The sequence below is a fragment of the Mesocricetus auratus genome, unplaced genomic scaffold (assembly GCF_017639785.1).
Source record: "Mesocricetus auratus isolate SY011 unplaced genomic scaffold, BCM_Maur_2.0 Super-Scaffold_100026, whole genome shotgun sequence".
NCBI lineage: Eukaryota > Metazoa > Chordata > Mammalia > Rodentia > Cricetidae > Mesocricetus > Mesocricetus auratus.
This window is the reverse complement of record NW_024429207.1, coordinates 7,657,186-7,945,543: the sequence shown is the minus strand read 5'-3', so window position 1 is coordinate 7,945,543 and position 288,358 is coordinate 7,657,186. Positions and strand designations below refer to the sequence as shown.

The 288,358-nt window shown below is 43.6% G+C and overlaps 4 protein-coding genes and 1 long non-coding RNA gene across 17 annotated transcripts; 3 read left to right on the top strand and 2 right to left on the bottom strand.

Annotated features, from left to right (window-relative positions):
* Positions 1–19,149: 19,149 nt before the first annotated feature.
* On the bottom strand, positions 19,150–28,136 carry LOC106020826. Its single transcript, XR_001196243.3, has 3 exons — positions 24,851–28,136; positions 22,659–22,877; positions 19,150–21,282 (listed from the first exon to the last, which is right to left on the bottom strand). It is a non-coding gene; the product is annotated as an uncharacterized LOC106020826 (long non-coding RNA).
* Positions 28,137–97,653: 69,517 nt separating this feature from the next.
* Acsl1 (acyl-CoA synthetase long chain family member 1) lies at positions 97,654–159,475 on the top strand. 4 transcript variants are annotated; one of them, XM_005066673.4, is made up of 21 exons: positions 97,654–97,808; positions 118,329–118,555; positions 129,339–129,453; positions 132,635–132,699; positions 136,345–136,446; positions 138,538–138,637; positions 138,828–139,006; positions 143,615–143,647; positions 143,797–143,848; positions 144,286–144,359; positions 146,889–146,966; positions 148,807–148,941; positions 150,210–150,344; positions 151,176–151,271; positions 152,125–152,197; positions 154,240–154,328; positions 154,824–154,940; positions 155,631–155,774; positions 157,005–157,106; positions 157,206–157,277; positions 157,831–159,475. In XM_005066673.4, exons 2-21 carry the CDS (start codon positions 118,361–118,363, stop codon positions 157,969–157,971), a joined length of 2,097 nt encoding a protein of 698 aa, XP_005066730.1. In that variant the 5' UTR covers positions 97,654–97,808; positions 118,329–118,360; the 3' UTR covers positions 157,972–159,475. The 4 variants fall into 4 exon arrangements, with proteins under 4 accessions (XP_005066730.1, XP_005066729.1, XP_040587922.1 ...); XM_005066672.4 differs by lacking the exon at positions 146,889–146,966 and adding an exon at positions 146,746–146,823; XM_040731988.1 differs by lacking the exons at positions 97,654–97,808; positions 146,889–146,966 and adding exons at positions 98,342–98,649; positions 146,746–146,823.
* A 15,007-nt stretch (positions 159,476–174,482) lies between these two features.
* Cenpu (centromere protein U) lies at positions 174,483–197,317 on the top strand. 3 transcript variants are annotated; one of them, XM_040731772.1, is made up of 13 exons: positions 174,483–174,622; positions 176,381–176,429; positions 179,062–179,170; positions 182,421–182,523; positions 183,883–183,943; positions 184,496–184,726; positions 187,351–187,420; positions 188,595–188,703; positions 191,697–191,775; positions 192,402–192,449; positions 192,916–192,977; positions 195,187–195,343; positions 197,016–197,317. In XM_040731772.1, the coding sequence occupies exons 1-13, from the start codon at positions 174,591–174,593 to the stop codon at positions 197,127–197,129; spliced, it is 1,224 nt and encodes a 407-aa protein (XP_040587706.1). In that variant the 5' UTR covers positions 174,483–174,590; the 3' UTR covers positions 197,130–197,317. The 3 variants fall into 3 exon arrangements, with proteins under 3 accessions (XP_040587706.1, XP_040587705.1, XP_040587707.1); XM_040731771.1 differs by having other exon boundaries at positions 179,059–179,170; XM_040731773.1 differs by lacking the exon at positions 184,496–184,726 and having other exon boundaries at positions 179,059–179,170.
* On the bottom strand, positions 188,701–230,231 carry Primpol (primase and DNA directed polymerase). Of its 5 annotated transcripts, none has more exons than XM_040731769.1 (14): positions 230,134–230,231; positions 225,712–225,788; positions 224,443–224,680; positions 222,303–222,400; positions 218,790–218,919; positions 213,785–213,932; positions 209,205–209,438; positions 208,324–208,486; positions 206,061–206,149; positions 203,956–204,045; positions 203,770–203,878; positions 200,385–200,467; positions 200,261–200,307; positions 188,701–189,624 (listed from the first exon to the last, which is right to left on the bottom strand). In XM_040731769.1, the coding sequence occupies exons 3-14, from the start codon at positions 224,620–224,622 to the stop codon at positions 189,463–189,465; spliced, it is 1,533 nt and encodes a 510-aa protein (XP_040587703.1). In that variant the 5' UTR covers positions 224,623–224,680; positions 225,712–225,788; positions 230,134–230,231; the 3' UTR covers positions 188,701–189,462. The 5 variants fall into 5 exon arrangements, with proteins under 5 accessions (XP_040587703.1, XP_040587700.1, XP_040587702.1 ...); XM_040731766.1 differs by lacking the exon at positions 188,701–189,624 and adding an exon at positions 194,192–197,938; XM_040731768.1 differs by lacking the exon at positions 188,701–189,624 and adding an exon at positions 194,192–197,938 and having other exon boundaries at positions 224,443–224,677.
* On the top strand, positions 230,006–251,211 carry Casp3 (caspase 3). 4 transcript variants are annotated; one of them, XM_040731701.1, is made up of 7 exons: positions 230,006–230,028; positions 241,373–241,440; positions 243,872–243,996; positions 246,207–246,335; positions 247,369–247,544; positions 247,802–247,922; positions 249,454–251,211. In XM_040731701.1, the coding sequence occupies exons 1-7, from the start codon at positions 230,026–230,028 to the stop codon at positions 249,681–249,683; spliced, it is 852 nt and encodes a 283-aa protein (XP_040587635.1). In that variant the 5' UTR covers positions 230,006–230,025; the 3' UTR covers positions 249,684–251,211.
* The last annotated feature ends 37,147 nt before the right edge of the window (positions 251,212–288,358 follow it).

Below are 288,358 nucleotides of genomic sequence, written 5' to 3'. Positions count from 1 at the left end.
GACTGGATCACAATGAACTATTTTCTTATTTTCCTTCAAAGCAGAATTGTTGTTTTTCACCCTCTATCCCTGGATATCTTGCTTAGTGGCTGGTCACTTACTCGGATCTCAGTGGGTTGGGTGAGAATCCAACTCATCGGATGAGAATCGATGAGTAGCTGAGCTTCCCGGTCAGCATACACATCAGCCAACCATTTGAACAAAGAAGGAAACAGTGGGATGGGAGTGTGGCTTAGTGTGTGGGAAGTGTGCCCTCCTAGCACTCGTGTGGAAACCTGGAGATGGAACAGAGACACAAGGATAATGAGCATAGAAGATAGCAGACATAGTACAGCTTCTAGAATTAAAAAAAATGCACTTTCACGTAGGCATTGGGAATTCCCAGTTAGTGTCTTGTTTTGTTTTGTCCCTTGTGTCTCATTTGATTCTTAAAGAATACTATTTAAAAAAAATAAATAAAACTAATTTGGCAGTAGAAAAACCAGCTTCAGACATATGAGAGATTTTCAAATGTTTGGAAATAAATGCACTCCTAAATAATGCAACGACCAAATATAACTTTAAATCCTTGAACTGAGTTGTAATAAAATTGTTTGTTAAAATGTGTAAGATGCTATTGTTGTACATAGGGGGAAAATACATAGCATTAACGTTTATAGTAGAGAAAAACAAGTGTCTGAATTTCATTTAAGCTTCTATCTTAAGAAACCAAAGAAAAGCAAGTGACCCTAAATTACAAATTCAGGCAGAAATAAGAATGAAAGAGGAAACAAACAAGCAAGCAACAACAACAACAACAAAACCCCAAACCACTGAAATAAAACGCCGTTGTTTTAGATAAGCGTGTCCATGATGAGAAAGTTCGGGGATTCAGATGTTAGAGGTGTTGGTGGTCCGTGAGAACAGCAGAGGTGGGCTAGGGATTTTGAAGTAAGGCAGCTGTGAACTGGGCCCCTAGGGTCCCAGACAAGCAAATGACCTTGTGTTGGGTAATGATGACAGCATTAAGCCTCCCTCGATGTTTAATAAGTCTTCAGTCTACTATTTAATTACCTTTAATATCATCCTTGTAAAACATGAGTAAGTTGGCTATTACCCCATTTCACAGGTTAGGAAACTAACATGTTCAAAAACCAAATGGCTGACTTGAGGCTATCAAATTTGCTGGTGGAAAATTGAGGCCTGGGATCCAGGCTCTAGGCTAAATCCACGACTGGCTTTTGCAGGCATTTCTGCAAGGTAAACCAGAGATTTGAGACAGACTATCAATTGTTCCTCATCTAGAGCCCCTACTTCCGTACTGCAATGTGACCAGCTTGAGCTTGTTCAAGTTTTGTACAGACATGCACAGATGCTATGTGTTTGTGAGTACAGTGGTCCTGCACGTCCAGTAAACAGTTTCACTCTGGTTCTCCCCAACCTCCGGCTCGTAACAATCGTTTTTGCCTTCTTTCCCCTGATGTTCCCTAAGCTTTTCGGGAGGGAGTTTGATACAAATGTTCTGTTTGTGTCTGAGCACTTCACTGCCATGTATTCTCTGTGCTTTGACCAGTTGTGAGTTTCTGCAGGTCTAAGAGACGAGGCTGTCCGCGGCTCAAAGCACAAAACTGTTCAACCGTTTATTTAAAAGAGATATTTCATCATTGCAGAAACCTAACTCATGGTGATTTGTAAAAGTGGATACTTTATAAGAAAATTTATTTACAGGTATGACAAGATGTGAAACAAATACTACTGATTAATCTGACAAATATTTATTGAGGTAAATCTGTGTGCTCAGTATACTTGGAGCAGTGAGGATATAGCAGGAGACCAAACATTGAGAAATCCTTGTGTTGATGGTCTTTTCATGTGAGTGGGTAGATTATAATGGATGAGTAAAGCCGGATGACAAGTGCCCCAGAGACCAAGGCGTGGAAAGGAGATGGGAAATGACTTTGGTCTGAAAACTAAAGATTGTCATTATGCAGCTTTTGACATCTGATGACATTAAGAGACCTTGAATGACTTAACTTCCTGTTATCCCCCTCATGCGTTCACATGGATAAGATCTCCCAGCTAAACAGACTACCTTGTCATGGGGGTTCTGCCGATGTATTTAGGTGGTGGGCTATAGCTCCCCGGCAGTCACTGAAAGTTTTAGAACAGGTCATCACACCATTTTGGCTACCTTATCCAGACTCCTATAACGTTCCCATTCATCTCTCTCTTCTGCAGGTAGCCCCATGTGGCACATGCTGTATTGTCCTCTGGGCAATGTAAATGACTGATAAGTTGCCATTGTTGTTGGCCTCAGTCTTCCAGGCAAGTGTTTGATCTTCCCTAGAGCAGGGGTCTCTTCCTCATCAACAAGTAAATAGGCCATCAGAACAGCAATGACCTGTTTGTTCTGATGGAGGTAAGAGGTGCACAACACTGAAAATATGTTAATCTACTGGCTTGTATGCTTCAGATGCCTGCACTGGCTAATTTTACATTGCATCTATTTTGATGTAATAAAAAATACATAGAAAAGGCAATGGTCAGGATAAGAGTAAAGCCTTTTAAAGGATATTGAGGAAAGACCTTTCTGAGGAGATAGCATTATGGTAAAGAAAGCAAACTGTTTGGAGGCTTATTGTAGGTGAGATTTTTCTGTGCCAGCAGCCTCTCTCGAATCAGTGTCTCAATGTTAATCATAATCACTTGGCCAATAGCTCAGGCTTGTCACTAGCTAACTCTTACATTTAAATTAACCCATTTTTTTTAATCTAAGTTTTGCTGGCTGGCTTGGTACATCTTCTCAGTATAGCAAGCCCATCTTACTTCTCTCTCTGTCTGCTCACAACTTCTGACTCTGCCCTCCTTCTTCCCAACATCTTCCTAGTCTCACTCTCCTGTCAAATCTCTTCTTGCCAGCTATAGGTCAGTCAATTCTTTACTAACCAGTGAGAGTAATATATATTCACAGTGTACAGAAGGATTATTCCTCAGCAGTCTGTGGTACACAGAATGTTCCAGAAACAGTGAGTGGGACTATGAAAAAGCAGATAAACAGGACAGCAGAGCTCAAAGAAGTAGAAGAAATCGAATGCTGTAGCTGTGGTATCCACTGTGCTTGGAGACACACACCGGTAATCCAGTGCTTAGTGGGAGGAGCAAGGAGGACCAGAAGTTCAAAGACAACCTTGATTATATAGCAAACTGGAGACCAACTATGTGAGAACTATCTCCATCAAACAAGAAGATCCCACCAGAACATAGGAGATAAGGTAACATAAAATGAAATGAACCCAACAGAATCATCTCCAATGAACTTGCTGAGGCCCCTTGACCAACCACAGGTGGAATGGACCGTTGTTTACCCAGGACAAGCCTGGGCTCCTCACTGTATGCACTGTGCTTCTCCCAACATGCAGGACACATGGGACATGCAGGAAAGCAAGGTCTGTAAAAGTTAACCTGAAACAGTTAGGTGCACACATATCACCCCAGACCTCAGGAGGCAGAATCAGAAGAATAATGAATGCCAGGCTACTGGGGCTATGTAGACAGACATTGTCTCAAGCGCATGAAAAAAAATTCACCTGCAATATATGTGACTTCAGCTTCTAATTGTAACCTTCTTGTTACTCTCAGGATTAAAAAAAAAAGTAATCAAGCATGGCTCATACACACAAATTTCAAGTGAAACTACAATAGGAAGGAAAAATTACTGTTTGTAAATGAGTTACTTTAAAATTTTTCATAGTATGTACTGTTTGTTGAACATACTCTGTCCTCATTTCTCTCTCACACATCCTTCTCTCTATTCCTGTTAATCTCTTGCCCCTAGACAGCGTCTATATTCATGTCATGTATACATACATAATTTTAAGTATGTCTCTATATAAGATCCTGGAACCATAATTGACAGAAAACACAATATTTGTCTTTCTTGGTGTCTTAGTTGAGGTTTTCTATTGCTGTGAAGAGACACCAAGACCATGGCAACTCTTATATGGAAAATTTGTCATTGGGGTGGCTTGCTTATAGTTTCACAGGCTCAGTCTACTATTATCATGATAGGGAGCATGGCAGTGTGCAGGCAGACAGATGTGGTGCTGGAGATGAGAGTCCTACATCTTGCAGGCAACAGGAAGTCAACTGAAACACTGGGCAGTATCCTGAGCATTGGAAACCTCAAAGCCCACCCACACAGTGACTCACTTCCTCCAATAAGGCCATACTACTCCAACAAAGCCACACTTCCCAATAGTGCCCCTCCCTATAAGATTATGGGAGCCAATTACATTCAGACTACCACACTGGGATTAGCTTAATCTGGTCATCTTCAGCTGTGTCCATTTTCTTGTAGTGTGACTTCTTCTTTCTTCTTTATGGATGAAAAGAATTCCATTGTGTATACACCAGATTAGTTCTGTAATTTAGCTATTATGGAGAGCGCTACAAGAAGCATCCCTGTGACATGTTGGCTTGAAGTTGTTTTGGAACATACCCAGGAAAACCCAGCTTTCTCATATAGAAGACCCATGTTTGGTGTTTCTCACCTTCCACTTAGGGAAGGTTTCTAACAATATGTTAACAATATCTTCTACCACCCTCAATGTTCTCTGCCACTGCCTTGCTCAGTGAAACAATGCATGTTGTCCAGGTTAGATACAATTATCTAGCACTAAACATTTCACAAGTTGTCAAGGACACTTCAACCTGATTCATATTATTTTCTGTCATCGTCACAAAATCCTTTGGTGATGGCAGAGTCCTAATTAACGTTTCTTGACTGTGGCTTAAATGCTAAGAGCCTTGTTAACAAAATACACAGGCCCGGCTTCCTTGCATGGGATGTATGCCTGGCCCAGAGGAAGAAACTCTCTCTGCCCCGTCTGGCCTCTGGCCTCCCACCCTCTGGTCCCTGGATCCAGGCATGAGCAGCGCCTGGTCCTCCTGGTGGGCAGACGCTGTCCTCTGAGAGGAGGTTCAGCGATTTTGGCAGACCTTGCTGTGGGATGATTGTATCCTCCTCTGAGGGTGCTTGTCGTTAAATGCCAACAACAGAGCAAGACATGTTTTAGCCCAGTGACTGCAACCTCTCCAGTGCAGTGACCCTTTAAAACACTTACTCTTTGTGGTCACCCAACCATAAAACTATTTTATTGCACTTTCATAACTGTAATTTTGCTACGGTTATGAGTCATAATGTAAGCATCTGATATGCATTATGGTCTTAGGTGACCCCTCGGAAAGGGTTATTCAACCCCCAAAGGGTTACAACCCACAAATTGAGAACCTCTAACAGTGACCTCAGGGAAATCTTTCCCTCCTTCTGCCTTTGGAAGGAAGGTCTGAATTTTTGTTTTGCACCAGACAGGTAGTTGGTTCCAACCTTACAAATGCTGCCTCATTTATCCGTTTCATAATTAGGCTGATTTACAGGTGTAAACGAATCAGGTGTCCTGAAAGTTTAAGTAACTTGTCAAAGTGCAAAGTGGTTACTGCCGGAGCTGAGTGAGGGGTTACAGAGTGAGAGATCTGGAAGCGTGTCCATGGGTAGCAGGAGCCAAGGGGTTGGGGGTGGGGTAGGGGGTGTGGGGGTGGGGGGAGTGAGTGCTCTTGTGACCCCCTTGTCACATGGAGCAGAAACAGATCCCTGAAACTTATTGGTCAACCAGTTTAGCTAAATTGATGAACTTCAGGTTCACTGTGTTAGGTCTCAAAGAAACCTGGGACAAATGGCTAGCTGTGGTGCCCATTAACACATCGAAGTGGACACTGGCAGCCAGACTCTCTCAGCATTGCAAATACCTGTTACAGAGCCCTGGCTCCTCTCAGTCCTTCTCACCCCACCCAACCCCACCCCTGTCACACCCTAAACCTCCACAGCCCCGAACTTTGTCTGCTTCCCTTCCCCCAGCTTTTTCCTGCGTAACTCACATTTTGGCCACCCTTTGTCTTGGTTCCATCCTTGGTTCTTCTCCCTCTCCTGCCCCCACCTTGTCCCTCTCTCTTCTCTCCCCTCCCCACCCCCCATGGTCCAGTCTATTCTGCTGGCCATGTTCAGTCTGGACCTTTCCAGATGCCTCTGGCTGTTCCTTCCCTCAGACCTACAGTAAAAACCTTCTCCTTAGGAGTGATCATGTCCTCATTTTCACTCACACTGAGACTCTTCTCAAATACTGAAGGTAGAGAGTGATTGAGTATAAGCACCAGATATCTACCTCTGGATCTGCATACATGTGCACACGCCCACATTACTGTGAGCACCACACACAGCACGGTATATACATACCATACCACACACCACATCACACGAGAACAAAGGGAGAAAGAAAACCTAGGAAAATCATAACCAGGGTGTTCTGTGTAAAGACTTAGGTTCTAAATCTAATCTTCCTGATTCTTAAAGTGGATTGTCCTGTTCTGTTAGTGATTGCTGTAACAAAACAACAGCATGGAGATTTGTAAGGAAAGCAGGGGATCTCATGGAAGGCGGGAAGTCCAAGAATGAGGTTTGGACACCTGTTCAGCTTCTGGTGGGGGCTTCCTGTTGCTTCAAGTCATAACGGAAGGAAAACCTGCTTTGACTGTGCCTACAGGAGACAAAGCATGTCGCAAATAGCCTCCTGTTATAAGAACATGCTCTGGAATAAAGGTATTAATGACCTGGTGGAGATTCGTTCCTCAAGACCAAATGCCTCTTTGCAACTCCTCCTCCACATGCTATTAGACTGGGGATCAAGTCTCAACGTGAGTTGTGGTGGCTAAAAATGATCCTAACCATAACAAAAGGCTCAGCGAGTTTTTAGAGTAGCTGTAGGGCTAGTCAGAGTTGGCAAAGGGACTGAAAGCAACCCTGCCCGCTTACTGCTGTGATTTCCAACGCAGCATCCATCCTGAGGTTCAGATGAGAACATCATGTAGAAAGGGAAGGCAAGAGTTCCCTTTCTTAGCCCAGTGCTGGTATCACAACGTTACACCCTAGAGCTAACATGTAGGCTAGCTAGTCATGTCAAGAAAGTACAGACCCTACGCTTCCAAGACCTTGCTTTCTGAGTCCCCTATTTCATAGATGTCTAATACACAGAATGTCAGTTGGATCACCTCATATACTTTAAGAGAAGGACAGATATAAGGGTTCTTAGTTGTATAAATATTGGGTGATTCATTGTTGTTATTAAATATTAGATAGGACAATTTATGGGAAGGGCTTATTTTGGCCCATCTCAGGAGATTTTGGTCCATCACAAGGGGAGACACCAAAACTCTTTATTTAAGTCTTGGCAGATAAGGTAGCAGAACTCAAGAACCCAAGTGAAAAGCAGGTGTCACCTTCAAGGCTTTTCCCCAAAGACACACTTCTGCTAGCAGGGCCTCAAAGGTCACAAACGTTCTATGACCTCCCATACAAGGCCACTCTCTGGGGATCATGAGTTCAAATGCATAAGCCAGTGGAGGACATTCATATTCAAATTACAAAATTGGTATAGTTGAAGAAACAACTTTGGGAAAGACAAAAGGGATGTGACTAGTCTGGAATATCTCAAGACTCACAAGATGGCAAACACATTTCAGGTGGTATGTAATGTGTGTTTACCATCCTTATGTGTTCTACCTACTGGCCCAGTCCCTGGGGTACCAGCTAGGCTATGAGGCAAAAATGCTGCTGCTGATGATTGTATCAAGACAACTCACATAGCACAAGCATACACCCTGTTTCCATGGGAAAGGCCAGAACACTGCCCAGAAGATTGCTAGTTGCCTAGGTAACCTGACAGCCATACAAGACAAGGATGAAAAGAGACAGGAGGTGAGAATGTGAAGGCCAAGATCTGTAGGATGCTGTGGTCTGTGTTGAGGTGCTCCCTGATGACATTCAGACCTCAATTACAAAACACCTGGGGACATGTTCAGGAAGCTTGCTTACCCTTGTCAGGAGACCACACCAGAGTCCTTGTTCCCCACTGCACAACTCTACTGCTTAGGTAAGTCCAGAAGAAAGCCCCAGCATCACTTACCTCATTCTTTATTCTTTATATATATATTTTTTTCTTTTTACATTTAAATTAGAAACAAGGTTGCTTCACATGTCAATTCCAAATCCCTCTCCCTTTCCCTTCCCTCCTCCCGTGCCCTCCCACCAACCCCCCAATATCACCTCATTTCCCCAGGGAGGGTGAGGCCCTCCATGGGGGTGTCCATAGTCTGTCATTTCATCCAGGGCAGGGCCTAGACCCTCCCCCAAGAGTTCAGGGTGAGAGTGCATCTCTCATTGTTGGATGGGAGTCCAAAGTCCATTTATATACCCGGGATAAATACTGATCTACTACTCAAGGCTCAATAGATTATCTAGGCCTCCTCACTGACACCCACATTCAGGGAGTCTTGATCAGTCCCATGCTGGATTCCCAGCCATCAGTCTGGGATTCAAGAGCTAACTCTTGTCAGGTCAGCTGTTTCTGGGGGTTCAACCAGCCCAGTCTTAACCCTTTGGTCATAAGTCTTCCCTCTCTGTCACTGGATTTTTTGAGTTCAGCTCAGTGCTTAGATGTAGGAGTCTTCCTCTGCTTCCATCAGCCACTGAATGAAGGTTCTGTTTCCCAGACTCTCTGGCCATGGGATTGTAGGCTGGCACTCCCCAGATCTAATTCTAAAATCCATATATGAGAGAGTACATGCCATGTTTCTCTTTTTATGACTGGGTTACCTCACTCAGGATGGTTTCTTCTAGTGTCATCCATTTGCCTGCAAATCTCAGGATTCCATTGTTTTTCCTGCTGAATAGTACTCCATTGTGTAGATGTACCACATTTTCTCTATCCACTCTTTGGTTGAGGGGCATCTAGGTTGCTTTAAAGTTCTGGCTATTACAAATAATGCTGCTATGACATTGTGGAACAGACATCCTTGTTGTATGAATGGGCATCTTTTGGATATATGCCTAAGAGTGGAGTTGCTGGGTCTTGTGGTAGGTTTATTCCCATTTTTCTGAGGAATCTCCATAGTGGCTGTACAAGTGCAATTCCCTGATGACTAGATATTCAAATATACAAGCCTATCAGGACCATTCTTAGCAAACCACCACATTTCTGTTCTTTTTTCTGTTTTAGCATTTTTTCTTTTTTGAAAATGGATTTTTCCATCAATATATTCTAATTATGGATTCCCCTCCCTCAACTCTTCCCATTTCCTCCCCACCTCCCAGCTCCTCTGAATCCACTCCCTTCCTGTCCCTCCTTAGAACACAAACAGACTTCTAAGGGAAATGAAAAAATAAAAACAAAAACAAACAAATCAGAACAGAACTAAACACACAGAAGAAACAGAGCCAAAGAAAAAGCAAAAGGAAGAAGAGACACATATAGACACAGAGACACACATGATCCCATAAAAACATAAAACTGGAAGCCGTAATACATGCAAAACATTATGAAACAAAGAACCTCCAAAGGTTACACTGAGTTTGTTTTCTGTTGGCCATTTACTGTTGGGCATGGGGGCTGCCCTTAAGCATGGTTTGTTTCCTCAGTAAGACTCTCTTAGAGAAAGTTAACTTCATTTGTGAGCAGTTATCAAAGGAGATGGCTTCTGGGTTAGGGAAAGGCACTTGTATCCATTTTCCTTCTCAGCTGGAATAGGCCCTGCACATGCTGTCTCAGGCTCTGTACATTCGTGTGAGTGTTGGTCATTCTGTGTTTAGAAGGCCTTGTTTCCTTGGTGTGACTGTTATTCTTTTTTTTTTCAAGTCAGGGTTTCTCTGTGTAACAGTCCTGGCTGTCCTAGAACTCACTCTATAGACCAGGCTGGCCTTGAACTCACAAAGATCCACTTGCCTCTGCCTCCCGAGTGCTGGGATTAAGGAAGTGCGACCCTGCCCAGCATAATTACTATTCTTTTTTATTATTATTTCATGTGTTTATTGATAAAAGGTTGATACATGAAGAATTTGTATCAAGAATGTCATTCCACTGAATGGTAAAATATGCACACATGTTTTCATTCTCCAAGAACTTATCTTTTATTATTATTATTATTATTTAGGTTAGAAACAATCTTGTTTCACATGTCAACCCCAGCTCCCTCTCCCTCCTCTCCTCCCCCACCCTCCCTACCATGTTGTCCCCCACCCAGTCTCCACTCTGATCCCCAGGGAGGGTGAAGCCCTCCATGGTGGATCTCCAGTGACTGTCATGTCATCCAGAGCAGGGACTAAGCCCTCCCCAAAGAGTTCCAGAGAGAGACTCCCATATAGTGGCATGGGCACTCAAAGTCTATTTGTATGTCAAGGATAAGTACTACCCATGGCCCCATAGATTACCTAGACCTACTCACTGACACCCACATTCAGGAGGTCTGGGTCAGTCTCATGATTTCCACACAGCCATCAATCTGGGGTCCAAGAGCTAACCTTTGTTCAGGTCAACTGTTTCTGTGAGTTAAACCAGCCCAATCTTAACTCCTTTGCCCATCAGTTCTCTCTTTCTGACACTGGATTCCGGGAGTTCCGTTCAGTGTTTGTCTGTGGGTATCTATCTGCCTCTGCTTTCATCAGTCGCTGGATGAAGGTTCTGTTTCCTAGACTCTCTGGCAGTGGGATTGTAGGCTGGCAAGCCCCTAATTCATGTCTAAAATCCATAAATGAGTGAGTACATACCATGTTTTTCTTTTTGTGACTGGGTTACCTCACTCAGGATGGTTTCTTCTAGTGGCGTCCATTTGCCTGAAAATTTCAAGATTCCATTGTTTTTTTTTTTCCCGCTGAATAGTACTCCATTGTGTAAATGTACATTTTCTCTATCCACTCTTTAGTTGAGGGGCATCTTGGTTGCTTCCAGGTTCTGGCTATTGCAAATAATGCTTCTATGAACACAGTTGATGGGGGGAAGTCCTGTGTATATGTCAATAAAGCACTGTTGGCCAATAGGGAAGCAAGATAGGTGGGACTAGGAGTCCAGGAGGACTCTGGGTAGGAGAAACACAGGGAGTCATCATGTAGCCCGCCAGAGAAGTAAGAGAAATACTTAGATGGGTTAAATACTTAAGTCAGAGCTAGCTAGTACGAAAAAATCAAGACCAACAGCTTCATAATTAATACAGTGTCTTGTGTGTTATTTGGGGACTACAACACAGCAGAGGCCAGGCGACTGGTGGGGAAAAACCAAAGCAGCTGTAAGGAAAAGGCTTCTCTCTACAAATGGTGATCAGGAGTGGGATCATGAATTTCCATGTAGAATGACAAAAGCTTTAAAGGAATTTTAGAAACAAAAGAACAGAGAAAAGCATGGGTTCTTGGTGGCAGCATTTTCTCAGGTGGGCTCTGCTTTACTAGCTACAAGCAGAGACTCGTGCAGCTCGCTTAAGGGAGCCTTCCTGACTCAGCATAAGCATAAAAAACAAAACAACAACAACAACAACAAAAACAGCCAGGTTCTTTTAAGAGACTCTGCTAACAATTGAAAGGTGTATACGTACAGTTGAAAGTGGCAGTGACCACATCTCCAAGCCGGCAGCTTTTGCTGGATGTCAGCATAGACTGAGATAGGGAGCTGGAGTCACGCTTACTCCCACCATCTTGGAAAAACTGGTTTTAACAGATAAGACACGTGGCCAGAAAAACATAAAGATTTACAATAAAGTTAGACTTGGATGAAGAAAAACCTCTAAAGGTTTACAGTGTGTTTAAAAATATACATAGGTTGAGAGAGAAAAAGAAACGGCATAGTGGTAGATAGAGAATCCGGTTGTGGTGGCACAAGCCGGTAGGATTTGCTGCAGAGGCAGAGGCAGGCAGATTTCCAGAGAAACCCTGTCTCAGAGAAATAAATAAAGAAATAAAAGTAAAATATAGAGTAATAATAATAGATAAATAAACAAGCCACGTAAAGATGGAAAATACACAAAAAGTCTGGATACTGTATGCTATTGTGTTTTTCAGTTTTTTGATTGCTAAGGAAGGAACAACTACTAAAGTACACTTGATTATAAATGCTGCTAAGTTTATTCAACTTATATCTTTTGGCAATGCCTTGACTTCAAAATTTAAGTATAAGGATATGTTACTTGGGAAAAGAGTTTTTGCCCATGTTTCTGCAGAAAATGAAAAGCTGAGATTCCTTCCAGGCTTCTGTGGTTTGATGAACCAAGACCCCCGGAAGCAATGGCCCAAGTGATTCAACATCTAAAACAGCTAAGATGATGCATTCTTACAGACCCTGAAAATAAGGACTTATACAGGTTTCTGAGTTTTGTCATGATCCGCATGGTATGAACAGTGCCTCCTTCCAGCACAAAGCAGTTCGGAATGTGCAACATCCAAATCCCCATATTGTTTATAAATCTTTGTTTTCATTTGAATGGGGTTGCTTATAATTGGTTAATGATCACAACCAATCTCTTTTTAAAGGAAAAAGGGGATTATGGTATGGAAATGAGTACTTTGTATTGGTATGGTTTTTCATTTATTGATACAAATTCAAGGTCAATTTTGTGATATGTATATTTCTCCTCTTGATTAAGTATTGTGTTTATACTAATCTTTTAAAACATAATGCATAATTAAATATAGACTATAGATAGTTACTTATATTAGCCAGAACTTATAGTTAGGTAAGTTATGTTTTCTAGATATACAGAGATATATTTGAGATAGATAGTCTTCAAACCTTTCAAAGACCTTCAGAAAATGGCATTTAAAATAGTTAAGGGTTTTTCTTGACAATGAGAAATGTCTGCTCCTGGCAGCACCAATTATGTCTGAGCATCGAAGAAACTCATTATGGAGTTTGCATTCAACATGGCAAGATTAACCATTTGGGCAAGAAACTGCTCTTGCCTAGACTACTTGACTGTTGCTGAATAAACTGAACATGCAGGACCCACAGGAAAGTGACTACTAAACATCAAACAGTCCTTCAGGGTTCCTGATTCATGGAAGAGTCTACAAGACTTTTTGCAGGTCAAAGAAAAATGACTGACAGACTGCCAATGCAGATGGGCAGTTTGAAATTTCCTGCTTTGCTGAGAAATCTTCTGGACACATTGTGGTCTATGGGCTGAAGATGGATGCCCCAACATTACAGAGGAACTTTGGGTGACTGTCCAGGCAGTAAGATGTCTCTGTCAATCCTAGTGTTTATGTATTATCCTTCTGTGGTCTTTGATGGAGTTGAAGACAGATAGTTATAATTATAGTTTTCCTTAGTTATGATAAAAGATAAGCTACATATAGGACTTTGGACTCACAAGGATAGGATGGATAATATTTTCTTTAAATCTTGCTAAATGTTGATAGACAAAATATTCTAACTGTGTTCTTACTTGATAACTGTTCTGTTATATATAATTTGACTATGTTGAAGTTAAAACCTTTCTTTTTGTTTAGACAGAAAAGAGGAGATGATGGGGGAAGTCCTGTGTATATGTCAATAAAGCACTGTTGGCCAATAGGAAAACAAGATAGGTGGGACTAGGAGTCCAGGAGGACTCTGGGTAGGAGAAACACAGGGAGTCATCATGTAGCCCGCCAAAGAAGTAAGATGTCTGTCTGGTAAGAGAAATACTTAGATGGATTAAATACTTAAGTCAGAGCTAGCCAGTACGAAAAAAGCAAGGCCAACAGCTTCATAATTAATACAGCATCTTGTGTGTTATTTGGGGATTACAACATGGCAGAGCCCAGGCAACTGGTGGGGAAAACCCAAAGCAGTTGGAAAGGAAAAGGCTTCTCTTTACACACAGTTGAACAGACATCCTTGTTGTATGGATGTGCATCTTTTGGGTTTGTACCTAAGAGTGGAATTTCTGGGTCTTGTGGTAGACTGATTCACATTTTCCTAAGGAATCTCCCTACTCATTTCCAAAGTGGCTGTACAAGTCGGCACTCCCACCAACAGTAGAGGAGTGTTCCCCTTTCTCCACATCCTCTCCAGCATAAACTGTCATTGGAGGTTTTGATTTTAGCCATTCTGACAGGAGTGAGATGGTATCTCAGAGTTGTTTTTATTTGCATTTCCTGGATGGCTAGGGATGTTTAGCACTTTCTCAAGTGTCTCTCAGCCATTTTAGACTCCTCTACTGAGAATTCTCTGTTTAGTTCAGGCCCCTACTTTTTGATTGGATCCTTTGGTGTTTTGGAGACTTGCTTCTTGAGTTCTTTGTAAATTTTGGAAATCATCCCTCTGTCAGATGTGGGGTTAGTGAATATCTTTTCCCAATCTGTGGACTGCCTTTTTGTCTTGCTGACTGTGTTCTTTGCCTTACAGAAGCTTCTCAGTTTGAGGAGGTCCCATTTATTAATTGTTGATGTTAGTGTCTGTGCTACTGGAGTTATGTTCAGGAAGCGGTCTCCTGTACCAATTCATTCAAGGGTGCCTCCCAATTTCTCTTCTAAGAGATTCAGTGTGGTTGGATTTATGTTGAGGTCTTTCATCCATTTGGACTTAAGTTTTTACATGGCGGTTGACATGGATCTATCCACATTCTTCTACATGCCAGTATCCAGTTATGCCAGCACAATTTGTTGAAGATGCTTTCTTTTATCCATTGTATATTTTTAGCTTCTTTGTTGAAAATCAGATGTTCATATATGCATGGGTTAATATCAGGGTGTTCAATTCCATTCCATTGGTCTACCTGTTTATTTTTGTGCCAATAGCAAGCTGTTTTTAGGACTACAGCTCTGTAATAGACCTTGAAGTCAGGGATGGTGATGCCTCCAGATGTTGCTTTGTTGAATAAGGTTGGTTTGGGTATCCTGGGGCTTTTGTTTCTCCATATAAAGTGGATTATTGTTCTTTCAAGGTCTGTGAAGAATTGTGCTGGGATTTTAATGGGGATTGTGTTAAGTCTCTATATTGCTTTAGGTAAGATCTTTTGATCTTCTGGTGTCTTCTCTAATTTCTTTCTTTAAAGACTCAAAGTTCTTGCTATACAGGTCTTTCACCTGTTTGGTTAGCATTGCCCCAAGGTATTTTATGTTCAATGTTTCTCTGATTTCTTTCTCAGCCCTTTTATTGTCTGTATATAGTAGGGCTACTGATTTTCTTGAATTGATCTTGTAACGTGCCTCTTTGCTGAAAGTATTTATCAGCTGTAAGAGTTCCCTGGTAGAGGTCTTTGGGTCATTTATGTAAACTATCATGTCATCTGCAAATAGTGAAAGTTTTACCTCTTCCTTTCCAAGTTGTATCCCCCTTGATCTCCTTTTGTCGTCATATTGCTCTAGCTAGAACTTCAAGTACAATATTGAAGACGTATGAGAGAGTGGACATCCTTGTATTGTTCCTGATCTTAGCGGAATTGTGTTGAGTTTCTGTCCATTTAAGTTTGATGTTGGTTTGTTGTATATAGATTTTATTATGTTGAGGTAAGTTCCTGTTATCCCAGATCTCTCCAATACCTTTATCATGAAGGGGTATTGGATTTTGTCAAAGACTTTTTCAGCATCCAGTGAGATGATCATGTGATTTTTGTTTCTCATCCTGTTTATATGGTGGATTACATTGATGGATTTTCATATGTTGAACCATCCTTGCATCCTTGGAATGAAGCTTACTTGATCAAGGTGTATGAGTTTTCTGATGTGTTCTTGGATCCGATTTGCCAGTATTTTATTGAGTATTTTTGCATCAATGTTCATGAGGGATATTGGTCTGAAGTTTTCTTTCTTAATTGTGTCTTTGTGTGTGGCTTGGGGATCAAGATTTTTGAAGCTTCGTAGAAAGAGTTTGGCAAACACCCTTCTGCTTCTATTGATGATTGCTTTTATTTCCTTAGGAGTTATAGGTCTATTTAAATTGCTTGTCTGTTGTTGATTTAATTTTGACAAGTGGTATCTATTAAGAAAATTGTCCATTTCCTTTAGGTTTTCAAATTCTGTGGAGTACAGCTTTTCAAAGTATAACCTGATGATTCTCTGGATTTCCTCAGTGTCTGTTGTTATGTCCCCCTTTTCATTTCTGATTTTGATAATTTGCATGTTCACATTCTGTCATTTGCTAAGTTTGGATAAAGGTTTGTCTACCTTGTTGATTTTCTCAAAGAACCAACTCTTCGTTACATTGATTTTCTTGTATTGCTTTCCTAGTTTCTGTTTTATTGATTTCAGGCCCCAATTTCCTGGCATGTACTCCTCCTGGGTAAATTTCCTTCTTTGTGTTCTAGAGCTTTCAGCTGTGCTGTCAATTCTCTAGTATAACTATTCTCCAGTTTCTTCATTTGAGCACTTAGTGCTATGAACTTCCCCCGTAGCACTGCTTTCAAAGTGTCCCATAAGTTTGGGTATGTTGTCTCTGCATTCTCATTGAATTCTAGTAAGTCTTTAATTTCTTTTTTTATTTCTTCATTGACCCAGAAATGATGCAATTGTACATTATTCATCTTCCATGAGTTTGTAGGGTTTCTGCAGTTTGTGTTGTTGTTGAATTCTAATTTTAACCCATGGTGGTCTGATAAGGTGCATGGAGTTATTCCAACTTTTTGTACCTGTTAAGGTTTGATATGTTGCCAAGTATGTGGTCAATTTTTGAGAAGGTTCCATGTGGTGCTGAGAAGAAGGTATATTCCTTTTTATTTGGTTGGAATGTTCTATAGATATCTGCTAATTCCAATTGGGTCATAACTTGTATTAGTTCCTTTGCTTCTTTGTTAAGTTTCTGTCTGGTAGTCCTGTCCAGAGGTGAGAGTGGTGTTGAAGTCTCCCACAATATGTGTGTGGGGCTTTATATGTGATATGTTTTAGTAATGTTTCTATTATGAAAGAGGGTGCCTTTGTATTTGGGGCATAGATATTCGAAATTGAAACTTCATCTTGGTGGATTTCTCCTGTGATGAGTATGTAGTGCCCTCCTTCATCTCTTTTGATTGATTTTATTTTAAAATCTAATTTGTTAGATATTAGGATTGCTATCTCCACTTGTTTTTTTGTTCCCTTTGATTGGAAAATCATTTCCCAACCCTGTAAAGAGAAGCTTTTTCCTTGAGAGAAGCCTTCCCGCCAACCTGGTTCTAGAGCCGCACCAGTCCTAAATAAGCACACAGGAGGCTATATTCATTATGAAGCTGTTGGCCTTGCTTGTTTCTTACTGGATAGCTCTGACTTAAATAATTACCCCATAATTATTAATCTAAGTATTTCTCTTACCGGAGAATAGTTTCGGGCTTCCTACCCTATCTCGGCTCTCCTTGTGTTTCTCCTACCCAGAGTCCTTCTGGACTCCTAGTCCCTCCTATCTAGATTCCCTATTGGCCAGACAGTGCTTTATTGACAAATGCACAGGACTTCCCCAACACAACCCTTAACTCTGAGGTAATGTATGTTTTTTGAGGCTGAGGTGTGTTTCTTGTATGCAGCAAATGGATGGGTTCTGTCTCCAGATCCATTCTGTTAGCCTTTGTCTCTTTATGAGTGAGTTAAGACCATTAATATTGAGGGATATTAATGACCATTGATTGCTCATTCTTGTTTATTTTTGAATAGTTGATGGTGGTGGAATTATATGTGGATTTCCACCTGTTTTCTTTTGGCTGTTGGTAAGGTGGGATTATCTATTTGTCTATGTTTTTCTGGTTGTAGTTAACTCCCTTAGGTTGGGGTTTTCCTTCCAGAACTTTCTGTAGGGCTGGGTTAGTGGATACATATTGTTTATATTTTGTTTTGTCACGGAATATCTTGTTTTCTCCATCTATAGTGATTGAAAACTTTGCTGGGTATAGCAGTCTGGGCTGGCATCCATGGTCTCTTAGTGTTGGTAGAATATCTATCCGGGACCTTCTGGCTTTCAGAGTTTCCATGGAGAAGTCAGGTGTGATTCTGATAGGTTTGCCTTTCTATGTTACTTGGCCTTTTCCTTTGCTGCTCTTAATATTTTTTATTTATTCTGTATGTTCATGATTTTTACAATGAAATTTGCTGGCAAATAGATGGCACTAGAAGAAACCATCCTGAGTGAGGTAACCCAGTCACAAAAAGGCAAACATGGTATGAACTCACTCATATATGGATTTTAGGCCTACAACAGGGGAGTGCCAGCTTACAATCCCCAGCCAAAAAGTCTGGGAAACAGGGAGGACCCTAAGAGAGACATGCATGGTAACCCAGAGAAGGACAACAAAACAGAATCTTCTGAGGGGATTGGGATCAAGGGAGGTGTGGAGATAGTGTTGGTGAGGAAGCTGGGAGAAAGAGAGGGAGTGAAGAGGAGGGGAGAGGAGGACATGGGGAAGCAGGAAAGTTGAGTAGGGGACGGAATAGAGGTGAGAAGGATGAGAGATACCATAATAGAAGGAGCCATTTTTGGTTTGAAGAGAGATCTGGTACTAGTGAGATGTCCAGATGCCTACAAGGATGACACCAACTGGCAATCTAACCAATACTGGAGAGGCTACCTTAAATGCCCTTCCCTATAATGCGATTGACGACTTCCTTGTGTGCCATCCTAGAGCCTTCATCCAGTGGCTGAAGGAAGCAGAAGCAGACACCCACAGCTAAACACTAAACTGAACCTCTGGAGCCTAGTTGTAGAGAGGGAGGAGTGATGAGCAAAGGAGTTATGACTTTGTGGGTGAAACCCACAGAATTGGCTGACCTGTACAAGGGGGAGTTCATAGAGTCCAGGCTGAAGACTGAGAAGCCAGCATGGGATCCAGACCCCCTGAACATGAGTGTCAGTGAGGAGGCCTCAGCATCATTTGGGGCCTCAGGCAATAAATTAGCATTTTTCCCTGTCATCCAGATGGACTTTGGGAGCTCATTCCACGTGGAGGGATGCGGTCTCCCCCTGGACACATGGGGGAGGGCCTAGGCCCTGCCCCAGATCATATGACAGACTTTTGAGATCCCCCAAGAAGGGCCTCACCCTCCTTGGAGAGTGGAGTAGGGATTGGGGGAGGGGTTGGGGAAGGCTTGAAGGGGTGCGGGAGAAGAGGGGAGGGAGAGGGAGCTAGGATTGACATGTGAAGCAAACTTGTTTCTAATTTAAATTAAATTTTAATAATGTCACAGAAAAAAAGATCATTATGTGATCCATTTGCTAGACATAGGATGCCTTAGTTAGAATTTCTATTGCTGTGAAGAGATGCCATGACCATAACAATTCTTATAAAGGAAAGCATTTAATTGTGGGTGGCTTACAGCTTCAGAGTTTTAGTCCATTATCATCATGGTGGGAAGCATGGCATTGTGCAGGCAGACAAGGTGCTGGAGAAGGAGCTGAGAGTTCTATTTCTTGATCTGCAGGCAACAGGAAGTAGTCTGTGTCCACACTGGGAATAGCTTGAGCATAGGAGACCTCAAAGCCTGCCATCACAGAGACATACTTCCTTTAACAAAGCCATACCTACTCCAGAAAGCCACACTGTTTAATAATGCCATTCCCTCTGAGCTTATGGGGGCCAGTTACACTCAAACTGCCACATGGGGTAGACATAAATGGTCACGAATGGTGCACAGAGCTGGGGCGATAGCCCTAGTGGTTGAGCACATTCCTGTGTGTATGCCACGCTACATTTAATTGCTGGTGTTGTGGGAAAGAATGATAGACCTGCTTTATCATGACTCAGCCAGTGAATCCAAGCTTTGGATAACATGCTGTCTTGTTTACTTTTGCATTGCTGTGACCAAAATTCTTGACAGAAACAACTTAAGGGAAGAAAGACATATTTCGGCTCCCAGTTTCAGAAAGAGCTCAGTCCGTAGCAGTAGGAGCTTGCACTGGGCGGCTGTTCCCTTGGCAACAGACTCACACTAGTGACCAACTTCCATCAGCCAGGGCCCACTGCCTAAAGGCTCCTCAGCCCTCAAATAGTGCCATACTACCTTTTACAGTGTGAGAAGGTGCTGTGCTGGCCCTGAAGGGAAAAAAGAAGACAACGGTCTTCCTCAAAGCTGGACTCTATGCTGCTGTGCTGAGCTGACAGGTAAGATGTGTCCATCAAGGCATTAGTGTCGTGATGGTTGTGGGACTAAACCAAGTGCTTTCTGCTTGGCTTTGAGGCCTGTTCCACAGTATGGAGCTCATGCCTGAAACTGTAAAAATGGTCAAAATTTGTTGTGTGCAGCAGTTAAGGCAGAGACTCATAACTGACCAAAGCACCGTGCATAGGTGACTGGATTCTCAGTTCTAAATAGGACACCTATGTCACCCTCCTCCATCACAAGGTTCAGGTACCATCATGGAAAAGAAGGCAGGTGCTGCCATGCATAGGTTGCCCATGGCCCACACCTACGGCCCCACACTTATGCACACTATATGGGCAGCACCATTGGTTTCACTGAGTTGTAATAAGGACATGAATTTGGGAAGGGGCCATGTTGGGAGTGCTACAAGGAGAATTGGTGGTAGGTAGATATGCTCAAAAATACATATTTCCGAAATTCCCAAAGAATAAATAAAAATTATTACTAAAATAATAGTACCATGAGGTGGAGACTGAGAATTCAAAACATTATCCTGTGGGCCACATTTCAGATCCAAACCAAAGCTCATGGCCTTAATACCATCTGTTAGTGCTGCCACTAAATGGATGAGAGGCTTGGCATTGTATAGCCTTTGCTTCCTCAACTAGTCATGAGAGACTGCATTAGCTAATCTTCTCAGAACTCATGCTTTAGTGTATTAGAAGTGAGCTGAATACAGAAACAAAAAAATGAAAAATGAAAACAAACAACAAATAAGACCCTGTTACCCCACACCGGAATTTATACTAATATTGCTTGCAATAGCTAGAAAACAGAACCAGCCCATGTACATTTGCAAAGTATAGAAATACAAAGTATGGTACACCCTTACAAGGGATGTCATTCAGCATTTGGAAGGAAGCGAGCACTAAAACATGACTTGGATGCACTTTGCAATCTTCCCCCTTATTGAATGACAACAGGCACAAAAGGACAGGTACCTTGTAAGTCACCCAGGGCAGGAAAACTCAGAAAGTAGAGGTTACCCAAGAGAGACTAAGGAGTTACTGCTTAATGAATCCAGACTTCTGTTTGAGTTGATGGAAATTCTGGACTTGCACACTGATGGTGGCACATTATGGTAAAAGTGTCCAAGTCACTAAACCAGAATCATAAAATGGTTTAAAGGTAAATTTTGTTACACGTGTTTTGTCATAATAAAAATTTAGTCTTGTTCCATCAAGCTCCCACTCTGGGGCCCTGACCTCTCATCACCAGAAAGAACAAGATGGACGCCCTAGCTCCAATGCCTGCCATCACCCAGCATGCTCTGGAAATGGCTTCTGTCTGATCATTGGTCCCCGCAGTGCTGCTCGGCTCTTTCATCTCATCTGTGTAGATTCGCGGGTACACTGTGGAAGAGCAGAGAGGCTTCTGTGGTTATTTGAACCTTGACAACTTTGCTTTGGGGGGAAAAAGAACAAAACTCAAAGGACAATATTCTATGATTGGAGGAGCAATCTGGTTAGATCTTAAGCTTAATTGAAACCCAACCTGGTGTTTCTTCTTACAAATAGCAGTATTCTTGTCTACATAAATCTTATCTTCAGCCGTGTGGTGGTGGCGCATGCCTTTAATCCCAGCACTAGGGAGGCAGAGGCAGGCGGATCTCTGTGAGTTCGAGGCCAGGCTGGACCGACAGCCTCCAAAACAACACAGAGAAACAGTGTCTCGTAAAACCAAAAAAAAAAAAACCACTTATCTTCAACTTGGCACCTTTGCATTCATCTGTGGGACAGGGAATTTCTAGAAATGAAAATAGCACTCTAATAAGACGGTCATATGAAGCCTCTAACTTGAGTCCCTCTAACATAGATGCCACTATCAGCTCATTAGAGCTGGCAGGAACTGTGAGGACAATTCAGTTGCAATGTGTTCTGATGTGGTCCAATAGAGAGGCCCTGAACGTAAAGCCTGGTGACCTGGATTTAAATGAAGACACTGCCCTAGGCGCCATCAAGTCACTGCATTTATCTCTTTTATTTGTTTTACTTCATCTGTAGATGAGGCAACAGGAAGAAATAAACTCTAAACTGACTTCCCCACTGCTATGCTTCAGGTACCCTCTGTTGTATATTCGTTCTGGCCATTTAGAAATAAGGAAGTGACCATAATCTTGAAAATCATTGAGTATAGATCATGTCTGTTCTTTCTCTACGAGCAGTTTCTTTACTTTGGCTTCTGGGAACAATTCTGTACAAATATTGGTACAGACATAACCCTTTTATTTTTTCATTCATGTGTGTATAATGTTCGTGAGTGACACATTAAACTCACCAGTTCCTTAAAGGGTGATGTATCTCATGACAAGATGAGGACACAAAGGCCACCAATCCTGAGCATCTCACAAATGGCCATAGTGACAGATGTTACTCAGGCCATGTGTTGTTGTGGCTTGAATATGATGTGGAAGGTCTATAATCCCACCTACTCAGGAAGGACCACAAGTTCAAGACCAGCCCAGGAGTCTTAAAAAGACTCTCTCAAAATAAAAGTCCAAGAAGGGCTGGGGATATCTTACAAATTCCTTGCCCTGCATATGAAAGCAAAAGCATCCAACAAGTTGAAAATAAGATGCATAGAGACAATAAATATTATGTAATATGAAATTATCCCCACATGTGACTCATTGGAATTGAGGCTATGTCTTTCTGTTTTATCTCCATTCTGCAATGGAGTGTTCAATCCCCCATCTTTAGGCCCTCTCAAGCTCCCAAAGCTGCTTTACCTGGGTGATATGACCTTCCTCAGGGGTGATGAGAGCAGACTGCAGTCCATGACATGTCCACACAGGAACAGAAATTTCTGAGAACCCTACCTTCTACTCACAACAACTCTGAAAAGTCACCAGCTTTGGACTTATGGGCTGTGAGCAAGCACCATACCCATCAGCAGGAGAAACCATTCCTTGTCTCTGAAACGGAGATTGGACAGCATAGTACAGCTTCTGCAACAGTGAGACAAAATGTGCAGAGGCTAGTTTAATACGCGTGGAAAAATAATAGGGGAGACCCTCATGGTGTCGCCTGGGATTTTAGGTGAAAACTGAACTGCAGCCCAATCCCTGCCTCTGCCCAGCTTAGCTTCTCTGCTTTCTCCCACAGGAGCTGGTCCTAGGGCAACCTCCACGGAAAACCTGCTTGTTAGCTTCTGTTTTGAGCCTGTTTCCCAGGCAACCCAACTTATGTCACCCATTTAGTCCTCCCAATGACATTATGGAACAGATAAATGTATTATGAAGCTTGTGGGAGGGATGTTTCTGGTCATCCAAGCAGAAAACAACAGAACCAAGTTTTAAGTCCAGGCACTCTAGGTCTAGATCCCTGCCTCAAGCTACGGTCCAGCATGGCTTCCCTGATTTTGCATTCAACACATTTAAAAAGTATTGCACAAGTGTACATATATTATATACACATATAATATTATTTGTATGTGTATATATACATCTATATTCTGAACAGTTTGCATATCTCCATGCATGTCTATAAAGATGGATGCAAGTGTAGATCCAATAGAAAGGTTTTTGAAATAAATCACTGACGTTACCAACCTAGAAAACAATTCAGCAGTCCTAAGTCTACCTCCTCCCAAATGCTTATGGAGATATCGATGAGGACACACCAGCAATGTTCTGTGACATGTTGTAGGTGAGGGGAGCCCAGGACAGAGGACGTCCAGTGCAGTCCCAGAGAGCCACATAGGTAAGGGAAATTGTTTCCCACATGCCCCACATGATCAGCAGTCTCTGTCTCAGTAGGGGTGATGACTAAGGGTGGGACCACAAGCACCCCCAGGTGTGCCCTGGTACCTCCCATGGTGACCCTCACCCTCCATGCCTGTGTGTGCTGGGGCATGCTCAGAGACCACCAGCTGTAGAGAAAAACTTGCCGATCCGAGCTGGAATTGGTGGGACAGGCCTGTAATCTCAGCATCTTGGGAAGTCAAGACGAGGCGACTCCCCCACCCCTCCTCGATAAAAAGTACAAAAAGGACTGGGGGGGTGTGGCTTTAGTGGTTGTAACCCTGTCTGGCCGTCCTGGGTTTAGTCCTTTGTGTATGGGGGTGGGGGAGGCGGGGGTAGGATGGAGGGAAGAAGGAAGACAGAGAAAGATATGGGGCAGGGACAACAAAAGAAGGAAGGAAGTTGTGCTGGTTAGTTTTATGTCAGCTTGACACAACCCATGGTCGTCAGAGAGGAGGCAGCCTCAATTGAGAAAAATACCTCCATAACATCAGGCTGTAAGACATATTCTTAGTGATAGATGGGGGAGAGCCCAGGCCTTGGTAGGGGATGTCATCCTTCGACTGGTGATCCTATAAGAAAGCAGGCTGAGCAAGCCAGGGAAAGCAAGCCAGTAAGCAGCTCCCCTCTGTGACCTCAGCTTCAGCTCCTGCCTCCAGGTTCCTGCCCTGCTTGAGCTCCTGTCCTGACTTCCTTTGATGATGAACTGTGATGTGGAAGACTAAGTCAAATAAACCTTTCCCCCCCCCCCACCTTGTTTTTTGGTCCCGGTGTTTCACCACAGCAATAACAGCCCTGACTAAGACAAGACGGAATGACCTATCACCTGTTTCAGGGAGGTGTTGTCTAGTTCCAGGGAAACCCAGTAAGTATGTCTGGGTAGACTAGTGCCCAGTATAGTGGCAACAGAGAAGTTTCTAGGCCCAGTTCAGCTCAGCTAACACCACTCAATGGTTCTAGGGGAGCCACAGATCCACCCCAGTTTGTTTTTCACAGAAGCAGTTGTTCTTTCATTTAAAGCCACCGCGACAAACATTGTCCAGAGATCACAGGTACACTTACACTTGGTACACATTCCTTGGAAGGAGAAGAACAGAGAGGTGATTATTGATTTGTTAGTTTTGAATTTGAGGTGTTTCATAGTCTTACCTTTCTCCTCACAGATATTTAAATCTCACCTGTATCATTAATGGCTTCGCTTGTCTTCTTGCTGGCATATATTTGCTTACTCATTGTGGGCCTGTAACAGTCTCACCTGGGCTGCAATGGGTAATTTTCTCCATGAAACCACTGGTACGGGTGAGAACAGCCCAAAGTCCCCTGCAGAAAGGCAACCCCCTGCAGCACAGGCTCCTCACACCTATGACACATGCATCACGTGTTCAGCCCACAATGCCTTATTTCCTGGCTTTGGTTATTAATCTAAACACTGGAACTTGGTGGGGTTAGCAGTAGCCAATAGTTCTTCGGGGAGAGCGAGGACTCAATGATTGACAGTTCAAAGAGCCACTCTTGTACAGGCTCAGAGCAGGCACCCACAGCTGCCAAGTTCATGGTGGCAAAGGCTGTGTCATGCTCAGATGATGGCATTTCCAAGGCCTCTTCTCCCTGAGTTACATTCTCTCTATGCCTTCTTCACCTTAAAGGAGGTTTGTTACATCTTTTTTTATAAATCGTAGCACTGCTACGGGGTATTGACAAACTAGTAATTTTCCCCTCTCTCTCTCCATTTTGGACAAACTGTTAAGTAAACCTAGTTTTCAAAAACCCACTTCTCTGTCTCTGCTCCATTCTGTTTTGCTTTGCTGTTTTGTTTTGTCAGGTAGAGAACACAGGGTCCCAGATTCAGGTTATAGATATATGGGCTTAATGATTCTCTAATCTCTAGGCCAAAGGTCTCAGACTAGAGGTCTGTGGAACAAATTCAGCTTGCAAGTAAAACACATTTTAACTCCAGTAACGTCGTTGTAGTTTAAGCTTGAGTTAGCTCACTAAGTAAGCTTCCAGATAGCCAGTCTTTTAAAAAAAATTTCCAAAGATCAAATCTCGTTTCCACATTGCATCAGTTGGTTGGGGCAGAAGAGTGGCTTTTTAGCTAGGGCCCATGACTTCGCCTTATGGGCACCATTCTGCTGAGAACAAGTGCTAATTCCAGGTGTCCATCTACACTTGCAGATCCTTCCAACACCCTTAAATTGCCTGCTACCCAAAAGTCTTTTGAATGGATTATCTTTGAATGGTACTCGGCAATAGTACCTGATTACTGGCCTAGCTAATGGGTCAAATGTGTTTAGGCGGGGTTGGCATTACCCCAGAGCTCATAATTGCCCCCAAATTGTTCTGATTCTAGGATCTGTGGGCCCAGAGACCGGATAGGCTACCTGTCATGTTCAAGACTTGGCTCTGTACTGTTCTCCGGCGTGGCTGAATGTGCTGGATGTGTCCATGCCAATGTGTCCTCAAGGCTGGCATGTCACAGGACAGCCTGCAAGTCTTGCCGTATTTCTTCGTTCCTTGCCATTGGCTACCAGACTCCTTACCTAACCCTGTCTTTATCTCTGATGTCTTGCATCATTTGTCTTCTTATCTCCTTCCTTTCTAATCTGTCTGTTCTGCTGGAGCCCAGGTTAGTCCCCTGACAGCAGAGGCGAGACGGTGTCTTCTGCTCACTCACTTGTCAATGGCCACTGCCTCCTAAAGGCTGCTCAGAAGGACTGCTCCGCCCACCTCTGACTCCTTTCTGGCCCCATCTCCTGATGCAGAGCACACCGAGTTCCTCTTTCCTCAATGCCCACAGCCTGTTCAGCAAGGCAAACTGTACGCTTCATGACTTAAACCTGGAACATACGCCTCAAGATTCACAGACCTTTGGCTTCCAAAGATCAGTACTCAAAACAAAACAAAAACCGTGGGGAGTGAAGGCAAGACATTGCTGTGAGGGCTGACATGAGCAGGAAGAGGTGCTTGCTGCCAAGCCAGACAATCTGGTTTCAGTCCTCGAGACCCAGTTGTTTCTCCAGTCATGGTGGAAGAAGAGGACTTGCTCCCAAAAGCTGTCCTCTGACCTCTACGTGCCCCCATAAATAAGTAAAACAATTAATGAATGTGGAAATGGATGTTATTTTTATTGGGCCAAATATGAGATGATATAAACTGACTGCCATGTATTCTGAACTTGATTTCACACGAGAAAGAAGAAACGGCATTGTTCTGAAAGCACGGGACACACCACCCTGAATTCCTTTACAGGGCATGAATTTAGCTGTTTCAAAACTCACTGTGTTGCTTTCTTCTTCCCCTTTTCTCTCAAACCAGTGAAAATATAATCACCCCATGTTTTCTGGACTTGAGGCCTACTACCCGCCCACCTCTTATTTCTTTCCTGAAAGTCCTGACCATCCTTGAATGAAGACCAAGCCTCAATGCATCTTTGCGTGCGTGCGTGCGTGCGTGCGTGCGTACGTGTGTGTGTGTGTGTGTGTGTGTGTGTGTGTGTGTGTGTGTGTGTGTGTTGAGGAGGGTGTCTTTAGTGATGAGGCCAGGAAGACCCTGATGTATTTGTCACATGAACTAAATGTATACAGGCTTGTGCCTATTGCATTTGTGGTTTGTTCCTGTGTCCTGTTGATGGGTTCCAGGCCATCAGTCCAGTTTGTTAGGCCAGAGCAGATGCCTCAGATGGCTTAAGACCACAGGTTGGCGTTGGCCATAGGGCCTCACAACACAATAACTGTATTCTGGAATTCCTAGAAGCTACCTGCCACTTAGCCTGCCTGCTATTGTTGGAGTCTCCTGTCAGCTACACAAGTCAAGGAAGTACCAGCCTGGCTGGTGAGTGATGCAATTCCGGGAAGAAGATAGGCTTCTGTGTTTGTCCTTCTTTTGCAAGTCCTCAGCACCATTGGGCCCTTTCTCTGTATTCAACCTGCTCTGGTCTGGTCTGTGGATGTCTGCCTGAGCCCTGCCTAGATCATAATGGTGAAGCCTAAAGAAGCTGAGCGCACATGCCAAATCTAGGTGTCTGTCTCCTTCACATCTCCTCAGAGCCTAACTACTTACTGAGAATTTTATAGAATGCTCACAGAAGCCAGGCTCCCCTCTAGATACTCAGGCTGAGAAACACATAATTCCTTTGCTTTCTCCTTTTTTTTCCTGTGGAGGAGGGGTAACTGGAGATTAAACCCCAGTGAGAAATTGCCTCCATCAGATCAAACAATGGGAATGTCTGTAGGGTATTTTCTTGACTGCTAATTGTCATAGGAGAGCCAGGTCACAGTGTGCCTTGTGATCTCTGGGTGAGTGAGCCTGGACTTTACAAGAATGATAGCTGAACAAGTCAAGGGAGAATGAGCCAGGAGCTATGGTCTTTGTTTCAGTTCCTGCTATGAGCCTTAGCCTTGACTTCTTTGGATCATAGACTGTAAGGCAAATAAACTCCTCTCCCAAACTGCTTTTGGTCAGTATTTTATCCCCTAGAGAAGCAAACTAGGATACTGAGACAGGAGGCTAGCCATGAGTTCAAAGTCAGCTTGCACTACGTTATAAATGAGACCCTCTCTGGAAACTTCTTTGCATGATTTCCCCCATAGACTCTTTGAAACTGCCTAGGAGCAGGAACACCCTCCCACATTCACAAGGAAATGGCATGATGAACACGGGCAGTGTGTTGTCTTGGCCTGGCCTTGGGTTTCTGACAGGATACACCCTCCGCTGCAGCCGCTAAGAGCACCACATGTGCATATTCACTATGTCCCCCTTTAACAGGGCCCTCTGACTCTCTGTCACCCACCCTCAGTCCCCACCCTGTCTATGCCTCTCTCTTCTCTTCTAAGGCTCCTGTCTCCCCCTCCCCTCCCCCCTATTCCCATTCACTTTCCCCTAATAAAACACCTTCACTCAAGCTCTGTTGCATGTCATCTTTCTCTCCAGAACTGCTTTTTAAAACTATAACAGTCATGATAAACACACACGGTGTGTTGTCCTAGGCCAAGCTGGTAAAAACAGCACTGGGCCAGCAGTCTGGGGTGATAGCTCACTCGCTCCTTCCTTCCTTCCTTCCTTCCTTCCTTCCTTCCTTCCTTCTTTCTTTCTTTCTCTCTTTCTCTCTTTTCCTTCCTTCCTTTTTTTTTTGAGACAGTGTTTGTCTGTGTAACAGCTCTGGCTATCCTAGTACTTGCTTTATAGACCAGGCTGGCCTAGAACCCACAGAGATCCACCTGCCTCTGCCTCCTGAGTGTTGGGATTACAGGCGTGTGCCTCTGGTATGACAGGATTCTTCCGGCATATTCCAGCAGCTAATGCTTGGTTTTATGTTTGGTTTTGTTGGCTTTTGCATGGACGAGGAGGCAGGTGGCACAAGAATGTTCTGTATCAGCAGGTCATTAGTAGGTTCACCCTTGACTAACTTCTCTGAAGCTGAGGCTGGGGGTCGGGGAGGAAGCAGACTAGCAGGGCCTTTCCTAGACAAGATGTCTGCTTTTCTGAAGTCCCCTGTGTCACTGATCACAGACCCCAACAAGGGCCTTTAGGTGTTTGTCAGTTTCTACCCACGCCAGGTACAGGTTCCTTGCCCTAATGACTTAAGCTCCAGGGCAATTCGTTTTGTTTTTTGCTTTTATTTTTTTTAACTTTTAGCATTTATTTATCATTTCATGAACGTATGTGTGCACATGCTTGCCATGGTGTGGGTGGAGGTTACAGGATAACCTACAAGAGTCAGTTGTCTTCTTTACACCATGTAAATAGGTCCCTAGAATTGAGGTCAGGTCATCCATCAGGTTTGGCAGAAAGTACCTAAGTCAGTCTCCCCAGTCCATTGCAATGACTTCTCATTTATTTCCAGGTACTCTCCATGTAAACGCAATAGACAAGTCTGGGCAGTCACAGCCTCCACAGGCCAAGCCTGCTGTAAGTGTGGGCCGTTTAACTTTCCTCCTTTCCTGCCTGTGCCGTGTCAGAGTTCCAGTGATCTTAAGTTGAACCCCATGCATCTGTGGGACCCTTAAACCCATCAGCTATATCCTTCTATTGCTTTGGGACAGACTGAAGTTCCTTCCTTTGAAGTCTTAGCAAGTCAGGGCTGTGATTAGATAACGGCTCCAGTGTCTTCACGCCCAGACTTGTGAACTTTGTATCTCCATTGCATCGTGACTCCAGCTTAGCTTTGATACAAGAAAAACTATCATAGTGATACAGCTAGGTGCTCTGTGCTCACCTATAATCCCAGCACTCAAGAGGTGGAGGCAGGACTATGAGTTTGAGCTAACCCATTCTACACAATGAATTCCATGGCAGCCGGGATAGGTAGTAAGAACTTGCCTCAAAAACTGAAAAGAAACATAAAAAAAATACGTTTTATTTCAAAAGCTTAGACAGAATGTGACAAGAAATGGTCACCCTTCTTCCTTACCTCTTTGTCGTTGCTATTGTTGACTTGCTTGTTTCAAGACAGGGTTGCTATAACCTCCTTGGCTGACCTGGAACTTGCTTTGTAGACCACGCTGGAACTCACAGAGATCCACCTTCATCTGTCAGGGAGTACTAGGATTAAAGGTGTGGGCCACCACACCTAATCCTTCTTTAGAGAGGAAATCCAGAGCTGCGGGTGTTGCTCCATTACTAGTGAGCTTGTCTAGAATGCACAAGGTCTTGGGTTTCCATCCCCAGGGCAGCACCTTCAGGTAGCCGTGAACAACGTTGCTATGAACACTGATGGGCAATTGATTGCCATTTTACTTGTCTTTACCCAAACACCTCCAGCTGAGCCACATTCCCTAACACTGCCATATGAAAGAACTAAGATTCTACCATCTGAGTCTTTTGTGGATATACTCAAACCTTAGGAGTCCACTATTAATAGCTACGTAGGAGGAAGCTACATATGGGGCCATATAAGCAAATTAGGATTTATGCTTCGTTCAATATATGGCTCATGGGATTATGAGGTATCTCACCCTGATTAGAGAGTATATCTGTATGACAAGTTCAAACACACACCACTTCCAACCTCGGGTGTATGATATTTGAAAGTAAATCTACCATTGATCAGTCATTCCTTAATAGAGAAATAGAAGTGACTCTCCTGTTACCCTTCAACCTGGGGACAGCTCAAAAGTTAACCTCCTGAGGCCCTGGGGGAAACAATTGTGTTCTTAAAGATCTCTCCGTGAGATGAGAACTCTTAGGAGATATGCTGAATACTGAAAAGCAGACCATAAAATGATACCTAGCATATATAACTCATACATTGCATATTACATATATGTATACATATAACTCACATGTAATTCACATACACATATACATGTCATTTGCCTCTGACAGATGAGGTGTTAAATTATTTTGTCCTCTTTTCTAAAATTTTCTTGAGTTTGTTTATTTAAGTCTTATTTAAAAACTATTTTTCCTTAAACTGAATTCTCTTTAGAAAGATTTTTGGAATGTGAGTTATGCCTGCATGTGTGTATGTGTACAAAGAAGTCAAAAGGAGGCATATAATTCTCTAAAACTGGAGTTAATAATGGCTATGGGACACCATGTGGGTGCTGGGAATCAAAGTCAGGTCCTCCTTAAGAGCAACAAGTGCTCCTAACCACTGAGCCATCTCTCCATCCCTGTAAGACTTTAAAAGTAAAGAAATAAGAAATGTAGAAGAAGATATCAGAGAGGAAAATTGGCACACAGAATGCCATTGTGCTGGGGACAGAGACACATTCATCTGCAGTCTTCTGAGACTGTCTGGAGTGAATGCTAGAAGCGTGTGGTAAGTGTTTTCTTTACTGTGACAACTAATGTGAGGAAGAGAGATTCTGGCTCGAAGGGACTCAAGTCTCCATCACTGGCCTGTGTAAAATAGAATAGCCTGGCAATGGGTCACAGAGTCACACATTTTCTACAACTGGAAGTAGAAAGACAGGAAGGGGCCAGAGACCCAATATATACCTTTCAAAGACATTTCCAGTGACCTACTTTCTCCATAGGTGTCACCTACCAATAATCAATTCGGCTATGAATCCATCAATTGATTGATCCATTGATTAAGTTAGAATCTTCATGGTCCAACCAGTTCTCAGCAGTGTCAATGTCTGAGGACAAAACCTCAACAAATGACCTTTTGGATCCACTTTGTAAAAAGTCCAAACTACAACAAAATAGAGTGATGTCCAGAGAACAAACAGAAGCTTGGTATTTGCTCAATTTTAACTCTAAATGGTGTCTCTTTGGTCTTCACCTGAAATGTTGGTAAGGCTCTTTGACCTGGCATTCAATGCCACCACAACACAATGCTAATATCATTTCCAGCCTTCATCCTATTTTCTGCATGAACCTCTCATTTCGGGGGAAATCATGTGCTCAAGTTCCCAGTGCATGCTAATTGGCACTTCTTTCTCATATCTTTTACACAGATATTTCCTTTCATGGGGAATGACTTCAGGAGAAGTCCCGTCGTCCCCCGCCCCCCCCCCCCCCCGGCACCCAGGCCACGCCCTACCTAGAAGAGAATGTTAGAGAATTCACAGTTATCGTAAATGTCTGGATATGTCTGTGTGCCGTGTACATGCTTGGTGTTGGTGGAAGCCAGGATAGGGGATCAGATCCCCTAGGACTGGTGTTATAGGTTGCAGTGACCTGCTATGTGGGTGATGAGAATAGTTAGTGCTCTTAACTGCTGAGCCATCTCTCCAGCTCTAATGGGTTTTACTAAGAACAACACCTCCCCCCCAATATTCTGTCCCTCTTTGATGTTTTGTTTGTTTGTATGATACTGGGATCAAATAGCAAGCTCATTTCCCCCTGCTGAGCTGACATCCTGTTCATTCCCTCTTACCCAGAACACTGCCTCCTCCTTTGAAGAGATGTATGGCCACTATGACTAAATTCTAGCTGAGCATCGGCCTGCCTCCCTTGTGAAATTCTCCAACAGAGCCAGCAGTATAATCTGGGGAAAAATCATAGTAGCTGAGGGAAACTGACTGCCGAGGACCAGAGCTAAGAGACGGGAGAGTGTGGACCTGACTCCCCGCCTGACAGGAGCCTTCACACCCATCTGTTCAGGAGTCTACATACACACTCTGGAGACTGTGTGTTTTAACAGTCAACACTAATACACCTTGACTAATACACCTGTGGGGGGGACAGGGAGAGTTTATTGTAACACAAATTGGTTGTTATTATTTTTATATGTTTGGGTCTTCTGCCAAGACTTGTGTGGCTCGGGTCTGGGAACCTGACTGTTAACATTGAGGGAATGAAGACAGACACACAGACAGAAAAGTGGTGTATACTCTGACAGAATGGTATCAAAAACCTCAACAACTCAGAGCCTCAGCGTGCTTGTCACAGACAGCACAAGGTGGGGTGGGTGGGGGTGGGAGTGGGGTTAGCCAGTCTCTGTAAGTCTCTGTGGGCCAGCAGTCTGTAAACACGTGGGAAGAGACATGCAATTCATAGTTTTTGCACACATTGGTCAATCATTTGTAAGCACTCACACTGGAGGTGTTCTGCCACTCCCAATGGTCTGAGGCATCGGGGATCCTTGACAAGGCTGTGCCCATGCCAACAATACACAATCACTCCATCATCTGCCCTCTACACGTTCACCCAAGACTTCATCTGCTCTCCACGCATTCACTCAGGATTTCTTTGGCCCCACACAGTCTTCTCTCTTCAATTAGATGCAAATTCCTTTGGGACACCTCCATTTAAAAAGCTTATTCTCCAAGAAACCCTAGCATAGAGACATGCTTACAGTGAGCCTTTATTAAAAGGAAAGTAATCGAATAGTTCTCAAATAGAATGGATCTGGGTTTGTTTTTATTATTACTGAGCGAGAATGCCCTTGCTTTCATGAAGGATGTTTTCCAGGATTCCCTAAGATGCTGTGTCCTTCATATATAATAGTGTGCCTATGTATGTGTATACCTAAAATGATACCTAGTTATGATCTGTGTACATCTTTCTGGCCATGTCAAATAATCTGTAGATTACATAAACTGTCCAGTACAATGCATGTGCTATTATAATTAATCATCACATTTTATTATTTAGAGAATAACGACAAGAAAGTATCTGCATATATTTGATAAATGTACTATTTTCCCCAAGATGTACTTGGTTGAATCTGTAGAAGTGGAACTCCCATAATATAAAAAAGTCATTAATTTTTTTTTTCACTGCTAGAGATCAAACTCAAGACTTTGCCCTTTCTAGCACTCTTCCACTGAGCGACATGCCCATCTCTGGACAGTTTTTAAAAATTGATGTTTTTTAAGTTAGACATGTATATCCTTGTACCTTGCTCATGTCCAACCTCTTACCTAATCACTCCCCTTCCCTACCCTCCACTAACCCCCCCCCCCGCCCCGTGTTCCCATACTCCCTCATCTGCTTTCATGGATACAGTCAAGTCTAGATTTTGCGTATAAGGCAAAGTGTGTGGTATCTTTCTATATGTTGGTAACTTTTGCTGTTAAAGAACTTCCCATCTAACATAGCCCTAGAGTAGCAACATAAGGAAAAATCACAATGGATGTGTTCAAAATCTACATAGAAGTTCATCGAAGGATGTTTTCTGTCACAGTCCTCAAAGTTACACAATGTCATGGAAGCTGCAGGACATAAGATCAGGAAAGGGCTCAATGTTTCTGGGTCCAGCTCTCCCACCTATACTGTGTTCCTCAACTGTGGTTCCCCCGTGAAATCCTGGGGACCAGTGGTTAAGTAGATTAGATCACACATCTGCATGCATCCTTTCCCCCACCTCAATTTAGGGTTCAAAGTGACCTTACGAAGAAGCTATGTTTTGTTTTAATTGAATTTAGATCGTCAAATTGATAGTGTCCTTCCATGGGAGGAAAAAGATCAGAGGGAAACTTCAGTAAGTACAAAAATGAAATGGAAAAATAAAACCGTTTTTTAACACAATTTGATAGAGGGAATGTTTTCTTTACCAGGATGCTAGAGAATTTGCCAAGAGTTATTAAACAAGGGAAGTTCAAGGTTCCATTGCAGGATCTCAATAAATATTTGTTGATTTACTGGTTGGTGTGCTAGTTCAAGCAGAGAAGGAATTTCGACTCTGTTTTAAAGTCAAGAATCCAACTGCCCATTCAGGACAAAAACAGGCTTTGTGTTCAGCTAGGCAACATTACTATCTATTCTCATATCCAAACACACACCAGAAAAGGGTCTAATGTAGCCTTTGGCAAGCAACCTTGGAGTGCTTATACTAGGTTCCTTTTAGGCAAATATTGCTAATTACTCTTAGCTGTTGATAAATACCATCTCATCTATGCACTGAGCTCAACATATCAGGTTTGAGTCCCAGAACCCTCAGGAATGTCAGGCAAAAAGCTTTCCCCTTGGAGATTGGCTTTGTTCCCTACCCCCTGGGTCCTTAGAATAAACCTCAAAGAATGACTGTGCCAGAGCTTTCAACACAGGATGGCTCTAAGATCCTTTCAAAAGTGCAGCAATCAGAACTATTGATTCTGAAATTGAGCAATTTCTAGTGGTACCCTTGAATTGGCACATTATAGTAATTAGGATACATCTTCTATTCAACACATCCCAAATTGCTTTCCATCCAAGCATATTCAAAATGGATTTTTATTCAACATATTCAAAGTGAAATGTTCATCCTTCAAAAACTATTCCTCAGTTAGCAGCCTGGCCCTGTCCATGCTTCCCACTCTTATTCTGAAGACTTGGAGATCATTTGAATGATAGATTGAAACTTCATGCTAATTTGAATTAGGATTATTTTAAAAGAATGCTTTTCTTTAAAGTGGTAAGGAAGCATCTCTGAAAGAGCAACACTAGAAATAGTGGAACTTCCTGCAGATTGGCATGATGTGTCCAATATGATCAAGCTGACCAAGAGACAATTGCTCCACACTTAGTCTCTTGTCTTGTGACTGCCCCCACAGTGTGCTAACAAGCCTCTCCAGGCCTTGAGCCAGAGCCAGAGGCTTTTGTAAGCGATTTTGGTGTAGGGCTGTTTAAAAAAATTATTGCTCTTAATAATTTATCATCTTTCTAATCCTGTAACAGAATCAGCTAAGCCTTTATAAACCAGTAATTCTGGAAGTGTCCTATGCCTGACTATGTCATAATTGAGAAGTGTCAGACAAGGAAGGCTAGCACGGTTGGTCATCCATTTACAGTGCAGTTAACTTAGGAGAAAAACTCAAGCTAAAAAAAGGACAGTGCAGGGGGTTAGGAGGTGGCTTGGGTGGTTAAGAGCATTCTTTGTTCTTGCTGATCTTAGTCCAGTTCCCAGCACCCACACAGTGATTCATAGCATCAGGAACTCCAGTTTCAGGAGACCAGTGCCTTCCTATAACCTCTGTGGGCACTGGGCAACATGGTACATGTATATACACATGTGCAGACAAGACACTCAAACACATAAAACAAAACAGAAAAACCAGAAAGGACAGTTCAGGGCTGGCAAGGTGGTTCAGTGGGTAAAGGTGTCTGCCACAAAACCTGATGATCTGAGTTCAATACCCAGGACCCCCATGATAGAAGGAAAGAACCCACACACACACTTAATAGATAGATAGATGGAAAAATTTTTAAAGACAATACAGAGACTTTTTTTAAGCACCACTAACAGAAAAAGCTACTATGAGTATAGATGTATGCAGTCCAGAGCCCATCTCCTCCCTGTCTGGTGGGGTCATGTATAGGAAGGTTAAGGGTTAATGGAATTTCGAATGAGATAGTTCTTCAGGAATGCAGTTACCTTTGAAACATTTTCATATGACGATAATGTGCATCCTTCCCATATTGTAATCAGTTCAGGGGGAAAAGGAAAACATCTGTTATTTTTATATTCCATGCCCAGTGGCCTAAAAATAATAACTGTGATTTCTGCTGGGAGTTTATTGTTTACAGTGTGTGCTGTCTCTGTTCACCCTCATAGTTATGCGCATATGGATTTTCTTGTATCCTTTTTATGTAGATGAAGAGCAAGAGGGGTGGAGAGCTTCACTGATTTGCTCATGCCCCTCAATAGCAAGAGGTAGGTATGAAAACTGTCCAGTCCTGGAATCCGATCTGGCAGGCGTCTCGGTGGACTTCCAGCGTGCGCCTCGGTTCTACTTTAGAGCATCAAGTCTGCTTCCTTCTTGTCTGATTGACATGCTTTGACGTCAAGGAAGATGGGAACTTCTCTCTCTCCTGTGTAGTCTAAGGCTTTAGTCTCCTACCCATTTTCCTGGGGAATCACATATTTGAGGCTACATTTAAGTTTGGGATTGGTTGTTGGTCATATGCACTAGTGTTCAATACAATACAACAGTGTGCAAATATTTCCTGTAGAGATGGTGTGGTGGTTTGAAAGAAAATGGTCCCTAAAGGGAGTGGCACTATAGGAGGTGTGGCCTTGGTGGAGTAGGTGTAGCCTTGTTGGAGGAAGTGTGTCACAGAGGGGGTGGGCCTTAAGGTCTCCTATGCTCAAGCTACCCCCAGTGTCTCAGTTCACTTTCTGTTGCCTGTAAAATATAGGACTCTCAGCTATTCTCCAGCACCATGCCAGCCTGCATGCTACCATGTCCCACCATGGTGATAATAGACTGAACCTCTGAACTGTAAGTGAGCAACCCCAATTAAATGTTTTCTTTGTAAGAGTTATCATAGCTATGTCATCTCTTCATGGCACTAGAGATTCTAAGACAGATAGCAGAATGGGACACAACCATGTCAAAGCGTAACTGCCAAAGTCATACCATCTCCATATGAACCACAGAACACATCAGAGACTGTATTCTGCTTCCATGAAAACAAATCCTTCAACGTCATCAAGCTTTAACTTTCTCATTTGAAAAAAACAATAGTACTCATTCTATCTGCATCCTACTAGTGTGCCTGAGAGAATTGTGTTCTTTCTGATGAATGTCACACTATTGCAAGGCACACGCCAGGGCATACCAAGAGCCTGAGAAGGGTTCTCATACTAACCCCTCCTCCAGCTAGTACCCCAACCCCACTCCCTGGGGGATCATGTGCAGGACTCTCAATTTGTTGATTTTTAAAAATAAACTTAGCTTTTCAAACCCGGAGAACAAATGCTGAATACACATGTATAAGAAAACCCATTTTTCTAGTTTTATATGTGCTTGTGTGTGGTACAGGTAGGTGTACAGGTTCATGCATGTGTGTGTGTGTGTGCACACATACGGGGGGGGGGGGCCGAGGTCAATGTTGTATTTGTTTCTGTAGCTGGGATAAAAACACCATGACCAAAATAAAATCATGGAAGAGATAGTTGATTTTGACTTGCAGTTTCAGGGGGGTGAGCGTCCATCATGGTGGATAGGCATGGCAGCAAGCTGAAGGCATGGTGGCAGAAAGGAGAAGCTGAGAGATCACACCTCAACCACAAGCAGGAAGCAGAGACAGCAAACTGGAAATAGGGTGAGGTTATATAACCTCTGGTGTAATAAACCTCCTCCAGCAAGACTGCACCCACTAAACTTCCCCAAATGGTGCCACCAACTGGGAATGACGTATCCAAACACCCAACCCTAGGGGAACATTTTTCATCCACACACCACAAGTGTCGTCCTCAATAGCCCTCCATCTTATTTGAGATAAGGTCTCTCATCCAATCTGAAGTCCATTGATTCAGCTAGACTCACTGGTCAGAGAACTTCAGGAATCCTCCAGTCAGTCTCTCCCCGGTGCCGGCATCACAGACACATGCTATCCTGCTTGCTTTTTTTCCAGGCATGGTAAAAATGTGGGTGCTAGAGGTGTGGACTCAGGTCCTCATCCTTGCACAGAAAGCACTTTACCCAATAAATCATCTCTCTGGCCCCTACTTTGTTAGTTTTTACAGTTGTGCCCCCATTAGTCTGTAAACTAAAATACGTATACTCCATGTATAAAGAGGAAAGTCAGTTAAAGAATTCATTGAGTCAGGTGTGGTAACAAGCACCTGAAGTCACAGCACCTGGGAGGCCAGGGAGGGGGATGAATGGAAATGGACCCCTGCAAGCATCTTGCCCTTTGACGGCCTTGCCCTTCTAGTCCGTCTTTGGAGTTACTAACGGTGTATCTGCGGGCAATAGCGCCACAGTGGGACTTGCTCTAGGGGATGGCAGCTGTAAGTTGTAGCTCTTGACCTTTGATTCTGACTACCTGGGGTACCATGTTGAAAATGAGTCCCGGAAATACTTGCCTTGGTGGTACCGGATCCCAAATAGTGGGGCCCCAAGTAATGGGCCTCCTTATCAGGAACACGTTTCTTGTCCCTGGGAGGGTGGCTCATGCTGCAAAGTGAGAAACTCAAGAGTCACGACACAAGTGGGGCCGGTAACGATGGGCACGCGGATTCAAGTTTAAGGAACGGAGCTGGAATGGGATGGTCTTGACAAAGGTGGGCTGGGTGGGGGTTGCAGAACAAAGAGGTGTCCAGAAATGGTATCACACTATCTGGTTACATCGGCAAGGCTCCCGGAGGCCAGACTGGGTTGGGTCTGCCGATTCTGGATGCTGAAGGGGAGTAGAAAGGGTACAAAGGTGAAAGCTGCTGCCGGGCAGACCTCGGCACTGACTTTTAGCCCAGTGCTCTTTTCCATTAAATATTTATCTGCGGCCACTCTGCAAAGCTGGAGGTTTTTCACCCTTGTACCTTGTATGGAAGGGAGAACAGTGGTATAAGGGTCTCATTTGCTGTCTCTATTTGGAAAGAACAGTTGTATTTACCCACATGTGGCAATAGCGCTTCAGATAACTGAAGCAAAGGGAAGCCACGGCCCACCGAGACCATTCTTCAATGGCAGAGCTGAAAGCTTTCATAAGCCTTGGAGAGTGTACATTAATATACATATATCATAAGCAATCCTTTTCCAAAGTCCAAGTAGGGATTGAGCAAAATGTGCAATGCAGTTAGTGGACATTGCTACATAGTCTTAGTAGTCAGGACTGCTGCCCAGTGTGGACTACAGAAGAGACGATGTTAATGGCAGGATCAGAACGCTGGACTCAAAGCTGCAAATGCATTGGAAGGCACTGTTTTCATACATAATCCTCAATTATACATCCCTATGAATCTTCATCATCAACTCAACTGGATTTGCAATTACCAAGAACACACACTGCTGGCTATGCATGTGGAGACATTTCCCAAGAGGTCTCACTGAACACTGTCATTCATTTTCCTCTTCCTTCTGCCTGCAGATGCAATGGTACTAGCCACCTCACAATCCTGCCGCCATGATTCTCTTGCCACAATGAACTCTTCCTCTTAACCTGGGAGCCAAAATTAAACCTTGCCATATTAAGTACTTGCCAGGTATCCAATCACAAGGAAGATAAAAATAACTCTGTAATCCCAGAGGAAGATAAGAACTAAGTAGAATCATGCCTTTGTATATACTCTGAAGGAATTGTAGAGAATCAAGTCTATCATTCCTTCTTTCTTGTTTTCGTATTGAGACATTCTTGGTTGAGCATGTATGCTCTACTTGATTTGGCATGTCATTCAAAAGCTTAGTGGCTGGCCCTTCTTTTAATAACTCATATTCACGATTTAGAATTAAATGTTCTCCAAACTCTCATATATTAAAGGCTTATTGCCCAAATGGCACTGGGGAACCTTTTAGGAAATGGGACTTGGTGACAGGCCTTTGGGTTGTTGGAAACAGGATACAGAAGATCCTGGACCTTCCTCTTCCTGTCTCTTGTTTCCTAGCAATGAGGTAAATGGTTTTGCCCCATTGTACCCTCCAGCAGTGATGTTTCAAGGGCAATAAGGCCAGGAAACCATTGACCTTCAATACCATGAATCAAAGTAAACCTTTGCTCCATTTAAGTTAATTATCTTAGGTAGTATTTTTGTAGTAACTGAAAGTCAACTAACACATTCTTTTTGTGTCTGCTCTCACATTTACTCTCTTAGAGAACAAAGAAGCTAGCTGTCCTCTCACTAGCCAAAACCAAGATTATTGGAACCAAGTCATGTCAGATGACATCCTTTTTCTCCATAGAACACAGCATATTTCAGAGGTCTCTGTGATCTCCTTGTAGAAGGAAATGAGCATGCTGTTTTAGAATGATGTTGAGTCTGGCGGTGGTGGTGCACAGCTTTAATCCCAGCACTTGGGAGGCAGGGGTAGAGGCAGGAACATTTCTGAGTTTGAGTCAGCCAGATCTACAGAGTGAGTTCTAGGACATCCAGGACAGACAGAAACCCTGTCTTGAAAAAAACAAAATCAGACAACAATGACAACAAAAAGATAGTGAGTTCATTCATAGCTAGCTAAATGAATATTTCTTTAGAGATGATGGCTATCTGTTACTCAGAAGAAAATAGTAGGTCTTTGTTCTTGGACATGGATAGAGATTTAATTTAGGAACATGTGTGAAATTGAGCTAGTGTGTTTATCGGATGCTATGGTTTGAGCATGAGAAGTCTCCCTAAGCTGATGAGTCTGGTAGTATAGTGGTGTAGCAGTGTAGTAGGTAGTAGTGCTGTCTGGGGAGGCTCTGGAATCTTGTGGAGAAATCATTAATTTGAGGAAATGGGTTCCTGGGAAGCTACCGTTGAAGGTTATACTCTGAAGCTGCCTCTAGTGGACTCTCTGTTTTCTTTCTGCTATTGAAATGAAACAGCTATGCCACAAGCTAGAGTCACCATGCCTTCCCCGCCTTGTTGAATGCACAATCCCCTCAATGGAGGACCTATTTAAATCTTTTCTAATCCCAGCAGTGAGAAAGATAACTGCTATATCAGATATACAAATATACAAAGGTTAAGTAAAACCAAATAAGAGATGTTAACTGAATGAATGATAAATAAAAGCAAATGAGTGCCCATATGATTGTAGTAACGATTTTCATCCCTAGTCATGCATTAGGAGTCATGGGGGATAAGTTAAAAGTACTAATTCCTTCACAGTTAGCTCAATTTGGGGGGGGGAATGAAAACAAAACCAGGAAACAGTAAGATGAGGGAATACCATGCCAAAGAGCCTTCTTTAGATACTATGATTCAGTATGGGGCCAATTTATGTGTCAACCACTTCAGATTGAGTTAAAACCAAACCAAATGAAGATCCAAAGTGGTACACTTTGTATTACTAAGCCTATAAACCTTATGTGTAAAAACTAGTGAGACCACAATACATATCCACAAATGCAGTCCTACAGAAAGTTCTGGAAGGAAAACTCCAATCCAAGAAAGTTAACTACATTCACAAAAAATAGGCAAAGATAATCTCACTTTACCAAAAGCCAGAAATAGGGGAAAAACTCACACACAATATCACCACAAAATAAATCCAAAACAAGCAATAAGCAACAATCAATGGTCATTAATATTGCTCAATATCAATGGTCTTAACTCACCTATAAAAAGACACAGACTAACAGAATGGATACGAAGACAGCATTCATCCTTCTGCTGCATACAAGAAGCACACCTCACCTTCAAAGACAAATGGTACCTCAGAGTTAAGGGTTGTGAAAAGATTTTCCAATCAAATGGACCTAAGAAGCAAGCCAGTGTAGCTATCCTAATATCTAGCAAATTAGACTTCAAACTAAAATTAATCAAAAGAGACGGAGAAGGACATTTGATATTCATCACAGGAAAAATCCATCAGGATGAAGTCTCAATTCTGAACATCTAGGCCCCAAATACAAAGGCACCCACATTTGTAAAAGAAACATTACTAAAATTCAAATCACACATTAAACCCCACACACCTAGAGTGGGAGACTTCAACACCCCACTCTCACCACTGGACAGGACTACCAGACAGAAACTTAGCAAAGAAACAAAGGAACTAAGAGAAGTTATGACCCATCTGGGTTTAACAGACATCTATAGAACATTGCATCCAAACACAAAGGAATATACTGTCTTCTCAGTGCCACATGGAACCTTCTCTAAAATCGACCATAAAGCAATGAAGCAAACCTCAACAGATACAAAAAAAATTGGAATAACCCCCTGGATCTTATCGGACCACCATGACATAAAATTAGAATTCAACACAAATTGCAGAAACCCCACAAACTCATGGAAATTGAACAATGCTCAATTGTATCACTCCTGGGTAAAGGAAGAAATAAAGAAAGAAATTAAAGATTTCCTAAAATTCAATGAAAACAAAGGCACAACATACCCAAACCTATGGGACACTTTGAAACCAGTGCTATGAAGGAGGTTCATAGCACTAAGTGCCTACATGAAGACACTGGCGAATAGTCACACCAGAGAATTAACAGAACACCTGAAAGCTCTAGAACAAAAAGAAGCAAACTCACCCAGGAGGATTAGAGGCCAGGGAATAATCAAATTGAGAGCTGAAATCAATAAAGTAGAAACAAAACAATACAAAGAATCAATGTAACAAAGAGTTGGCTCTTTGAGAAAATCAACAAGATAGACAAAACTTTATCCAACCTAATCAAAAGGCAGAGAGAGAAAATGTAAATTAACAAAAACAGAAATGAAAAGGGGGACATAACAACAGACACTAGGGAAATCCAGAGAATCATCAGGTCATACATTGAAAACCTTACTCCAAAAAATTAGAAAATTTAAAGGAAATGGACAATTTTCTGGATAGATAATCACTTACCAAAATTAAACCAAAAAGAGATGATCAATTTAAATAGACCTATAACCCCTAATGAAATAGAAGCAGTCATCGAAAGTCTCCCAACCCAAAAAAGTCCAGGGCCAGATGGTTTCAGTGCAGAATTCTACCAGAAATCCAAAGAGTTAATACCAATACTTTTCAAATTGCTCCACACAATAAAAGCAGAAGGATTATTGCCAAACTCTTTTTTATTATTTTTATTTTATTTATTTTATTTTTATTTTTAAATTTAAATTAGAAACAAGGTTGCTTCACATGTCAATTCCAGGTCCCTCTCCCTTTCCCTAACCTCCTCCCATGCCCTCCCACCAACCCCTCCAATATCCCCTCATTTCCCCAGGGACGGTGAGACCCTCCATGGGGGTGTCCATAGTCTGTCATTTCATCCAGGGCAGGGCCTAGACCCTCCCCCAAGAGTGCAGGGTGAGAGTACATCTCTCATTGATGGAGGGGTGCCCAAAGTCCATTTGTATACCCAGGATAAATACTGTTCTACTACCCAAGGCTCAATAGATTACCTAAGCCTCCTCACTGACACCCACATTCAAGGGGTCTTGATCAGTCCCATGCTGGATTTCCAGCCATCAGTCTGGGATTCAAGAGCTAACCCTTGTCAGGTCAGTCTGCCAAACTCTTTTTATGAGGCTATAATTAATTACCTTGGTACCCAAAAAAACACACAAAGACACAACTAAGAGAACCACAGACCAATCTCCCTCATGAACATTGATGCAAAAATACTCAATGAAATACTGGAAAATCAAATCCAAGAACGCATCAGAAAAAAATCATACACCCATGAACAAGTAGGTTTCATCCAAGGGATGCAGGGATGGTTCAACAAATGAAAATCCATCAATGTGATCCACCATAAAATCAATCTGAAAAAGAAAAACCACATGATGATCTCACTAGATGCTGAAAAAGCCTTGACAAAACACCCCTTCATGCTAAAGGTCTTGGAGATATCAGGAATAACAGGAGCATACCTAAACATAATAAAGGCAATATACAGCAAACTGACAGCCAACATCAAACTGAATGGAGAGAAACTCAAGACAATTCCTTTAAAATCAGGAACAAGACAAGGTTGTCCACTCTCTCCATATCTCTTCAATATTGTACTTGAAGTTCTTGCTAGAGCAATAACACAACAAAAGGAGATCAAGGGGATACAAATTGGAAAGGGAGAAGTAAAACTTTCACTATTTGCAGATGATATCATAATCTACATAAGAGACCTGAAGAATTCTACCAGGGAACTCCCACAGCTGATAACCTTCAGCAAAGTGCAGAATACAAGATTAACTAAAAAAAAATCAGTATCCCTACTAATAAATGGGCTGAGAAAGAAATCAGAGAAACATCATCTTTTACAATAGCCACAAACAACATAAAATATCTTGGGGTAATTCTAACCAAACAGGTGGAAGGCCTGTATGACAAGAACTTTGAGTCATTAAAAAAATAAATTAAAGAAGATATCAGAAAATGGAAAGATCTCCCATGTTCTTAGATAGGTAGGATCAACATAATAAAAATGTCAATCTTACCAAAAGCAATCTACAGATTTAGTGCAATCCCAGCACAATTCTTCACAGACTTTGAAAGGACAATTCTCAACTTTATATGGAAAAATGAAAGACCCAGGATAGCTAAAACAGCCCTGTAAAATAAAGGAATCTCAGGAGGCATCACCATCCCTGACTTCAAGCTCTACTGTAGAGCTATGGTAATAAAAACAGCTTGGTACTGGCACGAAAATAGACAGGTAGACCAATGTAAACTAATTGAAGACCCTAATATTAACACATGATCTTTGACAAAAAGCTAAAACTATACAATGGAACTATACAAAGAAAGCATCTTCAACAAATGGTGCTGTCATAACTGGATGCTGACATGTAGAAGACTGCAGATAGATCCATGTCTATTGCTATGTACAAAATTTAAGTTCAAATGGATCAAAGACCTCAACATAAATCCGGACACACTGAAACTCTTAGAAGAGAAAGTGGGAAGTACCCTTGAATGAATTGGTACAGGAGACTGCTTCCTGAACATAACACCAGTAGCATAGACACTGAGATCGACAATTAACAAATGGGATCTCCTGAAACTGAGAAGCTTCTGTAAGGCAAAGGACACAGTCAACAAGACAAAATGGCAGCCCACAGAATGGAAAAAGATATTCACCAACCAGTCATCTGACAGAGGGCTGTTCTCCAAAATTTATAAAGAACTCAAGAAGCAAGTCTCCAAAACACCAAAGGATCCAATCAAAAAGTGGGGTACAGAACTAAATAGAGAATTCTCAATAAGGAGTCTAAACGGCTGAGAGACACTTGAGAAAGTGTTCAACATTCCTAGCCATCAGGGAAATGCAAAACTCACTCCTGTCAGAATGGCCATTTTGGAAATCAGTATTTAGATTCCTCAGGAAAATAGGAGTCAGTCTACCACAAGACCCAGCAATTCCACTCTTAGGCATATACCCAAAAGATGAACATTCATACAACAAGGACATCTGTTCAACTATGTTCATAGCAGCATTATTTGTAATAGCCAGTACCTGGAAGCAACCTAGATGCCCCTAAACTGAAGAGTAGATAGAGAAAATGTGATATATTTACACAATGGAGTACTACTCAACGGGGGAAAAACAATGAAATCTTGAAATTTGCAGGGAAATGGATGGCACTATAAAAAAAAACATCCTGAGTGAGGTAACCCAGTCACAAAAATACAAACATGGTATGTACTCACTCATATATGGATTTTAGACATGGAACAGGGGATTGCCAGCCTACAATCCTACTACCAGAGAGTCTGGGAAACAGGGAGGACCCTAAGAGAGATATGCATGGTATCCCAGAGAGGGGGAATGGGACAGGATTTCCTGGGTGGACTGGGAGCATGGGGGAGGGGAGAGGGAGCTGGGAGAAAGAGAAGGGGAGAAGAGAAGGGGAGAGGAGGACATGGGGCAGCAGGAAGTTTGAGTCGGGGTAGGAGGGAAGAATAGAGGAGATCAGGATGAGAGATACCATAATAGAGGGGGCCATTATAGTTTTGAGGAGAGATCTGGCACTAGGGAGATTTCCAGAGATCTACAAGGATGACACCAACTGGTAATATAAGGAATAGATTGATAATGAGATTGACAACTACCTTATATGCCATCCTAGTGCCTTCATCCAGTGGCTGATGGAAACAGAGGCAGACACCCAAGGCTGAAAACACTGAACTGAACCCCTGGAACCCAGTTGCAGAGAGGGAGGAGTGATGAGCAAAAGAATCAAGACCAGACTGGTGAAACCCACAGACACAGCTGACCTGAACAAGGGGGAGCTCATGGACCCCAGACTGATGACAGAGAGGCCAACATGGGACTGATCCAGACCCCCTTAACATGGGTGTCAGTGAAGGAGGCCTTGGAAATCTATGGGGCCTGGAGTAGTATATCAGTATTTATCCCTGGCATATGAATGGACTTTGGGAGCCCATTCTACATGGAGGGATGCTCTCTCAGCCTGGACACATAGGGTAGTGTAGGAGGAAGTCTGTATGCCGCCATTAAACATGTGACTTACTAGAGGCGCATACAGATGAGGTAATAAAAGGGTGGTTTACCAGACCGCTAACCACACCCACTTTAGGCATGACTAAAGACGTATACGGCCGGACGTAAATACGTATACGTACGTAGGCGGTGAACTACGTCACTCCTTTTATTACCTCATCTGTATGTGCCTCTAGTAAGTCACATGTTTAATGGCGGCATACAGACTTCCTCCTACAGGGTAGGGCCTAGGCTCTGCCCAGGATGATATGACAGACTTTGGAGATCCCCCATGGAGGGCCTCACCCTCCATGGGGAGCAGAGCAGGGATTGGGTAGGGGATTTGGAGGGCTGGTAGCTAGCGAAGGAGGGGCACTGGGAAAGGGAGCTGGGATTGACATGTGAAGGAAGCTTGTTTCTAATTTAAATTTTAAAAAGGAAAATAAAACTAGTGAGATAGAGAGAGTCAACGCCATTTACTTCTGCAAACCAAGCTCTACTCTGGACATATCAAGCATCTGAAGCATCAGCAAGTCTTCAACACATGTGCCTTTTGGGGGAACCGTTGAGATCTGAAGGGCAATAACGTATTTGGAAAGAAGGACTTCTGTGCCTTATGGTTGGTTAATTAGTTCATAGATGTATTCATCCATTTATCAAGTATTTATTGAGTTGATCATTTGCTCCAACAAAGCTGTACTAGGTGAAACTTAGAAGGTTCTTTCTTTTCATTTGAGGAAGAATGTAATTGACACTGATTACCCCAGGACTCTTTTTTTTAACATCTACCCTGAACAGGCACAGACTTACAAGAGTAAGTCTAAGATGCATGTGAACAAATGATCAGCATCCTGGAGAGAACCTAGGAAAGAAGGAAAGTCCAGGAGACAGAGCTAAACACTGGGAGCAATCAACGGGGAAGGCCCCAAAGCACCCACTCTTAGCCTGGAATCGATGGAAACTGGTAATGTGAGGGCTGGGAAGCTGGCCACACTTCCTCACAGAATTCTCTCCTGTGTGTCTACCTTCTTGTGTATCCTATTCTGCATCACTGACTCTACTCCACCTCCACTGAGAAAAGTGAAATTCTTGTTGAATTTCTTGCTTGGCTACAGGGTCAGTACTAAAAGAGGTCTCTCTCTCTCTCTCTTTTTTTACGAGACAGGGTTTCTCTGATTGTTTTGGAGGCTGTCGGTCTAGCCTGGCCTCGAACTCACAGAGATCCGCCTGCCTCTGCCTCCCGAGTGCTGGGATTAAAGGCGTGTGCCACCACCGCCCAGCCTCTTTTGCTTTTTAACTAGTACTTCACCAAACTTTTCCTTTTCTCCTTGACTGATACACATACGGATGCACACACAGACACACACACGCACACTCACATACACAAACACACATGCATACACACATATGGTTGCTTGGAAGTTCAAATACATAAGCTATTCAGGCAACAAGGACTTAAATAAGTATTGATCCCATGGTTAATTAGTCCATTAGCTAAAGACCAAGTCTTAAATGAGATTTGCATGAGATCTACAGAGCTCCTTGTGACTCTCCCATAGGAACCCTTGGCCCTAATTGCATCCGGGACACACCAGTCATCCAACCCTGTGGACTATATATCTCAAGCTGAACTCAGGTATGAGACCTGGAGATGTTGTCTTCAGGAACTGATCAAGGCCACTAAGCAAGAAGCTGTCATTATGCTGTAGTTAGTGCAGTGCAGTGCAGATCAGAAATCCAAGAATGCCCTGGGAAGATGACATTTATTATCTGGATTTTTATGTATGGTACTGTGCTAGCTAAGACATACATACATGTGTGTGTGTGCATATATATTTACAGAAACCTTGCGTATGTTTATTGTGGAAACAAGCAAGATGAGAATGATTGAAGTGGCTTGCCCAACATAGTCAAGCAGGTAGTAGATTTAGATTTTGAGCCCAAATGAACTTTAGAGCAAAGTCTATGCTACTGTTGGGATGAATTGGCCCACATCAGCCTCTGCATTTGAACCGTATATTGGCTTTAAGGACACCCCATAGCTGATGAACTACAATCTAAATTGATGTACAAAAAGCTTTTAACCCAACCAAAGAGTAACTATCATAGCTAAATAAGTGAGCCTCAGCCAATCACAGCAGCTAACCCCACAGTTATCCCAGGATAAAGGGTATCAAATTATGCTCCAATTAGATAAGCACCAGACAACAACCATCAGGTAATATCTGTTTGTCCTTTTTTGTCTCTCTGGTTATTAAGATAGATCCCCACAGCATGTGTGTACGTTAGCAGGGCAGGATGGGCTGGGGGGTAAGGGTGAAGTGAACCATTGTTTCGGCTGGAGTACTACCTGGTTCTAGAATCCATTTCTTGCTCAGATAAACTTGTTTAGTTGAACTGGGCTTTGGTTCTACTTTCACAGCGTTTATATAACACAGTTCAGTCTCATTAGAAACATACTAATGAGTAGCGGGACTCAGGAGGGTAGGGCTGGGAGCCAGAGCAGAATCAAAGGCCAACAGTGCATTAGATCAAAGTCAACTGCTCAACACTGCGGGGACCCACCTGGCCTTCCCTCCTCCCTCCCCCCTGTCTCTTTCTTTACCAGTATGGGAGGGGCGAGACCCCAGAGAGATGGAGGAGCTTTGAACTTTGATGCACCTGAGAGCACATGTCCTCTGTAGATGAAATAAAGGATCCAGAACTGCCCATCCACCTCCAGGAGGAGTTACTAAACGTGGAGCGGGCACTCCATGCGGAGCACTCACATCTACATCACGGAAGAAGATACACAGTCCCTCATTCTCCTCCAGGAGGAGTTACTAAACGTGGAGCGGGCGCTCCATGCGGAGCACTCACATCTACATCACGGAAGAAGATGCTCAGACCAAACTGTCCAATAACAGTCACTGTTGCAGATGGGAGAGCACACGGAGGGTGCCGGATGCTCTGAAGGAGTCCCCAGCTGGTCAGAGGAGTACTATGCGCGTGAAGGAGGCTGAGAAAGGTGTCTGAGAAGCCCCCAAACCTCAGCTTCCGTGCTGTCTAGCCCAGAATCTGCAGAATGAAAACACGAAGCCGGTGGGTGTTTTTGACTTTAGATGGGAAGCGGCAGGTTGAGATGGTACTTCAGGAAAATGAATAAGAGGGATGTGTCAGTGAGGCTCTAGAAGTGGGAGGGAGGGGGAGGGGAAAAGCCATGGTTTGTACTGGGAAAGGAAGGGATAATTCTGAGTGGTTGGGTGGGCCTGACAAATACAGACCTTGAAGGTCTAATACGTAACATTTCCATGTGGGGATCTCAGGAGCCTCTCACGCTTGCTCCAGATTGAGGTCTGAATTCCAGACTTCCATATCCAAGTTGGTGATAACTAACTCTCTACATGCTCGGACTCAAAAAATCATAGAGTTTGTCTTGACCTTCTCCCCCAGGCCACTGGGAAGAATTACCTATGTATAACTGATAGTTCTAGACTCTTGAATGAAAGCCCTTCATCCTCATCTGACGGTTCAGACCCTCATCACATCCTCCTTGGGTCACTATTATGGTCCCTGAATGACTGCCCTGATTCAATCCTATGGCAAAGGCATAAATTTGAGTCAAACTGAATCACTCCCCTTTCGAAGACCTTCTTTGTGTGTGTGTATGGGGGGTCAGGTCTATCTAAGTGAAAAGCCAGCATTCCTTCAGTACCCTTCCATGCCAGTGGTCTCATGGGCCTCTCCCGCCTTCTGCTCTCCTTGGCTTCATCTCCTTTGGACCTCTCTCTGACTGCTCCGCCCTGTCTGGCCTTGTTTATCTCCTTGTTACGGTCAGCTGCTGTAGCCACGCTGTAACTCCACAGCCTCTGTAACCACTGTTCTTCTGTCTGGGGCACACTTCCCCCAGGCACTGATTTGGTTTCCTTAGACCTGCATCTTTAACATCGCCTCGACAGTGAGTGTTGCTTTTCACCTAACCCAAAAGGCAGCACAATCTCTCTTGGCAATGGACCTTCCTCACTTAGTTTTTCTTCGTGATATTTATGCTAAACTAACATAATTGTAATTTAATTTACATGTGTTTCCTGCAACTGGAATATAAGCTCCATAACTGTAACAGAATCTCTGATACTGTGGCCTTTTAGTTCATAGTCACACCTATTTAAGGACAAGGTGCTGGCATCATTTTGCTCTGCTACAGACCTTGTGGGCCTAACATCATGATGATGGGAGCCTATGTGAGAAGGAGAGATCACAGGACGAGACAAGAACTGGGAGAGCATGCTACTTGACCATCCGTGGGAATGCTTCAAGATACTTAACAGCCTCCAGTGGTGCCCTACCTCTTAAAGGTCCCACCACATCCTGACTGATACCCCAACTGCATTTCCGACACATGGGCCTTCAGATGACACGATTAAATCATATACAAACCAGAGTAATAAAGAACTTGCGTCTGTTTTGATTGCCTTAGAACAGGGCCTACCATATTTAACAACAAATCTCTGAATGAATGAGTGAATGGATGGGTAAATGCAGAAATGTGAACAAGGAGAGTGTAGAGAGTAGTCACAAGAACAGCGACAATAATAACACTTTTGTTTCCTGAAAAGGGGCCTCACTATGTAGCCTTGGCTGGCATAGATCCCACAGGGATCTGCCTCTACCTCCTGATTACTGGGATTGAAGGTATGGGCCACAACACCTGGCTCAATAATAACACTTTTAAGTTTAAGCTTTCCTGTGTTTGTATAAACACAATCTGGATGCAAGAAGACTCCCTCAGCTATTTAATCCGTGCTGGCCTCCAGGGTAGGGAGACATTCCTTTGGCCAAGACCACAGTTCCCAGCACCATCTCAGAAGCCCTGGGAACCTAGCACAGATGAAAGACTGGGCCTTACCAGGTAGGCACACTGACTTGGGTAGAAAATATAAAGCTTGTCCTTCAGCTTGCCCAGGGGCTGACAGATGGGATGTGGAGATGAAGGGGCTAGACATGATAATTTGTGAGCTCCATAGGGAGATACCGAAGAGCATCATGGAGCCTAAGTGGGCACAGCAGCGTTAGTCATGGCCACAGCTCGTCCTTTGCCGCAAGCAAGTCACTCTACCATGTAGGTCCTTACGTCGTCACCAGAACAATAAATTCTTTTTCTTCTGCTTTAAAAACGCCATGTGTCCCTGTGAGTGCATGTCATGGCTTACAGGTACCCTCTGAGGCCAGAAGACTTTGTCAGATCCCTTGGAGCTAGAGTTACAGGCATTTGCGAGCTGCCTGATTTGAGTTCTGGGAACTCAACTCTGGTCCTCTGGAAGAGCAGTAAGTGTTCTTAACCACTGAGCCATTTCTTTAGACATCCCAAATTAATTGGAAAACAACCCCATTTGGGGTTGAATGACCTTCTACAGGGGTCACCTAAGACCATTGGAAAACATAAATATTTACATTACAATTCATAATAGTAGCAAAATTGCGATTATGATGTAGCCATGAAAATAATTGGGGTCACCACAGCATGAAGAACTGTATTAAATGGTCACAGCATCAAGAAGGTTGAGAACCACTCTGACCTGAAGCTTATCTGGTGGCAGCTACAGCTGACCCTCCATGCTCCATGGTTCTCCCACATCTTCAGAGATCTGGGCATGAGCCAAAGGCAAGAGGAGAATACGCTAAATACAATGGTGAGCAGGAAAACATTTTTGAAATTGCTACTGACCTACTCAGCCAATTCAACAATTTAAACACCCAACAAGTACCCCTCCACTGGCTTTTCCTTGGCATTCATTCCTAACTTGAGTGACACTGTTGGTAAAAATGAATGACGAGACAAGTCTGTGCCTGAGTGTGTGTAGGTTCAAAGCAGTTACTGCTTAATTCAGTCCTCCGAGATCGCTCAAGTTCAATTCACAAGCAGACATTGGGGGGGGGGGGGTAATCACAAAAAGGAGAGTCTAAACAAAGATAATTTTTAACCTGTTAGAAAATAGATTTGTGCAGAAAGGCCCAAAATAATGCATAATTGGCAAGCGTATTATCAATTCTGCCACTTTAGTCCCACCAGAATTATATGTCACTTAGATAAACTGCTATAAATATCAGCTGAGCAAAAATTAGATGCAGACAGAGATGCGAGTGTCCTACGGGATCTGAAACTCTAAAACATGCAAACTTGGAAACCACTCATCGTGTCCATGTCTGCCCTATAGTGGACCCAAGATTGTAGCCTCTCTACCCCCAAAAGTGATCATGGCCCAACTCAAGGCACAATGGCACCTATATCAGAAACGGGCCTTGGAGGTTATGCGTGAAACACCTGTTCCACTCAAGAAGTCAGAACACGAACAAATAAACGGGTCATTTTTTAAAAATCTGTTCAACACAGCCAGATGAGAACCAACTACTTCCCAGTGGTAGACTCACAGGAGGTACAGGGTGCCCGTGGTTACTGCCTTACTGAGCTGCTACGTTCAGCCCAAATTCTGAAAACTATGAAGGAAACAGAAAACAACAGGACAGTTAACTCTGAGAGAGTAACCAAACTTAGTAAAAGAACTCTTCAAAGCGGTGACATTGAGAGCTACTGCACCTTGGGAAGCAAGGCCAACCAAAGCAGCAGGAATAGCGTGCGGGAAAGTCCTAAGATGGTAAAACCGAACATCCAGGGAAAAATACGGAGGAAAACTGCATAAACAAGACAGAGTTAAGGATCCAGAAGGACCACAGACACCATCAGCTTTACAGATGGGGGAGGGGGCGCTCATTACTTTCCCTAAGGTCTCACAGCCTCGTAGAAGTCACCTCTGGGTGATCCTATATGACCACGCTCACCCTCTCTCTGCCTCCCTAACGCTCTTTAGTTTTATTGCTCCTCCTGTCCAACTGAAACTCGGTTTAATTTAAAGTCTCCCTCCTTCCTTCCCTTTCCTCCTTCTTTCTCCACCTTTCCTCCTCCTCCCCCTCCCTGCCTCTTTCTCTCTTTCAGCAAGGCCTCAGGTGGACCACACTGGCCATAGATTCACTAAGTTGCCCAAGGTGGCTTTGTATTTTTGAGCCTCCCGCCTTAGCCTCTGAAGTTCTTGGATTACAGATGTGAGCCACCACACCAAGATTTCTCTTTTCCTCAATAATAATTTTTGTAAATGTTGCCTTTTCTTAAATATAGAATTTCCATCCTTAACAGGAATTTTGCTGTTGGATTTTATTTTTAGGGGGGTAGGGGAAGGTTTTTAGATTAGATTTAAGGGGGCAGGGGAATATTTTTAGATTTATATTTTACTTTTTTTCTTGACATGTCACGCTGTTTGTAGAGATGGTCCTCATCATCTTTTTTTTCTTTTACAGTCACATGGCACCCACTATGCAAATGACTGTGCCTTATGGCCCAGTCAGTTGTGGATGGCAAAGCAATTGAACTATTTCCAGCTGTGGCCACAAATGGTGCCAGTGCTGTTGCGTGTGTAGAGGTGTGTCTATAGGAAAATAGGAAACACTTGGAAGTAGGGTGCTGGGCCAAAAGACAGATGCCTCTGTGATCGGGATGGACTTCCCCAAGTTTCCTTCCATTCATGTTTCAACAAGTATAATTCTAAAAATGAAACTTGAGAGCTCATGTTTTCCTATAACTGTGTTCTTGAATGTTCCACAAGCTACATGACTTCATCCAAAATTAGAAACTGTGACCCAGCAGGGAACATTCTTAACTTATCTGAACCCAGAACCAGACCTGGCCCCCCAGACTTGCCAGAGCAGGCTAGTACAGTGACCATTTATTCAACAGAGTCACAACCATACTCTTAAAAAAAACAAAAAAACAAAACATGCACACATACATGTTCATTAACACTAGAAACTTCCTGCATTCTCCCGGATTTCTTTCCTCATTGCTGAATAGTTCTCTACTGAATTTCCCAACAATCTAGTTGCTACCCAGCAGGGTTGCTTTCCATTTGTGTTATTATACTGAAGACTGATTCTAGGGCCTTGTTCTAAGAATCAGGCTTTCTACCACAGAGCTGTTAGACCCAGCTACCGAGGCTGCAGTAGCCGGGGTTTGCATAAGATACGGAAGATCAATCTGTCAAAATACACATTGGGATTTCTGTAAGTAGAGAGACAGCACCAGGGAGGTACTGTCTTAGCTCTCATCACATGTTTCAAACCCTTCTGGCTAATGTACCCTTGAAATCTCAAAATGAATGGTCACCTAAACAGGGCCTGCACAATGACAATACAAGATGGCATTCCAATGAGGATGGGGGAAATCTGATAGGTCCCACCCTTAGATGAAGAGCTACAGACAATTAATAAACTACTAAGAGAGAGACTCAGTCTTCTCCAGGGAAGAACTTCCTGGTGGCGTGAGTGTTCACTCCTAAGTGGTCAGCTCCAAAAATATACATGTACACACATACACACACACACACAGAGAGAGAGAGAGAGAGAGAGAGAGAGAGAGAGAGAGAGAGAGACTAAATGGACTCAGCAGGCTGTGCATGCATGTGTGTACATGTGTGTATATATGTGTGCATGCATGTGTGTATGCAGCAATAATTAAAGAGTAGGTCATGAGTTTGAGAGGGACATGGGACGAGTTGGAGTGGAGGGAAAGGGGGTGGAAATGATGTAAATGTAGTACTTATGTATAAAATCCTCATAAAATGGTTATTTAAAAGTATTTAAATAAATAAATAAATAAACACTCTGTCCGTGTCCTTTGTGACATGATCTCTCTCCAAACCCAGTGCTCACTGACAAATCTCTGCCTCCCCAACATGGGAACTGCAAGCACACAGCAGCATTCCTAGCATTTTGACATGGATTCTGGATATTAAACGCAGGCGCTCATGCTTGTGAGATCAGCCCTCTACCACGAGCCACCTCCCTTTACATTTCAAAGAGAGAAATGACCACATGAGATATGACAATGTTGTTTTATGAAAGAACAGAAGCACTTTATCAACTGTCAGAAAGTGCTACTTTATCATTCTTAAAGCCCCATCAGGTAGGCATTTGGAATCTTCTAACACTATAACATCCTATAGCCCAACTGCTATTGACCTAGGCAAGCCTTAGTGCAAAACTGACAATAATGAAAGCAAGGCAGTTTAACTGAATAGGTTCTCTTTAGCAAACCAGTCACAAAGAGAGCAAGAAGAAACCTCCATCCACAGAAGAAAGCCATACAGCATCACAGAGCTACAGGCGGGAGTTACAGATTGAAGATTATGCGCTTGAGTGATCTTTGGCCCAGAAATGGAGAGCCTCTTACTGCTGTAAGTGCTTTTCATGAAATTGGCAATTGCACAGTCTCCTTTCTCTGGGTTGTCTTCTTTCCAATATGTTCCATCAGCGAAGCCCTTTCGTCACTAGGTGAACTTTGCCTATAGGAGATTTATTTCCTTGGGCTTCTGCCATAGGGGTGTCTTGTGAAAGTTCATGATTTCAGTGCAAGAAGGAAATAGTTGGGGCACGGAGCTCTCATTTCTCAGCCTGGCCAGGGCCTCACATTTGGTCGCTGACACCCCTTGTGGGAAAGCCTACTGTGTTAGTTTTCAGTTAACTCAGACTAGAGTCATTTGGGAAGAGCAACACTCAATTGAGAAAAACCCTCCATGATATTCCCCTGTAGGAAAATCCACAGTTCATTTTCTTGATTAATTATTCATATGGGCAGGTTCAGCTCATTGTGGGCAGCAAGTGGCACTCCTCCATGACCTCTGCCTCAGTTCCTGCATCCAGGTACTGGTTCCTGAGCTGACTTCTGTCAGTGATGGAGTTATCACGTGACAGTTGTGAGACAAATCCTTTCCTCCCAAAGTTGTCTTTGGTCATAGTATTTTATCACAGCCAATAGAAACTATAAGACACCAACCTTGGAGGGAAGAGGGGATGCCTCCGATGCTGAACGGAACAGACTGGAAACCCCAAGGAACCACATCAGGGGACAAGTGTCTCTCTCCTTCCCGCCTACCTGAGCTCCTGAAGTGCTCCTCACTGACATAGCCTAGGAGGGAGCTGGGAAAAAATATGCAGAACGAGCCCAGGTCCTGCATTACCAAGCAGGGGACAGGGATGAGTTTGAACTGCGTGGAATACATCACTTCAAACTCTCTGTAAAGGAAACTCCAGTTTCAGATGGAAGTGCTGATAAATTTCACTAGGTGCTCAGGAATGAAAAGCGTTGCTTATACCTACACGTTCCCAGAGAACAGATAACGTGGGGATACCTCTCAGCTTTCATCTGAGGCCTTGGCTTACCTTGATAGCCAAAACTAAAAAGCCATTGTCTAAAAAAAAGGGAAAGCTACAGGCCAATATAGAATAGTGTTTCTATTAGTCACTTTTGTTGAGGCAATGAAATGCCTGATGGAAACAACTGAAGGGAATAAAGGTTTTGGGGGCTCACAGCGTGAGAGAGTATAGTCCATCATGTTGATATGGCCATGGGAAGGCAGGAGCGTGTGGCCACAGACACACATGACAGAAACCTGTTCTTCAGCTAGGAACCAAGTACTCAACCAAGTACCTGAGCCTGCGGGTGTCTTTCCAAATTGTGACAATGTTTTACACTGATGTAACAACAAAAAAGAGAATTGTAAATCAACTTTACCTCTAAAGTTATTCTTATGAAATAAACACAGCAATGCCTTTTAAAAAAAGGTGAATATACTGTGTTGAAATCAGTCTACTTCAAGATGCAAGAATGGCTTAGTATTTGAAGAATAAAACAAATACTTCTTATTAATACCACGTAGGGGAAAACATTTACTGCCTAGGTAAATGTTTAAAAAAAAAGAATTTGACAGTGCTTAACATATATTCATGACTACAATTTCTACAAATAACTAAAACTATTAGAATTTTATAACTGTACCTACAAGACACATATATCTTATGACTAAGAGCAAAAATTGTCCCTCTAGGGAGAAGGAACAAAAAGGGGCAATGAGGGGACAAGGAAGATAAAATTAAGAAACACACATGGGCTGGGGAGATGGTTCAGCTGTTAAGAGGCTTGTTGCTCTTAAACAGAACCTAGGTTCGGTTTCCAGCACCAAAATGGTGCTTCACAACCATTCTTAACTCCAGTTCCAGGACATCTTCTGACCTTTGGAAGTACCAGGCATTCACATAGCACACATACATACATGTAGGCAAAGAACTGATATGCATAAAGTCAGATAAGTCATATATATATATATATGTATACACACACATATATATACATATATAAAAGACAAATGTTACATTTTTGTCACATAAATGTTACATATTTCTCTGGATGGATGGATAGATAGATGATAGGCAGATAGATATAAACAGACAGACAGACAGATATAGACAGAGGATCTATAGGATCAAGAATTCAAGGTCATCCTTACCTAGGTAGTGAGATCTAGGGTAGCCTGGGCTGTGTAAGTCCTGTCCTTAAAAACAACAGCAACAAAACAGAACAGAACAACAACCAAAAATCACCAGAGACTGAAAAAGACAACTTAGTGGGTAAGAATTCTTGCTGTGCAAGCGAAAGGATGTGAGCTTGGATCCCAACACTGATGCCAAAAGCCGGGTGTCAATACGTGTCCTGTAATCCTGGTGCTTGGTGGGTAGAGACAGGAGGACCACTGCTGGATCTGACGTTCCAGTTGCATTCATCATGCTCTCGAATTCCAAGATTTTTAAATACAGAAAACTCTAACACTCATCTGGACTTTCTGCTGAACTACTAGGAAACGGTAAATACATGAGGGTTGAAGAGATGTCATAGTGGGTAGGAGCAGCCCCTGCCCTTGCAGAGGGCTCAAGTTCAGTTCAGTTCCCCGCACCCACATGGCAGCCCATAACCATATGCAACTCCAGTCCCAGGGAATCTAATACACATGCATACATGCAGGCGAAACACTCATACACATCAAAACATTTTTAAAGAAAATACTTTAAAATGATGTGGCCCATGAAACAGCAGAAATCAATATTCATTCTGGGTACCTGGCATACTTTCAATTTTCAAGTGTGGATGCGATGGAAAAGGTATGTAGCTAAATAGTCTTACTTCATAGCTTGGCCTCTTGGTGCTTGGATATCTAAGCTTTGATCTTCTCCTTTATGAAAAAGCAAAATGATAACTCCAATGGTTGGTAAGCCAAAGGAATTGCATAGTAGCCATTCACTATTCCAGAGACGGTGCAGTGAATCTGTAAATCCTAGAGCCAGAGAAAAGGATTCGGTCTGTAGTGAGATGGCAGCAGAAGAAGCTTATACAGCGGTAAGTTCCAAATGCAGATGGGCTACAACTCACCAGACCCCAACCTAATCATACATAACGTGATGGTCCCTGTTTCCCATTATGTCCCCTCTACCCTATAACTTGTTACCTTACCTTCCCCAATGCAAACTCCTCTCCTGTTAGAATCAGACCTGCTTGTGAAGACACTCATAGATACTAGAGGATATATTTAAGGGAGATATGCAGGTGAAATCAACAAGATACCATTTTTTTTCATCAGCCGATTTAGCAAGTGTTTCCCCTGGCTTGCCCTGCTCCTTGCGGATGGCAGGTTACGCAGATGCTCAATGATTAGGAACCCTCCCTTTGCAGGGCCAACACTTGATTCCTTTAACACTGTGCTGCAGTAAGTCATGACTAATTGTTCTTCAAATCTCTGTGTGTCTGTGTGTATATTGCATGGGATGTTGTGTATAATGTGTCTGTGTATAGTAAGTGTATATATGTGATGTGTGTATATATGGTTATGTATCTGTGTATGTGCTGTATGAGATATGTGTGTACATAATGTATCTGTGTATATATGTCTTTGTGTGTCTGTGTATATGTTGTATGTGAATTGTATGTACCTGTGGAGTGTATATATGTATGTGGTATGTGTATATGTATTCATGTATCTGTGTATATGTTGTATGTAATGTGTGTGTATAATGTGTCTGTGTGTGATGTATATATGTGATGTATGTATATGTGTTTAAGTGCATATGTTGGATGTTATATGTGTAGATAATATGTCTGTGTGTAGTGTATATATGCATGTGATGTGTGTACATGTGTGTGTGCTTGTGTTCATGTTGTATGTAATGTATGTATATATGTATGTGATGTGTGTATATGTGTATATGTGTTTATGTGTATGTATATGTGTGTGTAGGTACATACATGCTGTGTCGCTCATGTGGAGATCAGAGCCTCAGACAATGGTCCTTGCTTTTGGTGCTTGCTGCTGTGTAAGCCAAGGTATCTGGGCAGAAACTTCTGGGATTACCTTAGCTCTGCCTTCCATCTCTCCGTGGGAGTGCTGGGGTGACAGATGCACACTCCTGCGTCCGGCTTTTGTTGCAGATTTAATCCATGTCTTTGTGTTTGCATGAGTCTTTCATCCACGAGGCCATCTTTCTATCCACCCACTAAAACTCCCAAAATCTAACTGAAAATACCAGGCACCCATTCTGTACCTTCCCTCTAAGAAATTGCTAATGTGGGGCTCCTCTTACAACATAGGAAAACTGAAAATAATTTTAGAGAGTTTTGTAATGTAAGAAGTCCCCAGTGGCTCAATTTCTACATCCCTTCTCTACCCCCAAATAATTGACACTAAGGTTTTGTTCACTTTTGTGTGATATTGCCTAAGATTATGAGTGGTGGTGTAGTCTGACCTACTTGAACTAACTCTGTTTTCTTGATAATGGTGTTGAAAAACTCTCACATCTTCTGTGTGCCAAGACACAAGGAACAATGCCTGGTCTCTGTCAGCATCGGACTTCATGTTGCAAAGCTTACACAGAGGGATCCCAGCCTCAATGGCCGAAATGCTCCCAAGCTTCTCCAGCCTGTGGCTTGGGGTCTGCTTGAGGAAGTCGCTAACACTTCTTCACTGTCAGAAGCCTCCTTCATTATTGAACCAGATTCTGGAGGTGTAAGAACATCTGAATTTTAGCCTGAGCTAAAATTAAACTAAACATGATAGCATGTTTAATTCAAGCCATCCGATGAATTTTTCATTGACTAGAGTATGATGAATGAATAAAGCCAGTTTGGATACCTTCATTTTAGTCATAGTCTCAACTTCACCACAAAAAAAATGCCCCCCCTTTTTTGGTGTGTTTTTCCATTTCAACTCTTTTCATCTTCTCCCCCAGATCTCCAGCTGTCAGCTCTTCCCTTAGAAGTTTCTCTGCCTTCCTTATTCCTTTGTTCATGACTTAGTGTGCTCCCCCAGGGGCATTTAAAAATGCAGGCTGCAAAGCTTAATTTCCAGTTCCAGTTCTTGGTAGATGTAACTTCTCTTTGCATCAGTGGTATCATCTGTAAACTGGGTTCATAATTATTGTGGAAAGAATAACACATACAAAACACACAATGTACACTCTGGTCACAGAAGGATTCAGTACCACTAGTTTACTGTCAGTAACATTGTCCAGACAGGTCTCTCTCTCTCTCTCTCTCTCTCTCTCTCTCTCTCTCTCTCTCTCTCTCTCTCTCTCTCTCTCTCTCTCTCTCTCTCTTCCTCCTCCTCCCTCTCTTTCTTCTCTTTTTTTTCTTGATTTCTTTTTTTGAGACAGTGTTTCTCTTTGTAGTCCTGGCTGTCCTGGAATTCACATTGTAGACCAGGTTGGCATCAAAACCACAGAGATCTTCCTGCTTCTTTCTCCTGGGCAATTATTTCTTAATGATCTCTCTATTACTTGAGAAAATTCATAGTGGACTTGTGAGGTGAAATCTAGAGGAATAGCTGGTTTGTGCCAGAGACAGGTTGACTGGAAAGTACTATCATCTACCCCTTGCAATCCTGTCTACTTCCCATGAGCTGACCATGTGCTTTAAGTGAGCTTCAGTCAATGACACATTCGTGGAGATAGATACAGCACTAACACTCAACAGTTCCCCTCCTCTATCTATCTATCTATCTATCTATCTATCTATCTATCTATCCATCCATCCATCCACCTACCTGTCTGTCTATCAATCTATCTATATATCTATGCATCCATCTATCTATCTATCCATCCACCTACCTGTCTATCCATCTATCTATCTATCTATCTATCTATCCATCCATCCATCTATCTATCCATCTATGCATCCACCTACCTGCTTGTCTATCTATCTATCTATCTATCTATCTATCTATCTATCTATCTATCATCTATCTATCATCTTTCTATTTTTGTAGCACTGGGAACAGAGCCCAGACCCTTGCATATTCCAGGCAAGTACTATACCACTGACCTCACATCCAGGTCCCATTTTTAAAAAGCTGTAATTTCCTTTTCCCCTCCTATAGTTTGAGGATATAGACACATTGTTGGAATCAAACAACCAGTGACAAAGTTGCTTTGAGATTCCAAAAGTTCAGAGCCACATTCTGGGTTGCCTTCCTGACCAGCACCAAACCCTATCCTCTGACACCATCACACAGCTGGTAGGGTTGGAGAACAAGTCACCAGCCCAGACCCAGGGCCCATGACATCTGGGCTGGTGTCTTTATTGCTGAGGATTTAGCAACCAACCTATCCCTACCCTGTGAAGTTGAACCAGCCTACATCGTCAACTCCTTGAATGAAAAGACAGTCCTCTTGGGTCCTGGTCTCTGAAGGTTGCCTGCACCCCCTGCTCTCAGGCCTCTCCATTTGAGTTCCATGGTCCCTTACTATCTGCTTATGGAATCTCCAGAATCTTTATACTAGCCCCACAGGGCCCTTCTTCCTGCTTCTTCTGTCACCTGTCTTGCCAAAGTCCACATTTTGTATCTAAGTACCCTTGCTTGCAACAAACCTTAGGGCTGAGATCTTTTTGTGGCCTCTCAAACTGTGACATTGGCTACATGGTTTCAGCACCCTGAATTAAACTGGGCATTAAATTATATTATGTTGTCATGCTGTAAGGTTCTGTGAAGTAGGGCTAAGGTGTCTTATCCATGACCTGGGCATTCTGAGGGAGGAAACATGGTTATTGGGGTGACATCACTCAGTGTTTAGATAAGTCTGTCTGTCCTCCAGGAAGAGACTCTGAACAGTTTCTTTCCCATAGGTAAAGTGCTCCAGTCTTTATTTCTAGTTCACATCCTTGTGCTATTGAGAATTGTCAGTCTACTGACATAAGGTAAAGAGTGAAGATGACAGCCAGCATCAACCTCAGGCCTTCACCTGCACACATGCAGAGTGCTCGTGCATGCATACACACACACACACACACACACACACACACACCTTCACACATGTGCATGCACACACACACACACCTGCACACATGTGCACGCACACGCACATACACAAGCAAGCATCAGGGCACATGCAAGCATGCACATAGATACTCTCACCACATATACATATGCAAAAATAAATGTATAAACAAAATTAGCCAGGCGTGTTAGTGCATGCCTTTGATCCCAGCAAGAAAATCTCCGTGAGTTTGAGGCCAGCCCGATTTTCATAGTGAGTTTAGGATAGTCAGAGATACAAACAGATGCCCCATTGCTAAAAAAAATAAATACATAATCAATTGGATTAAAATTAAATCCACCTTTGTAAAGCCCCCTTAACTTCGTATCTTAAATTCTTCATCTGTTTGCATGGTTTTATGAGGTGGGGGAGGATAGGGAGAGAAGGAGGGAGGGAAAGAGGGAGAGGGAGGAAGACAAGATAAAGATTATATGGTGGGGGTCTTCACAACATGAAACATCTATATGAAATGAAGTCATTTTGTAAATATGGGCAAATGGGTTGGTAGGGAAGTATGAATCATTACTGGGATTTTTTTATCCATCTGACTCATAGTGCTTTCTTCTTTTCCTGGAAACAGTCGAGTGAATTTTTCAGTTGCTGCTGCCTCTGGCTGGGGCCGTCTGACTCACGCTCAGCAGTCGAGTGCGGTGGAAGCGATACTGCCACTCAGGGGCCAAGGATGTCCTCTTTCCCTCTTCCTCCCTCTGCCATCTGGATGGCATTGAAGTGACCTGCAAACCACACATTAGTGTCAGGAGTGCATTCAGTGAGCTCTGACGCCTGTCAGATACCCACTCCTTTTCTGTAAAGGGAGCAAATCCAAGACTGTTGCACCTCTAGCGTCTTTACTGTAGTCTTGTTGTGGGACATGGTTACAGCTAATGCTTCCTTCACAGGTGACTCACAATGCTCTTATTTAATAATCTCCTCTCACAAGAGACGTCATGCAACTGAGATCTTCTCAACAGGATAAGAAAGGGGGCTGGAGGGCAGCAATACTATCCTTTCAGTCTCTCTCCCTCTCTCTGTGTGTGCATGCGTATAAAATAAAAGTATGTAATATAAAAATATTTTTAAGATGGGCTCCCTGCTTTGATTCAGTCTCAGAAAACCAAACAAAACATTTCTACCTAGCTTTCATTTCTTTTCATTTCATTTAAGATCATCTGATCTTTCAAAATAATGCGGCTATCTAATTTCCTTTGTTATAGTTAGGCAATGCTTTTCGTGACCTAATTTGCTGGGTTCCTGAACTCAAGGATCTTCCTCTTCTACCGATAATACATACAATCTCATTTTTTTCATGTAACCTGAGCCTCCTCTATTTCAGCATTTTTCTTGTTTTCTTTTATGTGGGTTTTGGTTGTTTAGATTTACTTGATTTTATGTGTATGAATGTTTCACCCACTTGTCTCTATGTACACCACATGCATGCCTGGGTACCTACAGGTTGGAAGAGGGTGTCAGGTTCCCTGGAGTTACAGATGGTTATGAACCTCCGTGTGAGTCCTGGGAACCAAACCCAGGTCCTCTGGTTTGAGAATGTGGTTCACTGCTTCATTTTTTCCATCCCACTGGACTTCATATCAATTTGTATATCCTTACTGTGAGCAATTTCTTTCACTCTTTCCTGAAAGTTTATCTCAAATCTTTTCCTCTTGGATCTGTCACTTCCTTAAGAGAAAAAACTGTAAGATGACAGCTTGGTAATACAGAGGCCTGGTCTTCCTTTCCCATATTCAACTGGCTGGCACCGTTGCCTTTCCTGGTCTTCTCTCTTGATTCAGTTATCATCTTCCTAGATACTTTGAACACAAGCCATCAATTGTCAGCTGAAGTAAAACGAATTCATTTTCAGTTTGTTCTTTTATCTCTCTCTGGCGTGGCCTAATTAAATATTCCCATCAAAGACTGCATAGACCACTCTTAGGCACTTTGCCAGGAGTTGTGAGGTAAAAACATAAAGATAATAATAGGGAAAATGTAAATGAGCTTATCAGCGACACCCATCTACCTGAAACCATTTACGAACAGAATATTGTATAATAAAAGACATCCACTGTTGATAAAAATTCACTCGGAATTTCAGAGGGGAATGATCAATATGCAATGTAGTGTAGTATGGAAAGGGTTTGGTAAAGATGGAGTTTTGTACTTGAAAACAGTTGTGCTGGAGAAGTAAGGAATTCAAACATACATGTCAGGAGTATCATGAATAAAACACAGAAGTGAGGATATTAGACTAGTCATATGGGCCCTGCTCATCACACATGCTTTCTAACCTTGTACTTTGCCTGTCATAAGATCCTTGAAGACTATGCTTCACCAATTACACAGGATGTTGTGTGGAAGATGAGAAAGTACTGCTTTGCAAAGGAGAGAAGCTAGATGGCAGACTTGTGAGTCTAGACACTGGAGGATGTTGAAGGTATGGGCTTGACCTAGCGTGAGAGGAAAATGTTGTAGTTTGTCATAAGTACCACGACAAACCTGGCAATCGGACAGTATCTGTCTTGGTGCCTATGTTTCATGGTAGCTGTGTCAGTCTAGAAACTATAGTGACATTTTCTGACCTTTGGCCTTCTTCTTGGTAATGTGCTTAGCAGTGGCATCAACTCACAAGGCTGAAAGGTTTAAAGGAGATAAAGTCTTTCAAACTTTTGCTTGGGTGTTTACTTAAGTAGTTAACCTTTAACTACTGCTGCAACAGTGTTAGCCTGAAGAGAACCTTTTATTTTATTATGTTTTATTATAACTCTTGGAGAGAGTTAATGAGATGTCTTGGGGCTCTTGGGCTAAGAAGATAGAGATCAAGATGAATTTGTAAATGTGTAAAAATGAAACTACAGAACATAGTGACTGATTTAGGGGAATTTGAGAAATATAATAACAGAAATAGAGAATGAGGAAGAGAGTTATTTGGGGGATGATTAAATAAGTGGAAGAGTGGATTTGGAGGCCGATGTCAGCACATTGACAGAGATGATCCAGTGTCTAGGGTCAAGAGAGAAGACTGGGGGGCGAGGGTTGTCATGTACGAGTGCTCATGGTTGGAGAACACGATTTGGAAAATAACTCATTGAGGAGAGAGCAAGCAAGTGGGAAATGCAGACCACAGGGGTGAGAGCAGAAGGAGGATGCCCAGAGGGGAAGGTCTGCTGTGCCCAGAGCACAAAGATGACTGGGAACTGGGGAAAGACATGTCCAGTCTCCTAAGTGGCATCATGGAGCCCAGACTGGGAGGAGCCAAGTGGGAATAAATGCCAACAGGCTCTCCCTTTATGTTGGAAATTAAGTTACAGTGGTTTTGGTTTTTTGTTTGTTTGTTTTTGGGTTTTTTGCTTTTTGTTTTGTCATTGTGACAAAATAGCTGAAATATCTGTATTAGGCTGGGCTCTCTGGAGGAACTGACAGAATAAATGTTACTATAACCAGGAGATGTGTCAGACTGGCTTACACAAAAGAGGCTGGGTAGGTGAATGATGGCTGCCCATACTTTAGAAATACAGAGAGCTTGATAGCTGTTCTTTCCACAAAGCTGGGTACTTCAGAAGTCACAATCCAACAGTGAAGACCTGGAAGTTTCCAGAAGTCTCTGGTACTTGGTCCATGTTGGAAGGCTGAAGAAGCTCCAGTCTGATGGGGATGGCAGCAACAATAGACCACTTGCTCAAGAAGAAGGAAGAGCAGGCAGGTGTGAGCCGCTTTAGTTCTTAACCGTCCGTAAATCTAGGCTGCCAGCGGAAAGGTGCCATCCGCTCTAAGTGTGGGTCTTCACCCCTGATTAATCCTTCCTGGAAATGCTGTCATAGATGTATCAAAAGGCATGACTCTTCGGTGGGTCCAGATTTTAACAAGTTGACAGTGGAGACTAATCATCACCACACCTGAGAGAAACAACATTACAGCAGAGATTCATTTTGGCTCATGGTTTCTGAGATTTCAATCCATGGCCAGCTGGCTGCTGCATTGTTTCTGAGCTGGGTTGAGACTAGAAACCATGAGAGGCCGTGACAGAGAAAAATCGCTCACCTCATGGTGGTCAGGTGTGAGGCAGAGAAAAAAGGAATGAAGGAGAGGAAATGGTCCAGGAATAAGATAATCCTTTCAAAGGCACGTCCTTCAGTGTTCTGACTCCTCCAAATATGCCCTACTTCCTTACAGCCCATTCAACTATGAGTTTATCAGTGGGTTAACCCATTGAGGGATGAGGCTAGGGCCTCACGATGCAATTAACCTTCAACAGTGCCACCAGCTCAGAACCAAACCTTCAACACATAATAAGTGCACCCAGCCTGCTTTTTGTCAGAGTGTGACACGCTTGGTGACCATTTTCTATATATGGACATGGTTCTGTTTCACCACCCAGAAGATGGCCAGTTTGCGAAAAAGAAGTTGAACTTAGATATCATCTTAGACACAGTAGAGTCTTCTTGAGAGGAGGGACAGGCTGGTGTGAAGGAAAGGAATATACAGGAAACATCTGCAAAAGGAAAGTTTAGTTCTTGAAATTTCCAAAGAGGGGCTGGTTCATGATTTTGTTGGGGGTAAGGGGAGACAGGGTCTTCTGGCTGGCCTGAAACTCACTGCATAAGCCAATCTGGCCTTGAACTCTCTTAAGATCTCCTTGCCTCTTCCTCTTTTTTTTTCTTTTTTTTTTTTTTTCTTTTTTGGTTTTACGAGACAGGGTTTCTCTGTATTGTTTTGGAGGCTATCGGTCCAGCCTGGCCTCGAACTCACAGAGATCCGCCTGCCTCTGCCTCCGAGTGCTGGAATTAAAGGCGTGTGCCACCACCGCCCGGCACCTCTTCCTCTTGAGTGCTAGAAATTAAAGATGTGTACCACTGTGCCTGGCTTCATGATTTTTTTAAGACAGACATTGATTGAGCACAACATACTAACTAGAACTGTAAATGTCTGAAAAATTCAAGAGGAAAAAATGGCATAATATTTAACAGGATGAGTGGATTTATATTTACACAAATTCTGTAGCTGGAGGGTAGCAACAGTATTTGTCTGTCATGTTTAGTTGATCACTGGTCAGTTGGAAATAGCAGTGGGATGTGACCACATAAAACTATCAAACTATAAAATTTGTGCTGTGTTAAATAATAATAGAAAGTTTAAGTGTGTGTCAGCTAGAAATATGTTCTGATCAGAAGTGACTTACATAGGCTTTACAGTCAAGAGCAGGGAGTGCAAAAACGGGGATTCTAGCTTTGATTTTTATAGCTCAACAGGATCTCAAGAACTTTCTTAGCTGTTCCCTCACACTTAGTCAAGGCACAAAAAGGTGGCATGGGTCATGTTTGTACCCAATATAAGCATGCTCAACAGACATTGCATTGTTCAGAACTGTGTCATGTGACCATTAGCTGCATGGAGTGTCAACATGTAAGCTTTGTTATGCCTCCACTGGGCATGGGCAATAAAAGAGGTTGAATTGGGTGTCAGCTATTTTACTTATCTCTAAACCCCATGGAAACCCTGGAGAGTGGGCATCTCTTATACAACTGTCACAGCAAATAACAGGGAGTCTTTAAAAGTTAAGTATTTGAGAATAGCATTGTCATAAAAATATGTGTGATGTAATAAGTTGTGTGTGTATCAAAGAGGCTAGGACAAAGGGGAAGTTCTTAAAGGCAAAATGAGAAAGATTACATAAGTTGTTTTGAACCATCTTTGACACAAGGACCAGTAATCAGGGCTGTGTCAGACCAAGGTTATATAGGCAGTTGTTGGACAGGTGTCCTGTAGAAGTTATCTTCTGTATAAGGTCCCAATGACCATTGTGTGATGTTGTGGTTCTGACAAAGTCTTTAACAATCGTTTTGGATATCAGAAATCTCTTCATGAATTCACCATCTTGATTCATTATTTTTTTAGTTAGGGATGGACACAATGGCTTCATATTCATTCTATTGCCATAGTTCCAGCACTTTATTTATTTGATCTGTATTCCCTACAGTAACAGGAATCTCTGAAATTCCTCCTCAAATGTTGAAACACAAAACAAAAGAAAGAACTTAAGCCATCAGGCCCCATGATCACAAACTAGTCCGTAATTTCCTGTCATTGGTCCCACTGAGACAGCTCTCACATCCCTTTCTTCCAAGTCCCACTGGCTTCCCTTTCCCTCCAGCTTGTGATCTAAACCTACTCACTTCAGTCTGGTGCAGGCCACTGTGGTTCACGGAACCTTCTGGAAGCACTTGAAGTCATTACCCTCCCCTCACAAGCACCTCCAGTAAATGCCATTCAAACGCCTGTCTCTAAATAGCTGTGGCAGAGAATCAAGAGGTCAGAACGGAAATGAAACGATGGCAGCAGCATTGACTCTCTACCAAGGACAGAACCATATCTGTGGCATGCAAGAATGAGTATAGACCCACAAATAAAACAGTCAATACAAAAGTGACAATTACTTAGGAGTGGATTTAAAGCTAGCCCACATGACAAACACAATGCAGAAAAATTAACATAATATTTGGAAGTAAGCATGCATCTTAGGCTCTTTAGCTTTATTTTGACTACATGACAATTGTTTTTGTGGTATGTCAGGGAGCATATAGAAGGATGACTCAACTTTACCTCTAGCAAGATGGATTAATATTATTGATGCCAACTTACTGATTATTCATAGTTGCTTCTTTAGGCTTTGCAGTATCTTGTGGATGCTTATAGGGAATTGTGAGACTCAAGTGAGCTTCTCTTAAATCGTGTGAGCCAGCTTGACATCAGTGCCCTCAATGTGCTTAGTTTCCTGTTAAATTTGTTGAAGTCACTGTTTTCTGACAAATCATTAAAGCCCCGAGAGTGTTTTCACCAATGTATTATTAAGATTTCCTTCTCTTCATTAATGGCATTGTGGACTAAGCCAAAGACTTTCTGGTCATTTTTACCTAAACCGTATAAATTGGTACTAATGAGTTTGTGAATTTCCTATAATTTCACTGTATGTGTGTGATGTGTGTGTAGTGCATATGTGAGAAGTGTGTGTGTGTGTGTGTGTGTGTGTGTGTGTATTTGCAGGATACATGTGCAAGACTGTGCATGGAAACAAGGGGTCAACTCTAGCTGTCTTTTTTGAGACAAGGTCATTCAGGGAACCTAGAGCTCACCATCTCGGCTAGACTGGCTGACCAACAGCCTTGAAGATCTTCCTGTCTCTGCCTTCCGAATGCTGGGTTTGTAGGCATGCAATGTCACACCAGGCTTTTTCTGTGGGTACTAAGGATCAAATCCAGGCCCCGTGATTGTGAAGCAAGTTTTTTTACTGATTGAGCCACCTCTCTAGCCTTTGACAATTCTTCTCCTGTAATATCTGGACACAAAATGCTGTATGCTTCACTTATAATTATTTGTACTACATGATTCTCTTGGCAAGAGAAAATTTCTCCCTTGGTTATGCACTTTCTTCTGCTCACAAAAACCATCACTTGGAAGTAGTTTTGAATTTACAGGAAAAATATAAACATGGTATAGCAGTGCACAAATATTCTTTGCCAAAACCTAACAATTAAAAAAAAACTTTGATTAGTCGGGCCGTGATGGCACACACTTTTAATCCCAGCACCCGGACAGCAGAGGCAAGCGGATATCTATGAATTCAAGGCCAGCCTGGTCTACGGCTCCAGTTCCAGGACAGACCCCAAGCTACACAGAGAAACCCTGCCTCAAAAACAAACAAACAAAAACAAAACAAAAAAACACTACAAAACTCTGCTTAATTTATTTTTGTCATGTTTTGTGTGTGGTGTGAGCATGCTTGTATCTTTTTGTGTATCATTTAAGAATATACTGTGTGTACCACTTTATCTAAACACTAGCTTACCTTTTCTGAGAAAGGAGATCCAGCAAAGCAATCCATTGACTCCAGGAAATTTAATAAAGATACAATGTTATCTAATCTAGAGTCTATAGTCCCATTCACCAACTGTACCAGTTACGCCTTCTGTAGCAATGTCTTCCCAGTTGCTCTCTGTTATTAGTTGTTTTTGTGTATCTGTGATCATCCTGCCTGATGGAAACAAACTAAGAGGAAATATTTATTCTGGCTCACAGTTTCAGGGATTTTCAGTTCATCCTGGTAGGTAAGATACGACAAGACAGCTCAGTTGTTGGTGACAGATGTGTGTGACATAAGTGTTTCACAGCACAGTGGACTGGGTATCAGAGAGGACAAGGACAAGTATAATCTTCAAAGGCCCACCCCTAAGTCTACTTCCTCCAGCTAGGCCCAATGAGCTAATAATTCTACAGGCTCCTGAAATGACGCCACCAGCTGGAAAACAAGAACTCAGAACTTGAACCTGTGTGTTTCAGAGTCAAAGCAGAACATAGCCAGTGCAGAATCATGGGCTACATTTCATGTTCCTTTAGTCTCCTGTAACTCAGAGGCATCCTTTGGCTTTGTATTTTCTTTTATGATGCTATTTTTATAGTGTGCTGTCCAGTTACCTTCCAGGATGACCTGATGTATTAGTTTATGTGACATTTCCTTATGAATATTCGGGTCACAAATTTGGGCAGGAGTGCTATAGAAACTCTGAGGTATCGTGAGCTCAGAACAATAGGCCATGGCTTCTGGGGAGTCTTGTTCCAAATAACAAATAAATGGAAAGAGAAAGTGCACCTATGGATTCCTGGAGGCTTTGTGGACATCCAGGTAAGAACCTTTGTCCTGAATAAGCACAAAAAAGGTTGCTATGTCTACTATTGATGTCACCTTCGATCTCCTGGTGAAAGTGGCCTTGGAGGTTCCTTCGAAGACCCTTACTGCTAACTCACATTGTTTTAGTTACATTTTAATATGAAGAAACATTTTCTCCTCCCTCGCCTTTCTTCCCTTCTATTTTCCTGTGTATACTTAACATGGTTATTTCATATGAAAATGTGATCACATTGTATCCCATGAGTTATAATCCATTTCTGTCGCTATAGTCTAACTGGCTCAAAAGCAATCCATTTCACTTAGCCCCTGTGTCCCTTTGACGTGTCTTCATTGTTTTGGTTTTTTTTTTTTTTGATTCTTCATTTCTTTCTTAACCAACAAGATAATCTAAAAGTCCAAAGGTCTTCTTGTACTTCCCCTCCTGCAGTCTCAGAGTTGTCTATTTCTTCAAGATACATGAGTTCTCCTAGTGAGAAAAGAGACCCAGAGGCCAAAATCAAGATGCTATGTATGCCGGGCGTTGGTGGCGCACGCCTTTAATCCCAGCACTCGGGAGGCAGAGGCAGGCGGATCTCTGTGAGTTCGAGACCAGCCTGGACTACCAAGTGAGTTCCAGGACAGCCTCCAAAGCCACAGAGAAACCCTGTCTCGAAAAACCAAAAAAAAGATGCTATGTATGACTTCCTGCTTCTGGAGCAGCATCATTCCTGGACCGTGCAGCAACCAGAGCTGGTTTGTACATGCCCCTGCTGCAGCAGAGGGACAGGAATTCGTCCTCCCAGGGGCCTTCTGAGTTTGTACTCTACTCACTTCAAATACCTCTTGGAATTTTTATTCTTCTACAGTACTGAAATATAAGCCTACTAGACACAATTCAAATTTTATTTTTAGTATCTTAGTCATTTTTAGACGAGAAAATCATTTTTTAAAAACCTGGCTTTCCTCACTTGGGATACACCTTCCTCCATCATTTAAAGAGACTTAGGCTCATTTTGATTCTTCCCCCAAGAAATGTTATGTTTCCACACATTTATTTTTTTTGAGCATGCTTATTAGGATATGGTTCACACACCACACCACATAATTCACCCATTTAAATGCAAAATACGATGCCTGCTAACATATTCAAAGAGTCTCTGCTTGTCCCCACTCTCAACTATCCTTTTAAAAGTGTGCTTATTTCTTTTCATTTGTTCGTGTGTGTGTGTGTGCATGCATGAGTGTGTGCGAGTGTGGGCATGCTCATACAGGTCAGAGGTCAGATTCTAACATGCAGGAATCTGTTCTTTCCTTCAGTCACCGAGCCCCAAGAGTCAAACTCGGGTTATCAGGCTTGGCATCAAGTGCCTTTACCTGCTGAGCCACCTTGCCGCCTCTACCACAATTAATTTTTAGTGATTCTTTACTCCAAAGTGAACCGTGCATTCCTTAGCCACCATTCTTCCGTTCCCCATCTCCCATGGCCTAAACAGTCCTCGTGTCATTTCTGTCTCCAGATTTGTCTATTTTGACCTTTCATACCAATTTAATTATTAAATACTCTGTTGCGCATGGCCATTTATTTATTTGCATGTGTTCACGACTCAGGGATATGGAAATGTGAATACTACTACTTCCTTTTCATTCATGAGTAATATTCCATTGTATGGGTTATGCCACATTTTGCTTATTCAGTCACCAGATTCCCCACCCCACCCCAACATTTTGGCTATATTGGATAACGCTGCTGTGATCATCTGTGTGCAGGTTTTGGTGTGGACATGTGTTCTCACTTCTCTGGCTATAGAATAGCTATGGAATCGCTGAACTGAAATGGTACTCTGTGTGTAAACGCAAGAACCACCAGGCTGTCTTCCAGAGCGGCTGACCATTTACCATCTTCTCCAGCAATTGTGACAGCTCCAGTTTTCCACAGCATCCAAAGACTGTCACCCGTGTCTTTAATGACAGACATCGCAGTGCCATTTCAGTTATGTAGGTAATTTTTGTTACTCTAAAGGATCTCTTCTTATAGCAGTTGGCCATTTGTATATCTTGTTTCATAGATTCAGAGCTGTCTATTTTTGTTTTAAACTTATAACAGTTTTGGGCATGTCTTAGTTACTTTTTCATTGCTGTGATAAAACAACATGACCAAAAGCAATGTATAGAAGAAAGGGTTTGGGTGGCATCTTACAGTTCTGGAGGAAGAAGAATCCATCACCATCATGGTGAGGAAGGGTGGCAGTAACCAGGCATGGTGTCTGGGGCAGCACCCAACACCTCACGCCTCAAACCACAAACAGGAAGCAGAGAGCGCAAACTTGAAATGGCCTGTCTTTAAGCTCTTGAAACTTGCTTCCGGTGGACCTACTTCCTCCAAACTCCCAAGTCTCCCAAACGGGGTCACGAACTGGGGACCAAGTATTCAGATGTCTGAAAACATGAGGGAGGTCTCATTCAAACCACCACAGGCCATCCTGGGTCCACTGAATTTGCATATGAATTTTAGGGTCAGCTAGTTAGTTCTGGTTGGGCTTTTGAAAGCAGGTTTTATCTCCTGCTAGTCTATTCCCAAGGGTTTTGACTTTTTTTAATTATAAATGAAATTGAACTCTGACTTCAATTCTTGGTTTGTGCATTTCTATTGTATAGATGTGCAGCTGGTTTTTTTTATTTTGTTCTTCTATTTGCAATCTTACTGAACTTCTGAGTTTATGGGCAGCACAAATTGGATTTGGTGAGTTATTAAAAAACCAAAACCAAAAAACCTTAAGACCTGTTCAACCAGAAGGAAATCATGCCTGGTAGTGAAAACTTGCCAGCTATCCAGTGAAGTCACAGATCCTGGAGGAGAAGCTACAAGCACTTTATTAAGCCAGCATAATCCCTAAGTACAGTGTAAGTATGTGTTCTTATGCCCACACATAAGTGTAGTCACCACCAGGGGACATTGTGGGAGAGAGGGCAGAAAGATTGCAAGAGCCAGAGGAACAGGGAGTTCGCCGTGAATTTGAACCAGCACAGGAAGAGGTATAAGGGAATATTGGAGGGAAGAACGGAGAAATGATTTAATTATGTTACAATCTCAAAAATACAAGAAATAATTTAGGTTACAAAAGCAAAAAAATGAGGACACACATAAAAGCAAGATGCTCTACATAAAATAAGTAAATAATGAATTAAACATTTTTTAAAATGGCAAGAAAACCCACCCTTTTACTTTACACCTTTGTTTCCTTGTTTGCAAAATAAGAATAGATTTGCTAATCGCTTTGCCAAGTCCAACAGCATTTTGACAGATGATAGAGTTCTGTGAGGGTTTTGGATGGTTTGTTGGTGTAGCAACAGTAAGCATTGAACCCAGGGCTTTGCATATAGTTGGTTAGCTCTACTCTGCTAAGCTACACTACTCAGCCCAAATGCTGTATCTGTTTGAAAAAACATGTTACTATTTAATGAACCATTACAGTTCATTCAAATTTGTATTTTGGGGATGGGTGGTTTTTTTTTTTTTTAACTTTCCTGTTTTGATAGCCTTGAAATCATGATCCTCCCGAGTGCTAGGATTATAGGTGTTCATCACCACACCTGGCCCCACCTGTACTTTCAAAAATTGCCCACAAGAATGTTTCCCTTCCCAGTTCTCCTTTTACAGTTGTGGCTTCAACATTCAATTGAGAATTAGACCACCTCTCTTTAGATTTAAGTGTCCTTGTAATCACAGTGGCTCCCAAAGCTGAGTCGTAAATACCAGTGTGCCTTTAGCATGGTCTCTTCAAACACATTGCTACGAGGAAGCACAGAGTGTAGACCAGCCACACAAGAACGGATGGGTGCTCCCAACTTCCAGCTGTGTAAGGAAGCTACTCCAGATGTGGGTTTACACCGAGGGAAACCAAGACAAGTCATTGATCCATTAGCAAAATGAAGAGCTGTTGTTATAAACCTTTTAGCCTGTTACACAGTTGAAGATGGCAGATACACCATCCCTCTTTCCAACTAAGCCTTCCTTTCTCTGCTTAATCCAAACTGAGCATCTCCTGTTCATGAACATGCTGTACAATTCTCTACACCTGTACCTTTTCTTGTGTTATTTTTTCCATCAGAATGTCCTCTTGCATTGAAATCTTACCCGTCCTTAGAGGTCTCACTCAGGTGCCACTTCTGCGATGCTCCCCTACTTGTTTTAACTAGTTCTGGTGGCCTCATCCTCTAAGACGTTTGAGAACTTTATTCTTATCACTTATGTTGCCCATTGCCAAGGCTGACATTCAATATATTTATCCACCAACAAGATCCAAATACCAAGTGTTCAGTAGAGAAGTCTCCTGACTGATCAGTCCCACCCTCTGCCCTGCAACAAAGCTGATTTCACACACTCTCAGCAACCCTGCTAACCCAAAACTATCTTTGGGCCAGGAAATGTCAGATATTTTACTGTCCACTTCTTTTGTGGAAATTATGGGGGAAATATCTTGTTTTATGAATAGGTTATTGGGAGCTGGTGACAGGAAAATCATAAGTTCAGTGTTAGCCTGGTCTACATAGTAAGTTTGAAGCCAATGTGAACTACACAGTAAAACCCCCGTCTCAAACAAATAAACAAACAAAAAGACAAAGTCTAGAGACTCAGTAAGAATGCTACTTAGGAAATTTTTTTAAAAAGGAAAGAGCTTAAATCTTCAAAACTACAGTAACTTATGCTATGTAATCCAGACAGACCTTAAACTCAAGGCAATCCTCTCGACTCTATCTCCCAAGTGCTGGAATTGTACCCTGAGGATATCTTTGCATTTTAATTGTCAATATTTGTACATATCTATGGGATACCCCCAAGATGTTTTAGTATGTGCATATTGTATAAAGTTCAAGTAGTGTTAGATAGTTCTCTCTTTAAACATTTGTCATTTCTTTGTGGTGAAATATCTAAAATCTCCTTTCTGCTGGCTATTTTTTTGTAATAAATGCTACCCATGCATGACCTGTAGCCCATCCCACTATGTTATAGAAAGAAGATATCAGCTTCCATTTTGCTTGTTTTTGCAGTACATGGGGATCAGACCCAGAGCATGATGTACAAGAGGTGAGCACTCTGCCACGGAGACACACCCATAGTCCAGGGAACCTTCTTTAAAAGCTCTCTCTGTAATGCTGATGCAGCAAACAGTCCATCAGCCACACTTTGAGAGGCACTGGGGAGGTCACTGCTCTACCAACGTCTCGTTTGTTCCTCCAGGCTATAGACACACGCATGCTCTTTAAACTGGCCATGGTTTCTGGACTGCTGTGGAGCGGTTCAAGTAGCATGGCCACAAGGAAAGAAAAATCGAGGCATGGGACTGATCAAGACCCCCCTGAATGCAGGTGTCAGTGAGGAGACCTAGGTAATCTACTGAGCCTTGGGTAGTAGATCAGTGTTTATCCCGGGTATACAAACGGACTTTGACTCCCATCCAACAATGTGAGATGCACTCTCACCCTGGACTCTTAGGGGAGGGTCTAGGCCCTGCCCTGGATGAAAAGACAGACTATGGACACCCCCATGGAGGGCCTCACCCTCCCTGGGGAAATGAGGGGATATTGGGGGGTTGGTGGGAGGAAACGGAGAGGGACCTGGAATTGACATGTGAAGCAACCTTGTTTCTAATTTAAATTTAAAAATAAAATATATATATTTAAAAAGAAAGAAAGAGAGAAAAGTAGGGAAAGCCACAAGTGTGGGGCTGGATGTGAGGGAGAAATCTCTGCCATTTCAATCCATGGGTGGAGGCAAAAACTGACGAAACACTTCTCAGATCAACAAGGGAGTGTGTAGCTTGCTGCGGCAGCTCCTGTTTGGGGGCGTGTATTCTCAGATGGGGTGATGTGTTTCCTCACCGTCAAGTTGTCCATGGTGTGACTCACTCATTTCTCTGGAGCCTCCGCCCATGTCTCCCTGATTCCTACCTCTGCCATCTAATTTCTGATTGCAACCTCAGGGCTACCCTGAGTTTCTAACACAAGGTCATCAACTCATTAGTCTGCTTCTCTTTTTCAGCACAGAATCAACCCTGTTCTAAATCCCTCCACTGTTTAGAAATAACTCACAGGGTCATACGAGCTTTGGCCCACCTGCCTTCTGGAATCTGTCCAGAGTGAGTGAGACTGGGAGCTGGGTCTCCGAGGGTTGAGCCGCTGGCACTGTCTACCACCTCGCTTCCTGTCCCTTAGATGTGTTGCGGGCTCTCAGACCTGTGGGGTTCCCTCAGATAAACACTAAGGGATGTCTTCGAGCTGAAGCACCATCCATGGCTCCCTTATTTTCAAAAGGGGAATGGGAGAAAACTGCAGAATGTTGCTGACTCACTACAGTGATCACCAGCTGTGACTTATTCACGATCTGCAGAGTAGATGCTCGTAAAACTTGTAAGCCTTTCTGAAGCAGTCTTCATCTTCTTTGTGCATTTTCAAAGTTTTATGAACATCTGCCAAGAACATAATGGAAACAGCAGACCTTTGCCGAGTCACTAGACCATTGTAGAGTTAGAATACTGGACAAGCATGCTGGGTTGACTGACTGACTGACTGACTGACTGACTGATTGATTGAAACATGGTCTCACTATGTAGCCCCGACTGGCCTGGAATTTGCTATATAAAGGGGCTGTGGTCACCCTCTCTGAGATCTGCCTGTCTCTGCCTTGCAAGTGCAGAGGTATTAAACATGTGTGCCATCATGCATGGCAGCATCCAGTACTGTATAAAAATATGAGGACCAGAATATGGGCATGTCTCTGCCATTGCCATGGACTCTCTGTCACTGTCACTGACCCTCTGTCCTAGTTTGGGTTCAGTTGTTGCAATAAACACCATGACCAAACCAACTTAGGGAGGAAGGGGTTCGTCTGGCTTATAGGCTATACTCTATCACCAAGAGGAGCCAGGGTCACAGCATGAGGCTGGAGTTTCGGTGGAAACCACAGAGGAGAGCTGCGGACTGCTAACACAGCTCACTATACTACACAGCCCAGTACCACCTTCCCAGAGATGGCACTGCCCATGGTGGACTGTGGGCCACCCCCAGTCAATCACTAATCAAGAAGATGCCCCCCACACACCAGCCCTGTGGAGGCGATTCCTCTTTTCCAGGTAACTCTATTTTATATCAAGCTGATGAAAGCCAGCCAGAGCGTCCTCCTTACAGGAAAGCCCCAGAATTCTTGTCATTTAATAATTTAATTCTAGCCTTGTGTTGCTGGGATGTAGTTCAGTGATGGACTGCTTGCCTAGCTGCCCAATGCCCTGCCTGGGTTTGAACCCTAGTATTGGGGTAGGGGAAGTTCACGTTGCATAAAACATTACTCTATGAGGTCATTTCACTCTACACAGCACTGGAAAGACAGTTGCTGTTTTAAGATGACAGAGCAGGCTCTGAGAGATTTGTTGGTGTGCTTTGAATATGTCCCCACCAGAACACGCGTTTAAATTCAGTCCTCATCGGGAGCAACTACGAGATGATGCGCCTGGGACCGGTAAGGTGGAGCCAAATCACCAGGTCTCCATCATTGTGAATGAGGAATCCATCAGCGGGGCATTGGGTTGATAGACTGAATTGTCAGTGGGCTACCTCAAGAGCAGGTCTGTTAGAAAAGCCAATTTGGACTCTGCTTCTTGCCATATGATGCCTTGGGCCTCTCTGCAAAGTTCCCATCAGCAAAAAGGCCCTCACCAGAATCAGCCCTCTACCACCCTCCAGGGCCATAGGCAGAATAAACTTTTGGTTTTGTTTTGGGGTGTGTGTGTGTGTGTGTGTGTGTGTGTGTGTTGCCTAGTCTAGGACATTCAGTTATAGTAATAGAAAGAGACATTCGTTGATTCATTTAAGATCGTGTAACTGTAAAGTATTAGATCAAGGCTGGAGGCCAGTTCCAGGGCATCTTCCACTGTGGTACGTACTGCTTGCTCTACTAGCGTGTGAAGGAAAGCCGTGCAGCTTGTCTACAAGACAACCTGAGATGCTCTTTGAGAGAAAGCTCCAACCCCTCCTGAGGAATGGGGGACTATCACCTGGCAGTCTGACGGACTCCCAACTTTCGCTAGCTCCTCAACAAAAGTCTCAACTTCAGCTCCTCAGAGACTCCACATGGCCACATTCTGTCTCAGCATAGTTGCTGAGGTTCCAAAAGGGCACACAGGCAGCCTTGGGAGTTGGGAACAGGAGTGACACTCAGACATCCCAGTGAATCGGCAGGTAAATGAAGAAAGCAGAAGTCAAAGACCAGGCAGCCTCCCATGAGTAAGCCAATGCTGCCCTTGGTCTGTCTGTGATGTTGGCAGACTTGGGAAGGTAGGCAGGAAAGTGACAGTGCTGTAGACTTGTGTGTAAGCAGCCTCTTGGCATGGTCAGAGAAGCGCTGGTCTCTCACAGAGGTTCCTCGGGCCTCCCTAAGCTGACACCTCAAGTCTCGTTTTTGCTATTGCTCGACTTTTGAATGTGTCTATGTCTTTGTGTCTACGTGCACATGTATAGACACTGGTGCACACAACCCTGTGTGCACACGTGGAACCCAGTGGTCTGGTGTCTCCTCCTATTACCTTTTACCTTATTTTTGAGGTGGAGTCTTTCACCAAACCTGGAGGTTGCTGAATGGCTAGGCCAGTTGCCAGCAAGCTCCTAGGATCCAGCTATCTCTGCCTCCCCAACACCGAGGTATGGATGTATTCCATTGCAGCTAGCTTTTGTATGGAGCCTGGGGATACAAATTCAGATCTTAATGACTATGTAGCAAGCCCTTTACCCACTGAGTCACCTCCAAGCCTCCTTATGACACGGTTTTGTTGACCTTTGAAATATACATTATGAAGAAGGGATGGTCTGCTATGTGGTACTCGTATTAAACACAGAAATACGTTTGCAGATTCCTCCTGATAGGAAGACATCAGAGAGAACATTAGTCTGGTTATGTGTCACTCAAAGAGAGAGACAAGGCCAGAATCATAACCCCACACTTTCCTCTCCTGAGTCATGGCTCAAGTCTACCATCTCTGTATTTGTCCATCTACCAAACACATTCTATAGCGTGACTCTGAGAAATGCTGTCGAAATGGAGTCACCACCAAATGTCCGGGAAACGTGACAGAGGAAATTATCCAGAAACGCTGCATTACTGACATGGCTTTTTATCAAAAGTCAATTCGTTTTTTCACACTGCTGACAAATACACTTCGCTGAGTGGCAGTGATCCCAGGTGCAGCATGCACGCCCGGTGTCCCTGGTGGGTCACTAACTGGTTCGAATGAGACCAGGGACAACTAGATAACAATCTGTATAATAGCGGCTTGAGTCCGTGAAGATTACCATTGCCAGTTCTTCGGGGAATGTGAACTTTGAGGCTGTGATCTGGGCTGTGATCCTTGGGGTTCTACCTCAGTGTCTGACAGCATCCTGGAGCTTCCGTCTCCCAGTGCTGGAAGAAGGAAGCAATTTAGCCATGAAAAAGCAAAGCTACAATGTCTTCTTAATCTGTGCTCTGTAGGAGCTACCAGCATTCCTGAGTGCTAGGCATGTAGCTAATCCAAACTGAGATATGTTTTAACATCCACAAAGGATTCTGAAAGCAGTGTGGGCAAAGAGAACACAAAGTATCCCAGTAATAACTTTTAGGCGGATTAAATGGTCAACTAATACTAAGTTTGGACATAGTAGATGAATAAAATACATGATTAAGCTACCCTCCTCCCCGCCCTCGTATCTTTTTTAACATTGTGAAGTGGATAATGAAAAGATTGAAACTTACAGGAGTTGGGGAGATAGGTCTGTCAACAATGTGCGTGCCACGCAATGGAGGACCTGAGTTTGATCCCCCGAACACATATGAGAACAGTCAAGCGTGGCAGCACGTGATTATAATCCTAATGTTAAGGAGGCAGCAACAGTCAGATGCCTGAGCTGCGGAGCAGCCAACCTTGAGGACTAGCCAAATCCCAGGTACATTCCAGGCCAGTGAGGGCCCTGTCTATAAAAGAGTGGAAGATGCCATAGAAAAGATGCCCAAGGTTTCTCTCTCTCTCTCTCTCTCTCTCTCTCTCTCTCTCTCTCTCTCTCTCTCTCTCTCTCTCTCTCTCTCTCTCTCTCTCTCTCTCTGTGTTTCTGTGTCTCCGTTTCTATCTCTAATAGGCATATATGTGCACCTGAATATATTCCAAAAGAAATACAATGTATATAAGCATTGCAGCTTAAATATAGAGTCTATCCCATTGTTCTGGTGTCTAGATGTCAAGCTCAATTGAGACAGTGACTCCATCTCACTTTGCTGATCTAGTCTCTGGAGCTTAGCACGCTCTCCAAGCCCAAGATGCACTCAATAACCTCTGGCGGCTGAGTGTAAGCATAAGTGAATGGACCAGAGTTGTTTATTTCTCTTGAGAATCAGTTCTACTCCCTAGTTATATTTACCTGGAGTCTGAGAGGGAGACGAAAGATTTGGAACACCCTACCTCTCACATCGGAGACTCCCCCTGACCGCCCCAGCACACATCTGTCCACTTGCCTCTCCTCTTCAGGGTGCAAAAGAAAACTTACCATCTCCAAACCAGAATTTCTTATCTCCCCCCACATAAGAAGGAAATTGCCCAGATTTTTTTTAATCTCACCTTTTCAGATAAAAAAAAACTGGACTTTATCTTAATTTTCTTTATTTTTATACACACCTTTATCACTGCAAACCATCCAACCAAGAAGCAATTCTATAGATTCTGTTGCAAAATATATTCTAAATATCTACATATTTTTCCACAGTCACTGATCCCACAGCTGTACCTGACCTATTATTGTTCCTACTGGTCCAGGTATTACTGACATCACCATCAGGAATTCTGGGAGCTACTATTAACCTAATGAAGCAAAGCAGGATGCCTGATGCAGGTTACTGTAAGATGATATGGTGATTTTTTTTAATCTGTGTTTCACAAACGCCTCAGTACAGTGCACATATTATGAGACGGAGCTGGCTGGAGAGATGACTGGGTGGTTAAGAGCACTGGCTGTTCTTCCAAAAGACCCAGGTTCAATTCCCAGCACTCATATCATGGCTCATAATTGACTACAGCTCTAATTCCAGGGAATCCAGTACCTTTTTCTAGCTTTCATGAACACCACGCACCCACATGGTGCACAGAGATACATGCAGGCAAAACACCCCCACACAGGAAAAAATAATGAAACAAAAACGTAAAAACCATGAAGAGGACAACAGCTGGAGGTTCCTCTAATTGCGCCTCCAAATCCAGGCCTGCCTCCAGGCAGGTTTTCGTCATGTGGTCTGGACAACAGCTCTCCACAGATGTGGGGTCAAGAGACGGCCAAGACTAGGCTCTGCTCCCCTTCACTCCTCAGCGAGTAGAAACGAAGTCTCCAGCAAGCATTGTCCCGCTCCACCCAGGGCAATTCCAGCTGGGTGTCCTTTGAGACTTCATCTAGGGTGTTCCCTATTTCAGAAGTAAAACACAGCCCTTGCCTCTTACTCGAAACCTGCAAAACATGAAAGTCAGCCTTTGCCTGCAAGATCAGAGGAAAAAAAAAAAAAGAATCGAAATCACTTCTGGAGTGAAATTGCACACACACTTCGCTGATTTGGATGTGTAATGAGCTTGTGTTGCAGAGAAAAGGGACTTGCCTTATTAGAACGGGAGGGGGACACTCAGAGCTTGAGCCTTTCCGGCAGGACCTAGGCCAGCTTCTGTACACAGTAGGAAAGCAGATGTTCATCCAATGTTCATCCTGCAATGAGGTTTGCAAACCTACAACAAGAAAGAGGGAGTGATGTGGGAATGTCCTGCCTGTATGCTGTGAGTATATGTTTCTCTTACTGGTTTAATAAGACCCTGATTGTCCAGTAGCCAGGCAGGAAGTATAGGAGGGGCTGCCAGACAAGGAGAATGCTGATCAGAAAAAGGCAGAAAGACAGAGAGAGAGAGAGAGAGAGAGAGAGAGAGAGAGAGAGAGAGAGAGAGAGAGAGAGAGAGAGAGAGAGAGAGAGAGAAAGCTGCCAGGGAGATGCCTTGTAACTACTGGGAAGATAGGAATGCTGGGCATTCTCCAGTAAGCCAAAACCACATGGAAACACACAAATTAACAGAAATGTGTTAATAATTAGGAGAGCTAGCCAATAAGAAGCCTAAGCCATTGGCCAAACAGCTTATAATTAATATAAGCCTCTGTGTGTTTATTTGGGGGCTAAATGGCTGTGGGACTAGTCTGAAAAGAAACAAGGGAGCTCTTGAATTTACCTTCTCCTAAGATAACCTCCTTTTGCCCGGCGTTGGTGGTGCATGCCTTTAATCCAAGCACTGAGGAGGCAGAGGCAGGCGGATCTCTGTGAGTTCGAGGCCAGCCTGGTCTACAGAACAGCCTCCAAAACAATACAGAGAAACCGTGTCTCAAAAAACAAAACAAAAAAAGATACCCTCTCCTAAGTCCCCAATGTCATCTGTGACTACAGTGTCTATCTGATCACTCATAACCATCACCAGCTTTTATACAATCCTTCAAATGTTTCATACACCAATAGGCATCATGGGAGCAGGCTCACATCACTGTGCTCCCAATGGGACTGTAACTTTCCAGAATGTGTCATACCTTTCCCTGTCCTACACTTTCCTTTCAACTCATGCGCCAAAACAAACAGCCCAAGTCATTTCCTAATAGCTTATCCATGCACTTGTTTAAACTCCAGTTATCCAACACAGTTGACTGTGTTAGGCCATAGGAGAGTTGCGCAGGATGATGACAAAACACAGGGCAACTCTATATGTCTGTGTGAACACAGTGTGCTCTTCCGTCTGATTTGTAATGTCACTGGCTTCCAGAAAAATCTTTGCTCTTGTTACCTCCTCAGCATGGGGTTCCCCTTCACTTATTTGCATCTGAACTTTTCTCACCACAGAAGGGTCAATTCAAGACCTCCCTAATCAATATTCCTCAGAATTCATTGCATTGATTCCCTACACGCCATTCATTTGGGCCTTATCCTCTGCTGTTTTATTTTTAAAATGTAATTATCTTCTTGGAGAAATCTTATCCTCAGAATTAGATACAAGCTTAAAAATACCTTGAGGGGTGTTCTTCCTCAGTATCTAGTTGTTAGGATGGTAATTTCTGATCAACTGATGAACCAATAAAGAAATTGTCTATTTGACTGGGGCTTTAGTCCAGTTAGTAGAATGCTTGCTTAGCATGAGTGAAGCCTTGGGCTCAATCTTCAGCACTTAGGAGGTAGAGTCAAGAGAATCAGAAGTTCAAGGTCATCCTCATCTGTATGGGAAGCTCGAGGCCAGCCTGATCTATGTAAGATACTTGAAACAAGAAAGAAAGAAATGAAACTAGAAAATTGAAAATTGGTGTTTAAAAGATTGGTTCTAGACAGGCAGTGGTGGCGAACACCTTTAATCCCATCACTCGGAAGGCAGAGGCAGGCAAATCTCTGTGAGTTCAAAACCAGCCTGGTCTACAAGAGCTAGTTTCAGGACAGCCTCCAAAGCCACAGAGAAACCCTGTCTTGAAAAACCAAAAAAAAAAAAGAAGAGAAAGAAAGAAGATTGGTTCTGATGGTGAAAAATCATATAGGAGGAAACTAGGTTGTTATTTATGTCATATCAAATCGCCCAACTGAAGTCCCATATTTGATCCTTAAATCTTTAATGAGAAGTAACCCCCTCAGACTTTGAACACACCCCGCATCCTTATTTATGTCAATAACATTAATACTATCATAGAGAGTAAGAATCTGGACGTCATTAAGAGTGTATAGAAGATATAGATCATATCCACCTTATTCCTCAGCACTCACGTTGATCTGATTTGATAAATACCAGTATTTCTTCTCTGTTCCTATAACGACACTGTCCATGGGATCCATCACTGTCACGGCCCAATAAATGCCACTAATACAGTATTCATAATCATCTTTCATTGAACTATAGTAGGTAAAATCATCGGCATGTTTCTCTAGTAACAGCGTGTCAGGTGCATCTGAGTTGATAGTAACATCCTTCCGCAGTGTTCCCATGTCTGACTGCCAAAATCTCACATATTTCCAGTAATAAAAATCATCAGTACACTTAAGGAGAGTATCTGAAGTCACTGTGAAGTAATACAGTAAGATAAAATGAAAACCATCATCTTGAAGTTGGACAGCCCAAGCCAACAGAAAAATAAGAGCCCTAAGGAAAGTCACGAGAACCAGAGACCTACTTGTTCGATAAAAGCTATAGTATATATGCAGAGGACCTGGTGTAGACCTGTAGGCCCTATGCATACTGCTTCAGTCTGATGGGAAGATATTTGATATCTAGTCTCCACTCTAAGATTATTGTTTGCAAACTCTTGTTTGTAAAATAGGACCCATGCTAATGCCAGGATAATTATCTCTTATTTATTTATGTGATGCTGGGGATCAAATCCTGGGCTTTGTGCATGCCAAGATGCCAAGTGCATACCACTCCTGGGCTCTGAAGCAAGGATTTGATATTTTACTTTGTATTACTATGCATCTTGCTGGATATGGTATTGACTGAACATCAAGTGTCTGATTTTTTTAGTGATTAAGATATTTTCCGATACTTCTGTGGTTAGTTCTCCTGCCTAACTTCACGATTGCATTCAGGCTTACTCAGAAGCAGTGTGTTGTCCTTTCAGGGCTGTTTCAGAAGTGGCCAGACAGGCTCACTGTCTAGTGGGTGGGGGGAAATCAATGAATGTGATTGATAAATGGAAGGGATAACGAGGGAGGGGCAATAAATGAGTGGCATAGAGTGGCCGTGATTTCCTTCGGCCTGCTTTATTAGAACTTGCCTGCTGGAACTGGTATTCCATTAAAATCTTTACAGCTGAGGAAGATAAAGACTCGTGAATGGTATGAGCAAACCTAGAACAAGCAAACATCCTGAACCAAGAGCTTAATGGGCCAGAAGAGTTGGATGACTGATGGCAAGATATAGATCAATAGGAATACCACTGGAGGCTGGAAATATGTTTGACATTCTTCTGTATCTAATCAGAGGAAGATTAGCTTGTTGGAGATGTGGCTAGCTCCTGATTGTGTTTCTAGAAACGTGCCTCGTGCCTGCTCACTGAGTTAGCGGAGGAACAGCCCACACAGGAGGGCTAGCCTTGCCTACATTTCTCTCGCCCTTTTCCTGGCTACTCTGTCCCATTCTGTTGATAGTCTTGGTGTTCCTTAAACACAACTTAGCCTTGGCGTTTGCTTTTGCATTTATCCAAGCCTTCTCATAGGCTCTGCCCTCATCAACCTTCCCACTCGGATTTAAACAAGCCAGCCTGAGACCTTGACACATCTCTCAGCTTAAGAAAACTTCTGTTTATCTTCAGGAAACTCGATCCTTCCTTTCATCTAAACCTCTTAAATCTCTTTCTCTTCCCTGAGAAGTTACCCCTGCTGGCTGGCGTTGAATGTCACTCTCATTCTGTCACTATTAGTCCCTCTAAGCCACCTTACTGTTCTGCCCACCCCCGGCCCACCCTCTAGGGTTGGGCAAGAAACAGGGCCTCCAGTGGGAGGCAAGTATTATGTGTCTAAACCACACCCTCAGACAGGATTTACCTTTCTGCACAGCCTGTATCCCCATCTTATGTTACTATATAGTGTTTTCATTTGTTTTTGAGACAGGGTTCCTTTGTGTAGCCCTGGCTGAACTGGAACTCATTCTGTAGACCAGGATGGCCTCACACTCAGAGATCCACCTGCCTCTGCCACCAGAATGCAAGGATTAAAGGAGTGCGCCAACACACCCAACCCAACCTGCCTTTCTAATAACTAAGTCCTAGACACTTAAAGGTGGGAAAGACCACATTAGAATTGTTTTATTTAAATAAGGCATGTAAAAAATATAATGAGGTCTAGATAGGTAAGTATCAAATCTACAAAATTATACAACTAAAGACAAAATAAGCAGAATTAAGAACAGTCTTCCAGGTCTGCTCCAAAGTCAGGCCAACACACTACATTCCCTGCCACCCACTCTCCAAAGAGTGAAATGCAAAAGCTTTCTACACAACGGGTATGACCTGGGTGGAGCCCTCCATCATCCTGTGCCCTCAACTAAGCTGGCAGAGGAAAGCCAACGGCGCTGCCCATTGTCCTTCTGTCCTCCTTCAGCTTTGGACTCTGTCGTCTTGGATATGAAAAAATTCTCCCTTCATGCTCTCATTGTTCCTATGCTCATTATTTGCTGTGATCTATTTATCCTTTAAAACTTTGTTGTAGGGTCTGCTCCACTGCAAGGCCTGTCATTGCTTTCTCATTTCATGTGCCCAAGAAAAAAATATTTCACATTACCTACATGTGTAAAGAGACGCTTTTTCCTTGAGAGAAGCCTTCCTGCCAGCATGATTCCAGAGCCGCATCAGTCCCAAATAAACACACAGGAGACTATATTAATTATGAAGCTGTTGGCTTTGCTTGTTTTTTACTGGCTAGCTCCGACTTAAGTAATTACCCCATAATTGTTAATCTAAGTATTTCTCTTACCAAAGAATAGTTCCGGGCTTCCTACCCCATGGCGTTACATCTTGACTCTCTGTGTTTCTCCTTCCTAGAGTCTTCCTGGACTCCTAGTCCCACCTATCTTGGTTCCTATTGGCCCAACAGTGCTTTATTAACATAATCACAGGACTTCCCACATCATACATGAATTTTAACATGGAGTTTGGCTCATTGGTTATCAAATGTGGTGAGCAATGCCAGTCTTTTTATCCCCTTTCCTAGTTGGGGGTGGGAGTGTTATGCTACCCTGACTACAATAGCAGGTGCCACAGTGGAGAGAGCCGCTTTTTTTCTTTCTCTTGTTGGTGGCTAGGGTACAGGCTCAAAACCCCAAACTGACGACTGAAGATTCTTATGAGGCCATGCCCCCCACAAGGCAGAAGGAAAAAAAGAGGAGCTGAGTCTCCATTAAGTTTCTTTCCCTGTTAATTTACTCTTTCTTGGCTATTGTAACACCAAAAGGAAGGTCTAGGAGTTTGCCCTAATAGTTGACAAATCCCTACCCCCCTACCAACCAAATATGTTTCCATTCTTGTGGGCAAAAATGGGATAGCCAATCCCTACTGCCCTCAGGGATTAAAACAATTGTCATGTCCCAAGCCCTACTCACTCTTCACCATGTTTACAGCCACATTGAACTCTGAGGAACTTGAAATACTAGTGTGTAAGCATGTATATCTGTTTTGGGGGTATTGTTAGGTAGGGACAGAACTGGGCCTCATTTCAATATCTGTAGCACTCGGCGATGAGCTGTGTTGTAACGTGGAGAGTAAAACCAGCACAGCTGAGGCTCCAGGAGCAGCATCAGGAATATCACTGACGAATTAAGCACTGTATCCAACTTTGATCAGGGTTTCTAGGTCACCAGGCTTCGAGCATAGAAGGCTGAGGCTGCAAGTTCTGGTTTTTTATTCATCAAACAATATTTCTAGAATGCTCGCTGCTCCCACTAGGCATGATGTTAGGGAGGGAGCTCTGTGTAACAGAAAATCATGTGGATTCTATGTGTGTGTTATGCACACATGTAATCACAACTCATTGTGACGAATCCCACACAAGCCTCCTGACAAAGCGCTGCGAGCACACCTAGGGGCAAGAGAGCTTGTTCCTTGGTATGTGTTTGGGGGGAGGGGATGAGAAGCAGTTCCGTTGGAGGCAATTGTGTTCAATTGTACAAATACATCAGACTTCACATTGACTTGAAGCAGAAAGTATCTAGACTCAACCTATCAGCAAAATGTACTTTGAACAAGCCCAAAGCTGGGCCCACCGGCTAGAAGCAGTAAGATGATGGCCTACCACAGGTAACAGAAGCAGTGTGTCTGCAGTGCAGAGCAGCATAGCCCTGCAGATATGCATGTTGTGGGGGAAGCGATATCTGAATTAGATTTGGGAGAACAAATAAGGAAGATGCACAGAGTCAAGAGTTCTCTCCCAAAGAAGCAATGAAGTGTTTATAGAGCGTTCACTAGGAAGAAGGACTGTACTGGGTGCTTTGGAGACATTACATCACTGGGAAAGCCTTTGAGGTAAGTACTATTACCACTGTCTGTGTACCCTTGGATACAGATTTTTCTCAGAGTTTAATAGCCCTGTGTAGTTTGCAAAGTGCCGCCCTAATTCCTCTTCCTGGTGGCTATGCTGGCTTAGTCCTTTGCCATGTTAATTTTTTTAATCAATCATGTCATTAGATTTCACCAACAGGGGCATAGCAAGTTTGAAGATTGTATATAATGGCATGTGTCTTCTGTGCTGCTTGAACCAGACTGTTGGAACGGCCATGTGAAGAGCAGGAGGATGGCAGCAAATAGCCTGCTAACCAACAAACAGGCAGAGTGAGATGATTCCAGAACATCTAGCCCCAGATAACCCTATGTCTGATACTATCTGCTGGAGTCAGTCTAGGAGAGACCGAGAGCGAAGGAACCACTTAGAGCCAAGTTTCGCACAAGAACTAACCCCCAGAATGATAAAGTAATAAATGATCACTGTTTTAAGCAATAAGTTTTGGTGTGATTTATTACACAGCAAAGGCTAACCAATACAGTGTGTGTCTTTTGATTGATAATGTGTGGCAATTAAAACGAGCAACATTTTTTTCTTTGCATAAAACAATAGTGCCTCTCCTAATTGTGATTTAGATTTGATGCAATGAAGTTTTAGATTCACTTAGCTAAAAACAAAACAACAACAACAACAAAAAACCTAGGGATTTGAGAGTTGCATGTCTTAAGCCTATACGTAAGTCAAAGATTTTTAATATATACAGTCTGACACTGAACTCTAGGCCCCTTGGCCCATACGTAGTTCCACCCAGCTGGGTAGGGGAATGGCAAGCAAACCAGCTGTCAAGAGAGTAGGAATAGGTAAGAATGTGTCCCTCAAATGGCCTTGCAGAGTTGAAGACATAAAGAACTTCTAACCTCTTCTTCACACTGACTAATTAAAATCTTCGTGTCACCTCAAGATCAGGAAGTACAGTGCTGTGGGGTACAGAGTGACTTCTGGAAATCCTTTCTAATCGACAGCTTTGTGCTGAGGCTGGACACTGAGGGAGGCTAGGAGAGTCGGTGGACTCTGACCAAGGTGGAGAAGAGAGATATCCAGGGAGGTTTTTGCCCAAGCAGCTGCAGCAGAGCTCTTCTACATAAAGAGCGTGAAGACCACGGGTCAAGTACATTAAAAAACAAAAGTATGGAGAAAGGCAGGGCTACGCGGCTTGACTGGGCCACCGAGGCCCATGTGACTGCTGTCAGTGGCTGTAAAAAGAGCTCAAGGACTTCTATCAGCAAATCCAAACAGAGGCACAAAAATAGTAGAAGAGGATTTGCCAACTGGAGGGGCCAGAAAGATGGCTCAGTAGGTAAAGGCATTTGTGGATAACCTGGCATTTGTGGACAACCTGAGTTTGATCCCTGGAACCCACACATTAGAAGAAGAGAACCCATTTCCTCAAGTTGTCTGCGGACCTCCTGTGGGGACACCAGACCTTGAACAGCTCCATCCACATGCTGTGGCTCGTGTGTGTGTGTGTGTGTGTGTGTGTGTGTGTGTGTGTGTGTGTGTGTGTGTACATCCTGGTCTAATCATCCATGTATACACACAAATGCACATAAATATGAAAAGACTTCAAAAATTAAATAAAGATTTACCAACTGGATTAGAATAACTAAGAAGCTTACATAGCTTCATTTGGGGGGTGACTAAAAGGAGCCCCTTGCGAGACTTATGGAGGGGTCATAGTAATGTGGCTACATAGTCCAATGTTTCTGGGGTTACTTTTGCAAAAGACAGTTTGACTTCTATCAGTTCAAAGAGGGAGCACTGTCTATTCCAGCCAGTCCCTGATTTGAGGTGCTGAGGTCGTTTTTTGGAAGGGGAACTGGTGTTGCGCACATACTTCTTTGGGTTTTGGGAGCTGTATTTATGGAGTTTGCATTAGCAAGAATGCTGTAAATACTACTCCACTCTGTCAACTTATCTGCCATCCTGGCAAGAGGTTAAAGGTCAAGGGCCATCCCTTCAAATTAACCTGCCATAGGACATCTGGAGACATTCGGTAAACACAAGAGAAACAGGGAATGAAATGTGCATAGCATGAACGTATCCACAGAAAAGTCTCCCAACTGGAACTCCCTGAAGATGGAAAAGAAAGGATTTGGTTCTTACACACATCTAATCAAAACTCTCAATTAAAACAATTCCAAGCTGATAAAATGGCTTATCTACTAGGGAGACCCACCTCCACGCCTGACACCGGAGTTTACTCCTGAAACTCATGAGGTAGAAACAGAGTGATGACTTCTAGAGCTTGTCTCTGACTTCTAAACAGGTGCATGTCATGCTCTCCTCTCCCACACAAAATAAAGTGTAAAAAAAAAACCACAACCAAGTTTTAATGACAGACACACACACACACACACACACACACACACACACACACACACACACACAAAACCACCACTGGAGGCAATGAAATTGCTGGCTTTCTTCTGAACATGTTAAAGTCTATCATCCTGGTTTAATTAAGTTTATCAGGTAAACGTCAACAGAATGTTTTATTAAACATTTGACCAGTGTTCTTCAAAGTTGTAAGAATGTAAAGAAGAATGATCTTAACATACATGGTGGTTTAAGCCTTTTATTCTCAGCACTAGGGGGACAGAGGCAGGAGGATCTCTGTCAGTTTGAGGCTAGTCTGGTTTATAAAGAAAATAGTAAATTCCAGGCCAGCCAAGGCTATCTAGCAAGTCCATGCCTCAAAAACAACAAACAAAAATCCAAGAGGCTGTCACAGTCAGAAAGAGGCTAAAGGGACATGACAGTTAGATATAATATGGGGTCTTGATTGGTATCCTAGGACAGAAGAAAAATATAAGTAAAAAATGAGGAAATCTGAAAACTGGATAAATTTTAGGTATAATGATATTTTGAAACTAGCTTTCTAATAGTGATAAATATGTAGTACTACTGTAAAATCTCAGTCAGGTGGAAACTGGGTAAGAGTTTATGAGAACGCCACAATTTTTCTATAAACTGAAAACTGTTCTAAAAGGTAAAACTCACTAAAAACCTTGTAAAAAGTAATTGATGAGTAGTCATGGTGGGGGGATGACTTATTTATTCAGGTAGGAAAGCATTTCTAAAATTTGTTTCTTTTTTCTAACTTTGCCGAATTTGTAGTACAATTATAATGTGAAATGTTGTGTTTGTTTTTCGTTTTGTTTTGTTTTGCCTCCCTACTGCTTCAGGGAGGCATAAGAGAAAACAGACATTCTTAATTCGTATCCTACCATGATTTCTGTTCTCTCATTCACTTTTTGTTTGGTTGTTGGTCTGAGTTTTTGGTTTGTTTTGGCTTTTGAGACAGGGTCTCACTATGTAGCTTTAGCGGGCCTGGAACTCACTATGTAGACCATACCTCAACTCATATTCATCTGCTCTGCCTCCCGAGAGCTGGGACTTAAAGGCCTGACCCCCATGCAAGTACTCAGATTTAAATTTTCCATTTTCTTAAAGATGTTTCCAGAATTGTGTAAGCTTCCAGATTCTCAAAAACCCACACAGACCATTGATTGGTATTGATCCCATATGAACAGTTAGGAAAATATCCAACTAAACAACTGACTAACACTGTGTACAAATACTGTGTCAAGCCTTACAGAGACAGGAGAGGACAAGGGATAGCTTCTGAGGATTCCTGGGTGTGCCGGATAGTTTTATGCCAATTTGACACAAGCTAGAGTTATCCAAAAGGAGGGATCTTCACCCGAGAAAATGCCTTTATATGATCTGCCTGTGGGGTATTTTCTTAATTAGTGATTGATAGTGATAGCTGATTGTGTCGGAGGTTTTTTTTCCCTGCTGGTCCCGTGACCCTTAAGCCCCAAATAAACACACATATTAATTATTAAAGTATTGGCTGATGACTAGGGTTTCTTATTGTCTAGCTCTGTCTTAATTATTAACCCATTTCTATTAATGTATTTTCACGTGTCTTATCTTACCGGAGAATGCCTGATGCATCCTTTCTTCTTAGTCCTTACATGGAGACTCTGTGCTCCTATGTCTCCCAGAATTCTCATCTCCTAGCCCTGCCTATACTTCCTGTCTGGCCAATCAGTCAATCAGTGTTTTATTCATCAACCAATAAGAGAAGCATATATACAGAATGACTTCCCCCATCAGCCCATTGTGGGTGGTGCCCTGGGCTGGTGGTCCTGGGTTCTATGAGAAAGCAGACTGATCAAGCCAGGGGAAGCAGACTAGCAAGCAGCACCCATCCAAGGCCTCTGCATCAGCAACTGCCACTAAGTCCTTGCCTTGTTTGAGCTGCTGTCCTGATTTCCTTCAGTGATGGACTATGATGTGGAAATGCAAGCCAAAGAAACCCTTCCTTTCCTAACTTACTTTGGGTCATAGTGTTTCATTGCATAAACAGACTAAGACAATGGAACATGGTGTCTATTCTCCAGGTGCTTGTAGTTTCATGAGGGCTGGGGAGATGTTCCTATAGATGTGGCCTCAAAAGTGATTAGGCATGCCGAGCATGGTGGTACACACCTTTAATCCCAGCAAAGAGATCTCTGTGAGTTCGAGGCCAGGCTGATCAACAAAGTGAGTTCCAGGACAGCCAGGACTACACAAAGATTAAGCATCAAATATTCACCGATGCCAGCCTTTAACCACACAATTGAAAGGGTCCGGATTAAAAGCACTTCGGCTATTACTGATCAGTGTGGTTATACTGCAGGAGCCCATGATAGCTCAGTGAGAAATCACAACATTGCAACTGATGATCGTGATGCAGCTTTTGACAGGAGGTCATTGTCAATCCACCAGTCAGCCTGTCCCTCCCCAGAGAACTTCAGTTCATCTTAATTTCTCTAGAAGACTGGTCAATCTGTTTTAGAAAGACACAGATGTAAGTATAGCTGAAATTAGCCACATTTTTAAAAAATCAGATCAAAATGCAATGAAGGCTAGAACAATTGAAAGGAGGCCCAGGCTCTGTAGAGAAATCTCCCAATTGACTCTTCTGTGCTTGGCTCTACAAATGGTAAATCCTCTGCATTGGGTGTGTGGTGATCTGAATAGGATTGTCTCCCCTCCCCCACATAGGCTTATTAAAATTTTAAATTCGTGACCATTAGGGAGTGGCCTTACTAGACAGACAGGGATTGGGAGGTGAGGCCTTGTTAGAGGAAGTATGTCCCTGGGAGTGGTCTTTAAATGCTCAAGTCAGTCCCAGTGTTTCTCTCTCTTCCTGCTGCCAACAGATCCAGATGCAGAACTCTTAGCCACCTCCCTCTCCAGCACGTCTGCCTGCATGCTGCCAGGCTCCCTGCCGTGACGACAATGGACTACATCCCTGCACCTGTAAGCCAGCCCCAATTAAATGCTTTCCCTTATAAGAGTTGCTGTGGCCGTGGTGTCTCTTCCCAGCAACAGAGCACTGACTACGGCACAGGGCTCAGACACAAAACGAGATACCCAGTTTGGGAAAGAATGTGGGAAGAGAGGCAAGATGACCATTGCCGACTGTCAGCATGGAACCTTCTGTGCCTCCTTCGCATGCTGGAGGATCTCAGAGTGTGGCCTTTTTAAGACGGCATCTTCGTGGAGGGGGAGGTTTAGAGCACACTCGAGGAAGGCAGGTTGGGTGAAGCCGCTAGGAGGATGGCATTAAAAGCCAAAGACAGATACGTGTGAGCCAGAGAGAGATCTTGGCAGACCTCAGAGGAGGGAATCTGGCCGGCACCTTAATTTTGTATATCTAGTCACCATAACCGTGGGACCTCCATTTCTGTTGTTGGAATCACCTACTTTCTGGTTTTTGGTTGCACAATCCTGGTAAAGGACTTCACTACAGGACCCTGAAAATGCCTGAGGCAGCCCTGGAAGATGGGTAAAATGATGCGTGGAGACAGACTCCAAGGGAAGCCAAGTGAAAACCAAAAATGAATGTGGAGTCTATTTTCCCCCCTTACAGACAGGAGATTATAGACCCAGAAGATACGGATCTCAAGGATCTAGAAGCCCAGTTGCTATAGAGGGGGGGTTGCCTCTCACAGCATTGTACGTGGAGGGAGGCCAGACACATCCAGGGACAGTACTTAGAGTCAACCAGAGAATGCCTGTGACTGTAGGGCGCAAATGTCACCTTCCAAGAGTGTAGGCCTCTGTGTTTGTGGAGTCCATGTTTTAGAAGCAGACCACCTGGAATTTCAAGAACACGGTTTCCCTTACAGCCACCTGACCCAGTTTTCTACAAAAGAGGAAAAATGGTGGCCCCACCTCGTAGGCGTATGATGAGCATTACACAGTTTGTTAGCAGTGCCGCCATATCTGTTGGTAGAGGTGTTCCTTGTGACAATAATTTTTTTGAGACAGGGTTTCTCTGGCTGTTCTGGTACTCGCTTTGTAGACCAGGCTGGCCTCGAACTCACAGAGACCCACCTGCCTCTGCCACCTGAGTGCCGGGATTAAAGGCATGCGCCACCACTGCTCGTTGTGACAATAGTTCTTTTCCCTCAGGTTTAAAGCAACACTAGCAAATGGGAGGAAACAATATTGTATGAACACAAATACTATTGGATGACTGGCCACAGGCTATAGGGAAGGTAGCTCTTAGCAGGTGAGACAGTAAACAATTGTTGACCTTTTTGTCTCCAAAATGTTAGCATGATCTGCGCCTCAGTTTAGCCATACTGGCTAATTCTGGACACTGACCAACAGTGTCCATTCTAGTACTTGATCTTGTGAAGGATTATCTTAAAGCTTTGAAGTGTGTTTAAAATTTATCACGTTTATTTGGGCGAGGGCACCCGTGTACGTGGCGCTCACAATGTGGGTCCTGAGGACTGCACTCAAAATCATCAGGCTCTTCGATATGTCTGCACCTTTTACCCAGTGAGCCATCTTGCTGGCTTTGCATTGGCTTTTGGAAGTCAGCTAAAGGTCATCTCAAGGGATCTGTTAAGTCCACAGAACCAAGGCTGAGCAGGGCAGACTAGCCTTTAGAACTTGGCAGGTGAACATCGCCCTTGAGCAATGTCTAGTCCGCTTTTCACCCTAACCGCCCCGGAGCCTGGGTTGTCCAGAGACATCTTGTAGCCAGAACATTGCAGAAGTCCAGTCTCCCTAGCCAAGGACTGTGGCGAAACCTGGTATGGGGACCGTGGTGAAACTGGATTAAAGGGGGTCGTGTACATCGGTGATAAAGATGGGGAGTGTTTGGTCCTTTGAAGCAGACATGCTAGCTGAGAGGCCGTGCCAAGACGTCAGCTGGGCAGAAATGTCGAGGATGGAAAAGCCAAGGGGCACCTACAACATTCCAAAGCATCCCATTATCAGGGTTCAGGAAACTTTGGAGTTGAGACACAGATTTACCCTTTGACCTTCCCCAGATTCGTTGTGAAACCAGAGGGCAGTTTGGGTGACTGTAGCGGCTTTTGCTTGCTGACAGCCCCGCGCGCTCTGGGACCTGCGAGAGGTCACGCCTACCGCGCGACCTAAGAGCGAGAGGCGGGGTCGGCAGGACTGGGCGGGGCCTTAAGGGGAAGGACCGGGTCTAGAGGGGTGGAGCGAACAATTAAGGAGGCGGGGCTGTGGGGGGGAAGGAATGGCGCCGAGGACCGGGCCTGAGGGGAGCGGCGGATCTGAGGGTGTGGAGCAGGTCAGACAGGGCGGGGCTTAAGAGGCGGGAATGGCGCTGATGGGGCGGGGCCTGAGTGGAGCGGCCGCTCTGAGGAGGCGGGACAGGCTAGATCTGCGCGACGAGGGGGGCGGAGCTGGCGGGTGGGGGGGAGCGGGCGCGCTAGGAGATGGGGAGGGGGAGGGGCCTGAGGACGGGGCGGGGCGGGGTGGCGCGGCGCGGCACGCGCACTACCAGCAGCCCGGCCCTGCTGCTGCAACGCCGGTGGCGCAGCCAAGGGAGCAGCTGCAGCCGCGACTCCTTAAATAGCATCGCGACCCGGCGCTGGGCAGTTAGTGGACTGCAGTGACAGCCGCCTGCAGAGCAGCCGGGACAGCGGAGGAGGTGAGTGCGCCAGCCGCGAGGGGCCGCGTGTCGGCCAAGGCGACCCTAGCCGGGCCGAGACTCGAGAGCCGCCCCGCGGGCTCTGCGGGACGTTCCGCTTTTCCGGCCTGGGCTCGGCGGCCTCCTTTCCCTCGGCTTTGGAGGCTCCGGGACCGCCCGGGCGGCCGCCGCTTCCGGTGCCGGAGCTGGGTTCCCCGCGGGCCGCGCGCGCGCCGGGCTGGTGCACCGCAGAGTCGGGGCGCGCCTCGCAGCACAGGTCCCTTGGCTGGGTTGGCGGTAGGAACCAGAGCCCTGCCCGGAGCAGGTGCCAAGAGGTGGTCCTGCCGGCTGGGGACCCTGGCGTCTCCGTCACCTCATCCCTCGTGCCCCAGAGGCAGGACTGTGAGGTGCGCTCGCACCGCGCGTGGAGACGGACTGTCCCGGTGCAGCTCTGTGACGTGCCCCTGCGCCGAGCGTTCGAGGAGGGTCAGAGGCAGAACCCGGAGCCCGATGTCATAAGTAGAAATTCTCGCGGTGTCTCCAAGAGGAGCGCCCACAGCCACTGCACACGGCAGTGATGGAGTCATTGATTTTAGGCAGTCTGGCTTTGAAATTTTTTTAAAATTAGGGAGCAAAAATGGCATTTATCACCTTGAAACGTAGACAGCGAATGCTGTTAGAGGACTTGAAAGAACACGTGGATTAGATTCTAGAGACAGACGCTCCATCTCATCAGTGCCTTATGCCAAGGCTTGAGGCTTGCAGACCATCTTCCCACTGCCCCCAAGCTCATGGTTATAGAGCCTAGCTAAGAATGGCCATTATGAAAATGCCCTGCCGAGACATTCAAGCTTCTTGGAATGTGAGTATTCCCCACAGGACTTGACATTTGCTTGTGTTTCTGGTATACGTTTCAACATGTAATCTGTAGCTATCCCAATGAAAATCATTAGCATAACTCAAACAATCATGCAACCCCTTCTAATTGATCTGGTTCTCGTCATATGTATGTGACTGCTAACTCCACCTGACCTTATGGTGGTCTGCACTGGGCAGGGCTGAGAACATACAGCCAAAAGGAACCATCAGTTTGGAGCACCACGGTGAGGTGCTCAGAATACACACAGGGCCAGGGCTTAGGAGGTGTTCTTTCTTGTAGTTCAACTGAGAAATCCCTTTCTGGTGCAAGTCTGGTTCTTTTGTGAAAGGTCTGCTTTGAGATGAAAATATGTCTTGGGGTAAAATTATGTGGCTAGTGAAGGAAAACCCAAAGCAACGCACGTTATTGCCTCACCTTTTCTGAATTTACTGTAAACAGATGAAACTTAAACATACAAACAAAACCACCCCCCCACACTATTATAGCATTTTTTGACACATTTCCTTCCTGTGTCTGTTATTTATATTTTGGTCGGTGTTGTATTATTATGATAGCCTGACTGAAATCTCTGGGCCTTGCACCTTTTGACATTTAACAATGGCATGTGACCGATGGGGGTAGGGACGGGCTATCTATTTATACCACACAGGTACTTTTCAGCTACCTCTGGTGTTTCTGAGTTAAGGGTGGAAGTGTGAACCAGTCACAGTGTTGTGAGTTACTGTCCTTAGCAGAGCGTTAGTTTTGCTGAGGCTGCCTAGTGCACTGTGGTTCTGTGTTTAGACTAGGGGCCTGGGAAAAGATCAGGTGGTTTTGTCATTTTCATGTAGAGGTTTTTGTCTTTCTCCCTGTAGTTGTGAGACGACTACATCTAGACATTTATTTACATTCAGTCACTTAGTTTGTAAGGGAAAGCTCGCCATTGCTCCTGCCATGCACAGTCCCTTAGGACTAAATTCTCAGTTACACCATTAGAAATGTTTTATGGCCGGGCTTGTTTATATGATGCAGTGTATGGGCTGTCAGGCTGCAAAGTGGAAACACACTCGAAGGTAGGCATAGCTGGCAGTTTCCTAAAGCCTCTTTAAGCCTGGCTGTTGGACCCAGCTAGATTAAGGTGCCTGAGTTTTTTAGTGTATGTCTTCAGTCCATACTGAACAAACACTTTGGGGTCATGATGTACCTTTGGCAATACTGCCTGGAGGATGGTTCTCAGTGCCCAGAGCTACTCTGAGGATTCTGTGCTTGAGTTTAGGTTTCAACACTTTATCGAGGGGCAAAGGGAAAGAGATGCAAGCCCTAAGAAGGAGTAGCTGAACTTGATGAACTAGACAGGAGGGGCAGGTTTACCGGTGTTTGTGACAGTACTCTGAGATTCTCATCTTCACATAATGCTCCATGGCAACGCCTAAGACATTTTAGTCTGTGCAATGTGGACAGGGGAAAGAAAACTGTCACAGGAATGATTTATGCTGATTTTCCTACTTTGTGCATCCTGATGCTTGTAATTTCTTAACTGTTGGGGGCAGTAGTGTCTAGTCAGTTGTAATCTTTGAGGAATAAAGGTGTGGAGGGCTAGGGGTTACAATAGAGTGGTTTTTTTTTTTTTCTTGTTTCTGACTGGCTGGGAGTGAGTCACCTTAACCTGAGGTCTGTATTCCTTTAGGATAGGAGGGGCTGCCTGAAAACAGTATATGCCCTATGTCCTAAGTCTGAGATATCAAAACCAGTGGCTGAATTCACATAGGAGCCTGACTTAGTTCTCTTTATGGATTATTTGCTAGTTTTCAATTTTTCAATAAAAATGTGAAAGCTGTCTAAATATCTAAATCAAAGTGTAGTTTTACTTTTTCACATTATGGAAGTAATATATACTTGTTATTAAACACCTGGACATATAAAAACTAAAAGTCTTGAAGAAATTACATCTGGATTCATTTTCTTCCAGTTTTATAAGAAATTGAAAAATAATTTTAAGGCATATATGGTCGTTTGAAGTTGAACATTTTGACAATTCAGCTTTTTAAAAATTAACCCTTATATTCCTTTTATATGTGTGGATAATCAGCCTGCATACATGTCTATCCACCCCATTCATGCAGTCCTTGAAGAGTCTAGAAGAAGGCTTTGGATGCTTGGGGACTGGAATTATAGATGGTTGGGGACCACTGAGATACTGGGAATCAAACCCAGATCCACTGAAAGAGCAACCAATTCTTTTAACTGCAGAGCCATCTTTCCAGACTGACAAGTCATTTTTTTTTTTTTTTTTTTTTTTTTTTTTTTTACGAGACAGGGTTTCTCTGTATTGTTTTGGAGGCTGTCGGTCCAGCCTGGCCTCGAACTCACAGAGATCCGCCTGCCTCTGCCTCCTGAGTGCTGGGATTAAAGGCGTGCGCCACTACCGCCTGGCCTGACAAGTCATTTTTAACCACCTCAGTTACATGGTGATCTATCCCCCAGGTTTGTTTTAAGTGAGCTTTGGATATGACCACTTTTGGTGTATTCATTACTCTTTTTGTTGATTTCAGAACAATTTACCAAGTTCTTTTCTCTGGTTAAACATATACGTGTTTAAAATAAAACATCTTTAAAAAAACTCATGGTTTTATAACTGATTTGAAAATTATAAATAAATGGCTTTTAATGGACTTTGGGTTTCGTCCCAAAGAGCTGTTGAAATAAGGATTTTATGGTTTGGAAAGATAAATGGAAAGAAGTTAGGGCATCAGGAAAGTGTGGTTTGCCTGGTAGAATGTTTCCCCATTTTGGGTGCGTCTTCTGATAACTGTATTATCTACGCATTTGCAGAGTTTTGGCTGCTGTAGAAATTGGCACTTCCCACTCAGGTTTGTTGTAGGAGACCTGTCTGGAGCCCCGGGGGTCAGAACACCGTTGTAAGCAGAATTTAGAGAAAGCTGCAGCAGGACTGGACTCTCCTATTAGGCTCAGCTGTCGGTCAGCTTAGGGACCAGTTTAGGGACAGGAGTGGTGACAAAAATAGCCAGTGGATTCTGTCCTTGGTGCTTCCCATATTCCTTAGTCCCCCAGCGGCCCCATGGCAGTGGTTCTCAACCTTGCCAAAGCTGAGACCCTCTAATGTAGTTCCTCGTGTGGTGGTGGTAACCCCAACCATGAAACTATATCCATTGCTCCTTCACAACTGTAAGTTTGCTACTGTTGTGAACTGCAATTTAAATATCTGATATGCAACCCCTATGAAGGGTTGTCCGCCCCCACCCTCCCCTCTGCAAAGGTTGAGGGCTGCAGCTCTATGACATTTAGAGATTAAGTTGGATTTGAGCCTAGGCTGCTGCCTGGCTTTGGGGCCTGTGCTCTCAGATGCTTCCCTCTGTCTCTCTTGAGCCAGGTTTCTCAGACTTGGGAAATTCTACTCTACTCATCCAGTAACAAGGCAAGGCAAGTGTGCCATTGACACTCAGCTGTGAATGTTCTCTTTTTCACACCACAGAAGCAGTGGGCTAAGTACAGCAGGGCGGCTGTGGGTGAAGTCGGGTGTGAGGAGCATGGGGGGAATCCACACACAGTCGTTTCTATCTCCTGGAGCCTCAGCATCTCTTCAGACAATCCCTGGCCTCTGAAAGCCAGGCTTCCTCATGTCACAGATGCAGTAGCGGCGGTGCAGGCAGACTGTGACTCATTCAGGGTTACACAACCTGCCTTCCCCTCTGGCCATCTCACACACACACACACACACACCGAGTTTGTTCCTGGGCCCGGTGCCTGTTCGAGGAATAGCTGGCCCCTAGACTTGCCCTTGACTTAACATCCTAAAACTCGGGCAGTCAGCGGGTGTCTGCTTATTGTAATCTACGCTCTGTCCAACACTTCTCAGTGTGCACCTGTTTCTTCCTTGCCTTCCTAGTAAGTTCGCAGTCTGTTATCTCCCGTGTAGGCAGCTCATGCCCTTGTTAAGGAGAAAAGTAAAAGGAAGCAAAGCTGAATATGATGGCACCTGCTCTCCCAGCACTTGGGAGGCTGAGGCAGGACAGCCACTGTAAGATGGAGGTCAGGCTGGGCTACTTAATGAATGAGCTTTGGGTGCTAGCGTCGACTAGAGAACGAGACCCCCACCTCAAAAGTGAAGAAAAAAAGGTGATGTTGGATAAGAAAGAAAGGAGTTTTTTTCTGAAGCAGAGTCTTTAGTCTTTCAAGGACTTCTGCAGCCTGTCTCAAAGCCCCATGAGCTGGGACATTAGGACAAGACACTGGGAGCATGGGGCTGAAGGATCTATGTGTACCCTAAGACTCTGTGAGCTGGGCCGATCCCTGAATTGCTGGCCTGTATCCCGGAAGGAGGCGCGGGCCTCAAAAACCCTGTGTGCCTGTGTCTGCGTTGACCTTTCTATAATGTTGATCATTTTCTCAACCTTTTCCCTCTGAGAGCTGCTGCTCAGAGGTATTTAATGTGACTCTCCTTTCAGAGTCTCTCATACACTGGCACTCAGTGAGGGTGCAACAGCTACCAAACTGGGGGCTAAAATGTTGAGGTAGGCCTATACCAGTTAAAAATGACTGTGGTCGGTCCCAAGTGTCCCGACCCCTAGTCCAGAAACTGGAGTCTTTTTCAGTGGTTACTTAATATTTTAGGAAGCATTCTGCCTCTGACTTGCATGTTTCTTGGTATGTGTGTCTAGCTTTCATCCTTATAGGAGCACTTCAACCATTCGGTGACCACTAATGTGACCTCTAGGTAAGAAGCAGATCTGGTCACTGTTGTTTCTATATAATCAGAAATGTTCCTGGGCCCCGAAACGAGGTATTGTCCTTGACTTGTCTCCAGACCCAGTCAGTGGGCAGGGTCTGCTTAGTCTCATGTACTGTCTGAACAACAGCACCCAGCGGGCACCTGATCCTTGCTCTGATTCTCAGTACCACCATCCAAGTCTGGAATCTGCCACCGCCAGTGTAGAAGGGGATAGCTGCTTTCATTGAAGCCCAGCTCCGATCACATCCCTCCTGAGCAGAAATAGGCCGGGCTCTCTCGGGCCCCAGGTCTCTATAAGCTTGTCTGTCGGGGTCTTCTGTAGCATGACCTCAGCCCGCTGTCCCTCAGTATTTCATACAATGCCTTGTCCCATAGTGTCTTGATGGCTGATCAAAACTGGGAGACATTAAGATAATGGCCCCTGACAGTAAGACACTTTATCTACTTTGTAAGCTAGATCTTAGCCATTAGGATCGAGGAGTTGAAAACCTGTGGACCACAACGTGTACTTCCTGGAGGTGAACTTCGGCTTTAAGAAGACAGCTCAGGGGTTTCTTTCCTGTAGTTCAGCGAGGATGAGGAGGATGAGAAACAGGTGGTTCTGAGCTTCTCAGGATTCGAGAGGGAGATTAGTGTCAAATTCTAGATAATCTTGCATAACTGTACTAGAGTCGTCACTTACCTGGTATTCCTACTTTAAAGGTGTGCCTTGTTTCTGTGCCAGGAGTACATAGGTCAAATAGATCTCTGTTCCTTCTGTGGGACAGTTACCCACATTGTACCTCAGGCAAACCGTGAGGCATCCTGCCTTGTAGAGCTAACAGAGATCTTATGTGTCACCAGTCCAACCAGGCACCCCATAGAGGACAGATCCAAAACCCAGAGGGTATAGCTGAGCAGTCCAGAGCCCTGGGCTGGCCTCTTGAAGACAGTGCTAGTGTGTTGTTCTTTCATGGCATGAGTTGGAGATGAATTTGGGGATGCAGGCTATAAGCAAGGTAAGAATACTGGGCTTCGGAGCTGGGGGCTACAGCTATAGCTATAGGATTTCCAGCCCAGGACAGATTTCCTCAAACATGGCCAGCCTCTTGAGACTGGCATGTCTCTGTGGCCTTAGTTCTCCCTGTTCCAGACCAGGCAGCCCAGTCTTGTGGCCTGGTCACAGTCTCTGGCATGCCCCTTTCCATCAGCAGGTGAGGATGGGTGTCTTTATCCTGTGTGTTGTGGTCCCTTTTGCAGGCTCTTTGATGTGGCAAGCTTCTCAGGGGCTTAAGTGAAGAAACTGGTGGCAGGTCTGGAAGAAACAGGTGAGCCTCCCCAGGCAGGCACCAGAGAGGATGGTTTCTAATAGGGGTTATGCTCGCTATTGGTTTGGGGTCAGCTGGACCTGGTGTCAAGGTGCAAGATGGAAATAATAGAGCTCTTATAGATACCGTTTTGTCTTTCCCTAAATTGTTTCCTGGTCACAAACTGTTTTAGAGAATTTGGGTATAGTTTTTTGAATGAAAGCATGGACATTTATTCGTCACTTAGCGGGATGGGTTAGAAGAATAGAGAATGAGAATGTTGTCTCCTTTACTGCCAGCATGGCAGTTGATCTCTGAGTGCCGCTTAAAAAAGGTAACCCAGTTAGGCAGAGGAGGAATAATCGGAAACTTCTTCTGGAACTTGGTTCTGAGCCATGTCAGAATGTGTGTCTGACTTCAGGGGAGTTAGTAAAAGCCAGAGTGCTTGGATTTTGTTCTGTAGGTTTGGTGGTGTGGAAGCCTTATTAGATGGATCGTTTATTTTGTCTGTGGTTTACAACCATGTCTCCTGAGACTTGGGCTGCCTTGGTATATAGTGGGTAGTCAATAAATATTTGTCGACTGAATACATGGACCTTTTTCTTGCATGGAAATTGAATACTGTGCTGGATTGGCTGCTTCAAGTCAACATTTAACTTGGCTCCTTGACTCTTTGGACCATTGGCAGGATATGCTACATGTGCCAGTTAGGGTTACGACTGCCCCACAGATAGTTTCTGAACCTATGGAGTCAGAGACCGGTTGGCACCTCAGGGTGTCTCCTGAATGACAGAATGTGTGGGGTTTGCTTTTAAAAAATCATTTTTTAAAAAGAGCATAATAAAACAATCTTAGCAAAATGTTAGCAGTGACTGAAGCTGACTGGGGGGGTAAAAAGTACATGGTAATTTTAGTGTACTATGTGGACTTTTGAATAGATTCGGGAACTTTTATAGCAAGAATTTAAACTAAATATACCAGGAATGTAAAGATCCCAACCTAATGTAGCTGGCTTATTCCAAGCAGATAACAACCAAACTTGGCAGTTAGTTTTTCTTTTTCCTGTCCTTTAAATAGTAGGTCATTGTTCTGTAAGCTCCCCTAAGCCAGTCACCTCTTATGGTTACCTGAACACGGTGTAATTTTAGCTAGTGTCGCATGGTGTCACAGATACCTCTCACAGCTCCCCACACAATGAGCAAAATCTTGCCTAATCTATCCTGTATTTCAGCTGTTGCTTTTCTAACACCACTACCTTCCATGAAGACACAGGGGCCCATGGTGTCTAAAGGTTCTGTTTCACTCCACGGAGCCTCACAACTTAAAATATTTCCAAGATCCCATTGTCTCTGCTTTTTAAGTTCCCTGTTGAGGTCTGGTAAATTCAAAGGTGACTTCCCTGACCTTGTGAGTGGCTGGTCTTCCCTGGGTGGAAGTCTGTATTTGTATTCAGTTTGGAACTCAAACTGTTGGACTAAGCCATTTCTCTAGTTGACAGTTACTCTGAAGCCTTGTTCTATTTTAAGAGGTGTAAGTAACCCTACCCAACCTGTGCCCTCTTGAGCCTTCTTATCCAGGTCACTGCTATTTGATAGCTGTGACCTCTGAGCCGCTGGTCCCCGTGGGCTCCTTGAGGACAAGGACTGAGTCTATTCTCTCTTCCATACTGACCTAGACCCCCTGCAAGGACATGACTGACTCTGTAAACTAAACACCCCCCGCTGACAGGAACAGTGTCTTAGGAGAGAGACCCAGTCTCCTGGTCGCTGAGGCTGCCAGTTCCTAAGCTGCCCCAAACTGCCTGTTGCAGGGCTCCCGTCTGCCCCCTTGCTCCCCATATGGTCTGGTTTTCACGGGTGTCTCCCTACCCCCACCTGTGTTTGACTGTTTAGATTTGGCCCGGTTCCACCTTGGCCTCTGCACAGCCCTCTGGCAGACTCCAGCCCCATACACAGCGTGATCTCTCCCCTCCAAATGCTTGCAACAGTAAGGCGCTACCACTTTCTTCCTCCCCAAAAGTTATCCCCAGCTGTCTGGTGTATGGGTTAGCTCCTGCGGGTGCGATTGCCTTCACTGTTCTCCCGAACTTGTGGAAGGTGGAGGAAACATTGTAGGGCCTCAGCCTCCTGGCAATGACCTTCTGTTTGCAAAGAGCTAATGACAAGTTTTATTTCCCTACAATGTTCAGAGTATTGTTTGGTTTGCAGTGAGATCCTCTCTGAAAGCACACTTATGTGGAAGTTGCTCCCAGGGCTGGTGAGGGCCTGCTTCAGGGCCCAGCCCAGGACAGACAGGGAAGGCTTAGCTGTGTTTTCTGGAAGAGCTTTATAGTCCATCTGTCGCTCCTTAATTAGGACAGGTTACCACCCTAAATCCTTGTGTAGCAGGTGGAAAATACATAAATACAAAAGAACATTAACCAACCTGAACCTGGTCATACCTGTTTACCCTGAGAACTGATTGAAAACATAGTTAGTGGTTGATGTTGTTGTTATGCATTTAAAATAGAGTTAGGTTGTTGTTATGCATTCAAAATTAAAAAGCTGGGGGGAAAGCCAAATGTAAAGCATAATAAAATAATAATGAATACTTAAACACTTACAGGCCTACTATCATAGAACTGCCGGGTGTCTATGATTTTTAAGTTGTGTGTGTGTATGTTTATGTGTAGGTGACTGCCTATGTTCTCCGAGGGCAGAGGTGTATGTGTGTGTGTGTGTGTGTGTCTTGTCGTTTGTCTATATGTACGTATAAGTAACTGTCTATGTCCAAAGAGGGCAGAGGTGGGGTGTGTGTGTGCGCTCACGCGTGTGTGCATCTGTGTCTGTGTGTGAGTAAGAGCTGGTGACTGCCAATATCTCTAGAGGTCAGAGGTGTGTTTATGTGTCTCTGTGTGTCTGTGTGCCTGTGTGTGATTATGTACAGGTGTCAGTTAATGTCCAGAGAAGGCAGAGGTGTGGGGTGTGTGTCTGTGTGTGTGTGTGTGTGTGTGTGTGTGTGTCTATGGAATATGTATAGATGACTGCTTATATCCACACGGCACAGACATTGCATCCTCATGGCTCTGGAGTTAGAGGTGGTGCTGGGAACAGAACTTGATATGCTCTTACTCACTGAGCCATCTCTCCAGCTCAGAATTGGTGGTTTTTTTTTTTTTAATGTTTTCCTCAGTGCCTGTTGCCTGGGTCTCAAGGCACTGAGGTAGAAGCCTTTTGATTTGATCTTGATGACAAGATGACACCGCCATCTTTTCATCTTGGAGGGTCCACCATGGCTTTCTTGACACAAAGAGAAGCAACTTTGCACTGCCCCCACCCTCTCTTTGTGCCGATGCGGCCCACACAGCAGAGGCCCTGTAATGATTGTGCAGCTCACCTGGGCATAGCCACTACCTGGAATGGACCCTTTTACATTTGGGTCCAGAATTCTTTCCAGGTTTCTGGGCAGTGTGATTTCTTAGTTACTACTAGAAGATACAGGCTTTGAACAAAACACAGAAGGGGACCTCGAGGATTGAATTGGTCACCTCATACACAGGAACCTTACTTCCTCCTCCCTGCAGGCCCTCAGTGAGGAAGCCAGTCTTGCCTAGTTGAGATCCAGCTTTGGCTGCGGTAAGAGACATAGAGTCCCTTCAGTTGTTAAGCTCTTCCCCCTTCTCATGGTGGGGTTTCTCACCTCTCGTTTTCTTTTTAAGGTGGAGGGTCTATCCTTTTGGGTTATTTTCATAGCCAGGGAGTTTTATCTCCTTCTCTACGTGCTACAGTAACGAGTTCTACTTGCCCAACACAGTGAGACCATGGTGTCATCCTCCTCAACCTCCAATCTCATAGACATAGTCAGGACTCATCCTTGGGCCAGGTATCATCTGAGGTAACATGCCCTGTTAGATGTGGTTGACGACAGGAAGTTTAATCTTTCGAAGCCTCTTCTGCCTGCTTCCTTAGGAAGAAAGAGGTGGGTCAGTCTACCCATTCCATCCACTGAAGCTAATAGACTGAGTCAGCCCCTTGTATCCAAACCTGCATCCTTCCCAGCCTTCGTCTGTAAGTATCCCTGCTTTGTTATGACACATACAGAAATGCAACAGTGTTAACTCAATTAGTATTTTAATACCTTATTAGCTTGTGTTAATTAACAATGGATTTATTATGATATTGTCATACATGTATATGTTGCGATCCTAGTCACCCCTCCTAATGTTTTTCCGTCTCCTTCCCACTCCCATTAACTCCCTTCCTTTTCTCAGCTAGCCCCTCTCCTACTTTCCTGTGCTTGTTTTCCTGACCCAGTGAGTTCCATTAGTATCATTTACAGGAATGTGGGTTTGTTTACAGGGGCATGAGCGCCTCATCAATGGCTACACCACTGAAGAAAATGCCCCACCCCATCAGACGTCATTCGTCTACGTATTAAATAAATACGAGGACAAGTGGCGTAATCTGGCCTCCCTTAGGGATGTTCTTCAATACATCTGACTCAAGTTCAACCTTGCTGTCCTACATAAAGGCCTTCACATGACCTAGGCATCTTCCTTAGGAGCCTCCCGACAGACAGATCCTCTTTGTGTCTGTGTGGACAGGGAGGGAGTGTAGAGCTATACGTTGTGTTGACTTTGTGAGTAGTATGTGCTCTGGGGAATGCTGTCCAGCTTCCTTTCCATCTCAGAGGGCTACCCACCCAGCCTACTCAGTGTCTGGAGAATGCTCTCCTCACCACGGCCCTGTACTGCTCCAGCTCCAGGGTTAGAAGCCCAGTGCGTTTCTCTTGTTTGCAGGATTCTGTTTTGTCGTAGAAAACCTCCCAATGTGGCCCCCTGGGAGCCTCCCTTCTTTGCTCATGGAATCTGTGCCTCTGTGGGCGGCCTTGATTGTCTTCATCCAATGAGGAGTCACATCCCTGCATGCCCTAGACTGTTCTGCGGGGGTTGACCAACTTCTCAGGAAGGGAAATGTTGGAGAGGTATCAAGCAGCATGGCGATGGGCAAGAGGATACTTTTATACAGACCCTAGTCTTCCAGCCTCTCTACCGACTCCAAATCACCTGGGTCATGGAGCTCACTGTCTGCCACGGGGACATGAGATTGCAGATGGGAGGGAAGAAGAGGAGTGTGAAGCTGGGGACACCCTGGGTATCCCTTTCCTCTTTGGAGTAGTGTTGTGTGTCTCTTCCGGGGGATACTCAGTAAATACTCCGTAAGCACCATTTGGTCTGGGCACTATGTCAAGCGCCGGGGAAGGAGGAGTAGAAGGAGCTACACAGGCACCGTCCTTCCCGAGTGCTGCAGACCAGGGGTGTCTAGCAGGAAGCACCAAGGACCTCACACAGGCCCCAAAGGAAGTATCCCTGGAGTTCACCTGGAGGATGAGCCGCTTATCCGAGAGGAGCTCCTATAAGAATCTGTTAGAGAAAGTGGCCTCTGGCCTGTTTGGGGAGGATTTGGACATCATAAAACAGGCCTCCCTCAGCAAGAAAGACGGGGAGGAAGGCAGATTCAGAATGGGCACAGGCTAGAGGGACGATACCCTTTAGGAAAGGCTGGAGGTATATAAAGGGCAGGTGCTTACGCTCAGGGGACACTGAGGCAGCAGAACCTGCTCCTGTGCTGGTGGTGGGCAGAGGTCCAGCGGGGCAGTCTGTCCAGGGAAGGGTGGCCACCCCTGTGGGGACTCCCAGTTTCAAACTCCATAGTTATCACCATTCTACCATCCATCCTCCCACGTCCCCAAGCTCAGCTCTCCAGTTCCTCCAGAGCGTTGTCAGTTCTTTACCAACTCTCTGCTTTTTATAAATCATTTAGAATTTCCTTTCGGTGGAAAAGCTCATCTGATGTGAAAGTTACCATCTGAACTGTTGTGAAGTGTACAGTTGCCCAATGGCACGGCGTTGTGCAAGCATCGACACTGTCCAGCTCCACGTTTTTCATCACCCCAAACAAAACCCCTGCAACTGTTGGGCAATGTCTCCCTCCCCTGCCCCCAGCCCCCGGTAGCCTATGTTCTACTTTCTGTCCGTGAATTTGCTGATTCCGTGTACCTCGTGTAGATCAGATCGTGTTTGTCCTTTCCTTTGGCTTATTTCACTTAGCTTGGTGTTTCCTACATTAGTTCATATCACCTCTGTTGTGGCATTTTCCTGATTTCCTCTGAAAGGCTGAATTTTGATCTGCTGTATATCTACCACAGCCTGCTTAGTCATTTATCTGGTGTTGGCATTTGGGTTCAGATGCTGGTTAAATCCTTGTGTGTGGAGGCTTTTTGTCATTAGCATTGTGACCTCCACTCCTGCCTGGATTTGATTCCTTCGCCTGGGCTGTAGCGCTGACCTCTCAAAGCCCCTAACCTTTGATGTCAGCCTAGGTTTTGACCAGTCTGTTCTTGAGTGGAGCAGGTGCAGGGGATGTTCTGTTCTTTGATGGCAATAACCTCCCACAGTAAAGAAAGGCATGATAACCGAGAGGTGGTAACTCACGCCTTTAGTCCCAGCACTCAGGAGGCAGAGGCAGGCAGATCTCTCTTGAGTTCGAGACCAGCCTGGTCTACAAGAGCTAGTTTCAGGACAGGTTCTAAAGTTACGCAGAGAAACCCTGTCTCAAAAAACAAACAAAACAAGAAAGGCCATGATGAAAACCACATTTAGCCACGTGTGTAATTGCATAGCCTAGGGCCTGATACTGTAAGTACTCAGCTGCACTGACTCTTGAGAGCATTGAAACTAGGGTATAGAGAGATGGCTCAGTGGTTAAGAGCACACACTGACAGCTCTTCCAGAGGCCCCAGGTTTGGTTCCCAGGATGGCTCGCAACTGCCTGCGACTCTAGTGCTAGGGGATCTAACACACTCTTCTGACCTCCACGGGCTCCAGGAATGCACATGGTACACATACATGTATACATGCTGGCAAAACACCCATGCACATAAAATAAAAATAAATTCATTTTTAAGAATCATGACTCAACTGATTTCCCAGAGTATCTTCCTTCCCCTCTTCTATCCACTTTAACTCTATCAGTTTGTTCTAGATTCATCTGTCAATAGTGTTAGACCTGAGAGGGAGTTGCTTTTCATTGTCTTGTCTCTGTCCCTGCCTTTTGAGGGCCAGCTTTTACTTTGCCATGCAGCTTCCCTTAAGGCCCTGTCACTATCTCTTGTACTGCTGCCTTCTTTTACCCTCTTTCTTGTGCTTGTGTTCCAAGTCTCAAGAACAGGTATAAGTTTTTCTCAGTTTGTCCTTTCCCCAAGTAGGAAATAATTCCTGTACTTGATTACAAGGGCAGAGTTTTCTCCAGTCCCTTACTCAAGCTTTATACTAAAAGTTCCATCAATGCTCCCTTATGAGGTGTACTTTCAGCCACTTTGTGCAGCATCAGATACAGCAAGCACCTGGTCCTGAGGCCAGTTTCAGGGCCTTGTAAAGTAACTGATGAACTTTTTGTGATGCAAAGAAAAATAACACAAGCCAGCTAATTACTTCTTGGTGTTTGAACTTCCAGAGAAAAATGTTGACTATTGTTTTAAGGCTTTTGAAAATCACTTTAGAAGACAATCAAGGTTATAAACATGGATCCATAATCAAATGTATTCCTGTAACTTGGGAGGATTGTGTTTAGTGATAGGTGCATATATAGTTTCAAAATGATTCAATTTAAATAAGTTAAATGAAAGAGAAGACTATGAAGATACTTCTCAGAAAACTGTAGAGCCTGAAAAGGTGGTCTGAAAGATGCCTCAGAGCCAGTCATGGTGGTATAATTCTGGCATGGTGGTATAATTCTGAAGTCTCAGAACTCTATTAGGGAGGCTGAGGCAGGGGGACTGAGGCCAACCTGGGCTATATATATAGCAAGATCTTCTATAATAGGTAGGTAGGTAGGTAGATAGATAAGATGGATGGATAGATAGATAGATAGATAGATAGATAGATAGATAGATAGATAAGCATGCCTAAGTATTATTTCCAAAGTAATGAGTTTAATGAATATGGAAATTATTATGGACAGATATTTGACCAGTCCCATCTTCATCCCTAAAAATTTATCTCTCCAAGTTAATGTGCCATATTTGGGATATTTTATTGGGGGTATGCATATGTGATAGTTGTGACTTATAGCCACTATTATGACCTTACCCATACTGTATAAAAGTAGTACCTCATTATATTTTATTTTAAATGCTTTGTGTGTTCACTCTTCCTCTGAGAACGTTAGGAGGGATAGGGGAGAAGCCTGAGTATGTAATTGCTCAACTTGACTCCAGTATTTCATAAAGTAAATCAAGTTTATAAAAGTAAGACATCTATGCTTTGTTTTTTCCTTTGAAAATCTTCATGGAAATTAACTTGGTAATCCATGGATCAGTCACTTAAGTGAAAATGAAAACCCCTACTGGTCTAAGGTCTATTATACTTGGTTGAGAGGAAAGGTCCTGAAGTGGTGGGTGACAGTGATGGATTCTTTGTGGATCCACTTGTATCTTTGTGCAGAGGGTCCCAAAGTCACCCACATAGTCCTCTGGGTTAATGAAATGGGCCAAGAGAAGTGAGCATGTTGGAGATTCCCCATGGAGTTTGGCCAGCAGCCCCTGCTTCCCCTCTACTGGGGACTTCCGTTTGTTTGATACTCGGGGCTTTCTTCTCTCTAGGGGCAGCCCCACTACCCTTTGGTTCCTAGGCTTTGGCTTAAACAAATCTAGCTTTAGGTGGTTTGCCAGGCTGGGTTAAGGAGCACGACTCCAGTGACTCCGGAGTGGCAGACTGAAAGAGCAGCAAATGGCCTCGCTGCCACTCTCTTGTTCCTCCTGGGGCCTGCGCTCTGCCCAGCTAGTACCAGACAAAGGGGCCACTTTCAGCCCTGTAAATAGCTTCTTGTGTCAAGGGAGGAGGTGGGGCAGGGAATGGCAGCGTCGTGCCAGCTTGGCTTGCTGCATTAAGGAAAGATGTCAGGACTTCTCAATTTGCTGCTGTTAGGCAAGTGTGCAATTTGTGTGGGTTTGTTTGAGGTCTGCATTCCTAGTAGAGCATTCCATCAAACTGCTGTTACTCAGATTGATGGGAGCTCGAGGAACATCAGAAGAAGAGAAACACACAAGGCTCTAGATCACAAGGAGAGAATAAAATGATGCTGTAAGTAAAAGAATTTTACTTTGCAGAATTGCAGGAGTGTATGCGCGTGTGTGTGCGTGCGTGCGTGTGTACGTGCGTATGTGTGTATCCATCCTAGTATGTCCCTAGGGAGAATGATGTCCTTGTGGGTCACCCCAGGCTCTGAGCTACTTTTTGTTTGTTTGTTTTTTATAATGCAAACACAAGAGGTGAGCCTCTGTGTCCAGCGGGCACTGAACCCACTTGTGCAGAGGCCAAGGAGACAGGGTCAATGGTAGCATTTATGTAAGACATCGAGAGTTCAAATGGATTTCAGATTTGGGTTTCTCGTAACACCAAGCAATATTACTGCTGGAAGGACCCTTCTGTCCTGCTCTCTTAGTTCCTCACTTGGTGTAGGCTGAAGGGGACTGGGAGTCCATTGTGCAGCTAACCATGCATATGTTCTCAATGAACAGGTCAGGGGACAACCAAGAGGAAGAGCCAGTCATATGGCTTTAGAGTCCGGTCTGACAGACACCCCAGAGAAGCCTTTCTGGTTCTGGCTCTGGTTTTCCTCAGGGTCATTTTACTATTGTGGCATTCTAGTGAGACGCAGACTGTGAAAAACTCCCTGGAGCACTAAATACTGCTAAATGGTGATTCTGTCCAAAGCTTGGGCAGAGGTCCCGGCATTTCTGGGTTTTGACAGTTGTGCTATTCAGTTTTCATCGCTCTCCCTTGTTACCTGTCTCTACCCACAGGAACCTAGAGGCATCCTCCATTCTTGTTCTTCGCCAAGTTTGTAAGGCTCGACTATTAGTTTCCTGTCACTCTGTGGTTTTTTGACTCATTATTAATGGCATTTCAAACAAGCCAGCTGAGCAAACACTTCTTTAAAATGTCTCGGATTGTCGTCTGTATTTCTGTATGCTACATGTATGTGGGTGCCACAGGTCAGAACAAGGTGGAGTCCCCTGGGGCTGGAGATAGAGGGGTTGTGAGCTGCCCAGTGTGGGTGCTGGGGACTGAACTTAGGTCCTCTAGAAGAGCAGCAAGTGCTCTGAACACTGCGGAACCATCTCCCGCCCACACACACGGGGAAGAGACAGGGTGGCTGTAGCTGAAGAAGCAGCTGGCCGTCAGCAAGTCTGAATGCTCCACATGGAGACGTGTGTCTTCCTAAGACTTTAAGCCAACGGAATCATGCTATTAGCAGATAGCAGTGTGATATATGTGCCTGAGTTGTAAGCTCTGCTAGTTGCTGATAGGGAAATTTGCATCTGAAAAGAAATCCAAGAAAATTCCCAACACAATACCACTGACTTAAGAACACAATGTGTCTTAGTTTTAACCATTTATTGGGAAGTGTTCAAAGACCTAGCAGGACTGAATCTTAAGTATGGTATCTATATTCATAAAATGGCCTTTACAGTGTCTCATTTTGTTTGACAGTAAGCCCACCTCTGCATTTTAAATATCTGACTACCTTTTCCTTAACAGCATTGAAGTAGAAGGAAGAAAGGGTTATAATGCTATGGGTACTTACTATTTGTTCTTGACATAACTAAATGATGTATTCTCTTCCTCATGCATAGTTTCCAGTGTACAGACTTACCAATTTACACGGTAGAGCTGGTCTGCAGATTGGTACACCTGGCTCCTAGCATTAAATGGCTATCACTTGTCATTATCACATACTAATTGGGTGGATTTAAGTGCTCACCATTTAAATCCTAATACGAGGTTCTTGCATACATGCTATTAATATATGAGTCTCAGAAGGTTTTTAAAACATTTCTCTTTCCGGCCTTATTAAACTTTCTTTGTACAGTGCACTCTATATCTTGGCTGCCAGTGCCTAAAATAGATAAGTTAGTCCCCTGTGTGACTCTGTTTGTCTAGAGATGAATTGGTAGTTTCACTCAAGGATGTAATTCTGCTGTATTCAACTCCTATAAATCCATACAATCTAGATGCTATGAAAATGACTCCGGAGAGGGCATGGGTGTATATGCAAGGGGTGGATAATGCCTCTTCAGACTCAGAGTGATGAAGGGTAAGCAAGATAAGTGGGATAGAATGATTGGAGAGCCAGGCAGGTTTGCATGTTAGATCAGGAAGAAGGTATGTATGCCAAGTTAGAGTACTGTTTGTGCGGTCTCAGTGGCCAGTGCTAATGAGACCTGGGCCCGATTTTACCTGCTTATCCTAGCCGTCTCAGAGTAGGCAGCCGTTTCTCAGAAGGGCCCTTCTCCATGCTTAGTGGGCTTTGCTCATTTCATTCTGTTCCACATTAGGTGCTTAACCCCCTGAAAGGCTGACTTGGTCCTTAGCACTGTCTTCCCAGCTCCTAGCACAGTGCTTGGTACTCTTGGTACTCGGATACGCAGGAGGACAGGAGCTCAGCTCCTATGACTACATTGAGAGCAAATACGCTGTGAGTGTTGTTTTGGTGTCTTTCTCTCTGGGCTGTCTCATGGTGGTTAGACACACCACCCAGTAGCCTACCCTTCATTTCAATGGTTGGGGGAAAAAAACTATCCATTGTTTCTTCTTATTGGGAAGCTGAGCCAAATGAAAACAGTGTCTGTTTGAAGAACTGCCCCTGGCAGCAACACTCACTGATGCTGGTCCCTGCCCATGGGTGGAGCAGTGGGGTGACTCTACTCCCAGCTCCTCATTGGCCCATCCTCCACCCTCTGTTCCCCTGAGAAGTCAAGTATGGATTTTGTCTGCTAGTTACCTTTAGCCCAGTAGGCAGCAGGGTAGGACTCAGCATGTGACCAATGCCCTGAAAGACCTTGGCAGGCCTGGTAAGCACGGCTGAGCTGCCCTGGCCCCCACCCCACCCCACCCCATCCTCAGTGCCTTGTTCTGATTCTGCTGTGGTGTGTCACCTAGCAGTCAGCTGTCCATGGCACAGATGGTGAGTAGGCACGGCTGCTTTCTTTCCAGATTTAAAATCTGGAGACGCTTGCCTATCTTCTCTGTTATCATGTTAACCTTGAGATCAGTGTGTGTGTGTGTGTGTGTGTGTGTGTGTATGTATGTATATGTATGTGCGTATGTATGTATACATGCTTACTCTTGCCCCGAGCCGTGACAGCACAAGCCTGAACAAGCTGAGCAAACATATTATGTTGGGTCCTGTCTTATGCTTGGTTCAGAAAAGCAGCTTGACATTCTGTTACTCTGTGGGGGAACATAGTATAATAGTATAGATTTGAATTAAAAGGGTGGTTTCTACATTTCGAAAATGTATTTTCAGCCTTGTGACCTAGCTTTCAAAGGAATGTATGCTGTCTGACTTGAGTAGCAGCGTGGGCACTTGTTGCACTGTTGTGGGGTTCAGTGAAGTCTCTCAGCTCATTTTTTATTTCTTCCTTTGCTGTGTGCCAGCCTGGAGGGCAATTATTCATTCATAAGCTTTTAAATTGGAACTGTTCTTGCCCTCTAGTGAACGCTTAATTCTTTTACACCAGTCACTGTATAAATTGCTTATAAGATGCAATTCGGGGCTTTGGTGTCTATTAGTGTTCATTTAATTTCCTTCCGTATATCTTGGCTTCTTATTTTGGCTCTGTAAATATGCAGGTAAGCATTCCTGTCACCCCAGTAACTTAGCACTCTGAGCTCAGGACTCGTCAGAGATCTCTGGGAGAGGCAATAATAACAGCATCTAACATGTATTGAGTAATTTGTTGTGTGTGGCGCCATCCTTGCTGTTGATGGGAGTCCCTTCGTAGTCCCGAAAACTCACCGGAATGGGCACCGTTTTCATCTCCATTTACAGAGACACAAGCCAAGGCTCAGCAAGGCGAGGGAAGCTGTTCACACAGCCAGGGAAGTGCAAAGGCGTTGCTTCCAGAGTAGGGTCTTCAATAGCGTTTTAACTTTCTCTCAAATACAGTTCCACAACCCCTCTGCAGACTTCTGGTGTTTGTTTTAAAGTTTATGTGCACTGATTTATTTCTTCGTCTTCAGTATAACAACATCTTGGGGAATATAAAAGAAAGTGATCTAATTAGAACAACCGGTTGTGGATCTCCTGACATTTATAGCCACTTCTGCTGGGAAGCGGAGAGACATGTTGAAATTTAGGCTGGTCTGTTTTTCCAGTTGGGAGACTTGTTCTGGAATCTCTTGGTAAAAGCAGCACCCCATGACCCTTAGGTGGTTTGGGCTGGTTCACTTTTCTTCACTCATATTACCCCTGTTAGCCTTGACAATGAGGGCTGAGTGCATTTGATTAGGTGGAAGGGAACAAAGTTGTCGTTTCCACCTTTTCTGAGTCACTCGAGCATCTTATGGCAAGAATTAGAGTAATTTTAATGTAGTTAATGAAAACTTTTTATATACAGCACAATGGAGAACTGGAACACAGCTAAATAATTAGAGTGTTACCAGAAAAGTGAAATTTAACTGTGGGGCAAGACCTGCATCCTTAGACTGTGGGTTCAATGTCTTGATCGAGCAGCAAGCTAAGCACTGGTGACTGACTGTGGGGATTCTGAAGAAGTGTTCTGCTCCCTGGAATGAGCTTGGCATCTTTCTCTCCTAACAGAATTTTGCCTAGGGAACCACCAGCACAGGACCATGGAAGTCCACGAACTGTTCCGGTACTTTCGAATGCCAGAGCTGATTGATATCCGGCAGTATTTGCGCACCCTTCCAACCAACACCCTCATGGGCTTTGGAGCTTTTGCAGCGCTCACCACCTTCTGGTATGCCACCAGACCCAAGGCTCTGAAGCCACCATGTGACCTCTCCATGCAGTCTGTGGAAGTAGCGGTAAGTGGGGGCCCAGCCTGCCTTATGGGCTTTTTCTATGAAGTGTAACCTCACTGGTGTGTCTTTGAGGACAGTTTAGAAAGAGAAGTTGTTGGTAGTAAACACATGCAGAAGCCAAATTACAGGGCGGGGCACGGGGACAGATAATGTGAGGTGGGTTACTTGTCTCTCCATAGTTACACGGAAGATAGTTCCAGAAATCACATTGAGCTTCCCTGTGCCAGGCTCTGTGTGGGAACAGAAAATTAAGAGAACACGGAGCTTGGTTCAGTAGGGAAGAGTCACCGAGAGTTTTATTTGTGGCACATCTGATCTGTAGAACTCATTCTCACACTGTCGGAAGGGACTCTATGGTTTCACACAGTGTGAGGCTATAATTGGCATTTAGCATAGTATCATGGCTGCAGCATCAAGGATAGGGCTTCAGGAACCAGCACTCAGGAGACATCTGTGCTTGTACCGTGAGTACCGTGTTGTCTGTGGCCTGGGTAAACTGAAAGCCGTGAAGAAGCCATGAATGTGAAAGCCAGTGTGTGTGATTAGGAATAGTGGGTGGGGTGGTGTAGGAAGTTTCTAGAACCTTCCATGAATATCCTTCCTTTGCATTCCTGCCTCTTCTTCCTTTGCTTCTTGACCTATTTCCAAAGTTCACAGAAACACGTAAGTGACCGAAAAGCCGGGGAAGTCAGGTCCTCAGGGTACTTACTCTGCTGCACAGCCCTCTCTCTCTCTCTCTCCTCTGCTTTAACCAAAACTGGCTTCCAGTTTTTATTGCTTTCAACACAGAAAGAGGCTGGCAAGCACAGACATTTGTGACTTTCAGACGGAGAGGTGGAAGGTCCCCCAACTTCTCCCCAGATTGGTTGCTGTGGCAGACTAGTGTGCCCCTCTGCAGAAAGCCCTGGCTAGATCAATAGCTTTGTGGTGCTAATGGGGTTTTATTTTAAACAAGTTCTGAGATTCACTAATATGAAATTCTTAAAGTATACCAGATCTGTCGGTGTTTTGTGATAGATTCAGGCGAGGGCTGTCTTCTGAGAGCGGAGCTCTCTGCTTCATTTCCATGGGGAGGCGTTGGCATTCCACCCAGCTCACCACGCTCCAGTGAGGAGGCGGCAGTGTTTCCTTGAGCTGGTGGGACTTTGTGGCGTTCCCTAACTCCTACATGGCACCTGGTACCATTGTTGTCACTTTCAAAAGGGTAGGTGACCAGTACAGAGTTTTAGACACCAACCGCCCACCAGTAACTCTTGGAAATGCCCACTTTTCACTAGCGAGACATTGTGGGGGACACTTGCAATGTGTTTTTTAAAAAAGGATTTATTTTTATTTTTTTACATATGTAAGTATGTGTCTGCATGTATATACACATACCATATTGCATGCAGGTGCTCTCAGAGGCCAAAAGATGAGGTCATATCTGGAACCGGAGTCACAGATGGTTGAGCGCGGCCATGTGGGTGTGGGAACTGAATCCGGGTCCTCTGAGAGTCTCCCCAGCTATCCGTGTGTGTGTTTTAAAGTTCCATCTTAGCATGATTGATCCTCATAAAATAGTTGCACGTGCTCCCTGAAGGACAGTTTAAAGTTACAGATAAAAAGAACACTCAGATCATAATTTTACTATTCAGTATATGGGAGTTTCTGATTTTTCTCTTTGTTTATAAGAAATAGATTTAGATCCGAGATTCCGAAATTCAGTGTCTTAGGAATAATGAACTTGCTTTGCTTTTTAATAATTGAAATATAGCCAGGCAGTGGTGGCGCATGCCTTTAATCCCAGCACTCGGGAGGCAGAGGCAGGCGGATCGCTGTGAGTTCGAGGCCAGGCTGGACCGGCAGCCTCCAAAACAATACAGAGAAACCCTGTCTGGTGAAAAATAAATAAATAAATATAATTGAAATATAAAGTTTTAATTTTAAACATAGAATCTGGGTAATTTAGTAGTTATAGACACATTCTAGGAGGCATTGTTTTATGGGCCTCTGTTGGCAAGAAAGACACATACCACTGATTTCTTGAGGTATTATTGACCCTTGGCAGCAGTTTTGGAGCCGTCTCTCAGGGATGCGTGCTGTTGTGTTGTTCCTACTTTGAAAGCAAGTGAGTACCACTTGCTAGTCTCCTGCCATTCGGTCCTTACCCTGTTTCTCCCAGCTCATTTATCACTTCCCTTTCTTTAACCCTTACACGAACTAAGATGTCCACACTTTGGTCTGGATGCTTCTTTCCCCCACCCACTCTAGCTGTTTCCCAGCTCTGGTTTGTACAGTACTGACCCAGGACTTCGGTGTAAGTTACATCTTAACGTTTCCTGGAGAGGATGTGGGTCTATCTCTGTGGACCCAACAGCAAAGGCAGTACAGCTCTGGCAAGTGGCCGGGCTTGGGACCAGGATGTTGAATATTTGAGGATGGTTTAATTAAACTCTGTTTCAAGAGCCCTGTCCCAGAGTGTGCTGTTGCAGCCCACCCGTGAGCCTTGGTTGCCTGAAGGCCAACCTCCTCTCCCTTGGGGCTAGGAAGAACACCCAGGTGCTGCAGACTGATGCTTCTGCCACTCCACGACTTTGAACAGACGCGAAAACAGGCTTTGTGAGGGTGGGTTATTTGTTTTAAACTACTTCCATACTTGATACACAAGATCTCTTATTTTCTTCACGTGCTCTCGCTTGCTGAGTTTGAATTCCTCACATTCCCTTAGTGGAGATGCTGCTCACAGCGGTGCCAGTGAGTTGAACCCTTTGATGACTGGTTAGGGTCCAGGCCCTGGGGCCTGCCTGCAGTTAAGAGAAACATCAAGACATGTTGAAGCTGGGAAGTGTCTAAACTGATAACATGGTGCCGTATGCTGTGGTTCAGAGGAAGGTGTTTTATTGTAGATGTGAAGGAGAGAACCGTCTGGAAGAGCCCAGAGCAGAGAGGGAAAGCAGTAGACTTGAGCAGGGACAGCGGACTGGGCCTGGCAATGAGAGGAGAGAGGGAGGGAAGAGAGAGAGAGGATCAAGAGAGGACGGCGAAGAGAGCAGAGCTTAGGGAGCAGGGTTCTGAGGAGAATGGGCGCAGCTGTAGAGAGGGAAGCCCATGAGCTGGAGATGTCTAGGGTAGGCGAGGTAAGCAGAGCCAGCGTGCCAGGTTGGACTCTGAAATGTCTAACAGGTGCCTGTGATAATTAGGGAGCCTGGAGGCCAGCGTGCACATTGGTGTGCCAATAGGCACCCCAGATAGTCATTTGTCCCTTCTGCCAGTGATATGGGAACAGGCTTCACGAGTTTCAGAGTGAGACTTTTCCATGTAGTTGGTGGGAACACTCTTCCACAAACCTTTTTTGCCCATGATAAGGCCCACTCACAAACTGGCGTGAGCAATTTCTTCACCACAAGTGATACATTTTTATGAAGACTTATGCACACCTGACTGGTGGCAATAAAACAAATACAGGCCTGCGAAGGTGATGATGGTGAAATTCCAAAGAATGGCTGTGCCCTTTTGGGCTTGAAAGCCTATGACCAGCTCTGGGCCAGGGAGCTCTGGTCGAAGTGGGCAGCATCAGATACTGCTGGGGGGTGGAGTGCTGAGTGGAAGCTGCTGTGGAATGAGGGTGGATAGTGGTGTCCGTGGCTGTCTCTGACACAAGCCTGAGGTCTGCAGAAATGCCAAAGCCACTTAGTCGTAAGATGAGGACTAAAGGGTTCTAGCTGAAGGGGAAGTAGCAGTTGAGTACTGAGTGATATTAGGGACCACGGTAGCATGTGGCTATTTCTGCAGCTATTAATAAATATGACATAATAAATACTATTTTGTAGGCATTTGTAGATGTAAACAATTCTCAGCTCTGTGAAGTTGTTGGAACAGAGAGCAATTAGTAGACATGTGTGGGACTGAAAGAACCCCCTGATATAATAAAACTCTGGCTTTGTATCTGTCATCTTCCTGTGAATCCTATTTTCAGGCAGCCACCCTCATTGACTTAACATTTGTCACCGCAGGGTCCTGGTCACTGTTTCCCATGGTCTATTCTCTCCTGATCTCAATTGCAAAATAAGTGGTCAAATAAAGAAAAGCCAGAGTTTGCCCTCACAGTTCTACAGCTACCAACACAGAGACTTCCTGAACATATTTTCCCGAAAGTTGTTTCTGCATCTGCGAGTGTCTTTAGCTGGCAGTCCTCACAGGACAGTATGGATTAGAGGGAAAGAAAGCACATCCAGGGTGCTTCTGTTCAGAGAGTGTTCTGGAAGTTTGCAGACATCAATGTTTCGTGCCTTTAGGTAACTTAATAGGCTTTCTGATAAAGTATGGAACCTTTCTAATACTGTTTTCTTACTATACTCGCTGTCTTGGAACCTGAATGTAAGGTGTTCCTAGGAGCAGTCTGCTGGCTTTGAAACAAGGCAGCAGGTGCCTGGAGCTTCGGATTGGGTGCCAGCAGGAAGTGTCAGTCTAGTAATGAGCAGTGACAGTGGGCTGAGGGTGCTGAGGGTCATGGCAGGGATTACTGGGAACTAGAGGCAGAGCTTCACACCAACGCCAGGCTGCAGAAGGATTAAGTGGGTGTCTTAGGAACTTAAGGAAAGAAAGAAGCTGATTGTTAATCTTAAAAAAAAAATACATACTGGTCTGGAAAGATAGCCCAGTGGTTAAGAGTACTTGCTGTCCTTACAGAGGACTGGGGTTCAGTTCCCAGCATGCACATGGAGACTCATAGCCATCTGTAGATGCACTCATATACATAAAAAATAAATGAACCCCAAATAACAATTTATATAATATGTAATATATCAGCATATTGGTATGTTGCTGAGTTCTCCATACCTAAGGAAAACAAGGGTTGATTGCATAGAATTATATGATAAGCCAGTTCTGAAAACACATGAGATTTTGTATAAATGATGCTACCTTCTATAGGCCTCATTAGATAAGATGTGTATGTACATTGAAGTGACAGAAATATTCTCTGTAATATTTTTAAATATTCTGTAAGTTTTAAATATTCTCTGTAAGTTTTAAAATATACCCCCAAATGAGGCCAATAAGTGCCAAATTGGGGGGGGGGGAGAGGCGATGACAATTTTGTCACCACTCTGAGCTTCCTGTAAGAAATTCCTACTGCCCACCAACATCTGAGAGGCAGAGTCACATAGGGTAGGACTTGGAGCTGAGGTCCCTGTAGGCCAGGCGGAGGTGCCTTGTGTGTTCTACAGGGTTAGGTAACCTTATAGACCATGTTCTCCTTCTGCCAGAGCAATATGTGCTGAGTTTTTCTAGTGATATCTTTTCGTGTGCCCCCTGCCTCAGAGTTTCTCCCAAACAAATCCTCTGGTTGGGATAGTGGACATCACAGGAAATTAGCAAATAGAGAATTAACTAGGTTTAGAAAGTGCTGAGGGCTTTTAGGATTAGAGGGCCGTGTTTGTCAGGACCCTGTCTTCTCAAGCATGAAGGGAACAATACCATACGTGGACAAGTCTGGAGGAGCCTGCTTGCAGAACTCTTCACCGGGCTCCCTGGATTTGAAGCTCTGCTTCACTGCCTTGTAAACAGGGAAGTAAGGGGGGACCAAGTCAGCAAGACTGTCCTTCCCGGGAGGTGGCTGGCCTTGAGAGGCCCCACACATTCTCCTTCGGCTAGTGGAAATCCAGGCTAGTGGAAATCCAGCACAGACCGTCGGATGACACTGCTGTCTTTGCCTCTGGGAATAAAGAGCAGGGTTGTTATTCAGTTAAACAGTAAGCATGGCCCTTGCCCTGCAGCCTCTGCCCTTCACCTGCTGAGACAGCATAGGGGTGTTGTTTAAATGCTTTGTCCATTATCGTTCAGAGGTCACTGGACTGTGGGGTGCTCACACAGGCTGGCCTTTCAGAGACCTCGTTTGTGTCGAGATCTAGTGTTGCTGAAAAGCAGTTTCGTTCTGTTTCTGAAAAGACGTGTGAGGGTGGGCTGAGCGGGGAAGCGCCAGTCAACCAAGCGGCAGATGTCAGGTTTAAGGTAGGGAGGGCTGGGCTCCGGAAGGCAGCGACGGGGCAGCCTTCACCGCCAGGACTGTGCTTCCGTTTGCTGCCTTTCCCCCTTGGGATACATTGAGCTTAAAATCTGAGCCTTGGTAGTCTCCTGAGAAGTTACTTGACCCCCATCCTTCCTTTTCTTCTCTCTTTCTATCCCTTACCTCTGGTTTCCCTGTTCTCTTGGTTGCTTTTTATTTATGTTCCTGTAGATACCCATTTTATAGATAGAGATTAGTGAGGCTACATTGTGAAGTTGGACCCTTGACTTCTCAGAAATCCTCAGGGACATAATTTGCTCTACTTTAAATTTTAAGCCCCTTGTCCCCCCCCCCATACACCCAAGTGATAAACTTTTGTTTGCACGAAGGCCTCCTGCTGCATTCCAGGAAATTTATGACCTGAAAACAGAATAGCTAATCAAATAAGACCATGAGGGTCAACTCCCAACAATGGGGAAAGGACACAGCCCCCCCCAGTGCATTTCCTGTCTCTCTGTGTGTGTTCACTCTTCTAAGAGTAAAGTTTACCTTGTCTAGATAGTACAGTTAGAATGATAGTCTCTTTCCATGAGACCCAGAACTTAATTCTAGCAAAGGCAAACCTGTTAGGTCTGTGCCCCTCAGGGTCTACTCTTGTCTGTCCCTGTTGACTTCCATTTTTTTGTTTTGATTGGCCAATATCCCTTGGAGTCTTTGGTCACTCAAGGACAAGATGTATTATTTACTTCCGCACTGCAGTGGCCACAACACCTGACTTGACTATTTCAGGGAAGAATGATTATGGCTTCACAGTTTCAACCGGTGTCCATCATCACAGCAGGGAAGGCATTGTGGAGCACTCGTTCATGGTGGCTGAAGAAGTTTGTGTTTGTTTTCCCACAGACAGGAAGCAAAGAGCCAGCCAGAAACCAGAGACCAGATACACCTTAAAACACCTGCACCATCACCCATACCTGTCTACTAGGCCCCACTTTTAAAGGTCCCACAGCCTCTCTTACTAAAGTGACTAGCTAGAGACCATGAAGTCAGAGCATGAGCCTGTGGGGTAACATTCCAGGTTCAAACCATAATATTCTACCACTGGGCCCTGAAAGCTAATGACCATCTCATAATATATATTTACTCCGACTTAAGAGTCCCACACCCATCACTGTCCAAAAGTCTATATCCAGAATCTTTGCTGAGACCCAAAGCAGTCTTTTAGCTATGAGCTCCTAGAAAATACAGAAACTATACACTTCCCATATACAAAGACACAGAGTAAACACCTCCATTCTGAAAGGGAGGAATGGTGGCGTAGCGGGTGGGGCTGGAGGGTGGGGCAAGACCCAAAACCAGCAGGACAGGCATCAAACCCTGTGTGAGAGGCGCATGGTGTCATGATGTACTCTCCAGTGGCTTGGATAGCCCTTCTCCTTGCCATAAGTTACACACAGCCTCCATCCTGGGATAGCTCTGTTCTGTGCAAAAGCTTTCCTTGACAGACAGCCTACGTTCTTGTCCTCTTCAACATCCTGGAACTCTGTTGTAACTTAGTCTTCATCTTCATAGCTTCACCTGCAGACCCTCAGGGGCTCCCTGCAGCAAATCTGACGCTTATATACACTGCCTGGTTCACAAGATTCTTTTAAAATCTTGGTGGATGCTGCCATGGCTCCATAATTCTAGCATTTTGCATGCCCATACAACTAGTACCATGAGGACAACACGACCTTCCTGCTGTCAGTCTGAGCAGTAGCTGTGCCCCTTACACTGTGGTTGAAGTTGCCTCTGAGTTCCTGGGGTCGGAGAACCTGGGAAAACACTTCTTATGCAGCTCTGTGTAAGTCAGGCACCCTAGGAAAACTTCTAGTGTTCTCACAGTTTAATGGCTATTATTCATTTTTCCTTAGCATCCTCCATCATTTTAATTGTATTTATTCACAAGGGAATCCATGTATCTACAAAGTAATGTTACTTATTATCATAGCTTTAAAAATATATTGCCTTTGCATAATTATTTTTAATTAAAATATAATTATTTCATTTCCTTCTTCCCTTCCCTCCCCCCAACCCCTCCTGTTTATCCCCTGCTCTCAAAATCATGGCTGTGACCCCTTTTTCTTTGTTATCGTTGGTTACACACATACATATACACACCTAAAAATATAAATACAACCTGCTCAGATCATTTAGTGTTCATTGTCTGTATATGATTTTAGGGTTGACCACTTGATATTGGATAATCAATTATGGGACTCATTCCCAATGGGGGACTATCTCTTCCACTCTTAGTATTCTTTAGTTGCTTGAGTTCTTTGTCTAATTGATTTGGCCCTGTGAGATGTCCCCCCTCACCCTGTTTTAAGGAAGGTCTTTAAAGTAAGTTTTTGGGTTTAGACATAGGAGATTTTATTTTCCATTTAACTCAGTTCTTTGGTGTTGGTGTGTATTCACAGCACATGGTACTGTGTCTCACACAAGTATAAAATGTAGTTGAGTCATCATCTTTCTCATACTCTCTGCCTTCTCCTAAATAGTTTCACTTTTACCTTCATGCCTATATGCATATATGATGGTGTGTTTGTGTGTGTATATACAGGATATGTATGCATATATGATGGTGTGTTTGTGTGTGTGTATATATACAGGATATGTATGCATATATAATGGTGTGTTTGTGTGTGTGTATGTATATACAGGATATGTATGCATATATGATGGTGTGTTTGTGTGTGTGTATACAGGATACATATGCATATATGATGGTGTGTTTGTGTGTGTATATACAGGATATGTATGCATATATGATGGTGTGTTTGTGTGTGTATATACAGGATATGTATGCATATATGATGGGGTGTTTGTGTGTGTGTATATATATACAGGATATGTATGCATATATAATGGTGTATTTGTGTGTGTATGTATATACAGGATATGTATGCATATATGATGGTGTGTTTGTGTGTGTATATATATACGGGATATATATGCATATATGATGGTGTTTGTGTGTGTATATATATGTGATACATGTGCATATATGATGGTGTGTTTGTGTATATATATATATATATATACGGGATATATATGCATATGTGATGGTGTGTTTGTGTGTGTATATATGCATATATGATGGTGTGTTTGTGTGTGTATATATACAGGATATATATGCATATATGATGGTGTGTTTGTGTGTGTATATACAGGATATGTATGCATATATGATGGTGTGTTTGTGTGTGTATATATACAGGATATGTATGCATATATGATGGTGTTTGTGTGTATATATATACAGGATACATAAAATGGTGGTGAAGAGGAGTGTATGAGTGGCAGGTGTAAGAGGCGCCATCCTGAGCACTGTGTCATAGGACTTCCCTGAGAACAGCATGGGACAGCCAGAGTGCCTGAAATTCAACTATGACTGCTCTTTGACCCTGCTTACTGGGGTGGTTTCCTGTTTTCTTTCACCAAACCTCAAGCCAGAAGTGATCTCTTCCACTTTTTGGACAATCCTTTCTTGTGGTCCTGGAAGTTCTCCTATCGTGTTCTGATTTCCCTCAAGGGTTTCCTGGGTGTCGTAAATGTGAATGGCCCCGCCAGGCGGTGGTGGCGCACGCCTTTAATCCCAGCACTCAGGAGGCAGAGGCAGGCGGATCTCTGTGAGTTTGAGGCCGGGCTGGACCGACAGCCTCCAAAACAATACAGAGAAACCCTGTCTCATAAAAACCACAAAAAAAAAAAAAAGTGAATGGCCCCTCTCTTAAGTGTGAAATGGGAAGAAGGCTCTAACCAAGTCGTTACTCTTACCTCCCAGTGTAGAGAGAAGGTCTGAGGCGTTCCTGTGGCTCTCTGCACCCCCTGTAGTGTCTCCGTGGTCCTAGAGAGCTCTTCTTCTGCTAACTTGGGGGGCTAGGAACTGACATTCTGTTCATGGTCAGGACTCACGTGTGTGGCAGTGGTATTTAGGCCCCAGCAGGTGGGGACAACTTAGAGGAAAGTGGTCAGCAGCAGATGTGTGCACCTGTCCAAGCTGCCTGTAAACACCTGGGAAGGCTTGCCCCTGCTCACACTTGTTTAGTAGCTGATACCTGAGGTGCCACTCGAGGAACCGAAGGGTCTTGTGGACTGTATTGCAGTTGGTAACAAGAGAACGAGCTGTGGCAGGTGACTCATGGAATAAAACTGAGTGGTCTTTTGTTTCCTCCCAAGCTGACAGGCTCATCCTCTGTTCTGCTGGTGGATGCAGTTTGAGCATGCTGCTGTCCTCTCCCTCTCTTTGGTTCTGTCTGGCAGGACAGGTACTTAGGAATCTGTGAGCAGCTTCTTTTTTCCTCCTCCTCCTTAGTTTTCTTTCTCCGAGATTCCATTCATGGCCATGTTGTCTTCTCCAAAGCCGCCGTGGTTCTTCAAGGGAGCTTACATTAATTAGCCCATCAGCAAATTCTACACTTCCTCATTTGACTGCTAGTCACTGTGTAGCAGTTTATATTTATTTTACATCTAACTGACGAATAGTAATTACATATATTGATGGTGTGCAGTAAGTAAAATAGGCTCACAGATCTCTTTTACAGAGTCACGGCCATCATTTATTACAGTGTATTTATTATCTACCTGAGAATGGCTAGGACGGGAGATTTTAAGTGTTTGTACCACAAATAAATGACAAGCCTCGGGAAAAAATGGGCGTGTTGGCTAGCTTTGTTTGGCCACAGCATGCACCTCTATAAAGGCATGATGCTGCGGCCTTCTTGTTAACATTCTGCTTGCCCCTGTCCTTCCCAATAGGGTACTGATGGTGCTCGAAGATCAGCGCTCCTCGACAGTGACAAGCTCCTGGTGTACTTCTATGATGATGCCCGAACACTGTACGAAGGCTTCCAGAGGGGCATTCAGGTGTCAAGTAAGCCCATAGCTGCCGTGTTGTAGCTGACACTTTGTTTTTGTTTCTCGTGAGGAATGACCGGCCTTCCTTTCAAAAAGGCACATCTGCCAGTCTTTCACATACCCAGAATTATGTGTTCATGTCCTGTCTCCTTCTCTAACTTGTCAGAGCCAATCTCAAAACTCACAGGGCCCTCCAGATGGCCTCTGTCAGCAAACATGTCCTATATTTGATGGAGAATAACATATACTAGGCTCCAATGCTTCCTATAGTTTAAAAACTGTTTAATTGGACCTGGCCCATCATTTTTCAAGCTTACTGGGCCATTACCATACATATTTTGAGAGAAATACTAGCTTGCCCAGGAAGCTGTGCCCCGTGAGAAACACCCTAGAGAACCCTTGCTATCCAGTTGCTTGCCTCCATTACAGCCTGTCTCTAGCTCCCCGCCTTGAAGCAGCCCTCACTCGAGACCACTGCTGGCTCCTCCCTTTATGTCCTCATGCACTCCCCTTTTTCGGGTCACAGTCCTGCTCTTCCTACCCCTGCCGTGTTCTTGACATTTTGGTACCCTTTTAACCCTTGCTGCATTTCACTGTTTCTGTAAATGTCTTCCTGTCATTTTCAGTCCTACCTCAGGGGGCCATCTCCCCTTTTCCCCTCAGCATCTCTCTCATCTGCTCGGGCAGCAACCCCTCACCGTACAGAAGTATTCGCCTGGCATGTCTGTGGCCTTCCACTCTCTCTCCACACAGCAGTGACACAGGGCCTGTCACACTGGGCACTCAATATATTGCCCATAAGGGAGCACTCTTCTTAAGGATGATTTTTTTTGCTTTCCCGAGATTCCTCTATAGGGATAGATACTATATGTCAGCTTCTGGTTTTTGTCTCTGGCAGCTAGATTGTGATCTTACAGTCAGGAGCCGAGGGAGCTTCCATTCTCTGTGCCCCCACAAAACACACGAGCACTCAGGAAGCACCCGTTGCTTATTGCCTGACACCAGTGTAGTCTGATCACTCAGCCCATTGTTTTCAGGAGAATATTCCTATAAAGGTGCATTAGCCCATTGTAAGGAGAAAGAAAACGTCCATGTGTTATCACTTACCACATGAACCTTTTGAAGTTAGCATCCAGGTCTGGGTTTATCTGTGACAGTAAATCTCCCTGAGGTAGCATCAAGCTACATGAAAATGTTGTAAGTTATGTGTAGCTTTTCCTCCAAGCAGAGAGTGGGGTGTATCTAGGCTTTGGGGGCTTGCACTACTTCTGACACTTAGGCAACTTTCTGTTCTGTTGTCATTTGTCTAATTGGAAAGTGAGTGGTCTTAGGTAAATCACAGGAAACGTGAATGTAAGCTTTCTTAATATTCATTCATTAAAACAGCTGCTTTTTAAGTCTCCTCCATTTCATTTTCTTAGGATCTCTCAGGATTGAAATATGATAGAGGATAAAGCCCAGCATTTGTGGTGGTGATCAGAAGTTTGTCCAATAGCAGGAGAAGCTAGCCTAGAGCTTTGAAAACCTAATTTAAATTTTTTAAAAATTATTTTTATGCATCTGTTTTGCCTGTGCCCACAGAAGTCAGAAGAGGGTGTCAGACCTCCTGGAACTGGGGTTTCAGATGAACTTTGGGTGCTGAGAATCGAGCCTGGGTCCTTTGTAAGAGCAACCAGTGATTTTCACTGCTAAACCATCTCTCTAGCCCCCTTAAGCCTGTTATCTTTAAGATGCACCTAGCTGCATGTTAGTGTCACCTTGGGATGCTTTTTAAAAAGTACTAAAGCTCATGCCCAGCCATCCAGGTCTATCAGATTTTAGCAGCAGGGCCTGGGGATGGATGCTTTTCAAGTTTGCAGGTGAGCTGCTGCTTATCCGCAGTTTTAGAGCTGGGATCAGTGTGCTATGCCCATAAAGAGCCAAACAGTAAATACTTTAGGCTTAGACATTTGGGGCCATATAATCGCTACAGCTTCAGATGTAAGCAAATGAGTTAATAAGGCTGTGTTCTACTAACACTGCTTACAGAAACAGCCATTGGCTCATTATGGCCCTTGGGTACAGTTTGCCTGTGGTAGTTCTTGGGGAATAAAATGGCATTGGTTCCTGTAGCTGAGGGGTCCCCCGTCTGAGAAGCAGAGCTGCTGACCCCTCGCGAACTCTCAGCCTTGGCTACTGTAAACTGGAGGGTCTGGGAGAAGGACTCTTTGTCAGGTCTGTTTTAGGGAACAGTCAGTGAGTCCAGTTCATGTTGTCCCATCTTCTCGACCACTCACCGACAGTTGAATCCATTTGCATGTCACACTTCTCTAGGCATAAACCAGGCTTGCCACAGCCCCTGGTGAAACCATTCTTCTGTCCCCATTCTCCCATGTCCCCATACCCAGTCGGAACACCTTTACAAATTCACACTTGGTAAACCTAGCTGTTGTAGCATCTTCCCTTTCCTCCCTCCCTGTGGGGCGAGAGATGGAAAGTTAGCAGCCAGGGCAAGATGCTATCCTCACGCATATTTCCCCAATGCTGCCATCATATTCCAAGCACATTGAGGGATTAACCCAGTGATTGGGTCAGAACCCTCAGGACTCCATCACTCCTCAGAAGCTGGTCAGCTAGCACCTGAGCGTCCGTCCAACACATGACCTTTGCAGGAACGTCTAATTCTGAGTTGGAATGCTTGAAGCTGCCCTAGAGATCGTGGTGGCCGCCTCTTCTGAAAACCCACAGTAGTATTTCTACACTCAGCCACTGGCATGAGGAGAAAGTCACAGGTTAAATGTTCTTGAAAATCATGTTAACTGGGTGGTGGTGACACATACCTTTAATCCCAACACTCTCGAGACAGAGGCAGGTGGATCTCAGTGAGTGCAAGGCCGGTTTGGTCTACAAAGTGAGTTCCAGAGCCATGTGATAGAGAGACCTTGTCTCAAAAACCCAAACCCAACAACAAGAGTCAAGCATATTAATATCTCTTCTATTTATCTCCAACCCCCTTCTGTTTAAGAAACAGCGAATAAACAAACAAATAAAAGTCACTTCAGACTCCAGAAGAAAAAACATTTCTCATATGAACTCAGTTTCTAATTTGGAGTCTAGCGTCTACCTGATATTTCGAGGGATAAACAAAGAAACAAAATGCAGGAATATTTAATGGTCAAGACCATCTTTTGCTTCACCTTTGTTTTTTCTTTTTGTAGACAATGGCCCTTGTTTAGGTTCTAGAAAGCCAAACCAGCCCTATGAATGGATTTCCTACAAACAGGTGAGTTCCTTGGCTGTGACAGCTCTCTTCATATCTGTGACCAAATTCTCAATGTAAGCTAAACGTAATACTCAACCAATATTCAGCGTGAATGGAGAAGAGTTGATTCAGGCTCGGGTTTGGGGGTATTCAGTCCTCCGCCATGGGGGATGCTTGGTGCTTGGCTGTGCATGTAGATCGTTCAGCTAGTTAACATCTCAGCAGATCTGAAAGCCGAGGCTGATCTGCAGCAGGCCTAGCCTAAACTCAAGACCAGCCCCTGTGACGCTGTGTCCGCCAGCAAGGCTCCATGTCCGAAGGGTTCTGCCTCTTCCCAGAGTTCTGCCACTCACGTGAGCCCATGACATCCATTTCAGACTCAAACCGTAAGAAGGGCTCTGTAGATTTGGCCCTGGTAAAAGATTGCTGAGCAGAAAACATGCTGCACTTTGGGAACTCCAGATCACCTACGGAAAAACAGAGCATGGTAAACCCTGGGAAAGTCTAGCAACAGGTAGCTTAGAGCACTTATTGATCACCTATACGGATTATTAGGAAGTATAACTTTTCAGATAATTTTAGAAGTCTCCAGAAGCAAATGATTCCCCTACTGGGGCCCCACTTGTCTTTGCCTGAGGAGTGCTAGGAAACTTAGAAACCCCAATTTGTAGTGTCCCCTATTTTAGAGATGTCCCCGGAAATGGTGTAACTTGCCCATACGCACACAGTGTGAGTGGCAGAAACCAGACCAGAGCCAGGTGTGCCGTGGGCATGTTGGCATCTGTTCACTGATCCTCAAAACTGTCCTTGGCCAGCTATCCAGGGTGTGACATGCTACTCCTTAGCAGCCATAGGGAAGAGCCCAGATGTTCAGAGGAGATCCCTGCCTGTCTGCATAAACCTAAAGCTAGGATCCCAGGCATTCGCACACTTAATGCTGTCATCTTTGCTCATTAGCGGCTGTAACTGTTTGAGTCACAGTTTGTGAGCAGTGGGTTGCAGAGCAAGAAGACATCGCCTTTTATTTCTTTTATTCTCATTATGATTACACAGAATCAAGCTGTGGTTGCTTTTCCGGTCTGGCCTCAGGATGGGCAGGCGCAGCTGTGAGCAGTTTAGTTGCCTTCCTTTTTCCTACACAGCTGTCCAGGAAATGGCTTTCTGTCCCAGGGCTCCACTGCTGCTTGCTCTGGGGCCAGGTAACCCGTGATGCCCATGAACACAAGCTGACTTCCTCCCTCTGGCTTGTCTGAGGGTGTGGGTATGGGGGGAGTTGTGGTTCGGAGCAGCACACCCCGGCCTGGGAGTAGCACCTGTCAGAGCTTCTTGAACTGAAGCCCTGGATTTGTCCTCTTCCCTCCTCAGAGGGTGGACAAGAATGCCCAACGCTCTGCTTGGGTAGTATGTGTCTCTCAAGAAAAACAAGAGAGATCAGCTTATACAATACCTTGCCTGTGGAAGGAGCCAGGAGCTCACGTGACCAGAGAGATTTCCCTCTTTCTGTTTGGCTTTACCAAAGGCCAAGCCAGTTTCTATCCAGCTTTATGTTTGTTTGTCTCCCCCCAATCAGTCAGTGTTGGCTCACATCTGTACTCCTAGCACTGCGGAAGTTGGGGGCAAGAGGATCACTGAGTTCCTGGCCAGCCTTGGACACATAGTGAGGCAGAGCCCAACTCTTGGGCTGCAGAGTGAGACCACCTCAAACCACTGAGACGGTTGCTTCCAGAGTCTCTGTAGCAAGACTTGGGCACAGGGCACTGTGTGACAGCCCTCGGGCCCCACAGATTCCCCTAGTGCCCTCTGCATAATTTCTGTTAGATTCGTTGGCCAGAAAAAGAAAGGCATCTGTTGCAGACTGGTGTTCAGGGTACACTGAAAGTCCCTGGAGTTTCTGAAGGTGTTGCTGGGTGACTTGCGCAGTTCAGCCAGAGGCTTGGCAAAGACACAGAGCTGGATTTAACTGAAGCCAGCTTTGGCTTTGCAGAGATCTTTATCTCAGTTTACTTTTTACTCTTAACTAACAAGAGTGACTTTTAGGAAAATAAGAATCTCTTTGATTTTTTTTTCTTTAAGAGCAAAATAGTTGGTCTTTCTAGAGATACAAATGGATGTGTATTGTCCCAGTGGGCCCTGAAAACAGTTGCAGGCATTTCTTAAATTCCAGTCCCTTAAATTCAACTTAGACTTGTGAACTGGTCAAGAATATAAGATACTGTGTCATTGTGCTGTCACCTGGCCAGTGCCACTCTCAATCTCTTAGGTAGGCCTGGGATAGTGTCAGGTCCCAGAAGGGACAGGATTCCTGGCAAGGTTGGTGTGGCTGTTTTCCCTATTGGCATGATATGCCTTAAAAGTACTCTTGAGAATAAAGAACTCTTTATTTTTAAGTTGTTTTGATTTTTTGTTGTTGTTTTGTTTGTCTTTTAGATGTTTTCTCTGTATAGCCCTGGCTGTCCTGGATTTCACTATAAACCAGGCTGGCCTTGAACTTGTAGAGATCCCCCTACCTCTGCTGGGATTAAAAGAGAGTGCTACCACTGCCTGGCCTAACACTTTAAGGTTTAGATTTTTAAAAATTAATTTAGAGTAGGAGTGGCGAGAAGGCAGCCATGGATATGTTTTCCTAAGCTTTGTGACTAGTTTTGCTTCTCCATGCATTTCTCAGAGTTGTAATATTTGCCAGCTACCCACTGTCGTTTTCTGGGGATTACTGTCATTTACTTAACCACCCAGCTGTTCTTTTTATTTTCCCCCTGGATTTATTCAATTTTAGGTAATTCAAAATTTTTATCCTTGTACATAAGGCCTTTAAAAACCTCCTCCTAAGATTGTATTATTTCCCAAAAAAGTAATTCTGAAGAATGGGATTGTAGAGTGAACGTTTAGTATTAGCTGGGTGTGATGGTGCATGCCTTTAATCCCAACACTTGAGAGGCAGAGGCAGGCAAATCTCTACAAATTTGAGACTAGCCTGGTTCTACAGAGCAAATTCCAGGACAGCCAGGTCTACACTGAGAAATCCTGTCTCAAAAAACAAACAAATAAAAGCTTAGTCTTTTATTTTTTCTTTTTTTAAAAAGCTGTTTCTAATGACTGGTTTTGAGGGGTTTGGTCACTTTTCTAGTGTTTTATAAAGGAAAGAAAAAAGTCTAGCCAGGCCTCTTTGCTACATACCTGTGATCCCAGCAGCCAGAGCAGTAGGTCTGTGAATCTGAGGCCAGCCTGAACCAGCTAGAAGAGTCAAGTACTGGGACAAGGTCATTTTAGAATGCTTGTCAAGCTTGTTCATGGCCCTAGGTTCCCCTCCCAGCACTACAAACAAGCAACAACACCCCCAAAAGAAAAGAAAAGTGTCTCTTTATTCTTTGTCATTTTCTAACACTAAAATAGAAACATGCATTTATAAGAAGCCCTGATTTGTCAATCATCTGGGACCTGCAAACCGAGAATAATTTGCTTTGCAGAAGGAGTGTTATAGCCGGGTCCATTCGTGCTGTATTGGCGAATAAAACCTTGTGTTGTGCAAACATTTTTTAAAAGGCATTGCTCCCCTTCTCTGCATAGCTCTGCTTGCAGCTGAGACACCAGTGTCACCCGGTGAGTTCCTACAAAGTCCTTGTCACGGGGATGCCTCTCGTTGCTAATGCTTGACTCCCCTCCCTGCAGGTTGCAGAACGGGCTGAGTGCCTAGGCTCCGCACTGATCCAGAAGGGTTTCACGGCCTCCCCAGACCAGTTCATCGGCATCTTTTCTCAAAACAGACCTGAGGTATTCACCACCAATCATTACCATGCAGAGTTCCCACGGTGCTCCGTGGTTTCACCCGACAGCCGATGGGGACTAGACTTTGTTTTCTGTTTTCTGCTGGGAACATGGCAGAAAGTTATAGGTGTGAGAACCTGAACTGAGAGTTTCTTAAACTTTCGAGAGAAAAAGAAAAGAAAATCACAGCGCCCCCCCCCTATGATTTTTTTGTTTGTTTACATTTTTCTTAATTCAGGTGGTCAAATAAAACTCTTAGAAAAAATGTCAGATCAGGGGCTGGCGACCTCTGTGACTGGATAAAAGGCATTAATAAGTTATCAATAATTAATTAGAACAGAAATTGGGGGTACATTTTGTTAGTAGTGAACTTTTCTTCCTGAAGGGTCTGCGCCTTTCTTCTGATCAAATTTCCAAACCTAAAATACTGAGAAATACCCACTCTGACCTGGCCCTGGCGGAAGTAGACAGCTGTTACTGGCTATGGAGGCCTGCACTTAGTATTTCAGAAAAGTGACTTGCGGGGCTGGAGAGGTGGCTCGGGTTCAGAGCACACACTGGTCTTCCAGACGACCTGAGTTGGATTCCCAGCCCTCATATCAGGTGACTCACCACCATCTATAACTCCAGGGGAATCCAACTCTTTTGTCTTCATGGGTACCCCTGAGTATGTGTGCGAGTGCACACACACACAATTAAAAAAAATAAGGTTGTTTGACATGGGAAGTCCCTCTTAGAGCGCTTCTAGCTAGTTGTGTCAGCAGTAGCTGCCTTGGAGAAATCCAAGCATCAGAATTATTTTTATATCTGCTTATGTCTGGAGAGGCATCTTGGTTCTGCTCTCCCTGTGTTGTGTGTGTGTGTGTGTGTGTGTGTGTGTCCTGTTTTCACAAGTTAAAATGTCTTCTGAGACTGACTGTCGAGTTCTGCCAAGAAGTAGCATGATCCAAGGCTGGCCTGCACTTGGTCTCATGCTGTGATTTGGTTTTCTGTCACATCTCAGAAACATACCTGAAAATTTTACTTCCGTAGGAATTGTATTACCCACATACAACTACAAAACAAACCCCTTACTTCAAGGGATAGATTACCGATGCCTTCTCTCAAATGTGGTTAAGTGTGGACGCAGGAAGGGTATAGAGCCCCTGAGTAGAGTCTTGGAGGAAATGCTCAGAACACAGGCACAGTCTCAGGTCCATGCTAATGCATGTGGCCCAGCGGCTCCTCTCACTCAGCAACCACACCCTTTTCTGTGCTGTGGTCAGCATCCTGTGGTGTCATTCGAAAAGTGAAGCTGGGACAAACAGGTATCCAGAAGATCTGTAAGTGAAAGAAGGACCGTGCCTCATCTGGTAGATCCGTGAGTTGCTATGCAGCCAAGGTTAGGGGCAAGAGAAGCAGTTATTGCATCACCACTTTCCCTGGTCACTTTACTAGGAAGGATTGTTTTCAAGGCAGCTTCCGTTCTTGAAAGAAAGGTGTTCTTCCTCCCCAGTTCCCAGGCCTCATTCCTCAAACTCCACGGCCATTGTGCACCCAGAGTACCTTAGTGGTTGCAGGTGGCCCGTGGAGTAGAGCCAGACTCTGTGGCACAGGCTCCCTCCAGTCCTCTATCGCCAGGCTTCTCTCTGGCTCGCTGGCCTCCCAGCCTTAGATACTACAAGTCCCTTGCTGTTCTCTCTCCCTGTCTCCCCCATGCTCCAAATTGTTTCTCCCCACCAAGGTCTCTGCAGCCATCTAGAAGCTACAGCAAGTCCCTGCTCTCTAAGCCAGTCACAGTCATTGTCTTGTAATGGTGCTGTCCTCATACACTTGTCTCTCTTGTTTAGGCAAATTGCAGTTTGGGTTAGGAAGGGGCAGATTTTTGTATGCTAACTTAAACACTGATCTTAAAAGAAGGATAATATTGCAAGAACAGAAGTAAAAAGCAGGAGCAAGTATTTGTTTTGAACTCTCCTGGAACCTGGCACACAGTGGTAGACAGATAGATGTTAAGTTTGCTGCAGTAGGTGCCTCTGATTTGACTTTCTGAATATTGTCCTTTGCAATGATTCTCTCGAGACATCACATTTTCTTTCTCTGACTTTTACTGTTTAGTGGGTGATCATCGAGCAGGGATGCTTTGCTTATTCGATGGTGGTTGTTCCACTCTACGATACGCTTGGCGCCGAAGCCATCACCTACATAGTGAACAAAGGTATGTCTTTGTTCTTGGCATGACCATTGCCCTACTTCTGGATTTAGACATCCCTATATCTGCTTCAAGGGAGTGGGGGTGGGCATTACGATTAAATCTGCATCACTCTGGCATGCTTCTTATCTGTATGTCATATATTACAGCCACGCTTTTGACATCCCAGGGCTCATTATCACCTCTTCGTTTACAGCTGAGCTCGCTGTGGTTTTTGCTGACAAGCCAGAAAAGGCGAAACTCTTGTTAGAAGGTGTAGAAAATAAGCTAACCCCTTGCCTTAAAGTCATAGTCATCATGGACTCCTACGGCAGTGATCTGGTGGAACGAGGCCAGAAGTGTGGGGTGGAAGTCATCAGCCTGAAGGCTCTGGAGGTGAGTTCTTCCACATGGCCCACGTCCCTGAAGGGTTACACGTGGTACCCAAGCACACTGTCGTCCCCATGCTGGAAAGATACAGGACAAAATTCCCATCATCCTACTAGACAAAGATTTGTTGTTTTGCTCAGTTGCAGCTGCAGGTGCTGAAGCACAAACCACCAAACTCAATATAACCCACATGGAGTTTATTGGGGAAAGGGAACAAAGGGAGGGGTGGGTGTTGGCCAACTAGGAACAGAGATAGAAGGGGAAGGGGAAGGGGTGAACAGGTGGTCTGGGGGTGCTTGCCTAAAAGGGAAAGTTTGCTTATGCATACAGAGACCTTGTGCAGCCACGAAATGTGACGCAGCCACGCGGTACAGGCCCCTTTAAGCTGACTAAGTATCTGCCTGAATGCAGGTGTGTGTGTCAGGGCCCGAAGTGAGCTGGGCCCTCTCATATCAATCATTAATCAAGAGAATGCCCCCATAGACTTGCCCATAGACAACCTGATGGGGGCATTTTCTCACGTGAAGTTCCGTCCTTCCAGATGGCCCAGCTTTGTCAAGTTAACTGACCAGCACACTAGCGTACCCAGTACTCAGTGTTACTGTATCACCTGCAGAAGTCTCGTGAAAGTGGTACTCATATTTATCCTTGGCACCAGTGAACCGTGCCGGTAAACACTGGGACTTTCAACTGCACACAGGTGGAAGTTTCTAGTTTGTATGCTCTTGTTGGATTTGACTGCCATTAAAGGCATTGGTCTCTGAAACCAAGCCAAGATACAGAACTGTCTCGTCATCAGTCTGTCCCTTTGTCATCTGAGGCGCTCTCTCTCTCTCTCTCTCTCTCTCTCTCTCTCTCTCTCTCTCTCTCTGTGTGTGTGTGTGTGTGTGTGTGTGTGTGTGTGTGTGTGTGTGTGTTATGGCACAGGTGTGGAGGTCAGAGACAGTTTTCTGGAGTTGATTCCAACCTCAGGTGGTCAGTCTTGACAGCCTTTACTAAGAGGGCCATCTCACCCGCCCTCGTCATTCCTTCCTCCAGCTTTCTTCTGTAGATTCTAGTGAATTCCAACATGGACTTTTGTTTGGTTTTTGTACTAATCAGGGTTACTATTGCTGTGATGAAACGCCATGACCAAATGCAAGTTGGGGAGGACAGGGTTTATTTGGCTTACTCTTCCACATCACTGTTCATTATTGAAGGAGGTCAGGACAAGAACCCACAGTTAGATGCTGATGCAGAGGCCCATAGAAGAATACTGCTTTCTGACTTGCTTCCCATAGCTTATTCAGTACAGAACCCTGGACCACCAACCCAGGGATGGCCCCACCCACAATGGGCTGGGCCTTCCTCCATCAATCACTAATTACTGCTTGCAGCCTGATCTTATGGAGGTATTTTCTTAATTAAGGTTTCCTCCTCTCAAATGACTTTAGCTTCTGTCATGTTGACATAAATCTGTCCGGCACAACTCATTTATTTATCTCTTTGTTGTTTTTATTTGCGATATGGTTTATTTTCAGCTTAAGCACAACGTTAATGGTAGCCATTCTAGGAGTATCAGAGGGCACGTATGATCTGACCCCAACACTGGCCTTAGGTGAGGAAGCGTGGAAGCCAGCAGGAGGTCCTGTTTACATGTGCATCATAGGTAGTAGATTCCAGAGGAAGCTGCACTGTGGCTGAAGATGTAAATCTTTTTGAGAAACTGTTATAAACAAGGTTTTTGTTTTTAATGCCTACTTCTTTTCCTTCTACAGAGAATTAGAGGGTCTTACAGAGCAGGGTCTGTGGGATGTTCCCAAGGAACCTGCAGTCTGAGGGCAGCTCGTTCCAACACTGACACGCAACTGTGTGCACATTCACATGCACACGTGCACACACCCAGCGTGCAGAACAACTCCTTACACACTTTTGCCTAGGCCTCATTTTTAAATTACAGTTTAGCTTTTTACCTACATTTTCCACTGGAGTGTTTTTGTTTTTTTTTTAACTTGTGGTCTCCTTTCATTTTATTGGAATCTCACCTCCCCCTTGCCTGCCTTTCTGTCCCCTCCTCCAAGACACACACTCGTTGTTGCTTTTTCTTTGCTTTTTTTTTAACCACTGCATGATAAAGACATAATTTTCAAGTTAAAACATTACTCTGATGAATGAATGGTAATTGCAGCACGCAGTTTATATTGAAATCTTGTTTCACCCTTACCTATGTAATGGTATTTATGCATTTTAGACACTTTGTAGACAAAAATGAGAAGAATGTAAAGTTTACATATGGTTGATTGTGAGGTCATTTACATTTATATGTTTACATTTTAATACATATATTTTGGAATCTAGGCTTTTGGAGTGTTTGCCTCTTCTATATTTTGATTGTGAACATTTCAAACATCCAAACTGTTGAGTAATAGAGCATACAGCCACATTCCCATCTTCCTGCTAAAGAGTCTATGGTTGAGGATTTAAAACATCTGCTTCAGCATTAATTTGCCTGTATATTCACTCTCCCATCCATACTTTTATTAGGTAACAGATTTCATTACTCAGAGGTAATCCCATATGCTTGTCACTCACTAGAACTCAGTTTTCTTCACTTTTAAACTAAAGTGGTCACTTTTTTTTTTTTTTTTGGTTTTACGTGACAGGGTTTCTCTGTATTGTTTTGGAGGCTGTCAGTCCAGCCTGGCCTCGAACTCACAGAGATCCGCCTGCCTCTGCCTCCCGAGTGCTGGGATTAAAGGCGTGCGCCAACACCGCCTGGCTTCTAAAGTGGTCACTTTTAAAAGTAATCATTGTATTTTTGTTCTGAGAAGTAACCAGACAGACTTAAGTCTCTGAGCTGCAACCCCAAATAATGTACTAGTGGAGGTTGTGTTTGCTCTCCTAAGTTGTATGACTATGGCTTTATGGTACTCAGCATCATCACCTGAAGATTCTAGAGGTCATTAAGGATTCTGAACAGATTAGCTAGGCGTGGTGGTGCATGCCTGTAGTTCCAGCACTTGGGAAGTGGAAATAGGAGGATCATTTCGAAGAAACCTTCAGCTACCTAGCTATTTTGAGGTCAGCCTGCCCTACATGAATGAGCTCCTGCCTCAACAACAACAACAGAATGGAGAAAATTTTGAATGGATGAGTAGAAATCAATCAAGTCAATCATGCTTATTTGGAGAATAGTTTGTAGAAGTACTTGCTTTAGCTCCTTGTTGACCTTAGCTCCTTTGTGGTTGTCTTGTTTTGTTTTAAGCTGCTGGCTTTGTAAGTTGCCCAGGCTGATCTGGAACTCCTGGTTCAACTGTTCTCTTGCCTCAGATTATAGGTGTGTGGTGCAGTGCCCAACCCTAGTTGACTTCTAATTAGACGTCGGTGTTCTTGTTTTTAATGTTTGGTTATGATGTATGTAGTCTCAATTGATTCAAAGTATGCTAGGTGGAGCTCGGAGCATGCCCATCTAATTTCCATTTTGCAGTAGGTGCCAGCATACCACACATGCATTCTCAAGCTGCTTACTTTTCCTAGGAAAGGAATACAAGTCGCTCTTTGTGACTGGATACGAAGGCTTCTTAATGCCCTAAATTGAAGCACATTCCTGGTAGCAGAAGTCTGCACTGGGAACAGCTGTGTCTAGGGACAGAGCTTAGATCCCCCTTGATGCCCATTCTAGAAGTATCCTCCCATCCTCCTTGCAGCCCAAGTCCTCCTTCCCCTGCAGGTGGCGCATAGATGACTGAGCCTCCCTAACACTTCTAGCATTTAAATGGAGCAGAGGGTGCTTCTACCTGTGAAGAGGTCCTTGAGGTGGAGCCAGGCTGTCAGGGAGTGCATTCTCTGATGGAAGAGGGTGCTGAGGACCAGCAGGTCTTTGCTTAAGGGCAGGAGTCAGGCTTTGTTACACACCATCCTAGGGTAAGGAAGCAGGGCTGGAATACAATGCAGAGGACTTCACTGTCTTTGGAATCCATTCTATTTCTAAGACCATTTATGTGGCTTTATGTAACAGGGAGATAACTGGAAAATGGCTTCCTAGAACAAGAAATAATATAGTTTTTATTCATTAACAGTACTCTAATTTACTTAATGTGAAAAAATGGTATTTTAGCCAGTTGATAGTAAAAATCTATAGTAAAAGCAGTAACTTGTGGGACTTTACTCTTTTTTTTTTTGTGAATTTGGGTGTTTTGCCAGTGTGTATGTCAGTGAAGCACATGTATGTGCCAACTGAGTCCAGAAAAGGCATCAGATCCCCTGGAACTGGAGTAGCAGACAGTTTTTGCATGTGGGTGCTGGGAATCCAATCTGGGTCCTCTGGAGGAGCAGCCAGTGCTCTTAACCACTGGGCCATATCCACAGCCCTGACTTTACTCTTAATAGTTAGAAAAGCGGGCTGGAGAGATGGCTCTGTGGTTAAGAACATTAGCTGCTCTCCCAGAGGTCCTGAGTTCAATTCCCAGCAACCACATGGTGGCTCACAACCATCTGTAATGAGATCTGGTGCCCTCTTCTGACCTACAGGGATACATGCAGACAGAACTCTGTATACATGATAAATAAATACATAAATAAAGTTATAAAATCTTAATATTGAGGGTTTTTTTCTCTCTCTCTTCCCTAATTAAGGACCTTGGAAAAGTGAACAGAAAGAAGCCCAAGGTAAGCATCCTGGGTTACTCTGTGTTGAAGCCTTTTTTGCTCTTTGCAATACCAAGTCATATTGGAGACTGTTGGAAATGAGGGGTGATACCTTGTGGCTTGATATATTCTGTTCTGATGTATGCCATCTCTTTTAAAATTTTCTTCAGCCTCCAGTGCCTGAAGACCTTGCAATCATTTGTTTCACAAGCGGAACGACAGGTACATTTTGAGATGTAATCTCTTCAAAGTGGTATCTAAAAGCCTGTGCTCTCTGCCTCCCTTTTGGGTAATGTATTGACTGATTATAGATGGGGACCAGGCGAGGTCATCCTGTTGCTCTGTGAGAGTGCCATGTAGTTAATTCACTACTTACTAAAAGGGACCTCAGATGCACTCTGTCAGGGTCTCTGCAGAATAAAATTCCTAGTTCTTCCCCTGTTGACACACAAAAAGACATTAATGACGAGTGTTTAAGGTAATTTCCTGATAGCAAGTTTCCTTGGAAGGATCATAGGTTGCTCAGAAATGTAGTATTACTTTGTGCTTGGCTCCCCAGTGGGTATCCAACAGAGGTATCCAAGGCCCTAATGGTAGAGGGTTTCTGCTGTTCTTGGTGGAGTATCTAACCTTGCTTCTGCTTCCCGTGTGCTCTGCAGGCAACCCCAAAGGAGCAATGATCACTCACCAAAACATTATGAGCGACTGCTCAGCTTTTGTGAAAGCAACAGAGGTAATTCTTGAGAGTATTATCATGGTTCTTTGTATTTACTGATTGCTTTAGGCCCCAAGAGAATAAGTAGTAAACCCCGCCTCATCTTCCCCCATTAGGTCCACACAGCATGTAAGAGCAATAAAATGTGGATAAGGCCCAAAGTCCCCTTCTCTCAGATGGTTTATCTGTGGCCCTAACCCTTAAAACCTTACCGTGATATCACCAGATGGAACTCATGGTGGCTTTTGTGTGGGGTAATAGTTGGGTGTCACTCTATGAGTACTTTTAGGAAAAGACAAAGGAGAGACCTCAACGCCTTTAGCATTAGGAACCCAGTTTCAAGTTGCCAGTGAATGTTAGAGACAACTGAAGGTTTTTAATCACTGTTCTGTCTTGTGGTCAGTTGGAGAAAGACTAAAGTCTCAACCTCTAGTTAACTTCCTGTCATCTTAAGGCTTCTGTTCACAGGTCACAGACTGCATGGTTGCCATTAACAAAGTACTACAGCCCATGTGGCCTAAACAACAGATGTTTATTTCCCTCAGTTTAGGAGGCTGAAAGTCCAGGACCAGCTGCCAGCAAGTTTGGTTCCTGGTGAGGGCTTTTCTTCCTGACTCGCAGATGGCTGCCTCTTTCTGGGTGTGCCAGTATCTCTTCTAATGAGACATCAGGCTGTTGGGTCAGAGCCTGCTCCCAAATGCAGTCACCTATTCCCAATACTTGGGCCTTCGGACTGTTGAGTTTGGGAGGGAGTTGAGTCCTTAACTCCAAAATCAGATTGCACGCTTATCTTTGCAAAGGCATTTCTTTTCCCATTCAACATGGTGTGCTGTTGCAGCCTCTAGGGAACAACCTGGAGCCCTACTTTTTGTGGCGGGAGGCTGTCTGTACCTCATGGTTGAGGGGAGTGGACGTATTTCTTTTATGGCTGTTGAAGGCTGGTATTTGAGGGTGCTTCACTTAATTTTACTCCACTGTCACTTTCCTCATTCTCGATCCCTACCCTTTTTGGGGGGGGGAAGGTTGGGGGTTGCTGCGTAGACAAAGCTCAACACTTAATGCTCTGCCAAAATGAAATTTAAATTTCCCAGTAAGCCTTCAGAGACAGCTTAAAGTGTTCAGTGATACAGCCTCACTGAAAATAGTCACACTGTCAAGAAGCAAGCTCAACTTGTAAAACTTCTAACAGTGACACTATTATTTTTTGTGGTATATCAGAAAATGTAAAAGTCTGAATACTGGGACTGTACCTCAGCAGGAGAAAGCAAGCTGTCCATGTTTGAAACTCCAGGTTCAGTCCACATTAACACACGCACACACACGCTCACACACACAGAAATGTACATACATACATATAGAAACGCATGCATATATGGGTATTACTGGGTCTGAATTCTCATTATGTAACAATTTCACAGTAAGAAATACTAATTGAGATGCATTTATAACTTTATTAGATTGAACCTAAGTTATAGTCTGCCCATCCCATAGGCAGTGACCCCACTTAGGGTTACATTGTTACTCAGACTGATGCTACTTTGGGGATAAGAGTATGTGATGTAGAAATTAGTGTGCAGATCACACGTGCACAAGCTCACACAGACACACACACACACTTCATTTCTTGTCAACATGGCTGCGGCTGTGTCGGCAAGCTTTCTTTGTGTTGACAACATGGCGCTTACATGCTGGCCCTCACTGCACCCATCCCTAAGAAATCCCTCTCTGAGGAAAACTAGGTTTAGTCTGCCTGTAGGCTCATCTTGGTCAGAATCTTACAGGAGAGCAGATTTTCTCAAGCTAGATTTGAGGATGCATTAAATGCTGTTGAGTGTTTTCCTGAGCTTAAGGGAGGCTTTCAGGTAAAAATATTGATCCAGCTCATCCGGCAGAAGCATTTACACCGGAAATAAAAGGCCTGGGAAACCTTTCTCTCCTTTGCCTTCGCAATGTAGCAGCATTGTCTTGACAGGCAGTGGGTCTGAACACCGCTTGAGGGGCAATGGGAACTAGCTGGTGGTGGGGTGTTGGGACTGAAAGACTAAACAAGTAGAGCACACAATTCCTCAACACTCGAGTTTGGGCAAAGTTTTCTTTACAGGGAGGGAACAGTTCTGAAGTGGCTGTGCCTATTCATGAGGAATGACTCCCACTCTGGCGTTGCTTTGGGAGGGGGATGTAGCTCTGTTAGAGCATTTGCCTAGCATGCGCAGTGCTCTAGTGCTATCCCCAATAATACTTTTTAAAGAGTTACTTTTGATTCTTTGGCAAGGAAAAAAATGCAGACATGAGTTAGAAGTAGACTCTGCTGAGTGTTGAGGGGCTGTGTGTCCTGCTCTGAAGGAAAATGGAGATATGCTGGAAGTCTTAACCCTTCTCTTCTTGCTGGTGTCCTTGCTTTTAGAACTCATTCAGCGCTTCCCCAGATGATATTCTGATATCTTTTTTGCCTCTCGCCCATATGTTTGAGACCATTGTAGAGGTAGGCATCCACCGTGTCTCCCCGCTTGTCTGTGTGTACCCTGCTAAGTTGTTGTTGTTTTGCAGAAAGCACTGATCATGAATGCCAGTGACACACACATTTCGTATTTACCACTGGCACACATGTATGAGCAGCTGCTACAGGTGAGTGTGGTGCGCAGCCGCCATTCGCGCTTGGTCCCATTGGCAGCGGCAGATTACTGGGAAGAGTATGAATTCGTATTCTAGGTCCAAACTGGGTATCTGAACTTTAACCCTGCAATTTAAAGTTGAGAGTTTGAACATTCAAAGAATGCACATAGGACACACTTGCAGATGAACTATTGCTAAAGAAAGGGTTTTTTCCTTTTAATCGGAAAAAACTTTTTTCATACAGTATATTCTGATCACTGTTTCCCCTTCCTCATCTCCTCTCAGATCTTCCCCACCCATCCAACTCCATGCCTTCTTTCTCTCTCTTTAGAAAACCAATGGGCCAGTTTAAAAACAGAAAAAATAAATAAATAAATAAATAAAACGAAGAGATACACACAGAGAAGAAAAAGGTGCCAGAAATGTACATGCAGGCACACATGTATAAGGCAAACAAAACCCATGAAAACACATGGAGTGCTTGTCAGTTGGAGATAGCTTCCAGGTTAGGGATGGGAGCCTTTTCCCAGTTCCTCAGTGCTGGGCTCCATCAGGCTCAGACCTGTTAGGCCCTTGTGCATGCTGTCAGTCTCTGCGTTCATGTGTGTATTAGTCATGTTGTGTCTAGAAGACACTTTCCTTGGAGTCTTCTGTCCCCACTGCCTCTTACAGTCTTTCCACCTCTCCTTCCGTAGAGCTCCCTGAGCTGAGGGAAGGGGTTTGATGGAGACATCCCTTTTAGGACTGGGTGGTCCAAGGTTTCTCATACTCAGCACATTGTTCAGCTGTGGGTCTCCGTATTTTTCCCATGTCTAAAGGAAATATTTTAATTCATTGAATCTGATGTCTCCGAGGCACCTGTTTGAAGACCTCCCCCTTGTTTCTTGATAACGTACCAATTGGCTGGATCTTCGCACAAGCATTCGATATGCCTGGGGGGAGAAGGATGGTGTCTAACTGACCTTTGCCTGGGTCCCCTGTGCACACACAACTGTGCACATAGTTTAACACCGGACCAAGGCAGGGAGATAACAGAGTTGGTAAAAGGATTATTCTGCAAGCATGAAGGCCTGAATTTGGTCCCCACACCCATGTGAAAAAGCTCTAGAGCTCTCTGCTCAGCCAGCCTAGTCTAATCAGTGAGTCCCAGGTCCAGGGATCACCCGCCTCACCGGTACTGGGCTCAGTAATGCACACGTCACCACAGCCGGTGCCGCCACTGCCCGGTGAGCCTTTTTTTATTTTGAACTTATTAGGCAAGTAGATGGTTTGTCTAGTCTGTCTGGGTGACCAGCTCAGTTTGCAGGATATAGGGGAAGCATTACCATGTGGGATAATCTTGTAGCCAGCCACTTAGAGTCCTGACCCAAACTAAATTCAGTGCCTTTCCAGAAATTTTTGCTTAGATTCAAAAATGGAAATGAGATTTTAATGAGCCTGGTCTGGAGGCAGCAGGTTTTTATTTTGAGAATAAGTAAGCTTGCAAGTCCCTGGAAGGTTAAACAAATATTTGGGCTATATAAAATAACATATAACTCATCCCACAGATAGCTGTTGCTTGTTAGCCCCGGATAACCCGTCTCATTACCATGAAGAAGCCTCCCTCACCACCACCCCCCAGTTTCATACTGACTCCTGTGTCATTGGGATGGTGAAATGCTCAAGTTTCCATGCTTGTATAGTACACCAAGTAAATGCAGACACATTTTAAAGAAACCACCCATATTCGGAGTGTTATGGATGGTTTCTGGAAGCTGGTTTGAAACACTAATACTACAGGCTCATTTGCTGTGAGTCTGGGTGCAGTGGGGTCCTCCTTGCCATGCTGACGCTTGTCTGTTTTCACTCGTAGTGTGTAATGCTATGTCATGGAGCTAAGATAGGATTTTTCCAAGGAGATATCAGGCTTCTGATGGATGACCTCAAGGTGCTTCAGCCCACTATCTTCCCTGTTGTTCCGAGGCTGCTGAACCGGATGTTTGACAGAGTGAGTCCCAAACAATGAAGTGTGGGGGGCAGGAGGTGGGGCTGTGTGGCCTGGTGCCAGACCGACTAGGGTTCAGCCAGGTACCCCTGTATGGCCATCGACAGTCGCACAGAACTTCAGTCTGCACCTGTGCAGAAGCAGAACTCAGTTACTGCACAGACCTGTTGGTAAGGGAACACGCACCACACCCTGTAGATGCTCGCCTGTAAGCTGTACGTCCATTTATTCAGTTGCTCTTTGCTCTTGGTTCCTCATCTATAAAACAGACGATTGTACCAGCTCCCTGTTTCATCAAGGTGCTAAGTGGATCACACACACATAACTGCGAGATGGTTTTATTAATTGTTCCACCAACCCTTGCATTCACGAACGGTCACTTCTCCTCGCCGAGAGATGTGTCCAGGCCACAGTGCCAGTTGAGAGCATGTGGCATCTGCTGTGTCAGCATAGACTGCTCAGCTGGGCAAGACCAGTGTGTGGCGTGGCCAGTCCTGGAACTGAGCTTCTAGTTGGCACTGTGAATACTTTCCCCTTTTCTTGCCATCTCTAAAAACTTTGCTTTAAAATTCATTCTTTCAAAAAAAAAAACCAACCTTTGCTACAGTTGCATTGAGATATGCTTCACATAGCGTACAGTTTGTCCCCTTGAGTTGCCCAGTGCAGGGCCTGAGGGTAAAGCTCCCAGGGAAGTGTGCATGTCCAACCCCAGCAGTGAAAGTGAGGGCTTCAGTGAGGAGCGTCGACACCTTCCAAAGCTCCTGAGTGCTGCCAGAGCTCTCTAACCACACCACAGGCACTTTCAACACCCCAGAAACGAACCCTTTACCCGCTCTTTGTCACCTCCTACCCTCCTACCCGCTAGATCCCGAGCAACCAATCTCATACCTTCAAAATACGCACGTCAGTCTTTCGTAACTTTGTATAGCCAGATGCTATTCCCCTGAGTGGTCGTACACAGTTTATTTAGCCATTCCTTTATGGACAGTCATTTGGGTGGTTTCAAATGACTTTTGGCTACTGCAAATAACCCTGCTGCAAATATAACGCTCTGCGTAGGTTTCTGTGGACATGTCATTTCTTGTAGAGTTGGGTCTTGGGGCAGATTTATACTTAACAGCTAGAGGGGCCTGGTTGGTATTTTTCCAAAGCAGTGTCCACCCCTCCAGCAGCTACAATGCTCCTGCGTTCTGTCTCCACCACACTGTTGTCTGCCCTTTTGATTTTAGCTGTCTTGGAAGATGTGAAAACCTTACCTCTTGCCTCATTAGATTTTTGGACAAGCAAACACTACAGTGAAGCGATGGCTGTTGGACTTTGCCTCCAAAAGGAAAGAAGCTGAGCTTCGCAGCGGCATCATCAGAAACAACAGCCTGTGGGATAAACTCATCTTTCACAAGATACAGGTAGCAGATAGACTGTCACCTCACGTATGTCTCATGTAAAGTCATGGGAGCGTGCGTGTGTGCGTGCGTGTGTGTGTGTGTGTGTGTGTGTGTGTGTGTGTGTGTGTATGTGTGTGTGTGTGTGTGTGTGTGGCAGAGGAGAGCGCTGCATGGTGCAGGTCTGTAATCCCAGATACTTGGGAGGCTTAGGTGGGAAGATTTCAAGTTCAAGGCTAGCCTGGGCAACTTGTAGAGACACAGATCAGTGGCGGAATGCTTGCTAAACATGGTCATCACAGTATTGAGAGATCAGATACACACACACACACACACACACACACACACACACACACACACGATTGGGAGGATATGAAACCAAGAGAAAACAACACAGCTCTGTTCTTTCTGGCAACTGTCTGAAAGAGATAGGGCTATTAGGTGAGCCCAATTCTCTACCTACATCCAGTCATTGCTACAGCTGCTCTAGGTGGAAGAGTTCGAGGTGTGGTAGCCTTCCTTTAGCTTTTCTGGAACAAGTATGCCACTCCTGTAGTGATGTTTTAAGCCTGAGAATGCCAAATGCCCAGATGCCAAAAATGTGGTAGTTGCCATAATCTGATCCCTAGGACACCCATCAACAGAGTGCTAGCTTAGTGCCAGGTCTGCCAGGGGAAGTGGGCAGCTCCGGGAGGAATGAGCTTAGTCCTGGGTCCTGCTGTGGGCACCAAGAGCTCAGTCCCAAGTGAGAGTCCTGTCCATGTGCTGCAGGATAGCTGGTCACATGGGACACAGGGTCTGACAGAGGAGCCCTGACTTCTGCATAGGTAACCCTGCTTCTCTCTTTCTTGCAAGTCGAGCCTGGGTGGGAAAGTCCGGCTGATGATCACAGGAGCGGCCCCGGTGTCTGCCACAGTGCTGACGTTTCTGAGGGCAGCTCTTGGCTGTCAGGTGAGGTCAATCACACCACCTGGTCATCCCAGGCATTGTAATGCCTTGGCCCATGGTTTGATGGACAAAAATGTATATGCATTGTGATTGTGCAGCATGATGTATGGATGCATTGAGTAATGGCCAAAGTGCTGTATGACTTCACATACTTATCAGCTTTGTGTGTGGTGAGAACACTTAGAAACAATTCAGACGTTTTCAGGCAGACAGTGCATTGGATTTTACTCTGCTTTCCATGCAGTAGTGCCTGAGCTCACTTACCACGCTATACATTAAACCACTTGAGCTCCCTCCTCCTTGAATTCACATGTTCAGTCTTCCCAGGCCTCCCGGCCTCTCATTTATATGCTTGGTTTTGCGTGGAATAGGTTTGTGTCCAATTTGCTAGGGAAATAAATCTGCGTGTGTTTGGCCCAAGCCAAGATGTGTGAGCCATGCCCCTCGAGTGTGGCTGCAGGGGTGGGGTGGGTCATTGGTGATGAGCCTACCCACACTCCGTGCTTGAGAAGCTATTACAAAGGAGGCCAAGGCTCGTGCTGACAGTCAGGACATGTGTCGATATCCTGGCCTAGCAGAGCAAGATGGGTACTGACCCATCCTGTGGGAGCTCCCCCTAGCATGTCTGCAGGACGTTGAATAGAAGGCAACATGGACTACAGCCAGTGTCTGACGTGGGGGGGAGGATGTTTGGGTGCGTTTTATGCTATTGAATAAGCGTACTAAACCAAAAGTTAAAAACGTTTCAGAGGCTGGGATTCCTCGGGTGTTAGTAAAACTGAATTTATTTCTTGTGCACTTCCTGCAAAGACATGGCTGCCCCACACTAATAATGTCTTGTTTCTCTCTGACCAAGTTCTACGAAGGCTATGGACAGACTGAGTGCACCGCTGGTTGTTGCCTGAGCTTGCCTGGAGACTGGACAGCAGGTATGGTTGGCAGGAGAGCCATTTCCAGAGATTGGTGTTTGAGGGCAGGATGCTTGGAAATGCGTTCTTCGTTGACTGGTTCGTTAGCCTCCTTGCACAGCAATGCATAACATGTCTCAAGGAATTAGGCCTCAGGCAAATAGCCCTGCAGGTCTGTGAGCTGGGTACCCAGTGTGATTAGACTGTGATACATCCTAACAGAGGAGATGCTTCCTCCACAGACTTGCCAGTGATCAAACAGGGTCTCGTCATTTACTGGTGGTTTTAACCCCTAAGTAGGTGTCACAGTCACACTGTGTGCTCTGCCAGTTGCTGGGATGCAAGCTGGGAAGGGGGATGCATTTTAAGAGTCTCACAGACTCTTAATAGTCTAATGTAGAGATTGTTTTCGATTCTCTGGCTGTGAAGGAATGTGGTGTTAGAAACTAAAGGTATAAAGTCCAGAGTGTCAACATTGATTCCTGTAGAATTATAGAATAGAATTACTGCCAATAGAAAATGCACACAAGCCCTTTGTCTCAAAGCAAACAGGGAGGACAACGGCTCTTTAGGAAGGGCAAATTACGGACACCATGTGAGTGTTCTCCTAGTAACACTGTAGGGAGATGAGTTATAGACACTGCTTAAATATCATGTGGACAGGGACAATGTTATGTAGAGAATGTAGGATACTTCCCTGGCTTATCTGATGCATTATAAATCTAGCAACCATCTAGCAACATAGACCCCAGCATCTACCACTGTCTCACAGTGTGGTTCTACAGGCACCAATTCTGACACTCTGAAAGCGTCTTTATACCTTTAGTTTTTAACACCATATTCCTTAACAGCCAGAGAATTTAGAACAATAGTCTAATATTAGATTATTAAAACATAGGCAGTATTATCTGTGAGGCTCTTACATTTTTTTAGTTGTGAGCCAAGCCTTTAATGGTTGAGCCATCTCTCCAGGCCCCGATGAGGCTCTTAAAATGTATCTTATTTTTGTTTTGGAAAAAAGATGCCCTTCCTAGTTTGCTTTCTGTTGCCATGGTAAATCACCAGGATCAAACCTAGCTTGGGAAGGACAGGGTTTATTTCACCTTACTATTCTTGAGTCATAATCTGTCACTAAGGTAGGTCGAGGCGGGAGACAAAGCAGGAACCGGAGCAGAGGCCATAGAGGGATATTGCTGGCTTGCTATCCATGGCTTCTTCAACTTGCTTTCCTATGCAGTCCAGGACCTCCTGCCCAGGGAGTGGCACCGCCCACGGTGGGCTGGACCCTCCCACATCAATCATTAATCAAGAAAATGCCCCCACAGAGTTGCCTACAGGCCAGTGATAGATGCATCCTCTCAGTTGAGGTCCCTCTTTCCAGGTGACCTGGTTTGTATCAAGTTGTCAAAAACACATAGTAGCACACAGCCAATCCCTAATAATCTCAGACAAGAGAGTTAAATTGACTGTGGAAATGTCTTAATAGTCCTAAGTGTAAAAACACGTTCCTCTAAAAACAATGGCTGTGTCAATCAGGACCAAGGGATGCGTCAGAGCATCACCAGGGTAGACAGGGCTACCTGTGTTCTCTGAGAGAGAGTTTGAAATTGGGTGTGGTAGTACACGCCTGTACCAGCACTGGTAAGGTGTAGGTAGGAGGATCAGAAAACCAAGGCCATCGCCAGCTTTATAAGGAGTTGGAGGCATGAAAAGGTTATATGTGGGTAGGTAGAGTCAATCCAATCGGATCATGGAATTGAGGCAACAGTTTTATTTAGAAGGCATGCCCCAAGTATCTGGACCCACCTGCAGATCAGCGGCTGGAGTTGAAATTTGGAGATGTATTCAAAGTCCCAGAAATGGGAAAGGTCCTTAACAGACCTTGGGGTATTCTCACCTCTCTTCAAGAAAGAAGTTCTCTTAAATTGCTTTACCAGGCTGCAATTGCAAAAGCCAGAAATTTCTAGCAGCTGTCACTATGAGGAGGCTTACTGGTTGTTGAAAATGCTTTGGCCTGGGGCCGTTATAGTGCACTTTGAAATGATTTTCCTCTTTACATGTAGGCCATGTTGGTGCCCCCATGCCTTGCAATTATGTAAAGCTTGTTGATGTGGAAGAAATGAACTACATGGCTGCCAAGGGCGAGGGTGAGGTGAGTGAAAACCTGCCCGTCATTGATGAGCAGCATCTCCTGTAACAGCTGCCATTAGGAGCCCAGTTCCGGAAAGCGCTCAATACGGCTCTTGAGCTTGAGTCTTTGGGGATCTAGGAGTCAAGCAGGTCAAAGGTGCATTTCTGCTTGACCTTCCGTCTGTGGGACAGTTAGGGATTTGGGCCCAAGAGCATGTTACAAAACCCCGGTGGGATTGGTCTCCAGTCTGCTAATGGCCCTGCCTGCGCTGTTTGGAAAACCCAATTACACAAGTGATGTCATTCCATCTGAGGCTTGCATTACTCCTGTGGCTTGACTATCCCGGGTCTGTAGGAAAGGAGATAGGGACACTGGAAATGACTCCAAGGTCCTGATGGGACTTTGGTAATCCCTCTAGAGCACGGAACGGAAGGCTTCCAGACAAAGGTTGGAACACATGTAACATGAATCCTTGGGAGAATCCCTGGTCAGTGTTAATAGGCCATGTTTCCTCAGGTGTGTGTGAAAGGGGCAAATGTATTCAAAGGCTACTTGAAAGACCCAGCAAAAACAGCAGAAGCCCTGGACAAAGATGGCTGGTTACACACGGGAGACATTGGAAAATGGCTGCCAGTGAGTTGTCACCTGTCCCCTTTGCAGACAGATTTGTCTAGCTGCAGAGAGGAACCCACCCCACCCTGCACCCCTCCACCCCTGCCGTGCAGCCCTTGTCGAATGGTGTGCTATAGCTCCTTTGTATCCTGCAGGAGACAGGCTTACATTCTCGGGGTACCTGATTAAAATCTTGATTTTTTTTTCCCTGCGGCACAATGCTTTTTAATTTTTTTTTGCTGCCTAAAATCAGTTGAGTGCTGCCTCCCATTTGACACCCCCCCCAACAGCGGGTTTTTACAACATCAAGTGTGTACCTTGATTTGGGTGCTGGCTAGCATCCCCACAGGTTTGTATGCATTGGAACTGGCCCTTCCCAAAGTTCCTGCCTTCCCCTAAGACGTGGCAGTGGCCATGGAAATTCGGCCTTTGTCTGCAGAGTGCTGTGGAAGGGTAAGGCTATGTGCTGGCTGTTGGGGAGCACATCTCATTTGGTGAGCAGGATATATGTGTCCCCACTTCAGACAGGAGGCTAAGTGAAGTAGAGCGATAAGTCTGTTGCTAAGTGGGGAAGCAGACATCACATAGGCTCTTGAATTCCCTCCCACGTGGCTAAATGGCCCTAGGCAATTTCAGATCCCCTGTACTGTGACTGATGGTGGGAAAACCAGCCTGGAACTCACCCACTGTCCCTTCCTCTCTGATACACAGAATGGCACCTTGAAGATTATTGACAGGAAAAAGCACATATTTAAACTAGCCCAGGGCGAGTACATAGCACCAGAAAAGATTGAAAATATCTACCTGCGAAGCGAAGCCTTGGCCCAGGTGTTTGTCCATGGAGAAAGCTTGCAGGTATGGTCTTTCTAGGTTGGAGCCATCCATTGCCAAGCACCGCAAGTGCCTGGATTACAGGGACTCTACAGGTGATTGACAACAGGCGAGTGGGGACACGCCCGCAATTCCAGTACTTGGGAGGGTGAGGGATTATGAGTTGGAGGCCAACCTGGGCTATTACTTCTAGACACCTTGTTTCAAAAAATCAAAGCGGATAGGTGAGTGACAGTTTGAATCCATGCCATTGACCTTCGTGTGTGGTGGGTTTCCCTATCACCGACAGACTGTTGGGTTTTGCTCCACTGGTCTTCACTATGCCCAAAAGTTGTTTTCTCTTCAGTTTCTGGATTTTAATTTTAACTCTAGTGAATTGCTCTGGTGTGTCAATAATAGCTGGATAAAGATACTAGGGGTTTGATAGTATGTTTCTAATTTAATTATGAATGAAAATATTAATGGTTATGGGATATAACGCAGTGTTTACTTTATTTTCTATGTATGAGTGCATGTGTATCTGCACCACTGAGTGCCTGTGGAGGTCAGAAGGTGTTGGATTACTCCCCTGGCACTGGAGTCATGGGTTGTTGTGAGCCGAACCTAGGTCCTCTGCAGGACGAACAAGTGCTCTTAACTTCATCTCTCCAGCCCCAAGTTCTACAGTTTTGTTTTGAGACAGGGTTTCTCTTTGTCATCCTGGCTGTCCTGGAACTCACTTTGTAAACAGACTTGAACTCATAGACACCTCCCATCTCAGCTTCCTGAGTGCTAGGGTTAAAGGTGTGCACCACCACACCTGACACGTTTTACTTTTTTTTTCCTATTTGTCTTTTACTGAAAATAGGGTGTTTTTTTTTAATAAAAAACAAAACAAAAAACTAGGCATGGTGATGCATGCTTTTAATCCCAGCACTTGGGAGGCAGAGGCAGGTGGATCTCTGAGTCTAAGGCTAACCTGGTCTACAGAGTGAGTTCCAGGACAGCCAGAGTACACAGAGAAACCCTGTCTCAATCAAACAACAACAACAAAAACACAGTAAATAAAAATTGCTTTGCTGTTAGGTTCTGATTTTTCAGTGACTGGTGGTGCCTGTGTCTCATGGCTGGTAGTTCCTCACCTGGGCTCAGGCAGCCCTGGCGGGGGTGTGGCAAGAATGCATTCTGAGCACAACCCACAGTACTATCAGATAATCCCATGGGCCTGCGGTGTAGAAAAGTCAACCGGTAATGACTCCCTTGTGTGTGTCCTAGGCATTTCTCATAGCCGTTGTGGTGCCAGACACCGAGAACCTGGGTTCCTGGGCCTCAAAGAGAGGGTTTCACGGCTCGTTTGAGGAGCTGTGCAGAAACAAGGTGAGACTCGGGAGTGTCCCAGCATCGTGTGCCTCACCACTCTGTCCTCAGCGTCTGTAGGGACGAGACAAAGTTACCTGGCTTTTCTTACATTATTAGGATATCCAGAAGGCTATCCTGGAAGACATGGTGAAACTCGGGAAGGAAGCTGGCCTGAAGCCATTTGAACAGGTGGGACTTTGAGCCAACTACAGGAGTTCAGTGCAGAACACAACCTGACTTGAAGATTTGCAATGAGTAGATCTGAGGGGTTGACGATCAGATCTAAAGAAATAGTAGAAACAGTTGATACAGAAGGATTTTCTTTTTAAAGATTTGTATGTATGTATGCATGCTCATGAATACAGGTGCCAAAATGGCCAAAGGTGTCAGATCTGGAGCTAAAGTTATAGGTAGTCATGAGCTGCCCAGCGTGGGGTCTGAGAATTGAACCTAGGTCCTCTGGAAGAGCAGGAAGTGTCCTTAACTGCTGAGCCATGTCTCCAGGGACAGGGTTTTTCTCAGTATGTGACTGCTCTTTCCCCTGAGGTTAGCAAACACTCGCAAATTCTGTCCTAATGGGGACCGTGTCCGCTGTTGAGAAAGCTCAGTGAAATTAGAGGTTAGATTGGATGACTTAAGGGTCTCCAGCCCCTTTGAGAACTCAATTGCTGTCGAGACTTAGGCTGTTTCTGCTGTGTCTGCTCTCTTCTCCCCTCATTTAAACAGCCTTGCTTATTTGCAGGTCAAAGGCATAGCTATACACACGGAATTATTTTCTATTGACAATGGCCTTCTGACTCCAACAATGAAGGCGAAAAGGCCAGAGCTACGGAACTATTTCAGGTCACAGATAGATGAACTGTATTCCACCATCAAGATATAACGTGAGGAAGACTACTTGGGAGAAACAGCACACCTCCACAATCTCCTTGTACCAATGGCCTTCGCATTGGTAACGTTGCCTGCAGCAAGTGTAGGAAAGGAAACGGCCATGATGGACTTGCCCACAGGGTCTTACCATGGGGATATTAGAGGGCACGGAACACTGCCTTACAGTCACTTGTGTTGCAGCCCATAATCCTGCTGATACACAATTTCCAAAACGAGCCTTAAGTATTGTCAAGGGGAGCCCGTAGAAGTGCTAAGTTATTTAAAACTTCCTCAACCGATAAGGTGGGTGTTAAAAAGTCTGTCTCCTATCTTTGTAAGTGAGGGTTAGGACTTCGCTCTTTCTGGTATGTCTGCTGCTTGCTGCACAGCCGTCTGCTGCTCTGAAGAGGGCAGTGCACTGGAGGAAAGAAAGTTGTCCTTTAAGACAAGAACAAGTGTCCAGGCTGAGGAAAGCCACAGCGGACCACAGATTTCTCTTTGTAAATCCCTTCCCCCTCCACAACTCCACCCCGCATACAACACGCTCACGCAACCCATCTGATATGTAAGGGTTCCAAATGGTCTCTGTTGTGCCTGCTGGGACACAAGTTTCCCAGTAAACTAATGGACCGGTCCTCCTCAGAACAGTGTGAGCGCCCAGTCTCAGAAATCAAGTAAAAACAGGAAGCTGGCTCACATAGCAGGATGCTCTTGGACTCCTCTCCAGATCTGGTCCCCTCCCCTCTTCCCAGGGGCAATGGGAAATCCTGCCTTAGAGACTGCATTGAAGATGGTATTTCAGAGAACGACCTGGATCGGCCATGCTCAACTGTGATGCCTCCGCCCATGTCCACTTGTTCCTCGTGGATCCAGCTTGTGTCTGTGAGGGCCACTGGGCTCCAAACGTGGTTTTCCTAGCAAATGATGATGTGCTGATCAACTTGCTTTTTTTTTTTCCTCCCAATTAAACTCAGGCAAAGCATGTCTTCACAACTATTAAGGGAGTTGATAAATGTGGGTACTTATTAAAATGGAAAATAGTAAGTAAATGTAAAACTACCTGATTTCTGTGAGATGCATTTAACAAGCCAAAACTGTGGGATGTAGAAATCTGGGGGAAATCCTGGGATTAACTTCTCAGGGGATTTTCGTTCTGTTTTGTTTGTTTTGCAGCGTTAATTTGGGAAATAAGCAGCATTTCACTCTACTGCGAGTCTTTGCCACATTTGACCTAGTCAAGCTGTCGTTTATACCTTTGAAGCCACCATTGTTGGCTGTGTGACAGTGCGTGTATTCTTGAAGCACAACAGGGTTTGCACTAAAGAATCGTCATTGTAATAACACTATTTGGTAGCCTAACTTCATACTTGTATTCTTAATTGCACAAGAAGTCGATAATTTTCACAACGGGGTTTTGAATGTTTGCTTTCAGTGTTGGCTATTTCTATGTTTTATAAACCAAAACAGAATTTCCAAAAACAATGAAGGAAACCAAAATAAATATTTCTGCATTTCGAGTGAGTGGAGAATGTCTTTCAAGTGCAGTGTGACATTCGGGACAGAGAGCCCACGGTGTGCACCTTGAGTTTGGATGGCCTTCCTTCTGGGAACCCTACCCCATTGCTTTCTTCCCATCTCCGATGTCTCTCTTCAGCCCGTTCAGTGACACTTACACTGCCCCCCCCCACCAGCCTGGCCACAGTCCTCAAATGCTGGGGGCGGGGAGAGACCACCATGGCATAGAATTTACACGATGTCAAGGATCTCTGTCTTAGGAGCTGCTTTGCTTGAAAGCGACGGTGTCAGGAGACATGAGCATCTGTTGGTCTGCAGTGGCAGGTTAGTTCACTGTATGGGACTAATTCTCTTTCTATATGGCTGGTTTATAAGTATCTTGTTTTACAGCAGCCTTTTTTCTTTCCCTTTCCTGGCCTGCTCTGTGTTAACAGGTGCTAAATAACTCCCAATTTCTTTAATCCCACTACTGCCATACTGATCTCTTCAAGTTTGTGTTTGTCTTTTGTGTGTGTGTGGGGGGGGGTGCTTTAGGAGGGGAGGAAGGAGAGAGAACCAGAACAAAAAAGTGCCTGTCTTATAGGGGTTTGAACCCAGGGCCTGATAGATGCTAGGCAAGTACTTTGTCATTGAGCTGTGTTCCTTATACTCTCTTCTTTTTATGAGTTCTCGTTAAATCACTCCAGGCTGGCCTTGAACTCACTGTGCAGCCAACAGCTGGCTTGAACTCCTCCTGCTTCAGCCTCTGGAGTGGCTGGGATTCCAGGTTTGTGACATTAGGCCTAGTCTGTTCTTTAAGGTTTGTTGTGTTTAGTGTTGTATGTTTGCGTTCTCCCTCTGAAGCCCAGATATATAAATATCTGACACAGCTTGCTTTATCCCATTTTCCGTTGCTATAACAAAGTACCTGAGGCTGGGTAATCTGTTAAGAGTAAAGGTTATTTAGCTTACAGTTCTAGGGACTGGGAAGCCTCAGAGCATAGCAGACACCATCTTAGCTTAGTATTTAAGTGTACAGTTGTAGGTTTAAAGACATCCACGTTCATGGACCCATCTGATTAGATGTCATCTAACTGATAGGGACACTCTGCAGAGTCCTGGGGTGGTATAGGTTGTCACAGGGCAAAGGGGCCTATGAAGGGTGGCCAAGCTTGCTTTTATTATTTTATGTGTATGGGTGCTTTTGCCTACATATATCCCCACATGAGGACAGCGTCTGAGGAGGCCAGAAGGGGGAGCGCCAGATCTCCCTGGAACTGAAGTTACAGATTGTTAAAGGCCACCATATGGGTGCTGGGAATTGAACTCAGGTCCTCGTAACCACTGAGCTCTCTCTCTAATCCTTCAAGCTTGCTTTTCTGACAGACTAACCTGTACAAACTAGCAACTCATAGTTATGCAAATAGGTTAACCCATTAGTGACAACAGAGCCAATCACCTCTCCTAGTATACAGGGTGTTAGGAGTTACATTTCTAATGAGTTCATGGCTCCTAGTCCAGACCGCCTTGTTTATTTACTTATTTAATAAATCCCACTTTGCCTCTGTCTTCCTCTCTTGCCCTGACCGAAGTGTAAAGTCTTGAGAACAGGCATTACTTTTCTTGTAGCACCAAACCTGGAACTTACAAGCTAGTGAATCTTCACCAGATGAGCCTTGAAATTCAGAGCAAATGTCAGGTTAACAAACAGGTTGTTGGGTTTGTCCTGGTGAAGTGCTCAGACAGCCTTGTCTTAACCTGTTTTAACCGGCCAGCTCTAGGGGCCTTATGTTCACGCATTCCTGTGGTGTCGCCAACTGACTGCCTTCCTGCAGAGTACAAACTTTGTGTCTGTTAGTCAATAGCTCCCATGCTTCCCTTCACCTCAGCCCCTAGCTACCACTGTCCTGCTTCCTCTCTGTGAACTCGAGTGTATCCCCTGTAAGTGGCAACAGATAACACTGATCCTTTCGTGGCTGGCTTAAGCATGTGTCTTAGGGTTTCTATTGCTGTGAAGGGACACCATGGCTCTTATAAAGGAAAACGTTTAATTAGGGGTGGCTTACAGTTCAGACGTTCAATCCATTGTCATCATGGTAGGACGTGGCAGCGTGCAGGCAGATGCAATGCTGGAGAACGAGCTAATTCTGTATCTTGAAACAGGCAGTGTGCCGAATGTCACGTTGAGCAAAGCTTGAGCAAAAGCGACCTTTGAGACCTTGTTTGAGTCCCTCCCTGCTTTCAACACTTCTTTGTGTGTGCCTGGAAGTGGAATTGTGTGTGTGTGTGTGTGTGTGTGTGTGTGTGTGTGTGTGTGTATCCGTTTTTTGGTTTTTCAAGACAGGGTTTCTCTTGTTGTTTTGGAGGTTGTCCTGCTGGAACTCACTCTGTAGATCAGGCTGGTCTGGAACTCACAGAGATCCGCCTGCCTCTGCCTCCCGAGTGCTGGGATTAAAGGCCACCAACTCCCTGCTTCCCATGTTACATTTCTACGAGCAGTACCATTTGCTTTTCATAATAGTCTGAGTGTGGTTTGAGTTTGCATTCTCTAGGTAGCCATGGATACTGAGCATCTCTGCTCCAAGGACATTTCTGTGTCCTCTCTGGAGAAGTCAGTGAAAACCCTCTGCCTTTAAAACATTGAGTTCATGAAGCTAGAGAGGAGTGCTGACGTTAAAAGCACTGGCTGCTCTTATAGAGGACCTGGGTTCAGTGGCCAGCACTCACGTGGTGACTCACAACTGTAACTCCACTTTTGGGGGATCTCATTCCACCTTCTGGCCTCTTTGGGGGATGGGCACACGTGTACTATGTATACATTCACACAGGCAAACACGCATTGCATAAAGTTAATTTTTAAAAATCGGGTTCTTTGGGTTTTCTTGTTATTGCCCTGTGGGAGTTCTTTATATATTCAGGGTATTAGTCCCTAAGCATTACTTTTCATTCTTTTACTGTGCTCTGTTGAGGGTGGGCCCTAGCTCGGCAGTGCTGGCTCTACCATGGTCTCTTCCCACAAACAAAGGCTGCACCTCAGAAGCCCATCGACTCTCCAGAAAGATAGGCGTTTTTTCTTCCCTCCAGGCTCACTGCATATTACACGTCTTAGCAACTGCCAGGACAGCTGGTCTTGTAATAGACACTGAGTCGGGGCCAGGAGCCAGAAACTGAAGAGCATGTCACTGCAGGGGAGGCCAGTCCAGCCTGAAACTCCTCTGCCCTGGATGCTCAGGCCAACCCCTCCCTTCAGGCCAGTCAGGACACGCCCTCACTTAATCTCCAAACCTCCAAGGGCAGTCTGTTTTTAAGGATAGCTGGCATTTAGTAAACATTTTGACTTGCTCCCTACCTTTAGGTCTGCATAGACTAGTGACTAGACCATACCGTGTGGAGTGTATTAGACCGTGGAGTGTGTTAGACTGTATGGAGTGTTGCCACAAGCCAGATTAGCTCATCTTGGCCAGTTTCTTTTTTTTTTTTTTCTTTGTTTTGGTTTTTCGAGACAGGGTTTCTCTGTGGCTTTGGAGGCTGTCCTGGAACTCACTTTGCAGACCAGGCTGGCCTCGAACTCACAGAGATCCGCCTGCCTCTGCCTCCCGAGTGCTGGGATTAAAGGCGTGCGCCACCAACGCCCGGCATCTTGGCCAGTTTCTGCTTTTATCCCCAGGTTACAGGTGCAACTAAATCGAAAATAATTCAGACAGTGTCTCACACTAGACAGAGCTAGATAGCAGTCTGGACCTGTAGACTGAACCTTACAGAGCAGGTTTCTGGTGTGTGTGTGTGTGTGTGTGTGTGTGTGTGTGTGTTTCAGCAATGAACTTCAGGAGGAAATGTGGACTGCTGGATGGCTGCAGTTGGACCTCTGAACTTTAGTACCAGTGGCCTTGGGCTCTAGATAATGGGTTTTCTGCATCATGCATCAACTAATGCTGCTTGAGTTTTATTCTGTTTTATGACGTCAAAAGTCACACAATTTTGGCAACCCCCAGTCCGTTGGGAGCCAACAGCTTGATGGAAGCGGCCATCTTACGTGAGGGTGAAATACTCATGAAGCAGAGTCACAGATTACAAGTCTCAGAACCCCCAGAAATCACCAATAAGCACACGTATTGGGAACCATAGGCCATTCTACACAGTGTTCTTATTTAATCCCCCTTAAAGCCCTATTAGGCAAGTGACCAGCCTGTAACTGCTTTATCTGCTTTTGCCAAGCTCTGGGCTGGCTCTGTTCTGTAGGGATACACAGTCCTCCCTGCCAACAAGATCCTTCCATGGAGCTGCTTCAGAGAGGCAGGCAATAGGCAAGGAGGCCAAGGAGTAATTCAGATGTGATAGGCTTTAAGCAAAAGTGGCTGTATTGATCTGCCCTTTGAGGTGTCGTTAGCACAGTGGTTCTCAGCCGTCCTAACGCACTGACCCCAACCATAAAATTATTTGGTGGCTACTTCATAGCTTAATTTGCTACTGATAGGAACTGTAAATGTCAGTGTTTTCCGATGGTCTTAGGAGACCCCTTGCGAAAGGGTTGTTTGAGCCCCCCCCCAAAGGGTCGAGACCCACAGGTTGAGAACTGTTGCATTATCAGAAGAGGTGTGTCAGGGGGTGATACTGGAGGTGATAACCTTGGTGAACAGGAAACAGCTGCCCATAGCTTGCAGGAAGGTTTTCAAATAGAAGAAACAGTGAGTGCGAAGGCCCTGGGGTGAGAGCCTGATTGGTTCATGGAAGCAGAGGGGAGCCAGTGAGGCTTGAGAGGTAAGCATCAAAACAGAAGAGATTGCCTGTGAAAACCGCCTCACTTGTGCTCTGGGTCCCTAAGAAACCCTCCAAACTAAAGAGCCATCTTCCCCGAATCACCCTCCTGAGGAACAGCCGGCTGCTCGGCAACCCCTGCGGTGAAAACAGAAGACTAAGAACCACAGAGTCAGCTGGGCCTGGCGGCACGCGCCTTTAATCCCAGCATTCCGGAGACAGAGGCCAGAGGATCTCTGTGAGTTTGAGACCAGCCTGGTCCACAGAGTGAGTTCCAGGACAGCCAGGGCTGCACAGAGAAACTCAGTCTTGGAAAACTGAATCAAACAAAAGATCCACAGAGTCTAAGGTGGCAGCTCCAACAAGCTGGCGTCGGTGTTGAGAGAATATTCGGATAATCAGAGCCGAGTTTAGGTGGTCTAGAGGGTGGAGCCTGCGGACTCAGAACCACGTAGATCTAGAGAGGGAACTTTGGGCCTTGATTTGAACTCTTAAAATTTTTAAGATTTATTATGTATACAATGTTCTGCTGGCATATATGCCTAAGTGCCAGAAGAGGGCACTAGATCCCATTATAGATGGTTGTGAGCCACCATGTGGTTGCTGGGAATTAAACTCAGGACCTTTGGAAGAGGAGCCCGTGCTCTTAACCCCTGGGCCATCTCTCCAGCCCCTGGATTTGAACTCTCCTCACTTGAGGATTCTATTAAACAGTTGAAGATCCAGATGAGTCTGTGGCCCACTGTGGAACTGGCAGCCACAGCTGGAACAGGGAGTTAGAGCTGTAAATAACCCCAGACAACCTGGGGGGGGGGGTGGTCTCCAACTGATCCTGCACTGTTGAGAGGCAGAACAAGTTAGGGACACAGGAAAACCAGCAGAGGCTGTGGACATCACTTGCTGAGGCATTGGGAGGACAGAGTCTGGGGATTGAGTTAAGGCACAATCACAGGGCACAAGAGTGGTGTCTTTTTATTGTGAAGGACATCAGATAACCCGAGGCTGACTGAGCAGAGCCATGCGGGTGAGAGATCTGATTCTGCACGCAAATGGTGGCTGGCCTTCCAGGTGGGAGCTACGAGGGGTTAATGGTATGTGTGAGAAAGGCCCAAGAAAGAGAAGAAAGTGGTGCTTTAAGAAGGAGGAATGCCAGCTGTCTGGTTAGAAGAATAGACTAGAACCCAAGTTAGGAGGGAATGGCCGGAAATAACCCTCATCTGCTGTGGGTGAGGCACCACGGGCTATACAGGGCAGCTGCATGGTGACTGGGTGGGAAGTATGAGTGCTTCCATTGGTCAGTTATGTTTAAGTCACAATTATGCACGAGGAAGCAGGAGTAGGAGAGGCTGGCTAAGTGTCCAGGGTGGAGATGCCTGGTGAGAGGCCTCTGCGTGCCCATGTCTCCTCTTTGTGTCCTTCCCTAGGTTATGAGGCCCAGAACCTGATGTCCTAGTCACATCTCGGTGTTTTTCTGATTTAGTGGGTATTTAGAAAAAAACACTTCCTGTCAGTGTATCTGTCTTCAGGGTTGTTAGTGATACAGTCTGGCATTTCCTTTTTTTGTCTTTCATGAGCCCTTCTGGCTGCTGGTTCCTTTCACAGCAGAATGAGCAGGGAAGCCCACCAGCCTGTCCCCTGGCACAGCAGAAGGTGGAGGGAAGACATTCTCTTAACCTCTTGGCTGGTGAAGGTTACAGATGTAAACTGCGCAGGCCGGGAGCATCCCTGGAATTCTTCAGTCTGAAGCCCCTTCCTTAGCTGTGAGGAGTCTGACTGCCAGGGGAGCTCTTGAGGTTTCAGTGCAGAGACGGTTCTTCCAATGTGGGCTCCAGGTGGCCACGGGCTAGAAACCTGGGCTCCAAATTAGGGTGGACCCTGCAGAAGGGGTGATCCCAAAAGACCACCTGTCATCTTCCCCAACCTGCCTAAGTTATCAATTCACCACTGTTTCCCAGACAAGGTGCCCAAATCCACACTGGTTTCCATTATGCTCACTTCTCTTTTAGCAGGGCTGATTCTGAAATTGGCCTGCCATATTAACTATCCATATATTTGGACTAAAGAGCAATCCAGAAGGGTGTGTGTGTGTGTGTGAGAGAGAGAGAGAGAGAGAGAGTGTGTGTGTGTGTGTGTGTGAGAGAGAGAGGAGTGTGAGAGTGTATGTATGTGTGTATGTGTGTGTGAGAGAGTGAGAGTATATGTATGTGTGTGTATGTATGTGTGTGTATGTGTGTGTGAGAGAGTGTGAGAGTATTATGTGTGTGTATGTATGTGTGTGTATGTATGAGTGTGTGAGAGTGTGAGTGTATGTATGTGTGTATGTATGTATGTGTGTATGTATGTGTGTGTATGTATGTGTGTGTGAGAGAGTGTGTGAGTGTATGTGTGTATGTATGTGTGTGTGTGAGAGTGTGTGTGTATGTATGTGTGTATGTATGAGTGTGTGTGAGAGTGTGAGTGTATGTATGTGTGTGTATCTATGTATGTGTGTATGTATGTGTGTGTGAGTGTGAGAGTATTATGTGTGTATGTATGTGTGTGTATGTATGTGTGTGTGAGAGTGTATTATGTGTGTGTATGTATGTGTGTGTATGTATGTGTGTGAGAGAGTGTGAGAGTGTATTATGTGTGTGTATGTGTGTGAGAGAGTGTGAGAGTGTATTATGTGTGTGTATGTGTGTGAGAGAGTGTGAGAGTGTATTATGTGTGTGTGTATGTGTGTATGTGTGTGTGAGAGTGTGTGAAAGTGTATGTATGTGTGTGAGAGTGTGTGAGTGTATGTATGTGTGTATGTATGTGTGTGTGTGTGAGTGTGTGTGTGTAACTTTGTGGAGGGCAAGGTCAAGCTCAGGAGCCATTCACTTTGAGACAAGGTCTCTCCCTGGGGCTTGGGGCACACTGAATGGATAGAATACCTGGCCAGCAAGTCTGGGAGACCTACTTGTCTCCACCAACCAGGATCAGTGGGGCTACAAACATGCTGAGATTAGAAGCACATTATACACACACTTGCCACCGTGCCGAGCTTCTGATGTGGATGCTGGCAATGGAACTCAGTTTTGAGTCCTGATGCTTGCACAACAGCCATTTTACCAACTGAGCCATCTCTCCCGGTCCCTCAGAGAAGCCTTGGCAGTTGGATTTTGTCTCTATATCATGTTCTCAGGTTGTGGAATGTTCTGGCTTTGGCCTAAAGTAGAACCCTTCCCCCAATGTATTTTGCATATAAATAATTTTTTTTGAAACAGGTTTCAAAACCTGTGTAGCTCTGGCTGTCCTGGAACTCCCTCTGTAGACCAGGCTGGCCTTCAGCTTACAGAAATCCACCTGCCTCTGCCTCCCGAGGTCTGGGATTAAAGGTCTATGACCCTACCCCTGGCTTGCATAGAAGTTCCAACAGCTCTCTTGTGTTGATGTTTTGACCAGGAGAAGGGAAATACTTCTGGTGGCCAAATTTGACAGATCAGAATCATCCTTGCTCAATACCACAAGGCTGCTGGGGTTCCAGATAACTCTGACAGGCTTCCAGCTTTCCATGCAGGCTATGCAGAAGGGAGGGAGAGGGGAGAGCACTGGGAGTAGGCAGCCACGGGTGTGGGCGGGCACCATGCACAGGTGACTTGTGAAGCGTAGATCAAAACCAGTTTGCTTACATTCTTCGTTGGGCAACATGTACCAACCCTGGACTCTCGCTTCAAATCCTCTCGTGTTCCCATAGCTGGCGATACTGCTGCCCGATGACTCTTCGACCCTAAGAAGTCTTCCTAATAAAGAAGACATGTCTATGGCAAAGCTTCTGTCCCCTCTGTGGCAAGAATGGTTAGCTTTATGTGATCTCCCTGCTTGATCTTTCAGAGGCCTATTGTGCTCCCCTCTGAGCTGCCTAAGGCCCTCAGAGGAGGGCGTTTGAGACTTTACAACACAGCACACCACCTGTTGACCTTGAGGACTCTGGTGCATGACGTCTGGAGTTGGGCCAACCATTCTACACATTAGTGGACATCCGGCGATAATGTTGCCAGTCTCTGCCATGCACGTCAGAAGTAAAGAAGTTAGGGACACTTGTTTCTCTCTAGCCTTGTCTTTTGCCACCTGGTCGGTGCTGTCCTAGCCACACTGAACACTTCAGCTCCCAAAAAGCATCACACTTTTGTTCCCTGCACACCCTTTGGACACGCCATGCTTTTCTCCCTGGCCTAGTGGACACCTACTTCATTAGTTCAGTAGGATTGCAGGTGTCGCTTCCCCAGGAAAGTCTCTCTTTTCCAAGCCCAGAGAAAGTGGTGCTTGTGGCATTGTGATCTTGCTTTATATTAAGCAACAAGGCTAAAGGGTTGTGAGGGCTGGCTGTGAGGGGCTTTATCCTATAGAAGATCTTAAAAAAGGGTGTTGTGCCAACAAGGAAGGCATCTGATGGGAACTTTCTGTTGACCGCACCTTGGGCTATCTGGCCAGTCTCTTCTCAGTCGAGCAGAAAGGGTGGGGTTGTTGTTTGGTTTGGTTGTGTTTGAAACAGGATCTATGGTGTAGCTCCAGATGATCCAAAACTCACTGAGATCTGCCTGCCTCTTGTCTTCTCAGTGCTGGCTCTACAGGTGAGCACCACCAGGTTGCAGAAAAAGCTACGGAGGGCGGTTAGTTGCTGGGAACCATTGAATCGGGGCTGACTTTGCAACTGTGCATATTCTCAGGCTAATCAAAAGTCATGTTCTAATAGCAAGGTTATTGAAAAGGTGAAATCGTTTGTTTCCTATTATGTTTTGATTTGAAGTGCTGCTGTTTGCAAACATGCTAGGCAAGTGCCTACATCCCCGAGCTCAGAAGGTTCTGACCATGGTTTGCAGAAGCACTGTGTAGACCCCTCTACTGCAGACTTTGTTTTTATCTTATTTTTCTTTGCTCCTCTCTCTCTGTGTCTCTGTCTCTGTCTCTGTCTCTCTCTCAATAAAATGGTCTCCAAGGGTCCCAAGCCAGTGAGTAGGCTACTCTGAGGCTAGAGAAACCCTGGATTTGGGTGGAGTTGTTTCCAAACCATCAGTTTGATCCGTAGTCCCTCCTAGCCCTTCAGGATGCTGGGAATGGAATTTGAAACACGTGAGATTGCAAACTCATGAGGTGCTGGGCTCACTAATTTAGCCAAGTAGGCTGGCGCAGTGCCGGTTAGGTCTGGAAAAAGTAGGCCAATGTTAGTTACACAGCAAATAAGTTTAGTCTTCTGGTGAGAGCGCCAAGGGACTGTTGGAAAGCTTGTGACACAGAAGGAATCTAGTGTCCCAGCCGTTGGGTGTAATGGAAAAATCTTTCTGTCCTCTACTTTTAAAAGGCGCTGAATGTTACCACTTCCTTTCCGGTTACCTCTTAAAGGGAATGACCAAGGGGGAGTGGCCTCCATCCCTGGCCCTCCTGGGGACTGCAATTTGTTTTGCAGTGTCACAGCTACAGCTGTTGGTCTGTTTGGAACAGATAACGACCTTTATTTGTGAAATTGCAAATTTACTGTCTCCACAACATTGAGTAAGTGCTGCAGGAAGGAAAATAACAGCAGAAAATCTTGACATCTTCTCTTCCTTTCCACGGTATATGAATCAGACTCAGCCTTGCATGGTGGCCCATGCCTGTAATCCCAGCACTCGGGAGGTAGAGGCCAGAGGATCAGGACTTCAAAGTCATCTCCAGTGAAATGGCCAGGCCAAGGCTAGCATGGGTTATAGTAGACCCTATAAGTAAAGTCAAATAAAGTAATACAATATATAAGATAAAACAAAAGAAGGAAGATCAGACTCTCTTAAAGGGATGGTGGCAGGAATGCCTTTCACAGGCTAAAATGACAAGTTAAGCCACATCAGCCCTTAATCTGACACTGACGTTTACTAGGCAGCGGCTCGGGGTTTCCGGTTACAGCTGAAGTGTTCAGCCCCTTTCTTTTTCTGCCCCCTGCTGGACACCGCTGAACACAAAATTCCGCAAATGGTTCCCCAGAGAAAAAAGCTCGGTGAGGAGTGCTAAGCCATTCCATGTACTGCCTCGGTTTCAGGATATGGACCAATGTACACATTAAACTACTCCTCAGAGAAAACGAGTATTCGTAGGGAAGTAACCCCCACCCCGCCCCACTGTTTATCCCAAGCATTCAATGGGCTTTTTTGTTTTACCTTTCTCTGGATTGATTTTAGGTGTTTTCCTTCTTCCTAGTGACAGGATCTTATTACATAGCTCCTCTGGTGGCCTAGAACTCACTATATAGATCAAGATGGCCTTGACCTCAAACAGATCTGTCTGCCTGTCTGTCTCCTGAGTGCAGGGATGAAAGGCATGCCTGCCTGGTTTTACTTCTTGAGACACCATGCTATGTAGCTCAGGCTGGCAGAAACCTACATTTTTCTCCTGCCTCAGCCTCTCAACTGTTAGAATTAAGAAGCAAGCACCAGGAGATTCCATTTATTCTCCTTTGTATCATAATAGCAGTAACTTTCCCTTCCATTTTCTAAATGTGAAAATATTATATATCACTTAAGTCACCACAACCCACGTCCTGTTCTTAGATGTCATTAAGATCCCACAGTCCTTCCTCCCATTGTTCCAGGTCACCCTGGACTGAGGTAACGCCACCACCCACCTCTGTGTTCTCTGCTCCTTTCCACCCTTATCCCCCCTCCCCCATGGACACGAGCTTTTATTCAGAACTACCCTGTGAGCTACAGTGACTCAAGGCCTGTGAATTCAGCCAACACAAGAGGCAGACAGTGGCGGGAAAGGCACAGCTGTCATCTTGAAATGGAAAACACTGGCCATGGCCTCCCTACAATACAGCCCACCGTTCTGTTTATGGGATGTTTCTCACAGTCCGAGCCTTCTTGGCTGTAGTGTCTCCTGTCTACTGCCCCCCACCGACCCTTTTGCTAACAGGCACCTGGTGGCACCCACATTTCCTTTAATGGCTTAGGATGAGTGAGCTCTTTTGTTCTTCAGTCCCCTAGCTAGGCTGTAGCTTTACCTCTTGCGAAGCTCAGGCAGGCACCCTGGTTTCCATCATCGATACAGACAGCCAACAGAATCTTTGAAGCTGTGTTTCCAGGTCGAACTGCAAAGCCTGCTCTCGTGTACGACCAGCTAGAGCCAACCAGGAGTCTGTGATATACACTGGCTGGCTTTCAGCATGCCACTACTGCCCTAGACCTCTCCTAAGACCTCCTGCCCCCCCCCGCCCGGTTTTCATCTCTCTCCACCCCAGAATTACTGCACTCTGTGGATACTGAAGAAAAGCAACACCAGAGAGTGTAAAAATGTGAGCTCAGGTGTTCGAATACTTAGATGGCATAGTTGTGTTCCTGTGAGCTGCTTTGGAAGCGGAATCTCCAATTGTCTGTCTCGGAGCATCTGTTTCCCCTTTCACATCTAACATCCCAGTTCCTGTGGGAATCTATGTGATTCCGGGAGGTTAAGGAGTGTATCGTCTCCCCAGTCACAAGAGCAGGCTTTGAGTATAGTGTGATAGCTAATGTTTACCTGTCCATGTGTCCATAAACATCGTTTGCTTATAAATAACATTTCCTTTAGTATTCTTACTCAGTCTGGTGGTCCAAACCCCTAATCCAAGCTACTCAGGAGGCTGAGGCAGGAGGACCTCAAGTTCAAAGCCAGCCTGAGCAACTTAGGGAAACTATGACTCAAATGAAAAGGAAGGGGGGGGGGCTAGGATGTAGTTCCCTTTACAATACGTGTCTAACTTGCAGGCAGACCCTATGAAAAAGCCTGAACAACATGGATAGGCACACATATGTCAGGCCTTTTCCTGAGAATTCTAGGCTGTCACACTCAAAGAATGGTGGCATTCAAACCACCCCTTCACCTTTCCCCTGCAGGGTTAGGAGGAAGATAAATCTCAAGACAGCACACCTACCAGTTACAGAGCTGATCTAGACCCATGTCAAGGGTAGGCAGATGCACTAGCTTTGGATAGGACTGTTCCTTGGCGTCTTCAGATGTAAAATGGGCTTAGAGTACCCACCACACGGGGCTATGCAGAGCATTCAATGAGCTGATAGAAACTAAGCACTTAGAACAATGCCCAGGTCATAGTAAATGCAGGTGGCAGCTGGTGGTGGCGCTGGTGTGGCGGTGTGTGGTAGAACCCAGCCTGAGGATAAGGTTGACAAGGAAGTCAAGAAAATGTCCCCAGAGCTCCAATGACCTCTGGGATCTTTGGATCAAACTGAGAAAGCAGTGTGACATACATCCTATCTTCAGACTTTCCAGTGACACAAACTCAGGAATCCTTTAATGATCTAAACCTATTTGGGTTGGGTTTTGGTTGTTTCCACTGAGAGGAATCCCTTTCTGTTTTGGTGTGTGGGTGATTTGTTTTTTTCCAGAACCACAAAGCATAAAAGTTTTATCCACACCCATTTCCCCAGAAAATGGAGCTACTGCCTCTCTCCAAGACACGCTAGTTCCAGGAAGCCTATTTCTACCCATCCACGGGGAACTTCCTTCAATACCCTCAAGGAGATTTATCCTCCTGTGACAGTCACCCAGATGATTTCTGGGTAGTTGTGAACACACATTTCACTGAAGAGGAAGCAGGAATGAACTAGAAGCCATGATTAGACAATTTGCTTGAGGAAAATGCAAATATAAAAACATTTCATCTCAAAACCTCATCAACTCTGTGCAATCAAGGGGGTCTACAGTTTATAAGACAGTTTATAAAGACTGGCATCATGCAAAGATGATCGTGTCTGTCTTACACGGCACTACCTCTACAGACTCTGTCCCTGCTCACAGACATGTGCCATGGGAGACACAATAATGTACAGATGCTCTGTGGGGCATAGCAAAGGGTAAGGAAATATCCACGGCACAAGAGTATAAAAATGATACCAATACTTAATGAATTCCAAGGCAACGTGGGTGAACTACAGCTACGTGCAGATGCGGACACCTTAAAATTATGGCTTTGGTCAGGGAACTTGCAGGAAATCTACCAAATGTTAATGCATAACTATTTGATAATTATACATAGGGCCACATCAAGGCTGAAAAGCAATAAAATGCTTTAAAAGCCAAAAGGATAGTTATGGGTGGGAAGAAGAGGGCACCATTCATAGACAAGTCTGAGAACTATAACTTTTTATGACATGATTTAGTAATATGGGTTTTTGTGTTTTATCTTTACATTATATTCCTTTTGTATGCATGTTTTTATTGTGACAAAATACATAAATTTGGACGTTCCACCTTTTCATTGTAATCATTTTAAGTGCGTGGCTTGATGCAATTAAATACACCCACCTTTTTGTACAACCATCTCCCCTACCCTGCCCCTGCCCCGCCCCATCTCTAGCACAATTGTGCTTTAAGTTAATCAAGAAATCATTGTCAGGATTAGAGAGATGATTCATTCGTTTAGAGCCTTTTGCTGAAGACTCCGGTTCGATTTTCAACACCGCCATGGTGGTTCACAACCATCTGTAACTCCAGTTTGAGGGTGTCGGATAGAGAGAGAGGGACAGGAGAGGGGAGATGGCGGAGGGAGAAGAGGGGAAAGGGGAGCGAGAAGAGAGGGAGGAGAGGGAGAGATGAGAGGGAGGAGAGAGGAGAGAGGCAAAACAATCATACACATAAAACAAATCTTTTCTTTTTTTTTCTTTTTTCTTTTTTTGGTTTTTTGAGACAGGGTTTCTCTGTGGCTTTGGAGGCTGTCCTGGAACTAGCTCTTGTAGACCAGGCTGGTCTCGAACTCACAGAGATCCTCCTGCCTCTGCCTCCCGAGTGCTGGGATTAAGAGCGTGCACCACCACCTCCCAGCCACATAAAACAAAATCTTTAAAAAAAAAAAAAAAGCCAAGTCTAACGTTTAGTTTTCGCCGGTTTAGCTCTTAGGTCTTTGATCCTTTAAATTCATTTTTCATTCTTTTGCACCACAAGAAAAAATTTTTTTAAAAAAGAAAGCATTATGAGTACGGATCCCGAAGGGTTTGCGAAGGAAGATCCTGGAAGGGAGGACACATAGACAGTCAGCTGCTGCAGGGAGCTGGCTCGGGTCCGCCCCCCCCCCCCACACACACCCCACACCCCCCCCCCCACAGCCGCACCATCCGGGTCAAGTCCCCGCCCACGAGGCCACAGTACCGAATTCCCGAAACACTGGCGCGGTCCTCGGCCGGGAGGGACAGCGGGGGAGCCGCGAAGCGGTACCATACGGGACTCCGCTCCGCTGCCGAGCGTTATCCAGGCCTGGGCGTTGGTCATGCTCTCTCCCTGGAAGCCCTCTGAGCCCGCCCCGGAAGAGGCGGAGCAGGGAGGGCTAGGCTCTGATTGGCTGATCTGAACGGTGCGCGCTCGGCGCGAGTTTTGGCAGCTCCGGGTGTCTGGAACGGCAGGATGGCGGCTCGGAGAAGCTTGAGATTCCCGGGGTAAGTGTTGTTATCCCGCACGCCGCCCGGGACGGGCTCAGCGTGTCCCAGAGACTCGCCGACCCGTGCCCGGTTCCCGCAGTGCCGGGTTCTAGAGTCGTGGGGGAGGGGATGTAGTCCCAGGAGTCCAGCTGGGTGGGAGAGGAACTCGGACACTAGCGTTGCTTTGTGTGACAAGCAAATATTTACCGAATCCTTCCTTGCTTATTCCTTGGTCATTGCTTTCTTATTTCCCAGACCCAGCTGTTTTCGTAATAGACAACAGGGACCCTGACGCCAAAGCTGATCTCTAGTTTAGTGTTTGGGATGGCCTAAATGCCTACAGGACATACAGGGTGCGCCAGGCATCTTTTTATTATAAAGAGAAAGGAATCCATCTGGAAAGAGGTCGCTAAATTGGGCCCTGAAAGGTTGGTTCTAGGATCTGCTGGCGAAGGATCTTCTGGGAGTATCTGGCGCGCATTCAAAGCCCGCTAGGGATCTGGGTAAAGAGGTCTCCGCTGGGTAGGCGTTCTTCCGTGGGAAGATTGCTTGTGGAAGATGGTGTTTGTAGGTACTACAAGACACAGATGGTGGGGGAAATCCACCCTCGGCGAGCCGTGGAAGACTGCAAGTCAGCGGACTAAGGAAATGTTCAAAACTTGATCTGCTAAGCCATTGATTTTGTTTCAGCATCTCGAGGCTTGAGACTCCTGAAATCTGTTTATCATGCACTCCGGGAACACTGATTGGCACATACAACAGAGATTGTGTACATGGTTATCTTAGAGATTCCCATCGTTTGGAAGTTGCTCCGGGATTCTAGCCCAAAGCCAGAAGGAAGGTTCTTTGTGTTTTTGGAGCACAGACAAGAACAAGATGGAAAGAGTTTAGGCTAAGCAGCCCGTGCCACCTGATTTTCATGCCTGCTCGTCTCACGTGGGGCAATCAGTTCCTAACCACGAAGTAGTTACCACAGCGCAAATAGTTCTGAGAACCAACTAAAGCTGGGAGTTGTTTAGAAATGGGAAATCTTAGCCTCAGCCCAGAGTTTCTTTGGCATGTGATGACCTGCGGCAGCTTGTTTTTAACAAGTCACCTAGGCAAAGCAGCGATTATTAGTGCCTCCCCCCACTTCAGTTCTGGAGATGAAGCCGAGGGCCCATGTGTGCTGCACAAGTGTACCATTGGCCTGCACCCCCAGCCCAAGCCTTTTAGGCGGCTCTGAAGTCAGCTAGTTTGAGAACCAGTTCAGGGGGCATTTGTGCAGATGCTCAGACAAAGTCCTGAGGAAATTCTATACTCAGCGCAGCCTTTTGAGAGCTTGAGAGCATTTCATTGTAACAGAATGACATACTTTTTTTTTAGATTTATTTATTATTATGTATACAGTGTTCCGTCAGCATATATGTCTGCAGGCCAGAAGAGGGCGCCAGATCTTGTTACAGATAGTTGTAAGCCACCATGTGGTTGCTGGGAATTGAACTCAGGACCTTTGGAAGAACAACCAGTGTTCTTAACCTCTGAGCCATCTCTCCAGACCCCGAAGACATACCTTTTATGTTGTGACCTAATGCACACAGTTGAGATGGTTCACAAAGGGGCGCGAGCACCCCTTCCCCATTCTGCTTCTGTAGTTGCCATGGTGTCTGCTCTGCTGGATGAGCACTGATGAGGAAAAGAATCTGGGAAGGATTGCCTGGGAAGGCTCACAGCTTGTAGTGCTTTCCCCAGTTATTCTAACTCCACCTTTTAACTTTGTTGTCTGTGTTTTAATAGTGCAAAATGTTCCAAGAACACTCTGGGGAGAACACATTCTAGGAAGCAGGTAAGTAATCTTTGTTAATGTGATTTCTTTTTTAACCATTGAAAACAAGACTGTCATAACATGGGAAGCACATTTTGTAGACTTCTCTTGACAAACTTTTTTTATGATAGCTTTAGAAAGTGCTTTATCAGCTGGAGGTGGTGGCGCACACCTTTAATCCCAGCACGTGGGAGGCAGAGGCAGGTGAATCTCTGTGAGTTTGAGGCCAACCTGGTCTAAAGAGTGTGTTCCAGGATAGCCAAGGCTACACAGAGAAACCTTGTCTTGGAAAAGAAAAAGTGCTTTATCTGGTATGATGGAGAAAAGGAACTTCATCAATACTTTAGAATCTTTTTTTTTTGAGCCTAGACTGACATTAATTTTATTCAGATATTTGACATCATTTAGAGTTGTATAAGGTTCTGTATTGTCATTTTTCACATATATATATATTTCCCCTGTTACAATTTTTAATAGCTGCATGTGGGTTTCTGGTATTCCTCTTGATTCGTAGTATAGTTTTATTTTTCTAAAGGAAGGGTATGTTAAAGGCAAGTGCATTTGTGTAATAGACTTAATTGCTGATTCTAAACTATCTGCTGCCATTTCAAATTACAGTGATGAAGGTGCTTACTTTTCGAGATGAGGGCTAGCTCTTAAAGCTGTTTTGGCCTCCTTCTCTGTCCCCGGCTTTCTCCATCTTAGGCAGCTCCCTGCCTGCTGCCCTGACCCTAGCCTTGGGTGATGTCCTTCCCTGTGGTGAATCCCGGGCGGACCTCTGGGGCATTTCTTGCCCACCACTGCTCAGAGTAGCTAAAGTCCACTGTGCCCCCCCCCTCCCCCGGGGGTAGGGTGAGGTGGGGTGGAGAGTGGTTCTTTACTCACTTTAGACCCCTTTCTAGCCTTTCCTGTTGGAAATCAGTGTCTAGAATGGATTTTCTGGGTCCTCCCTGTGGGAGGTAGTAGCCTTGCATGTGACAGAGGCTTCTTTGACTTGAAAGCAAATCTTCGGGCATTTCTTGGCGTTTCTCCATACAACACTCTGAATGAGGCTTCCCCTGAGGCTTGGAGTTTTGTCTGCCAGTGTTATTATTGCATATCCTTTATATCTCCCAGACTTTTCTTATCTGCAAGGATAATATCTCTTGTATTTTATAAACTACCACAGAAGATTATCTCATTTGGTCTTTCATCAGGATTAGGGTTTAATCTGTGTATTGAACTAGGTTGAACTGTAAGCCCTGCTCTCTGTCCTGTAGGGAAGGCAGCTTTACCCTGGGTGCTGTAGAAACTGCTTTTTCTGGGGAGGGGTTCATAGTGTCCCCTCCATCAAGGATTTAGGTAAATGATGCCTGTGAACCAAAGGTAGCCTGCCATTTGTTTTTGCACAGCCATGTGAACTAAGAATGGTCTTTGTTTGTTGTATTTTAAAATGACATAAATAAGGTGAACATGATGGCTCACACCTACTTATAATCCTAACACTTGGGACTCCTGTGAGTTGAGTTCAAGGCCAACCTGGAATACACAGTGAAACCCTGTCTCAAAAAAGTAAAGGTCACCTAGAATGAAAATGTCTCATGACCCGTGGAGATGATAGGAAATCTCAGTGCCCAGAAGTCAAGTTCTTTTGAAACACGGCCATGTTCATTCCTTCCTAGCTTGTCAATACCTGCTTCCACACATAATGGCTGTGTTTGACAGTTGGTGCAGAAGTCTAGTGGCTTACAGAACCTAGTGTCTACTCTCTGGTCTCCATAGAAATGCTTCATCCTTCCCTGTCTTGTGCCCTGACCAGCATGGCACGATGGGATTCTAGCCCATGGGAACCTGGAATGATGAGACAAGAAACAGGAGAGAGACGGGCAGCAGGACGGCATGGCTGATCCAGCTGTGTCTGATGAGAATTCTGTACAGGCTTAAATGGGGGAATGTGCATTGGCCGTGGGGTGGAGGTTGTTAGACCAGAGAGGCCTGCAAGTGAGGCAGCAGGGAGCGTTTGATATGCCATGGGCAGGAGATCTCACCAGGGAGTGCAGGTGTTAAGGAAGCCTTAAGCATTAAGACTGTCTCTCTGGTACTAGGCCATCTGCGGCTTGGGGCAAGAAAGAGATTTACAGTGACCTGGTCCTTTTTATTAATGAAGGAGTAGGGTCTGGACTCCAGGTCTGAGAGTTGGTAGAGGAATAGGCAGTAGGTGTTAGTTATTAGGATCTTAGTGGCAGTATTAAGATGGTTTTGTTCGATGTTGCCCTTATATTAGGGCCCTTACAGGTATGAAATAAAAAGGTGGGACTATCCTTGAGGGGGCCGTGCCTGTCTTAGGTCAGGGGGTCTCATGGACAGGGGTCTCTCTGTCATTGGAGATGGCATAGTATGATGAATATTCCTGTCTACTGGCTATTCCTGTGAGCCCAGGGTTTACTCATAGAGGGCTGGGGAGGGAATGCATTATTCCTAAAGACTGACAATATTTACAAGAGGTCCTAAATAACTATGATCACTCCCAACAGTCTTGGATCATCAAAATCTGAGATTCAGAAAGCGTCAGGTGATTCCACAGACCGTAGAACGAGGTAGAGGGTCCTTAGGAGATGAGTGTGGTAAAGTCCCGGTCTCCATTTCAGTGACTGATCTTATTCACTTTTAGAAGGCTGGTCAAAAGCACAAGCCTAAAGATGTGTTTGACTTTCCTGATAATTCTGATGTCTCAAGCATACTGGGAGAAATGGAGGAAGAAGAGGAACCGTATGAGTCCTTTGGTTAGTACCCCACATTCCTATTCAGGGCTTGGGAACCACGGTGCTTAGCTAACACAAGAGCTGTGCGGTTATCTCCATTGTCTAATTCCTTTTTCCCTTCCTTTGGTCCCTGGATACTGTAAATTTACTTCCAATCTCTATGGATTTGTCTCTTCAGACACTTCAGATAAATAGAATCGTAGAATATATATCTGTTCTGGTGAGCTTCTTTGAGCTAGCTTCACATTTTAAAGGTTGTGGCGTGTATTTACTCATCTTTAAATTTTATGGCTCAGTTGGCTTTGGGTTCTCCTTTTTTTTTTTTTTTTTTTTTTTTTTTTTGATTTTTCAAGACAGGGTTTCTCTGTGGCTTTGGAGCCTGTCCTGGAACTAGCTCTTGTAGACCAGGCTGGTCTCGAACTCACAGAGATCCCCCTGAATCTGCCTCCCGAGTGCTGGGATTAAAGGCGTGTGCCACCACACTTGACCACACTCGGGTTCTATCTTTCTTGAACACTCACGGTCAAGGCTGTGTGTGTGTATGTGAGTGTATGCACACACTTGTTCAGTTTTCTGAGGCATACCCCTAGGACAAGAATTCGTGAGTCTATAGTAGCTCTGGTATTAGCATTCTGACTTTTTATTCTAGCCAGTCTAGTGAGCGTCAAATGATGTCTCGTTGTGGTGATGTATGCATAGAAGGTTGATCTATGACATACAACGTGCCCTTTTAACCAGCTTGAAACATGCAGCTCCATTCACACTGCTGGGTAGCCACCTCACCATCCATCTCCAGAGCTCTCACTTTCCTTAACCCAGACTCTGTAGCCATTAAGCAGCTCCCTGTTCTCACACCCCAGCCCCTGGCCACTGCTCTGTGAATTAGGCGACCCCAGGAACCTCATGTAAGAGGAAGGTGCATGCTTGCTGTCTTAGGGTTACTCTTGCTGTGATGATATGCCATGGCCAGGGTGACCTGGGAAGGAAAGGTTTATTTGACTTACACTGCTCATCACTGTCCGTCATCAAAGGAAGTCGGGACAGGAACTTACAGGACAGACACCTGGAGACAGGAGCTGATGCAGAGGGCATGGAAGAGAGCTGCTAACTGCTCCTCATGGAGCCTGCTTTCTTATGGAACCCAGGACACCAGTCCAGGGATGGCCCCACCCACAGTGGGCTGGGCTGTCCCCCAGCAATCACTAATTAAGAAAATGCCTTACAGGCTTGCCTATAGCCTGATCTTCTGGAGACATTTTCTTACTTGAGGTTCCCTCCTCTCTACTGACTTTAGCTTGTGTCAAGTTGTCATAGATATCCAGCTAGCTTTATAACTGGCTAGTTTCATTCAGCTTATTGCCTTGAGTTCATTACTCTCACCATGCTTCCAAACTGCCCTTTGTCCTGTTGTTTCTGTGTGGTCCTGGGGACTGGCCCAGGATCTTGCATACAGCCCAGGACTGTCTTTGTAAAGCCAATTCCAGCCGAATGGGGTAGCATGCTGTAATCAGAGTCTTTGGGAGGTGGAGGCTGTAAAATCCAAAGTTGAAAGTCATGCTGACCACACACCTGGGCCTCATGAAGCCTGGTCTCAGAACACAGCAGCAACAGGAAGCAGACTCCTCATCCCTCCTCTGTCAATGGGATCTGGTGTGCAGATGCCCGAGTCCCTGCTTTCACTTTTGTGCAGGTACACACAGTAGGATGACTGGGGAGTATGTGGGCCATACCAGTTGTAGGGTTGTATGTTTGAGGACTCGTCAGTGCTATGTTCCACAGCGGCTGCCACGGTCATATCTTACCATCAGTGTGTGCGGCTCAGTTCCTGGCTCAGCCAGACTTTTTTTTCTCTTCTCTCTTTCATTCTCTGTCCCTGGTTGTATGTGAAATGTATCTAATGGCTGTATGTGCGTTTCCATAATGATGTCAGGTGTCTGTCTTCTCCGTGAGCTCTTGATCAGTTGTAAATCATTAGTGAAGCTGTGGAAGTTCAGGATCGATTTATTTGTCTTCGTGCATCCAATGACAACCCCGCCCCTATCTGTAGAATAAATAAATATCATTGTTTAGTCGAGGGCATCATGGAATATATTATCAACCTTAAAACATGAGGTTGACATATTCAGTATTTAAGCTGCTGTTTATTTTGGGAAGAAAGTTTTTAAGTTTGTACATCATGCTAACATTTGAACATGAAAAAAAAAAGGTTGCTTGGCTCTTCTCAGCTCCCTTGCAGCAATCAAGTCTGTTGGGACTGGTCGCCCCTTTTGTCCCTTCAGACTTTCCATCCCTGCCATGTCAACCCTCCCCGCAGCAGCAACCTTAGCATCTCCTTTCACTGCCTCCCACTACGACATCCTCATTAAGGTTCACTTCCACCCCAGTGTGCAGGCTCACAGTCCAGGTGAACGGAGAGGAAGGGAGACAGGCAGGACAGGCACCCTCCCCGGTGCCCTCTGAATGCTTGTGAGTAATGCAGTCAGAGAGGGCCCCTGTAACCCTCCCTGAGCAGTCAGTAACTCCACGTGTGCCGTGGCTCCCACGTGTACGCACGCTGACACATAGTGGCCAGGGAAGACCACGTCAGCTTCCTCTTAATGTCTGTCTTGTGTGACGAGAACATTCCTATTAATATACGCGAGAATATAGATGCAGAATTTGAGAACATGCCTTTAATTTATTTTATTTTTGTTAATCCCAGCACTCAGGCAGAGGCAGGCAGATCTCTGTAGTTCAAGGCCAGCCTGGTCTACAGAGCGAGTCCAGGATAGCTTCCAAAACAATACAGAGAAACCCTGTCTTGAAAAGAAAGAAACAAAGAAAGAAGGAAACCAAAATAAATAAATAATTAGATTTGGATTCCTTTTATTTTGTGTGTATGAAGGTTTTACTTGCATGTATGTCTGTGCCGTGTGCATCCTTGGTGGCTATGGAGACCAGAAAAGGGTATTGGATGTCCTGGAATTGTAGTTACAGAATGTTAAAAGCAGCCTGGTGGGTTCTGGGAATCGAGCCCAGGCTCTTGACAACAGCAACAAATGTTCTCAGCTATCAAGCCACGTCTCCAGTCCCTAAAACCATGTTTTTATTGACAATAAGGTTTATATTTCCTTATGCTGAAACATGAGATAAAAATTACCTGGGAAGTGGCTCGTGTAACAGATGTTGACTTTGTTGGCCATTGAAACAGAGATTGCTTTGCATCCCACTGTCGGGGAACATGACAATGGCCTAGACGGCCGGTGTTAAATCTGCTGTTTTGGTTTTGTAGACCCTCCTCTGCACAGCACTGCTATCGATGTTGAAGAGGAGCTGTCCAAACACAGTGGGTCCTCAGCCTCTCCAGTCACTCATGGAAGAGAAGACGCCAGAAGGTATGGATCCGTCTCAAGCAGTTGGGGTTTTTGCTTTGTTTGTTTTGTTTTGGGAGGGCTACATTTACTATTTTACTTTATGTGTGGGTGTGTACAAGTGAGTGCAGGTGCCTGAGGAATCCAGAGGTGTTAGATCCCCTGGTGCTGGCAACTCTTATGAAGGAAAGCATTCAATCGGAATGGCAGCTTACGCTTCAGAGGTTCAGTCCTCACCATCACGGTGGGACATGGTGTCGTGCAGGCAGACATGGTGCTGGAGAGGGAGCTGAGAGGTCTACATCTTGATATGCAGGCAACAGGAAGTGAACTGAGACACTGGGTGTGGCTTGAACATGTATCACAGCCCACACCACCACAGTGACATGCTTCCAACAACAAAACCCACACACACGAAGGCCAGAGGATGACCCTGGGCGTCTTCCTCTGCCACTTCCTACCTTACCTTCGTGAGACAGTTGGTTGCTGAAGCTGGACCTCATGATTGACTGACCAGAAGCCCTCAGGATCCTCCCGTCTCCACCCCAGTCAGCACTGGGGTTCTAGCCAGCTCTTTCTGTGAGTGGGAGGAAGAGGGGCATTTGAGAGACCAGTCTGCAAGCTGTTTTTCAGGTTATCTCAGAGATGAAGGGAAGTGGAGGCTTGAAGCATAGTCGAGAAGCACACAGTAGGTCTTGACACTGGAAAAGAGCAGCCACCCAGGCAGCTCTGGGATTGCGTCATGGTCACTAAATACATGGGTCAGTGGTGCTGCTACCAAAGGAAGGATTTAGGAAATAAGGCAGCATTTACATATAAGTGCCAAAGAAAGTCAGGGCTGAAGGAGGCCTGGGGAGAGCTTAGCATGTCCCTGGACCCCAAGAGGCTTCAGTGACAGTTGGCACCTTCTCCCTAGATGGTCAGCTGTTTTGTCCTTGGATCTTTCCTTCCCCCCTCTCCCCTTCTCCCTCCCTTCTCCTGGCTAGCTGGTTTGTCACGGAGAGGCCTTGCATCTGAGGCTATCTCTGCTGGTCCAAAGCTTCTGGCTTTAGTCTTGCCCGTGTCTGCCTACCCAAGGCTCCAAATTAGCACTGAGCCTATGTGTTCTACATGCAGCAGGAGGTGACCCAGGGATGGCCCGGTGATGACCTGAGGAGTTGGGACCAGTGACTTGGGTGAAGTGCAGCTCTCAGACTTGATCTCATTGGTCCGTGATTACTCTCTTGCCTAGGGGAAACAGATGTGAGCAGATACAAGAAATCTAGAAAAGTGACAGACCTGCCCATGGCAGCTAGAAAACTCCTCACACCCCACTTATTTTTATGCTGAAGCAATGTGTAGAAAATGTTATGTACAAGATACTGATGGCTTGTTGTTTGGCAGCTCGAGCCCTTCTGAAAAAGAAGCAGGTGGAAGCAAGTCTGCAAAGACCAGTGCTAAAAAGGTGTGTGCTCTTTGTTTGTAAGAAACTGCATATTTCACTTGGAGTAGATGTAAATGGAGTAAAATGTCCTGTAGCAGGATTTTTCAATACAGAAATGTCTTAGAAATTTCTTTTATAACTAAGTAAGTTTTAAAAGAATTATATTCATTTATTTTTCGTATGTATGTGTGTATATATGCATGTACATGATACAGTGGACAACTTCTTCACTTCTACCCTGTGGTCTTAGGGATTGAACTCAGACTTGGTGGCAAGTGCCTTTCCCTGCTGCACTACGAGACTGGCCCAGGAAGAATGGTTTTGTATCCAAAGTGTTGTGAAAGACTTCTCAGCTTTCTGCGTAACCCAGTCAGTTTCTGTAGCATTCTGTGTGTTCAGGTTGTGGTTGACAAAGGCAGAGAGAATTGGGTGGCAATCTAATTATGCTGCCTTCTAGATGGTATGCTCAGTTTTGATGTTTATAAATGAGACATGGGAATTCTGTAGTTCCCTAACACTGGGAGAATCGTAAGATTTGAGTTTTCTAAACTTAGCAGCGCTGTTTCTTCGTAGCCACGGAGAAAGCTGGAGCCCATCAGCGATGAGTTTGAGAGCTCTGAAGATGACGTGAGGAGGAAAGTGGGGTCCACAGAGAGAGCAAGGGCTCGACAGCACCAGGCTGCTCCTGCAGCCTCTGCAGCACCCCCCTCAAGGCCAAGCAAGCGTGCGGCTCCTGAGAGGGCAAGGGCCCACAGCGCTCAGCCCTTGGCTGCGGAAGAGACTCGAGCAGTACAAAGACAGCTGGTGAGCAGCGATTGCCATCCGCCCCTCAGAGAGAAAAGTTCATTGAAAAGACTGAGAAGGGCTGGAGAGAGGGCTCAGCTCTCCTTGAGGACCCAAGTTCCATTCCCTGTGCCTGCATCAGGAGGCTTACAACTGCTTGTAACTCCAGCTCCAGTGGGATCTGACACCTCTGACCTCTGTGGGCACCTGCATTCGAGTGTCATAACCCCTCCCCCACATGCACATCAGTTTGCCTTTAATCCCAGCACTTGGGAGGCAGAGGCAGAAGCAGAGGCAGGTGGATCTCAGTGAGTTCAAGGCCATTCTGGTATACAAAGTGAGTTCCAGGATAGCCAGGGCTGTTACACAGAGAAATCCTGCCTCAAACAAACAAACAAAACACAACAAAAGTGATTTTAAAAATAAGTTTAAGCTTTTATTATGGAAAGCAATGTTTCTTTTAGAAAGCCTACATCTAGAAAGAAAGATACATTCATGTACAGTTCCATAACAACATCTGTGTCTGGTGTGTGTTCCACAGTCTTTCCATGGCGTCAGTTTAACCAGAGCTTGCACTCTGTTCATGGGTACCCATAGTATCTATTGATGGGAATGCAATTTGGATGCTCTGATGAGTTTATTAGTTATTTCTTTGATGTTTGAGATTGTAATATGATCACATCATTTCTCCCTTTTCCTCCCTCCAAACCCTCCCATACATCCCCATTGCTTTTTCATATACATGGCCTCTTTTGTGTGTGTGTGTATGAGAGAGAGAGAGAGAGAGAGAGAGAGAGAGAGACACTTCCTTAGTGCGTAAGCATAACCTGCACAGTGATGGATTTCTTTGTTTCAGAGTCTTTATATACACCCTTGATTTGTTTCCTTCTGAAAAAAAAATCATAATTTGTTTTGAGGTGATTGAAATATAGTATCTTTTGGTTCATATTCTTATATATTGTTTTATTAACTCATTTGGTTGAATGTTTTAGATAAATGATCCTGCTTATATTGGTACCAAAGATGTACCCTCATGAATTATATATGTAACCATGAATGTCTTCATAGGTATTCTTTTTTTTTGTTTTTTGAGGCAGGGTTTCTCTGTGGTTTTGGAGGCTGACCTAGGACTACCTCTTGTAGACCTGCCTCTGCCTCCTGAGTGCTGGGATTAAAGGTGTGCGCCGCCACCACCCGGCCATCATAGGTATTGTTTTGAGAGAGATGGCGATTAGACATAGAGGGTTATATAAGATGGGTGAAACAGCTATAACACCAGTCATGGCCACCAGAAGCTAGAATGGACAAAGAACGCCCTCCCCCTGGCTGGGGGCAGGGTGGGGGGACGGGACAGAATGGGGACATGACTACCCGTATCTTGACTACATCACTTGGGTCCCACAGGATATTGTCTGTTAAGACTGCTGCTCCCTTCCTAGACATGATGCCAACGGCTTCGGTCTTTGTTTCCTAAACCATTGTCTGGATTGTCTTTGGGCCAGTTTCTCTCCTGGTTTTTCTTGACTCTGGGTCACATGTCCTTATGTGTTTGCTTTAGTCTAGGACTTGAAATGTGTAGTCCATGTTGTTTAGGGATGTTGAGCTCTGTGTCCTGTCCTTCTGTGAGTGGCCATCCCCACAGACTCAGCCTGGCATTTGCCTGGTGTTCTGAAGTTAGAGGCTTGATTTTATCCTTTGCTAGGGTGAGAGTGTAGAAAGCCTAAGGCATTTTCCCAGCATCTAACCTAGTCAGACTCCACCTCTCTATTGTTTATTATTGCTCACAACGATTTACCACAAAGTTAGTTACACACACACACACACACACACACACACACACACACACACACACACACACACACACACACACGATTATCATGTCATAGTTTCTGTAGGCTGGAGTCCAGCTTCAGTTTTGCTGACTCCTCTGCTCAGAGTAGTAGAAGGCTGAAATCAAGGGCTGTCCAGGACTGACATCTCAGGTGAGCCTTTGATTTCTCCTTAAAGAGTTTTCAAGTTGTGGATGGGTTTCACTTCATTGAGACTTTAAAAGTAAGGTCTTTCTTTCTGGAGGTTGAGGTTGCTCTCAATTCCTGCTGGTACCATTATGTGACCCTTGAAGTATGGTGCCTACAGCTGCAGAGCCAGCCCCAGACTCTCCAGATTAAGATAGCAGTGCCTTGCCCATAGATACAGTCCAGGGAACAGACCCTGCCCTGTTCACAGGCACTGCCGGCACTCAACAGGGAGGGAGTTTTGCCTGCCATCACCTTGGAATTCTTATCACAGCTTTTGTGCCCTTTCCAGGTGGAACCCATCAGGAGCTGGCTTTAGGCTTTGTCAGGAAGGTGGGCCTCACACCGACTAGGGAGTTTCTCAGCGTGTTTTCATGCTGTCCTCTCTGTTAGACGCGTTCCCTTCACCATTCCCACAGATGTAGACTGCGCCACCCCAGCGCGCTGTGTGGTTTCATGCGCTGGAACCCCTTGGCCTAAGGATAGCTCTTCAGTTTTTCCTAAGAACTAAATAAGAACTGTAGTTAATACCAGGTGATGGTTTGCTAATGCTGTTGTCTTAACCTTTACATTTTAAAGAAAAAACTTTCCTAAATGGATATACTATTTTTTAATTTTGTGTTTTGGTAGAAAACTCCGAAGAAAGTGAGGCTGTCTCCCGGCAGAAGGAGGAAATCAAGAAGTGAACCCACAGACTCCGGTACAGAGTGGCGCTTGGTGCCTTGTTACTCATATCTCTAAAAATCCCTATTTTTAAGTTGTCTTAGTTGTTGAAAGAGCAAACTTTATTTTTGGTGGGGTGGGTGTTGAGATAGTGTCTCTCTGGATAGCCCTAGCTGTCCTGGTACTCACTATGTAGACCAGGCTGGCCTTGAACTCACAGGTATCCACCTGCCTCTACCCCCTGAGTACTGGAGCTAAAGGCATACACCACCATCGTGGCTAAAAAGTGCCCCTTGATTAAGAAATTATGACTTTGGAGTAGCATTTTTCTTTATCATTTTATTATGAATTATTTTAAAAAAGGAAAACTAATACATGTATATAATATAGTTTGATAAAATCCAGCCCCATTCTCTCCCCTTTCCTTCTTACTTGTCTGAAGTTCCCAGAAGCTGCATCAGGGAGTTTACAACAGTTCCAGGGTATCTGTGCCCTCTTCTGGCCCCCACTGGTACCTGCATGCACTCACACAGACACACACACATTATAAAGATAAACCTTAGAAAAGGCCTTGTGTAGGTAGAATTACATGCGACAGTCTATTTGGACATAGATTCATTCTGCTGTGAATCTGTCCTTGTTCATTACAGGGCTATTGTAATAAAGCCTGATGGCCCCTGCCCCCTTTTTGTTTTCCCTTTCTTTCGCTTTTTATTTTTATTTATTGAGCTCCTGGCCTTGCCCATCCTGGGAAAGTGCATTGAACAACAGCTACAGCCTCCTTATGAACTGCCTCCTGCCCCATGGACATTCTAATGCACAATTTCATCAACATGCTTTTATTTGTCTTGGAGGAACGGAGAGGAAGTTGTTGAGTCATAAGATAGATCTATTCCAACTTCCCAAGTCATTGCAAACTCCTACTATATGCCAAAGTTTAAAATGGTACTAAACATAGAAATGCCGTGTGAACAAGTATAATAGTTTAACGTAGCTGAAAGAGCTCCACTCTGCAGCACTGCCATGTAGACGCTGTCTCAAAAGGCACGCCATAGCGGCAGGGAGGGAGAGCAGTACACAGGAAGAACTGAGCGGGTTTAGCTGGTTCCACGTCCTGGTAGGACTACTTTTGTTCAGGGTTCAGAGTCCTGGACCTCGAGACAGCTCACAGATAATGATTCTATTAAACTGACATGTGCTTAATATTCTAGGTGCTTCTGAAAGCATGCATATTTGGTGTCTGGAAGGAAAGAGACGTGGCGACATCATGGAGTTGGATGTTATCCTGTCTGTATTTGAGAAAACCTTCCTGGAGTATAAGTAAGTCCTCTAATGTTGTAATACGTGGGCCTGATTAGTTGTGCTTAGAGTACCACGGTGTTCATCCTAGTTTTCAGTATTATTACATTTAAGATGCCTTTACATTTTCATTATAATCCTCCTACATACATTGGTTATGCTAGTTTCAAGTTATTGAATCATCTATTCTAGATGTTCCTCATAGACTTTAATCTAGAAATAAGTGTTTCCTCCAGTGCTGTTGGTGTTTCTCAGTCAGATAGTTATGTCAGGTATGGCCACACCTCAGTCTCTGCCATCTCCCATGGAAGCAGGCATGGGGGAGAGCCCCGGCTACACAGGCTCCATCTCTCATGGCAGAGAACAGCTCCGGGTCAGGCCCACCAACCAGCTCCCAAATCGTGACATGGACACTCAGCTCATGTTTGTCCCACTAGCTCTTCTAACTTAAATTAACCTGTTTCTGGTCCTCTGTGTTCTGCCTTGGGGCTTTTACCTTCTTTTATTCTGTATGTCCTACTCCGTGTCTGGCTGTCTGGAGACTGCCTGGCTGGCCCAGGGCTTCTCCTTCATTTTCTCCCTCATTCTCTCTCCATTCTCCCTTTGAGCCCAGATTTCTCTCTGCCTGCCAGCCCCGCCCATCCCTCTAGTGCCTGGCTATTAGGCATTCAGTTTTCAGTAGACCAATCAGGTACCTCAGGCAGGCGAGGTAAAACAGCAGTTCATCTTTACAAAAGTAAACAAACGCAGCAGGAGCAAATGGAAGACATCTTCACACAGTTAAAGAAATGTTCCACGGCACCCTCTGAGCAGCATCAAGATAGTTACTGCTCCTTTGGTTGTCTCCTCCAGCCCGGGGTTTGCTGGGGAAAGTTGGAGAAACAGCTGAAGCACTGAGGTCTCACTCATTTTCCTCCGGCACGAGTCCAGCTTTGGTTTTCCCTGAAGAGAGTGATTCATAAAATTTTAGATAATAAACAAAAACATTTTAAAATGCAGCCTGGCAGAGTGGATCTGAGAGACATGGACTAAGTCACACAGCTGTGAACGCATCTGGCTTGTCTGAGAATAAGACCCACTGGGACAGCAGTCAGTGAGTCAGAGAGTAGGAAGGAGATGGGGTTGATGCAGGTGGGCAGGGACTACATGCTGGGGGGAGGGGCTGTGGAGGCAAGGGGCTTCCACAGTGCTGGAGGAGGGGCTGTGGAGGCCCCTTATGCTGCCGTGGGAGATTTGCCTCTGAAAGGAAGGGAGAGGGTGGCATGGTAATGTCTAGGAAGGCAGGCTTACATCCAAGGAGGGATGTCCCATCCTGCTGTGAACCAGTGTTGGGCCCCACCACTGACTTCTGCTCGTGGACTTAGTAGCTATAAGGGGAAGGTGTGAAATCCAGCAAACTGCTCTCTTCCGCTCATGGGTGGAGTCAATGGATGAAATTTTTCCACTGCTCTAGAAGAATGCTGGTAGACTCCAGAAGCATCTATGCCCCACTGTCATTTCCTTCCTGTTGTGATAAAATGCCCTGAGAAGCATCTCGGGTGGCAAAGGGGGTTTATTTTAGATCACAGTTGTGGTCCATCACTGTGAGGGAACTAGCTGAAAACTTAAAGCACATATATTCACAGCCCAGAGCAGACAGAAGGAATGCAGACCAAGCTTGCTAACTCAGCTGACTTTCTCTATTTTATACAGCCCACGCCCCCGCCCCCACCCATGACACGGCACCACCCACATTCAGGGTGGGTCTGCCCACCTCAATCGCCTGCCTCTACAGGAAATACCCCTTGCTGGCATGTCCCCAGGACATCCTCATCAAGACTGTCCCTGACACGCTCTTCCCAGCTAATTCTAGACTGTGTGGTTGACAAAACTAACCATCCCATTGTGTCTACCCACCCTCCTCATCCCAGACTCTGTCCTCTGCCCTCTCCCCTCGTTCCCTGCTGCCACCATGCTAAAGCTGCCAGCCATGATGATATCTACCCAGGAAACCCATCCTTCAGTGAACAGAGAAATGCTTAGTCACCCCTGTCACCCCGCAATGGTGCTGCTTTAGTTATCCCAATAGCTGAGTATGCAAGTGATTTTTTTATTGTTAAAACCCGTAACAGAATATACCATGGACCATGTTTTAAATGCAGAATGGCTATCTGTACTTTGTGTAGCACACTTCTAGAACTTACTCATTTTGCAGTGAAATTCTGCAACCATCAAAACAGTTGACCACTTTCTTCTCACTGCAGCAGATACTTTTATGAATATTGGTGTATTTTGGTTCCTCCTAGTTTTCTGTATAGATAGCTGGAAGTGCAATTGCTGGACCACATGGTACATATATTTTTAACAGTCTCTAATGTTTATGGCCCAGTAGATAAGAGGGCTTGCTGTGCAAACATAAGGGCCCAAGTCTGGATCCCAGCATCCACATAAAAAGCTAGGTGTGGTTGTGCACGGCTGTAACTGCAGTGGCGTGCAGGGTAGAGACAGGAGGGTAGCTGGGGCTTGGGGCTGTCCTCCAGCCCAGGGCCTGGTTCAGTGGGAGACCAGTCTCAAAGGACTACGGTGGAGAGTGCTGGAGCAGGGCACCTGCTGCCCTCTGGCCTCTGGGAAAGCAAAACCGTGTGCATACATAGCTCCCCACCCCCACATAACAACTTCACCTCTTCGGATATTTAATGCACACGTGTGGATGTGGATGTAAACTTGTTCTGTGGTTTTCATTTGCTTCCCTCATGAATAGTGTGGCAGAATATCTCTGTGTACATGGTAGCCATTTCTTTATCTTTGGAGAAATGTTTTTCAAGTGTTTTGCTCATCTTTTAAGTTGGATTGTCTTTTGCATGTGGTTGAGTAATTTTTAAATATATATGAGAAAAAACTATAGGCTTACATTGCTATCTTAGGTATTTAAACAATATGTGCCAAGCTATATATACTTATGTATCAAGTAAATAAAATGTATCCTTCAGAATCCTTTATGATACTAGTTTTTGTTTTCTTAAAACAATTTACAGACAAAGAATAGAATCTGAAAGATGCAGTCAAGCTGTCAACAAATTTTACTTTAAGATTAAAGGAGAACTCATCAGAATGGTAAGTTCACTGACACATTGCTTAATTTTAGTTCTTTGTTATTTTTTTAAGGCAGGGTTTCTCTGAATAGCCCTGACTGTCCTGGAACTCACTCTGTGGACCAGGCTGGTCTCAAACTCAGATCGGTCTGGCTCTGCCTCTCGAGTGAGCATTGGAATTAAAGGCCTGTGCCACTGTGCCTGGCTGCTCCAAATTTTTTAAGCTAAAATTTAGAAAGTATCCTATAGTTGTAGAAAAGTTTGCATTTGCTGGCTTTGCGGCAATAAACACATGAGAACTACCCTTACTTCTTTTTGGGGTGTGCAGATGTGAAATTGCATACGTGCATGTATGTGGAAGCCAGAGGCCCATGTCGAGTAACTTTCTCAATCACTCTACAGCTTATTTGTTGAGACAGGGTCTCACAGGAACCTGAGCATCGGTTTTGCTAGGCCGGCCAGTGAGCTCCAAGGAGATCTCCCCCAGCACCTGTTAAAGCCAAATGTACAGTGCTGGGGATCTGAACTTGGGTCCTTAACTTTCGGGACAGGCAGTTTAGCAACTGGAGTCTCCCAGCAGCTGCTCACGTGAAACTTGAAATACTTAACTTTGGGAAATTAGACATGCGTGTGTTTTTGCTGTCGTAGCTTAAAGAAGTCCAGGTGCTGAAGGCTCTGAAGAGGAAGAACACCAAGGTGAATGCCAGGTCTCAGTGAGTCACGGGTAGGAGCGGGGGAGTGCACACCTGCTTTGGTTTATAACCCGACACTTTGTGTAAGGGCTTTATGGTTTGGGTCCACTTTTTATTTGATTTTGTAATGTTAACATAGACTAAGGGATGGGGATCTCTGCTAGCCTGCTGTCATTATGATTTAGTGCCCAGGATAATCAGCTTATAAAGAGAAAGATTGTTTGGGCTCCCTGTTGGAAGTTCTGGTCCATGGCTAGATGGCTCCGTCACTTTTGGGGCCTAATTGTGAAATGAAACTGCTAAGGCAGTCAAACCAGAAGCAAGGAGGGTCCATCGTCCCCCAGGCTCCAAAGCTGCCCACTAAGCTGCACCCATCTGCCTGTTCCTCTGTGCCTCCGGTACCTAGGACAGTGTAAGCAGAAATGTTGAGACTTGTGCTGTTAACCTAAGTAAATTATTGTATTGCTCAGATCATTTCCAACATGGAAAAGAAACGGCAGCGTTTGATTGAAGTCCAGGATGAACTGCTTCGGTAAGATAGCGACCTACTCCTGCTAAGAAGTCACCTAAAGGGCTGTAGTTTGTCACTTCGGGGAGTGCTGTTTGCTGCCGTGACCTGACCCACAAGAAGCTCCAGGTTTCCTTTGCACTTGCTCAATGGCAGCAGCTTGTGGCACCCCATTGCAGAGCCTTAGAAAGAACACAGATCAGTCTCCCAGCATGCCTGGTCTGGCCTCAGGCAGCCTGATTATAGATTTAATGAGTACACTCTAGGATTAGACCGCCTGGAACTTGAATCAGGCTCTACCGCTGACCGCAGTCCAGGGTGAGATACTGACTTCCCCAGTACCTCAGGCCCCTGTTGTGTATATGGGTATAATTGTGTTGTTCCTCGGGAGAGGCGGTGAGTAAGCCTAGGCAGGGTGACTCATGCAGACAGTTCTGCTTATGTTGTTTGCTTGTTTGACTTTTTTCACAGATGGTCTTGCTGTGTAGCCCTGGCTGGTCACTGGCTTAGTTACTGTTGAGATATACACCCTGCAGTGACACTCATGTCAGTCCACGTTCTGAGGTCTAGGGTCGGGGCAGTCCCCATGCACTGGTTAGGAACACTAGTGCACTCGAGTCTGGCAGCCTGTCTGTACATTTTGACCTTCTGAGGTGTGGAGCAGGGCTGACTGTGCTCTCCACTCTTAAGAGACTTTAAAAGAGCTTGGATAGCTGAGGATGTGGCTCAGTGGTAGAGCACCAGCTTGGCATGAGCAAGACCATGGGTTCAATTCCCAGGACCACATGGGTGTGGTAGCAGGAAGCTTGAGCAGAAAGGTGGTATGTTATATCAGCAAACACTTGAAATATTATTTAAGTATTAGGTTTTAAAGTGACCAACTCGGGATTTTGAGACAAATTAGTTGTCTATTCCATTGTTTACAAGTTTAGTCCATGTGAGGCACTAGAAAATGTGTTTATTAGCTTTGGCCAAAACATGGAAAATTTGGGTAATATAGTAATAATAATGATGGTAACAGTTCACAGCTTCCTTTATGACAAGGGCACTTTCCTGAATGCTTCATTTGGTCATTCTTAGCCATGATTCCAGGAGGTAGGTTCTTGTGTGTCCCTTTAATAAGGCTGCTTTGTTACACTTGGCGTCAGTGTGAGACTGTGGAGATGTGTTGGGACTGGCCTCTTTAGTTTTTCCTCTAGATGTAATTATAGTAAGACAAACATTTCAAAAAGGCTTAGTAAGGAAAAGCATAGTATGGTTTTAATTTCGCACAGGAGAAGGCTAACGCACAGGGGAGTCACCTCACCCCAGCAGGTCCCACCCTTAGGAAAGAAAGACAGGGAATGCACCTCTGACCCCCCCCCCCACCATGTCAGTCTAGAGACTGCTGCAGGAATGTTGTAATTGTTCAGTGTGAAAATAATTTTTTCATGTTTTCCCCCCCCATCAGTCTCCCCAAGTCCCCACAAATCCAATGCCTACTTCTTTCTCTCTTTAGGAAAAAAAGTAGACAAATGAAAACAAACAAGAGAGAAAACAGAAACAGCACGAGAAACACACACTCTTCTTACACTTGAGAAGTTGTTCTGTTTTTTTGCAAGCTGGCAGCCCTTCCTCCTCCCCCACCATAAGTCACAAGTTATTCCTTTTCTTTAGAGGTAAAGAAACCCAGCCCCAGAGAGGCAGCAGTTGGCCCAAGGTCTTGTATCTTTCTATCCAGGTCTTGTGGCAGTTTTTCTGCTGATTTTATTTGACCTTGGAAGATTGAGGAAATTTTAATAAGAGGAACTTTCTGCATGGCCTCCTAGTTAAACTGTCATGCTGGCTACTCCTGCTGTTAGCCAAATTCATGTTCAATCCAGTAATTCCCAGGGCTTGAATGACTAGGTGGATTTCAGCATCTGTGAGCCATGTTCACCATGGGTGTCACTGCTAATTGTATGTCACAGTTGAGATGAACGGAAACGCAGAATCTTTTACATTCATAATCTGAGAGGCAAGCACAGGTCACCTCGCCCACCCTCGACTTTGCCTTCGTCACCCAGGATGCTCAGGCACTAGAGACTGCTGGACTTTATTATATGTCATTTATGTGGGAGAAAATGCTTTTGTTATTTTTGGTTTTGGTTTCTGTTCTTTATAGTATGGGCATTTTAATATTTTCAGTTCATGAAGAATACATATTAATTGTGTTTTGCACAATTTTCTTAAGATTTAAATTTTTTGTGTGTAGATTAGAACCACAACTGAAACAACTACAAACAAAATATGATGACCTTGAGGAGAGAAAGTCGTCACTTAAGAATTCCACGAATTTCTTATCTAATTTAAAACAGCTGTACCATGACTATTCAGAAGTTCAAGAGAAAGAGCCAAAGGAAAAGGAGAAGGTGAGTCCCACTCACTTTTACCGTGCAGCAGATGCTGGCAATCGCTCGTAGAGTGCCAGTAGCTTTGAGAAAGCTAAGGACAGCGTTAGTGTAAGTCATAGAGATCACAGCATCAGTTCTCAGCTACTTAATGAAGAGAAGCATCGTGCTGCTCCCGAGTTCCCTCAGAGAACTGCACTGGGGGCTGGTGTGTACTATGCACGACTCTGCTTTGTTAGTTCCCATCAGGACTCAGTGGAGTTGTAAAGACGGCCGCCTTATTGTTCATGCTTTTGTTGCTGTTTCACAGAAATGGTAGGCGTGGCTTGAGAAACAGTAAAACACAGTTGGGAAATTGTAGCTATTATGTTAATCCACTTTGAAGTAGCTCCTGGGACTTTGCTATGACACCCAATTAAGACTAAGAGAAACGTATGCTAAAATTTTGTAAGTTTGCATACCTAGTAGAACCCGAAAAATATGACTATGCTAATAGAATTGTGTACAGAAAGTGATACATAATTACACACAGTGTCTCTGTGCACCTAATGATCAGGTTTGTAATCTTCACCTCTAAATTCAACTTTAAGATCTGGCATTGATCTAAGTTTTCAAAATGTACATAAAGTTTATTTTAGGGATTTGATTGCTAACTTTGTGACATTTACCTAATCTATACACAGTCCTTGACTAATCACTCTTTGCACATGGTAGGCAAATGCTGTCCCTGATCTACCTCCAGGCTTGAAACCCAAGCTGCAGTAACTGTGGGATATACTGCTCTCACAAATGAGACTGTGTACCTTCAGTGCCTGTGGTACTGTTACTGTTGGGCACCTATCCTTTTCCTGTGACATCTGGATGTCACAGCTCTTCCCAAATGAAACCCACGGCTCCAAGTGAATTCTTCCCACTCCTTAGAGAGCGGGTGCTTGAGGTGTCTTGTGCGTAGGTGATCCTACATCTGTTTAGCTGAATTCCCCATTAACATGGTCTCCATGTGGCAGAAAACAAATCCCATTGTTATGAGGGGCTCACCACTGTCTGGCTGCTTTTCTGCTCAGTTTTCATCACTGAGAAAAATACCTTGGAAACACATTTGTCAGCAAGCTGCCAAACGTATGGTAATTTATTTTAAGGGGAATTTAATTTCCCTCAGATAGTTTGCAAAAGGAAGTTCGGCTTTGTTAATTATTTCCAGGTCATGAGTTGGATTTAGAATTTTAACTTTGTCCTTACATTTGGATTGGCAACCTTCAAGGCTTAATTGATCCAATAAGTAACTTTCCTAAATGATACCTTTGAGATTATTTTGCTATAGACTAACTCATTCCATTAGTTCCTGCAGTAAAAGGAAACTTGCTCTAGACATTTGTTTTAAACAGTTGAGATCAAGTGGACCCCACATGCCATTATTAGTCATGAAGATGCTGCAGGTCTTTTGAGTCACCTAGTCTTGCCTGGGGTAGAGAGCTCTTTCTCCAGTTTTGTTGAGCGGTTCTGTGAGTGTTATTATATACGACATCTTCTGAGAAGATGGGATGCCTAACGCATGGTTTCCTAATGAGCCTAGTTAAACAAAAGGAGAGAACTAGTTGAAAACTATCACGATTGGCCTTGGTCATAGGCCAATCAAAAAAAAATTATGAAAGTATCACTATTTGTGAGTCTAAATAGTTTTTTCCATCAACAGTATGACTCATCTAGCCTTCCAGCTCTATTGTTTAAAGCAAGAACGATTCTGGGAGCCGAAAACCACCTAAAAACCATCAACTACCAGCTGGGGAAGCTCCTTGAGCAGGAATGAGAAGACCATAAGCTGAGTCAGTCTCCTGCTGCCATCTCTCCTGAAGCTGCACTCTGGACAACCAAACTTCCTCAGCAGAATTTATTACCATTTTGTCATTCAGACTAGATAACACCAGTTCAACTGTCCAACCATTCAGAAGCCATAGTTATAGTTCTGATTATTGGTAATAAAGTCCAATCTCTTGACATGTTAGTCATCACTGGGCATAAGAGTTCTAACCTGCAGTAAACTTTGTAAATAATATCAGTGCAAGCATAGGATGGTTAATTAGGAGCATCTACTGAACTATGTCAAAGTTAATCTTCAATAAAACTGGCTCAGGTAAGAAGCAAATTATTAGAAAACTAAGTGATAAGACAGTTACTATATAAATAAGTTCAATAAGTTAATACGATTTGGTTTGTTATGCTGTTGGGGATTAAATACAGGACCTTGTCATGGTAGGTAGTAGTATTCTACCCTTGAGCTATAACCCCAGCCCTAATTTAACATTTATGTCATAAATCTTAGGCTTTAGGCAAATTGCAGCCTCATTATGGAAGTCCTGTTCACGGCTGGCTACTCTGTAATGCTTCTATAATTAGTTCATCAGGAATATCGTCCATTGCACTCTTGTAACTAAGAAGACTCCTGTCTGCAGCATCAGCAAATTCAGCATCTTCTGTAGCTTCTAAGAAGCAGGCATCATCTTTGTCGTCCCAGTCAGCATCAGAAAAGCCTCCTGGTAACAGGTTACTGGATGGTGGGTTTTGAGAATTCTTGGTCAGTGAGTTGCTGGTTTCACCTGCTTCTTCAGGAGTGAACTCCTTTATTTTTATGGGAAAGAGGATAGGGAAATATTATGTATTTCACTACACACTCCAAATATGTTAAGGGATGATGTAATAACCATGAGGAAGGGTAAGTTAGCTCAAATGTGGTTGTTTTTGTAGTGCAGACATGCTTGAAACCCCAGGCTGGAACTCCTGCAGTTCATGGCAGATACATTTCAATATCCCCAGAAGGGCTACAGCAAAGGTAGATGTAAATTCCTAAAAGGGAGAAAAGCTGGAAAATTTTTCTTTCTTCTTGAGACAACCTTGGCTATACTAGAACTCTGTAGACCAGGCTAGCCTCGAACTCACAGAGATCTGCTCACCTCTGCCTCCCAAGTGCTGTGATTAAAGGTGTGTGCCACCACCAACTGGCAAAAATATATTTCTAAGTTAACAACAACCACTCCCTAGACCCTATGTATAAAAGCCAGGCATGTAATCCCAGTGCTGGGGAGATAGAGATGGATCCCTGAAGCTTGACGGCCATTCAGCCAAGCCTGGAGGGTAACTACCAGCCCAGTGAGAAGCTATCTCAAAAGAAAAGGCTTCTGAGGAAAGATACCCCAAATTGTCCCTCTGGCCTGTGTGTGTATGCTAATGCACACATAAGACACACGAATTCATATTAAAAGAGAAAAAAACAAGGGAGAAATGGCAATGATCACTTGAAAGGCACTACTTCTACACTTCTAACATGTTATCTATAAATAATAAAAATGTAAGTTATGTTCAAATAATGGTAATATTGTATACCAAGAATACGTTCATTTGGCATTTTTGGTGTATTAGAAAATAAAAGTATTCCACCAAAATAAATCACTAGCTGTGGATGAAGCCCCAGGTTCAGTTCCCAGCACTGAAGAAAAAAAAAAACACTCAAAAACAATGATACATTGCTCTCTAAAGAGATAAATTAAGATTTTTAATCTGTTCCTACTTATTTCTAGCACTTTAAAACCTAGCAGTCTGCATGCTAGAGGGCCTCAGTTCTTTTATGTCCAGCTCATGGGGTTTTCACTTTAAACTTGGATGCTGGGTCTGGAGAGAGAGGTCAGTGGTCAAGGGGCTGCTTTTCCAGAGGACCCAGGTCCAGTCCCCAGCACACACATGTTGGCTCACAACCATCTGTAACTAGTTCTGGGGAGCCCAATGCTGTCTTCTGCTTCCTTGGGGAACAAGCACACATGTGGTGCAGACATACACCAAATCAAAACAGCCGTGCACATAAAATATTTTCAGAAGAGACGTTGAATACAGGTTTCAAGGGATGCACGTCTTTTAGAATATAAAGTTAAACACTTGTTGGGCATGTAGCAGGTCATTTATTCTAACCATGGCAATCTGAAAGAAGGTGCTGGTAGAGGTGGGTTTTTTAAGGTGAAAAATAAAAAATTAATTCTAATGACAAAAAAATACTAAGATGTCATAGAAAAATGGACACAGATCATTAGAGAAACACAGATAACTTAAAAAGAACACAAGGTCATTATTAAACACAAATGATTAGAAAGTGGCTGCCAGCAGAGCCGGCAAACTTGGTACCAGGTCCTTTCATCAACATCTGTACAAGCTCAGTTCCCAGGACTCCATGGAGCAATTTGGAAAGAGCTAGTAATGAAAACGTTTGATATTTCAGGGAAGAAGTCTGTCTCCACGCAGTACACAAAGTGAGCACACACACAAGTAGAAACGATGGAAGATTTATGCTAAAACCTTTGCATCAGTTTGGCCAAGTTATGTGTGAAGCTTTTTTTTAACCTTTTTACTTTGAAAAAAAATTGTGTATATGTGTGTGCCACACGCATGCAGGAGCTTGTGGAAGTCAGAAAAGGACACTGGACCCATGGAACTGGAGTTACAGATGGTTGTGAGTCACCATGTGGGTGCTGGGGACTGAACCCAGTCATTCTACAAGAGCCACAAGTGCTCTTAATCATGAACCATCCAGCCCAACCCACTTTTGCTTTTTATGTATTGTCTATTTTTTTAAAACACTAAATGTGAATCATTTAGATTAATGTTGGTTTGGCAAGCTAATATCCAAAACCAAATTGCCTTTGACACAGTTCTATAGATAGAACTTCAACCTACAGATACTGTTGGTTAAACAGACACTAAGACAAGCATCTTGGTTTACTGCATAAAGCAAAATATGCCTGGGACTATACACTTGATTGATTATATGTTTTATTGCCTAGTAGTAATAGAAATGAGAGGCCCTGAAGTGGGAAGATGATTGTGTTTAAAAGCTATCTGGACAGCATAGTTCACTTATGCTATGTACCAGAACCCAAGGCCAGGAGCTACACTCACCTCTTTCAGAAGAAACAGGAGACTTACTTCAGTGGGTAATGGAAAACCTGGGTCAAAAAAATAGAATATTTTTAGGTGGATATCTAATTTTCACTTTGTGGTAAATATAAAATTAATAACTCACAGTTAGATTTGAAGTTTTGTGCTTTACATACTGGGTCATGGCACTTTTGATACCAAACTTCACTTTTCAGATCAACCAGAATCCTTTATATATAAAGAAAAGAAAGCATTAATACCCATACTGGATAGAAAATAAAGTTCAAATGTATGCCATAATTTGACAGAGATGTGCCTACAACTTAAAAGATGGATAAAAATTAAAAAGCTAAAGGATAAAAATAAGCATGCCTAATCAAAAGAAAACCGGTTGCTAAAAAACACTCACGGGGCTGAGAAGGATCCATGGGAAAGTGCTGGTCTTGCATGCACAAAGCTCTGAGTTCAAACCTCAGAACCCACATGAAAACAAGGAGACTAAGGAGCCGGCTCAGGAGGGAAAGTGCTTGTTGCCGAAGGATGAAGACCTGAGTCCAGATCCCAAAAACCCACATAAAAACTGGGGTACATCTGTACAACTGGGAAGGGGGAACTCAGAAGATCCCAGGAGCTAGCCAGCCAGCTAGCCTGGCCAAAATGAGCTCCAGGTTGAGCTTAGAGGAAGACATGATATTAATCTCTAGTCTGCACATGTACATGCATGGATGAGGGCACTTGCACACGCATCTGTATGCACAAATACACAGTAAACATAATACACAAATTTTTTTAAAGGCCACAGGTGGTGGCACACTCTTGTGATCCCAGTGGTGGATGTGGAAACGGGTAGATCTCTGGAACTCACTGACCAGCCAGCCTTGTCTAATTGGTGAGATCTAGGCTAGTGAGAGACCCTCTTAAATTTTGTCTTCTGACGTCCACATGTGCACTTACTTGCATGTGCACACATCAATATATACACTATAAAAATGCACTTCTCTTCTGAGCAGGGAAAAGAAAGTGACATGTTTCTCTAGGAAGATCCAGAAGTTTTCAAGTTATATCCACCAAAATAATATAGCTTCAAAATACACAAGCAAGGCATGCAGGGCGTGGTGGTACACACCTTTAATCCCAGCACTCGGAGGCAGAGGCAGGCAGATAGATTTCTCTGAGTTCACGGTCAGCCTGGTCTACAAAGCAAGTTCTAGGACAGCCAGGTCTACACAGAGAAACCCTGTTTCAAAAAACAAACAAAAACCAAGAGGGACAGCACTGTAAGGATGACAAATATACTCAGATAAGTACAGACAGTGAGTGTCCCGTGTTCAGCCACAAACAGGATGTCTATATCTCATTTCCTACCCAAGGCTCAGGGACTATTGTAGAAGAGGAGGCAGAAGCAGGGTAAGAGCCAGAGGTCAAAACACTGTCCTCCGGACGTAAAGGAGTCATTACACTTGTGAACTCATAGCAGTTGTGGTTGCCTGCACAAACCTTGCATGAGATCAAGCTAGTCAATATTCAATCATGGCGTGGGAAGGGTTCACCAGTCCCCACCCCTCATCTAGGGGTGCCTTCTGGAGGAGGGAGGAGTCAGTTTCAAGGATGTAGCTCTTGGTAAATTACACTCCAGCAGATGACCCTAAACTCAGAAATAAATGGGAAGGTAGGAAGGTGGGGGTTGAGCTGGAATGAATTGGGAATGCTATGAACATGACTGATTAAAATACATTGTGTAAGGGTGGACGCACAGAGCCTGAGGCAGCATGCACAGGGTCTGTACCAGATTGTCTCCATATATTATGGCTTCTAGTTTAGTGGGTTTTTATTTATTACGTATACAGCATTGTGCCTACATGTGCACCTGCACACCAGCAGAGGGCATCAGATCTCATTATAGATGGTTGTGAACATCATGTGGTTGCTGAGAATTGAACTCAGGACCTCTGGGAGAACAGCCACTGCTCTTAACAGCTGAGCCATTTCTCCAACCCTAGTTTAGTGTTTTTATGGGATTCCCGAGTGTGCAAACAAATATATCTTTGCATCTATATCTGTTTCTTGTGCATATTCTTGGCCTCTCTTCCTTCTGTTAGTTTTGTCCTATTCCAATGTGTTTTTATTATATTTTATTTTATTATTATCCCTTAGAAGCTTATTTGTTTTCTAATGAGAGACAGAAAGGGGTCAGTCTGGAAGGGAGGGAAGGTAGGGAGAAACTGTGAGGAATAGAGGGAGGGAAAACCATAATCAGGATATTATGGGAAAAAAATCTATTGTCAATGAAAGGAAAAAAAGAAAAATATATACATTTATTTGTAAAACGAAAAAATATACAATGTATGAACTCAGACTTTTAAAGAAATTGATAAAAACCTACAGATAAAGTAACCACCAACAAAATCAGTAAGGATGGAGAAAATATGAATAAAGAAATATTGATGTAGTTAACAAACTTGATCTAAGAGGCACACATGAAGTAGCTCTTTGTAATCAGGTTCAAGCCATCAATAAAGGCTGACTTCCATGCTAGTTATACCCCGAGCATCCTCAAATTTGAAAGTTTATTTTGAGGGCTGGAGAGATGACTCAGCATTAGAGAGGGCTTACTGCTCATGCAGAGGACCCAGATCAGTTCGTAGCACCCATATGATTTGGCTCATAACTGCCTGTAACTCCCGTTCCAGGGAGGTTAATGCTTTCTGGTCTCCACATGCTGAAATTCAAAGACTAATTAAATTACTGCAAAACTGACTAAAATTTTGCAGTAATCACTGAGTCATCTCTCCAGTCCCCAAACATACAGTTTTGACTGCTTTCGTAAATTGAATTAATCTAGTATATCAAGTATAACATAGAATCAGACTATTCAACATGTTTTTCAGCAAAATCTTCATGGTCCTTTCCTCATGTCTAACATAAACAAATTATACAAGAGTCCCAGCTTGGACACTAAATACACAACACAGCAAAATTCCTCATGACTGATAACTTCCCCTTTATTCCTATTCTAGCCAAATCCTCACACAACTTAAAATGCTATTTCTGGTTTTATTTTGTACTTTACTTCTCTTTTTGTTCAGGAGAGTTACTAAAACAAGGCCTGGTATATAGAACCAGTATTCTGAATGGATACAGGTTCCCCCTCCTTTGTCCAGAAGAAGGAAACCTCACCTTAACCTCAGACTTCACGCTAACTGAAGAGTTTCTTCCTTACTCACATCTGCCCAATTTTACTTCTATCAGGTGTCAATGATCAATGGCAGAGAGAAAAGGCAATCTGTTCAATTCTATCTTCTTTTTAAGCTGATACTGTAAGGGTTATTATCAAACAAAGTAAAATTCAGCTGGTATGTGCTAGAAATAATCTAACAACTAATAAATTAATTTAACATTATAAAATATTAACCAAATAAGAATATAAATTTATACATTATAAAATGATTTTAGAGTCAACATTATTTTAAAATTATAAGTATTGTAAATATGCTAAAGGCATACAGTCATTAATAAACAATATTACTTACATAATATTATTACTTTTGTGGGCTCTTCCAATATTTTCACACCAGCGATATTTACAAATGTCATAAACCAGTAATTCTTCTGGGAAAAAGTAGTTCCAACGCCGAATTCCTGAAATGCAAAGGATGTTGCTCAAGGAACCATCGCTCTGTCATTTGAGAGTTAATAAACAGTAAGCCAAATTTTACCTCCTTTAATGTCATCTTTATTCACCAAAGAAAGAACAAATTGGTCAACTTCAGGGTATGGTGAGCACTGGAAACCCTCAAGGGATTCAACTACAATGGAGAGAAGTATTTACAGATGAGAACAGTTACATGCTGAAAAACATAGTGACCAAATAATTATTTTGTACAATTAAGGCTTTCCCCCCTCTTTTGCAGTTTGCCTTACTGTCAGTTCTTAGGCTCTTGCTATGCTACAAAGAGGCAGTTAAGACTAAAACTTCAACTGGGTCAAATGTTGGCTAGCTTTTATAAAACGCGTGTTTTCTTCACTCACACAAAGAGAAAGGTAGACCCTCAGCCCAGAAGTGGCACAGGTCTACTGGCTAAGCCTAGGTGTAGCCTCCAGCTAGCCTGACTCCTGCTTCATCCTTGATGTTTTACTGTTAAACACAGATGGTGCCACAGGACTTCAGCAGGTAGATACTGAGGCTACTGTGAGGCAGCAAGGATTCAGAAAAAAAAAAAACAGACCACCCTGTCATCTTGTCCAGGCAGAGAGGAAACATGAACATCCAAACTACAAAAATGCCAAACACTACTTCTATCCTGGCTAACACAAGCAACTATAGTGCTTTATCAATTACAGTGGTGTAAGACTCCCTCCAAGCTGCCTCCTCCTAGATTTAGTATGATAACCAATGGAATTTATTATCCCCCAAGTGAAAATGAGCCCATGCTTCCTTGTATACACGCTTGAATCACAAAAGCCAGGCCCAAGCCTTACTGAGATACCCCAAGAATTTCCATCATCTCAAGGAATAGGAAATCATAAAACTCAATTTGTGTTTTCTGGGTCTATCACTGGAAGGCACTAACATTTTTTTTGTATCTAAGAATGTACTGTCATAACTTGGAATGATCGGTTCACAAATTCATTTAGGTTTAAATAACAGGAAAATCTAGGTTTTTTTTTTAATGAAGTTGAAATTTCACTTAAAATAGTTAATATTAACTGGAGACATTTTGGAAAAAAAATTCAGTGTAGAAATTAGAAAAACTCCTAGACAATATGTCTATAAATATATCTTAAACAATCAGAAGAAATAAACACAGGAAAATATTGCCCATGTTTTTAATAGATTTATAATGTTAATTTGTATGTGTCTTATTGTTGTTGTTACAACAACAAGGGATCTATTGAACCCAGGGCAAGTGCTCTATCACTAAGCTACATCCCTGGTCCCATACTTGTAATTTTAGAGCCTACTTTTTCTCTTATCATCATCAATGGGTGTCTTTCACATTATATAGGCCTTACAAATCTAAACTTTGTAGTCATGGAGTGTGTCATCTAATTCTGTTGTATATTTAGACTGTCTGGAATTTTTCACTATTATGATATACCATCATATGTGAGTAAAAGTATTCAAGACTTTACATAAGAAACTTTAAAAAAAACCCTGCATGTTCTTCAGTACAAAGATGGTCAAAATATGATAGTCATTTGTGGAACACTTTTGCAGGAATGCAAGGTTAAACAGGAAACTACTGTAGTTAGTTACCTACAATTTACAAAAACACATTTCATTATTTTAGTTGTGTGTATGTAGTCAAAGCCTAAGTCGTTTGAGTCAGTTCTTGGCTTTCACCACACAGCCCCTGAATCTGGGTTGTCAGGCTTGGTGGCAAATACTTTTACCCGCTGAGCCATCTCATCAAGCTACCTGTCTGGGTATGGACAAAGGGTGAAAGCGGGGCTGGAGAGATGGCTTAGTGGTCACTTCTGGCCTCCACAGGCCCCAGACATGCACATGGCTCACAGACAAACACGCAGGCCAAACATCCATCACAAAAAATACTTTTTAAGAAATGGGGTGGAAGATTATGTAGTCACATTTTGATGTTCTTGTTTTATATAAAATGCATTACTTACATATTCTTTAAATACCACAGAATGAAAATCAGGTCTCTTAATTAATAAACACCTATAAATTTTTTTATAGTATGTTCAACCTGGTTAGAAATCTAGAATTAGTTTTAAAATGATCAGCAAACACGAGTACTTAAAATTTAAGATTTTTAAAGAAAAATAGATTTGAGATGTGAAATTGTTTGCTTGAAGTTACCTGAAGTGCCTGTGCTGTTAAAATACTCAGCCCGCTTTCTTTTAGTCTGAGATGTGTCACATGTGAGAATTCGTAAATTGTCTGAGAATCTAAAGAAAACATGCAAAAGAAATAAAGTAACATTTATGTTAGAAATAAAGTAACATGATAAGAGAGAGGAAACAGTTCTACTTGGCTTCACTGTTATGGCCCAAGGTGCCAGTCTTATCTCATAACAATAAGATTATGCCAATTAAAAAACAGCTTCCTGGAGGCTGGAGAGATGACTCAGCAGTTAAGAGCACTGGCTCCTCTTCCAGGGAACCAGGGGTCAATTCCCAGCACCCACATGACTGCTCACACCCATCTGTAGCTTCAGTTTCAGGACTTCAATGAACACCAAATACAATAGAAAATAGAAACAAATAAAAAAATAATTTCCTTAACAGCCACTCGGGAATTGTTGAAAATAATTTCTTTACAGAGTAATCCAATGACTCTAGGGTAACTGGAATGATTGAAAGTATAATTCTACTCCCTCTGAATGTTCTGTTAGGATCTGAAAGCTATGAATAATGGAAGAGCAGAAGGAAAGACCAAATTCACACTGACCACAGGAACATTGCCTTCCACTCTGGAAGTGCCTGGCATTCATGGGGCTGTGCAAAGCACAGGAAAGGGGGTCTTAGAGGAGGGGAACCGCTGGCTTCTGTGAGGCTGCTCTGAAACTACACAGGAGTCAGACCAGTGCTACTGCCATAAGTGCAGGTGCTGCCCCTCCAACGAATGCCAGCCACTGCTGTGAACATGTCATGTGTATGTTCTCAGTTTAATTCACCAACTCCGGAAAGTCATTATTCCTACTTTAAAGGTCTTGGGCCAGTGGTGGTGGCACACATCTTTAATCTCAGCACCCAGTCTAGTCTACAGAGTGGGTTCCTGGACAGCCGGTATTAAAAGTCTTTGTATCTTACTTTTGAGAAATATCAAAGGAACACAAATAAAATAGAAATATACGATGAGGGGGAGTGTATCTTCCCACTGCATATAACTTTTCCTAGAGAAACATGCCTTTAATATTTATTCATTTTGTGTTTGTTTCTTTTTTGAGACAGGTTTTCCCTGTGTAGCCCTGGCTGTCCTGGAATTTGCTCTGTAGACCAGGCTGCCCTTGAACTCAGAGATCTGCCTACCTCTGCTTCCTGAGAACTGGATTAAAGGCATGAGCTTAATAGTTCTTCTTAAAATTAACTTCTATAGAATTTTTTCTTATAAAGTTTTGGGGAGATGCAGAGGCAAGTGGATTTCTGTGAATCTGAGACCATCTTGGTTTATAGGCCCATCAGGTTACACAGTGAATCTCTGTCTTAGAAAACAACAAATCCCCAAACCAAAAACTTTTGAGGAAGGTAAAGGGCAAAACAACATAGTAAGTTAATGTGGTTTAGTCCAGTTGTTAACTGCTTTTGTTTGTTTTAGGGTTTTGCCTGTTTGTTGGTTTGGGGGGACAGGATGATGTAGGATTACCATGTGGTCTCATGTAGTCTCGCTGGCCTTGAACTTACTACGTAACCAACGATGACCTTGAACTCCTTGTCCTTGCATGTCCACCTCCCAAGTGCTAGAATTACAGATAGGTCTGGGTACTATAACCACATTCTGAATTGACAAAATTGTCATCCATGGAAACCTAATGTGCAACGACAGACCTGGCAATAAAGTATGCCATTATAGTTCCAAGCTTATAGCATTGAACTCTTTACTTAAAATTGTTGGCAAGCTATTAACTTGGCAAATATTTGTGATATGATGTTGAATAGACAAAAATAAAAAATAAAAAAATCACACGGCATAACCATATGAGCAAGGGTCCCAATTAGAATACGTTTTCTGGGGCTTGGAGCAGTGGATCAAATACAGGGCTTTGAGTACTCGAGGCAAGTGCTGTACCGATGAGCTATACTCAAGGCAAGAAATAGTTTTCTCTTAGGGAGCTAGTAAGTTCTAAATGTGTACTGTATATGTGGAAAGAAATTGAGACAGTAGTAATTAAACTTTTAAACACAATGCAAATTTCATTTTCTACTTTATAAAGTGAAAATTTCAGAATAACTGGAATTTTAGAATACATTAACTATAATCATAAAGAATATGAGGAGGAAATTGCATTATAAAGAAAGACTTTTAAAAACTCTTAAAGTAGAATCAATTCATATGATTCACCTTTTAGCAATATACAATACTATTTACATAAATACATGACAATTAACACTGCTCTACAGACCTGACATTGCTCACCAGGGAAGACAGGAAATACTGATTCTCTTCAGAAATATCTTTTGACTGTTTTGGCATAAATCTGTTATCTTCAGCAACTTCCAAAGCCACACATTTTCCTATCTTTGATGATCGATACAGTCTAAAGTTTCTGTTTCTTGTATAAACACCTAAGTCAAACATTAATTTTAAAGATGAATGCATGTTTCCATGATTAGTTTATGGTCAGCAAATATAATTTTTCTGCAGAATTGCTCAAAAAGACCATGTTCCCATATGCAAAATTAAAGCAACATACGAATTAAGATGATAGAAGGCCCCACACAGACAGCTAACTAAATGATCTGGGGCAGCTCTTCAGAGGAGAGTAAACAGAAGAGTGAGACAAAGTGCCAGAAATAAAGTTTGTGACTGAGAGCTGCCGAAGGACTATGGCAGAAAACCCCAGAGAAAGAGAGACACCAAGAAAACACAGAGTATCTACAACAAATCTAATGGAAGCTGTGTAAGATTTCTATCCAGAAAATTAGACAACATGGTAAGAAATGAGAGAATACTAAATAAATGGGGGACCTACTGTGTATCAGTACTAGCCCAAGAAAAGACAGCCAGAATAAACAATAGAACAGACCAGAGTCCAAAATACATGCAGACTCTGAGTGGAGGCAAAGGGTTCTACTGAACAGCAGGGAATGACAGCCCTTTCCAACAAATGTGCTGAGATAACTGGATGACCCCCCAAAAAAGGATGAACCTCGAACTTCTTCACTCAACAAGAGAAAATCCATTCCAAGGAGACTGCAGGACCTAAGCACAGCCCAAGCAGGCATGGGCTTGCCTTTTACAAAGGACACATACGGCACAGTCAACAGTGCCAATGTTACTCACCTAAATCTACAAAAAGACACTTTTCTCCTATTTTGTTCTTGACAACTAAAAATGAAAGATCAGGGCTGTATTGCTTAGGCGACCCTGGTTTCTCCCAGGCCTCTAAAATCTCTTGTTTTAATGGTACATCAGAGAAACAGGAAACTTCGTGGTCCATTGCCTCTGGAATCTTATCATCATCTTCCTTGGTAGTTAAGTGAAGAGCAGGTTGCAAAATTTTTCTCACAAAATTGCCTAAGAAGAAAAAGTTTCAAGATTACAATCTAATCTTACTTTCTGTAGACTATAACTATATTATGTGTATCTACAAATAACAACTTTATGCAACAATGCTTCTCCCAGTTATTGCTATAAACTGTAATCTGTCTCCTCTGCCACTTCCTTTCAATTGTATAATCTTTCATTTTTTTTCAGCACCCATTGGCATGGGAGGGTGTCAGTTGTAAACACACCATTTAGATGTTTCTAGTACAGACCAGATCCTAACATGCTGCCTGCAGAAATGTCAACTTTCACTACTACAGATCAGAATGATTTCTAGGCAGTGATCGAAGGATGAGGCATTCATATGAGGACACCAATGCAGAGACAGGTACAGCACACAGAGAGCCTGCCACATACCCCTGAAGTTAGCAGGTTGGCAAAAATCTGATGAGTACATCCTCTCTCCTTCAGCTGCCATGACATGCCCCCAAGAACTCTCACTTTGAGAGTCCCAAGGCTGTTTCCAACCATACACCTCCCTCACAGTGGTCACAAGATGAACTATGGCCTTAGAGCTAATGTCTGGAATTAAAGCAATTCATATATCTTGTACTTAAACATCTGCCCTAAGACTGCTCTGTCTGCACTGTGGAAAATTGGTGAGACAACCGAACATCTTCAAATTCACATGTACTATTTCTTTTTTTTTTTTTTTTTTTGGTTTTTCGAGACAGGGTTTCTCTGTATTATTTTGGAGCCTGTCCTGGAACTCACTCGGTAGACCAGGCTGGTCTCGAACTCACAGTGATCCGCCTGTCTCTGCCTCCCGAGTGCTGGGATTAAAGGCGTGCGCCACCAACGCCCGGCTACCACATGTACTATTTCTACCACAAAATCAAGCACTAATTCAACTATTGAGGTTTTTTTTTAAATATATATAATACTGAATACATGAAATAATGTAGAGAAAAACTTCCCTAGAATTGCAAATTGGGGCTTATCACTTTATATGTCAAAAAAAAAAAGCTTGAATCTTTAATCATAATATACAAATGCTTTATATTCAAAATCTTCGTTCTTTAAACAAGACTTCCCTATGCAAAGAAACAAATAAAATTTCTTTTTGGTGGCTTTTTTGAGGCAGGGTCTTGCTAAGCATCCCAGGATGCCCTTGAACTTGGGGTCACCCTGCCTCAGCCTCCCTAACTCTCAGACCGCAGGCCTGCATCACCATGGCAAATACATCGTCAGTATCTTAAAGGAAACTGGGACTGGATACGGAGGCGCATGTGTGTTATTCCAGCTCACAGGAGACAGTGTGGGGCCTGCCAGGGCTACAGAGCAAGACTTAGTCACTAAATAAACAAAATAGGGGCTGGAGAGATAGCTCAACAGTTGAGAGTGCTTCCTGCTGGCCCAGAGGACCAGAATTCAGTTCTCAGCACCCATGTCAGGCAGCTCACAACTGTTGCCAACTCCAGCTTCTGGGGATCTGACACTTTCTTCCAGCTTCAAGGGCTCCTAGCACTCACAGAATCACAGATTCAAAGACACACACTAAAAATGATAAGTAAACAAAGAAGCATTAGAACACTAAAATGAAAGCAAAAGCATTTGATTCTTGCTGTAAAACAGAGATGTGGTTATTGCTGGAATGAAAGTGAGCAGGAAACAGTAGTTAAAGAGATACGGTGTATCAAAGGACTATGACACAACAAAAACATAAATTGATAGAGTTGACTTTCCTGGAAACTTCAGATTCCATCTACCTGGCCCAGATAATAGGAGCATTGAGAACTGGATGCAAAAAGAGTTACGTGGGCAGTACTGAGGCAGCTAGTCTTTGACCCCTGGCAGGAAGCTAACACGGCAGGAGTATGATGGCACTCAGTCAGCCTGAGTATTAGCACTCCAGCTCCCAGCACACACCCTGTTGTGCCCTTCTTTATCTGTGGCAGAAGTGCACAGTCCAGATAAAGTTCTCTAATCTCTTCCATTTGGCCCAGTTCCTCTTTCTGCAAGGCTAGTAAAAGGAACTTAAGGTGTCATAAAGAGGAACACCAAGAAAGGGGAAACGGCGGGGAAAGACTGGTTTGTATTCCCTGAAGTCTGACAGTGCTCTCACTGTGGCCATGCTCTGTGAGAATAAAGGCTTTCTCACTCTCATGCATGTGGTGCAACTCTGCCCTAATCTCAGACATAATGGGATCTGCTTTGAGAAGCCATCTGCAGCAGAGGCTGCTGGTTGCTAGCAGCTACCTATTCTCTCTAGCTAGACTCTCAACAAGCAGCCCGTACATCAGCAGTCACAGAGCAGAACGAGAAATAAGCAGGGACTGTTTTCAGGCTCTGCTGTTAATATGCTAAACACTGAAAACAGCAAGTAAACAACAGTCCTTGCCACTAAGAAACTTCAAGTGGAACCGGGAGACAGGCTCCATGTGCAAAGTGTTCGCAGCATCAGCCTGAGGCCCTGAGTTCACATACCCAGAAACTATGGAAAACATGGAAAAGGCCAAGTATGGTTATGCCATCTGTAATTTGGTGCTGGGGAGCAGAAACAGGCAAATCCTGGGGGCTCGATAGCCAATCAGCCTAGATGAGATGGCAATCTTCAGGTTAAGAAGGAGTCCTATCTTAGCACAATAATGTGGGAAAATAATTGAGGAAAATATCCTCATGTCACCTGTGGTCTCTGCATGTGCCCACAGGATGAGTGCACCTGCACACACATGTGGACATGTTTATACTCATACATATGCTTGTGCATACTACATAGACTAGAGATGAGGAAAGAGGAAATAACCCTAGGAAGTGGCAAATGATTTCACATAGCATCATGATGCTGTAATCCAGAACACTAGTGTTTTAAGTCTTAGAGTTTCTCAGACGACCTGAGATGTTCAAAGTCTGAGCTGGAGTCCAGATAGCAGCAACAAAGGTAAGAAGACCCAAACACTAGGGAAACGTGTTGTAGGGGGAGCTGAGTGGAGAGACGAGATTAGAGTACAGTGAATCTCACTGAACAAGTGGGTGCTGTTTTCCCTGGTGGCAAAGAATAACACCACTCCCACTAGCTGGCCAAATAATCAGGTGGAGACCACACCAACACATACACGGGATGGTGGTGACTGATGCCACTCACTGGCAGATATCACAGGAGAAGGAACAAGTCCTTAGGGAAGAGAGGGAGCTTGGGAAGGACATGTTGAGTCGAAATGTGTAAGTGGAAATATTAGTGGGACACTGCTGCAGGAAACTGGTGTCTAGAACAATCTGGGCTAAATACGAAGATTCCAGTCATCTATGTGGATGATAACTGAAGGCACAACAGTGGGTGATCAGGAAAGACGTGACAGAGTGAGCAAAGGTTCAAGCATCATTGAGCCTGCAGTTACTGACACCTAAGGGATGGGAGCCAACGGACTTGGGGAGGTAAGGAGCGGGCCAGCACTCTAGCTGGCTGTGCCCCAGCACATCTCTAACCAGCCCCAGCGTTATCCCAGTCCTTTCGTGACCATGTTCATACCAATTATTCTATGCGGCTGTGAAGTTACGAGACACTTGTAGCTCAGAAATGGGTTGCCTGTTGCAAGAACATTAGCCAACGGGCGTTGGTGGCACACGCCTTTAATCCCAGCACTCGGGAGGCAGAGGCAGGCGGATCTCTGTGAGTTCGAGGCCAGCCTGGTCTACAAAGTGAGTTCCAGGACAGCTTCCAAAACAATACAGAGAAACCCTGTCTCCAAAAACCAAAAAAAAAAAAAAAAAAAAAAAAAAAAGAACATTAGCTAACACTCTTAAGGCTACTATTGCTTTGATGAACACGGGGCTTCTGGTTCTCTTTAAACCTCAGATTTGCATGTTCTCTGGACTGACTTCACTGTACACCCTTCATTTGTCCTAGGGCAAACACCCTGCTTATACCCACAGGTGTGCACCCAGATGTCACTGAAGTGCTAAAGTTCTTCCTGGGACAATAAACCCTTCTTGGCATATCAAGCCCCCAGCCCTCAAACTAAGGCTAATTTAAGGCTGAAGGAAAGGTCAGAAATACTGATATTAGATACCACAGATAAGCCCACTCATGACTTATCAGACAACTGAAAAGGAATCCTGTTGGAACAGAAACCTGTATCATGACATGCAAGGTCATCTCAGGGTGTATGGTAAGAGACACTAATGCCACTGATACCCTGAGCAGGTTAAACTACCTGGAATAGAACAACAGGTCAAGAGCTAAGGCCAATCATGAAAACCCACTTCATCTTTTTAGACTAGTTAAGCAACCACAAAGGTAGGAAATACCTAGAAAATTTGAAGAGAGGGAAAATATAAGCTTTTAATACAATTGGGTTCTTTTAAAAGGTACTCACCAACATGAATGTTATCTTTAAATGCTACATCATTGAGCTGAAATATTAGATGTCGGCTAAATTTTTCTTCAGTGCTAGAATCCAAGTTGATAACATCCTCAGCTGAGCAGTGAACATTGTATAACTCCTCAAGTGCTTTGCAAACATGCTAAAAATACAAGCACATGTAAATAATTTACAGTTTTGATTTCAGATTTCTCTATCAGCAATTCAAATACCTTGCTACAAATTGATGACTTATCATCAGAACATTTACATTACAGCAACCTTACCAATTTACTTATAAGTTTAAATACACCACTTAAAATTATTACATGGTTGTGTGGAGAGATGGCTCAGGGGCTAACTGCCTGCTCACCCAGAGGACCAGGATTCAGTTCCAGCGCTCACATGGCAGCTCACATGGGTACGGCAGCATGCATTTGTTATACAAACACACATGCAGACAAAACATCCATAGATACAAGATCCTAAAAGTAATTTTTTTTCATTTTTCGAGACAGAGTTTCTGTGTATTGTTTTGGAGGCTGTCCTAGAACTGGCTCTGTAGACCAGGCTGGCCTTGAATTCACAGAGATCTGCCTGCCTCCTCTGCCTCCCAAGTACTGGGATTAAAGGTGTGTGCCACCAACGCCCAGCCCTAAAAGCTGGTTAAAAGCACTTGCTACTCTTTCAGAGAACTCAAGTTTTATTCAAAGCACATGCATGGTCACTCACAACCATATGTAACCCCAGTTCCGGGAAATCCAATTCCCTCTTCTAGCCTCTGTAGGTAGGTACCAGGATCATATATGTACACAGATATACATGTGGACAAAAGCACCCAAACACATTTAAAAAAATAAAAATTCATATACTCTCAGGACTGAAGAAGACTCTTAAAGGTCAAGCAACTTATATATGAATCTCCTCTAAAACCATAATAAAAAGCTCCTTGTTAAGTATTTCCTAATGCTAGCTGTCTTAGTTAGGGTTTCTGTTGTTCTGACATCATGACCAAAACCAACTCAGGGAGGAAAGGGTTTACGTCATCTCACAATCTGAGGTACATCATCCAGGGAAGTCAGTGCAGGAACTGATGCAGAGGTCATGGAGAAAGGCTGCTACTGGCTTATTCCTCACGGCTTGCTCAGCACACTTACACCATCCAGGACCACCTGCCTACGGGTGGCAGTGCCCCCCAGTGAGCTGGGCCCATCTACATCAATCATTAAAACAAGAAAACGGCCCACAGGTCAATTGGGAGAGGGCATCTTTCCAGGTGAGGTTCCTTCTTCTTAAATGACTCTGGCTCATGTCCAGCTGACAAAACACTAGCCAGCACAGTGGCTAAAAGTTAGAGTCTCTGGTTCTAGTCCTTTTATAACTTTAACTATTAGGAAATTTCTCATTCTTATTGAACCTACATTTACCTCTAAGAATACAGCCTTAAAGCACCTGGCTTAGGAGACCAACGTTTGGGTTTAGAAAGGGCTAAGTGTGAGTTTTGGCCCTGCCTCTTACTGATCAAATCTAACCCTGGCATTCCTCAGCTGTGAGACAGAAATGGCAAATATCACCTGGCTTTTGGAGTTATGGCAAGGAGCAATGAGAAAAGGGGATTAAGGAGTTAGCACAGTGCCTCACATAGGTAACTGCTGAAAAGCACTGCCCATGGAGCACTGAGACAAGCCACTTCTCCCAAGCATTGTCAGGCTTCGCATCTGCAAATTGAAGAACTAACCATCATCACGTTAGCAAAGACGCTTGCCAAAGTTTGCCAGCCACTTAAATATCTAATAGTTACAAATAAATTACACCTACTACCAATGTTTTCACATTACTGGCTTTGTACTACTAATTCATAATTACTTCCCATTATTTCCACCATCGAAGCTTACTTCTCTTTAGTAAATTCTCACTTTCTCAACGGTCTCCCTCAATCTGTTCACCTATGTCAAACTATTTCTAGATATCTAAAGAATTTACAGAGCTTCAGTTTAACACCAATTTATCTCATTTTGGTATCTGCTCCCTCTGTATTACAGACAGGGAGCACACCCCGGCCTGCCCCATTTTCTACTGACTAGAATGTAAAAGGTGAAAGATTTATACGATCTGAAGAGAAACCAGAGTATTACTGACTAGAATGTAGACACAGCAGTGTGAGCTAGCTTGGGCAATGTGAGTAAGGCAATGATTTGGGAAAAAAACCAAAGCAACAAGGTTAACTTTTAATACAACAGAATCTCACTGGATATTATATGAGCAATAGATAAGCTTCCATCTTCTTTAAGATGCTTTGTTTTGTTTTTCAAAACAGAGTTTCTCTGTGTAGCCCTGGCTATCCCAGAACTCCCTTTGTAGACCAGACTGGGCTTAAAATCAGGGATCTGCCTGCCTCTGTCTCCTGAGTGCTGGATTCAAGGCGCACATCACCACACCTGGCCTTGTTGAAGCTATTTAAGAAGTGGATCTTTTCTGTGGCAGCCAACTGGATCCTAATTGTTTATTCTTTGTTACATTATGCAGTAACCATGTCTCCAGCTCACCATTTCATTCCTATACTTCACATAGAGTCTGACACTTGGTAGCTGCTGTAAAAGCTTTTGGTATTTGAATAAACTTCAAGTGCTTTGACGTTATAGACAGCAAATTTGGTGGCTCTTCAGTTTTAGTGTCAACCTTTCCTAAATTACATTTCCCAAGTTAAACAGCAAACAGAATTACCGTTATTTATGAAACTACGCTATAAAACTTGGGAGATTAAAAACACATGATTACTTAAGCAATCTGCATTACTGACAAAATGCATAGCACCGTACTCTTTGATCTAATCGGTAGGAATGATTTTATTGAAATGTATCAGTTAAGTCATTGAGCCCAAAGGACAGTATAACTAGTTGTTAATAAACATTTATTAACTGCCTATTAACTTAAAGATAAGAACTAATCGTGGTGGTGCACACCTACAATCCAAGCACTTCGCTGGAAGATAGAGGCAGGAAGATTAGAGGTTCGGGGTTTTCTCTGGCTACATAGTGAGTTGGATGCCCCTTTGATTGTATGCGACCTTGCTTTAGCCAGCAAAATGCCTGTGAATAAAGGCAGATGGTGCTCTGTGTGATGACCTGAGTTTGATTCCCAGGACCTACATGGTGGAAGTCGAGAAGCAGCTCCAGCAAGCTGTCTTCTACATCCGCAGTGAACTGTGACACATGCATGCCAAAACACAACAAAAACGGCTTAAATGTAAAAAGAAAAGGGCATGCAGCTAGCTAACCTAATTTAAGCTTCATCAGACTCAAAACCTATTTACTAGACTATAAAGTTATGTGCAAAGAAACTAAAATGAAATAAATTTCAATGTAATTATTTATAAATAGTGCAAACTGTTCCACCAAATAGTAAACATGCTAAATAAAACTGTTATACAATTTTGAAGTTAGATTTCTACAATGGTCTCCACATTTTCCTGATATAGATTAGTTCTTCAATGGTTTATATAGATATGATATAAAGAATTAAGAGGAAACAAAATTAAATCCTGAGATGACCTTTTCATGTGTTTATTAAATCTGTTACACAGAAGTTTTATTCTCTGTTTATTGCATTAGGGATATTTCTACTTCCTAATACAATGTTGCACTTTAATAGTAGCAATATGTTTAAGTAGCAATGAAAACCTCTATATTTTAGTTCTTTGTAACACATCTATGTGAGAAATCCTATTTTACACTGTTGAACTGTATCACATAACAAAAAAAGTCAATACTGATGAATTATGACAAAGTCAAAAACTAAGCCAGCGACACTGAAACAAGGCATTTAAGTTTATTTTTGAGTGTTCAGTGGCTATTTTAAGACTAATAGGGGGCCGGGCATTGGTGGCTCACACCTTTAATCCCAGCAGTTCGAGGCCAGCCTGGTCTACAAAGCGAGTTCCGGGACAGCCTCCAAATACAATACAGAGAAACCCTGTCTCGAAAAAAAAAAAAAAACCCAAAAACAAACAAACAAAAGACTAATATGACCTGTTCATCTTGGAGAATTAAGGAAGATTTTACAGATGTTTATTTTGCTTCAAAGTTGGGAGAAAGTATTTATGAATATTTTTCATGTAAACGTAAAGTCAAATATATAAAGATATAATGAAATTAGCGGACCCCCTTTAGAACATTTTAAACTTAGATATATTTTCAAGTTACAAAATTACTTTTCAAAAATTATCATATTGTTAACATTCAAAAGAAAAACATGTTAAAACATACTCTAAGGCCAATGGTCACTGCATTTTTCATACGATTTATACAAAACAATCTTAAGTTTTTAAAAACAGATGTCAAAGTATAAGTCCATATAATTCCTTTTTACTGACACAGCTAAATGAAAAAAAAAAGTATTAGCACTACACTCTTCTTAGATGAAAAAAGACATAACTACTTATATTCTGGCTTAGTCAGTCTCTATCTATAGAATCCAAGTATATTCTGGTCTCTGAGTCATAACTTTTTCATCCATTAAGGCACTGATATGATTTCCAAAATTCCTACCAGTTCAAAAATTCTGATACTACTTTTAGTTAACATTTCCCACCGGGCGTTGGTGGCACACGCCTTTAATCCCAGCACTCGGGAGGCAGAGGCAGGTGGATCTCTGTGAGTTCGAGATCAGCCTGGTCTACAGAGTGAGTTCCAGGACATCCTCCAAAGCCACAGAGAAACCCTGCCTCAAAAAAAAAAAATTTCCCTGTATTTCATCTCAATGTCCAATTTAAACAGTGGAATTTGCTTTATGTAGCTTTTGCCATGGCAAGTATCCTGGAAGTCAAAGAATTCTCACTTGCATTTATTTCAGGTTTTTAAATTAGATATAGTAATAAAAAATGCAGGCATTAATTGAATTTTCATTTTGTTTCATTATTTACTCACAGAAATTGTCAGAAGAAAGAATGGCAAGGAAGAGTAGGAGAAATACAGAGCCTACAGTGGAGTCAGTGATTAACAGAAGTAGGAGAGGAACTTACCTCTATGAGTAATGCAACCATCTTTTTCCCATCAGCTCCTGGATTGGCCAATTTGTTAAACTCCAAATCAAAATAAAGCTTGCACACAGCATTCTCAGGAATAACTTCATAGCAATGCAAGAGGGCTTTCCTAAGATTAGTAGATTTGTGTCACACAGTGTAAATAGTGATCACCTTTACTGAGCCACCTCACCAGCCCATGTGTCGTCTTAGACCTTTTAAAACAGAGTCAGCCCTGTACTCAAGCACAGTGATCATTGTGCTCTATGAATGCATAACTATGAATTAATAAAATAAACTGATAAAGACACTTGTTAACAATAAGTCTGTGACTCACGGTATTAAAAGAGTTTCTGACAAAATGATGTTAACAGGAAATTATTTAACTGGTAAATAAGGTCAATCTTGCAGTGCTACTTATTCATTCACAATGTCTTGATATTTGTATAACTTTTGTTTTTGATGTCATTTTGAAATAATCCCAGGACCCGCCCACCCCCACAACTCCATGAATCTTCTGTGGGAATTTTTAAATTCTATATTTTCATTAGGAAGGCACTTTTAAATGTTTTAACTTTTCATTTTTATTTCATGTGCACTGTTTTTTTCCTGCATGTCAGTCTGTAGGAGGGTGTCGGATCTCCTAGAATTTGTTGGGAGGTGCCATATGGGTGCTTGAAATTAAATCTGGAGGAGCAATCAGTGCTCTTAGCCACTGAGCAATCTCTCCAGCCCCCTTTAAAATGTTTTGAAACGGAAATTCTCTCAAGACAGCTTCACCCGCCTCTTTTAGCTGTGTAAAGTGTCCTTTTCCTGTCTCTCTCCCTCCTCTGCTATCACGCTTACATCTTCGTTAAAACCTTCTCCCCATAAGTGTGTTTTTAAAATAATGACTTTTAATAAGCAAACAAAAAACTGAATCTCTAGACTTCAATAATTGTTCAGTTTATGCAGGCATGAGATGAATGGCTTTGAGGACAATAAACAAGAGCAGGTGCTGATTCAAAATGCAAATACGTAAAGTTCAAACAATACAAATAAAGGGTCTGCAGTTAAATTTAAACTGATTACGACAGAGGATCCCAGTTCAGTTAGTTCCCAGCACCCATGTCAGGTACCTTACAACTACCTGCGACACCAGCTCTAGGGAATCTGACATCATTTTCTGGTCTCAGCACCTGCACACATGTGGTATTCATACACGCTCAGAAATAAAAAATAAAATAAACAATGTTAAAAAAAGGAGAAGTGATGGCAGTACATCATCATGTAGCAGATAGTAGTTGTGGGTACTGCTACAAACCCTCTGACAGCACTACCTTTACAGTTCAAGGTGAGATTCAGTTTCAATAAAACACCTCCTGTCACATTGTATCAAGACCCAGTATGGGCCAGGTATGGTGGAACACACCTTAAGTCCCAGCACGTGGGAGGCAGAGGCAGGTGGATCTCTGAGTTTGAGGCCAGGTTGGTCTACACAATAAGTACCAGGAAGACCAGAGCTGCACAGAGAAACCCTGTCCTCAAAAAACTAAAAAGTCAAAACCAACCTAAACCAAAATTAACAAACAAAAACCTTCATTCACCTCTGACTGGCATCCATATATACAAGCATAACTAAATCTAGTTTTGTAACTGAAGCTATTTAAAATAACATTAATGAAAGTATGTATATTGATTTACTTCCCTTTTCATAGATAAGTCTGAGAAACAGGTGAATACAAAAGGTTTATTAAATGAATTTTAAATATATATATATACATACATATTATATATATATTTTTACTTTGAGACATGTTGTGGGACATTTGTTTAACTCTACAAAGATGTGCTGCATTTAATTATGTAAAGATGTGCTGCTGTTTTATCTTGCTTGCCTAAGCACCTGATTGATCTAATAAAGAGCTGAATGGCCAATAGCAAGAGAGGAGGTATAGGTGGAAATTTCAGGCAGGGAGAGTAAATAGGAGGAGGGATTTAGGCTTGAGGAAGAAAGAAAGCAAAATGACCAGGAGATTCCAGGGCCAGCCAGTCAGACACAGAAGAAGCAGGAAAGTAGGACATACAAAATGAAAGAAAGGTAAAAAACCCAGAGGCAAAATGAATAGAAACAGGTTAAATTAAGTTAAAAGAGCTAGTGGGACAAGTCTAAGCCAAGGCCGAGCTTTCACAACTAGTAAGAAGCATCTACATCTTTATTTAGAAGCTGGTTGGTAGCCCAAAGAAAATACAGCCCTCTTAAGTAAATATGGCTTTCTGTGAAGAACTCTAATCTTTGGTTACAGTATTGAAAGCTCTTGGCTTCAGCCTTTCATATCCTCTTTGAAATGACCAAAATGCAGGCATTCTTTACTATATAATTAATAAAGTAAGTGCTCATTTAAAATCAACAGTAAAGCTTAATGTTTTCTTGCAAAACACAAATTTTTAAAAATTCTCTATAGTACACAAATGTGTGATCTTCCCCCTCCCAGAACTCAGTGAGATAGACTGAACTTTGCAAGTGGCAAGATACCTCAGTGGTTAAAGGCATCTGCCACCAAGTCTAATGACTTCAGTTTGGTCCCTAGACCAATATGATGGAAGATAAAAAACCACCTCCCAAAAGCTGTCTTCCAACCTCTACATGTATACTATGGTACATGTGTTCCCATGTGAGAGCATGCATGTATGTGCCACACACATATATGCACACAAAATAAATGAATTTTAAAAAATTAGAACATGTGTGCAGGGCATGGTGTTGTACACCTTTAATCCCAGCACTCAGGAGAGGGAAGCAGGCTTCCCTCTGTAGGTTCAAAGCCAACCTGGTATCATAGTGAGTTCTAGGCCAGCCAGAGCTACCTAGTGAGATTTTGTCTCAAAAAATAAAGAAGAAAATTACAAATATGGAAACTCCACATGATATAGGATGAAGTCAGTGATTACCAGGGAGACAAATGTGTCTCTCGTTGGCTTTTATGAGTACTGCAACTATCTTTTTTCACAAAGGAACTTCAGAACTCAATTCTAATGGTTAGAGAGTAATATGCTGACGATACAGCTTCAGCCATCTGAAAGGCAGGAGCCTCAACTGAGAAAATGCCTTCTTATGATCGTGTTTTAAGCAGACAAACCTGCATGGCATTTTGTGATTGATGGGGAGGGTCCAGCCCATTGTAGATGGGGACACCCCGGGGGCTGGTGGTCCTGGGCTCTCTAAGAGAGCAGGCTGAGAAAGCCATGTGAACAAACCAGTCAGCAGCATCCTCCGTGCCATCTGCATCAGCTCTTGCTTCCAAGTTCCTGACTTAATTGAGTTCCTGTCCTGACTTCTGCCAACGATGAACAGTGATGTGGAAATGTAAGCCAAATAAACCCTTTCCTCCTCATGGTGTTTCACCATACCAGTAGTAACCCTAAGGCAAGTAACTAATCATGTGGCCAAGAATGGAATTAATTTTAACAAAATTAACGAATTAACAAAAATGGAAACCCAACTTCAGTTTGATGTACTGCTCTGCTACTTACCGGAACTTATAGTAAAACCAAAGCTGAGCATAAGATGTTACAAGGTAAATACGCTGTCCATCTCCTGCTTTGCACTCCAAAGCAAATACGTGAACATTCTGCAAAAAATTTAAAATAAGTTTTGAAAATTTACAACATGCAAATCTAAGTTTAACTGTAACTAATAAATGTTCATAATATTATGTATATATTATATTACATATATAATTTTTTCTTTTAGATTTATTTATTTTACTTCATTTGTGTAAGTGTTGGGTCTGCATGTATATTTGTATACCATATGTGTGCCTGGTACCCAAAGAGGTCAGAAGAGGGCACTGGATACCCTAGAACTGAAATTATGGATGATTGTAAGTTAAATGTAGAAGCTGGGAATCAAACCTGGGTCCTCTGCAAGAGAAACAAGAGCTATTAACCCATGAGCCATCTCTCCAGCCCCTAAAAACTGTGTTTTTTAAATAATTGTTTAATTTTTGGCTGGAGATATGGCTCAATGGTTGAAAGCACTGACTGATCTTTCCAGAGTATATAGGTTCAATTTCTGGCACTCACATGGCAGCTCAGAACTGTCTGTACCTCCAGTCCCAGGAGGTCTAACGCCCTCTTCTGTACTCCTCAGGCACTTCATGTGTGTGGTATATAGGTATACATTTATGCAAGCACTCATACAAATAAAAGTTTTTAATAAAAAGTTTGTATATATGAGTGCCTGCATGTATGCCTATGTACCAGATGCCTGCAAGCAGTCCTTGGAGGCCAGAATTGGATCACGTGTAACTCTTAACCACTGAGCCATGTATTCAGCCCCTATTTTTAAATCACTGACACAACACATATGTAAGATAAAGACACAGTTTCCAGATTAAAAATAAAATTAAAGAAGGAGAAAGCCCAGCCAGGTGTTGGTGGCACATGCCTTTAATTCCAGCAGAGGCAGGTGGGTTTCTGTGAGTTCAAGGCCAGCCTGGTCTACAGAGTGGGTTCCAAAACTACAGAGAAACCCTGTATCGAAAAACCAAAAAAAAAAAAAAAAAAAAGAAAAAAGAAAAAGAGAAAGTCCATTCTTAATTCCCTTACTCTTATTTAACCTAAGACAGCTTCATCTCTTAGTTTATGAAATTAGACTCATTTTGTACTTTTATAAAAGTACAAAAATCTCCATATTACTATAAACTATTTCAACTAAAACATATTAATAAATTCTCCTTTCCTATAAAAATATACATGGGATTAAAAATGTTAAAGTTAACACAGTCCTGAATAAAACAGGACAATTCACAGGTGCTGTGCAAGGGACCTCTGCTAATGCAGGCATATGAGAGGGAAGGGCCACATGAGGAGTTTCTGCTAATGCAGGCATCACAAAACTATTTATGTCCATCTAGCTAAAGTAGCTGGTGAGCCAATTTTCATTACTGAGAAGTCATACAAAGACTCTGTGGCTCGACTCTATCAATGGTGTAGCCCTTGCCTAGCTATGTGAGGACCTGGGTTCAACTTGTGGAACATAAAAAAGAAATCTTTCTGAAATAACTTTACATTGGTGACTGGCAAGCACATCCCTCTTTGGTTTTGAAAAGAGCATGTTCAAATGACTCTCAGCATTTTAATTCCTGATTCCTGAATTAGGTGTACACAAAATGAGTAAGAATTTTCTAATGTCCCCTATTTTGTTTAAATCCAAATAAGCATCTTATAACTCAGAAAGCAAGGTATTTCTCTCCAATATGAAGTACTTTGTGTTTTTGCAGAGAATCAACGGCCAGAGAACAATATATATTTGAATTATTTAAACATTTTTACTACATTTGTTTATTTATGTGCGGAGTGCGTGGGGTGGGGAGGTGCCCTTGCCAGGGCATGTGTGTGGAGGCCAGAGAACAATTGTAGGTTGTCAGTTCTCTCTTTCTACCAGGTGGGTCTCAGGAATCCAGCTCAGGCCATCAGGCTTAGCAGCAGGTGCCTCTACCCACTGATCCATCTAACCCACATTACATCTCTATTCGCATCTTATCATTCGTCTGTCTTTACATCCCACGAGAGTGCCACTCGCAATAATAGGCAATATATTGTCTATTGCTAAATTTATTTTTAATTTTGCATTTGGCTTCCCTGCTCTTTTAAAAAATAAAGCGATCACCTCTTTACAGCTTTTAACAAAATTAAAAGCTTGATTCTGACGATGAAATAGCTTCCAAATGGAGGGTGGGTCTTCCGGCTTGGACAATCTTGGTCTATACACGGAGGACAATGGCTTCCTCTCATAGTGAGATGCTCGCTCTTCGATTTGCTTCAGCGTTGCTTCCCATTTCCTCATCATTGGTTCAGAAGTAGAGAGAGAATATATCCAACCTCAGAAGCCTTTCTATCAATTACTACTAAACAAGCAAAAATGTTAATTTATTTAGAATACATTCTGCCTGGTATAACCTCAAATCTGGTTTCCTGACATTTATGTGCTCATTTGCTTTACATTTTCTTCTTTGCACAGTCTCACCATAGAACAGGAGTAGGGCTGGTCATCACAAATCCTTAGAGCCTAGCTCTTCCCTCTACTAGTTTTATGACCATGGGGAGATTAATGAAACTCCATGAAATCTTGGTTTAATCAACTGCAAAAGTGGAATCAATAGAATCTTGAATCTTCTATGCTGTACCTTAAGGCTAACTGTGATAAGACATTTGCAAATGACTTAGGAATTATAAAGCCTGTGTAAATGCTTTCAGTATCACAGCCAACCTAGTGCTTAGTTGGTGCTTACTATTTTGGACCCTGCTCTTGCGTGCACACTAAGTTTAGCTTTCTGTTCTCTTTTCTCCCAATACAACAGAGGGATGGCAATTCTGCTCTAAGCATAGCTTCATTGTCATTATAAACTTTATATTTTGCTACTTCTCCCAGCAGGAGATGCAATCTAAGTTGAATCACACGCAGACTCCGGGCTTGGACGTGTGACTTTCTTGGTTCAAGATCACACTGACAAATTTAAGACTAGGTGCTTCTGTATCAGACTTGGCTACCTTAGAGTCCTGTCCTGAGACTGCAGTGTCATAATCCTAGCAAGGGGAAGAGGACCATCATCATCCTTTCACATAACTGCATATCAGAGGATGAGGGTCACATGAAGAAGGTATCCCAGCCAAAGCCAATCAGATTCATGAGTTAGAACATTTCAGATCACACAACGTTAAAACCGAATGAATTTAGGGCAGAATGTAGAACTTCCTAGTTTGGAATTGTTTTTTTAACTAGTAAGTTTCGTGCTGGTTTTTTACACGAGATTAGATAAATTGGGTTCTTGTCAATAACATCTATGCTACTATTTACTCATACAGAAAACAGATATATTAGCTTTTAAGTGAAGCAGCAAAATATACTGAAGCATTTTAGGAGCAAATTATTATTTACCTATGGCAATGCCTTTGTCTTCAATTTTAGCAGAAATCTTTGGAGTGGCATAATCTCATTAGTAAATGACATGTTCCCTGAAAAGAAATACAAAATTGCCCTTAAAAAGTTGAAAAGACAGATTCCTTCACATTCAGTTTACTTTTACTTGGATTCTTTTTTTTTTTTTTTTTTTTGGAGATAGAATTTCTCTGTAACTTTGGAGGCTGTACTGTAACTCACTCTGTAGACCAGGCTGGCCTTGGATTCACAGAGATCTGCCTGCCTCTGCCCCTCCCACTCCAGTGTTGGGATTAAAGGCGTGAGTCACCACCGCACAGCTTGATTCATCTGTAGATAAAAATCTGCTATATATTTCAAAAAACCTAATTGATTTATTCTGGGCAAGTTATTATATTCTTGCCCCCAAGCAACAATGCAATCATATCTGAATCATAGATTCAAATAACCAAGAATGGCCATATACATGTTCACATTTGGTGAAACTAAAATCGCACACACACACTATAAAACAACCAGGCAATGATTTTGGGAATGTGCTCTGCATGAAAGTCTGGAGTTGAAAAGCCAGCTGAAGACACACTGCTGAGGAAACAAGAGAGGGAAAGCAATGCTTAGTATCTATTATGTCCCTGAATTGTTCTCACAGCTAGACATGTGTGACAGCTGGAGCATCGAAGAACAGGGGCTTGAACTATCTGAGCAGGAGGAGCAAAGAAACTGGAGAACGAGAGGCATCTGTCTTAGGACTATCGTATTCCCCATCCCGGCCCTCTGGGGGAATACGACACCATATTAGGAATACTTTTAATTCCTGATGTCGGGAAAGAGTACTATTGTTCTTTTAAATAATTTTATGCCAAAGCTCCCTTCTACCCAGAGACTATTTTTGGTAATGGACTACAAGCTCCAAAGGAAAACACTTGTACTAGCTTAAGGACGCAGGCTTAAAGAACTCTATTGTTCATTTCTGCTCCAAAACAGTATTTAACCACGCTGGCTACAATCCTACAGTTATAAGTGTTGGTGTTAAAAAACAGGATTCCTCATTTTACAGCAACTAGTGGGAGCAGGGGAAAGTAGGACTCAAGTGGAAAGCTGACCAAGTTCCCTGGGTTTACTAGACTTGTCTGCTAAGGACTGTGGATGAGCTGGCTCCCCAGAGCAACTTGACTGGGGTGGGGTGGGGTGGAAAGTAGCATACACAACACAGGTGTTTCATAGTCACCTTTCACTCACATGTAACAGGTACTGCTGTCCACTGCACTGGGTATGCCCACGCCTGTGAAGAACACGCCTGTGAGGTCACTTAGACCACGTGGACTCTAACCTATTATCAATGAATCTCTTGATGGATTCGTGATATGATGGCATTAGTGGGAGATGGCGAAAAGGAGAAAGTGAGGCCTAGTCCGAGGAAATACTGCTTTCTGGCTGCCATGACGTAAGCTGCTGTTCTACTGCGCCCTCCCAGCCAAGATGGAGCGACAGCATTAAAGCACAGATAAATGTTTCTTGAGTTAAATCATTCTGCCAGGCATCTGTCACAGCAATGAGAAGTCTGACTCACATAGGTGTACAGGCATACCTGAAGCTTTCTTTAGATGTTCTTGGTTTCTTTCTTCCTTTCCTTTTTTTGAGGTGGGCCCAAGCTGGCATCAAACTGCTGATCTGCCTGCTTCAGCCTCCCAAGCTCTGATATTATAGGTATGTACCACTACATACACCCCAGTTTCTTGTCTAAACATCAATGGACCTCCATTCCAACTCCAACCTCTCCCTCTACTCTGAGATTAATCAGTATTGTGTTTACTGGAGAGATTCTAGTTTCAGTATTTATAATGTTATCTCATTTAAAAATACTGGACAATATTTTGTGTGTATGCACAAATTCCTGTGTATAGGTGCACATATGTGCAGGCCAAAAAGTAACAAATCTTCCTCAGTCCCTCTCCATCTTGTTTCTTAAAACAGGGTCTTTCAGCTGGGCGTTGGTGGCCCCCGCCTTTAATCCCAGCACTCAGGAGGCAGAGGCAGGTGGATCTTTGTGAGTTCGAAGCCAGCCTGGTCTACAGAGCAAGTTCCAGGACAACCTCCAAAGCAATACAAAGAAACTCTGTCTCAGAAAAAAAAAAAAAAAACCAAAATAACAAGGTCTTTCACCAAACTTGGAGCTCATCGATTGAGCTAGCCTGGATGGCCAGTGAGCTCCAGGGATGCCCCTGTCTGTACCTCCCCACAAAACCTGGCATTTCACATGGGTGCTGGGATGTGAACTCAGGTTTTAAAGTTTGTACTTTACCAGCTAAGCCATTCCCCCAGCTCCTTAACGTTTTCTTAATATTACTTCATTCATTTTATAATTTTTTTTTTTTGGTTTTACGAGACAGGGTTTCTTTGTATTGTTTTGGAGGCTGTCGGTCCAGCCCGGCCTCGAACTCACAGAGATCCACCTGCCTCTGCCTCCTGAGTGCTGGGATTAAAGGCGTGCGCCACCAACGCCCAGTTTTACTTCATTCATTTTATTTTATTTGAGAGTGTGTGTGTGTGTGTGTGTGTGTGTGTGTGTGTGTGTGTGTGTTATTGGAGGCCAGAAGAGGGTGTTGGATTCTCTAGAGCCAGAGTTACAAGTGGTTTCAGCCACCTGCGTTGGGAACTAAACTTGGACCCTCTGGAGGAGCAGCAAGTATTTTTAATCACTCAGCCATTTCTCCAGCTCTTTTTTGTTTGTTTGTTTGTTTTGTTTTTTAAGACAGGGTTTCTCTGTAGCTTTGAAGGTTGTCCTGGAACTCTCTCAGTAGAGCAGGCTGGCCTCAAACTCACAGAGATCCACCTGTCTCTGCCTCCGGAGCGCTGGGATTAAAGGTATGAGCCACTACCGCCGGGCCAGGTCTTCTTTTATGTACTCTATAATGCCTCTCGACACTATCTCCAACTACTCAAGTATTCCCTTTTAAGTAGTCATCTTAAAGTGTGCTATTAAAATTCACCTACAAGCATATTACCTTGTAAGTTTACCTCCTGGGCTGTATAGCCACTTAAGAAATTAAACATGAATGACTGAATTTCCTCTCCTCACTTGTTACTGTGTGAGCAGAAGTCATATTTAAATGTCCATAAAGCCTACTAGAAGGGATGAGAAAGCCTACGACATGCTGTTCAGCCCATGCGTCCTTTCCTCAGCACCCATCTCCACCCAAACAGCACAACTCTGCAGACTACGGACCCCCATCACTTTTACTACGTCTCTCGGGAATACTTACTAATGACCCACAGAATCGCTTAATGCTACGGCTTCTAGTTCATTTTCTCACCAAATGGACAGCAATGACCACTGGGAGCTCCCCGACCACTTTGAAGCCCTCTCACTCCAGCCTCTCCCACCTGGAGAGCACCGCTTCGTTTTTCCCAGAGCTCTTCCTGGCCCAGAACACCTCCTGCTCCCTATAGAGAAATTAGGGACTCAGGAGAAAGACATCACCTCCAGCTGTTTTGACTTAACAAGCTTCTCTAGATGAAGCCAACATAACTTGGTCAGAAAATTGCTGCCAAGCTTTATGTAAAAGCAGCATTTTGTAGCCGGGTGGTGGTGGTGCACGCCTTTAATCCCAGCACTCGGGAGGCAGAGGCAGGCGGATCTCTGTGAGTTCGAGGTCGGGCTGGACCGACAGCCTCCAAAACAATACAGAGAAACCCTGTCTCGAAAAAAGAAAAAAAAAAGTACCATTTTGTTAAGCACCTCTAGGAACGTGTGAGGGCTCACAAGACCAGGATTTCTCAATTAGTTCCTTCCTTGCGAACCACAGCCCCCGCGAAGCATCGGAGCATGGCTAGGGTTGAATGCGTCCTATTGCTTAGTTTATCCCACTAGAAAATGGTTGCTCCTCACTCACTTTGGGAGGGATGATGATAGCTCAGTTTGTTTCCAGAATCTGCATTTGGCTCTGCTCTTCGCAGGAACAAACCACTTAACCTTTTTAAGCCTCTGTTGGGACTGGGTAAAATAAGAAATTCTGCCCTCAACAAATGGTAAGTACACTGCAGTCCCTTTCATCCAACCAGGCAAGAGCGTTTGGAAGCAAGCTGTGGCTCTCGCGGGATAAATTTGGTGTCAGAGCATCCTGAGCCCCCGAAATTTGATGCCCAGTGCTGTACTCCTGTTTTGGTGGATTCTGCAAAAACCGCTCCACCGCGTCAAGGTCTGAAACAGGATCTAAAACAGACCGGGATTCAGTAAGGTAGCTGAGACTTCTGACTGAGCGACAGAATGTTGAACGGAAGTGAGGAAAGGCTTCGGTTTGAGCGGAAGTAGAGATGGTGAGTGAGGTGGTGGGTGCAGTCCTATTTTCTCCTTGTCGCCCCGTATGCCCAACCTTTGTGCCCCCGGAATCAGGCGCGGCCTAGAGACGCCTCTAAATTTACCTCAGGTAAGTAATTCACCTCAGCCGGAGGCCGCAGCCTGTGGAAGCTGCAGATGGCGGGAACCGAGCTTCAAATCCCCGCTCAGGGGCGGGGCCAGTGGGCGGGGCCTGCGAGAGGACCGAGTTGCGTTGGCCGGGCTCCAGGGGGCGGGGCCCCGGCCCCGACTAAGACACGTCGCGGCCGGGGGGAGGGGTTTGGGAGAAGGGGCGGGGCGTGGGCGGAGCAGGGGCAAGGGGGGGTTAGTCTGTGGTCTCTGTGCAGAAGAAGCTGGTGAGATCAAAGCCGTGTGTGGTGGGTCGTGGAGCTTTTGGCGGCTCGGTGAGTGCTGGCCCGTCCTTTCCCGGCCTTATGCTGCGGTCCTTATCCTGCCGGATCTGCAGCTGCTTCGAGTAGGTGGGGGAAACGGGCGATCTGGGCGGAGGATCCTTTGTGTTGCCTTCTGGCTTGCTCAGGCGTGCACTGAGGGCAGTGAAGCTAGAAACCCCGCTGGGGGCCGGATCCCAAGCTGGGAGCCCAGACCCCGGAGGCCGCACCGGGGTCCCTGAGCCCGGGTGAATTGATTCGGAGCTCAGACCCCCGAGTCTGGCGCACCAGCCGCGCCGAGGACCAAAAGGTGGAGTCGGAGGGTCGGGAGATCGCCCAGAGCTTCTGGGGCGGGAGAGGCGGCAGGAGAGAGGTGAGCCCAGAGGCGGATGAGCGTGGAGGCCGAGTGGCGGGGTCCTGGGGCGCCAGGCCAAGGCGTGGACCCGGGAGCAAAGGATGGATAAGGGAAATTCTGCCCTGAGGCCTGGAGACCCGCCTGACGCTGACCTTGAGACTAGCTCCCAGAGACCTAGCCTCCCTCCACTGCTCGAGTGTTTAGTCTCTGCCTCTGGTTTTCTCCAGTTCACTCTGTGATTTTGGTTCTTGCAGAGAGCTGATTGTAAGCATTGCTCCCCAACTCTGTTTCTCATCCCGAGGTCTTTCGTGACTACTCCAGCTTATTCCTTTGTTGGTCAGTCGCTGTATGATCTGCTTTGACATCCCTTGGGTCCCTTCCCTCACACTTACTGACCTACTCTGAAGCCCGACTTAAGCAGCTGAGTCTTTGCCCCACTCTCAGTTGAGTCACCCAGGAAACGTCCTTCTCTGGTCTTCTCACGGACCCCCCACTCCTTCCGCTCTTAGTCACCCAGCCTTGTAGACCTGCGTCTGCCAGGTTAGTACCTGGCCCTTCGGCTGCTAGTCCTTTCCCAATGCATTTGCTTATGAATAGAAGTTCCTACTTAGGTTTCAGTTCTAAGTAAACAATTCGAGGTTAAATCTTCCCACTTCTTCCTTGCATCAGGCATTTCCTGAGAGCAGATGTGTCCCGTCCTCTACTTTTGCTGCGTGTTTATAGTTTCCCTACAAAACTGAGCGAACACCACTAGGGGACTGGTTTTGTTGTTGTTGTTGATTTTTGTTTTGTTTTGCACAAGTGGAATGCTCATCCATTTGTTTGATTACAAATGGTGGCTTACAAACTGTGAATTCAGAGAGATTGGTAGGTCTGAAATGTGGAGTCATTGTAAAGGAGCAGAAGGAGATGCCAGGCTGGGGGTTTGGCTAGCCTCTGGGAAGCCGCTTCCAATGTGTTGTGGCGGCCGTGGCGTGAGCTTGAATCATCCCTGCCACAACCCAGTGTTTAGACCGGCTTTGATTTGTAGTACAGCAGAATAAGGCTTTTGGAAAGTAAGACTGTGTTTTAATGAGGGGACAGTTTATTGAAATGTGGCAGCAGTGGACCTGGTACAGAGTAACAGAAGTGAAATGCTGCACCTAATTCAGACTGCTTTTGTTACCCAGTCTTGCCTCCTGCCATTTGAAGCACCCTCAGTCTCTATCTGATATAAGCAATTGCTGTGCCCCTCTATGTTTCAGTTTCCAATCGAACAACACATTCACTTCATCCCTTTTCTAAAGTTACAACACAATCATTTTCTTCAAAGACCTTGCATTAGTTATGGTCTTCGAGTTAGACGATACTTTAAGTTCTATGGCAGTGATGGGACATTTTTTAAAAAGATGTGGAAATTCTTACATCCTTAAGTACTTATATATTCACTTAACAAATTTTAAAAAGGTATTGGAGAGGAAAGGACAACTTCCCTCTCTGTTGTCTGACTATTTGAGGCCAGGACCCAAGGTGCTTACCAACTCATTCATAAATCAGGCACAATCCATATAATTCATAGGGTTGTTGTAAAGATCAGATGAAATAATGTATCTAGCAGTGTTTTGTTAAGTGTGAGGTTCTACATAATAGTTTTTGTTCTTTTCTTCAATGTTCTCTGTAGAGCGGCTTCATTCTGCTAAAAGCTAAATAAAATCATCTAATGAGGACTGGCCATGGGCTAGCATCTACCCTGCTGCCATTTTTAAATACCAGTGAGCATGGACATAAGCTCTATATAGGGGTAGGGTCTGCCTCTTCTGCTACTTCATGCACTCAAGGCTCAGTGCAGTTCCTGCAGACAGCGGATATTCAGTAAATTATATAGTTACCTGTCATTTTTATAAAAGACACTCATGATCTCCCATTCTAAACTTTATTTCAACAACAATAACAACAAGGTTGTTTTCAAGCAGGCCGGTACACATCCACAAGAGCATAGAGGGTCTTAGAGGTCTTTGCTGTTTTCTTCTTTTGTCTCTCCAAAAACTGTGGTCTGATAATAAGAGCCATATTCTTTCCAACTTGTGACACGGGGTCAGATGGGTTCAGCATACCAGTCTGCCTCCCTGGGGTTGTGTGGCCCATACCAGAAACAAGAACACAAGATCATTTATTTGTTCCTCTGATACAGTGAACTGTTTTCCATATTTTCTTTTTTTAATTTAAATTAGAAACAAGCCTGTTTTACATGTCAATCCCAGTTCCCTGTCCCTCCCCTCCTCCCCTGCCCTCTCCATATTTTCTTTTCCTTTTCCAGCTTGCATCTTTTCACTTTCATTCTACTTTAAAACATTAAAAAGATTGACTTTATCAGATTCAGTGGCAACAACCAGTTTGGTGTATCCCCAAAGGAACTGAGACCAGGTGGGACAGATTTGGAAAAAAAACAAAAGAAAAAACCCCCTGGTCCACTACAGATGAAATCTTTTCTTAACCAGGCTACTGTGAAACAGATACCCTTTCTGTTTCATTTACCTAATGTGAAACTCCCTGTGCTCGCGAGGCTTTGTCCTTATTGGCAGATAGTAAATACCATCCTGATGTGTCTCAAATTGTTCTGCACACATAGAGGTGGGCTTCCCAGGAGCCACACTCTGGTGGCTTCATATTCCTATTGTCAGAAAAGTAGGTAGACATATAGAAGACGTTCTAATGGCTTTTGCTGAAGGTTTAAAGAGATAGTTTACATTTATAAAGAAATTACCCATTGCCATGAGAAGCATCCTAATCCTTACTCCTGTTTTCTTCATTGTGATAAGTGCACTATAGTTGACTTGCATTTGTGGACTTTACCATCACAAAGGAAGGATTATCAAACTAGAAATGGGACCTGTATTGAAATGTGTAGACATTTTAATCATCCACTGAACAAAACTTCGTAAAAGTTTAATGTTGTACTAGGTAGGTGTCATCAGTAATAAGCAGTAGCGATGCTTAGCGTATCTGTGAAAAACCCACCATTTTATACAAAGGCTTTGGAATTGGATTTGCTATATGAGGTGGGTTCTGGCACCAGTCAGTCATCCATGAATGCTGAGGAACAGCTATGTATTTGATTTCAGTTTTTAATCAGTTTCTATCATGCCATATATGTTTTTAATCTCATTTAATTAGAGCACTTGAGCTCATGGGATTTTTGTTCCCTTCAAATTAACTGTAGTTTTGTCACCTCTATATGGCGTTGAGTGGTTTATAGACTGTAGAGTAGAGTTTGCTACCTGGAGCTGAAGTTGTCACTCTGTCACTTAAAAAGTGACTAACTTTCAAAGTTCCATTTAACTAAAATCTAAAGTGGGACCACTATGCCTCTGTGCCATTGGGAAGCCTACTGCTCAGGTTAGTTTACATGAACTGGAAGTGAGAGACATGCTTACTTTGGCTACGACTTTCTTAAGTCTTTACTCCTAATTTTGAACATTCACATCTAAGGGGAGGATCCAGAAATGAAGAGTGTTGACTCTTCTGTGTCACTATGGGATTTACAAAACAGAGATTAGATTTGATGCCGTGCCTTATGGGGTGTTTGTAAGTCAGCCATTGGAACAGTTGATGATAGGGGACAGATTCTCCGATTAAGACTATCCAAAGCTGAGTCTGGGGACATGGTTCAGAAAGTGAAGTGCCTGCTATGCAAGCATGTGTACCCAAGTTCAGATCCCTAGCACGCATGTAAAAATGGAGGATGGTGAACTGTAGCTGTAATCCCACAGGACATACGTAAATCCCAGGACTAGTGCCTTAGTCTTAGCCAATATAGAGAAGGCCGGGTTCAGTGAGAAATTTTTTGTCTCAAAAAAAAAATAAGGTAGTAGGCAATAGAGAAAATACCAGAACTCTACATCTGGCCACCCTGTGCACAGGTATAGGCAGGCGCACCCTCACCCTCATGCATAACACGCACATGTGCGCGCTCTCACACACACACCTCTAAAAGTGGTTTGTATTAATGTAACATCTCATTTCAAATCTCGACCATAGGTGAGTCTTGATCTATCTATGTTGTAATGGGTATTTGTCTTATTTCAAGTTGTTATTGATATATCATACCTCACTGTCTAGTTTTTAATTTTAGAAATAACTTCTGGTCCTGTGCTTTAATTCTGAAGATTACTTATTCTGTCTTCCTCCACGGTTGTAAGGAAAAACTGGCAAAGAACTGTGTAAATAGTTCCAGCTTCTCGCATCTTTAAGGAAAGCTCTCTTTCAGGGTGACAGTAAATTTATGCCAACATTTCCAAACTTTTGAACATCTGACTGCTGTTGCTGGGAACTAGAGAAGTGAATATAAGTGTTAGATTCCAGAGTGTCATGAGGCCAAATGCATTGACCTACAGCTTCCTGGTGACCATCAAATATATTCCCGAACCTTTCTAGTCATTTGCATCCTAAACTGATGCTGGGATCTTAATCATATCAGAAACAGTTGTGGTGAGTCGGTTGTTGAGCCAGAATGTATTGTTGTGAAACACTGTTTATTTTCTCCACTTTAATAACCTAAGCTCCTGCTATCATCTGGGACAGTCTATACATCCCTGAAGAGGTTTGTTTTGTTTTTTTTTAAATCCTTAAAGATGAGATCACCATCCCTAGAATAATTTGTATCCAGCTGGGTATTAGCTAATGGAGATGAGGTAATGCTAAGCTCCTTTCGAGAGTGTGGATTTGGTACTCATGTGGAAAAAACAGATGATGACAAATACTGTACATATGCACATGTCTCATGCTAGAATGATTTTGATTTAGTATAAGAAATTTACTAGTCATCAAGATGAGCTGATAATAGACAATCTACAATGTTCAAGTGCTAAGAATGAAAAACATTATATGTTATGGTATTTGTTCCTGAGAAATCCTAATCAAATGACTCATCTGTCTGAGGTGTTTTTTTTAACTTTCCATAATTGATTATAGAAAATTGGTAGAGTATATGGAAAGGAAATGACTACTTAAAAGTCACCTAATATTTAGTTAAAATCCAGTAAGGTCCTTACTACTAAGCCTAATGACCTAAGTTTGTTCCCCAACATCCACATGGTAGGCAGAGAGAACCAGAAACAGCTCTCTGGGCTTGTTGCCCTCTGACATTCCAATGCTCACATGTCCAAATACACACACTAAATTGTTTTTTTTTTTTTTAATGTACATTGGTAAGGGCCAGGGAGCAAATGTTACAGATTTCTGGAGGCTGGTTACTGTGAAGTTGTATTGGGGTGTGCCAATCAGAAGGGGGAATAGTTTTATCCCACAGCTGGCGTGAGACAAAGGTTATTAAAATTAAAACTCAATTCTCCAGTCTGAGTAACTGCACTATTTGTAGTTTGTGATGGTTGGTGTGAACCAATGAACACTTGGAGTTCCCAAGCTTACACTATGAATTCTGTAGGGGCAAACTCATATAGAGGGCCAGTTTGAGGGAAACCATGGGGATACTGCCAGAAACTCAAGATTCAAAATCAGAAGTTGTTTAACCTTAGTTTCTAATAAAAAGCAAAAAGGCTTTGCTTTAATTTTTAGAGTAATCTAGAGATATCCTCTATCTGTCTGGTCCCACACAGACTCCTCATCATTAACATTCCCCAACCAGAGTAGTATATTTGTTAGAACTGATGAGCCTAGTTGACATCATTGTCACCCAAAGTCTTAAAGGTCACAGAAAGGTTCATTCTCCGCACTATTTTAAATTGGGGCAAATGTATTACAACTTGTATTCACTATTATAGCATAGCAGGGAGTGGTTTCACTGTCCTAAAACATCCTCCATGCTCCCCCTCCCCCATATCCCTTTGCAGCACTGATCTGTTTAGGCTCTCCATTCTTTTAAATCATTTCCATGTTATACCATGGAAATGGCACTAATGGCCTCTTCAAAGCTGCTTCGTTGACTTAGTGATGATGTGCATTACAGTCTGCCATGTCTTCATGATGCATGATGTGAGCATCTTTCCGTAAGCTTTTTTGACATCCCTATATCTATGTTTTGAGGCCCACTGGGTTTGCTTTCTAGGCTGGCTTTCCTTCTCTTTTTAACTACACATTTCCCATTGGTTGACCAATGGAAAGGTTATGTTTTAATGGCCCCAGATAATTTATTAAACCATTTATGTTTATCTGCCTTCTGTCTAGACTTGTTAGTGATGCTATACTATTCTCTAGTTAATCAAAACAGCTGTACCTTGTTTCTCAACCACAAATTGCTAAGTGTTTTAGCATGTGATCGGACCACTTTGAAGAGGCATAGACAGCTAGAGACAAGTTGATCTTTGTGATATTTCTAGTTGGTGGAAAGCTGAGATTTCTTTTTTTTTTTTTTTTTTTATAGGTATTTACGAGACAGGGCTTCTCTGTATTGTTTTGGAGGCTGTCGGTCCAGCCCAGCCTGGAACTCACAGAGATCCACCTGCCTCTGCCTCCCGAGTGCTGGGATTAAAGGCATGCGCCACCACTGCCCGGCTGAGATTTCTTAATACCCAACACATTGTTCATAAGAAAGAAAAAAAAAAAGACAAAGAGATCCAGTCTGGTAATGGGCAAAGAGGAATAACTGCTTTCTCAATAGGAGAGTATGCTTATTTTTTCACCCTTTTGGTTTTATGAGATTGTGTAGCCTAGCCTGGAACTTGCTAGGTAAATCAGACTAACCTCAGACTCACAGCAGTCCTCCAGCCTCTGTCTCCAGAGTCTTGAGATTACAGATGTGTGCCACCATGCCCCACCAGTTTTTTTTTTTTCTTTGCTCTTGAAATAGGGTTGGGGATTGACATTGCCTAGCATAATCCTGGTGACAGGGCCTGCTGTGGTTGGCATTATTTTATAAGTTAATACTTGATACTATTTTCTCTTTTTTCTCCATGTTATTTATTTTGTGTTTGTTTGTTTTTTGTTTTCCTTCCTTTTTTATTAAAATTTAAGTTAGAAACAAGCTTGCTTCACATGTCAATCCCAGCTCCCTCTCCCCCCCTCTCCCGCCACCTCCCCACCAGGTCCCCCAGATCCCCCATCCAATCTCCACTCCTATCCTCAGGGAGGGTGAGGCCCTCCATGGAGGATCTCCAGAGTCTGTCATTTCTCGATACTATTTTTTAACACTGAAACAATGTGTTGTAGAAAATTAGAAGAGTATTACAAAGCAAGTTGTCGGCAATCCTACCAATCAGGCAGACACTGCTAATAAATATACTAATATGCAAAAGAGGTCAGACTGGGTTTCTCTAATTTATTTTCATTTAACTTACATTGCTGACATTTATATCCTAGATAAGGGCTTCAGGAAAACTTTTAAAGGAAGATAGCTGCAGGAACTTGTGTGGATTTACTGTAACAGTCATTTCTCTGTACTCACACTCTCAGGGGTTTGTTTTTGTTTTTGTTTTTGTTTTTGTCTTCTTGTGACGCTCTGGCTGCCCTGGAACTCCCTATAGACCAGGCTGGCCTTGAACTCACAGAGGTCCACCTGCCTCTGCTGGGATTAAAGGTGTGCGCCACCATTCCCCTGCTATACTTAATCTGAGTGTTTATGAGTAATGCATACTCTTCTCTTTCCTTCCACTTTTCCACAGTGCATTTATAGACACTCTTACCAGAGTAAGTTTACTACATCAATCTTCACAGTTTTTATGAGCAAATGCGGAGAACCTCCCAAAATATTCTCAGGGGGTCTTTTCAGTTTATGTCCCTCTCGGTACACATGAGATGCCTCTGATGCCAGCTTGCCAGCTTTGTGTCTGATCCCATTTTGGTATTACGTGATAAAATTTAGAGGTATGTCCATAAGGAACTAAAGAGGGCATTTGGAGTTTCTCATATCACAGTTTATCTTCTAAATATAAAAGGAATGGGTGCCAGCCTGTGAAGAGAACCTTTTTTTTTTTTTTTTTATCACCTTCCGCGCCTCTCTGTTACCTCTGGATATTTGTACTGGAGCTGTGACTCAGTGGTAGAGCACTTACGTATGCCTGAGGCCCTGGGTTCAATCCCCAGCTCTGCCTAACAAATCAATACAACATTTTGCTTTAGTTTCCTTTACTTGATGTACTTGCTCTGGTCGTACCTGAGGTAAGTTCCATATGTATGCAAGACATCCCATTGCATTCCTTAAGAAACCCCAGTCCCTCACTGCTCTTGCATCCTTAATTTCCTGTTTCCTGCTGTGCCATTGTTACTGACCTAAAAAGCATGGCTTAATAAAAAGGCATCCTCTGTCTGGCTACCGTTCCCATTTCTCTCTTCACAGCCAAGCAGGAAAGAAGCCTTTTCCTACTAACCCCGGGAAAAGTTGTTTATACTGTTGCTTTTCTCAACCCGGGACAACCATTGGTTCCTTTAAAGTGCAAGTTTCAAAAAGTTAAAACTTGGCTGCTCAAGCAGAAAAGTAACCCATGTCAAGGATTTTATTCACCTGCCAGCTAATGAACGGAACCAATAAGATGTTAAGTCCGATTTAAAGGAGAATTGGAAGAACAAGCAAATGCAAACAGCTGAGTGTGGTGAGAGCAGTCTGCTGGCAGTTATGAAAATGGCTCTGTCCCATAAGGCAATAACTATAATCTAGAAGGATTGGTCTTTCTATCAAGTGGAAATTCATTGTATCGTTACAAGACATTTTTTTAAAATTGATTCATTTATTTTGCTATAGAAAAGAGTCTTTATGTTACTGCTACTTGTTATGGTTTAACTTGCTACAAAGTTGGAAACCAGCCTGCCCAGTAGTGAGTTATGTAAAAGACTATGCCCTGGGGAATCCAATAATCCCTCTGGGTAACACCCAACATCCCACTGAAGTAGTCTCTGGCCACTTTTTTGGCTTGGATCACTTGTCCTAACAGTCACCACTGTGGCCATGACGAGTTTCGTAAAGCTGGTGTGGCCGTCTGCCCTCCTTTAAGCAGGCCTTCTGGCAAGGGTGGAAGAGATGAGTGTCCCTGAATGTCTTCTGCCGGTGTTGGCACCCCACATCCACCCAGTTTGCTTTGCAAACTCTCAGCTCTCCTGCTGGCTCCACTTCCTCTAAATCGAAGGATGCCCAGACTTAACTGTCTGTATCCACCAGCTGTTCGGCTCCAGCTCAGGCCTCCATCATCACCCTGGGCTACTCCAGAAGGCTTCTCACTGGCCATGTGTTTTAGCAGCCAGAGCATGCAGTCCCTCCTTGGCTTCAAATGTCTCAGTGTTCTCTCCACCACGTTATTGGTCCGAAGACCTTATGTGATCTTACCTTTCCTGGCTATCAGTCTCCCTGCCCCAGCACTAGTCAAACTGGTCTTTCTGTACCTTGAGTAGAGCAAGTTGTTCCCAGACCTTTGATCTAACTGGTGCTCACCCCCACCCCGGGCGGGGAGGGGGCAGCCTCCCTCTGTGTCGTTCAGATCTCTGTAATGCCACCTCAGAGATGACTCCCTGACCACCTAGCTAAAGTAGCCCGTGTTCCCAGTTTCTCACCCCTTTCTCATTTTCCTCATGGCCCCGACAGTGTTAGAACCCTATTTTCCACCTCTGACTTTTTCTTTGTGGAATTCAAGTTTCTTGAAGTTACACTTGGTGCGAAGTGTGTGCTCTCTAAATATTTGCTCGCTGACTAAAAGCATGGTGCATCCCAGTTGCCTCACATCCTCCTGTGGTTTTCTAGAAGCCCACCAGAATAGAAACTGTAGAAAGCAAAGAGCCTTTATAGGAACACAAATCACTGACTGGCTTAGGAAGGCGGATGGAGCTCTGTTCTCTTCTGTGGTTAAACTGAAGGGTGGGTGTCACTTCCTCCTCTCTGTTCTTTCTCCACTGTTCCCAAAGGCACACCAAACTGGGGGGAAAGGTAGTAGGAACTTAACTTTGGAGGCTTCTGCCGTGTTGTCATAGCCGTTCTGACTTCAGCATAGGACTGAGGGTCAAAGTTGTATCTTGATTGAAATACTTAACATAGCCAGGGAATATAGAGTCTGAAGATTCATTCGGGATCTTCTTTCTTAAGTTTCATTTCTGTTTGTCTATCTTCTTTATTTGGGGAGATATACTTCCAGGGCAGTGTCTTTCCTTCTAGAGAACTCTAGAAGACAGGAAGGAGCAGATGCAGAGAGGTGCACATGTCTGGTATTTGGAGACAAAGTCACTTACTTAGTATTAGAAGTCAAGTTTCTGAGGAGACTGGAGGTTTGGAAGTGTCTGGGGCTCTCAACACTGTGGTGTAGTGTTATGTGAGCTTTACTGCGTGGTTAGTGTTCGGGTTTTGTTTTAGTGTGTTGAGTTGGAAGCTGAGTTCCAGTAAATAGCTTGATTGGTTGGTCGACCAAGGAAAGAAGGTGCTATCCATTTTGATTGGCAGGGGCACACAAATGGGAGAAAAAGACGTTCTTGATATAATTCATAGCTAGAAGACCAAGGAAGGAGAAGGGACCTACACTGTGGTGCCATTGCAAAGGACCATTCTCCAGACGCCAATAGCAATGAGAAAAAACAAGAACTCTAGGAGAAATGGACATGGCATCGCTAATATATTGCAGTGGCTCTATAATGACTCGTTATGGGTAACATCTCTCTTTTTCTATATTCTAGTTAAGAAAAGTGACCATGGAGAACAACGAAACCTCAGTGGATTCCAAATCCATTAAAAATTTTGAAGTGTGAGTATTTATTTTTTATTTGTTGTCATTTAAGACAGGTTCTCCATCTACCCCAGGCTAACTTGGACCTCTATAAGATCTGTATCCCTTATCTGAAATGAGTAAAACCAGAAGTATTTTAGATTTCAGACTCTCAGATTGGAACATAGTCACACACACACACACACACACACACACACAGAGAGAGAGAGAGAGAGAGAGAGAGAGAGAGAGAGAGAGAGAGAGAGAGAGAGAGAGAGAGAGAGAGAGAGAGAGCAGGTGTGTGGATTGCATCATTGCGGTCAGAGGCTAACTTTTCCTTGTCTCTGCTGCAGAGTACCCTAGGCTAGCCATCAAGCTTCCACCTATTCCCCTCTCTCTGCCTCCCATCTTGCCACAGGAGTGCTATGAACACACATGTGTGCCCCCACTTAGAGCAACCTTCCTAACACTGTGACCCTTAATACAGTTCCTCATGTTGTGGTTACCCCCAACCATAAAACTATTTTTGTTGCTGCTTCATAACTGTAATTTTGCTACTGTTATGAATCGTAATATAAATAGCTGATATGCAGGTTATCTAATATGCAACCCCTGTGAAAGGTTCGTTCAACACCCGCCTCCCAAAAGGGTTGACCCACAGGTTGAGAACTACTGACTTAAAGCTTTTTAATGTAGTTTCCAGTGATTGAACTCAGCCTGTTAGGATTGCATAGAAAGCGCTATTACCTACTGAGTTGTCTCCCTGGCCTATAACTTTTAAACACTGAGTTCATTTTTGTTTCATACAAACCTTATACATGTATCCCAAAGCTAATTTTATATAATATTTTTAGTGGGCCTGTGTTTTGAAAGTGACCTGTCTCATGGGGCTTGGTGTAACTTTTTCCACTTGTGGCATCAAATTGGCATTCAAAAGCTTTCTAGTTTAGAGCATGTGATTCTAGATTTTAGAATAGGAATGTACAGCCTACCTATCTGACCTAATTTTCTCTATAAAATGTGGGGTCTCTACCACCATGGTTCTTTTTCATCTGACCTTGACCTCCTTCATTTACTACTTTTAATCTCTCTACATTATTTTTAGAATTGTGTAAAATGTAAGATGCTATTAAGGCTGAGTACGCATCCTTAACTGTGCTGTTTGGCTGTTCCTAGACATAACTGTCTCTGGAGTCTTCCTGGACGGCAGGTCAGGCTTGTGCTCAGTCTGTCACATTCCTTAGAACACAGCCACAACTTTATGAGCATTGGCTCTGGGTTAGTTTCACCCGGCCAAATTGAGTCTCTACTAGGGCAGCCTGTGAGCCTAGATACTTAATATCTGGCCTTTTAAAATGATCACTGACCTGGTCTACCTACCATTTTTACATCAGTGACATTCACATAAGCATTTTCAAGGATTTAATGATGGTTGTCTGTGTATTAATATGTTATTCATTTGTTCAACTCATGGAGTTTAAGGATTGAGTGTGTGTGTGTGTGTGTGTGTGTGTGTGTGTGTGTGTGTGTGTGTGTGTGTAGAAGGTATTTGTCTTAGATAAGAGGACCACCCAGGGCCAGTCTAGGCGACACATAGACTAGACCTCAAAAATAAAATCTTAGAAAAAAAAGCTGTGCGTGATGGTGGTGGTGGCATGTGCCTTTAATCCCAGTACTCAGGAGGCAGAGGCAGACAGATCTCTGAATTTCAGTCTGGTCTACAAAGTGAGTTCTGGGACAGCCAGGGCCACACAGAGAAACCCTGTCTCAAAAAAAAGGGGGGGGGAAGGCACTTTTATCACTAATAAATTATTTCTTTTTCTTGGTTTTTCGAGACAGGGTTTCTCTGTATTGTTTTGGAGGCTGTACTGGAACTCGCTCTGTAGACCAGGCTGGCCTTGAACTCACTGAGATCCACCTGCCTCTGCCTCCTAAGTGGATAAATTATTTTTTTCTTTTCTTTTTTCTTTTTCTTTTTTTTTTTTTTGGTTTTTCGAGGCAGGGTTTCTCTGTGGCTTTGGAGGCTGTCATGGAGCTCACTTGGTAGTCCAGGCTGGTCTTGAACTCACAGAGATCCGCCTGCCTCTGCCTCCCGAGTGCTCGATAAATTATTTCTTACAATGTTAATTTTTTAAAGTATTTGGTAAAATGTTATTGGACTTTACAGGAAAACCTTCCAATAAGATCTGAACACCCTTCAGCACATTTTACTTACTTGGCCTTGGCAAGTCGTTTCCTCATTAGTGAAATGGGTTGTTGTGAATGTATTTATTTATGCTTTCTTCCTCCCCACCCCCAAATGCTTGGGATAAAAACCCACATGTGAAATTGAATGAGGGAAGGATGTAACATGAAGTTGGGTACATTGACAGCCTTAAACAAATGCTAACTGTTCTTATGAGTAATAAAAGTTGTACTAATAGAGTCCTTTCTGCCTTTAGTAACTAACTATCACTTAATTTCCATGCAGAAAGACCATACATGGAAGCAAATCAATGGATTCTGGAATATATCTGGACAGTAGTTACAAAATGGATTATCCTGAAATGGGTGTGTGTATAATAATTAACAATAAGAACTTTCATAAAAGCACTGGTATGTATCTAACATAGTTTTTAAAACATTTCAAATATCTATGCCGTTTACATTGAATATAATGTGAAAAGCAGTATCGGTGTGTTGTGAGTCAGGAAACTGACACAGACAGACCACAAAGTAGAGCTACACTGGGACTTACAGGTCCCTATGCAATAGGAAGTCTTCGTCCATATTCAGAATCTTTGCCTCACCTGGCTGCCAAGGGTTGGATTCCCTGCTGTCCAACAGAGCCAATCCCTTGAGAGGGAGTGATGGAGAAGAAAAGGTTGTATAAGCAGCAAGCTGGCAGGGATGAAGATAAATGACTGTCACCTGAGATGTTCTGCCCTGGGGCAGCTGAGAAAGTATCTCTGGCATCCTTTGCAGGAGCTCTTAACTCACAGCCTCGTGCAGGTGGGCCCTACAGTCATTCCTTAGTCAGTTCCAGAACTCAAATTAGGGCCTCTTATCTCAGGCTTGAGGTTGCTGAGTTATCCGTTTCCAGTTTGCAGGTCTGAGTGTCTGGCTTCAGGCACAGTCTGCTTCTGTGTTTACAACTGTTATTTAACTTTACCCCAACCTGAGAATGCGTGCACAGTAAACGGAATGGTGTTTTATGCTAACTCACAAGTAGTCATTAAGATATAACTCAGGTTGTGCCACAAATCTACTGTACTCCAATGGAAGACTACCCGTAGAAAGAGGACACAGTGTTGGGTGGGACAGGAAGTGTCATGGGCTTAGGAGGAGTCGGGGACACAGGGATGAATATGACTAAAGAATATTGTATGAAATTCTCAAAGAACTAATTGGAAAACATGAAGGGAAATAAAATTAAAGAAGAAAGGGAGGAGAGGTAAAAGATCAGAAAATGGGGTCAGTAGAGTGCTTCTATTCCCAGTACCACATAGCCCTGTATGATGATACATTCCTGTAACCCTGTCACTGTCACTTGGAAGAAGGAAGTGGAAAGATGCCAGCCTGGGCTAATGGGACCTTGTCTCAGAAACCAACAAAACCAAACCTTACCTCAGCACCTTTACTTAAAGCAATTAGAGCTCAGTGTGTGTTGCTGAGCTGTACTGATGATCTCTGGTCCTCATTGGTACCTCCTTGATGATCTGTAGTCCTCATTGGTACCTCCTTGATGATCTGCAGTCCTCATTGGTATCCTCCTTGATGATCTGCAGTCCTCATTGGTACGTCCTTGATGATCTGCAGACCCCACTGGTACCTCCTTGATGCTAATAAGACGTTCTCCTTCCCTTCTTCCCTCGGTTCTCTCCTTGTACCATGTGGGTACCAGGGGTCAATTTTACATTATCAGGCCTGGCAGCAAGTGTCACTGAGCTGACTCAAAGGTCCTCAACTTTATCACTCTGAACAGATTTGTTTCCTGCCTTTTAAAACCAAGCGTCTCTCATGCTAAGCATGCCGTGTACCAAGGGCAGGTTTCTTAGCTCTGCGTCCCTCACGTGTACAAATGAAGCTAGTAATATGTATCTTGTGATGGTTGGAAAAACCAAATGTCACCCACATCGCAGAAAACCTGATTAGCAATACTAATCTGGTAATATTTGTGGCTTTTTCTCCAAAAAACATGTGCAAGCAGTACTTTCTTGAAACTGATCCAACATAGAATCAAATATAGCATCTGTGAGTGAGCTGTATAAACAAAACTGAGATCACATACTTTTTTCAATCTTTCTAAAATTATTTACTGGATATTATCATGTTAGACAAAATAAATTAGCAATTAAAAAATCAATGGTCTTAGGAAATATTCATCATTAACTGAGTGTGGGTGGCCTGTGCCTAAAATCCAAGCACTTGGGAAGGATTATTGTGAGTTCAAGACCAGGTTTTGCTATGTGAGACTTTGCCAATGAATGAATGAATGAGACGGTGACACAGTACCCCATCATATAAACAAATGACAATTTATTTATCAAACCTCTATTGCCAGGCATCTAAAGTCCCCTCTTATTTTCACTGTTGAAGCTGCTGTGGAAGATGTCCCCGCCATAACAGCTTGCAGCAGCTAATACAATGCAGTGTTTTGTGTGCTAAAAGATTACAGACTCTGTTGCCATGATCAAAATAAGTAGAGTTTTCTTAGCATGTGAAAGGAAGAGTTCATTCGCTGTGTGAGTTGCTGAATAGCTCGTTTAATCTCAAAGCAGTCATTCTTTTAAGTTGCAATTAAGAGACGTTCTTTCTGTCCCGAGGAATGACACCTCGCTCTGGTACTGATGTTGATGCAGCCAAACTCAGGGAGACATTCATGGCCCTGAAATACGAAGTTCGGAATAAGAACGATCTTACTCGTGAAGAAATTGTGGAACTGATGAAAAATGGTAAGAAATAATTAAAAAGAAGCGTCCAACAAATGGGCAAAGGACAGAAATGAAGTGCCTGCAGAACTCAGACAGAAATGGCATATCCATACCCCAACCCCTACACACACACACACACACACACACACACACACACACGCATGCACGCACGCACGCACGCACGTACGCACGCAAGGCTCAGGGACCGTTGCAGAAGATGGGGCAGAAAGACTTTAAGAGCCAAAGGAGGGGGGAGGACCAAGTGGAAGGCATGACAAGAATACTACACTTGGGAATTCACAGCAGTTGGGTGTTGTCTGCTCAAGATCACGCCAGTCCGCATTCTAACATGAAAGGGGGGGGGCTCATGAGTTCCCACCTCTAGGTTGGGGGCTACTGATAGTCAATAGCTGCTGGAGGAGGGAGAACCCCATTTATTAAAAAAGAATGGCCGGAGGCCGGGCGGTGCTGGCGCACGCCTTTAATCCCAGCACTCGGGAGGCAGAGGCAGGCGGATCTCTGTGAGTTCGAGGCCAGCCTGGTCTACAGAGTGAGTTCCAGGACAGCCTCCAAAACAATACAGAGTCTCAAGAAACATATATATATAGTAATTTTACTTTATAGTTTGGCTATAATTAGAGGCATAAAATTATGCCTTTGCCTCCCAAGTTCTGGGATTGAAAGCATGTGCCACCACACCTGGCTGCTTATATATTTTAGTAAAAATTAAAAGGAAAATTAATCATGTCACCCCCTAAAATGGTTCCAAATGTTAGATTTCCTATGTTAGATTTGGATGATCTTACAGTTCTAGTGTCAATTTCTTCATCTTGTGGTCATGATGTAAACCAGTAACCCCAGAACTCAAGAAGCTAAGGCAGGAAGGAAGATCATGAATTCCAAGCCATCTTGGTTCAATTAGAAAACTAGATACAAATCAAACATCCACAGACTCTCTGTCATATTCTCATATAGTGTCTCACGTTTTAAACGAAACTTGCAAAGTGCTACTGTGTCTTTGTTTTGTTTTTGATTATTTGCAACGCCTTTCCAGCTTCTAAAGAAGATCACAGCAAAAGGAGCAGTTTCGTTTGTGTGATTCTAAGCCATGGTGATGAAGGAGTAATTTTTGGAACAGATGGGCCTATTGACCTGAAAAAACTAACTAGTTACTTCAGAGGGGACTATTGCCGAAGTCTAATTGGAAAGCCCAAACTCTTCATCATTCAGGTAGTACTCTGAGCAGCTTGGTGCCCAGTTAAAAAGAGATTGAGGCACTTAATGAGTATTTACTTTTTGTTTTGGGGCTATGGAACTGTTTTATTTGTATTTATTTAAATCACCTCTTAGACAACATGGAGTACATTTCAATGTTGCTCTTATATTGGAACGGCTTACTAGTTTTTACACTGTTCTTACAGCTTTTACAAGTTATGTGTGCTCACATAATATTTTTTTGAAAGAAAAGTTTGTTTTCTAACACACAGGCCTGCCGTGGTACGGAGCTGGACTGTGGCATTGAGACAGACAGTGGAACCGAAGATGACATGACATGCCAGAAGATACCAGTGGAAGCCGACTTCCTGTATGCCTACTCCACAGCACCTGGTAAGAATGTGTCAGAGAGATGTTCTGTGTGAGTTTTAGATGAATTACATTGTGTCTAACTTTAGAGTTGACAGTAAAGACTATATTTAAAGGCTATTAGGATTTTTATATGCATCCCTAAAAATAACTAGATGTTGTCTTAGTTACTTTTCTATTGCCAGGACAGCAGATGATGACCAAGGCAACTTATAAAAGGAAATGCCTGATTTGGTTATAGAAGGTTAGAGTCCATGACTATGTGATGAGAAGGGGGAGGTGGTGCTTGGCAGTAGATAAGGAGGTGTGGGGTTGGAGCACTAGCTGAGAGCTTACATCTCCATCGATAAACACAGCACAAGGCAGAGAGAACTAACTGGAATGGCTTTGGATTTCTGAAACCCCACAGCCCACTTGACACACCTCCTCCATCAAGACCACACCTCCTAATCCTCCCCAAATAGTTCCACTGTCTGGGGACCAAGTATTCAAACATATGAGCCTATGGGGGCCATTCTCATTCAAACCAACACACACAGAGTATTAAGTTTGTGGGTGTGGACCTGTGTGTGTGTGTGAACTGACTCCCACAAATTATCTTCTGGGTTCCACGTGCAATATGGCACACATACAGGCATACTCAAATAAATCTACTAAAACAAATAAATGAAATATCCTCAATCTTGTTTACTTTATCCACTAGGTATCTTTCTAAAGTAAACACAACGAGTCCAATAGTTAATCTGAAAATACAAAAAGAAAATACACTTATTTCCTTCTTAGGCTTTTTGAATATTATTTATTATATTCATTCAGATGCCCCCTAGGTGAGCTAATGGCATTCTTTAAAGTGTATAGATGTAGGGGGGCTGAGAAGGTAGCCTAGCAGTTAAGAGCACTTGTTTAACTCACACAGAGGACCTGGGTTTGGGTCCTCACATCACGTGGTGGTTCACAGCCAACTGTAACTCACATGGGCATCAGGCACTTGTGTGATACACTTTACACACATGCAGGCAAAGAACTCAGACACATTAAGTCTAAAGAAACATTTAAAGTATGTGTATGTAAGCAATTTATTTCCTGTCTAAGCCAGTATTAAAATCAGATGAGTTCTGACCGAAACACGACGAGGTCCTCATGGTCTCACTGGAGTATCTTTGCATTTGTGAGTTCTGACCGAAACACGACGTGGTCCACATGGTCTCACTGGAGTATCTTTGTATTTGTATCTTCTCGTCTCCCTGTCCCTCACTCTTACCTGTTCTTCCCTGTGGGAAAGAGCCCGGAGCGTAAAACCTAGAGGAATTCAATGGCAGTCAGTCCATAGTTGCCCTTTTCCTGCTGAGAGCAGTGAGGTATATAGAATATATATTTCCCCCTCAATATCATTTCTCCAGAGACCAAAGGTGTTATTTCTTTTTCCTTTTTAAGGCTTATAAGACCCTGGAAGTTTATATTTATTTTTATTGTGGTTATATAAAAACTCATAAAATCTGGCTAAATGATGGTATGAAGTAATGGCGGGTATGGTGCTCTGTATTTTGCCTTGTAGGTTACTACTCCTGGAGAAATGCAAAGGACGGGTCCTGGTTCATCCAGTCACTTTGTGCCATGTTGAAACTGTATGCACACAAGCTTGAGTTTATGCACATTCTTACTCGAGTTAACCGGAAGGTGGCAACAGAATTTGAGTCCTTCTCCCTTGACTCCACGTTTCATGCAAAGAAACAGATTCCATGTATTGTGTCCATGCTCACAAAAGAATTGTACTTTTATCACTAAGGAAATGATTGGGAGCTTTGTTTCTCTCTGTTCTTTGTTTTGAATGCCAATGAGGAAATAGTGTCAGGGAGACTTTATTTCCTTCTCATTTAATTCTGATGTTCCAGATGGTACCATGAACCATATACCACTGCCCTAGCAATGCAACCACAATGCAGCTACCTCAAGTTCAACATCAGGTAGTTGAAACAAAATTTAATTAGGAACAAATGTCAATGATATTACTATCATTATAGAGGAAATTACAAATTTGCTCTTTTTATAATTAGCAAGATTTGGTGATACTGTACATTTTGAATAATTCTGAAGAAGTTAAACTTTGTGGTGTAATTTTATACTCCCTATACACATTAAGAATGCCATACTAGCTTTTGTTAAAATATAGGAATGATGGTGTCAAATGATAATGTCTTAGAACTTGAATCCGTGGGCAGAGTCAAAGGCTTGAACCTTTATTTTGGAAGTGATGTATGGAAATGAAGCATTGGACCACCAGTAGCATTCATTGTAGCTTCTGGTTTTGTGATGTTTGCCCTAAGCATGTATTTGTTATTAAAAAATCATGTTTTATTATTGAAAAAAAGAGAGGAAAATGAGTGAAATTGGTTGACTCTTTGAAGGCTACCATACATCCGTAGTGGACATGATGGCAAGGTGCTAAATCTACCAGCATTTGTTTCTTACTTGTTCTTGTACAAATCAGCTTAGTTTTACAGACCAGCAAAATAACTAAAGGATGGTTATGTAGCAGCATCAAATTGTGGATTATTAGAATGAAATAAAGAAATTCTGCAGGAACTTACTAAAATACCAGCTGTAAAACAGAATGTAAGGAGGGGAGAAATGAATCTACTGAAATTGGAGAGAGGTGGTTCGAGCCACCGAGGAGATATGTCAGAGCCTTGGGCACAGCTTCAGAAAGGACTGCCTTCTGGATCCGCCTCATGAGTACCCGTTCGTGTGGATGATGTCCCCAAGGTCCAAGTCACCACATGAGAAAGTGAGCCAGATCAGAAACTTCAGAGAAAGGGCTTTCCCAAAGTGGTGAGAATCTCCAGAAAGATCCCTGAACTCCATGTCCTGAGTCTATAAGCATGCTGACTTTTCTGTTGAAGTTTACAATAAAAGGAAGCCAACGGTGATATTTACATTGTCACCAGGGATTAAAGGACTGTGGCACACAGGACTTGGGGAACATCCAGTCACAGGCCCTGCAGCTACACGGGAAGCTGCAGGATGGAGTCCAGTCCCATCAGAGAGGCTGTGCTCCAGGCTGCCTCCTCACTTGTGGAGGCGCTGAGCCGACGCTGGCTATCCTGATGTGTTCAGCGTTTCACGGAAACTTCCTTTTTTGCTCAAAGAAAGGAAGGAACTCACATGTATAACTGTTACATTCTTGTTTTAGACTGGATCTATTAACTCTAAGCAAATGTAGCATGTGATGATATTTTAAAGTGTGTTCCATGTATCAATTTTATAAGAGTTTGTCACATTTTTCTTTCAAAACATAAACTCAGATTTAAAATTACCAGTGTATTTGAGTTTTTTTGTCATCGATACTCTTGGTGTTGTGATAGCTAAGTGAAAGTTATAATAGTTTTAGCCCAGAACTTAATTTAGGAGAGCCAAAGAGGATGCAGCAGGGCCCTCACCTAACATTTTGAGGCCTTGGCAAGTGACAAGACCTCTGGGGGAACAGATATGATTTAAACCCTGGAAAAGAATATAGAAGGGGGGAGCAGAGGTCATTTCTTCCAATGTTCACATAATCATAGCTGCTATATACAATTAAGAACAAAACTGAATCAAGGAACTCCTATTCCCAAGGAGTAGAGTGGCATGAATGTTTTTACTCAGCCTCTTTTAACCTGTGGCTGGGGGCTGGAGAGATGGCTCAGTGTTTAGAGCACTGGCTGTTCTAAATACATCTATAATTTTCTAAGAAAATACTAGCCTATTTTTTAAAAATTTCCCTGCTATATAAAGAGGTCTTAGATATTACACAGAACGAGTGGGTTTATGGGACGGGGGTTATCTAATTGGGTGAAGTGATTCTCTTGCAAGCACAAAAAACAGTTTGATCCCCAGAGTCAATGTTGAGAAGCAATTGTGTTGGGGCTGGAGAGATGGCTCAGCAGTTAAGAGCCCTGGGTGCTCTTCAAGACGACCCAGGTTCAATTCCCAGCACTCACATGTCAGCTCACCACTGTCTAACTCCAGTTTCAGAGGACCTGACACCTTCACACAGACACATATGTAGCCAAATAATGCCAATGCACGCGAAGTTGAAGAAAAATAAGTGTGGTGATGCACACTTGTAATTCTAACAGTGACGGAGATAAATGAGTTCCTGAGGCACACTTACCAGTCCGTCTGCCCTACTTAGCATGCTCCAGGCCAGTGTGCTGAGCTGTTGAGAAATGATGCCCAAGGTTAACCACTGGCCTACACATACACAAGATAAAACCAACTGAGTAGCAAGTACATGAATTTTATACCAAGCACAAGAAAGAGCACATATCCCTTAACTTCAGATAAAGAGCTGTATTTCTCCCCTCATAGTAGGAGGAATGTAAATAAAGTATCCTCTACCAGACTGGCAGGTTTGGCCTGTGTGCTGGAGCTATAGGCATGCATCATCATGCCTAGCCTGTGTTGTGGGGTTTTTTTTGTTTGTTTTTTGTTTGTTTGTTTGTTTTTTGGTTTTACGAGACAGGGTTTCTCTGTATTGTTTTGGAGTTTGTCGGTTCAGCCTGGCCTCGAACTCACAGAGATCCGCCTGCCTCTGCCTCTGCCTCCCGAGTGCTGGGATTAAAGGCGTGCGCCACCACCGCCCGGCTATGTTGTGGGTTTTTAAGATGTTGCATGAATATGAGATGGATAACATATTCATAGGATAAGGTGACTATTTTTCCCTTCCTAAACCATGGTGAACCAGATCTCTTTTCTTGGATGATTCTTCTCAGGATCCATTTAAAGAAGAGGCAAACTCACAAAGAACATAAGGAAATTGGGGTTTCTTAAGGATGCAGACCCTTTGTCTTCATACAAATGTGTGGCAGTTGGGTTAGGTTTTTCCTGTTACTTAGTTTCTGCTATGTTGGGAAGAAGCCAACTGCAGCTTAAACCACCAAGGAGCATTCTGTCTGAACACCAGGAGACACAGCTACCAAGAAACAGTCATAGTACTCCACTGGTACCTCATATCTAACTCCACCTACCAATCCTTGGTAGGAATTGTGCAACAGTAGGACTCAAATATGAACACTGTGGTCAGAAATGGTTTGTCTGAGTCAGAGGGGAAACAGATCTTATTGTGAAATAACATGAAAGAGTTGACTTTTGGAAAGAAGGCACACATCAAAGAAGTAGGTAGGGCATCTTCCTCGTGTTCAATTTGAGACGCCCACCACTTCCTTCTCAGGGTTGATAATTTGTCAAAATGGCTCACAGAACTTAGGAACATACTTCAGTTATATTCCCCAGCTTGTTAGCTAGTACAGTTAAAGAGTGTGGAAACAGGACAAGGTGTGGAGGGGAGGGGCACGGACTGCCCCGTCTTCTTGGATGGGGTGCTTTCTTAGAGCCATACAAGAAATGGCTATTGCATTAGGAAAACTTTCCCCCTGGTGACTCTCCTCTGGGTAAGCCAAAGGCGATGTAGTTAGAAGAATACAGTGGATCTGACTCAGCTTCTAAAGCCTTTGATGTTCCAGGTGTGACCATGAATTCAGGCTTCTCAAGAACAGGATGCTGCCTTTCCAACCTTGTGCCTGGCCTGAAAGATCACAGAAGCTCATAACAATATTACAAATTTGCATAATTGTTCTGGGGAGAACCTAAAGAGTTTAAGAGTAACGCAAATGAATCGATGATTTCAAGAGTTAATGGGAACAGTCTGAGAACAGGGAATGAAGCATTATCATAGAAGCACACAATGCCGTCATTCTATAACTGTGACAGTACTGTGGGAGCCAACACTGTAGGAAGCCTAGAGGATGGGGACATGAGAACAAGAGATAAGCAGTGCCAACTACTAAGAGTTAGCTTTTAAGTTACGTAGTTTACAGGGTGACAGGAGAAAACCTGGTATATCCCCTATAGGAGATAGAGTAGTATAGAATGAAGAATGAATAGATTCAACCTTGGCTGATAAATTGATTGTGAGAGTTTAGATTTGACTAGAAATAAACATTAACCATTTGAGATGAAATTCTCTTTCACTTTGCGTGATGTTGTAACCACAGATGCTGCCAACTTGGCACACTGTTCTCTCTGTGGCTGTGCCTGGCTAGAAAACTTCCTTTATTGCTTGCAATACTGCTTCTGCTCTTCAGAGCTATGAATCAAGAAGGTAATGGTTGCTGGTGGGAAACTTAGGGGACAGAAGGAGAATAAGGTAAGGGAACAAACTGGCAATTATTGTAGTTGTTATTGGAAACTTAAGGAAGAAAATAAAACTTTCATGCAAACTACTGAGATGGTATAAATAAAATCTGCTCAGTCTATCCAGGGCCACTTGTTTGAAACGGGTGGACAGAGTTTTCTTCTTTTCGCTGACTTCACACATCTGTCCCGGGTCATCGGAGTGTTAGGAGCAAGGCTCCCTGCACCCATGAATTAAATATACCACATGTATATGTTAAAGTCATGTGACTAAGACTGTGTCTGTACATTTAGGCTGTATATACAGTGTTTATTTTTAGTAGATGAAACCAGTTAGAGCAGAAATCACTCCACAAAGATGGAAGACATGGGAAAGAGGAACCCATGTGACAGTTGAAATGAACATGGATTTGGAAATTTGAAAGATGATGACAAGGGCAATGACAAGAAGCAAATAAAACCAAATATTCTAGCTGGGCATTGGTGGCACTCGCCTTTAATCCCAGCACTCGGGAGGCAGAGGCAGGTGGAGCTCTGTGAGTTTGAAGCCAGTCTGGTCTACAGAGCGAGTACCAGCACAGGCTCCAAAGCTACACAGAGAAACCCTGTCTCAAAAACAAAAACAAAACAACAACAACAAAAACCCCAAATGTTCTAGAAAGGTACCTGTCTCCCACTGTCTAACAGCCTTCTTGTGAGTTCATTGTATCTCCATATCCTATTTCCATCTGTTGGGAGGTCATGGCAGAGTCCATGGCCACTTAGGAGATTACGATTCCTCACACCAGCCCACCAGAACAGAGACAGGGAATTCCAATGACTACTTAGCTTTCCCCTTTCCCCTCTTTTATTCAATCTGGGCCCTCGGTTTATGGGTTGAGGCCACTCAGGTCCAAGATGGGTCTTTTCCTCAATGTTTTCTGGAAGCACCTCACTAACACATACAAAGGCATTTCATCTAGGTGATTCTAAACCCAGCCAAGCTGACAATGAAGATTAACCATCTTCCGATGCAAATCGGAAGGGAAGGAATGAGAACAAGATTCGCAGGTGGTTTGTATTTACAGTTTGTCATCTATGGGATGAGTTCACCGAGTGCCCATGTGAGTGGTGAGTGCAGTCTATGCGCCAAAACCATGCTGTATTCCTTCCCTATCTTGCCATGCCTTCCGTTTCCTACTTCCCCCCTCACCTCCATGCCCCCCCTCTCCTGCTGTAAGTTTGAGACCACGAAATGGGAAATTATTCCAATTTTCCTATGCATGCAATGACATTGATCCAGCCCAGCCTGCTATAAAAATTAAATGGTTTAAATAGTTAAAAATTTTCATATACAAGACTACTCCATCCTCCCAATTTTATTTCCTGCCATTTTATCAATATGACCAACTTTGGTGTGTATCTGAAAAAAATTGTTTTCCCATATTATTTCCTCATATATAAGAAATTTAGCGGGGCGTTGGTGGTGCACGCCTTTAATCCCAGCACTTGGGAGGCAGAGGCAGGTGGATCTCTGTGAGTTCAAGGCCAGCCTGTCTACAAAGCAAGTTCTAGGACAGCCTCCAAAGCAATACAGAGAAACCCTGTCTCAAAAAAAAAAAAAGAAAGAAAATTAATATGAAGGTAGTAATGGGGCACACTTGCAAGGTCAAAGTCATCTTGGGATATACAGAGAGAGAACCTAAAAAAAACACACAAAAAAGAAGAGAGGAAATAATAGGAACTCTCAAGGAACATCTCTGATATTAACTCCATTCATATATCCTTGTGTTTCATTTGGATGTCCAGCACAATGCAAAATTGTAACCTGCCTTATCCATGACCTCTTCCCATTCCCAACTGGTCCCTTCTCCCCTCATCAATTACAGAGCAGAATAGAAAAGTTGAAACAGTTTACCCAAAACAGCATTTGGCTTTACTCAATGAGAAAGACAGACTAAACCTGTTGCTATTCTCAGGTCCACCCACCTACCTCTCAAAATCTAATACTTGGGAGATGAGATTGGTGCAAAGGAATCTGTTTTCTTCAAGGGTTGGAACCCTGGAGGGTGAATCAACTATCATGGCCAAAGTTCTGTCTTGAGAAACTTGAGGGTACAACAGCCTTTACCGTTACGATAAGGAGCAAAGAGCAGGGCCAGGATGGTAATGTGCTGAGTCGCTTGTGTGTCTGTCTCTCGTTTCTTCCTTCTCCCACTAGAACAGAACAATGGACCGCAACCTGGTAGAACTAATAATTTATGTGTTTTGTATTACATAGCATACAGAACTAAACCCTAAGAAGGGGAATTTGCATATCCTGATGGTATCTTGAAGGTCAACAGATGTTCTGGGTTCTGGAAAGCTAAGGAAAGAATATTTAGAATTGCATTTACCATCTTACTCATTTAGGCATGGGTTTGTTTTGAATTTAGAATTCTGGGTAATTGCTGGGCAGTGGTGACACCTGCCTTTAATCCCAACACAAGACAGGGAGAATCAGGCAGCCTGGTCTACAGAATGAGTTCCAGGACTAGCTCCACAGCTACAGAGAACCCCTGTCTTGGAAAAAAGAAAGAGACATAACTTTGCAAAGGACAACTTTCAAAGGGGTGTCACTGTTACAAACTCAAGGCCACATGAATATATTCATATCCTTAAACTTAATCCAACTAAAATTTAAAAACAACTCATCATAGGTTCTCTTCACAAGCTTCTAAAAACTCAATAAGGCACAGGTAAAGGATTATTGTAAACATTTATTTACAAGTCATCAGTCCCTCTCAACTTTATGTTTGAATCAGGATATAACTCTCCCTTCAGGTCACTAAATTCAGATCATCAATGATGCTTCCTTGGAGAGAGGCATAACTTACAATAAGTAAATGCTAAGGAATTTCAAAGTGCTGTCTGTCTGTCTGTCTACCTATATCTATCTACCTATGCTTTATATCTATCATCTATAGCTATGTGTCTACCTACCTATTATCTATATCTATCTATCTATCTACCTATCATATCTATCTATCTATCTATCATATCTATCTATCTATCTAAGTTTCTGTTCCTGTCAGAACTACTCTGAAAAAAAGGCAACTCAAGGGGGAAAGAGATTTATCTCAGCTCACAGTTCAAGGTTACAATCATCATGGTAGGGCAGTCACAGTGGCTGGTCACACTGCATCCACAGTCAGAAGCAAAGAGCCATTAATGCATGCTCAACGCCCTCCTTTTCAGTCAACCGAGGACCCAGCTCATGAAATGGTACCACTCACATTTGAGTTGGGTCTGCCCAACTCAACCAGTCCAAGCAAGAAAATCCTCCACAGTCACACACACTCACCAAACCAATCTTGACGTTGAGACTTCCCAGGTAAGTCCAGATCTTGCCAAGTTAACAAGTGAAACTAAGCATCACACTATCCATCCATCCATCCATTCATCCATCCATTCATCCATCCATCCACACATCCATCCATCCATCCACACATCCATCTTTTCTATCTATATTGTTTGTCTGACAAGATATTTTCAGCATGTGAAACTAACAGATAAACCATTACTAAGAAATATTTTTTCTGTTTTTTGCAAAGCACACTCAGTTCGCTTTGACTCAGAAATGAAATGTCTTCAACTTTCATCCCTTTCCTGGCATTTCATGTGGTTTGGGTAATACCAGGTTTGGAATCCCCCAGAAGGCCACCACTTCTCTGACCTGAACTCTAGTTTCTCTGTCACTGAATTGGGGCCAATGATACCATCTGTTACATTTAAATAAAGCTTAAAGATGAATTTGGTTTTATGTGTGATCCATGAATTGTGCAGTGTTACATCTGTACTTGTCACCCTGAGAAGCTGGGCACAGGAGGTTGGCTTTGAACACTGGAGAGGACCAATGAAAGAAGAAATAGAGAACAAAATGGGAAATTAGTCATTTCAAATTTACCTCTTCCTGTGGGATCATCACAGAGGGACTTTCTTTAGCATGTTGGCTCAGGTAAACCTGGCCCTTTTGGGTGGCTGCTATATTTATATTTATGCTACTTTGAAAACTGGTCAAAATCAAAGTTGAATTTTGTGACGTGGTACTTAGCTTGAGTGGCTTCACTCTGATGTTGGTCTTTATTCTTGTGCCTAATTCGTGACCTCTGTCCAAAACCAATAGCCTCCCATAAATTTAATTTAATGATATCTTCCTTCAAGTACTAAAGATAAGAGGTCTAAAAATAAAAGAATGGAAAAATAGCCTGGAAAAGTACTATATAACCATGCTAATTTATTCTAAACATTTACTGAAATTTGCCACCACTGAAAATGTTAGGAGTAAGGACAGCTCATGTCCACATATATTTTGTTCTCAACTATGTGCCAGCTTCTATGATAAATGATTTCAAACCATGTAATTCTTTTATCAATCTTACAACACAGCCCCAGTTTACAGAGGTGGGACTAAATAATCTGCTGACATAGGCACAGTGCAATATTAAATGTTCTGGTCAGTGTGTGTCGTAGTTTGAATGTAATTGGCCTCCATAAGCCCACAAGGAGTTGCACTATTAGGAGGTGTAGCCTTGTTGGAGGAATTGTGTTCAGTTCACTTCCTGTTGCCTGCAGATTGAGATGTAGAGCTCCAAGCTTCTTCTCCAGCACCATGTCTGCCTGCACGCTATCATGCTTCCCACCATGATGACAATGGACTAAACCTCTGAATTGTAAGCCAGCCCTAATTGTTTCCTTTGTAAGAGCTGCTGTGGTCATGGTGTCTTTTCACAGCAATAGAAATCCTAACTAAGACAGTATATTACCTACCTGTCTTGTTGCTGTGATCCAATACCTTCCAATAAACAATGCAAAGGGAGAAAGGTTTATTTCAACCCATGGTTCAGGGGGGAATAAGTTCATCTTGCTAGGAAAGACATGGCAGCAGGAAAAGCATTGGGCTACCAGAGTAGCTTGATCTCTGCTACCAACTAAAAAGCAGTGAAAACAGAATGTCAATACTCAGCTTCCCTCCCCCTCCCCCAAGGCATGATAGCAGGTTTATCTCAAACAGCACTAACCATCCCTAAGAGATTAAGTTTTCCATCCTATGTTTATTGAAGCCCATTGTTTTCATTTTAGCCTATACCCATTGCTAACACCAAAGCCAAGGTTTAGTACCTAAAAACAAAAAAATTAGTGTCATCTTCGTATTGTGTTTTTAGAAGGGTTCAACATCTCACCAGGCTGAAATTAAGGTAAGGGCTGGTCTGTATTCTTATCTGGAGCTCCAAGGAAGGAAGAAACTGTTTCTAAGGTCACAGTGTTTATTGATAGAATTCATTTCCTCGTTGTTGCAGTCTTAAGCAAATACAGTATAATGATAATTACAAAGCCAATGTAAGAATGACCAAAAATAAAACACTAAGGAAAGATTTACTATCTGTAGCAGGTTAATAAAGCATGGACACTGTTTTCAAAGGAATGCCTTCCTTGAACAAAGGAATCATGGGAATTTTATTCCCAGAGCCCATAAATATCCCTGGAACTAGACTTACAGATGATTGCCAGCTGCCATTTAGAGCAGTAATCACTCTCAACCACTTAGGCCTGGCTCCAGTCCCCTGCCCTTCTTTTTTTATGTCCTTCGGCACATCTTTTTTTGTTTTGCTTCACTTTTGCTTTTCCAGACAGGGTTTCTCTGTAGCTTTGGAACCTGTCCTGGAACTTTCTTTGTGGACCAGGCTGGCCTCAATCTCACGGAGTCTCTGCCTGGGGAGTCCTAGGATTAATGGCAAGCACCATCACCGCCTCGCCCCTTAAGTGCATCTTAATGTACTGTGCAGATCTGGGAACACCAATCAGAGGACCCTAGGTCTAAGTTGGGAAATACTTTCAATTTAAACAGCAGGAAACTAACACGCAGACAGGAGCCAAACACATCCAGTCTACTGTTCTAGACCTGTAGGGCTGTCTTGGCAGAGTTCCAACAAGATTGAGCCTAGCTGTCAAAAGACAGATTATCAACCTATCGGGATTCTTAGGAAGCAGTCTCATATAGGAGCAACAGGCAGAAAGTGGAAAACAGCCAATGTGATTGGGTTGAAGCATTTTCCATGTAAAGGTTTTGATTCCTGAGTAAATATTACTATACACAGACAGACGTTGATAAAAACTCCTTTTAAACTCATTGAGATTGAGTTGATTAACTGAATTGAAGAGTAACTATTAAGTATAAAATACTTTTTCTAATTCGTAATAGGAAACCAAACCAAATAAAGCCATGAAGTTTTTGTATCCCATTTTCACAGTCCCCATAGGATGTACTACATTTCTGAAAGTCAGTAACTGTCAAGTCTACTGGGGTTAAAACGGCGGCAGTGTCATCTCGGCTGTTTTCCTTCCCCAGGCTTCTGGACCATCTGGCTGGTCCACTTTACCTACTTTCCTGGTGACGGTTACATCTCTTTCAGGCTGAGCTTCTCAAGATCACTGGCAACCGTAGCTGTAGAGTTGGCTCACTGATTAAAAACACATACCATGCTTGTGGGAGACTGGAGTTCAGTTCCCAGGCCCCACATTAGCAGTTCACAATTCAACAGATCTGGGAGGTACAACGCCATCTGCTGGCTTCTGCGGGCACCTGCCCTACAGGCACATACCTACACACACCCCCGCCCCCACCCCCACATAAAGAAGTTTAAAATCTTTATAAACTTGGTTTCAAGTAGATTTATTTATTTTGTATGTATGTGTGTGTTTGCCTGCATGTGTGGAAGTGTACCATGTACATGCCTGGTATCTGTGAAGGTCAGAAGAAGCTGTCAGATCCCCTTGGACTGGAGTTACAGACAGTTGTGAGTCACCGTGTGGATTCTGGAGACTTGAACTTGGATCCTCTGCAAGAGCAAGTGCTTTTAACTGCTGAGCCATCTCTCCACCCCCAAGATCTTTTTCTTATAGCACTTTTCAAAAGAAAACCTGGCACTGTTAGTTTTCCCTTAGGGAAGAATCTTTCACAGTGAGGAAACGTGAGGCTAGCCCCTTCCTGAGGAGTACCTCTCATGCTGTGCAAACTGCCAAGGGAAAAAAGCAATTAAAATTATCCGGCTGTAAAACCTATGAACTACAACAATGACAAGCAAGGCAAGATATCCCTAAGAGTGCAGTGGTGACACTTATATCTTGGAGGCAACTAACAGTTATTTAATTAGACTCAAGGCAGTTGCTGAACAGGAGGGAATCTAGGTCTGGTACCGAAACCTAGTCAACTATCTATGGTTAGTGAGGTCATGGATCCCAGAGGAGAACCTACGATTACTATTATCCTAAATATGTATAATTTATAACTTCATGCCAAATACTTATCCTTATATCCACAGAAAAGTGTAGCATTCATCCCTCACCAACAAAGCTTGTGTGTATATATATATGTGTGTGTGTGTATATATATATACACATATGTATACATGTATACACATACACACACACATATGATGTAGACTTTCAGAGAAACTCATAAATGGTCAAAATGCAAAGAACTACTGACTATGAGATGCCCAGCCCAAAGGACAAATCTTTGTCACAACCGATACATCTAAGTCTCAGAGAACATTGTGGGAGAGAAGGCAGAAAGGTTGTAAGAGCCCGTGGACCATGCTGTTTGCTGTAAGATAGTGTCTTCTATATGTGCAGGGAGCTGCACCCAGGAAATCTCAACAACATGACCATCTAAACAAGACCTACACAATGATACCACCAAATGACATCCTGATGTGGATAGGGGAAATCTCACAAGGGCCCACCCTGGAACTACAGCATTTAACAACTGCTAATGGGGGGCAGGAATCAATCTTTAGGGATGAGCCCCGATAGGTGGGCAGCCCTACATGGACTCATTGTATTCATATATGTACACACAGAGATGCAACAATAATTAAAGACTAGTTCATGAATTTGAGAGGGAGTGTGGCAGATATGGGAGGAGTTGTAGGGACATGGAAGGGGAGGATGAGATGTACCTACAGGCCTCATACATGAAACTTTCAAAATAAACACGCCAAAAATTTAAAAGACGCTTTATAAACACAAAGTGGGCTAAGGGTGGGCTTGAGAAATAAGTGCGGGATTCGGACTCTAGAATTTTAGAATCAGATGGTGCTGCTGTCCTGACTTGGCTTTGGATGCAAGGAGGTTTGTTTTTGTTGGTTTGTTTCTTGTGCGTGGAGGTTTAAAGAGCTGAAAGGCTATGGGCAGCTGGCTGGTTAGACGTGCCTCTGTGGAATCTGATACCGGCTCAGAGGGAACTGCGCCCGCACAGGATCAGAACTGTAGTAACTCCAGAGGATATGGTCATCAGAATTCCCCATGTGCCCTTCCTAGAAATGCAAAATCAGGCAGCCTCTTGGGATGTTGTCTGCACTTTGGACTTGTTCACTGCTGTGACTAATGCCTGACCAAAGCGACTTCAGGGAGGAGGAGTTCATTTGGCTCATGGCTTGGGGGATGCAGACCTTCACGGTGGGGGAGGCAGAGCATCTGAAGCAGCTCAGGAAACAGAGGGACCTGGGACTGTAACCGAAGTCCCTGTCACCTTCAAGACTCTTTCAGTCAGTTTCACCTCAGCTCCCGAAGGTCCCGCAGCCTCACAAGCCTCACAAACAGCCCCATCACATGAGCCTGTGGGAGACACCTGGCAGTCAAACTGGACAGACTTGTTTCTTATCAAATTAGTTATGCCCTTGCCATTCAAACTAGACATGCTGCTGCTTGATGTTTAGTCAAGAGAGATGGAAAAATACATCTAAGAGATGACGTAAACGCTGCCTCTCAAATCTGATGGGCTTCCTACTTAGCAATGCAGAAATATGATGGGGGCCCAAAGCAAGTAGATATAATTCTCCCTATTCCTGTTGCTAAGTACATCTAAAAAGCCCAACTGTCACATTTAAAATAACCCTAAAAGACTCGGAAAGTGTGCAGAGGAAGACCCACCAGATAGGGAGTGAGTAGCCCAGGCAATGCCCTGGCAGTAAATCTCTCCTGGCGTTTCTTTCTTCCCTTCCTTCTACTTTTCCTCCCTTTCTCCCTTCCTTCCTCCTTTACTTCATGTGGTGTGCATGCGTGTGTGTGTGTGTGTGTGTGTGTGTGTGTGTGTGTGTGTGTGTGTTTGAGTGCACACATATGTACTTATGGAGACCAGAGGTCAACCTTGGCTGTTATTTCTCAGTTACCACACCCCTTGTCTTTTGTGACAGTCTCTCTCCCTGGCCTGAGGCTCACTTACCCACTTGGGCTCGGTGGAGTGAACCCCAGGGATCTGCCTGTTTCTGCTTCCTTAGTTCTGGGTTTGTGCATCCTTACTATCATGTCTGGCTTTTACACGAATCCTAAGGCCTGAACTCAGGCCCTCATGTTTGAAAGACAAGCACATTACTAACCCAGCTATTCCCCCCCCCAACCACACACACGCCTCCCCATCCCTCCAGTTTTCTTTTTGCCTCCCATGTTGGACTCACTGTTGGAGAAGCCAGCAAGCGACACCAATGGACAAAGATGACACTGTTTGTCTTTGCTAACCCTCCACAGAAAGCCTGTGTCTAGTCAAGGATTCAGAAGGGAACAGTCTAGTAAGACAATAGTTACCCCATTCCAGCCAAATAGCATCAGGCACCAGCCACCCTGCTGTGTCAGCAAAGGCAGCCCCTGGTTGCAACATTTGTTCGTCTTCAATTGGATACTTTAAAAAAAGTTCTGTGTGTTCAGGAATGCTAGCTTTGCTTTGGAACAATTGATGACTAATGACATTTACTGAATATTCAGGCAGGGTCTTCCTAGAAGAGATGACATATCAAAATAGTTCTGTGTTCTGCAACTATGATATCCTTGGCTCTGTAATGCAACCCTTTGCTGACCCTCATTCTTAGAATAGACCCTGGATTTTAATTTTAATCTAATTTTAGTTTTGAGAAAGGGTCTCATGTAGCCCAAGCTGGCCTCAAATTCCTTCTCTATGTAGCTGATGGGGAAGTCCTGTGTATATGTCAATAAAGCACTGTTGGCCAATAGGGAAGCAAGATAGGTGGGACTAGGAGTGGAGCAGAACTCTGGGAAGGAGAAACACAGGTGTAATCATGTAGCCCACCAGAGAAGTAAGATGTCCGTCCGGTAAGAGAAATACTTAGATTAACAATTATGGGATAAATACTTAAGTCAGAGCTAGCCAGTAAGAAACAAGCAAGGCCAACAGCTTCATAATTAATACAGTGTCTTGTGTGTTATTTGAGGACTACAACACGGCGACTAGTGGGGAAAAACCAAAGCGGCTGACAAGGAAAAGGCTTCTCTCTACACGTAGCCAAGGATGAACTTGAACTTCTGAATTTCCTCCCTTCATCCCTCTAGTTCTGGGACTACAGGCATGTGCTACCACATCTAGTTTATATGGTTCTTAACATCCGACCCAGGGCTTTGACCATTCCAGGCAAGTACTCTAGCAACCGAGTTTCTTCACCAGCCCTTGTTTTTAAAAAGCAAACCAGTCTTTCCCAAAAGTCCCAAATGCAATAGGAAAAATACTTAGCAAAATACCAGAAGGATTTGTACCCAGTTTGTCTTTGGCCCTGCTTAGATGACTCAGTTTTGCCAAATGATTTGTTTCCATTTCCAACTAATTTGACTCATATCCTGTCACCTAGGATCAAAGACTCGTTTTAAAAATGATGGGAGGTGAGTAATCTGCTCGAATCTCGGCAGGGTGGTGCAACAGAGACCTAGTTTTCCAAGTCAGAGTGAGAAAACCCTTGAGGACAAAGAGAGTTCATTCATCTTGGAAGATATTTATAGCTGTACAGATTCAATCGTCTCAGTTATAATGCCGTCATTATAAATCTATGCCTTCAGGTCAGGTAGAAGCAATCCTTATACAAATACCTGCTAGCAGATGTTAGAAAAGACATTTTTCATACCACATCTGAAAGGCCCTGTTCAGGAGCGGAGATGGCTCAGAGGTGAAGGGTGCTTGCTCTTCGGCTCATAGCTTCCACAGTGCCAGATTGCTTCTTGGGTACCTTTTCTTGGAAAAATCTTTCTCCAACCCTTTATTCTGAGGTAATGTCTATCTTTGATGTTGAGATGTATTTCTTGCAAGCAGCAGAATCCTGTTTTTGAGTCCATTTTGCTAGCCTGTGACTTTTCATTGGGGAATTGAGTCCATTGATATTGAGTGATGAGTGATATTAATGACCATTGATTGTTAATTCCTGTTATTTGGTTGTTGCTGTTGGTGGTGGTGGTAGCGGCAGTGGTGTGTGTGTGTGTGTGTGTGTGTGTGTGTGTGTGTGTGTGTGTGTGTGTACTTCCCCTCTTTTGGTTTTGCTGCTGTGAGATTACCTATGTCCTGTGTTTTCATGGGTGTGGTTAGCCTTCTTAAGATGGAGTTTTACATCTAGTACCTTCTGTAGGGATGAATTTGTAGATTAATATTGTTTCAATTTGATTTTTCAATGGAATATCATTTTCTCCATCTAAAGTGATTAGAAAGTTTTAATGGATATAGTCTAGGCTGACATCTGTGATCTCTTAGAATCTGCAAGAGCCAGGCGGCGGTGGCACACGCCTTTAATCCCAGCACTCGGGAGGCAGAGGCAGGCAGATCTCTGTGAGTTTGAGGCCGGGCTGGACCGACAGTCTCCAAAACAATACAGAGAAACACTGTCTCGAAAAACCAAAAAATAAAAAAATAAAAAAAGACAATAGAATCTGCAAGATATCTGTCTATGCCCTTCTGGGTTTTAGAGTCTCCTTTTGAGAAGCTGGGTGTAATTCTAATAGGTCTGTCTTTCTATGTTACTAGGTCTTTTCCATTTGAAGTTTTTATTATTTTTGTTTGCTCTGTGTGCTTAAGTGTTTTGATTATTATGTGGCAGAGGACTTTCTTTTCTGATCCAATCTATTTTGTACCTTTATAGGCATGTCCTTAAGGTTATAAAATTTTCTTCTATGATTTTGTTATAAAATATCATCTGGATTTTTGAGTGGGGATTCTTCTCCTTCTATGCCTATTACTCTTAAGTTTGTTTTTTTCACAGTGTCCCAGATTTCCTGGATGTTTTGTGTCAGGAATTTTTTTAATTTAACATTTTCTTTGTCTAATGCATCTTCTGTTGTATCTTCTACACCTGAGATTCTCTCTTCCATCTCTTTTTTTTTTTTCGAGACAGGGTTTCTCTGTATTATTTTGGAGGCTGTCCTGGAACTCTCTAGGTAGACCAGGTTGATCTTGAACTCACAGAGATCCGCCTGCCTCTGCCTCCCGAGTGCTGGGATTAAAGGTGTGCGCCACCAATGCCCAGCTCTTCCATCTCTTGTATTCTGTGGGTTGTGCTTGCATCTTCAGTCCCTGTCTAGATTTTTCCATCTTTGGGATTCCCTCAGTGTTTTCTGTATTACTCCTATTCCCATTTTCAGGTCATGAACAGATTTATTCATTTGCTTTACCTGTTTGTTTTTTCTTGGCTTTCTTTAGAGGATTTACTCGTTTCCTCATATTGTTTGTGTTTTCCTGGGTTTCTTTAAGGGATTTATTAACTTCTTCATTAAGAACCTCTATTGTCTTCATAAAGTTGGTTTTACTTTTGTTTTCTTGTGCTTCAGCTGTGTTGGAATATTCAGGGGTTGCTGCAGTAGGATAGCTGGGCTCTGGTGGTGCCATGTTGCCCCGGTTGTTGCTGGTTATATTCTTTTCTTGTCTCATATTGCTTTGTGCATTAAAAATACTTTTTATTGATTCTTTGTGGATTTCACATCAGGTACCTCAATCCCACTCATCTTCCAGTCCCTTCATATCTACCATCAGCCCTTTTAACCTCCTCCCTAAAATAAAATAAAGTAAAAATCTTGTCATGGAAGCTGTAGTGTGTCACAGTGAATAGCACAGTGTACCTTTTAGTTCATACAACTTTACTTACATTGAATGAGTCATTGTTCCGGTTCAAGGCCTCTGGATTCTGCTATACTACCAATTCTGGATCCTTATTGGGACTTCTCTTGAATATCTTGTTGTTGCCTGTGTCATGGACATCCTGCAGTTTTGGGTCTGCTGGACCAGCCTCTTCTCATGCTCCAGCAGTTCATAGATGGGATGCATATTGAGGTGGCCCAACTCAAAGCCCTGGATCTGGACCTGAGTTGGTCAGCCTGTCTGCTCTCTAGCATCCTCACTATTAGGGTGAGCTTTCCAGCACTGTCCAGGCTAGCTCACCCAATGCTGCAGACAGCAGGGGGAGGTGCCAGTTCTCCTGCTCTCAAGCCCTCGGGGCAAGCTCACTGGTGCTCACATCCAGGTGAGCTACCAAGATGAGATGCAAGGCCCACTCTCTCTAGTTCTGCAGCTTCTTATATTGGCATCTAGGCATCTGGGCTTGGGGTAATTATAGTTTAGGTGTAAATTTCCAAGCTTAGAGCCAACATCAAATAAAATGGAGAGAAACTCAAAACAATATCACTAAAATCAGGAACGAGACAAGTCCATCCACTTTTTCCATATCTATTCAATTCAGTACTTGAAGTTCTAGCTACAGCAATAAGACAATTAAAGGAGATCAAGGGTATACAAATCAGAAAAGAAGATGCTAAAGTGTCACTATTCACAAATGATATGATAGTAAACATAAGTGACCACAAAAATTCTACCAGGGAACTCCTATAGCTGATAAACACCTTCAGTGAAGTGGCTGGACACAAATTAGTTTTTTTTTAAATCAGTAGTTCTCCTATATGCAAATGATAAATGGGCTGAGAAAAAAATCAGGGAAACAACATTTTTCATAACAGCCACAAATAATACAAAATATCTTGGGGGTAACTCTAACTGTGCAAGTGAAAGGCCTGTATGAAGAAAGCATACAGCACTTCAAGTCTTTGAAGAAAGAAATTGAAGACGATATCAGAAGATGGAAATACCTTCCATGCTCATGCATCAGTAGAATTAACAAAGTAAAAATGGCCACCTACCAAAAGCAATCTATAGATTCAACACAATCCCCATGGAAATCCCAATACAATTCTTTACAGACCTTGAAAGAACAATATTCAACTTGATATGGAAAAACAACAACAACAACAAAAAACAGGATAGCTCAAACAATCCTGTACAATAAAAGAACTTCCAGGAGTATCACCATCCCTGATTTCAAGCTCTACTACAGAGCTAGAGTAATAAAAACTGCATGGTATTGATGTAAAAACAGACAGGTTGACCAATGGAATCAAATCAAAGTCCCAGACATAAATCCACATACCCTTGGACACTGATTTTTGATAAAGAAGCCAAAATTATACAATGGAAGAAAGAAAGCATTTCCAACAAATGATGCTGGTCTAACTGGATGTCATCATATAAAAGACAGCAGATAGATCCATATCTATCACCCTGCACAAAACTGAAGTCCAAGTGGATCAAAGACCTCAACATAAACCCAGATTAACTGAACCTAATAGTGGGGGAATAAATAGCCTTGAACACATTGGCACAGAAGACAACTTCCTGAACAGAAGAACAATCTCTCAGGCACCAAGACCAACCATTAATAAATGGGACCTCATGAAACTAAAAGGCTTCTGTAAGGCAAAGGACACTGTGAATAAGACAAAATGGCAGCCTACAGAATGGGAAAACATTTTCATAAAGTCCACATCTGACAGGAGGCTAATTTCCAAACTATATAAAGAACTCAAGAAACTAGACATCAAGAAACACATGTACAGCCATTTTGAAAATCAATATGGTGGTTTCTCAGAAAATTGAGAATTGTTCTACCTCAAGATCTAGCTATACCACTCCTGACATATACTCAAAAGATGCTCAATCACACAACAGAGACCCTTGCTCAACTATGTTCATAAAGGCTTTATTTGTAATAGCCAGAAACTGGAAACAACCTAGATGTTCCTCAATCAAAGAATGCATAAAGAAAATGTGATATATTTATACAATGAAGTATTACTCAGCTATTACAAAATAATGTCATGAAATCTGCAGGTAAATGAATGGACTTGAAAAGAAATCATCCTGAGTGAGGTCATACCATGTGGTTATAAGCTATAAGTGGTTATTAGCTGTAAAGTAAAGGATAACCATGCTACAACCCATAGACTTGGAGAAGCTAAGTAATAAGAGAGTTCAAGGGAAAATGATGACTCTCCCAGGAAAGGAAAATAGAGTAGATATCATGGGGGAAGTAGGCGGTGGGTAGGGATATGACCAGGAGGGAACAAGTATGTGTGGGGGTGGTGGAAGGAGGGAGAGAGCACTGGGAGTGACAACAGGAATGAGGCAGCACCTTGGGGATGAGCTAGACACCTAGCGTAATGGAAACTCCCAGGAATCTATGAAGGTGACCCAAGATAAGACTCCCAGTAACAGGGGATATGAAGCCTGAACCAGCCATCTCCTGTAACTATGCAGAACTTTCAGTGGAGGGATGGGGACACCAACTCAGCAACATAACCTTCGGCCTTCAATTTGTCCTGCTTACAAGATGTACTCTGGTAAAGGTGATGCAGAAATTATGGGATGTGCCAACCAATGACTGGGTTAGCTTGACACCCATGCCACAAGAGGGAATCCACCTATAACACTACGTAGAGGGCCAGAAAGCAGAGGCTGTGTAGTTCAGAGACCCAGGATAGAACCAAACAGAACTAGCAATAAAAACAAAACAAAAAACAAACAAACAAACTTAGGATCAGAGGTAGCTTGGGGAGGTGTAAACAATTTTCCAGTCCCAGAAGCTGCTTCCAAATAACTATTCTGAGGCTTATAATTGTCGATGACAGCCAATAGCTCAGGCTTATTACTAACTAACCTTTACTTTTTAGGTTAATGCCTATGCCTTATTTATGCTCTGTCATGTGGCAGTACCTTCATTAACATGGCACCTTCATTTCCTGCTTGCTCTGCATCTATTGGTGACTCCTCTGGCTCCCCCATTTCCTCATCCCATCATTCTCAGTTTGGCTTACCTGCCTAACTGTATCCTGTTCAGCTATTGGCCACTCACCTTGCTTATTAAGCCAATCACAGTGACATATATTTACAACGTGTAAAGGAGTATTCCACAGCATTTCTCCGTTCTTGTTTAAATAAAAGGAAGGCTTTTAGCTTTAACATAATAAAACTATATACAAAAAAACCAGTTATCAAGCAAGATCTCCCAAAAGAGCTGTCTGTGCTGCCAGCATGATCCAGGAAGCCCAGTCTTAAAGGAGCCACGCTTAATGCTGGCAAACAGAGTCCACCCAAGAAAATGATGCTACCAAGAAGCCACGCTTGATTCTGTTCTTTTGTGTATCTAGACTCCTTTTTAAAAGCTTTCTCACATTTTATGTGGAAATTCTTGCTAAATGTTTGGGTGCCATATGTAAATGGGTATCTCCAGTCCCATCTGCCTGGTCCCAAATAACCATCTTTGAGGATGAATATAAATTATAAATGCCAGGCCAATAACTCTTGTAGAACAGGCTGGTCTCAAACTTACAGAGATCCATCTGCCTCTGCCTCCCAAGTGCTGGGATTAAAGGCATGCTATGCTAGGCCAATAGCTCAGGCATATTACTAACTAGCTCTTACATTTTAGTTAACCCATATTCCTTATTTATACTCTGCTATATGGCAGTGCTTTTATTAACATGGCACATTCATCTCCTGCTCCCTCTGCGTCTGTCAGTGACTCCTCTGACTCCCCACGTCCTCATTCCATCATTGTCAGTTTGGCTTTCCTGCCTAACTGTACCCTTATCAGCTACTGGACACTCACCTTGTTTATTAAACCAGCCACATTGACATATGTTCACACAGTGTAAAGGGACATTCCCTAGCAGGTAGGAAAGGTTTTATTTCACTTATAAGTCTGAGGAAAGCCAGACACTTTTCTCAATTGACTTACCAAATGACTCCATCTTGCATCAAGTTGACATAAAACTGGTCAACACACCCAAGAGTAACTACAAGGCTGGAGAGATAGCTCATTGGTAGAGCACTTACCAAGCATGTGCAAGCTCTGAGGTTCAACTCCCAGAGCCACAGAGCAACTACCATGTTCTCAGACTCTCAGGAGTGAGACAGTTGTTATTCCTATTTCAACCATATTACTGCAGGCATCTAGTAAGTTCATATAGGTTTCTGTTACTTCAGAGAATGCTCAATCAAGGGTTAAATAATAGATTTGCTTCCTTAGTGAGACTCCACCTCTACTCTTGTCCTGTTCAGTTGTCTTTCTCAGTACCCACAAGCAAGCCTATCCTGTTATAATAGTAATGTACCAAATAGATCTCCCAGGGGGCATTTGTCTGCCCACCTATTCTGCCCAGGAAGACAGATGGGCAAACCATCGCAAATGCCAGCAGTGCACGATCTGAGCAACCCCAGGATGTTGGCTCTCTGGTCTAGTCAATGAGTCATGACATTGAGTGGAAGGGATTTTCCATTGCAGGTCCAAATAAGACTTTCTCTGTACATATCCCTGGACTTGGGGACCATCCCTGAGACCTTGTCTTCAGGAAGGAAACATAGTTTGTCCCTTTAACTGCCATGTTGATTTACAAAGTACTTAAGTGCTTTTGAGTGGGGCCCCTGCTCTCATGGGTGACAGTCAACAAAGGAAACCCTCCCTCACACATTTGCTTTTCACCTGGGTATGTGTGACAGTTAAACAGTCCAAGGTTAAAACAAAAGCCAAAACGCCCCAAGGATATAACACCCAGCTCACGGAGGTTATACTTTCCCTTTCTAACTCAGTGGAAACATAGAGATAAAAATTAGCACAGATCTTAGCACACTGATGGACTGACATTTTTCATGGCTGGCAAGTGACGAGCCCCATGCTAGGCTGTATGGACCCAAGGATTTGCAGTGTTAAGACATGCTAGTTCTAGATGACAACTACAGCACTACCAATTTTGAATTAACTTTGTCCTAACTTCTAACTATGGCATTTCAACACAAATTTATGTATTGTTATTGCTACAAAATATTTTTCTATAAAATGCAACATAACCCTACAATACTGCCCTTCTACTTGGTTGTTTCGCTCAGTAATTGTTTGCTCTGTTTTATAACATTGCAAGTGGCTCCTCTAGTTTTTAAAAGTCACAGATGTCAGCAGGGTTTCTGAGGTCTTTAAGAATGTGATTTCTGCATAGGCATAGGAACCCCAGCCATACTTCCCCAGTGCTTTTCATTCAAAGTGTAGTGTGCACAGGGAACAGTTTTTCTAGCATATGGGCATAAGTAATGATGCTTGTGGCAATGAGGCTCCTGTGACCCCTGGTTTTCCAACGAGCTCCTCTGATGACTGAGGGTTTGTCTTAGTTCGGGTTTCTACTGCTGCAATAAAACACTATGACCAAAAGTAGGTTGGGGAGGGAAGGGTTCATTCAGCTTACGATTCCACATGGCAGTTCATCATCAAGGGATATCAGGACAGAAATGTAAGCAGGGCAAGAACCTGGAGGAAGGAGTATAAATAAATGTTTAATTGACTCAGCTCCTCATTTGAGCAAGCGAGAATGTCTGACCCATTTTCTGGGGCCCTTTAATTGACAGGTGTGTGGAAATGCTGCAGCCCTGTGTTGGCTGGTTTTCTGTCAACTTGACACAAGCTAAAGAAAGTGCTCAGAGAGGATAGAACCTCAATTGACAGAATGCCGCCATAATTTCCAGCTGTAAGGTATTTTCTAAATTAGTTATTGATGTCGGAGGGCCCAGCCCATTGTGGGCGGTGCCATCCCTGGGTTGGTGGTCCTGAAAGTAGGTTGAGTGCACCAGAGAAGCAAATCAGTCAGCAGCACCCCTCCATTTCCTCTGCATCAGCTCCTGACTCCAGGTTCCTGCCCTGCTTGAGTTCCTACCCTCACTACTTTTGAAGATGGACAGTTATATGGAATTGTGAATGAAATACCTCCCCTCTCCGCCCCTAGTTTCATGGTCATGGTATTTCACTACAGCAATAATAAGCCTAATTAAGACAATAGGTAACAGGATTCTATAGGTTGGAGTCTTGAATTGAGAACACAGACATCTTTGTCCTGATTTGAACATACATAATATATTTACGGATCAAAACATCACATGATAGCCCACAGTATGTACAACTGTTATGTATCATTATGGGTGAACCTAGACATTATGGTAACAGAGTGTATGGTGTGTATTTATATGAGGTAACTCAGATAGTCAAATACTTAGAGGCAGAAGTAGAATGTGTTGCAAGTGTCTTAGGAGCAAGGATGACAAGGAGTTCTGTTTAATAAGAACAGGGTTGCTGGTGTTGATTCTACTACAGTGTGGTTTTACTTAATGCCACCAGGCAGCTCACTTAAAAAGGGTCATAGTGAATAGCTTTATGTTATGCATATATCACCATAAAAAGTAAAAGTTTTTAAAATTAAAAATTTAAAAAGTTAGATGCAAGTGTAGTAGCTCACACCTTTACTCCCAGCACTCAGAAAGAAGAGGCAATTGGATCTTCATGAGTTCAAAGCCAACCCAGTCTGTATATTGAGTTCCAGGCAGGGAAAGGTTCATAATGAGAGGCCAGGGACAGCACCACGCATAATAGGCTGGTTTCTCCCACATCAATAACTAATTAAGAAAATACCCTACAGCTGGATCTTATGGCGGCATTCTGTCAATTGAGGTTCCCTCCTCTCTGATGACTTTAGCTTGTGTCAAGTTGACAGAAAACCAGCACAGGGCTGCAGTACTTCCACACACTTGCCAATTAAAGGGCCCCAGAAAATGGATTAGACACTCTCCTTTGCTCAAATGAAAAGTTGAATCAATTAAACATTTATATATTGAGATATGGTTGAAGGCAAATTGCCCAAACCAGAGTGAAACGTACAGTTAGCATAAATAAGCACATCTCTTTCTACAAGAGGCTTGACCTAACAGAAAGAACCAGAGTGAAAGTGAGGTAAATGCTAACATTGCAAGGATTTCTTTTATTTTATGAAATATAAATCTTCCCAACATTCATTTTCTCTTTGATACAGGAATTATGGGAAAGGCCATTTAAGTTATTTAATTGCTAGGCACCCAAGCATGTTGTTTTTGAGAGCCTCCCATGCTCATTATCATGTCAAAGTGTTGAAACATTCCATATAAAATAAAAGTTTCTTGGATAATTTGTATGTGTGCAGGTGTGTTATATGTACTTGTTAGTGTAGAAACTCACTTGTATGCATGTGAGTGTGCCATGCATGTGTGTACACGTATGTGGAGGTTGAAGATCAAACCAGGTTTTCCTTAGTTGCTCTCCACCTTTATTTTATATCTTGTTTTTTATTCTTGTCAGCTATACTCTAAAATCTTACATTTAAAACGAAGTGTAAATGATCACTTCTAATCTTGCCTCAGTGATGTCTGTTTGAACCAAGACACATTCATTTTGTATTTTAGGAAACATCTAGTGTTCTCATTCTTTGGTGGCCTTTTCTATTTCCTCTTACTCCACAGCAAGATAAATCTACCCCACATTATAGTTTTATTTAACACAGTTATTATTGAAAAGACTGTCTAAAATATTTAATGTCAGGCCTTGAATGCTCATAGTTTTAGAGACTCCCCCATGCTTTATCACATCAAAGATATCATTAGACATGTCACATTAAATACAATTTCCCTACATGATTTCAGGGCCAAGGGTCAAAGGAGGTTTTGTGTGTGCCAGGCAAGGGATCTACCACTGAAGTACATCCCAAGCCCCGCCTCTCTCTGGTATTTCAAGACAGGGTTTCTCTGTGTAGCTCTGGCTATGCTGGAATTCCCTCTATAGACAAAACTGTCGAACTCACAGAGCTCTGCCTGCGTCTGCCTCCCAAGTGCTGGGACCAAAGGCGTGTGCCACCACTGTCTGGCTGGTTGTCACGTCTTTGGGCTTGATTGTCACTTCCTAAATGATTCCAGATGAAATATAATGTCGAGTTTTGCGTTTTTTCATTTCGGTTTGTTGTTTTCCAAATGGCTCAGAGTTATTTCTACCCTCTTAACCAATGCTGTTGGAATATAAATCATTATTCCTTTTCATCACCTACTAGTGATGAACATGCTTCAGTTAACTTACCGGAGTGTATGGTCATACCACACTAAACATGCCCGATCTCACCCGATCTTAGATTCCTTGTCATCTTTAACAGCCAGCTTGACACAGCTGAGGGTCATCTGAGAACTGAGTCTCAATTTGGGACTGCCCAGATCACAGCGGCCTGAGGGCATGCCTGTGAGGGATTATCTTGACTGTCCAGATCACAGCGGCCTGAGGGCATGCCTGTGAGGGATTATCTTGACTATTATTTAACGCAGGGGAGCCCAGCCCACTGTGGGCAGCATCAATCCCTGGGTAGGTGGTCCTGGGCTCTATCAGGCGGTTAACTAAGGGTCAACCTGTGAATAAGCCAGGAAGCAGTGATCTGCCTTAGTTCCTGTTGTACTTCCTTGCCTGTGAGTGGGTTCCCTGGTCTGAGATGATGCTGATTAAAAAAATAACAAGCAATTCTGGCTTCAAAGTTCAAGGGAGAATAAAGCCTTTTCCCCTGTGGCTTTGGGTTATGGTGTTTGCCATAGCAACAGATTTAAAATAGAATAGAAGCTAAGCAGGTTTGAGCCTGGAGTACTCAGATGGGAGACTTATTGTTAATACTGTGTTGATATTGTTGATAAGTTCAGCTTATCCCAAGTTACTCCCTCCCCTGTCTTGTATAGGACTTGCCAAACTCACTCATCCCATGAATTTTCTCCTCACAGTATAGTCTCCTAGATAGTCCCTCTTGCTCCATTATACTTTCAAGCAGCTTCTATGGCTTTGCATTATGAATATTTGCTCTCTTTTTCCTTTTTAAAAAGATTTATTATGTGTAGGAGTGTTTGCTGCATATCTATATGTGAACTACATTGCTGTGAAATAATCTTTTTGTATACCCTGAAAATATGTTGCTTTCATTGTTAATAAAAAGCAGATATCTAGGCAGGATTTTGGGGGCAGAGAGAAGTCTGGGAAGAATAAGGGTGGAGTCTGAGGATTCAGGAGCTAGACTTAGAAGAAGCAATATGGGGAGTTCATAGATGAGGTAAATGAGCCTTGGGGCATCACATAGATTAATATAAATAAGTTCAAGGCCAGACTGGTCTACATAGTGAGTCAGGGTTACACAGAGAAACCCTGTCTTGAAGAGAGAGAGAGAGAGAAAGAGAGAGAGACAGAGAGAGACAGAGACAGAGACACAGAGACACAGAGAGAGAGACAGAGAGAGAAACGGGTTAATTTAAGTTGTAAGATCTAGCTGGAGACAAGCCTAAGCTATAAGCCAAGCACTTATTAATTAATAATAAGTCTCTGAATGGATATCGGGGAGCAACTTCTAGGACACAGAAGAACTCCATCTATACTACATGCATTCCTGGTCCTCGTAGAAGCTACAAGAGGGAGTCTGATCCTCTGGGTCTGGGATTACAAGTGGGCATGAGGCGTGAGCAGCAAGTACTTTTAACTGAGCTATCCCTCTAGCCCCTGGAGTATACGGAGTATACTCCTGCAATTGTTTTTATGTGATAAACCCTAGAGTTCCTGGGTTATTTTTTCTTCCTAGTATCTCTTGGGTTTGATATTATTGTTATACTGATAATGGAAAAGGGGTAAAGTGATAGTATTACATGTTTTTTAGAAATATATGAATAGTAAGACAAAAAGTCACTTGCCTTGGTTTTGGTTTTATGCATTTAAAGCTCTTCATAGAGGAAATTTAACAGGTTTTTGGAGATGTGGCACAATTTTCGGGTGAACGTTACATCTTATCACCCCAGGCTGACCTCAGGCAACAGAGGGCACATTTGATAAAGACTTGACTTTTCACAGGGTACAGGGGGCCTTCTGTACTTTTACATTCTGAATTCTTTCAAATAATTGAAAGTAGAAGTTGCATGGTACAGAACATGCACAGGCTTCTTTTAAAAACTGGCATCATTCTCTAAGCATACAACAAGGAGTTACACGGCATCCACTCTGCATTAGTTAGTATAAGCAATGCAGAGTGGATTTAACATACCTGGAGGATATCCCAAGGTCCTGTGTAGATGCTCTGCCATTTTATGTAAGGAACCTGGCCAGACCAAGATCTAATGCACTGTGAGGGAGATCCTGGACCCAAAACTGAGAGAGGACAGACTTGGTGGAATTGGTTTAGGTGTCACAAGAAAGAATGTCGTGTTCTAAAACTGATTACATCTTTCTAAAACAGATGCTTTTGAGATAGGATCTCACTGTGGAGCCCAAGCTTTCTTGAAAACTTACTGTGAAGCCTAGGTTGGCCTTGATTCTAAACCCACCTGTCTCTGCCTTTTAAGAGGTAGAGTTTGTGGGGTGGTGGCCTTGCACGCCTTTAATCCCAGCACTTGGGAGGCAGAGGCAGGCGGATCTCTGTGAGTTCGAGGCCAACCTGGTCTACAGAGGAGTGCCAGGATAGGCTCCAAAGCTACACAGAGAAACCCTGTCTCGGGAAAAAAAAGAGGTAGAGTTTTAGGCATGGGCCACTACTCCCTGCCTGAACTTCTGAACTTATGTTATCTGGAGGGAGACTGAGGGGGCAGATAGGAAAGAACAGAACATCAAAATGCTATTGCAACACACTAACTATATCACATTGCAGTGATTTGTTAGTTCATTCTAGGGCAAGAGTGTGAATCACTCCCATCAAAGTCCCTGAATTGCTGCTCCTTGACACAAAGGTCCTAGAATGATGGTCATAGTTAACATGATGTTTCAATAAATATTCATCGAATAATGTGTATTTTGTTTAAAACATATTTTTAACAACCTTGTACATGGATGTTAAATTTTTCTAGTATTTACATACAAAATCATGTTAGTCGTAACTGTAGAGACAACCCACTAAAGTCTAGGTAGATAGAAAGGTCACTTCTATAAAGTTATTGAGTTGATTATAATGTATGGTGACTATCAGCCTGACACAGGCTGTCACACCCACTTGGATGTACATCTTCTGTCCACCACTAGAGGGAAGCATAGATAATAAAATCAAATCCATTAGCCCTGTGTCTACAACATACAGGAAAAAAAATAACCCATTGCCTTACATTAAACACTAAAGGTACTATTAAATAACAAATATAATACCTGACAGTTCTAGCATTGGATTTCCCAAATGTAGATTGCCTTAATCTATAACTCTATGGCAGGGCCTCATCTCTTGAAAGGTTGGTCCAACATCGAGATTGATGTTTTTCCCCTGATTGAGCCACCCTCTGACATCATTCAGGCCTTAGTTTTTACCGTGTGGAGGTACATGGTAGATGAGCAGGTCCACCTCCAGGCCAGGAGTGATGAATGTGGCACGCACAGATAGACCCATCGTCCAGGGAAGAGCTCCTAGGACCCTGCCTGGCCTGCCTCCCTTTTCGTAGTGATCCCTATGAAGCTGAAATGGTGACAAAAGTCTGGCTAGCATAATAATGTGTTCACAAATATCAGGTCAAAATATTTAAGCTTGCACTGTCTAGAGCAGTGGTTCCCAACCTTCCTAATGCTGCGACCCTTTAATATAGTTCCTCCTGTTGTAGTGACCCCCCCAAGCATAAGATTATTTTCATTGCTACTTCATAACTGTAATTTTGTTACTGCTATGAATCATAATGTAAATATCTACGTTTCACCACGGTCTTAAGCAACCCCTGTGAAAGAGTCATCTGACCCCCCCCCCAAAAAAAAGGTCTGGACTCACAGATTGAGAACCATTGGTCTAGAGAAATCTGTCATTTGTGTCATCAGATCCATGGTCAACTGTAACAAGGGCCTATGCGCCGCACCCCACCTTCATTAGAATCTTCAATATCAAAAAATAACACCTGTCTCTTTGTTAAGTTTCTGTCCAACTGTGCTTTTCATGAGCAGACAGGCAGTTTTAACTACTAGAGTGAGGATCTATTTAAAAAAATAGATAATATTGGGGAAATAACAAAAGGTCTTGTTTAGGTCATTGTTCTATTGCTATGAAGAGACACTATGACCATGGGAACTCTTATAAAGAAACGCGTTTAATTGGGTACAGGAGAAGTAGCTGAGAGTCCTACATCCAGATCTGCAGGCAGGGGGGGAGAGACTGGCTTGGGCTTTTGAAACTCTAAAGCTGACCCGTAGTGGTGAATTGCCTACAATAAGGCCACACCTACTCCAACAAGGCCACACCTCCTAATCCTTTCAAATAGTGCCACTCCTTGGTGACCAAGTATTCAAATCTATGAGTCTATGGGTCCATTCTTACTCTAACTGCCACAGATTTGACTCTTTAAAAATCCCTCAAATGTCTTAAATAAGCTAAGTTACAATATAAATATGTGGAGAACATTTTTTATATTAGACCAAGTTCTTAAAAGACTGTTGAAGGTGATATCACCTGTAATCCCAGAATGTGGGAGGTGGTGGTAGAAAGAGCAAGTATTTGGGGACAGTCTGGGTTACACAGCAAGGTCCTGTCCAAAAAAAAAAATTAACCACAACAAAACGATTAACAGTAGATAATCAAAAAACCCAAAGCAATAAACTAAGCAAAGAAATAAAACCCACAGCAGAACTGATTAGAGATCCCAAAGAGTACAATGAGGACAGAGGATTGTGCTGTACTTGGCATAGACTGGTCTTTCCATTTCCTGAGGTTTGTTCTTTTATTCTTTGGTCTCATGTAGCCCAGGGTGGCCCTGAACTCACTATGTAGACATGGATGATCTTGAACTTCTGATCTTCCTGCCTCTGTTAGCTGAGAGCTACAATACAGGAAAGTGTCATCATGCTGACTTTTATGCGGCGCTAAAGCCTGAATCCAGGGCTCTATGCATGCTTGCCACGTACTCTACCAACTGATCCAAGCCCCCAGCTCTTCCCTTGTATTCTTTTGAGGGTCCCTAAGAGCAGAGCTCGAAGTAAACACGTGGAAGCGGTAGTTTATTGGGGAATTAAAATCAGGAGGGAGAAAGCAGGAAGCAACGAGACAACCAAGAAGGAAAAATACCTGACTCTTTGCCGACCCACTGCTGTCCCATGTTGGTAGATTTCTTCAGACACTCTGTAACTTTGGTCTGTTTCTGGGCTGCGGGCATACTCCTACAATGTTGGATACAGCCCCAAGGCAGAAAGTTCAGCTTGAGTTGGGGCACTGGTAGCACAGGAGTCAGTTTCTAGGGAATTGTCCATTGTGGCTGAGATTGAAAAGTAAAGCTGAGCTGAAAATCTCTATGTTGGTGTTGGAGGATTGGGCAGCTGACTAATAGACTAGGCAGGGGGAGCCTCTTCGGGATCCTGTGGTTTACACAAGTGCCTCTCCGGCGCTCCACTCTGTATGCTCCTTGCCGCTGTAGTTTACAGTCTCCTCTGACCCGTGCTCCAGGCATCAATACTCTTCCTAAATGGCCTGGCCTACAGCATTCCTTCTTCTCTGGGCTCATTTTCACAGGACACACTGTGATAGTCTAAGCGGCACCCGGGTGCTGACATCTGCAGGGCATCAGGATGTGCGCCTACAGCTTGGATGGAAACTAGGGTGTCTACATGGAGTTATGCATGGCCCCTGAGTGAGTGACAGGGCTGGGATGGAAAAGACGGGGTGGGAACTTGTTCTCTGCCTACGACCATGTTTGTTCTAGAGCAGGCGCCAAAGAGGCTGAGAATTCCAAATTCAGCTTCAGCCGTGAAGGTGGTGATGGGGGCATACTTGCCAAAATAGAAGAATAGAGCCCATTTAATGAAATTAGTTATTGGTGTAGTTTTTAACTTATTACTTACATAATACTAATGTTGGCAAAAAGTTAAATTTTATCATATATTCCTTTTTTTGGCCTTGAATTAAAAAAAGGGATGTTGGACAGATGTGACAGTTAATTGATTGTTAGCGTGGTAAGATTTAGAATCGCCGTGAAAACAACCATCTTGGCACACTTGTGAGAGATTTTCTAGATTGGGCTCATTAAGGTGGGAAGAGCCACCCTAAATGTGTGCTGGCTGGTTTTCTGTCAACTTGGCACAAGCTAAGGTCACCAGAGAGGAGGGAGCCTTGATTGAGGAAATACCTCCAGAAGACCAGGCTGCAGGCAAGCCTGTAGGGCATTTTCTTAATTAGTGATCAGTGTGGGAGGATCCAATCCATTGTGAGTGATGCTATCCCTGACTCTATAAGAAATCGGATTGAGCAAGCCATGAGGAGCAAGCCAGTAAGCAGTACCCCTCCATGGCCTCTGTAACAGTTCTTGCCTCTTGGACAGTTATATGGAACTACGAGTGAAATAAACCCTTTCCTCCCCCCAAGTTCTTTTGGTCATGGTGATGGTTCATTACAGCACTAGTAACCCTAGTTAAGACAGTAGGTAACAGGGATTCATTGGTTGGATTCTTCAATTGAGAACACAGACATGTTTGTCCTGATTTGAGCACATACAATGTATTCATGTATCAAAACATCACAGGGTAGCCCATAATATGTACAACTGTTATGTATCATTATGGGTGAACCTAGACATTATGGTAACAGAGTCAGACACAGAAGACAATTACTGTGTGGTGTGTATTTATATGAGGTAACTCAGATAGTCAAATACTCAGAGGCAGAAGTAGAATGTGTTGCAAGTGTCTTAGGAGCAAGCGTGCCAAGGAGGGCTATTTAATAGGGACAGGGTTTCTGGAGATGGATGCTGGTGTTGATTCTACTACAATGTGGTCTTACTTAATTCTACCAGGCAGCTCACTTAAAAAGGGTCATAGTGAATAGCTTTATGCTACGTATATTTCACTATGAAAAAGTAAAAGTTTTTTTAAGTTAAATTTTTAAAAAGTTAGGTTCAAGTGTAGTGTCTCACACTCTCCATGAGTTCAAAGCCTACCTGGTCTATACACTGAGTTCTAGGCAGCCCAGTGAGAACCTGCCTCAAAAAACCAAAATGAAGCACAACAAAAAAACAAACAAAAAATTCAAGTTAATTAGAAACACACAACATTAAAGAAATCTACTAGGTGTTGGTGGTGCACGCCTTTAATCCCAGCACTCCAGAGGTAGAGGCAGGCAGATCTCTGTGAATTCGAGACCAGCCTGGTATACAAGAGTGAGTTCCAGGACAACCTCCAAAGCCACAGATAAACCCTGTCTCGAAAAACCAAAAAAATCTATTTTTCAAGTAAAGCTAACATTAATTCTCTTTTAAGCTCTACATCCATGTGCCATGGGCTGTTCTGACCTTCTGTTGGCAGAGCACACCTATGTGTGGTCTTTTGGCAACTTCAGAGAAATGAGCATTGTTTCTTCTAGTTATTTTCCTCCAGTTAGAGTCTGTATTCTGCAGAGGACACAGGGCACACTTCACTATCTTCTGCTTCCTCTGTCCATATTTTTCTAGCAGCTGTTTTTATATGTTACTCAATATACAGTATGACATCTTGGCATTGTTAACCAGTAATACATAAGAGACACCAAAAAACTGATGTTTCTCTTTGTGGATGGTCTTGAAATCTAGTCTTTGGGTAGATCACTCATGTCCGTTCATCCCCTTGAGCACTGAGACAAATGTTTTGTGGCTTAGAACTTTAAAGAAGAGGGATTTCACCAATTTGTCTACCATACCAGCTTTACAACAGCTTGTGAAGTGTTTGCAATTGCTTGGGTTGAAAGTGGTGACAACATGAAACATTTAATGAGAAACCTTCGCTGGACTTGGACTGCCTCCAACAGCCTAGCTATGGGAGATGTCTTTTATACCATGACAGCTCTCAAAAGAAAACTGTTGAAGTTGGAGCTACCCTTCCAGTTCCTGCGTCAGCTTTATCCCAGCTGAGATGCTGCCCAGTGAAACACAGCTACAGGCTCCTTGCAGTAGGCTTAGACAACTGTAACATGCTTCCTGGTGATGAATTTGTTTCCTTGCTTTGGGTTGACAATGATCTGTAAAATGAGTATCAGTCACTTTGTAGGGGGGAAATTGTACCCATGCTGAATACACAAAGATTTTTTTCTTGTTGTTATTTCTTGAACAGCACACCAGGACAACTACTTATATATTTCTTTTGCATTAACTATTATTTATGGATAATATAGAGATGATTTATACAGAGGAATGAATGCATTTTATGTGCAAATACTATATCATGTTATATATGAGATGAACATATGAGGATTTTGACATTTGAGGAGGAGGGTCCTAGAATTAATCCCTTTGAATACCAATGCTAAGCACATATTAACTTTTAATACAATGGTTTATATTATGTATATTAGTCAGGGTTCTCTAGAGGAACAGAACTGATAGAAAAACATAAATTTATTATATATATTTACTATAGAATATATATATATATATACATACATACATATATACAGGCTGTGGTTCAATTTGCCCAACAATGACTGTCTACAAATGGAAGGTCCAAGAATCCAGTAGTTGTTCAGTTCACAAGGCTGGATGTCTCAGCTGGTCTTTAACTCACACTGGAATCTCAAAAAATGTAGGTTCTAATGACAGAGAAGGAATAGACTTGCCAGAGAGAGCAAGCAGGCAGAGAGAGAGAGCTCCCTCTTACATGTCCTTTGTACAGGCTGCCAGCAGAGGGTGTGGCCCAGATTAATGGTGAATCTCTCTACCTCAAAAGGTCTGGATGAAAGTGGGTCTTCCTACTTCAAATGATGTAATTAAAGAAAAATTCCCTCACAGGTGTACCCAGTCATTTGGGTTTTACTTAATTCCAGATGTAGTCAAATTGAGAACCATGAATAGCCATCACAGTTATGTATATAATTATTCACACATATATCAGTTAGAGCCCTGAGTTTTAGGCAAATACTATCAGAACTTATTCTGTGTTCTATCTGATGACAAACTCTATTTTCAGCAACATTTTCAGTATTTCAGATTATTCACAGAAACATTCATATTTTAAAAACATTATTAATACATACTTTCAGCAACAACATTAAAATTTCTCATCTTTAAAAAATTGCATAAACAAGTTTGATATGCAAATCGTTTTCCTTTTTTATGGGTCTAGGGGAAGTTTCTGAGATTCTAGAATGATGGACCCTAGTATCCTGGGTAGCACAGCAAACTTACAGAGGCACTGTGGGTTATTTATTTATTTATTTATTTAGAGGCTGGGTCTGTCAGTGTAGCCTTGGCTGGCCTTGAACTCACAGAGATCTGCCTGCCTCTGCCTGCCAAGTGCTGGGATCAAAGGTGTGCACCAGCACCACTCAGCTTGGGGTTATTTTATTTTAAAGCTTCATAGAGACCAGTCTTTGTTGGATGCTAGGAACTGGGAAAGTTCAGGGAGCTGTTCATTAGAAAGATTAGCTGGTCTACAATCTGAAAACCTGTCCTTAGTGTCACCCCTGTTGCTTTACAGGCTGGACGGCTGAGATCCAGTGAGGTCAAACATCTTAACTCTAGCTCCACTGCTGGGTCTATGGGTATAGAAGTCAGATGCACTTGACATTCTGCCCAGGTTTGCACCTGTAGTTTGCTTCTCTCTTGGCTTTGCAGTCAACAGAATTCCCAGCTTGCCCACAGCCCTCAGAACAGCTGATGCCAAGGGACTCACTCTCCATGATCCTCAGCTTTCTCATTTATAAAGGTTTCAAGAGGACATTAATAGTACATGATAGATAAAAATGAAATTGGATCATCAATAAGTAAAAACAATAGTTTGAAAATGCCCAAGGAGCTTCCAAGTGCTTTATTCAATCACCAGTTTTGTTAAGTAATACTTACATTGTTTTCCCATGTATGTACACTAGGGAGATTTAAAAAAAACAAGCAAACAAAATCTCTTTCCCATGTAAGAGACTTATGGGTGAGAAATATAATAATTAAGATTGATGAGCATTATAATAGAGGTAATGTGAACATATAAAGTCATCTGAGGAGGTTGGGAAATCCTTACAGTAATGGCTTTAGAGGAAGAGGAGGTGATGTGGTGGATGAATGCATGTGTGCATGAGTGGGCTCTGAGAATATTCTAGAAATTTAACAGAGCCTGCCTCAAGATAAGAGTGGTGGAAGGGCAGAGTGCTTCCAAGAAACAGGACATTGTCGTGGACAGTTTGTGAAAGGACAGTTACGGGTGGTGATGAGGGTTACTGGTGGGGAAGCAGGTGGGCTCTGGACTCTGGTCATAAGGGACCTGGAGTCCTTTCTCAAGGAGTACCCTTTGTCCTGGAAAACTCATGAAGGATTTCAAGCAGACAAGGGCTGTAACTAGGTGTATACATTTGATATCATCCAGGATCATGTAGCTCTGCCTGCATCATCCTTTGTATGGCAGCTTAATATGGTGAGAAACAGTCCTAAGACCGACTTTAATACAGTATGTATAGCGAAATAAGAAAGGGATCATCAAGAGACCTGGAAAGGGGGTGAGGCACAGCCCATCACTATTTCTTGTATTAGTCATTGGCTGGTAATCTTATTTTTTTATGGAGGCTTTCAAAGGCTTGTGAAACTGGGAAAACTGAGATGATGTGTTTTTGTGTTACTCACTTTCAACCAGTGCTATCTGGTCTTGCCTTTGACACTGTCGAAAGGTCTTCTCAGCCATTCTCTGGAATCAGGAAAGAAAAAGATCTCATTGTCAATTTCCCGGTAATCAGGGAAGACAAACTATTTCCCAGGTAATCAGACGGCCAGCACCTGATGCAAACAGCCACACCACGAACTCCTTAGGACAGCACTTGCCTCTAACTAGGCAAAACCTGGTCTCCAGAGCTTTCCAGATCATTTATTTAATCTGCCACACATTTCCTTCCTCTCTACACTCCATGTTTTGGTCAAGCATGAATACACCACAGGCAAGTCCCAAATTCCTTGGAAGGAAACTGACTTGGTGATACCTTAGTTTAGTCGGTCACAAAACAGAGACGTGGGGAGCAGAACATCTCAGTCGCTCCTCATCTGCGGTCAGAAAGAATGAACAGACTTCTTCAGCTGTACTCTGTACACCAGGGGGGCTGTATGGGACTGTTTGGGAATGTTAGGAGGTGTGGTCTTGTTGGAATGGGCGTGGCTTTGCTGGAGGAGGTGTGTCTCTGGAGGTGGGCTCGCTCCGCCTTGTACTATGCTTGTGGGTGGAGAGGTAAACTGTCAACTGCGGCTACAGCCCCATGCCTGCCTGTCTGATGCTATGCTCCCATCATGGTGGTCATGGACTCACCCTCTGAAGCTGTAAGTCAATACACTCTCCTATAAGTTACCCTGTTCGTGGTGTCTTAGCACAGCCGTAGAAAAAGAACAAGACACCTACCTTACTTGAGAGTGACCTCATTTTAATGAGTTGTGTCTGCGATGACAAGTAAGACTGCATTCTGAGACACTGGGGCTAAGACATCAATATATCTTGTGTTCTTGTGTTTTGTATGCTCATCTGTTGGGGCATGAAGTCCCTCATAATAATAAATTTAAAGGATGTATATACTTGGGGACTTTATTCATCTTTCCTGACAATATGTATTTACATTTTTGTGTTTAACCAGTGTGACCATTTTGCCTTGTTCTTATATTTTTTGATTCCTATTCTAAGATATATGAATGATGCATGAAAACATTCCTCATTATGAAAAAGAAAACTGTAAGAAAATCCCCTTTTGATAAGCACACCAATCCCAGTCCTCTCTCTGGAGGTAGACAGTTTTTCAATGAATGTTCAAGCGTCACTATTCACATGAGTGGCACAGCTTTTTGTCATGAGAACAAATGTCTCAGATAACCCACTTATAAAAGGAAAAGGCTTGCTTTGACTCATAATTTTGGAAGTTCCAGTCTATAATCAATTAGTCCCTCTTTTTTTTTTAAACTAATTGCCATGAGAAAAGTTTCTAAGCCCCCTTCAAGGACGCACCGTCTGGAGACCTCACACTAGGACTTTCCTGGATTATACTTTACTCAGATGAACATTTGCAGTGGGGATTTGACATCTGGACTAGCTAACATCCTACAGTGCATTTTATCCCATGGTATTCTCTCTCCTGTCCACAAAACTGCCTCTCTCTCTCTCTCTCTCTCTCTCTCTCTCTCTCTCTCTCTCTCTCTCTCTCTCTCTCTCTCTGTGTGTGTGTATAGTCATCCTCCTTAATTGGCAGCACATTTCATTCAGTTGATGCACATTGTGGCATTGTGGCATGTCTGCACAATGTGTGTTCTGTGTGTTCCTGTGGCTGAGTTTAAAATTATTTTCAGCCTTTCTGATTTTACCATGAAACAATGGAAGTTGCTATTTGTGCCTCGGTGCACAATGGGAAACGGTTTCTGAGTTAAAGAGCATTGGGAACTTTAATATCATGCCAGACTTCCTTCAAAGCAGCATCAATAGCTGGTGGTGGTGGTTCAGGCCTGTGATCCCGGCACAGGAGGCAGTGGTGGTAAGATCTCTGAGAGTTCTCGGTCAGCCGGGGCTACATAATGAGATTCTGTCTGACAAAGAGAAAGCAACAGCAGTAAACCGTCTGACTACCAAAGTAGAAGTCTCTCTCTCTCTCTGCACACTCTAGCTCTCTGAGGATCTCATGTACCTTTCCAAGTTCACTGTTGATGTGAGCAACACGGTTGATTGTCACACGGTTGTGCATTTTTCAGACCATTAGAGAGGGTAAGACTCTAGGCAACTTACATGTCTGCGTGTTACATTTTAGTGAGTCTTCCTACATACAGAACCCAACAGACCCTCTCAAGGGCCTAATCATCAGTATATTTAAAGCTCAGGCTTTTAAAATAGTACTCTGTGGATTCTATAACTAATGTGTTATGGAAATGAAGCTAGTGTTTCATCTGAGTTCACATTGGCTCTCGGTTTATTAATGTGTCCAGTTCTTTCTCTTTTAGGGAGGCATGCCAGTATGTCAGAGTCTGGGAATGTGAGATTGATTTTTAATCTGTTGTCATTTACTTAGAAATCACCCTAAAGAAGAGTTCCTGCAAAGTCAAGCGCGGAAACTGAAGTTAAGCAAATCTTGGAACACAGGGACCAGCATCCCTGTCTCCTTCAGCAGGATCTACTCTCTGGATTTCTGAATTCCAAAAGATTACTTCTAATTATGTAAGGGATATAGTGAAAACTTACTTAATTGATATGATCAGTGTCAGTAACTAGTTGTTTAATCATAAAAGTTCATCAAACCAGAGTTATAAAGATTCAGTGTCAGTAACTAGTTGTTTAATCATAAAAGTTCATCAAACCAGAGTTATAAAGATTAGGACACATAGTAAACATCATGGCTAAAGACATGAATGTAGACTCATT

Coding starts and splice junctions, on each gene's coding strand:
- Acsl1 (XM_005066673.4), top strand. CDS start 118,361: ATGGAAGTCCACGAACTGTTCCGGTACTTTCGAATGCCAGAGCTGATT. Junction 150,345..151,175: donor TCATCTTTCACAAGATACAG/GTAGCAGATAGA, acceptor CTTTCTTGCAAG/TCGAGCCTGGGTGGGAAAGT. Junction 154,329..154,823: donor CTGCCAAGGGCGAGGGTGAG/GTGAGTGAAAAC, acceptor ATGTTTCCTCAG/GTGTGTGTGAAAGGGGCAAA.
- Casp3 (XM_040731701.1), top strand. Junction 247,545..247,801: donor CCAAACTCTTCATCATTCAG/GTAGTACTCTGA, acceptor TCTAACACACAG/GCCTGCCGTGGTACGGAGCT. Junction 247,923..249,453: donor TGCCTACTCCACAGCACCTG/GTAAGAATGTGT, acceptor TTTGCCTTGTAG/GTTACTACTCCTGGAGAAAT.
- Primpol (XM_040731766.1), bottom strand. CDS start 224,622: ATGATGAGGAAATGGGAAGCAACGCTGAAGCAAATCGAAGAGCGAGCA. Junction 213,933..218,789: donor TGGTTGCATTACTCATAGAG/GTAAGTTCCTCT, acceptor TTGTATTTTTAG/CATGTTTGCAAAGCACTTGA. Junction 209,439..213,784: donor TAAAGATAACATTCATGTTG/GTGAGTACCTTT, acceptor TTTTCTTCTTAG/GCAATTTTGTGAGAAAAATT.
- Cenpu (XM_040731771.1), top strand. CDS start 174,591: ATGGCGGCTCGGAGAAGCTTGAGATTCCCGGG. Junction 192,978..195,186: donor GTCCAGGATGAACTGCTTCG/GTAAGATAGCGA, acceptor TTTTGTGTGTAG/ATTAGAACCACAACTGAAAC. Junction 195,344..197,015: donor AGCCAAAGGAAAAGGAGAAG/GTGAGTCCCACT, acceptor TTCCATCAACAG/TATGACTCATCTAGCCTTCC.